The sequence below is a fragment of the Eleutherodactylus coqui genome, chromosome 9, assembly GCF_035609145.1.
Source record: "Eleutherodactylus coqui strain aEleCoq1 chromosome 9, aEleCoq1.hap1, whole genome shotgun sequence".
Taxonomy (NCBI): Eukaryota; Metazoa; Chordata; class Amphibia; order Anura; family Eleutherodactylidae; genus Eleutherodactylus; species Eleutherodactylus coqui.
In genome coordinates, this window is record NC_089845.1 from 41,908,709 (window position 1) to 42,197,066 (window position 288,358).

Below are 288,358 nucleotides of genomic sequence, written 5' to 3' on the forward strand. Positions count from 1 at the left end.
ATTAGCAGCAAGTTACACTCAAAATGAGAAAGCAGTGTGACAACACTTGGGGCACTCACATGCATTCAGAAAACACTCAAAATCTCAGCATTTACTGTGATTGTGTTTTTTTTTATGCATGTCAGTGTTTGACAGCGCTTTCTAACCCACCCCATCATTACAATAAGGGATAAGGTGCGTTAAAACAAAAACACACAGAACAGACCGTACTTGAGAATTGCGGCGTTAGGAACTGCGTGTTTGAGAGCTGGTCTGCAAGGCCCCATTGAAATCAATTGGAGCATTGTTCCGTGATTAGCCTCGGGCTAATCACAGTAAAAAGCGGCCGGTGTGAGGCTTTAGAAATGCAGCTAAGGGATCATTCATATGGTGTATTTATGCAGTGTATTACGTGGGCAAAGAAAGATTTCAATAGACTCCTTCACATAATGCACAAAAAAAAAAAAAAAAAAAAAGGAGTGGCATGACTCATCACGGTGTGTATTACGCACCACAAGAGCCCATTGATTATCGGGCGTAATTATGCACAAAATTTAAAATAAAATCCATGAGTATTTACTATATACAGCGTCTCTCTGCAGGGGGAGGAGGCTGGAAGAGCCAGGAGCAGTGCTGAGCTCCCGCCCCCTCTCCACCCCTCTGCACTATTTGCAATGAGGAGAAATGGGACAGGGGCAGAGTCAATTCCTGGCACTTAGCCCCACCCCCATCCCACCTCCTCTCATTGCAGATAGTGCAGAGGGGCAGAGAGGGGGTGGGAGCTCAGCACTGCTCCTGGCTCTTCCAGCCTCCTCCCCCTGCAGAGAGACACTATCGGCCGGCGTGAATACCCGGCCGTCTAAATTCACCCTAAAACAGCGCATTCATGGACTGAAATACGCATACATCCGTGTAAATTCAGCTTAATAGAATAAGCAGATCTGCTCAGATTAGAGGAAAAAAAAAATACTGGACTGTTACAAGTCCGTCAGCTCTAAGGGCGCACTCAAGCGCATTTTGGATGCATAATATGCAATGCTAAAACCCTATTGGATCAAGCTAGTTTCTCATGTTGGATAACAAAAAAAAAAAAACAAAAAAAAACACACGTCCTGTTTTGGTGCATATTAAGCATACAATATCTGCACTATAGTATATGGCTGCGCAAAAAAAAACCCAAAGCGAATATGCATGCCATGTGCTGCACGTTGCATGCATAAAAATATGCAACCCTATGGAAAAGATAAGTGACCACTCCAAGTAATCTTGTGCTCACAAAGCAGAAGTTTTTAATTAGTCTCATTTGTACTATATCACTTGAATATCCAAATCCACCCCGTACTTATTACATGAAGGGCATCTCGTACTTCTAAGACGGCAAACCATGGTCCCAGAGATACTCACCAAATACAAAGTTGTCTGGTCTAAAAATCTGCCCGAATGGTCCTGATCTCACTGAGTCCATTGTGCCAGGTTCCAAATCCACCAAAATGGCACGGGGTACATACTTGTTACCTGCGGGGAGAATACAAGTCCTCAATGTAAAGTCCTACATCTACCCAAATTACCAATATGAATATTCATCGGTCTTGGATTACCGGAGGCTTCATTGTAGTAGACATTGATTCTCTCCAGCTGCAGGTCACTGTCTCCATGGTAACTGCCGGTTGGATCAATGCCATGTTCATCACTAATGACTTCCCAAAACTGGGATAAACAGAAGATATTTAAGTATTCACTTTCATATTAACAATAGATTGTTCTAGAACAAACGGTGAAGTAATAAAAATGTGGATGTGAAAGGCAGCAACATCCACCCCAACCAGCAATTTATCAAAAAAGAACCCAATGCAGTCAAGAAAAAGATAAAAATGCACATGGAAAAGGCAAAAAAAGGCAAAGAACTTTGTCATACATCGTTAAAATGTAACCTTTAATGAATGCAATAAATAGTCCTACAGTCACCCTGGTGTTTCATGTAACCTAATCAGAGTATCCGCCCTGAAAATGGCTACCCTGATCACGAACCTTTCCCTGATGTGCCTTAAGCTGAAAGGGGAGGGAGCCATTATTCAGAAAATCAAGGAGTTGTTACACTGAACAGCTAGGATACATTTAGGCATAAAGCACTAAATCTGGAGTGAAAGCACAAGATTATAAATGCATCGCCAGCCCAATTAACCAGAAGAATAACCCACTAATACTGCTAGGAGCTGAGGAATAAGTAATGCTATACATGTCAGATATGGACCCTGCATAGATCACACTAGATCCACAAGAAGCAGACAGACCTAAAGCAAGGATGGATCAGCCCACATGAGACAGTAAGCGACTCCATCTGTATGTGGCAACAGCTTCATCAGGGAGGAATCCAGTCAGTTGTAGATATTGGGGATGACCAGAACAGATGGATACAATGTAACACCTCTCAGAGGGAGGAGGATACATCTTACTACTGCAGAGCAACATAATGCTACCAGCGTGTAACTAAACATGTTACATAGTAACACCGATACATGCAGGGGTGGGGGACAGGATTAGAACCGCCAGCGTCACATCTAACGATGCAGGTTATGGCGCAGATATCTGTGTAAATCCAAGGCCACCGCATACATAAGGCGCTGGGAAACACCATCCTCATCATGGGGACCTGCATCTAGTATTACCCGGGGCGATAAGCGCTCTCCCGATGGCAGTGTAAGCAGAGATAAGATTATATTCGCCTGGCAGGACCGTTCTGTACCGGCGATGGAGAACAAGCGCCAATCAAACCACGATTTCATGCTTAAATGAGATGAATGATTAGAAAATTTAAAAAAAAAAATTTTTTTTAAATGGCTTTTTTTTTTTAACCCTTAATGATCTTCAGATTCTAAAATCTATTATATTTTTTTAATTACCAATAATCATCTGTATGAAGTCACCTCCCCCATTACACCTACCATTCTACCCCAATGCTCCCTCTCGCCATCAGACACCAGCTGCGCTCACCACACCCAGTGCAATAGTCTGCAGACACCATAGGGGGGCATTGGAATACAAACCACCATTTTTAGCCAAGCAGGTGGTTTATTACTGAACACAATTCTATATATTATTAGGGAGAGTGTTGCCACCCAACCCTGTACCCTCACTGGTAGTGGGGGCATCAGTGCCCACGGGTCCTGGCAGGCATGGGCGCCAAGAGCAGCAGTTTAGGTTAAAATCAAGATAAAAAGGTTCATTTCTTGGAACTCCAGGAATAGGCGTTACCAGGGCAACGGGCGCCCGCCACAAAGAGCTGCTGTCAGCGGACCCCACCCTGCGGCTGCCGGGGACAAAGACCACCTGACTGCAAGCAGAGCCCCCCGCAGGTGAGAGGTCGGTCGGGGAGGGCGGCAGGTTGGTCAGACTCACCTTGGCGCCGATCTGGTTGCCGCACTGGCCGGCCTGGAGGTGCACGATCTCTCGCATGGTGTCTGCTGTGTGGATGATGCTGCTGGCTGGGGGCGGCCATACATATATATGGAGGGCAGGGATGAGGCGGGGCCCGGGGAGGGATGAGGTAATGGGGCTGGGCTCACAAGCAGGCAGTATGGGGGGCTGCATTGTCTCCCCACCAGGGAAGAAGAGTGGTGTCTGGAATCCCCTCAGCCCATCCCCCATAATAGTGAGCTGCCAGTCTCTCTGGGGTGGTCTGCTGGGCGTGTGCCCATGGTGCCAGCGATGCCATTCACACCAGCCATATTAATTGCATAAAGCTGGCACGGGTAGGAAAGCCTTTCTCTAGTGGGGGTCATTCACACGAACCATGCTTGCGAGGAGAAAAAGAAATTGCAGCACGTTCAGTTCTGGGCGTTGCGTCGCCTATTGTTTCCAATGGGACCTTAGAAGCCATCGCATGCCGTGTGATGCGATGCCATATTTCCCATCGAAGTCCACGAGAAACACTGATGCGATGCTTTCATGCGCCTGAGGAGCGCAATTTCACCAAAGCGATTTTTCATCAAAATTGCTGTGAAAATCGTACATTGGCAAGCGTGATATGGCGCCCGCCTGTGTGAATGTAATGCTATGGAATATGAGCGCGTGCCCTCTGGTGATGCCGAACAAGGGATATGTAAAGGAGGTCGCCAGACTGGCATCAAGAAAAGTGGCGCGTAAAAAATCATCGGCTGCGCTCTAGCAGATTTGCATGGCGGAAACCGCATTCAGCATTCGCACCGTGGACCAGCAGCAAACTACATTTGTAAACTGCTACGTAAAAACGCTTCTTCCTGCACGCGAGCGGAAATCAATTGTGATTTCCGTAAACGCAGGAAAACTCGCAGCATCTTCTATTTTAGTGCGGATTCCGCACAGAGGGATTCCATTCAAGTCAATGGAAGCCGTGCCAACCTATGGCCCATCCGCAATTGACATTGCGGATAGGTCGCGAGTACCCGCGCCATCGCCTGGCGACTGTGCAGAAAAACAAATATTAAAAAAAAAAACACGTATTGCGCATGAACAACGGCGAGCCATGCGGACAAATATTCAGTGAATGGAGGCGGAGCGGGCGGGGGATCGTTCCATCCCACCTCCATTCGCAGCGAGCAGGCCGTCTTCATAAGTGACACTGCCTGTTTACTGCGTGCAATAATCGTACAGATTCTCGCTGGATCGCAGGAATACGAACAAGTAGCGACCCGTGTAGAAGGCCCTTTAGTGATGGTGATCCTGTGGCAGCTTCCCAAACCAGCGCTGTCACCCTGAAAGTCGGCAAGGACCGTAGAACCGGACACCTCGCTGCACGGTCAGCACTGACTTGCCCTGCAGCGCAAAAAAAAAAACGGTAAAAAGCGCAGGTCCGCGCAGGAAGGTCATGCTGTCCTGTGCATTTCTGCGTTTACGCCTTGTGAGGCCGGCCCTAGAGTTCCTTCAGACAAGTATAAGTGCGTAAATGTTCGCAACAGCGATATTTTTTCTGTGCAGTGAAGGTCGCGGCACATATCTGCGCTTTCCCGTGTATTTTATACGCTGCCGGGGACTGTTCACATCGGTGTGGGACGCACCCGGGGCGCACCTGCACAGTGATTTTTAAATTAGTTACTGGTGTGTTCATTCCGCCGTAAAATTGCGCAGTTCATTGCACGGGTGTCGAATGCACATTTGCGCACCCCAGTAGACTCCTAAGTTGCTCTTGATGCGCAAATTTGCACTAAAATACAGCATGTTACGTTTTTTCCTGCACGTGCAAAATGTGTGCGCAAAAGCGAAAGGGAGGATGAGCCCTTTGTGGCCAACGGGTTCTGTTCTCTACACATTGCGTGCACAGATTTTGCGCGCGTAAATACGCTTGTATAAGTAAGCCCTTAAACGTGCGATTCGGGATGCGAGCACGATGCGTTTTTGCTTTTAAATGCATTGCATTACATCTAAATACTCGTGACTGTCACGTGTGGGAAAAATAGTGTCGGGGAAAAAAATCGTACTCGCATGCAAATCACACGGCAGTGGGACGCGATAGGCAATGATGGGCGATTTCTTGTATGGAGGCGCCCCAAAAATAGTACAGGCAGTCATTTTTTTTAATGATCCATTTAAATCAGAAATCAAAATGCTGGTGTGAGCGCGCCCAACCCTGGCAGCGGACATAATGAGGTATAGTCCTGCAAATCAGCGATGCGATAATCCCTCCACAGCGCCACCTATCGGATGGCGGCTCCCCCATAAGTCAATAGTAAACCTTTTAGGCCGGATTCACATCAGCGTATTTGTGCGTTAAAAATTACAGACTCGATACTCAGGATAGGTCATCAATAGTTGATCGTCTAGGGTCTGTTGCTCGGGACCCTGGCCAATCAGCTGAGCGGGCACATGCTGTCAGCACCGCAGATAGACAGAGGTCAGAGCAGAAGCCGGTATTAGTGTATCTTGACGCCACCAGGAACTTATATTATTTGCTTACAATGCTGCCATGTTACACCGGTAACATGCCAGCACTTACAGCTCATAATGTAAGCCTAACTGGAGAGTAAACTTCATCCTAAACCTGCAGGGACACCTAAAATAAATCTACAGCAGCTAGGATTTTTGTAACTTGAGCCTATCGGGAGCTGGGGGTGTGATAGGGGCGTCCTCCTGTCAAACCCCTAGCTTCCGGTGGCGTCAAGATACACTAATACCGCAGAAACCTTGGTGCTGACCTCCATGTAGTGGCCGGCGCTTGTAACTGCAGGTACAGCTTGCGTTGATTTCAATGAGAACTGCACTTACAAGCACCAGCCACTACACAGAGGTCGGCGCAGAGGCTTCCGCTCCGACCTCTGTCTATTTGTGGCACTGACAGGATGCACCCTCTCAGCTGATCAGTCCTGTTCCCAAGCAGCAGACCCCAGCTGATCAACTATTGATGATAGGTCATCAATAGTATTTCCCTGGAAGGCCCCTTTAATGTTTCTCTTTGTGGGGAGCACCATAGAACCCCAAAACAGCTGTTTGTATACAAGTACTCTGGTTTGGCTGATATATTCCTGGTCTTGTTTAAAAAGTCATATATTGATTCAGAGGGTCACTGCCATCCAGTAGGTGGTGCTAAGGATGAGTTATTCCACCACACTGATTTGCATATTTCCCAGAGAGCATTGCATGGCCTGTAAGACTCCCTACACCCTTGTAGCGCTCTCCATAAGTAGAAAGATTGCTCACCCTGAAATAAAGTCCCAAAGTCTTTGCCCCTCCCTCAGGTTGGTAACAAGCACCCTGTAAGCAAAATCAGTCATTTGTAAAAATATTTGCAAAGGAGTAAATATGTTGGGCAGCGTCATTTACTAACCCCGCTGCATAATACTGGACACACATGTATCATGTAACCGTATTGCTTTGTATGGACAGTCACTCATGGGGAATGACTCCCCAGTGCTGGACACGGCCCTTTGTCAGACCATCCCTCGGTTTCCGCTCACACGCACACTGATCTTTCCTTTCTAGCACTGCAGTGAAGGAGGGGCCGTCTCACACAAAGCCCCCGATAATGAGATGCCGGGAATTAGTTCTCACACTGCAGGAATGGCAGAGATGCTGAATGGAGTCACTCTCCAGGAACAGAGAGCAGTCCTGGAAAGGAGAGTCGCCCGGTTTTCTGGGTCACACTCAGTAGATTACAAGCTGGATGTGTTTTTTGCTTTCTGTGATCGTTAAGTAGCCCATCTATTCCTGCCGCATGCCCTCCAGCATCACCACCATGCCCAGTACTTGTGGCAGAATCACACCCCCATCCCGGATAGAAGCATATGGTTCTTCTGAATCATGATGACCTAATCAGACAGACTCCCGGAATATCCCCCCGACATCTATTACATCTGTCATATCCCCGGCTGGCGCTACCTGACCAGGAATTCTGATGAACCCGGCAGGACAATATAAGAGAAGAATACAAATAGTCATCGGCACCATGCAGCCCGCCGATGGCTGAGGACAATGACGTGGGCAGCAATTCTTTGCTTGACAGACAAGGATTCATTTCTTTGAAAAGCTTGTAGTAAACGCAGCGCTATAAACAATCAGCTACACCAGAGGGCACAGATTCGCTATATAGACTGGAGCAACCAGTGTCAGGCAGCTGCTGCCAAGGCAGATAAGATCATGGGGTGCATCAGAAGAAGTCTAGGGGCACATGGTGAGAACATTGTTCTTCCTCTTTACAAGTCACTGGTCAGACCGCACATGGAATATTGTGGTCTAAGCACAATATTCCATGAAGGACATATCAGAGCTGGAGCAGGTACGATGGCGGGCAACTACAGTAATAAATGGAATGGGCGGACTACAATACCCAGAGAGGTAATCAAAATTGGGGTCATTTTGTTTAGAAAAAAGACATCTGAGGGGCAAGCTAATAACTCTGTATAAATATATCAGGGGACAATACAGAGATCTCTTCCATCATCTATTATACCCAGGACTGTAACAAGGGGGCGCTCTAATAACTATGTATAAATATATCAGGGGACAATACAGAGATCTCTCCCATCATCTATTATACCCAGGACTGTAACAAGGGGGCGCTCTAATAACTATGTATAAACATATCAGGGGACATTACAGAGATCCCTCCCATCATCTACCATGTTTTCCCCAAAAATAAGACCCTGTCTTACATTAAATTTTGCCCAAAAAGAGGTGCTAGGTTTTATTTTCAGGGGGAGTCTTATTATACTTACCTAGCAGGCTTGGTCCATGTCCCTCCCGCTCCTCTGCGGAGCTCCGAGGCGTTGAGCCGTGGCATTGACTGGCCAATTCATAAATCCTGCCTCCACAACGCAATGGCTGTGATTGGTTCATCAAGTGCTGCATTTATTGTCTGAGTAGCGCTCAAGAACCAATCACAGCCCTTGCATTGGTTCATCGAGCACTGCATTGATTGGCTGAGTAGCGCTCGAGAACCAATCGGAGCCATTGCTTCCTGTAGGTGGGATTTATGAATCCCGTAACCAGGAAGTGATCTTCTGTGGGCGAACGAGGACTGCAGGACTAACGGCGGAGCTCCGGCGAGTCGGGAGGACCCGGGCTGAGCCTGCTGGGTAAGTATTCCTTTTTTTTCATGTAATGCAGCAAGAGCTTATTTTTGGGGAAGGGCTTACATTTCAAGCCTCTTAAAAATCAGGGTAGGGCTTGTTTTCGGGAAAACCGGGTATTTATACCCAGGACTGTGGTCTCTATTCCCTGCGTAATATGCTGCATATTTACGTTTGTGCCGAAGAAACCATAGACCTCATTAACCCTTTCCAAACCACTGTCTGACGTCTAAAGACATTCTGATTGAAGGCTGTACAGCTCCGATGTCAGAAGACGTCCGGCAGGGTATTCTTACTGTAGATTACTGGCCGCTCTGTTGTCGGGGGCCTCTCCAGCATGTCACATGCCGCAGTACTGGCTCTAGCCAGCAGATGGCGCCATTGTATAATAGCAGAAAGAGAAAGCCCCCTAGAAAACCCTGAATCCAAAATTGGATTGCAAAGGGTTAAATACAAGAGCCTAGATTGTAGGCATTTTATTTCTGAGACAGTCAGGTCGGCTTCACACAGGCGAGAAAATCGTGCCAGAGTGGTGCGTTGCCAGATGCACAAATATGAACCCCATACAAATCGCAGCATGTCCTATCTTGTGCGTGCTCTCGAGTCGCACCGCTCATTGTCTCCGATGGGGCTCGCATGAACCACGTGCGAGGTTCATGCGAGTGCCATGCCAGGTCTCCCAATGAAAACAATGGAAAACACTTGCCAATCCTCCTTCGCAGCGGAAAGCCACATCGTAGGATTGCAACTGTGCTGAAGTCATGGGCGGCGTTTTTGGCACAAAAACGCCTGGCATCTGCTGGCATATCGCACTCGGCCATGTGAAACTAGCCTTAAGCTACATTCTCACAAGCGCAAATATTCTTTTCAGTGGCGTCATATACATGAGCGATGCGGCGAGGTAAAAGAATCGCTGCATGTCCTATTTTGTCGCGTGCCGCAGAACGTATCACCCATTGTTTTCATTGCGACAGTCAAACACCTGGCATGAAATCAAAGGAAAACAACTGCCGACCCTCCTGACGCGCATGAAACGCGCTAGAGGATTGCAGTTTCCAGAAGTTTTGCGCTGTGTTTTTGCATGAGGGTAAAATACACATTGACAAGCGCGATATTGAGCGAGTTTGTCGGACGAATATAATAATCACCCATGTGTATGTAGCCTAAGGCTACTCTCACACGTGCGCTATTTAATGTGATTACCGCAGCCTTTTGATCGCCGCGGTAATCGCAGTACAATGCTTTCATTGATTTCAATGGGGCCTCACAGATATGCGCTCGAACGCAGTATTTTCTAATGCCGCGATTTATCAACGCTGTCTGCTCTATTTTGGCGTGTTTTCGCTTTTTTTCAATGGACCCCATCACCCATTACATTGATGGGGAGCGTTAAAAAGAGCCGTCAATTTTAGAAACCTGCGTTCGAAACTGTTGATAAAAAACTGGTATTTCTGCATGACAAATACTTTTTTCCAGTAAACAGAAAGATAACATTCTGTACCCAAATATACCGTCTGCAATAAATCCTGAGCCTCATGGCGTCAGATTACCTATTCCTGATCCAATGGGGGGGGGGTTGCTAGTAGCTTCTGGCTGGGCAGCATCCCTGGGGCCACTATAGGTACACTGTTATTACTAGGGCCACTATGGGGTCACTTACTGTTGTGGCTACTATGGGGGTCATTATTACTACTGGGGCCACTATGGGGGTCATTTTAACTACTGGGGACACTATGGAGGTCATTATTACTACTGGGGCCACTATGGGGGTCATTATTACTACTGGGGCCACTATGGGGGTCATTATTACTACTGGGGACACTATGGAGGTCATTATTACTACTGGGGCCACTATGGGGGTCATTATTACTACTGGGGACACTATGGGGGTCATTATTACTACTGGGGCCACTATGGGGGTCATTATTACTACTGGGGCCACTATGGAGGTCATTATTACTACTGTGGCCACTATGGAGGTCATTATTACTACTGGGGCCACTATAGGAGTCCTTATTGGGTCTCATTCCCATGGACGTCATGCAAATGCATGACCAAACATCACTCACACCCACGTGTTTCACCTGCTCTGCCCTGTTTTTAAGTGCACAACTACACTGCATATTTGGGCATGCAAAAAAGAACGTAGCCCGGCTCATTGAGATGATCTGCAAATGAGCAGGTTTCCTGTGTTCTCACTGCGTATCTGTCCCCGCCCATTCACTTCAGTGGCGTACTGCAGTGTATAATACGCCCCAACAAGGTCATGCTGCGTATTTTTTCACACAATTATACATTGTGCAAAAAATACTCTGATGTGAACGAGCCTATTGAAATCAGGGGGTTCTATTCACTGCGGATTTTGTACACAAGACACCTCAGTCATTGAAGACCGTTACAAAGGGAAGTACTATCCGAATATGGTGGGTGACTCTTGCTGGTTCTTGCAGAGGAAAAGTAATGTTTCTTACAGGAGGAAGTCAGGATCCAAGCGTCACTGTCCACCAAAAACAGTTGAATAGTAATATTACATCGCGTCCAAACTGTTATCATATTAACCCTTTCCAATCCACTGTCTGACCTCTGAAGACATTATGATTTAAGGCTGTACAGCTCCGATGTTGGAAGACGTCCGTCGGGGTTCTCTTTCTGTATATTGCCAGCCTCTCTGCTGTCGGAGCCTATCCAAAGTGTCACCTCATGCAGTACTGGCTTTAGCCAGCAGATAGCGCTGTTGTATAACGGCAAAAAAGAGTAAGCCCCCTAGGAAAACCAGGATACACATTGGATTGGAAAGGGTTAAATAAAGGAAATGGTTCATAGCTTGAAAAGTGAGACGTGCGGCAGGTATTTAGTGTTACCGGCGGAATCAGCAGGTTCTAATTTACAGAAACATCAATTACTTTCTGTTATGAAAAGTGTAACCCCCACGTGTAAAAGCACCCTCCTGACTAGCGGAGTGCGGTGGAGTTCTCTGGTTGTACAGACGCAGAAAGAGTGATGAGTCTGGTACATTAGTAGCTGTCATGATCCGTGTTTTTACAGGAGCCATGACTGCCATGATGGATCCAATATGGTGTCCCTTGATTAGTTATAGTATGATCCCTTTGATAGCCCCCCACCCCATTGTCTTATAAGGGATCAGTCAGATTTCTGCTGGGTATCTTTTTACCCCGCTGGATACAATACTACGTGTTACATTACACTGAGTGTCAAAGCAATAAGCCTGCTGGAAGGAAGCTAATGCAAGTCTGAGCAGAGCCTAAAGGGTACTTTACATGCGCCAAATTCTAGCTGCCAACAGGGAATCCAGGCAGTAATCGTCCCGTGTATATGCGTCTGCCCGCAGAGAAATGGGTGAGAAATTGTGTCCTGTCAGCGACTGTCAGGCCGTGTAAACAGGAACCGCTTAATGTTTGAGTGACTCCTGTTTACTTTGAATGGAGATGGACTGCTGAAACGCCCCCCGACCGCTGCACCTCCATTCACTTGAACGACTATCGCTCTTGCGTAAGCACAGGAGTGATAGTCGGTAGTCCGTGGGACTGCTGTCGGCATTTATGCGCCCAACAGTCATCTCAAGTAAAAATGACCTTAAAGTTTACCTTTTGCAGTAAACTGGAATGCTAGGATAAACAATCTGATTGACTAACAATCACTAGACATAAACCGAATGGCCAATTTGTTAGACACCCGGCTACCAGCGCGTTGGACCTCCTTTGGGCCTCAGAACTGCAGCAGTTTGTTGTGGCACAGATTCCACTAGGTATTGGCTAGGAAGCTTCTTGTAGTTGCCACAAATTAGATGGAGGTGCTGACAAGCTCTGACAGGAAGGGTTCAACGATTCATGCCGCTTGCACCAAATTCTGACCCTTACATCAGCACAGTGCAACTGGATTACTCTGGCCAGGCAGTGTTTTTGCACACTTTTGCCCACTCCAGTCTCGCCTTTCTGTTTCTGTTAGTGGCACTAAAACTGATTGTCTGCTATAATAGTGCTTTTCTCCCTTTTTCTGGATGTTTTCCCTCAGTCACACCACTCTTGGTGTATTCCCGACACCTTTAGGGCTCATTCACATGGTTGTGAAAATCACGCAGGAGTTAGCCGCGCAAAAAAATTAAGGCTAACTCGTGAGAATATCATGTGAATTGACGATTTTCCGCTATCAAGTCTCAAGCCTAATTAGAGGTGAAATTGCCCATTCACACAATTGGAAGCTGCGTGTTGCTTTTAAAAAGTGCTGCTGATTTGGGAGGAGAGAGAGATGAAGAAAAGCCCTGGGGGAACCCCTTTCTCCACAGGGCTTCCTTTCATCTCAGCAGGGCTGGAGGTAAATCCCCACTGTGGTGAGAGATAGGCTCCCATGCAGGGAAGAAGAAGGAATCCCCAGCAGCACAATGGCGGAGTTTCCCTGCAGGTGAGAATAAGGGATTCCCCGAGTGCCGGGGATTTCCTTATTCTCCCCTGCAGGGGAACCCTGGCATGGTACTGCTGGGGAATCCCGTATTCTCCCCTGCAGGGGAACCCCAGTCTTGCTGCTGTTGGGAGATTCCTTCTTCTCCCCTGCAGGGGAACTCTGGTCTCGTTGCTACTGGGGGATTAATTCTTCTTCCCTGCAGGGGAACCCAGTCTCGCTCTCTCTTTCCACAGCTAGAATATCCCTCCAGCCCTGGAAAGAAGGGGGTTATCCCGGGACTCCCTTCATTTTGCTCTCTTCCCCCTTGTGGGGAAATCCCTCCAGCCTTGTGAAGAAGAAGAAGGGACTCCCTTCATCTCGGTCTCTCTCCCCGCTGTGGGGAAATTCCTCCAGCCCCGTGGAGATAAAAGGAACTCCCGGGGAGTCCTCTCATCCCTGCAGGGACTAACAGGAGCATACAGCGAGCCATTTAAAATGTGCTTTTGGGTTTAGCAGCGTGGCAGCACTCCCTCCCCCCTCCCTTTTTGTCCAGTCTAAGGCCTCCCTCACACATGAACAAGGCAAAGTGCCGCAATTTGATTTTGTTTTCGTCCGCAGCTCCTTGTGGCCGACAGCGTGTTTCAGCGCACCCCATCATTGTGATGGGTGATAAGGTGCGCTAAACGGACAAAGATAGAGCAGACAGCACTCAAAAATTGCCGCGGTTGAGCGTGTGTCTGCGAGGCACCATTGATTTCAGTGGGAGCATTATACTGCGATTACCGCGGCGTTCAAAACTCTGTGGTAATCACGGTAAAAAATGCCAGTGTGAGGGAGGCCTAAGGAAATTTCTGCGCATTGGACACCAAAGATAGGTCAGGTCTATCTTTTCACGCAGCAGGGAATTTCAGTTGCGAGTTGCAGTATTTCAGTCGCTGCTAAAACTCTTTAGTGTCAATGTTTCCATAGAAAACCATTGGTTCTAATAGTTGCATTTTTTGGCGCATGTGCAGCGTCCGAGGAGCAGGCCCTCATCCGAGAAGACAGCAGGGTAGAGAAACACCTTGTCACGGGGCTCTACAGTCTCCTCCCTGAGGGTAGCTCAGGACCCGACCTCGGTACCGACGAGGAAGATCACAAATTAGTGACCGTGGTTACCTGTAGCCCTGTTTGTCACTCGTGACGCCAACATTCCATCTTCTGCGGTGAATCTTTCAGATGGAATAAAGTAGTCCATGCACACAGAGTGTCTTTTTTGAACGAGAAATGGGAACGTTCGGTTCTGTCCGTTTACTCAAACGATGATAACAAGTAACAATAAAGCAGTTCTTTACAGTGGTGAAGCAGTGAGGATTCACGGGGTATTTGTACATCCACTGTCACAGTTATCTGTGGGCACCCTCTCTCCCAGTAACTCGCTCTCTACTGACTGTCACTCACTTGTTCCTCACTCTCTGGCAGTTCCTCTCTCTTTTCGTATACATGTGGTTCTTGCGCAGTTTTTCCCTTGTCCGGGGTCATGCACTCCTTGCGGCTAGTGACTATGGGGAGTATCTCAGGAAAAGATAGGCGCTATCGGGAACAGCAGACCACCTTTTGGCCTCCTCCATCTCTCCTCTCACTAGCTCTCCTTTTTCTCCAACTGAGACTGGAACTACTGGAACTCTCTTTCTCTTTTCCTAGACATAGACATGTGACCCTTCTTTTATACGACACATAGGACAAAACGATACATTTTCCAGACATGACCAGACATCAACCCTTTCATGCTTGTAGACATCCAATACACATAAACCTGATGCACTCCACAGACAAGACAGTGCACAACACAAAGATAAAACATGTATTTTGAGGTGCTGGAGGGGACCCCCTAACTCTTGGACACTACACATGTATTTCAGCTGCGTGAATTCCCCCGTGTGAAAGAGCCCTAAGGCCCCCTGTCCACGGACGTTATTTTGCAAGCGGTAAATGGTCGGCGAATCACGCCGTCTGAAGCTTTCCATAGCGTTGCTATTGAAAGCGCCGGCCCCGTGTCCACGACTGGAGAATCACTGTGATTCTCTGCTGGTGGCCGGCAATTTGCAGCATGCTGCGAATTGCCGCGGTTCTTCACAGTCAGCCTATCTGTCAGCTAGGCTGACCGGCGGAGATTCGTGCAGTGTGAACGCATGCACTGAAAGAACGATCAGTGCTACATTGCTGATCGGATCTTTCATGCAGACCCCAAATCACCATTGGTCTCCATCGCATTGTGTAAACAGGCTGTTGTTCATCTATGAACAATGTTTACTGTGAATGGAGGCGTGCGGGCTGGAAGGATACCCGGGCTGCTGCACCTCCATTGACTGCGCGATGATCGATCCTGTATAAAAGCTCAGAAGCAATCATTGCTGGGACACTGAAGTGTCCGACATTGTCCCGTATAGGTAAAGTCCCTGAATCGTGACCACCTCCTAGGGTGACGTCACATTTTTGTCATTGCCTTCCCCAGTCATCTTTACCCCCCACCAAGCTGGGTACTCATTTTACCGACCTCGGAAGGATGAAAGGCTGAGTCAACCTTTAGCCGGCTACCTGAACCAAGCGGGGATTGATCCTGCAACCTTGAGGTCGTGAGCGAGAGCTTAGGACTGCATTCTGCTGCCTTAGCACTTTGCGCTCAAAAGGGGCTTAATCCGGTAAACGTACTTGCTTGCTTTTATGTTGCACTTCAAGGTCACATGCCTAATTTCAATACAGGGAAGCTCCAATAATGAAAGGGCAAGTGTTTCTAATAAAGTGGTTACATTGTATATAATCAGCTTTCTAAGGCCTCCTTCCCACGAACGGATTTACGCCGCGTAATTCGCGGCGAAAATCCGCTGCGTTGCCCGCTGCTATTAGGTTCTATTGAACCTAATAGCACAATGCTCACGATGCGGAATTCCACCGCGGAATTCCGCACCGTGAAATCTCCCGTCCTCACCCGCGGCATGCTCTATTTGCCACGGGTGTACGTGCTGATGGCTTCCATTGCAGTCAATGGAAGACGTCCGTTCACGCTATCTCCCGCTGTAACACAGCGGAAGATAGCGTGAAAACGCTTTCCCGCCTACCGCCGCCGCGTCAGTAATGCACATATTGCAGGACCATGTGTATTCTCATACAACAAATAGAGGAGGCAACAACCCAAATAAATATTGTATTATCCGCTTTATGGCAGCGCAGTAGTGGAGGATGGCAGATGCTCTAATTATATACACATTATTTGTCTCACATGGACAGATTCTAATTGCGGAATCCGCAATCGCCATCTGCACAGACTTTCCGCGGCAAAACAAAGGCATTGAAAGGCATGTTGTTACGTGTGCTGCTGAGACATGTTGTACTATTGTGATTCCAGCAGCACAGCACTCTCAGGGTTAATGATTGAGCTGGCTGGGTGTGGTACTGTCAGCTAGCCAATCCCCTGGATCTGTGCTCATATATAAACCCAGCTCCCGGTCAGTCTGTATGGCCACTAAGGTGAGTAGTCATGAGTGCTTGTCTGGCGAGGTTTGCAGTGTGATCAGGTTCATGTCCGTTTGTACGTTTAAATTCTGTCAGTTTTGTGTTAGTTTGCTGTGTGTCCTGCAATCTGTGTCCTGTCCTGTTGCAGCGTGCGGTGTGAATGTTGTCCGGTTCTGCTGGACTCCTGGTTAGTGTAGGGACTAGCAGTATAACCAGGAGCCGTGAAGTGGCCTGCTAGCTTCCACATATTGTACAACATGTCAACTAATACCTGGTATTTATATTCAGCTTCCTATCTGTTACTAGTGGTTGTATGTTGTATGCAGTGTATTCTGGGTCTGTCATGTGGCATGTGGATGCATCCTGTTCTGGTGCGTGGCTCCTAGGATCAGCTAGGGCCCAGATCAGAAGACCGCTGGGCTGCCCTTATTGGGGCAATGTCCCCGCTTAGGTAGGGCTAGGTCTACCCCCTTATAGCCAGGGCTAGTTGCATGAAACCCGTGTGCGTCCCCTTTGGTCACGATTGTGTGGGTCCCGTGCTTTGCCTGCCCACACGATCGTAACACATGTAGTTTCAATTTTTTTCTTCACACTCGCAGATACGAATTGTGTTTTCCGTGAGCGGAAGAAAAGTTTCAGCATGCTCTATTTTGCCACGACTCTGTGCGGGTGGCCTCCATTCAAGTCAATGGAGGCATCCGACCCGCAGACCATATGTAATTAACATTGCATATGGACTGCAGGGTACAAAGGAAATACAAAGAGAAAAAAAACACTGTACTGTGCATGACCGCCTACGAACCACCGCGGTCATTCGCAATGCAGTTCAATCAGGTACGCAGGGTCACCGTCTAGGCTCTCAGACGGAATCTTCTACGGGCCTCCTGCATGCGGAATCTGGCCCATTCGGGTGACCCCGGCCATATTGAGTATTATATTAAAGTTCACTTCAGTAAGTACCCTGGAGAGTCTGTTGAGATGGAGCTGTCCAGCATATGGTCTCAAGTATATAGGTGAAATTGTGGCTGCTACTGAACCATCATGTAATGGAGTGTTTGTGGATGAACGCTTTTGATAAGGGGGCAACCCGTACAGGGGAACCTCATCATCCATGCATCATCTACCTAATGCTTGGTGGAACACCAGGAACAACGAACATAACGTTATAACAAAGAGTGAGGTGATTATCCCCCTCTACTCTTCCTTAGTCAGACCTTGTCTGGAATACTGTGTCCAGTTCTGGGCACCCCACTTTAAAAAAGACATAGACAAACTGGAGCAAGTTCAGGGAAGAGTTACCAAGATGGTGAGCTGTCTGCAAATCAGGTCCTATGAGGAACGGTTAAAGGATCTGGGAATGTTTAGCTTGCAAAAAAGAAGGCTGAGAGGAGACTTAATAGCTGTCTACAGATATCTGAAGGGCTGTCACAGTGCAGAGGGATCAGCCCTATTCTCATTTGTACAAGGAAAGACTAGAAGCAATGGAATGAAACTGAAAGGGAGGAGACACAGATTAGATATTAGACAGTGAGGGGGATCAATGAGTGGAACAGGTTACCACGAGAGGTGGCGAGTTCTCCTTCAATGGAAGTCTTCAAACAAAGGCTGGACAAATATCTGTCTGGGATGATTTAGTGAATCCTGCACTGAACAGGGGGTTGGACCCGATGACCCTGGAGGTCCCTTCCAACTCTACCATTCTATGTGAGTAAAGATGAAAGCATAGAAAGAAGGCTAGACTTTAAGGGAGTCGGGGTTGCTCAGTGATTCGTTTCATCCATTCACCCCAGTAGGTTTTGCAATGTTGAGGAGTCTTGGAAGGAGGCCCACATAGCCTAGGGCCCCAAATCTAGATTGGGCGAATCCTCCAAACGCATTAAGAAATTAATTCTTGAATAAACTCCAACACTGTTGGAGGGTGGGGGCTCAACCAGTAGTGGGGGCTCACAGTTCATACTGCTTTCAGAAAATGACATAACAATCCTTATTATATTTGGGCAAAGGACCCCGGGTTAATAGGCAGTAGGGCAAGTTGAGGGAACACAGCTATTTTGTTGACTAACTTGTTCATATGCCTGGAAGACCGTGTCCCAGGAGCTCTGAAGGGCCGAGCACTCCCAACATGTACGGGGCATGTTTCCAGAGCCACACCTCCAGGAGTCCGATACTGCAGGGTAAATATGATAGATGAGGTCAGGACATCTGTACCACCTGGTGAACAGCCTGTAAGCTATTGGTAGCCTTGTGTGAACACAACAGCTATGTCCCAATCAGAGTCCAGGACCGCGTCAGACAAGTCCCTTTCCCGTAATCTGGTACACTGAGGATAACCAGGGTTACCTACTCCAGCAAAATGTACATTTTGGAGAGAATGTGAGTTAGGGGTTTTTTTTTTGTAGAAATATTTCTTCAATTGGAGTCGGGGGCAGTTGTAGCTAGTAAATACCCAAGGTGATCTGCAAAAAGGAGGTATTCCAACCAGGAGACTTTAGCTTCTGGGTAAGCAGCTTGAAGCATAGTGAATGAGGCTCGAGAGGAGTTGGTGGTTATGTCACAGAAACGTTCCAGGCAGTTTTACTGAGGAAAAGCTATCAGAATAGGAAAGAACCGAAGTTTAAAAATGCGTGCTGAAAAATATTGCGCCGATTCACATTTTGACATATACAGATACACAGTGGCAGAAATTGGCTACGGCTTTGACTGTGACGTTTGCTTACGTTTTAGAAAAACAGCAAGTCAAGAGAGTGGTCTAAAAAGCTCTAAAAAGAGGTCCTTGCCAAACAAGGGAATGGATACAGAAAGAAACATAGTATGTAAGGCTGAATGAAGACAATGTCCATCTAGTCCAGCCTGTCTGTCTATCCTCCTGTGTTGATCCAGAGGAAGGCAAAAAACCCCAAGGCCAGAAGTCAATTTAGCCCTATTGGGGAAAAAATTCCTTCCCGACTCCCTAATGGCAATCAGACTGTTCCCTGGATCAACCCCTAATAGTTCCTACCTGCCTGTATACCCGGATTGACAATTAACCTAAGACTTGTATCCTATAATGTCCTTCCTCTCCAGAAAGACATCAAGTTCCCTTTTAAACTCCTCTATGGATTTTGCCATCATCACTTCCTCAGGCAGAGAGTTCCACAGTCTAACTGCTCTTACAGTAAAGAATCCCCTTCTATGTTGGTGATGAAACCTACTTTCCTCTAATCGTAACGGATGTCCCCTTGTTACCGTCGCGGTCCTGGGTGTAAACAGATGATGGGAGAGATCCTTGTATCGTCCCCTCATGTATTTATACATGGTTATTTGATCACCTCTTAGCCGTCTTTTTTCCAGGGTGAATAATCCCAATTTGGATAGCCTCTCTGGGTATTCCAGTCCCATCATTCCATGTATTAGTTTAGTTGTCCTTCTTTGAACCCCCTCAAGTACTGTGACATCTTTCCTGAGCACCGGTGACCAGAACTGTACGCAGTATTCCATGTGAGGCCTGACAAGTGCCTTATATAATGGAAGGATAATGTTCTCGTCCTTCGCCCCTATACCTCTTTTAATGCACCCCAAGACTTTATTTGCCTTTGCAGCAGCTGACTGGCACTGAATGTACCTCTAGACAGCTGGGACCATGGAAGAATGGAGGATTTGGTCGCTGCAGGCACTCAGGTTTCATTTGCACAGTAAGGCCTCTTTCACACAAGCATTTTATTGCCGCTATTTTGCCGCAGTGAAACGCCGGCTGCAAATCGCGACCATCTGAAGCATTGGATTCAAATAGATCTGTTCAGATGGGCAATTTTCCGAGCGTCAAATTGGCCGGCCGCAAAAGACGGCGCATATGGTAAAGATAGGACTTGTTCTATCTTTTTGCCGGAATACATAGCCAGTTCCCATAGACTTTTATGGGAGCGTATGAGAGCCGTCAGAGAAGGGGAGGGAGGTGGGAGAGTTTAGCAGCGGCTCACATTGCTAAAGTCCCTCCCCTCCTCGGCAGCTCCCATAGGCTGGGGAGAGAGGGGAGGGAACTTGCTGCTAAAGTCCCTCCCCCTCCCTTTGCCAGCAGCTCTTATAGGCTTCTATGGGAGCTTCTATTGCTGCGATCAGACAGCAAAGGGAAGGGGAGTGAAGGGGAGAGACTTTAGCAGTGCTACAGTCTCTCCCCCTGGCCGACGGAATTCCAGGCTGCAGCGTATATACGCCGCAGGCTGACCGAATGGGCGAGAAGATGGGAGATTTAGCTGTGACGCAGGCAGCCGAAAATCACAATGCCCATGTGAAAGAGCCTTAAGGGTTTTTTCACATGGGTGATAAAATTGCGCGATACGAGAGTGAGTAAAATGCAGAATTATGAAACAAAATATCTTCAATGGTTTCCTTCACAACTGCGGTGTTTTCACTCCTGCTATGTAGCGAGAAAAAAGAAACACAGCATGCTCTATCTTTCTGCGATGTGCGTTTTTTATTTATTTCCCATGACCCCTCATGGAGCCTTCTTTTTATTGCATCGCACGAATGTGCGATTCTAGTGCGATGCGTTTTTAACATTAGAAAGTCCTATTGACTTTCATGGTACAAAATCGGCAGTGATGCGAGATTATTCTTAAGAAAAAGGCATTGCTGACGCTCAAAAATCATAGAAACAAAGACGCAATTTTGCCGTGATTTTCTCGTAACAAAAGCGCGATCGCCCGTGTGAAACTAGCCTAAGGGGCATACTAAACTTTGAAGGTCTTCATCCCTGAACTCTAAGATGTCAAGAAGTCCACTCCAATATGCTCAAAACCAAATAAATAAGCCACAGAAGTTTTGAGATTCAGTTCTGTGGAGAGATGAAACAAAACTGGAACTTTTTGAGCCTCTGGGTCAGCGATATGTGTGGAGGAGGAAGAACAAAGCAGATGCTGAAAAGAACACCCTGCCAACAATGAAGCATGGCGGTGGGTCAGTGATACTCTGGGGGTTGCTTTGTTTCTTCTGACATTGGAAACCTTAGAGGGCAAGATCGATTCAATCAACTATCAGGACATCCTAGGAGAAAACATCATGCCTTTGGTGAGGAAGCTGAAGCTTGGGCGTCATTGGACCTTCCAATAGGGCAATGATCCCAAGCAGACCTCAAAGTCCACCAAGGCTTGGTTTCAGAAAAAGTCCTGGAAGATTCTGGAGTGGCCAACAGTCACCTGACTTGGACCCCATAGAAAATCTTGGGTGGGATTTGAAGATGACGGTTGCAGCAGGCAAACCCAAGAATATCAGTGAACGGGAGGCCATTGTCCACGAGGAGTGGGCTAAGACTCCTCAGGAACGCTGTCAGAATCTGCTGTCTGGCTGCGCAGCAGGTCATAACAGTAAGGGTGCCCACCCACTAGCGTTTTTTTACTGCGAAATTTGCAGCGTTTTTTTTTTTTCTGCAGGGGTCTTTGGGCTATGGGACATGCAAAGCTAAAATCTCGATCGCGCAAAATCGCGATATCGCGATTTTTACATTACAAGTCCCATAGACCCCCTGCAGAAAAAAAAACCTGCGAATTTCGCAGTGAAAAAAAACGCCAGTGGGTGGGTGCCCTAAAAGGTGCTCTACTAAGTACTAAAGAGCACCAATGGCCGTTGTCCGTGTTTTGTTTTTTTATTTGCAATGTCAGTTGAATAAGTTTGCTTGCAGCTGCATACAATATGTGCAAAATGTGAGCTGCCCAGGGCTTAGGGCGATCATTCATTATCACAGGATCTTGCCCACGATGCAATGGCATACATAGAAGAGATGAGGCGCCATAGCTCGTAATTATTAGGCACTAGAGATGAGCGAACACCAAAATGTTCGGGTGTTCGTTATTCGTAACGAACTTCCCGTGATGCTCGAGGGTTCGTTTCGAACAACGAACCCCATTGAAGTCAATGGGCGACCAGAACATTTTTGTATTTCGCCGATGCTCGCTAAGGTTTTCATGTGTGAAAATCTGGGCAATTCAGGAAAGTGATGGGAATGACACAGTGACGGATAGGGCAGGCGAGGGGCTACATGTTGGGCTGCATCCTAAGTTCACAGGTCCCACTATTAAGCCACAATAGCGGCAAGAGTGGGCCCCCCCCCCCTCCCAACAACTTTTACTTCTGAAAAGCGCTCATTAGCATGGCATACCTTTGCTAAGCACCACACTACCTCCAACAAAGCACAATCACTGCCTGCATGACACTCCACTGCCACTTCTCCTGAGTTACATGCTGCCCAACCGCACCCCCTCCCCCCCCACAGCGCACACCAAAGTGTCCCTGCGCAGCCTTCAGCTGCCCTCATGCCACACCACGCTCATGTCTATTTAGAATTGCGTCTGCCATGACGAGGGACCGCAGGCATACACTGCAGAGGTTGGCACGGCTAGGCAGCGACCCTCTTTAAAAGTGGCGGAGCGATAGCCCACAATGCTGTACAGAAGCAATGAGAAATAGAATCCTGTGCCACCGCCATCAGGAGCTGCACACGTGGGCATAGCAATGGGGAACCTATGTGCCACACACTATTCATTCTGTCAAGGTGTCTGCATGCCCCAGTCAGACCGGGCTTTTTAATTCATAGACACAGGCAGGTACAACTCCCTATTGTGAAGTCCCTGTCGACCCACAGCATGGGTGGCTCCCTGGAACCCACCGGCGGTACACAAAAATATCCCATTGCATTGCCCAACACAGCTGAGGTAGTAATGTCGTGCGTAATACAGGTGGGCTTCGGCCCACACTGCATGCCCCAGTCAGACTGGGATTCTTTACAAGTGGACACATGTAGGTTTAACTCCCTGTGGACCCACTGCCTGGGTGGGTGCCAGGAAGCCACCGGCGGTACATAGAAATATCCCATTGCATTGCCCAACACAGCTGAGGTAGTAATGTCGTGCGTAATACAGGTGGGCTTCGGCCCACACTGCATGCCCCAGTCAGACGGGTTCTTTAGAAGTGTACAGATGTATTAAAAACTCAGTGTGCACCTACAGCATGGGTGGCTCCCTGGAACCCACCGGCGGTACACAAAAATATCCCATTGCATTGCCCAACACAGCTGAGGTAGTAATGTCGTGCGTAATACAGGTGGGCTTCGGCCCACACTGCATGCCCCAGTCAGACTGGGGTTCTTTACAAGTGGACACATGTAGGTTTAACTCCCTGTGGACCCACTGCCTGGGTGGGTGCCAGGAAGCCACCGGCGGTACATAGAAATATCCCATTGCATTGCCCAACACAGCTGAGGTAACGTCAGCTGTAATGCAGGTGGGCTAAAAATTAATTTGATTACACTGTAGGCGAGGGCCCACAAAAATTGCTGTATCAACAGTACTAATGTACATCCCAAAAATTGGCCATGGCCAGCCAAGAGGGCAGGTGAAACCCATTAATCGCTTTGGTTAATGTGGCTTAAGTGGTAACTAGGCCTGGAGGCAGCCCAGTGTAACGAAAAATTGGTTCAAGTTAAAGTTCCAATGCTTTTAAGCGCATTGAAACTTATAAAAATTGTTCTGAAAAATTATTTGAGTGAGCCTTGTGGCCCTAAGAAAAATTGCCCGTTCAGCGTGATTACGTGAGGTTTCAGGAGGTGGAGCAGGAGGAGGAGGAGGAGGAATATTAGACACAGATTGATGAAGCAGAAATGTCCCCGTTTTGGATGGTGAGAGAGAACGTAGCTTCCATCCGCGGGTGCAGCCTACGTATTGCTTACGTATCGCTGCTGTCCGCTGGTGGAGAACAGAAGTCTGGGGAAATCCAGGCTTTGTTCATCTTGATGAGTGTTAGCCTGTCGGCACTGTCGGTTGACAAGCGGCTACGCTTATCTGTGATGATTCCCCCAGCCGCACTAAACACCCTCTCCGACAACACGCTAGCCGCAGGACAAGCAAGCACCTCAAGGGCATACAGGGCTAGTTCAGGCCACGTGTCCAGCTTCGACACCCAGTAGTTGTAGGGGGCAGAGGCGTCACCAAGGATGGTCGTGCGATCCGCTACGTACTCCCTCACCATCCTTTTGCAGTGCTCCCGCCGACTCAGCCGTGACTGGGGAGCGGTGACACAGTCTTGGTGGGGAGCCATAAAGCTGGCCAGGCCCTTAAAGACTGTTGCACTGCCTGGGATGTACATGCTGCTCGATCTACGCACATCCCCTGCAACATGGCCCTCGGAACTGCGCCTTCTGCCACCAGCGCTGTCGGCTGGGAATTTTACCATCAGCTTGTCCGCAAGGGTCCTGTGGTATAGCAACACTCTCGAACCCCTTTCCTCTTCGGGAATCAGAGTGGGCAGGTTCTCCTTATACCGTGGATCGAGCAGTGTGTACACCCAGTAATCCGTAGTGGCCAGAATGCGTGCAACGCGAGGGTCACGAGAAAGGCATCCTAACATGAAGTCAGCCATGTGTGCCAGGGTACCTGTACGCAACACATGGCTGTCTTCACTAGGAAGATCACTATCAGGATCCTCCTCCTCCTCCTCCTCCTCCTCCTCAGGCCATACACGCTGAAAGGATGACAGGCAATCAGCCGGTGTACCGTCAGCAGCGGGCCAAGCTGTCTCTTCCCCCTCCTCCTCATCCTCCTCATGCTCCTCCTCCTCCTCCTGTACGCGCTGAGAAATAGACAGGAGGGTGCCCTGACTATCCAGCGGCATACTGTCTTCCCCCGCCCCCGTTTCCGAGCGCAAAGCAGCTGCCTTTATGGTTTGCAGGGAATTTCTCAAGATGCATAGCAGAGGATTGGTGACGCTAATGATTGTAGCATCGCCGCTCACCACCTGGGTAGACTCCTCAAAATTACCAAGGACATGGCAGATGTCTGCCAACCAGGCCCACTCTTCTGAAAGGAATTGAGGAGGCTGACTCCCACTGCGCCGCCCATGTTGGAGTTGGTATTCGACTATAGCTCTACGCTGTTCATAGAGCCTGGCCAACATGTGGAGCGTAGAGTTCCACCGTGTGGGCACGTCGCACAGCAGTCGGTGCACTGGCAGCTTAAAGTGATGTTGCAGGGTGCGCAGGGTGGCAGCGTCCGTGTGGGACTTGCGGAAATGTGCGCAGAGCCGGCGCGCCTTTACGAGCAGGTCTGACAAGCGTGGGTAGCTTTTCAGAAACCGCTGAACCACCAAATTAAAGACGTGGGCCAGGCATGGCACGTGCGTGAGGCTGCCGAGCTGCAGAGCCGCCACCAGGTTACGGCCGTTGTCACACACGACCATGCCCGGTTGGAGGCTCAGCGGCGCAAGCCAGCGGTCGGTCTGCTGTGTCAGACCCTGCAGCAGTTCGTGGGCCGTGTGCCTCTTATCGCCTAAGCTGAGTAGTTTCAGCACGGCCTGCTGACGCTTGCCCACCGCTGTGCTGCCACACCGCGCGACACCGACTGCTGGCGACATGCTGCTGCTAACACATCTTGATTGTGAGACAGAGGAGGAGGAGGAGGAGGAGGGTGCTTTAGTGGAGGAAGCATACACCTCCGCAGATACCAGCACCGAGCTGGGGCCCGCAATTCTGGGGGTGGGTAGGACGTGAGCGGTCCCAGGCTCTGACTCTGTCCCAGCCTCCACTAAATTCACCCAATGTGCCGTCAGGGAGATGTAGTGGCCCTGCCCGCCTGTGCTTGTCCACGTGTCCGTAGTTAAGTGGACCGTGGCAGTAACCGCGTTGGTGAGGGCGCGCACAATGTTGCGGGAGACGTGGTCGTGCAGGGCTGGGACGGCACATCGGGAAAAGTAGTGGCGACTGGGAATTGAGTAGCGCGGGGCCGCCGCCTCCATGATACTTTTGAAGGACTCCGTTTCCACAACCCTATACGGCAGCATCTCAAGGCTGATGAATTTTGCGATGCGGACGGTTAACGTTTGAGCGTGCGGGTGCGTGGCGGCGTACTTGCGCTTGCGCTCGAACACTTGCGCAAGCGACGGCTGAACGGTGCGCTGAACTACACTGCTGGATGGGGCCGAGGACAGCGGAGATGAGGGTGTGGGTGCAGGCCATGAGGCGGTAGTGCCTGTGTCCTGAGAGGGGGGTTGCATCTCAGTGGCAGGTTGGGGCACAGGGGGAGAGGCAGGGGTGCAAACCGGAGGCGGTGAACGGCCTTTGTCCCACCTTGCGGGGTGCTTGGCCATCATATGTCTGCGCATGGTGGTGGTGGTGAGGCTGTTGGTGTTGGCTCCCCGGCTGAGCTTTGCGCGACAAAGGTTGCACACCACTGTTCGTCGGTCGTCAGGCGTCTCTGTGAAAAACTGCCAGACCTTAGAGCACCTCGGCCTCCGCAGGGTGGCATGGCGCGAGGGGGCGCTTTGGGAAACACTTGGTGGATTATTCGGTCTGGCCCTGCCTCTACCCCTGGCCACTGCACTGCCTCTTGCAACCTGCCCTGCTGATGCCCTTGACTCCCCCTCTGAAGACCTGTCCTCCTGAGTAAGCGTTGCACACCAGGTGGCGTCAGTCACCTCATCGTCCTGCTGCTCTTCCTCCGAATCCTCTGTGCGCTGCTCCCTGGGACTTACTGCCCTTACTACTACCTCACTGCAAGACAACTGTGTCTGATCGTCATCGTCCTCCTCACCCACAGAAAGTTGTTGAGACAGTTGGCGGAAGTCCCCAGCCTCTTCCCCCGGACCCCGGGAACTTTCGAATGGTTGGGCATCAGTGACGATAAACTCCTCTGGTGGGAGAGGAACCGCTGCTGCCCAATCTAAGCAGGGGCCCGAGAACAGTTCCTGGGAGTGTTCCCGCTCCTGAGCAGGTGTCATTGTAGTGGAGTGAGGAGGCTGGGAGGAAGGAGGAGCAGCAGACAGAGGATTCGGATTGGCAGCAGTGGACGGCGCAGAACTGCGGGTAGACGATAGGTTGCTCGAAGCACTTTCTGCCATCCAGGACAGGACCTGCTCACACTGCTCATTTTCTAATAACCGTCTCCCGCGTGGACCCATTAATTGGGCGATGAATGTGGGGACGCCAGAAACGTGCCTCTCTCCTAATCGCGCAGCAGTCGGCTGCGACACACCTGGATCAGGAGCTTGGCCTGTGCCCACACCCTGACTTGGCCCTCCGCGTCCTCGGCCGCGTCCACGTCCTCTAGGCCTACCCCTACCCCTCAGCATGCTGTATTACCAGTGATTTGATTTCACAGGCAGGAAATAAATTGGCGCAAGACTAATTGGCGCCAAATATAATTTTTGCCCTTTTTGGAAAACGAAAGGCCCCACTGCCTCTAGTGAATGAATTATCTAAGTTTAATAACTGTGCTGTGTCCCTGCTTATGTGTCACAGAACGTGAGGGTAGCAGAGTTATTAACTGTGGCAGAGCAGGTATTTTTTTTCCCAATTAAGGAAAGCAAATGGCGAACCCAGCAGTAAAGCGTAGCTGGGTGCGTATGATTTAGCAATGTTTTTCACGCAGCTCACACGTCTCCACAGGCGTAAGGACGGACAGAGGCTGGACAAATAGATTTGTTTTCAGTTTTTTCCCACCAACAGGCAGCACTGCGTATATTCAATGAACCTGAGAAGTTTAATAACTGCGCTGTGTCCCTGCTTATGTGTCACAGAACGTGAGGGTAGCAGAGTTATTATAACTCTTGGAGAGCAGGTATTTTTTTTCCCAATTAAGGAAAGCAAATGGCGAACCCAGCAGTAAAGCGTAGCTGGCTGCGTATGATTTAGCAATGTTTTTCACGCAGCTCACACGTCTCCACAGGCGTAAGGACGGACACAGGCTGGACAAATAGATTTGTTTTCAGTTTTTTCCCACCAACAGGCAGCACTGCGTATATTCAATGAACCTGAGAAGTTTAATAACTGTGCTGTGTCCCTGCTTATGTGTCACAGAACGTGAGGGTAGCAGAGTTATTATAACTCTTGGAGAGCAGGTATTTTTTTTCCCAATTAAGGAAAGCAAATGGCGAACCCAGCAGTAAAGCGTAGCTGGGTGCGTATGATTTAGCAATGTTTTTCACGCAGCTCACACGTGTCCACAGGCGTAAGGACGGACACAGGCTGGACAAATAGATTTGTTTTCAGTTTTTTCCCACCAACAGGCAGCACTGCGTATATTCAATGAACCTGAGAAGTTTAATAACTGTGCTGTGTCCCTGCTTATGTGTCACAGAACGTGAGGGTAGCAGAGTTATTATAACTCTTGGAGAGCAGGTATTTTTTTTCCCAATTAAGGAAAGCAAATGGCGAACCCAGCAGTAAAGCGTAGCTGGGTGCGTATGATTTAGCAATGTTTTTCACGCAGCTCACACGTCTCCACAGGCGTAAGGACGGACACAGGCTGGACAAATAGATTTGTTTTCAGTTTTTTCCCACCAACAGGCAGCACTGCGTATATTCAATGAACCTGAGAAGTTTAATAACTGTGCTGTGTCCCTGCTTATGTGTCACAGAACGTGAGGGTAGCAGAGTTATTATAACTCTTGGAGAGCAGGTATTTTTTTTCCCAATTAAGGAAAGCAAATGGCGAACCCAGCAGTAAAGCGTAGCTGGCTGCGTATGATTTAGCAATGTTTTTCACGCAGCTCACACGTCTCCACAGGCGTAAGGACGGACACAGGCTGGACAAATAGATTTGTTTTCAGTTTTTTCCCACCAACAGGCAGCACTGCGTATATTCAATGAACCTGAGAAGTTTAATAACTGTGCTGTGTCCCTGCTTATGTGTCACAGAACGTGAGGGTAGCAGAGTTATTATAACTCTTGGAGAGCAGGTATTTTTTTTCCCAATTAAGGAAAGCAAATGGCGAAGCCAGCAGTAAAGCGTAGCTGGCTGCGTATGATTTAGCAATGTTTTTCACGCAGCTCACACGTGTCCACCGCCCGTAAGGACGGACAGAGGCTGGACAAATAGATTTGTTTTCAGTTTTTTCCCACCAACAGGCAGCACTGCGTATATTCAATGAACCTGAGAAGTTTAATAACTGTGCTGTGTCCCTGCTTATGTGTCACAGAACGTGAGGGTAGCAGAGTTATTAACTGTGGCAGAGCAGGTATTTTTTTTCCCAATTAAGGAAAGCAAATGGCGAACCCAGCAGTAAAGCGTAGCTGGCTGCGTATGATTTAGCAATGTTTTTCACGCAGCTCACACGTGTCCACCGCCCGTAAGGACGGACAGAGGCTGGACAAATAGATTTGTTTTCAGTTTTTTCCCACCAACAGGCAGCACTGCGTATATTCAATGAACCTGAGAAGTTTAATAACTGTGCTGTGTCCCTGCTTATGTGTCACAGAACGTGAGGGTAGCAGAGTTATTATAACTCTTGGAGAGCAGGTATTTTTTTTCCCAATTAAGGAAAGCAAATGGCGAACCCAGCAGTAAAGCGTAGCTGGCTGCGTATGATTTAGCAATGTTTTTCACGCAGCTCACACGTGTCCACAGGCGTAAGGACGGACACAGGCTGGACAAATAGATTTGTTTTCAGTTTTTTCCCACCAACAGGCAGCACTGCGTATAGTCTATGAATAATAACTGTGTTGTGGCCCTGCCTATACAATTCTTTCCCTGCAGTATCAATGGAGGGTGGAATGCTCTGCAGAGGCGATTTTGAGAAGCCCAAAAAAAATGCAGCACAGCTAACAGCAGCCTGGACAGTACTGCACACGGATAAATATGGCCCTAGAAAGGACCGTTGAGGTTCTTGAAGGCTACACTCACTCCTAACACTCTCCCTGCCTATGCAGCACTTCTGTCCCTAATGCCGGGTGCAACGGTCTGCAGAGGCGATTTTGAGAAAAAAAAAAATCCCACTGCTAACAGCAGCCAACACACAGCTATCAGTGGCCCTAATAAGGACCTTTGGGGGGTCTTGAAGCCTACACTAACTACCAATTCTTTCCCTACAGCAGCTCCGGTATAAACAGCACTGTCCCTCATCTAACTCACACCGCATCTGAGGCGAGCCGCGGGAGGGGCCGACTTTTATATTAGGCGAACACCTGATCTCGCCAGCCACTCACAGCAGGGGGGTGGTATAGGGCTTAAACGTTGCAGGGGGAAGTTGTAATGCCTTCCCTGTCTTTCAATTGGCCAGAAAAGCGCGCTAACGTCTCAGGGAAGGAAGTGAAAGTAACCAGAACACCGCATGGTGTTCGTCACGAATAACGAACATCCCGAACACCCTAATATTCGCACGAATATCAAGCTCGGACGAACGCGTTCGCTCATCTCTATTAGGCACTGATAGACATACAGAGTGCTCTATGGTAAGCTACCGGAGACCGAGGGGCCTTGTTCTTGCACATGGTCCCTCCCCGTCTGATGAGCCCTTGGGGGATTTTTGTTTTTCATATGTTGATGGGTTACAACATGTTTTTGAATGCACCGACAGCTTGTAGAGATACAGATCAAGATTAGATCTAAGGTCAGCGGGAAAGTTAATAATCAGCATGAAATGTATGTTAGTGAGAATTTGAAAGGAATTTCACATTGCTGTCACTGTCAAGCTACCTACCCACAGGCAAACGCGATATCGGGCCGTGAACGTGTGATGTACCCGCAGATGTGAGGCGTATTTCAGGCAAAAATACCTTGCATCGCACTAGTGAAGTTGCAATCCTCTCGCACAATAAAGGATTGGAAGTGTTTCCCATTGATTTCAATGTGAACCTCGCAAACACATCGCACGGCGTACAAGAGCCATGCGAGGCATTAAAGCTCCCATTAAAATCAATGCGGTGAACACAAAAACTTAGGACATGCCATGATCTTTTTCCTGCACTGCGATGCATTGCTGAAAGGAGATCGCTCATGTATATGACTGCTTTCAAAAGAATGGGGTTCATATTCATGTGAGGTTTGTGCGTCTTGCAGCGCACAAATCTCGCACGGTTTTCTCAGCCGTGTGAAAGCGGCCTCAGAAATCAGTATGTTTTATCTGCCACAGATAACAGTCTCCTATGCTATGTGGACCATCAAGGCACAGAAACCGCGTCAGAGACCAAAGTAGTCTGTACTTGACACATGAAAGTATACAGTTATGTCTAAACATTGACGATAAGGAAAAACATTTAGAATTCGGCCAAAACATTTTTAGGATGGGGTCCTGCAGCGTTCCGTAGGGTGACCCTGGACACGTGGCATACGCTGAGGAGCTGAAAGGCAAGGTGCTGGCTCCTGGAGGGACGCACGTAGCCAAGGCCTGGGCAGCTCTGGGCCTCTTCATGACACCCCCAGCATAGGGATGCCCAATAAACAGGATAACAGTTCTAGAGGGATTTGTCACAGGTGACGCCACCGTTCCAGTACTACCCGGCATGACCATCGGCAGGGAGAAATAAATGAGCCATGGACAGTTTAAGTACCACAGGTCCCCAGGAATGGCCAGAGCCTGGAAATAACTTTACTGGAAACTTCAGCAATACAAGGCATACTTGAAAAAGAAACAGTGCAAGCAAATTCAATAAACTTGACAGTAGTACCTCCACACAGTGACCCAGACTTCAGATCAACCCGTGCGTGACCAATTAAAGACACTTACCTCCACTCAGCAGGATTCAGACTTCCGGATGCTATAGTGTGAACAAAGACGTAAGAGTACCTCCACCAGGTGGTCCCAAACTTGAGGACGCGCAGATGTGCAAAACAGATAATTAAGTACGTCTGCATTGGGCCTTGATAGACACTTGCTCACAACTACACTTGCTCTCACTCCTCTCAGGTGTGACTCACTCCTCTTCTCCTACAAATTCATCCACGACAGGAAACCTCTCTTCCTTTTCCTTGCTTCACTACATAGGGGCTGAAGGTGGGTATTAGTGTATCTTGATGCCACCGGAAGCTAGGGGTTTGAGAGGAGGAACGTCTCTCTCACACCCCCAGCTCCCGATAGGGTGAAGATACGAAGGTCCTAGCTGTTCAGTGTGCATTGATTGCATTGATTACTGGTTGCCCTAGTGCCTTAGGCTGACGCTCAGTTCGCTTCTTAGCCGTACATTAAAAGCAGTAAATGCTGCCATGTTACCGCTGTAACATGGCAGCATTCACATCCACAAATGTACGTCTAAGAAGCCAACTAAGCGTCAGCCTAAGGCACTAGGGCAACCAGTAATCAATGCACACTGGCTTGCGATCAGTCTGAGCGGAGCCGCTGTCCCTGGCTCCCGCCACCTCACAGCTGCATACCGGCAGCAGTTGCAGACTCTGTTGTAGCTGACATCTGCTTCCCCGCAGACCCCGATGTTGCCGCTCACCTGCCATGTGCTCCGCTGTTGTAGGCACAGTCTGCCGCCGGCTGCCTTAATGCTCCCTGATCACTGCTCCGAATGTTGCTGGGCCACACTTCTCTCCACTCACCTTGAGTCCCGGAGTTAGTGAGAGTTCAGGCAGGAAGGCATGTACTGGGCCACTACAGTCCCTCCACACATTACACATTCTACTATGGATGCTAATGATTAATGCGAAGGCAGCAGTCATGCCTCATACCTTGGGCAGGAAGATCATCTGTACATGAGTCCCGTGTCTAGTTCATAGCCGACACATGAGATCCTGGTTGACATGACGCACTGAGGTTGGAAGAACAGCATACTGTACCGCTGTCATACGGACCATTCATATGGCTATATGGTGTGCAGAGTCTCAGTTGTAGAGCGCATAGTATATAATATTATTATTCACGTTTAGATCGCATATATTTATTTGTACATGTCTTTATATTATGAGCAGAGTGTTTTGGATGATGCAGAAATAAAGGGCAGATGAAGGGAAAGTTATATTGAAGAACAAACTTTTTTTTAGTGTTCATTATATATATATATATATATATCAACACTCCATTGGAGGTCGCTGTACTTCAAACACTCTGTTCATAAACATACGGTAACACGGGGTAACGGTCACTCAGCAACTATTTACATCTGCGTCACATGGTACTATGGTAGCAGGGGCTAGACAGTCCTGGTCCAGAGGGGGTCTTCCCCGATACAGTGGTGATGTTCTCCGTTGAGTAGCTGCTCTAAAGTCACTTTCTCTACACTTGGTTTATGTGTGCATTTCAAACGGTGTATGTTGTAGGAAGGCTCCCTGCTACGCCTGCCTTGGAGCTGGCCACACTTGCAACAACATTCCCTTTGGGACAGCTGGGGGGGCACAAGCAAGCTACAACCCGCTGCCCAAGCACTTTCACCATCACAACTTTGTACTTGCTCACCACCCAGCTGTCTTTCTTGCTGATCCCCTCTTGGGTCTTAAGAGAGGGTGATACGCTGGCCAGAGCCATAACTTGAAGCTACTGGGCCCCAATGCCAAACCTATAACAGGGCCCCAACTATAATGCTTTATTCATAGTACTGGGCTCTCTATATGGAGAAGTTAGGCCTTATGGGCCCCCTAAGGCTCCTGGGCCCGGGTGCAACCGCATCCCCTTCATCCCCTATAGTTACGCCAGTGAAGCTGGCCATCTCCCACATGGTCACCACCCACATCATGGAAGGCATGGTGCTTCCACGGCCAATCAAAGTGGCAACACTGCTCTTCTCTTCACAGTGGGCAAGTTCTCTTGTGGTGGGGAGACTTCTTCACTAACTTACATCTTGTGGAGGGGAGACTTCTTCACTAGCTTACATCTTGTGGTGGGTAGACTTCTTCACTAACTTACATCTTGTGGTGGGTAGACTTCTTCACTAAGTTACATCTTGTGGAGGGGAGACTTCTTCACTAACTTACATCTTGTGGAGGGGAGACTTCTTCACTAACTTACATCTTGTGGAGGGGAGACTTCTTCACTAACTTACATCTTGTGGAGGGGAGACTTCTTCACTAACTTACATCTTGTGGTGGGTAGACTTCTTCACTAACTTACATCTTGTGGAGGGGAGACTTCTTCACTAACTTTCATCTTGTGGAGGGGAGACTTCTTCACTAACTTACATCTTGTGGAGGGGAGACTTCTTCACTAACTTACATCTTGTGGAGGGGAGACTTCTTCACTAACTTACATCTTAAGTATCTTCTTGTGCGGACCACTAAAACAAATCTGTAATACCACGATACCCGAACAGCCGTGTCTAGGACCCAAAATCCAAAACGTAGATAAAGTCTGTAGGATGTGTCACAAAGCTGGTATTTAAAACATCTTAGACATGTCAATGGGCAGCAGCTGTGGAAGGCCTTCTCCTTCTTCACCAGGCACTGATGTAGCGGCTGCAGATTTAGCTTCTTTCTTTAATTAACAGTAAGTTGATTACTTTACATCTGTTTCCAACAAATCTGTTCTGCTTTTTTTTAAAGTGTTAATTATAAGATTTATATGGACTTCCGAATGGATGGAACAACAGGAGGGCTATTCCTGTAGCATCTTCTAGCCAAAGACTTGCGGTGTAAAGTAAAATCATCCGTAAGGATCAGTTCATTGATGGGACGTAAGAATAAGACAATGTTCATTTTTTGATCTTGTTAAAAAAACACATTGTGATAAAAACTTATCAGGCTGAGGGCTTATTTACACGAGTGTATATCGGCCGCTGTTTTCACGCACCGCCGATATATATGCTCCCATCTGATCGCAATGCATCAGATCAGACGAGCGTATCCCCATGGTGTAGAAGCGCCCGGCCGGCAAATATAGCACCGGGTGCTTTTATGCCGGGCAGCAAAGAGAATCCTGGAACTATCTTTCTGCCCGGAATACATCAACCGCTGTATAGACTCCTGTGGGACCCACTGACAGCGGCCAGAGAAGGGAGGTGGGAGGGAATTTAGCAGTGTGACTGCTAAACTCCCTCCCTCTTCTCTCCTTCCCTCCGGTTGTTAGCAATGGGAGAGGGAGGAGCTTAGCCCCGCCCCTCCCATTGCTGGCTGTGGACAAGGGGCAGGACTTAGCTACACTTAAATCGAGGGATTTTTCAGGGTGCAACATATTTTTTCGCTAAAAATGACACTCGCAGTCTTGTGAATGGACAAGAAAACGCTGGCCGTGATCGCGGAAAAAATCCCATTCACGCTGTTTAATCGCACAATTTTCTCGCGATGCGACAGTGCTGCATGTATGTGAAGCCCATGCTTTCCAATGGGTTCCTTCATATTAGTGATGTTTTCACGGATACTATGTTGCGAGAAAAAAAATCGCGGCATGCTGAATACTTTAGCGATTTGCAATTTTTTTTTTTGTAGCCTATGTTTCCCTATGGAGCCTTGTCTATCAAATCTCATGCGAAAAAACTGGTATGGAGACGCAACCCTCTAAGCTACTAGAAGATGTAGATCAAGGTCCAATGTGTCCAATGTGCCAACACTTCTTTCTCCCCTGTCCTCCTGCACATACAGGACCTCTGAGACAACCTTTGGAATCGTGTCACCCCCAGGCATCCTGTTGTCCTATCCAGCCGAACTGACGAAGCCGTTCATCCCCGAAACGCGTATTCTATTGCTGGTTTTTAATTTGTGAAAAAATAAAAAAGAAGTGCTTTCACCATCACATATTGGACCTTGATCTTCTAGTAGCTTAGAGGGTTGCGCCTCCATACCAGTTTTTTTCACATCCTTTTCGCTACACTCACGCCCACACCGGTGGAGCGTCATCTGGTTGGCAGCACCTCCACCATTCGAAATACTCCATCATTGGAAACACTTTGTACTCCATAAATATTCCACCACCCTCACTGGGTCTTGCTCAACCCTCCTTTTTCATTTCTTTTACTCATATCAAATCTCATGAACTAGCAATTTTCATGCGATGCAATACATTTCCCTACCCATAAAATAAGCCCTAGCTGCCTTTCCAGAAAAAAGGCATTCTTACGTAGCAGGCTCGGTCAGGTTCCTCCCGCTGCTGTGCGGAGCTCCACTGTGCGTCCTGCAGTTCTCGTTCGCCTTAAGATCACTTACTGGTTGCGCGATTCATAAATTGGTTCATCCATCGCCTCTTAGCCAATCAATGCAACACTTGATGAACCAATGAGAGGGCTGATTGGTTTATCCAGCTCCGCATTGATTGGCTGAGCAGAGTTTGAAGAACTAATCCCGTTGTGGAGGTGGGATTTATGAATTGACTGAGCTGTGGCATTGATTGGCCAATTGATAAATCCCAGCTGCACAACGTGATTGGTTCTTCAAACTCTGCTCTGCCAATCAATGCAGAGCTGAATGAACCTATCACAGCTCTCGCATTGGTTCATCGAGCGCTGCATTGATTGGCTGAGTAGCGCTGGATGAACCAATCAGAGCCATCGCTTCCTGGAGGCGAGATTTATGAATCCAGTAACCAGGAAATAATCTTCTGTGGGCGAATGAGGACTACAGAATGCCCGGCGGAGCTCCGGAGAGCAGCGGGAGGACCTGGGCCGAGCCTGCTAGGTAAGCATTCCTTTTTTTTTTTTTTAGCTAGGGCTTATTTCAGGGGTAAGGCTTAACTTTCTTTAATAATAAATTAAACAATTTCATCGCAGGCAGCAGTAAAGCAATGCACGATTTTTCACAAGAAAAACAAATCACAGACAGATTTTCTGTGGGTTGGTACGATTACGACGATACAAAAAATATAATTTTTTTACGTTTTTCCACTTTTGCGCACTCCTTTTTTAAAATTAGTATTTTCACATAGCTGCATTCAAAATCCCATAACACTTTTATTTTTCTATGGTCTGAGCTTTGGGAGGGCTTTTGATTTTTGTGTGACGAGCTGTAGTTTTTATTTACACCATTTTGGGGTGCACACGGCTCTTTTGGTCACTTTTGTTGCGATTTTAGGAGGCGAAACAAACAAAAAAAGGTTTGTTATTTATTTTTACGCTATTTTTAATTTTACATTTCTTGTATCCCTATAGGGGACATGAACGATAACAGCTATGATAATGCATTGTAGGACTTCTGTACTGCCATGCCTTATCACTTACAATAGCGATCATAGCCAATGGCAATCCGCGACGCCAGTATTACATCACGGGGGTCCAATGATGTCACAGAGGGAGCGCGTTAAGTACTCTGCAGCCAGGACGTAAATTATGTACTGTGGTGTTAAAGGCTTAAAATAGATGTTACAACAACAAGGTGTGAACAAACCTTATGACTTAAGGGGGTTGTCAGTCTTATAGAACGGTAGCGTTGGAGGGGACTTCCAGGGTCATTGGGTCTAACCCCCTGCTCAGTGCAGAATCACTAAACTCACCACCTCCCGTGGCAACCTGTTCCACTCATTGATCCCCCTCACTGTCTAATATCTTATCCGTGTCTCCTCCCTTTCAGTTTCATCCCATTGCTTCTAGTCTTTCCTTGTGCAAATGAGAATAGGGCTGATCCCTCTGCAGTGTGACAACCCTTCAGATATTTGTAGACAGCTATTAAAGGGGTTGTCCCGCGGCAGCAAGTGGGTCTATACACTTCTGTATGGCCATATTAATGCACTTTGTAATGTACATTGTGCATTAATTATGAGCCATACAGAAGTTATAAGAAGTTTTTCACTTACCTGCTCCGTTGCTAGCGTCCTCGTTCCCATGGAGCCGACTAATTTTCGCCGTCTAATGGCCAAATTAGCCGCGCTTGCGCAGTCCGGGTCTTCTTCTGTTCTCAATGGGGCTCCGTGTAGCTCCGCCCCGTCACATGCCGATTCCAGCCAATCAGGAGGCTGGAATCGGCAATGGACCGCACAGAAGCCCTGCGGTCCACGGAGGGAGAAGATGCCGGCGGCCATCTTCAGCCGGTAAGTAAAAAGTCACTGGAGCGCGGGGATTCAGGTAAGCGCTGTGCGGATTTTTCTTTAGGTCCCTGCATCGGGGTTGTCTCGCGCCGAACGGGGGGGGGGGGGGGGGGGGGACAACCCCTTTAAGTCTCCTCTCAGCCTTCTATTTTGCAAGCTAAACATTCCCAGATCCTTTAACCGCTCCTCATAAGACATGATCTGCAGACCGCTCACCATCTTGGTAACTCTTCTCTGAACTTGCTCCAGCTTGGCTGTCTTTTTAAATGTTTTGCAAACATGTTCCCCATGTGTTAAAATAAAACTCACCTTTCTCGGCTCTCTGTTTTGTCCAGTTCTGGGTCTCCCCTCTTATGTAATGTTTTCAAGCTGCAGCAGCCTGTGTACAGGACATCACAGGCTGCTGCAGCCAATGACGGGGCTGATACCTGGTTTTGTAAAGACATCATAAAAAACATAGATATGTGTTTTAATATAAACATACATATATGCTGTATAACGTTGTAACTCATTAATTCTGGGTTTCAGTGAGCAGTTTCCTATGGCTGGACCTTCCAGTGTTACAACCTGATGACACAGCAGCAAGGAGAGTATTTCACAATTCACATTGCTAATGGAAGGATAATGACATCTGCTGCAGACTTGAGGAAGAGGTTTACAGTAAGGATGGGTTGGTTCATCTGTAATTGCTTCTTACAGATCCAGTATTCTATATAATTATTGGCATGATGCTGATTTGTCATACTCAGGCTATCTGGACCCCGCTGATGTTACTGTATGTGTGGGTCAGCAGGGACAACTGGTGCAGCTCTCATGCCACTTCGTGGAGTCACATTTACAATGAGGACAAGCCAGCAGGACACTCACTTTCCTTTGAACCATCTGCTGCTCACTTCACAATGCTGGTATATGTAACTCACATATCATATGTACAACTCACACTAGTGGAAGGAGGTGGTGACAAGTGAGCACGCTTCCCTTGGGAGGAGAATCAGGCGGGTGGCATATGGACGCAGACGGGCACAAATGCATTTCAGTCTCCAACTGCTTCAGCTGAGGAAGTGCCAAGTCATTGAGCAGCACATGCTACTATAGATTTATGGTAATGAGAGATTAGACAGACCAATAAGGGCTATAATGCAAGCCAGACTAGAATCAATGATTCTGAATAAGCAATGGAGTGTGTAAAGGGAAGGTATGACCTATTGTTTTTTTTACTAATTAAAATCAGAAAGTGAAAGATTTTCCATTTTTCTAATCTGTTTTCATTTCCCGATTATAGATGTTTGTTCTGTACAGTGCTATGGGGGCGGCCATCTTGCCTGAGATGCTTTACAGCAGAATGCATGAGCCCTTCACACAATGGACAGGAGGGAGGGGAAGTAGATAAGTAGTGACCCATCACCTCTTGTGAATCGTGCATCCTGTATTATCTATATATAGTGTTACCTCTCAGGGTAAAGGTGCATTTACGCTCAAAGATGGCTTTTGAGTGATCATTTTGCATAAACTACTTCTTGGTACTAATGCCTATTAGTACCAATTAGTAGCATGTGAGCCGTATTTGGGGAACAGACCACCCGCTGTTCTCTGAAAAAAAAATTCCCTTTGTTCTGCCACCAGGCTGACAGCTGAGACAATATTATCAGCACTGCTGGGCAGAACACAGCCTGCGGTCCTTCTTATCAGCTGTTCTGCCAAATTTTGGCTTTCATGCCGAACTAAAATTCATAGTTCGGCAGAAAAGTGAAAGATGGGCACGTTTACACGCAACGATTATCGCTCAAAAGACTGCTGCAAAGCTTTCTCTACAGAGCAGAACGCATCAGCCGATTGTGAGGTTCAGTGGTCAGCGTGAAAAATGAAGGATATTAGGATTTTTTTTTTTAAAACATAGATCGTGCCAGCAAAAATTAAAAAAAATATAGTTTGGCATAAAAACTTGGTTTATATAATAACTATTTTTGGATGACATTTTTTTTTTTTAAATTGAAAAACTTAAAACGGTGAGCAAAGGAAACAGTACTAGGGCTCAAAATAGCATAAAACAAAGAAAACTAAACACAGAAATATTTTAGAGCCTTTCAGTGGTTTTATCATTTATTTTGGGCTACTTATGTTACTATTACCCATCGTCTGTGAGGCTGATTGAATCAGCAGTGTTGTGGTCAGCCCCACAGACATTGAATAGAGGCGAAACGCATCACACTCAGAGTGAAAAGTCTGTATTTCCATGTGTGTTTTCGGTCCAAGTTTCTCAGACCAATATCGCTCTCCGCCGTGTAAATACAGCCAAACACTGACAAAATACATTGCGCAAATGTGAAGTGCACCATAATTTGTAACTTTTTGTTAAAACTAGTCATACAGTCTTTAAAGGGAAGCTGTCATGTGCTTTATGTTCTTCTCACTGAGGGCAGCAGAAAGGAATGACAGACACGCCGATTCCAGCCGTGCCACTTGTGGGGTGAGCTGCAATGGTTTTTAAGGACTTACGGTATGTTTCTGTAGGCTTCTGCAGCTTCCTGCAAGAGAGGATCCAGTTGATTCATGAAGTGCCACTAGCCCCGCCCATCCACCCTGACAGTCTTCTTGCTATTGAAAAAACTGCCAATCAGGGTGGATGGGCGGAGCTACTTGATGCTCACATATAAACTGGACTGCAGAAACAAGCTGTAGGTTCTCCAAAAGTACTGCACAGTATCCTATAAGTGACTGAAATCAGCCGGTCTGTCACTACTTTATGCTGCCATCAGTGAGGAAAACATTAAATTAATGACGAGTTCCCTTTAAGATGAACGATGCATTGAGTTCTGTAAGAGGGGCTGCATACAGGGGATTATGACATGACTGAACAGTGTTTCCCAGCATGCCTAGCTTCAGGAACTGGGGAACTAGCCATACCTACTTCTATGTTATTCTCTGAGTTTCTATGTTCAAATGCATCATTTGTATAAAAGGGATGAAATCATTCATCATTCTCAGCGTCCACAACAAAATACAATTCCCAAAACGCGATCACAGTCTGGATTTTTGATGGCGTACTGTATAGTGTTTTTTTTTTAATGCTCAAAAAACACAGCGGACAGATGTAAAAGTCTACAGTAAAGTAGTGGAAAGTCTACACGCAGCATTCTGGTTTTCTTTGCCTTTTCTTACATAACGTGGCATACCCCACACATGGCATTACCCATTAACGTACCCTTTAGAAAATGCCAGAAAACAAATGAATGTAAAAAAATTTAAATCAAAAACGTATTAGAGCCACTTAAAAGCATGGAGAGAAATTAACTAAGGACTAGTGGCTCTTACGCCAATCTTAACCTTTTCCAATCCACTGTCTGACGTCTAAAAACATTCTGATTGAAGGCTGTACAGCTCCGATGTCGGAAGACGTCCGGCAGGGTATTCTTACTGTAGATTACTCGCCGCTCTGTTGTCAGAGGCCTCTCCAGCATGTCACATACCGCAGTACTGGCTCAAGCCAGCAGATGGCGCCATTGTAAATTGGTAAAAAGAGAAAACCCCCTAGGAAACCCTGAATCCAAAATTGGATTGCAGAGAGTTAAACCTAAGTACCGTACATTGGGATACGAGATGGTAAATTAATGAAGAGGTGCATGCCTCTTCATTTATGCATCTTTGACTGTCCATGCACCAGAAGTTCAAATCTATGTCCGCTACCAGTATAGATTTGAGCTATAATTTATGCCAAATTTTGGTTTATAGTATATATGCCAGATTATGGAGAGAGATCACCATCAAAGTCCACCAGAACGAAAAGTTGCTTTCTCAGAGTGGGGGTTCCAAGTAAGGGACCCTGCTCTATGGCGTTCATATGCCATCATAGGGTCTATGAACAGGAGTTTCCCCTGTGGCACAACCCCTATAAAGCCCCGATACAGTGAGAAAAGTCAGACAAAGCAGTCAATCTTAGCAAGAGCAGTCAAGTATCGTATGTGTATGGTGGCCTACTGACTGTTACCCAACAGATGATGTTAGGGGAAACGCAGAATAAGCCATGTCGAGTTTCATAACCTGATCTATTTTTCTCATTGGAGATAAGCCGCTGCCAGAAGTGTCTGGCAGCGGCCCACTTCCCTCTCCCTATTCACAACACATCCATGCTTGGTTTAAAAAGGTTGTCCCACTTCTGGCTGTTTTGCTGCAGGAAGTACATTTCGCAATGGCCTTGGTTGGTACTGCAGGTTCAGTTCTATTGAAATAAATGGGGCTCAGCCTGCAGTACCAAGCCAGGCCACTGCAAAATGGTCGGAGCTGTCCGCTTCTTTAGCAAAACAGCCAGAAGGGTGACAACCCCTTTAACCAAACTTGCATGTATATGGAAGTTGGAGATGGAATAACAATCACATCCATTGAAGGTATATAGGCAAAGCACAGATTCAGGGATAGAATGAATCAAACTATACATCGAGAGGAGTGGTTGGATGTCAGAAAAAGCTGAGGAGGAGGAAAGCTTCATTCAGACATATAGGTAGGTGTTCGTAAGCAATGTAAAAGGGGAAAACAAGTGGACAAATGCTCGACGGTTGACTGATCATCTTGTTTATGCAAGACTAAAAACGTTTGCAGGTCCGTTGCACATCTTCTCTTTGGCCCAATGCACACAGACTGATATTTGCTGTGGGATCCAGAGCTCCGAATCCCACAGCAAATACTGTCCATAGACATGCTATGTGAAATAGCTTTTCCCTGCCCACAAGAGGAAATCAACTGCGATTTTCCGATGGGTGTGGGTGGGGGGTTAGAAACACAGCATGTTCTATGTTGGTGTATGCCATGTACAGATGGCTTCCATTGATGTCAATGGAAGCCATCTGTCCTGCTGCCCGTCCACAGCGAGCAGTGCACACGGGCCACGGGATCTGCGTCATCACCTAGCGACGGCGCATCACACACTGTACTGCGCACACCCGCCTGCACAAGAACAGACAGGTACGTGGGGGTTACCACCGGGGCACAGGGTTGAATTTGTCCGTGTGCATTCAGCCTTTGTAGACATGGGAACTCGTGTCCATTGTTGGTTGGTGCTTGTTACCACTGACAGATAATCTGTACTTGTCTCCCACAGCTATTCCATACACCCAAAACCTTAATACACGAGGTAAAGGAAGAGCACAGCTTGTGCACCACAGACCGCTCGGGCATCACCGCTTGTCCTGAAGATCAGGTTGGTTTTTGCATTCTTCTCTTATCCTGTACATGGATCTACGCAGAAAGAACAAAGAAGAAAAAAACCTTCTCACCTCTAGAATCATCCCTAATTATTGTTATACACAAAGTAGCACAAACATTTGTCATTTTTGTTTTATTAAATACATTTTCAGATAGATCTTCCGTTTATATAAAAATATAGTTGTGGTCTCTTTAAGGATGACTCTTTACAGGCTTCTCCACAAGTGAGAAAAATAACCTCCATGGAAACAATTGTCAGGAGGATGAATCACCGATCCACGAGGTTTACGTTTCCTGGCCTGTTCATACCAAAAAATGGAGGGACAGTCATTTACAAAACTTTTTCTTTGTCTTCCGCTAACATCTTTACAGCCCATTCACACAGCTCGGCTGGAATCCTGAATGGAAAAAAGACAAAGTTTATGAAATAAGAATCATTGGCACACATTTACTAACAATGGAGTACTTTGCACAATTGAAGCTGGAGAGGGTGGTTGGTGAGAATTACACCTTTTGAAAGGGATTGTCTGGTTACCGGACAGAATTCCCCCTATAGGTCCAACTGTGCTAAAATAACTAGAAGAAGTGGGTTTCATAGGTGCTTGGCCCAATAAATAAAGACACAAAAAGCCTGGTTACTGAACAATCATAGTAGCAGTTTGTAAGGCTAAAAAAAGATATATATCAATCCAGATTAGCTTATTAGCCTGCAATGTTTATCTGTTCTTCTCAATTAAGATTAATTAGTGTGAACCATGCCAGATGGAAACAAAATAGAATGGGTCCAAAGATGGAAAGTTCTAAATCACAAAACGTATCAGGGGAGATCTAAAAAAATTACATTGTATAGTCTACAGTAAAGAAATGAAAGTGGGAACATGACCAAAATTTTAATATTCAGTGGTGCTTGAAAGTTTGTGAACCCTTCAGAATTTTCCAAGTTTCTGCTTAGATTTGCTCTAAAAGTATATCCGATTTTCACACAAGTCCTAAAAGTAGATAAAGAGAACAAAAAAAAAAAAAAAAGTCAAAAATATGAGACTTGTGGTTCTTGCCCAATAAATAAATTAGCAATTGAAAAACAGCAACAAAAACGGCATGTGTGAACGCAGCCTAAGGCTGGGGTCACACAGGACCAAAATCCCGCAAAATTACCGCACGGAAATACTGCGAGATTTCAGCGGAAGAAATGCAGCTTCAACACCCGCGACCTTTCGCCACCTGCATCCCGCTGCGGCCATCCCTCCCCAGAGAGAGGAGAGCGTCCGCCATGGAAACTGGGAAAGAATTGACATGCTTTGAATTCTGTGCGGCATGTGAGTTTCAGCACGGCTTGGCCGCAACAGATCGTCCGCAGCATGTGGATGAGATTTTTACAAATGTCGTCCACTTTGCTGGCTAATCCCGGGATAAAAACCCAGGGGTGGAATTATGCCCCGTGTGACCTCAGCCTAAAGGTTCACATACTTTTGCTACTCAGAGACATGTATTGGATCACTTTCCTCAACAAATAAATGACCAAGCCTAATATTGTTGACTCGTTTGTTTGGTTTGGTTCTCTTCATCTAATAGCACTTTCTGTAAATATGACAGAATTTATATGTAGTTTTAGGTCAAATATAAACAGAAATATGGAAAATTCTGAAGGGTTCACAAACTTTCAAGCTCCTGAACCTTTTTTTATAAGAAACTAAACACAAGAACAAAGAGGCACAATCTGATATAAATTGGCGGAGGAGGGGGTGGGGGTGCGGTGGAGGGGGTGGGGGGTAGAACAGTTTATAACTCCCATCCGTTGAGATTAGTGTTTACGTGGTTTTCCGCATTTTTTATTTTTGTTGTAAAAAATAGGCTGACCTTATTAAAAAAAAATTACAAACCAGCCTATAGTCACCCATCCCAGATCCCTGCAGCTACTATGCGGCAGCTGCATACACACTGCAGCGATTGTGTTTATAGGCTACAGTCAGCCTGCTGGCGGGATGTCACAGGCTGCTACAGCCAATCACAGAGCTCGTCGCTCGACCACGGAGCGCATTTCAAAATAATCCTAATCCTTTAAAAAGGATCCTTCAATCCCGTTAAAAGTACGGGAATATTTTTTGGGATAGAAGACATAACTGGAGTGTGGTGTGAACAGAGCCTAAAAGCTGCTGATTGGTTGATCTGGGTCACGATTAAAGGCCCATTTAGACGCAATAATTATCACTCAAAATTTGTTAAAAGTTTTGAAAGTGAGCGATAATCGTTACTTGTAAATGCGCGCCCGTCCTGCACTTTTCGTTAGTAATTCGTTTATCGTCGTCTTTCCGTCCACTTACAATCCATCATTTGGTAATTCACTTATTGTTGGGTTTGAATGAAAATCGTTCAGTCGTTTAATGATTTTTACCTCATTTTTTTTTACCTTCACTGATGCACATGCCATTCAAACAAACGTGTCGTTCATTGATAGTCTATCATCCATTGTCCAACGATAATCGTTACGTTTAAAACAGTCTTTAAAAGCAAAACCATCGCTCACTTTTGATCATTTTGCAACGGGAGGGGGAATGGAACTTAGCTCCGCCCCTGTCCCTCCCATTGTAAACAGTGGCGAAGGGCGGAGAGGGGGCGGGAGCTCAGTGCACAGCCCAGCCCGGCCCGCCTCCTCCCCCTGCAGAGAGGGACAGCGTATATCAGCCGGGCTTGAAAACCCCAACCGATATACAGGTGTGTGAATAAGCCCTTAGCATGTATAGATAGTATTCTTAATTGGGAATCCAAACCAAGTCACAACATCCGACTGTCATTCCTTTAATCTGGCAAGACATTCTGATAATCTGACCAAACTCCGAAGACTGAAGACAACAGATGAGGAGACTTATCAAGCAGAGACAATTTAAGGCCCTGTCCACATGTGTGTCGCACGGAGCCTCTAGTGCGCACATGGCAAAGAATAGTGCAGCATGCTGTGATTGTTCATCAGATAAAATGCCAGGAAGAACTAAAGAAACCAGGTGGACTCCATTATCGTTAATGGTGTCGATCGTGCCAGCACTTTAGTTATTGGCAGGCATCCTGCACCCCCGAGCAGCCCCTACTCAGGCGTCTGTCCGCTCTCTGACAGCAGCCTGAAGGGCGTGCTCACGCACTCTGCTGCACTCTTAGAGGGCCAGCGCGCACCAAACTAATTCCTCCCTTGCCAATCAGCTTGTACCCATGGCTATTTGAGGCATCCTGCTCCTATAGAGGGTGCCCGAGTATTGTGGTCTTTTAGTCCTACTTACAGTGTTCCTGAGCAAGCCTAACCTGTAACAGTGGAACACCTACAGGACGTATCGAGGGGCAACCTGGGAATAAACACTTCTGAAGTGCCAGGAAAAGGTGTATAAAGCTACAGATACAAAACCTAAAGCAGAAGCACATCACAGACTTTAGTAACATTCCACTAGAAATAATTTGACAGCAGCTTTGTGTAACCAGAATACCCCTTTAGGTTTGTCCTGACTGTGGCTATTCCTGACTACATCCCTGTCTCCGCTCCCGACCCTCCATCACTATACTGAGTATACTTCCATCTGCCCCGACCCCTGGCCTGCTGTATTGTGCCGAACCGGTTGTGTGACCCAAACTGGATGTACTCTTTTCCCCGATCTGGATTAATTGACTAAGCTTCTGCCGGGTATAGCGCCTCGGTCTAGATTACCGTCAGCTGCCACATTACTGGCGACACTTCTAGAGTATCGGCCTGGGGACCCAGCAGTGAAGCCCGCTTCGCGATTGGTTGGGTTAAAAAGTGAAGACTGGGGTACCTCAGGTGTCACCTCTGGATTTGCCCATAAGCAAAACCAGTGTTTGGCACATGGATCTACAGCTGCTGATCCTGACAGAAACTACGTTTTAAGGTTGTCAACTTTTCTTATACATGTGTCTCAAGCTTATGTTGTAGATTTGACCCTTTATTCACATATCACTCACTGTATAGCGTTCACACAGGCACAGAAGTCTTCTGAAGGAGGCTTGTACTTATACTGAAAGGGTGTACCATCATGGTGGGCCTGTGGAAAAAGGAATACAATCATTACCTTGTTTTTTGGTAATATTACGGTCTAATGTTTTTTTTTGTTAAGATCTGTAAAATAAAATCTACAGCTAATGAGTCCTTTATTAATGATCTAGTTATAGAAGCAAAAGTTCAATTTTTGTGTCTCAGTATAACCAGAATGGACCACAGTTTACTTAAATGTGTTTTCCCATCTCTGTTTGCAAACAGCTCTGTACATTGTGCAGTGGCCAGGGTTGGTACTGCAGGCTGAATCCTATTGAAGTGAATGGGACTCATCTTGCAGTACCAGCCCATGCCACTATACATTAAAGGAGCTGTCTGCTTCCTGCGGCAAACAGTTAGAAATAGGATAACCTTTTAAAATGGTTTTCTGGGCAAATACTATTGATGATCTATCCTTAGGTCATCAATAGTTAATCGCCAGGGGTCCTGAGTGTCCCCAGCGATCACCTGATCACCCAGCCCCCTGTCAGTGCAGCAGGGACAAACATTGTCAGAGACTGAAACATCAAACTGCTTCACTCCAGTTGAAATTAAAGGGAGTTGAAGCCTCTTATTACACTTCCGGCTCCAACACCAGGGTCTGATGCGGATATGATACAGGAGTCAGCGCTTCAGCCCTTGACCCCGATACACTGATAGTGGGCTGGGCGATCTCAAGCGGCGGATCCCCGACGATCAACTATTTATGTCCTGAGGACAGGTCAGTAGGGATTGTCTGAATAACTCCTTTAATTGTTTTGACACTGATCAACAGAAAAAGACTTAAAGTGCCAAAAGAAAGGAAATCAAAAGTCCGCTGTCCCTGGCACTGCCCCAGAAGAAACTGGGCTAATAGGTAACGGTAGGAAAATGCTGTGAATAAGAATGGGAACTTTCACTTAGGGTCTTTTTACACGGAGCAATTAATCGTTGGACAAGTGACTTGTTTGCGTTCAAATGACGCCCATTTACACGAGCAGATCCTCGTTGTAGCGAGATATACAGTTGTAGTAAAGGCTCAGCGGTCAGACGTAGGAATGTAAATAATGTCAGAATATACACCTTCGCTGGCAGCAGGGTGCCATCATGAAGATGGGAGACACAAAGGAGGACATTCATAAAGAAGGGTTTACGCCGGTTTTTGGCATAAAAAAGTAGCAAATTTTAGCATAAGCAAGTCTTTCCTTTCCAAAAAGTGGGTGGGGCTTGTCAGGAGGGGGCATGGCCGCCCCAGACCCACAGATCTCTGTATAATTTACTGGCGTAAATTATCCCAGAAATGTACGGCGGGTTTCTGTGAAGGCCCACAGAGGAGCTGTGGACGCGCATCTTTATGTAGTAAACAGCGTAAAACTGTTTCAAGCCGCATCAGAAACTTTAGCAAGCAAGTAACATTGGTATTCTGCTAATTGGCAGCCAAGTAAATGAAAGCTTAATCATTAACAAGATAAGTATGCGGCAATGTAGATCATTCATGATAAGAGTTACCGACTACAGGATCCAGACAGGAATGCTTGGAGATGGGACAGACCTGATTACACTAGATGTTAAGACATTCAAGTAAAGAAAACCCAAATGTGCCGCCCGGTCCTGGATGCCGGTAGATTGCAGAATGTGTTTATATTTTAGTATCCGTGGTTCACCAATACATATAAACAATGCAGAATAGTGTAAGATCCTGGGATACGGCAGCTCAAGGACCGATTTTTAAGGATTTAGGAATCCCTATCAAGAACTCCCATTATTATATATTAATTAAAAAGGATAATGCTACATTCATATACTGTAATTATATCCAACATATGTGCTCCAAGAAAGGCCGGCTGCACACGGGCATATTTGCACTGCAGAATCCAGAGCGGGCGTCCGCCTCCGGATTCCACAGCAAATGCTGCCCATAACATAGTATTGTAAAACGCTTTTTCCTGCGTATGAGCAGAAATCAATTGTGATTTTCCGCTCGCAGAGGAAAAAATCACAGCGTGTTCTATTCTTAAGAAGATTCCATGCGGACGGCCTCCATTGAATTCCGCAATTGATATTGCGGATTCCGTGTCATCTCCTACCGATGGCGTGGGAAAATCTGTACTACGCATCTCCAATGGCTCGCCATGTGGACCATCCGCAGTACAGAAAAGTAAAAGAAAAGACAGGTACGCGCAGATGCCGCTGTGGCCTCCCGCATGCGGATTCTGTCCCGGTCGTGGGCAGCCGGCCAAAGAAAGCACAATTAGCAGCCCCAAGCAGGTACATAAAAAGATGCAACTCCAAGATGAAAGATTTGCATTATTGATGATCGCTTCATTTAATGCATCACACATCTCAAAAGGGTTATCTGGGATTTTATGTTCTCTGCCACCAGACAAGCTCCTGTGCTATTACACTACTTTGCCTTACAGCACAGAGAGATAATCTCCACGTGACTTTATAAATAAATAGCACTAACAATCCTAAGTGACATCCAGTATAGTCTGGAGCTGCAATCACAGTTCTGCTGGTTACTATTGGACAGTCAACAAACTTGTAAACAGATGCATGCATTAGTTTCTCATAATGCAAATCACCAGAACACATTCTGCACAGACAATTTCAAAATACATTAGTGAGGGATATATATATATATATATATATATATATATATAATATATATCCCTCACTGACTGACTCACCACTAATTCCCTAACTTACAGATGTCGTACAAGCGGAAAATTAGGCTTAACAATCTACATTTCCCTAGGTTTTATGGTTTTTGAGAAAAGAATGATGACATGTATCGCAGATATTCACAGTTTTTCACACTTAGGAAAAGTAAAGGGGATGGAACTTCAATATTCAATTCTATTAGGATGTAAAGAATGGTCGTGGCAAATTTGACGCTTGTATGACACTGGGAAGTTACATAACATAGGGGTGCACTTAAGGTGCATTTACACACACAGATGATCGCTCACAATTCGTCAGAAACTGACAGTTCTGAGCGATCATTTTGCATTGGCTACTAATGGGTTAAATCAGCCCTTTAGTACTCCATTGCATGTATTTAGAGAACAGAAGCTGGTCTGTTCTCTAAATATATCACTATTGTTCTCCAGCCGGACAGCGGCTGTTAACAGCTGTTAAAGAATGTTATCAGCTGTTACCACCACTGCCCGCGGGGAACCTAGAGTGCGGTCCGTCTTATCTTATCGTCTTGAGGAACGAGGATTTCATGCGGACCTGAAGTCAGCAATGGACATAAAGTCCAGGGCAAGTGCACGAAGGGCGCACATTTCCACACAACGATTATCGCTCAAAAGATTGCTTTTGAGCGATAATCATTATGTGTAAAAGGGCCATTACTTAGCATTGAATAATCAAGTTGTGACCCCTTTACCTTTCCTGTGTAGGACCTAAAGAATGGTCGTGCCAAATTCCATGTTTGTACGACACTGGGAAGTTAGATAATTAGATTAGGTATAGAGATGAGCGAGCGTACTCGGAAAAGCACTACTCGCTCGAGTAATTTGCTTTATCCGAGTATCGCTGTGCTCGTCCCTGAAGATTCGGGTGCCGCTGTGGCTGACAGGTGAGTCGCAGCGGGGAGCAGGCGGGAGAGAGGGAGAGAAAGATCTTACCTCCGTTCCTCCCCGCTCTCCCCTGCAGCTCCCCGCTCCGTGCCGGCACCCGAATCTTCAGGGACGAGCACAGCAATACTCGGATAAAGCAAATTACTCGAGCGAGTAGTGCTTTTCCGAGTACGCTCGCTCATCTCTAATTAGGTACATTACATAGGGGTGCACTTACCTTAGCGCTTAGCATTGAATAATCAAGTTGTGACGCCTATTACTTTTCCTATTTAGGACCTAAAGAATGCTCGTGCCAAATTTCACGTTTGTACGACACCGGGAAGTTAGAGAATTAGTGGCGAGTCAGTAAGGGCTTACGCCTCACTGACTCACAACTCATTCTTTAACTTCCTAGTGTCCTACAAACGTGAAATTTTTTTAATCCTCCTGTGCCTCCCATGATCTGTCTGCTCCCCAGGCTGGTTTTAATACTGTCCTGCCACGCTCCAGCCACCGTTCCTGGATCCCCTGGACCCAAGGCTCTGTCAGGGACTCTGTGCACAGGGTGTACAGTAGAGACAGAATAGACTGACTGGGGGCACAAGGTGATTGAAAGTACCTAAAATGCCATGGAGACATTTATTAATACCCTGTTATATGGGAGCAGCTGTACATGCACTGCAGAGAATAGAGCAGGCACAGCTGAAGAGGAGTTTGGTAAGAAAAATGTACAAAATAGGCCAATAAAACCTATGACAAAAATACTGAGAATCGCCTATTCTGTACAATACAAAAAAAAAAAAAAAGTTACTCTTTAAAGGGAATCTGTCACCATGTTTTTACAGTCCTCACTGATAGCACAATAAGGTAGTCCCTGTCACACCTATTACAGTGATATGAGCTGTATGCATCTGTGCAGTAGTTTTGGAGAAACTTGCAGCCATGCACAGAACTAGTCCTGCATAATAATGAGCTGCGGCCTAGCCACACCAACTCCACCCTCCTGTCAATGATTGCCAGCTCTCACTATGCACAATAATAGGCAGACAGCAGTCAATCAGCAACTGGAGGGCGGGGTGGGTGTAGGTAGCCTGCAGCTCATGAATTGCCAGTAAGCAGTCCTCTCTGCATTGTGCTACTACTGAAAAAGTTTCTCCAAAACTACTGCACAGATCCCCATAGCAGAAATATCACTGTAATCAATGTGAATAACACTACCTGATGCTGCCCTCAGAAAAGGGTGCAAAAATATGGTGATAGCGTCTCTTTAAGGAGTGGGTCCATCATCTGGAAAATCACTTCATTTGAAATGTCAGGCTTCTGATTATTAATTATTCAATATCTCCATATCACATCATAGATTCTTTAGAACGGTGGCCAGATATGGAACAGTAAACATGTCGTGGCTTGCCACAGCAAAGAATAGGTAAGGACGCATGCATACTTCAGAGCCAGATTCCTCAGTGGAATGTGGCCCTGGCAGCAGCGGCGTCCATGCGTACCTGCTTTTCTTGATCTTCATCTGTACTGCGGATGGTCTGCACAACTTGCCAAGCGCAGTACAGTTTTTTTTTTTTAACTCCTGCTTTTCCCATGGAATTAATGGCCCTTCCGCAATGTAAATTGTCAACGGGCTGCAGGTCAAATGACTTTCATCGACTTCAATGGATGCCGTCCGTGCAGACACCGCAGGAAAATGGTGGATGCTGCGATTTTTCATCCACGAGCGGAAACCGCAATTGTTTTCCGCTGGTGTGCATGAAGAATCACTTTTGAATAGCAAGCTATGGATAGTATTTGCTGCGGAACCCGGAGGCAAATGCCTGCTCCGGATTCTGTGTGCATTAAGCCTTACGCATGGCTTAGGTACCACATAGCTAGAATTCCAATAAACAGCAGCGTTCCTCACCAGTTCAGCTTTTCCTGCTTCAATGATGGGCGCCATGTCTTTCTCTTTAGCCTTGAACGACGACTGTCCATGAGCTGCATTAGAGGGCGCTTCCTGGATGCAGACTTTGCTCACTGCAGGGCCAACTGCGGGTAACTGTCCATTGACAGAGTCTTTAGTTGGGAGGATTTTTGGATTGACCACGAACTGTAAGCAGGGTTTGCGGGTCTGTATGTTCGTTTTTTTTGTTTTATTCTGTGTGACGTGTGTTTTGACATGCTGTTCAGTCTTCTGGTTATTTGTTTCCTTAGCTGAAAAAGGGACTGCTGCCTCTCTATCCCCAGTCTGCTTACTTTCTACAGACTCAAAACCTATATTAGACACTTTGTCAATCTCTTCACCGGAAGACGCGTTAGTAGTAGCCACACAATCTGGCTTTTCTATATACTCAGGTTGCTGATGCTCCGGGTCCGAGAGTGCGCCCTCCAGATCCTCTGAAGTTTGCTTCCTCTTTGAGGCTTTCCTTGTTCTCAAGGGCCAGTGAGTGTTGGCCTCTTCACTTAGGGAGATAAGGTCTGTTTTATCTGGAGAGGTGCTTTGGCTTTCTGATATATGAGACTTAATGGGACTTATCTGTACTTTACTTCCCACTGACAAACTTTTCTGTGGCGAATCTTGAGTAAGTGGTATTAGATTGAGAGAGCCGATACCGGTATTTGAACTTCCTCCTTGTCTGCCGTTGGTGCTGGTATTACTACTGGCACTGATAGTCTGCAGTATACTTGTACCAGGCTGCGGTGGGTTGGAAGAAGGTTCTGAAAACATCAAAGGGGAACTTTCAGGCTTGTCAGCAGGGGAGTCGTCCATAGATACATCTGCATCAGACAGGAATATATCCGGAGTGCTGCTGTCTGGATCCGATCCAACCTCGGTCCCAGTGCTCTTCTGAGCAGCAGAAAGTGAACACTTCGGCTGGGAATCTATACAAGAATAAAAGTTTATGCAACAGTATAAAAAGTGCACGTGAACAGTATATATAGACAAGAATAAAATTCAGTGATTTGGCAGCATATAAGTTTCAGATAAAAGATAATTGTTCAGATGGCCATATTATATCTATCTATATAATATCTATATCTATATAGATATATATACACACAGCACCACTTTTGTCAATGAACTCTTATGTTATTTAAACCCTTCTCTGTTCTCTTAATTATGGGGCTACAATGACCTCTCTACAATGTCTGACCAACAGGTATCCGGCCCCATCAATTAGCAGGATAGGGTGTCCTAACCCCTTATTTGTTGATATTGACTCAGTTACTCTTTATTGGAAGACCATCAGCCCATGATGTGGCGAACATTCTGCAAATAATCCGACGATGCCTCAGAGACGCAGTAGGAAACCTTAAGAGGTACCATCAGCGCTTTTGGGTCCATATCCCCCAGCTCCAAGAGTGATGTTCTACCCAGCTTGACTGACCGAAGCGCGGATATGCTGGTTTTAAATTGATTTAATAAAATAGAAGTTGTATAATTTATCGCACTGTCTAATATTTATCGGAGAGCCGTGCCTAAATACCAGTTATTTTCCTTCACTCACTCCACTTGACCACCATTGCTGGATCCATCTGGTTGGCAGAGCCTCCTAAGTGCAATTCGGTTCACACACAATCAGCTCCTTCTGAGGTTTCTGAGCCCTGGACATTGTCTGGATCCCAGACCCTTAACTTCACTGGGTTTGCTCTATCCCTTCATCCAGTCCTGTTACCATAAAATATTGTCCCTTCTTCTGGCATGAGTTTAGATGCTTGTGCCGGTTCATTTATTTCTGTACCCATAAGGGTGCATTCACACACAGCGCATATGGTGCGGATTTTCTGCAGTTGAAAAGTCTGCCACATTTCGTGCATTTTTGAGTCAGATTTCGTCCCTTCACTTGAAAGTGTGAAGTCTGCGCAGATTCATGTCAAAATCTGCACCGATCGGTGTGAACATTGACATGGATTTTGGTGAGGATTGTAGACAGCAGAAGGATCCACAAGATGGTGCAGATTCTGATACGGATCTACAGCAGATTTCACATTTTCAGATTAAATCCGTTATTTGTGACATCACGCTAAGGGCTTTTTCCCACCCGCTCTCCTACTCACCAGAACTTGTAGCAACGCTGACGCAAAGGGACTGTAGCTTGTTCCAGGGATTCTCATATTGATTGCTTGGCCCTTCATCTATAGGCTCATCAGACAACGAAGACAACGCTGTACTGTATGGCTGAGCTGTAAAAATGAGGTATTCAATGGGAAGAAAGATAAATAAGCTAATTGACAAATACTCAAAGAGAACACAAATTACAGAATTAGAAATCAAGTTACGAGTTTTGATCGGTGTGGGCTCAAGTGTTAAGAGACTCTAGTACACACGTCAAACACAAGTCCCGCTAACTCATTTTATGTTGCCCGCCGGCTGTGCATCAAAACAGGAATTCTACTCACCCCGCCTGCAGTGCCGGTCTGGCGGCGGCAGCTGCCACTGCTGAGTCTGACTGCTGAACTCTCACCTTGGAGGCGAGAGGTCAGCGGGCTCAGACTCAGCAGTGACGGCTTCCGCCACCGGAACTGCAGGCTGGGTAAACGTGAAGCCTGCAGGGATGCTGCCTGGCCAGAGGTTAATAGGGGGGCTGCCATTGGTATCTGGCTGGGCAACATCCCTGGGACTACTACTGAGTCACTGTTTCTACTGAGGCCACTATGGGGATGGGGGTGGGCACTGTTTCTACTGGGGCTACTATGATGGGGGGGTATCTACTGGGGTCACTATGGGGGTGGGCACTGTTTCTACTGGAGCTACTATGATGGGGGGGTATCTACTGGGGCCACTATGGAGGTGCATGGGGGTGGGGTATCACTGCTTCTACAGGGACACTATTGGAATCCATTGGAAACCATTGGCTTCACATACATGTGGTATGTAGCGATGTTACATCACTGATAGGCTCATGTGAACGAGCCCTTACTATATAATTACAATTGGGCCTTTGAAAACAACCATAATGCTGATGTGGCCCTCAGAAAAAATAAGTTTGACACCCCTGCTCTAGTATTTTATACCTACAGACCAAATCTGATACAATACCACATTCCCAAAATAAAAAGTATATTATGTACTGCACATACAGGTACATGCGGAGGTTCTCGTTGCTTAGATACAAAACAATACACAAACAAGGTTTATAAATATGCCAATCTCAGAGGTAGGAGAGGATCCCCGGGGACTGGCGTTCTGTAAAGTGTTTTCAAAAGTACAAGACAAACATATCTCTATTATACAAGTCTGTAAATAAAAGATTGGTAAAAAGCCAAAGAGCAGAGATTTTACACCAAATTCACTCCAGAACTTCACCCAGCATGCTGAAAGCCAAAAACACCTCATTATAGTCAATGGGGTCCATCTGGCGCCGCTCAGATCCAGCGGTTGCGGTATTTTGTTGTTCGGCTTAGAGGACCAAGAACCTGCAGTTTTTGATGCAAACACCCCTGACAGCTTGTGCTGAGCAATGAGTACAGATGTATACCGATACCCACTGAACTCCGTATAAACCCGTCTTCACTATGTGCCATTTTGAAATAGTCGAGGGCCACTGGAACTTTTATTGCTGGCCCTCAGGAAGGGATTCAGAGTTCCACATAAGGCTAGGATTACACAGCAACTTTGGCCATGACAGAGGTTGGGTGGGCAAAGACAGCAATGACATTGCAACATAATGGAAGTCAACGCGGTCGCATTGTTGCTCATAAGTTAGAACTTTTTTTGTACAGGACGTGATGGATAAAAAAAGCACATTTCATGAAAAAAAGTCTTTATTCCAAGATTCATTACTTTTTGTAATTTTTCAATTGATGCAGCTGCAGGTGGGCTTTTTTCTTCTTCTCGTGAGGAGTCTTTTTTTTAAAGGAACTATTTTGGAGTATATATAAAAGTGATTTTTGTACTTTTTTCATTGAACATGCAATTACTGTGCGCCTTAAATAATGTGCTGACTTTCTTACACACGTTGTTTGGATTGTGGCACTTCCATATTTCCATAGTGACCTGTGACCATCATCACTGGAGAACAGGTAGAGCCATTCTGCAGCAACAGTGTTTACATTTCCTACTGTTTCCAATGCTACATTTTGTCAATTCTACCTACAGACACAATCCGATGGTTGGAAGAAGCTCTGGGACCAAACTGAAAAATCACAATTAGTCATATGTGGATTGCCCTCGATAAAGTTTCATCTCTATGAGCAGCTTTTACTGTGTTTCCCGGGTTCTTCTTGAAAATTATTACGAGGGTGGTTTCACACCTGCGTTAGGCTAACTGCACACGGGTGTATATCACGGCCCGATATTGCGCTCGCCAACATGAATTTCCCCTCAGATGCAAGATGTTTTTATATTAAAACCACTTTGCATCACTTCGGGGAAGCAGTGATCGTGGAGCTTCTCCCATTGCTTTCAATGGGGAAACCCTGCATCACATGTACCTGGCACATGGTGCATTGCCGCCATCAGGAGATACGATGCGAGAACATGGCCAAGGATAGAACGTGTTGCGGTTTGCAATGTCTGAAAAAATTTGCTTACGAGTATGATCCCATTCAAAACCTCGCATGAGAATTTTGCCCTTCTGGAGCCGGCCTTAAGACTCAATTCAGGGTTCCCGTCTCTCTGCTCAGTTTTTGGAGGATGTAAAACTGAAATGAACGGATCAGTTTTTTCTCCATTGAATTTAATGGGTTTCCAAAAAAAAGGCTTTTAGTTTGCATCCTTGTTCCAGTAAAAAAAAAACAAAACAAAAAAAAAACAGAACTGAAAATCCATTAAAATGGGAAAAGGGGGGGGGGGGGGGGGGGGAGGGGGAGATCATTGCATTTCAGTTTTACATCCTCCAAAAAATGAGCAGACACGGGAACACTGAACTGAGCCCTAACGCAGGCGTGAAACCATTATGGGACAAACCTGTAATAATCGGTCGCTATAGATAATACGGCATGCCAAGTACGAACACGATCATGCTCAAATGTAAAGTTTAAAGAACGCTCCGGTCACTTTAATCGACTCATCAGCAAGGACCTCAAGCAGCAGTCCCAACAGTTTAGATATTAATGCCTATTCTGAGTACAACCCCTTTAATTCGGCACATTTCAATTTACTTCTTGTTTCCCAGAGAAGGCCCTCTATGACATACTGTACATGATTTTGCAGGAAGGAATTAAATGGCTTTTCCCATTAGAACAACTCCTGAAGATTAGCCCTAACAGATCATAAAAAGGTCCAGGGCCAGGAAACAGTCGGAGGATTCAATATGACCTGCACTTGTATTTGACCCCCTAGCCCCTCTAATGTGAACTAGGCTCCAAACAATATGCAGAACTCATGTAAGCTTTATAAGCATTGTAGTGGCAAGCAGCCAGAGCTATGAATGTAATGTACAGAGTTTATGGAGGCCGTTACCATGTAATTGTGTACATTGGCAACACAGTAATTAGCCTCCCGAGTACGTGGCACAAGGGATGTACACTGAATGAGAACATTAAAGTCCTTGGACATTTGACACTTACAAGAGTTATCTCCTTCAGAAGAATCTGCAAGTTCACTACTGCACTGACCTTCATACCTAAACTCTGGAAGAAAGCCACACTTGTTACTTGACTATCAAGACCTAAACACACACATTATCATTAGGCCTATACCATACATCTGCTCAGCTAACAAAGTTTCAGACTTTTAAAGCACACCCTCTACATGGCAAGCGGTGATACTATATTCCTCATGTACGCACACGGACGCTTATTTTGAAAACTTTTCTAGGTTAGATACACTTAGGGTTGTCTGCCCATTTTCTCACTGATGGCTTATCCTCTGGAGTAGTTGGTGGATGGTGGTCTGTTGCTTAAGACCCCCACATCTATTAGCCTATCGTCCGCTCGCTGTCCAGTAGAGCTGGCTGGACGTGGTCATAACCTGACCGGCTTCACACCCATTGAAATCAATGGGAATGCCACACCACTATGGCACTTCCCGCTTCTCTGCTGGTCAGGGATGTCACAACCAGTTCTGACCAGGAGAGGAGCAGGAAGTGCTGTAGCAGTGCGGCTCTCGCATTGATTCAAATGGAAGTGAAACCAGTGATGATACTTCTTCCTCTGTCAGCTTCTGACAACGTCCGGACCGCTGCAATGGATAGTGGACAAGCAGATCTGTTGATGGACGGGGGGTCCCGAGCGGCTGAACTCTCATACATCAACTACTAATGACCCATCCAGAGGATAGGTCATCAGTGAAAAAATGGGGAGACAATCTAACAATTAAAATGTCTTGGAAAAACATTAAAAAACTTAAGAGGGTGGAGAGGAAGAGAAAAAATAATCAATTCTTCTATTGTTTTTGCCCATAGCATCCAATTACAGAACAGCTTTCATTTTCAAGAACAGAATACAAAAAGTAAAGCGGTCCTGAGCTTGGTTACTAATGGCCAGAAACACAGTTATTTATTTATGACAATGGACATAAATTTGCTCCAATAACTACAGGGCACAGAGAAGAGTCAGAGTGTTGGTCATGTGACCTGGAGAAGCAAAGTGCAGAATACACACATCCTAGAGGGTATGAGCTAAAGAACTGGGTTCTTCACAGCAGGAGTCACTGATACTTTGATGGTCTTCCCAAAGGAAAAAAAAACGACGGAGTGATTCTTTAATATAAGTGCTGCTGTTAGCAGTGAGAATTATAAAAACAGAGCAGGGCAGAAAATAGTAAAACAGACTATAACTTTCCCACGGGCTGCTGGGAAAGTTATGAGAAAGATAGCAACTTCACTATTACCAACATACAAGAGGAGTGTCAGGTGCCTCGGAAGTTGAAGCATGCTTTAAAAGCTGTAACCATGCTGCGAGCATTACTTACCGAGCATCTGCTCCAAAACGGCTTCCTCGTGAGGAGGAATAAGAAGCGAATCTACAGGGATAATATATCTTTCTGCATTCTCCTGAAAATACAAGAAAAAAAAAATCATTTTTCAAACTTTTATGGCTAAAACAGTATGTGTGGAGAATTGTCCAGAGGAGAAACCCTTCTAACCAGTGGAGATCAGACCGTATACGGCATAAAGTAGGTATGAATGCAGATTCTAGGTTTCCAGCAGATTAAGTTGTATCCCATTCTGCTAATTAATACAGTGAAGGGTCCAATGTGCACTCCGCTGTTTACTACTTCACTGACCTGAATAGCAGCTACAATCAGCTGCCTATGGATTGAAGGAAGGGGAGCAGAAAACTATTCAACGCATTGGACTAGAGCTACACCTAGTCTTTGTGTAGTGAAGGTGCTATTAGAGTGTTTTTGTAATATGTTCCAAACGCATCAAAAAGTAGCTATCATCATTAAAGGGGTTGTCCCGCGGCAGCAAGTGGGGTGAAGCACTTCTGTATGGCCATATTAATGCACTTTGTAATGCACGCCGGAGTGGCCCCTTCAGCGCAAGCGCGTCTAATCCAGGGAGAAGGCAGCTTTGGTCGGCGCCATGGAGACGGGGACGCCAGCACCGGAGGGGGTAAGTGTATAACTTCTGTATGGCCAATATTTAATGCACAATGTATATTACAAAGTGCATTAATATGGCCATACAGAAGTGTATAACCCCACTTGCCTTGCGGGACAACCCCTTTAACTTAAAACACAGGTGCGTTTTCAAAAACGTGTGCAAACTTACTTGTGGCTTTGATAAGTTTTTAGACTCATTGCAAAAAATGCTGGGTGTAATGGCAGACTTAGACTTGTAGTGTGAACGCAAGCAGGGGATAGGCGCTGCTCAAAAATGGCTGAGACACACAATGTCAGACTAAATTTAACATATCAATTGATCCTTATTTGCTAACACATGCAGGCAATGGTTTCAATCCCGGAATGGTCGTCTTCCTCAGACATGCCTGACTAACCCTATCCTCTCGACTTCATTTCATGAGGGGCCCATACACTGGCCATGACTATACGGCAGTAGCAGATGGAAGGGAAAATCAAATAGTGTATTATGAAGTTGTGCCTCTGGTTAAGTCCTGCACCACATGCATTAATAACTGGAAGCACCCTGTATTGGTGAAGATGTACATTCAGCAGGTGAAGGAAATGATCACATTTATGTTCTATTGCTTGAAGTATGGCTAAACTTTGGAGAACTACATAGAAACTGTTTACATATTAAGCGTACCTGGTTTCTTTCTCTCTCCAGGCTCCAGAAGGTTCTGCCCTGCGGTTGAATATCTTGGGCAGCGGAGGGCTCGAGCTCAAGACACTCTTCCACAACGGCTTTCAAAGCGCTGAATTTTTCTTCATTTGCAATCATCAATAACTGGGTAAGAGACGCATCTAGGAAAATGAACGGCAAATCAGTTCAAACTGAATGAAGGAGCGCAATTCAACGTACAGTAGTCTAAAGCAATATTATTTATGCTATATGTATAATGGCCTGTAAGCACGGCACCGCAAAGAATAGCTGCATCCTGTATTATCTGCATGTGAAGTAATCCAAATCACCATATTTATCAGACTAGAAAACACACTTTTTTTTTTTTAAAGCAAGAAGTAAACTTGCTAAGAAGTCCCTGCAACTTATATACCGTATATACTCAAGTATTAGCCGAGTTAATAAGTTTCATTACAAAACACTGGTAAAATGTATCGACTCAAGTATATACTAGGTAAAAAAAAAAAAAAAAAGACGCAATACTTACCTCCCAGCCTGCGTCTGTGTCCCCGGGGCGATGGTCTCCCTGGCGGTGTGGCAAGCTGCTTGAGAATTCTCCCCACTGTCATCTTCCTGCTCAGCTTTGAATTCCCCCGCCGTCAGCGCTGTGATTGGATCAAGCGCCAGCCAATCACAGCCGGCGCTCGATAAACCAATCACAGCCATTCAGTGATGTCATTCACTGAATAGCTGTAAATGATCGAGCACTGGCTGTGATTGGCTGGCCCTCAATCCAATCACAGTGCTTAGTTACACAGCGCTGACGGCAGGGGAATTCAAAGCTGAGCAGGGAGATGACAGCGGGGAGAAGGCTTAAGCAGCTTGCCGCACCGCTGGGGAGACCATCGCGCCGGGGACACAGACGCCGGCTGGGAGGCGAGTATTGTGGTTTTTTTACCTCACCCGAGTATAAGTCGATGGGGGCTTTTTCAGCACAAAAAAATGTAATGAAAAACTTGGCTTATACTTGAGTATATACGGTGGTTCTGCACCGAAATTACTCTATATAAACTAAGTCCCCTTTACACCTCACCAATCAGTGCTGCCTCTCTCTAGGTCATTATACACCTCCACAGCTAGTGTCTTACTGCCCAAAGTCACCGGCTTACTCTAATGGCAATCTGCTCATTAAAACACCTTTTTGGTGGATGGCATCTCACTAGCAACCTGTAATAAAGCATCCTCTGGAACTTTCTCCCCCTCCAGATGCCTTCCGCTGCTTTCTCCATGCCTTACCTGGTCCTCCTCCCTGGACTCAGTATCTGCAGCTCAGAAAAATCCTGCCCCAACGTGTTACTGCCCAGGCGCAAGTAGATGACCAGAGGAGCTACTATTTCAGAAGGCTACACTGTAGATAAACCTCCTGCCTTGATATACCCAGAAGTGACTCCATAACATACAGATCATTTTATAGGCAGGACAAGCCCCCGACTCCCCCCTGTGCTGCTGTGCAACTCACCATACTACTCTAACTCCCCCCCGATGTGTGCTGTTCCCAAGAAGCCCATCATTAACCCACTGCCTGACATAAATCTCCAATTCCCACAGAACACTTTAGCGACATTAACCCCTCCACTTCCTTAGATCGCCAAGTTTAATTAGTATGACATTTTTTTCCTATATTCTGTTTAAATCTTGAGTGCGTCCCATAGTCAGGTGTGCTTAATATCCAAAATACAGGAATTTGATAATTCAGCAATCTGTCTTTTATAATGTTTACTGTAATTAAGAATGCACTGTTAAATCCATGTAACCAATATAATTAGGTTTTTAATAAAAGCATGAACTACAATAAGCAGAGTAACGTTAACAATGGATACATGAAATATTAGTTTATCAGCTAGAGAGATCTACAAATACAAATATATCATATACCATATTCACATTACATGAGGCCAATAACAGCTGTTTTACTAAAGCATTTGCCTGTCGTATAAAAAAAACTGAGTTTTCATCTAATGCCAAATTGTTAAAATTATATTTAGCCGTGTGTTAATCATCTCTCATGGGCTGAGCTCCCATTTCGGCATTTTTTAGGTATTCTTTTTGCTACAAAACGAGTTTAATATTTTACTTTAAAGCGTACTTGCCGTTTCAGATTACGTAATTGTGTGTGGGCATGAGGGAGAGAACTACTTCTGGCCATTATGAGACATATAAGGAATGTAACACCAGTTTTCCCCTCTGCTATCTCCAACTCTCAGTTTTCCCCATAAACTGCACACAGAACGTAGAGGAGATCCTGCTCCCCGAGATCTCTGTAGCACAACCTCATTATACCGCAGTACTAAGCAGTGTAGTTGTGAATCCGACCAATATTATACATTAGAATTTACAATCTGAGGTAAAGATGTAAGAAAAGCTTAATACAAGTTTATAGTTTGACATAAAAACAGACTTTTAGCAATCTTATACCACAATCAAAGAATTAGCTTTTAGAAATACTAATATCAAGGAAACGCGTGAGTAATTAAAAAATGAAGTAAAAAGCTGGACTAAAGTTAGGGTTACGTTGTGACTTGGGCACTACATATCCCAATAAAAGTGGTCATATTAGGACTAGCAAGCTGCCACAACCTGCTGGAAGCCCTGCAAGTCTGGACATCTGGTGGCTGGAACGCAGAATTAGGATAGTGACAAATTTGGCGATGCAACACGTGTCCAGCCAATGTCGCTGTGTAGCCCTTGACTAAAACAATGAGAGTGCCCAAAGGACACTATTAAAAATGGCCATCTTAAAAAGCAACAAAAGTATATGTCAAAGGAAGAAGAAATCACTATTGTTTTTTAGAAAAGTAAATGAGAAATGGTATGATGCCTCTGTCAATGTGCAACATGACTATGAATATACAGACAGCTGTTTCAGGGTTCTTGTCCCTCAGCAGTGTTGATGATAGATCTCGTTGGCTGGGTGAGAAGCCTTGTGGCGGGTGAGAGGTGGGGTGTGTGTGTCCGGTAATAGATTTGGCCATTTCTTCATCCTTCCGCAAAAAAGGAGGAAAAAATTGCCAAATCAATGAAAAGGAGATTCCCGATTTCTAATCAGTGGTGGAAATGGGGGGACAAAGTGTGTGTGAAAATAAAAAAAACGCACATTCAGCTCTATGCGTAGATTTTTTTTCTTTTGAAGGATTATTTTTATATCAAAAAAATACAGCAGTTATTTTTAACTGTTTTTTTTTTTTTAAATATGTTTCTTAAATATTCTAAACAATTTTTATAAAACTTGAAACATGCAATCGTGTTACCACTTGTACAATACACTTCAATATGTCTGTCATGTTAACCCATAGACACTCAGTGAGAACGTTGCAGAGGGAGGACCAATAGGGTGACAGAGGGGTCCACCTTTGCCGAATAACTTAAGATGCCATGACCAACAATGACTGTGGCAACTAAGTGGTTAAATAGCTCAGATTGTAACCATTGCCGGCATGTTCAAGTTGTTTAACAGAGCTGAAACTATGCCATACACCAGCTGACAGCTAAGGGTGTCTATGTACGATACGCCCGCTGTCATGAAGGGGTTAAAGGATAAACAGTTGTTGTTAATGGAGTGTATTCTGAACAGAGACTAATTAGAAGTAGTGTAACACCAGCTTTTGTCCCAGGCCCTATTATTTTATTAGGTTTGTAGGTGACACAGGAGAAGGGTTAACAGGTAAGGTTTGTCTATTGATTACACGATGTGTGCAGTGGGTGCGCCTGGTGGGGTCCGTAACATGGAGAATGATTCAGCTTTACTGGATAAATAATAAATGATCCTCAAACTATATAAATAGATTAGAAAATATAACTTATATTAGTACTAAATAGGTGAAAACATTAAAGCTAAAATGGCAAGGAGACAATCATGATGACTGCCAAACTGAGATCGGGCACACACTCCACCAGATCGGATTATCCATGCAAAAGGCCTGCAGTAGATTCCGGCTGTGAGCCCGGCCGCTAACCCTGTGTATGGCCGCTTAGGCTCACAGGCAGTCATGCGCAGCACAGTTTTTGTTTATCTTGTTTGTATTTCCCAGGCCTTCACTTAATTGCGCATGTGCTGCGGGTCAAATGGCCTCCATCAACATCAATGGAGACCGGCCGTTCGGATTCTGCGGCAAAATAGAGCCCGATGTGATTTATCTTCTGCTCTCAGAATACACAATTTGTATCCGCGAGGGTAAAGGAAAAATTGAAACTACATGCCTTTCAATGCCTGCGTTTTGCAGTAGAAAGTCCGCGCGAAGGTCTACCGCAGAGCCTGCAATTAAAGTCCGCCCATGTGAGACCTCACCTATGGGTCATAAATGATAAATAATCACCAAACAAAAAGTAATTTGCCACCAGCAAACAATGGCCCCTCTATGCAACATGCAGAAGTACTTCAGTTACAACTCACCCCAAACAGGGATCATACCTAATAATACATGGTAAATACTAACAGTGCATACAGACCCCCAATGCACGTTTCGACTTACTGCTTTCTCGAGGGGCTGGTGGGAACTACCTTTTGTTTGGCGATTTATAATTTGTAACCCTTAGGCCGGGTGCACACGGTGCTGATTTCCAGCAGAACGCCCGCCTCCAAACCGGCACCATTTGCTGTGGGTTTTATAGCGGGTTTCATCGTGAATACCTGTGCGGATACACCCCCTCATTGAGAGACGACGATGCAATTGCTATGCCACAGATCTGAATTTCGCGCCACATGTCAATTTCCGCACATGTTTTGTGCGGATTATTTCCACAGCTTGTAGACGAGATTTTGAAAATCCCATCCACTTTGCTGCTACTGTAAATGCTGCAGAATTTCCGTGCAGAGGGCCCAGCAGAAATCCCATGGCAATTTTGCTCCGTGTGAGCCCACCTTAGTTTTGTACTAATAAGAGTTATATTTTATAATATATTTATATCTTTTGAGGTTCTTTTTTTTTTTTATTTTACTGACTCAATGGTCAAAACAATAGAAACTGTCTAATAAAAAAGCATGCCTGGGATACGTATATCAACCGAAAATAATTAGTCATACCAGGTGGTCTTATTCTCCCATCAATACTCCCGATTTCTAAGGCTGGGGTCACACGGGACCGAAATCCAGCAGAAATCTGGCGTAATGACTGCACGGAAATACCGCAAGATTTCCGCAGGTGATATGCAGCTTCAAAACCCGCAGCCTTTCGCCTACATTTCGCTGTGGCCATCTCTCCCCATAGAGAAGCCGCCACGGAAATGCTGAAAGAATAGACATGCCGCGTCTTTGAATTCCACGCGACCCGTCAATTTCAGGGTGGCTCGGCCGCAGCAGGTGGAAGGGGTTATTGCAAATCTCGTCCACTTTGCTGGTTAATCCTGGGATAAAAAGCCGCTGGTGGAATTTCAGTGCAGAAAGTCTGCACGGGAATTCCGCGGCTACTGCGCCCCGTGTGACCCCAGCCTAATATGTAACCATTTCACAAGATTATGCACATATCGAGAACTGTGTGTGGAAACGCTGCAGGATGGTACTGACCAGATAAGTTCATGTCAGATGACGTCTCATTTATTTCAAGTTCCTTTATGTAGTTCCTGAAACAAAATGTATAAGTACATCAAACAACTAGACTTACCATAATAATACAGTTAACCCTTAAGGTTGTAGCCTAGTATAGACCTAAAGATGCTATAATTGGGGGGGGGATTTTCATCTCCACTTTCCGAAAGCCATAACCTTTTTATTTTTCCACTGACATGGCCGCATGAAAGCTTGTATGTTTTGTGGCGAACGGACATATTTATTGGAACCATATAGGGGTACTTGTCATGTGCTGTATAACCTTTATTCATTTTATTGGTTTGGTACTATGACAATACCAACATTTTTAGTTTCCCCCCCATGTTTGCACACTAAAGAAGCTTTTTGCTTAGAAATATGTATTTTTTATAGTTTGCATTACTGCATGGATGGAGCTGTGTAAGGGTTTGCGTAACTGTAGGTTTTATAGGTACCATCTTTATTGAGTTTTTTGGGAGGGAAAAATGAAGAAAAAAACAACAAAACATTTTAGCTCTTTTTTTTTTTTTTTTTTTTTTTGGATGTTAGCCATGCAGGATAAAACGTGTGTTCAATTAATTGTACTGGTCGTTATGGATGTGACAATACCAAGAGTGTCTCTTTTTAAAGCCTAACCCTTTCCAATCCACTGTCGGACGTCTGAAGACATTATGATTTAAGGCTGTACAGCTCCGATGTTGGAAGACATCCGTCGGGGTTCTCTTACTGTATATTGCCAGCCTCTCTGCTGTCGGAGCCTATCCAACGTGTCACCTCATGCAGTACTGGCTTTAGCCAGCAGATAGCGCCATTGTATAACAGCAGAAAAAGAGTAAGCCCCCTAGGAAAACCAGGATACAAATTGGATTGGAAAGGGTTAAACAACAAACAAAAAAGGTTGACTGCGATTATATCCAGATTGAGGAAGTAAAATGAAAAATGTAACTTACTGCCACAATTCTTTGATCTTCTTCCTCACTCCTGCCTCCATGTTACTGAAAGAACGCATCATATAATTATTACTTTTCAGAATAAATTGAGACCTCATTTGCATACCTTGACACACAGGTGAGGCTCACTAGAAGACTAATCCATGGCAATAATGTTATAGCAAATACATTTGTAGCATACTGCTATGGTAGATCTTCTGTGGGTAACCAGTGAAGCGGGGTCTGACTGATGTTACCCCCATTGGGTCTTAGACTTAGGCGGCAGTAGGAAAGCCCTGTACCACTCAATCTAGTGTAAGCCGCAGTCTTGGATGCAACTACTTGGAAATAGCAAAGAGGAGCCGAAAGCAAATGCAGCTGCCCAGCACTATGCTAGTAACCAATGGTGGTCACTGCAGTCGGACCCTTGCTGATGGGATACTGGTGGGATATCCTAGCAATAGGCTACCAATGTCTTTGATGAGGAAAGCCGCCGAATTAGGCATAGTAAGACTAATTTCTTACCAGTTAAGAAGGTCAACTTCTTCTGTCTGCATGGGCAGCAAGCTCATATGCTCAACATTTAGGTAAAATTCACACCTGCTCTAAAAAGGAAAAAACAGATGGCAAAACACGAATTATAAAAATGCATAGTAAGGTGCTGCGTACAAAGTAGCAGAATGATTCATGTAGGTGATGCATATATTCAAACACATACATATCTTTAACTCTGAAAACGCACCCCAATCATTTCAATGGGCAAAGCATCACATTTTAAAAAACGCAGAAACGCATGAAAATAGAACAGACAGCGCTTGAAAACTGCAGCGCTTCTTCGCGCATATCTGAGAAGCCCCATTGAAATCAATGATAGGGTTTGAAAGCGTTTGGCGCCGCGCTGAAAACGCAGAGTTAAACACTTGTAAAAACACGTGTTGTTTCTGAGATCTGCTTGACATCTGGGTTGCATGGAGTTTGCCAACCGCTGACCTGGTATCAGGCCAGGAAGACCGTTCTTCAGTCCACAGTTCTGCTTTTTTTGTATTTGCCTCAACAGCATTTTTGATCACCCCACAAGTTCTCTATGGGACTGAGGTCAGGCGATTGGACCGGCTACTCCATTACTTCAAACCTGTTCTTATAGAACCAAGATATTGTTCGCTCATTGTTGCTTTGACACACCCATTTCAAGGGCATTTCTTCTTCGGTGTAGGGCAGCATGATCTCCTCAGGTATTTTGATATTTTCAAACTGATCCATGATCCCTCGTATGTGATAAATAGGCCAACACCGCGGTGTGAGAGACATCCCCATGTCATGATTTTTGCACCACGTTTCCTGTCTTCACGGTGTGCTGTGGCCTCAGTCAAGTGCTGGGGGGAGGTCTGTCATACCGTCTGCGGCCACTAGACCTAAAAAAAAAGCAACTTTGCTTTCAACAGTCCATAAAATGATGGATCATTTCTCCTTCAGCCAGTCAATGTTTTCCTTTTGCAAATTTTAACCTATTCAGGGCGTCTTTTTTTTTTCCACAAAAGGTCTTTGCGGTGAGTTCTTGCTGGTAACTCGGCTTCACTTAGTCCTCTTCTGATGGTAGCAGTACTCGCTGGTAAGCTCAGATCTCCTTTCGTCTTTCTGGAGGTGATCATTGGCTGAGTCTTTGCCATCATGGCTATTCTTCCATCCATTCGAACAGTAGTTCCCTATTTCTTTCGCGTCCTTCAGGGTCGGTTTGTCACTTCAAGGCATTTGAGATTATTTTAGCTAAGCTTCTCTATAGGTTTTCCCCTCCCCAATCCACTTTTTAATCTAAGTACGTGCTTCATCAGAACATGTCTGGTACGACTCATTTTCACCAGTATTTTAGAAGGAAATGCACTATGACCTCCATGTGCAACATTTGCTGCCCTTCTGCCTAAAGTAAATGCCAAAATTAACCAGTTATCCCATAGAATTAATGACTTCACCATTTTAACTCCTCACTGCTATTTTTTGAAAACTCCCCTTTCAATTAATGATTCAATTACAGAATGAGCGGCACGGGCTTATTGTTGGGTCTGTTTTTTTTCTACTAATCTTCTACACTTACAAGTAAATTACTTATGTACAAATATCAGTTTTCTAAAAACAGTGAAGTGCAGTCTTATTCGCTGGCTTTGTGGAATACAGAAGTATGCATCATTTGTTAAGGCCCATTTAGACACAATGATAATTGCTCAAAAGATGTCGCTCAAGCAACTTTTGAGCGATCATCGTCGTGTCATTTACAGCACAAGATGATCACTCAAGATGAGCGATCACCTTGTGCTGCCAGTGGAGGATGCAGAAGACAAGCGGGGTGTTTCCGCTTGCCTTCTGCATCCAGCTCTTTCCCCGCTCCAAGTGCTGGCTGTTATACAGCCGAGCGCTGGGAGCGGAGGATGCAGAAGACAAGCGGGGTGTCCCCGCTTACCTTCTGCATACAGCTGTTCTCCGGTCCGAGCGCCCGGCTGTTATACAGCTCAGAGCGGAGGATGTAGAAGACAAGCAGGGTGTCCCCGCTTGTCTTCTGTATCCAGATGTTTTCTGCACGGAGAGCCCGGCTGTTATACAGCCGAGCGCTCCGTGCCAGGTATGGAGAACACAGCTGGACCGCTCTATTCTTCATACTCAGTCTGTTATCAGGGAGCGGGATACAGCTGAAACAATAGTATCAGCTGTATCCCGCTGTGAATCCCTGATAAGGCTCATAGTTGTCTTTCAGCACACAGAAAGACAACGATGAGGACGGCTTAACAGAAACTGCACGATGTCAGTGCAGTTACACGCAATGATTATCGCTGAAAAGATGGCTTTTGAGCGAATTTTCAGCGATAATTGTTGTGTCTAAATGGGCCTTTAAGAAGTAAAATCTCATTAGTCTGTCAGGGCAACAAAAACAATCTATGCAAATGGGTGATGGTACAATGCCTCTAAGTACTGTCTATGTGAAAGCAGCTTCCCTATAAGTCAATATGTGACCTTTTAACAGGCCTTGTTACATGACTGGGAATGTAAGCCAAAACGAATTTCCTATAGCAGCAATGATGGGCTTAGAAGTCACCTCACGCCTACTAGGCAGTTACCATTAGGAAAAAGTGTACCCTCCCCGACCCACATCATAGACTTGTCACCAAGCCTGCCAGAAACCTACTGTACACGGACAGTGGGCAAAACCTCCAAACAGCCTGCCTGTACAGGTTCATTTTTTCCATCCGCAGGAAACTTGGGTTTTGGCCTATTTTCCCAGTCACGTTACAAGACACTGACTGATATGAGCGTTCAACCAACAGCTTTGGAAAACGTACCTTAACAACTCACTTACCAGATCCTTAACTGCAGTGAAACACACATAGAATTTTTTTAAAATGACGATCTTGTTCTTGATATCCGCTAACTTGAAGTATGTACTTTCACTAAAAAGAGAAACATAATGATTGAGAGGTTAGTCATTTAGGACCTACAGCAAAAAATAGAACATGCTGCACGTGTAATATACGCAGTTCGTGTGAGCGGCAACATGGTCCCCTATGCGATATTGGTACAGTGTATTACGCGCGCAAAACCTGCATTCATAATATGCAACTACTATACGCTCGTGTGAGGCAGCCCTCATCAAGACCATTAGTTGCTTCATTTTTTAAATTCATTTTTAACTTTAGAGAATGTGTCCCCCCCACCCGCCCGCCTCCTCAGAGATTGATGGGTTGCTGTGTGAGCAGGGGAAGCCGATCTATGAACTTTGACTTGATCATAAGACAGCTTAGAAGATCGAGCCATCAGACAGCCAGTCTTTGCTACTGAACAACATTCTGCAGCCTGCTGTATATTGTACTATGGCACATAAGGGTTGCAGAAAGCAAATGTTTGAAAATTTTCAACCCAAATGAAAAAATATTTTTAGCTAAAACGGTGTGCATTTCATTGAAAAAAAAAATGTTCCAGAAGTGTCTCTAACTAGAGATGAGCGAGCGTACTCGGTTCGGGCGTTTTTGGACCCGAGCACCGCTTTTTCCGAGTAACTGACTACTCGGACGAAAAGATTCGGGGGGGGGGGGGGGGGGGCGGAGCTCTCTCACTCTCCCCCCCCTCTGCAACCCCCCCCGAATCTTTTCGTTTGAGTAGTCATTTACTCGGAAAAAGCGGTGCTCGGGTCCAAAACCACCCGAACCGAGTACGTTCGCTCATCTCTAACCTTTCAGAGTGTTCTGATATACTTAGTGTTTTTTATGAAACTTGGAGAATGGCTTTTACAGCCCCTTTCACGAGTTGCACCCGGGTGTCAGCTGGACAAGGGTAGGACAGGTTTTCAGCCCCTGAATGTAATAAAAGAACAGAAGGGATTTTAACTGTTTTATTGACTGTTAAACTTGATTTCTTTTTTTAAAGTCCCACTAGAGCAGTGTCCCCAACTCCAGCCCTCAGGGACCACCAACAGGTCATGTTTTCAGGATTTCCTCAGTGTTGCACAGGTGATGTAATTATTGTCGGTGCCTCAGACATCGCCACAGGTGTTCTTACCGTAGGATATCCTGAAAACATGACCTGTTGGGGGTCCCTGAGGACTGGAGTTGGGGACCCCTGCACTATAGGACGTGAACATGTGATTGCATGTACAATATACTGCACTACTTCTGTATTGTAGTATATTGTACCTGTTATTATTATTAGGCATCAATACATGTCTGGCCTAGGAACCCGAACTCTCACGAGGTTTTGGACTCCTTCTGTACCCCTCTTCCCTCAGGTCCTATGAAGTACATGTATGTGTCACAGGCTTAATCTAAACAATGAAAAACATGTCCATAAAAGTCTTATGTCCAATATCTCATTCTTTATCCCACATGGTGAATAGCATAAACATGCCAGAATTGCTATTTTTTGGTCACTGAACAAAAGGTGATGAAAAATTCCATGCGTACCCCAAAATAGTACCAATAAAAACCACAGATTGTCCAGAAAAAAAATAAACCCTCCCACGGCTGGTTCACGGCTGCATATATTCCTCAGCGGGTGGATTGGATCCACTTTACTGCTGCTGTAAATGCTGCGGACCTTTTGCAGGAGGCTCACCCTGTGAGGCCGTACTGTAGAAGAGGTAAACAACAATAGTGTGAACATCCAAACCTTTCTAGCATCTCCTGCGCCTCCTTGGTGATGACTGCTTTGATGTAGTACTTCCGATCAGAAACATTGATGACAGCTTCTGTATATGGGAGGTCTTCTGTATTGACTGGCATCCTCAAAAACTAACAGAGAATACATTAAGATACAACTAAAGGAATACAGGAATGTGGGCAATGAATAGGATAATAATGTTCTACATGCATTAGTATATAGAAGTCTATGTACTTCAACCAAGTCATCCAGAAGTTTACAGAATGGACACATGTTAAAGACACTTCACAGTTGCTGAAATTCTTGTCTGGGGCTGCACCTAAACTTTTACTAATTTAGGTAATTAAGGGAGATGAAATAAATCCTCCACAGCGCCACCTATTGGAAGGCAGCATTCCTTCAGGCCAAAGTCAGACTTTTTATACAAGCCTTGTAACAAAGACTGAGAATTAAAAGCAAAGCCAGACTCCATGTACAGGTGGCTGTTTCGGGGTATTTGCCCTTCATCAATGCACAGTAGGAGTCTGGCTTTGCTAGTGAGAAGCCTGGGATAGGGGTTAGAAACGCTATCTTTTCTCCTTAGGGAGAGCACCTAGACGGTGAGTGAGGAGACTCAAATGGCCATGTACGCTCCTCTGGGTAATATGCAAATAAGGGAATTCCCAGTTATTGTTACAAGGCTTGTATAAAAAGTCTGATTTTGGCCGGAAGGAATGCTGCCTTTCAATAGGTGGCACTGTAGAGGTTTTATTCCATCTCCCTTATTTGCATATTACCCAGAGGAGCGTGCATGGCCATTTGTAAAAAGTCATCTCCTTGTCATTTCAGCAGTCATCTCCTTGTCATCACAGGCAGGATCACATTGAAAGGTAACACCTATATATAAATAATACAGGATCCACCATTCGCATAAGGTGATATTACACAACTCACCTCCTCCCCCTCCCTGCATAACTACCTTTGCAGACTTTACAGAGCGTGCGCAGAACACGATCTCATATAAGCAATGGAGTTCTGCCCATTGTGTAAATGGCCCAAGAGGCTGCGGTAAAGCATATCTCTGAGTGATGTGAAGTGGAGCTCAAGCAGGATGGCCTATTCATGTACAGGCAATAAATTACAATCAGAAAGCAGATTAGAAATCTGGAATATGTTTTTATTATCTAGTTTTAATTAGTAAAAGAATATTAGGTGGTAGATTCCCTTTTAAAAAAAAAAAGGTCTTTACAAAACAGGTGATCACAAGTCAGAAAGAGAAGGGGTCTTTTAAAGAGGACCATTGTGCAGAGACTAGAATGTAACTGCAAAGCCAGCAGAAAAATAAATCGGGTGTTCTGGGGACGTTTCATTGTATTCGTTCCAAATAGATTTTAGAATAAACCACTTGTTAACGCCCGACATAGTATTACTGGTGTAGACTAGGGCTCGGCCATTTGGCCCCGAGGCCCCGTGTTGTGCAGGACAAGATGTACTTATGGAACTACTTTGGGAAACAAATCGTGGCATGTCCTATCTTTGGGCATTCCCTCACATCGTCCATTGTTTTCAATGGGGTTGGCTCAGTATCGCCTCCCATCCGCGGGGGCATCGCATGTTGGCGAGCGCGGAGTTTCACAGCCGGATATCAGACTCGCCCATGTGAAATTAGCCTTAACAAACTGTATTTGCATCGCTGCAGTCTGAGAGCCGTAAGATTTTTATATTTCCGTCAAGGCGCCGTGTGAGGCTTTTTGTAGGATGAGTCGTAGTTTTCATCAGTAGCATCTTAGGATACATAAACAACTTTCTGAGAGCTTTTTATTGGGTTTTATAAGGCAGATTAGTGAAAAATTCTACGAGGTGACGCTCCATTATTTTGCTCCTGAAAGGGTCAACAAATCTGCGCGGGATGGAGCTGGACACAAACACTTCCTTCCTCAAGAGACATATAGCATATCTGAAGGAAATACTAGGATTTCCATCGGGGCCTAATAGGAGAGAAGTAAAGGTGGAGGAGAGCTGCACGCGTTTCGGCTACAATAGCCTTTGTCAACAGGCTATTACACATGTGTAATTTAGTTTTTAATTTTTTACAAAGTAAGGGGAGAAAGGTGGGGGTTTTGGCGTTTTTATTTTTATAGAATTTTTTTTATTTTTTGTGCCTTTAAGGGACTTGCATAATATTTTTTTTTCTTCTTCTGAGGCATAGCAAGGTATTAGACAGGCGATGATACTCAGACAGAGTCTGAGCGTCATAGCCTAATTTAGCTGGCAGGCCCGCAGGCTATATTTAAAGGGGTTGTCTCGCGAAAGCAAGTGGGGTTATACACTTCTGTATGGCCATATTAATGCACTTTGTAATATACATCGTGCATTAAATATGAGCCATACAGAAGTTATTCACTTACCTTCCCTGCGCTGGCGTCCCCGTCTCCATGGCTCCGTCTAACTTCAGCGTCTAATCGCCCGATTAGACGCGCTTGCGCAGAAGGGTCTTCTGCCTTCGCGAGACAACCCCTTTAAGCTTCCAGGTGCCACAGAGAACCATCAGGACCCTCTGATCACATTGCAGGGGTCCGATGGTGACAGAGGGAGCCCCCTCCCTCTGTCAGCCCTTTACATGCTGCAGTCGCACAGACCGTGGCATGTAAAGGGTTAAACAGCACAGCTTGCAGGCAGACCAGGACGCTATATTTAAGCCTCCGGGTGCCACAGAGACCCATTGGGGCCCCCCTGATCTCATTGCGGGGGGGGGGGGGGGGTCAGATGGTGACAGAGGGAGCTCCCTTGTCAGCCCTTTACATGCTGCAGTCGTACAGACTGTGAAATGTAAAGGGTTTAACAGCGGAGATCGGAAGTTTTCTCCATTTTCAGCTGTAAGAGCTAGTGCCTGGCTATCATCTGACAGCCGATCACCAGCTCTCCCTGCCACAGGGACCATCGGCCAGTTTCTGACAAGCCGGTGGTCTTCGTGGCAATGTGTAAACCGTGCAGGAGTTAACTGATCTGCCGGCAACTTCCCGCTTCTTTTTTTAAAGTCTTGCACTGGTTCTCTGGAACTGTGCAGGCGGTGCGCATGCAGAACACAATGCCACAGCTTATGGCATTGTGTTCTGCACAGTCCCATAGTGAAACATAGCTCGGAAATCTTCAGAGCTATATCACTACGGCCACTGAAGGGGTTAATAAAGTGGTTGTTATGGATTTTCATTGGCAGGCTATGCTTTTAATGTTTGGCGATTTCACTTTGACATAAGCTCCCACCAAGAGCAGCTTAGGCTCACGGCGGTTCCTACACCACGCTGATGAAGCTACTCTAATGTGTAATTAATGTAGAAGGATTTTACTTTTGTACATTCGGGTCCTGGATGCTACGAAGATCTTGGATTTTCTTATATCATTTTGGTCATAAAATAACAAGTAAATAACAACCTACCTCGACCACCTGACCAGGGGCAGGTTTTCCCCTACCCCCCGCACTGTCATATTTAGCAAGGCAGTCAATGATCCAGGGGTAACCGATGACACAATGATATCCGGCCATATTTGTTCTTAAATCAGCTGTTTAGGGAAACAACAGACACAAAAAGTTAAGAATTACAAGATGTAACAGGAAATAACATCCAGTTAGTAGCCAGGGAGGGGCATATCCTGAGGCCGGGCTCAGACGGCTGTAATTTGCTGTGTGCCACCTGCGGGAGACATGCAGCAAGTACACAATGACATTGCGTACTTGCTGTGCGTCGCCATGCACATCGTGGCATGTATGCGCATATAATACGCGCCACGGTAGTGCATGCTGCGATTTCTCTTGAGCGCATTTTTCACACAATTCGTGTGAACGGCAGCATGGCCGCCCATCGGGAGATAGATTCTGCGTGTGGAATACGCTGTACCAGTTATACCAACTAGCTTGTATGAGACGGCCTGAAGGGCGGAAACAAATACTGTGGATCCTTCATCAGTACTAGCCAGGATGACTCACTGGGGGTCATGGCTGTAGAGGTCCCTCCCACTTGTCACAGGACCCGATAGCTTAAGAGTGAACTTCTATTCCAAGAACAGGCACTCTTAGAACTAGTTGTGCCTCCAGTGGCGGGCGAGACCCTCACCAACCACACGTTTTAATAGTATTTCAAGATGGGCTGACGGTCAAACACCCTTCTTTGACTTCAATGGAGGCTGTCCGCAGCAAAATATAGTATGTTGCATTTTTTCCTCCCCTTGCGGAAATTGCAATTCATTTCCACAAGTGTGAAGGAAAAAGCGATTTTCAGATACCGTCAATGCATGCAGTTTGAGGCGGAGCCACAGTGCGGACGCCGACCGCAGATTCCGCAATTCAAATCCGCCCGTGTGAGACTGATATGAGTCTTGTTACACGAACGGAATATTTCTGCAAGAGGCACCTAAAGACGCTGACAATTCAGCACCAGCATTCGCATGAGGGTTATGGAGCAGAAATCACCGGCGGATTAAGCTGCATCTTCAGCAATATCCTGCCCGTGTGACAGGTCCCTAGCGGTGCCTCCTCGTGGCCCTATAAAAAGGCTCTCAGAGGCTACTAGTGCAGTGAGCTCCTGCTGAGAGATCGCTGACCACCAGACGCCTCTACGATGCACTCAAGGACATTGCCGCAGGTTAACAGACTATGAGAGGGGGCGCCATTGGAGTGAGAAGCAGGATGGTTGTTTTGATGAATTGTCTGCCATCTAGGCCATTCTGACCAAGCTGTTGGGAGCAGCGGTACACAAGGGCACACGGTGAACGGGCACCGCGGGGTCCAGATGAACCACCGGTAGAGAGGAACCTGCCCGCTCCTTCCTGTTCTATATAACTGAGAGAATGCTTTATAGATGATCTCTGGGATTTCCTGCAGCCCCCTCCAGTGAACGGTGTAACCGGAATGTGATCGCCCTCTACTGGCTTCATTCATGTAGTACAGGCTGCTGTATAGAACACACTAAGCTTGTAGCCCAAGGAGGACGGACAGCTGAGAGCGCATCGCTGGTAACGCCACACGGCTTATCAGAACACAAGCGTATTTGGGAGGCAATTTTTGCGCACGTAATACACGATGAGTAAAACCCGCTGATTTCAATGGGTCTGTTCGCGTACTTTTTCCCATGACCGCGTAAAAACACGCAGCATGTACAATCGTGTAAACAGACATGTGACCCGTCTTAGTGGCGTCCGCACGCCGCAGAGCCCATTGTAATTGCTTGGCTTGTGTAAACGCGCCAAACATCCGCAGAAGAACTGTTTTCACTACGCAGGATTCTGTGCATACTTTTTGCGCGCACAAAAACACCGCGCCGTGGGTGAATCGTGTGGGTGAATCGTGTGGGTGAAGCGCGTTTCACTCGTGCAAACAAGCGGGGTATTTGTGCGTCTGAAACGCGCTGCCACTTGTGTGAACCAGCCTGGCACCCGGGCATTGTCGTACGCACAACAAATACAATTTTGCGCGTTCCGTTTTGCGTGTGATTTTCGGTTGCGTGAATACGCAGCGTATCTATATGGCCGCAATGCGCTTCCGCTCGTCAGAATGACCCCTTACGCACCACTGAAGCCCGCTTAAATCAACGGCCTGCGCAAATCTGCAGGGCGCCGCTGCATTCGCTTCAGATTGACACTAACTTTAGCGCACTTATTAGCGTCTGCAGTATGCCGATTCACAAACACGCCGGAGCGGGCGCAAGTGATCGACGTACGTAACTGGGCAGCCCATTTATATGGCGCAGTGCGCTTCCGCCCGTGTGAACAACCCCTTGTGCACGAACCCTTGTATGTAGGAAACCTGCGCATTTGTGCACAAACTCTATGCAGTTTCACGGCGCCGAAGCGCGCAGACGTAAGCGGCCGTCAGTGGCGGTGACGCCCCGTGAACCAGCCCTTAGATTGTTTCTAGGGTTCTCCAGCAGTATATGCCGCCAGAAGGTTGCCCGTTGGGGGTCCGGTCCAGTCCAGCCCACCGCCCAGCTCTGCACTCACTCTGGCCTCTCCTAGTCACCTTCCCGCCATCACTGCCTCCCAGCGACACACCGGAAGTTCCCCATAAGCCGCCATGTTTGTTTAGGGTAACGTGTCACGTGTGCCGGAAGTGACGCATCCGTGCAGTCGCCGGAAGTCGGGTCCACGGTGAAGCCATGGAGACCGCGGAGCCGTTCCCTCACCCGGTCAGCATCCACAACTTCAGTGACAAAATCTGCGAGCGGCTCGTCCACTTCCACGTGATGAGCCTGCAGGACTGCTTCCTGCTGTGGGTGGGCTGCTCCGCGCGCCTCTGCAACCTGGCCGTCTCCATGTGCAGCAGATACGTGAGTGCCCGCGCATGCGCCGTGTACATCCTGAGCCTGCAGGTGGGAGGGGGCAGAATAGAAGTTGGTGCGAACACTCAGTGGGGCTGCAGAAGGTGAAGGAATAGCTCACTGCCAGCTGCAACCAGCAGGGAGCGCTGTGGGGTGTTTCTATATGTCTTTCCAACACCAGCCCCCACAAGGGCTCCGTAGATGAAAACCCTAACAATGTCCGTCCGTCCCCCGCGATGTGGAACGTTCTGTTTCTGTCAGCACTCTGTTGTGTAGCCGTAGTTAGCGGACGCCATCACCCCAGCAGCCCGATCCACCGGTATGTCCGCCGTCATGAGGAACCAGCGTTACCGCCATCTGTTTACCAAGTGTCTCCTATGTGAAGCTATCGGCCCAGACGTTTCTCCCGTATGCTAATGAGCCGTGCGATGGAGGCTCCGCCTCTCTTCCAGGCTGTTCTACTAAACACTGCCCACTTTCTCGCTGAGTGATCCCTGCTCTTCCCACTAGAGGCATCCTGCGCCCCACCTCCAATGTGGTTGCATCACGCTGAGAGCGGCGCATGCGTCTGATAAGTCACTGCACATGGGTCTGATGGCACTGCGTGGCGCTGCCCATGCGTGGGTCTGATGGCACTGCGTGGCGCTGCCCATGCGTGGGTCTGATGGCACTGCGTGGCGCTGCCCATGCGTGGGTCTGATGGCACTGCGTGGCGCTGCCCATGCGTGGGTCTGATGGCACTGCGTGGCGCTGCCCATTGGTTTAGACCCTTTTTGCACTGCTCTGTGTACCGCATGCTGAACGATGGGCCCTTTTTTAAAAAAACAAAATAGGGATTTGCACTCTTTTGCTCAGCTTGGCTCCCAAAACACAGTAAAAAGTAATCAAAAAGTAGACTTCATCTCTAAGTGGTGGTAATGAAAACATCAGCCCCCCCCCCCCCCCCCCCTATAGAGGTCCGCTCCTCTGTCAGTGCAGAATACTGTTGTTGTGGACATTAAACATTGACACAGTGGTAAGACCCAAATGAAAGTACACTTTTGTAAAAATAATCACGGCCCCAGAAGAAGTTGTCGTTTTGCTGCACAACTCATCCTGCAGTTCCATCTCAGGCAGATCTGTAAGTGATGAGAGTTGTGGTGATTAGATGAACGGTCTTGTCACCGGAGGCCCTAAAAGTGGTTCCCCCTTGTCCTATAAGAGGCTCTCGGAGGCTCCTTGTGTGTAGTGGCTTCTTCTTCTGCTTGTGTAGAGCTTGTTGACCACTAGACGCCTCTACGACGCAGAGAAGAGATTTCACCCCGTTACCAGAGGGGGGCGCATTATTGGGATGTGAGGAGCTGGAAGGTCGTATCCATGAATTGTCCCCCACCGGCCGTTCTGACCAGACTGTTAGGAGGTGTTGGGACCAGTGGATGGGGGGCACACAAGGTGACCGGGCTCAGGACCCCCGACAGACCACCAGTAGAGAGGAGCGTCTGATCGTCTGACAAGCACGAGCAGCTACAATTGTTTAGTTGTTCGCCATCCAGAGACAGGGGGCGCCACTGTTACACCCCTCTGTCTGTATGAACCATTTCCAGGTACGTGGCTGAAGGACACTTGGTCTCACAACCCCCATTACATGTACGGCCTTTGATGCCCATCTTCTCCATTTGCAGTGGTGTAATTAATGATAAAACTGAACTGTTATGGAGTGGGACCGGTTTGTCTTCAGTGACAAATCCAGGTTTAGTTTTGGCGCTGATGACGGCCATGTTTGTGTCTGGAGACCTCGGGGGGGGGGGAGCGCCTCAATCCTGCCTTTGCTGTGGAGCAGCACACTGCCCCCTGCTGGTGTGGTGGTCTGGGGGGGTCCATCGCATGCGACAGTCTGTCACCCCTAGTAGTGATATGAGGGACAATGACAGCTCAGTGATATGTTCAGGACATCCTGCAGCCACATGGGTTCCTGTCATGGCGGCTTCCAAGAGGCAGCAGAATAATGCTCAGCCGCACACACAAGGGGGTCATAGGAAGCCCACACAACATTGTCACACTTCTGTGGCTGCCCGATCACCAGATTTATCACCAGTAGAACATGTCTAGGACGCCAACTTTGACAGCTTACGAGTTTGTGCAATCTAGAGGCTTAAAGGGGTTGTCCCGCGGCAGCAAGTGGGTCTATACACTTCTGTATGGCCATATTAATGCACTTTGTAATGTACATTGTGCATTAATTATGAGCCATACAGAAGTTATTCACCTACCTGTTCCGTTGCTAGCGTCCCCGTCTCCATGGTGCCGTCTAATTTTCAGCGTCTAATCGCCCGATTAGACGCGCTTGCGCAGTCTGGTCGTCTTCTTTTCTGAATGGGGCCGCTCGTGCCTGAGAGCTGCTCCCCGTAGCTCCGCCCCGTCACGTGCCGATTCCAGCCAATCAGGAGGCTGGAATCGGCAATGGACCGCACAGAAGCCCTGCGGTCCACCGAGGGTGAAGATCCCGGCGGCCATCTTCACCAGGTAAGTAAGAAGTCACCGAAGCGCGGGGATTCAGGTAAGCGCTGTCCGTTTTTTTTTTTTATCCCTGCATCGGGTTTGTCTCGCGCCGAACGGGGGGGCTATTGAAAAAAAAAAAACCCCCGTTTCGGCGCGGGACAACCCCTTTAATTACAACAGCAATATGCTGCAGAATACCATATGAAACCTGTATACCTGCCCGTATCACATCTTGTATCCAAGCTAAAGGCGGTACAACAGGGTCCTAGAGTCTCCATGCCTGCCTATATTAAATCTTGTATCCAAGCTAGAGGTGATCCAACAGGGTACTAGAGCCTCCATGCCCACCTGTATCACATCTTGTACCCAAGCTAGAGGTGGTACAACAGGGTACTAGAGCCTCCATGCCTGCCTGTATCACATCTTGTATCCAAGCTAGAGGCGGTACAGCAGTGTACTAGAGCCTCCCTACAAGGGATCGGTTCTCCACAATAAATCCTCCTTTTGCTCTGATATGTAATCACTTACACCAATGTTACAATCACAGAGAAAGTTTTAGTTGATTCCAACAACTTCTAGGGGAGGGATTGTTTTGACAATTAGTGTTCTTCTACTTTGACCCCATTTTGGAAACTAAACCCTTTAGGGGCATGTTTGGGGGAGTTCAGAGGTTCTGCAAATGCAACATGGTGTCCTCAAATTATTTTAGCGATATGTTTGAGCTCTGCCTTGTGTGCAAACAGCAAAATTGGGTAGCAAATTGTAGGGCGCTTTGTCTCCTACCGACCCTGTGAAAATGAGACAATGGTGTCCAAACTATTTTTGGAAAAGTTGTAATTTTTCATTTTTATGGCCCAATGTTCACAAACATCTGTGGGGTCACAACATTCACTGCACCTCCTGGTAAATCCCTTATAGGGTATATTTCCCCAAATGAAGTCCCTTTTGGGGGTTCCCGCTGCACTGGTACCACCGGCAGTTCTGCAAATGCCACACGGCATTGGAAAATTATTTCAACCCTTAATACGATTGCAAAAATGATGGCGCCCTTCCAGTCTGTTGCGGTGTATGCCATGGGGGGTCTGTAATGTAGCTGCCGGTCTTCTGTCGCTGATGCCGGCCCGTCTGTAATGCTTTGCCTCTATTGTAGGATTCCATGCCTTTGTCGTCGCTGATTCTTGGGGATAAATCAGATACGACTTCCAGCTCCTTCGCTCAGAGATTAGGTAAGTCGCCTTTGTCCGTTTTTACCAGCTTTCATGCAGGTTTTGTGGTGGGCATCGGCTTTGAATATCTGTCGCCGTGTATCTTTGTAACAATGCAACACTTCTTTAACCCCTTCCTGCCACAGGATGTAAATGTACGTCCCGGCTGCGGGGTACTTAATGCAACAGGACATACACTTGCGTCTTGTGGATAGCGTGAGATCAGGAGAGATTTAGCGCTATCCGGCAGCGGGAGCTGACTGTCACCGATAGCCGGCCTCCTGCTGCAACAGCGGGGTCCAACAACCCCCCGCTGTTAACCCCTTCCATGCCGCAATTCATGTATATTTCAACAGTTAAAGGTTCGCTCCCTCTGTGACATCATTGGGCTCTCGCAATGAAATCGCGGAGAGCCGTGGGTTGCCATGGCAACAGGACACCAGATACAGGCTTCCTGTATTGCTATTGCCTATGATCGCTAATACAAGCGATAAGGCATTGTGGGACACAAGTACAAGTCCCCCACAGGGACATAAATGTAAAAACAAAAAAAGATAAAAATATGGGAAAAAGCACAAACAGTTTTTTTTTTTTTTTTACATTGTTGGCATTTAAAAATCCCACACGTTTAGTATCATTGTATCTGTATTGATGCGTACAATAACTTGAACACCCTTTTCATCCTGCACGGCAAAAAGTGTAGGGAAAAAAAACAGGCAAAATGATTTTTTTTTTTTTTTTTTTTTTCATTTTGCCTCCCAAAAAAGTGATCAAAAAAGCCGTATGTACCCCAAAGTGTTACTATAAAAACTACAGTTCGTCTTACAGAAAACTAAGCCCTCACAAATCTCTGTCCAAGGAAAAATTAGAAAGTTCTAGAACTTGAAATGCAGCAATTTAGAAAAAAAAATATTTTTTTCTAAAAAAGGGTTTTTATTGTAAAGAGTCTTGGTATCGTTGTAATCGTACCGACCCGCAGAAAAACGTATCGTCATCTACGCTGCATGATTAAATCTGTAAGAAAAAAAAATGTAATTAACATTGTGTATGGGCTGCGAGTAAGTGACGGTGCTGGAAACACAAGGAAACAGAAAAAAAAATAGTGCTACGTGTGACCCCCTGCTAAACTCCATGGTCATCTGCAGTACAGTTAAGGGGGGTACGCTGGGAATCCGACTCGCTCGTGTGAGCCCGGCTTTAGATTGTGTTTGTCTGTAATTGTGGATCTAGGGGAGTATTATCACTACTTAAGGAGGCCCCTAGAAGGTGAGTGAGGAGACATATAAAGCCATGCAATATCTCTGCTGCGCCACCTACTGGATGGCAGCATTCCTGCAAATCAATGTCCAACCCTTTAAACAGGTTTTTAATAATGTTTGGGAATTGAAAACCAAGCCTTGCATTGTTCTAAAGACCTGTATAAAGAGTCGGACATTGATTTGCAGGAATTCTGCCATCCAGTAGGTGGTGCTGCAGAGCTATTCTTCCATCTTTCTTATTTGCATCTGTAATTGTGATGACAGTTGGACGTTTTATTAGTAATTGAGGCAGAAATCAGTACGTTCAAAAAAGCGTTCACTTCTGCTTTCTTGCTGCTGTACAGAAGTATAGTTACTTACAAACTCCCAGATCTTGGTCTACCAGCCAATGAAAACCTCTGGTCTCTGCCCAAAGAGCTACTTTCATTTGTCTTAGTGCAGATCACTTAGACTGATGCTAACGGGACGCCTGATAAGTTTTTCTACTATACTTACTGAAGATGTACTTTGATAAAAGGCCTCCAAATCTGCTGTAGTTGGTGTGTTAGTTCTGGATTGGGGTTCTGCTTGTGTAGTGTCTGCTGGATGTGTCCCGGAAGAGTACGGCATTAATAGGCGCTCATCTACCCCACAGAGGGCAAGAGTTTCATTTGGTCTCTGTTGGCCTGGCAAACATTGGTCTACATCTTTTTTTCCTCTTCTATATGGAAATGTTTGGTCTGATGTACATTTTTTAATATGTGAGCCAATGGTAAATGTATGTGCATACAATGGTGACATCCATTGGGAAGTCCTGTGACTCGGCCCTGAAAGGGAATGTGTCATCAGAAAATGAGTTTCATTGCTTTTAAGAAGCAATTTGCCATGTTTATATAGAGGTTTTTTTTATTATTTTGCTGTACTACTTTTAAAATTTCATAGGAAAAAACCCTCCTGCCCACCGTAATATTTTATTTTTCGTCGACCTACTTGTGCGAGGGCTCATTTTCTGCAGGATGTCCTCCAGTTTCTAATGGTACCATTTGGGGATACATGTGACTTTTTGATCGCTCTTTATTCCATTTTGTCTTGAAGATGGGGTGACCAAAAAAGTTCAGTTTTGACATTTTGGTTTTTTTTTTCACAGACTACTTTCTCGGTGTGGGATAAATAATGTATTACTTTGATAAATCAGAGTTTTAAGAATGTAGCAATAGCAAATGTGTGGGGTTTTTTTTTGTTTTTCATTTTTAATGTAATTTTTTTAAAAATAAATATGGCAAGTGGTTTTGTACTTTTATTACCTTTTTATTTTTTCATAATTAATAACATTTTTAATTGATTTTTACATATTTTTTTTATTTTTTTAGTCCCCAAAAGAGACAAAAACTTGCAATGGTTTGATCACTCCTGCAGTATGATCATATATTATACCGCGATCTAATCCACGCCATGGGCATGGCTTGATAGGCCATCTGTAATGGCAGGCCCCCAACTACAATGGCAACCGAACGGCACTTTGCGAACATCAATCGGGTCATTTAAATGGTTAATAGCTCCAATCAGCGGCAGGGCTTAATGTTGCAGGCCGCTGTCTACTTAAGAAACTGCCAGCACCCGCAGTGTATGGGTGCAGGATTGACCCCGATCCACCTCCATACAAACCCAGAACTTCCATGACGTAACTGTACGTCATGGAGCATTAAGGGGTTAAATAGGTGAAGTTATGAATGAGTGTGTTAAATGCTAATATAATATATACTAGGGGGTAGAGGCTCAATGGCAGCATGCACAGACCCCATATGGACATCAGTTCTTATGTTACAGAAAGGCTCTAGGTCGGTAATATTCTGCATATTGTGTAACGGGGGGGGGGGAAATTAGTTTATTACCCCAAGCGGTGTCTCCCATTTTCCATATTGGGTAATGAGGGACGGCAGCCCCTTCCTATACAACTCTGTACACAGGAATGTGAGGGCAACAAGAGACAAGGTCTGGCAGGACAGTTGCGCCAAGTTTGGTCTTTGCTTTTAACAAAATACAAAGTTACAAAAACTCGAAAATCGAGTTGAGAAAGTTACGGCTCGGCTTTGGGAAGACCGGTTTTCTGAGGTGGAGCATCAGACTGAATAACTGTCTGGAGGGATTGATTTCTTATTGTTACTGTAGATGAGATGTTAGCAAAGTCCCATGTGAATATAATCCTTTTTCTGACGTGTTACAGCAAAGAAGACTAAGAAGCAAGTGTTCGCCAGCATCAACATCCCCACCGACGACAGCCAGCTGATGCTGCTGATAGAGAAACGGATCAAGGAAGAGATGGAATCGTTTCCCGAAAAGTTTTGAGGAACTTTGTTACTGGCCAAGGACGGTTCAGACTGCTTGGGCTGGTCTTTGGATACTGGAGGAGGACAGTTTCTACACTGTGTGGATATAAAGCACATGGCAGCTTCCGTGTTAGCAGCGACGGCATGACATTAGCCTCTTACAAGATTTGGATGAATTACTGGATTCAGGGGATAAGGCTTGCATACTTGGAAATGAGATTAAATTATGATCTCATTCTTCATGCAGTGAAATAATGCAATTACATCCACACTCTGATTTGCGTTGCTGTGTTATCAATTTCTAAATTAAAGGTTTTTTTCTTATCTAGTTGTAATAAATGGCATCTTTCTGAATGACCTGCATCCAGATGGATTTCTGCACAATATACACCTTAAGGCCCATTTACATGATTATCGCTAAAAAAACCCCAAAAAACGCTAATCGGCGATCGTTTTAGCGATAATCGGTGAGAGGAAATGCGCGCTCATCGCCTGCTTTTCAGCTGATCATTAAAATCAGTCCAACATAAGAATCATTGCTCACTTTTATCAGTAGTACTCCACGGGGAGTGCTGATAACATTGTTTCACCTGGAGAACAAAGGATCTGAGGGCAGATAAGAGCCCTCGGGCTATTAGCTGAGTTCAGGGAAGGCTTCATTTGCATACCTAATTGGTATTTAAGTAGTTGAGTAGCTACTTCAATACCAATTAATTTTTATGCAAAATGATTGATCAAAGCTGTAGCTGAAACTGTCCTTTGAGTGTTCTTTGAGCGATTGTCTGCTCATGTAAATGGGCCTTTACACTTTTGCTTCCACCCATAAAATAATCACTTCTTGCTTTCAGATACTCTATTGAGGCATCGCTCATCACGTCCATTAATTAGCAGTGGATGGAGAAGGTTAAGAGCGGCCAGTCTGTGCAGTTCACCATGTAAGGATCCGTTCAAACGCAGTTCGGTTGCAATAAAAACCGCACCAAAAAGTGCATTGGTGAGACCATGTGTGTTTACTAGGTTTGTGCGTTTTTTGCCACATTTTACTAGAGTATTGCGGTGCGGTTTTTATTGCAACCTAATTCCTTGTGTGAATGGAGCCTAATGCTATATGGTTCCTACAGGGAATTGTGTCCCCGCTGCTGGGTTTTTCTACAGATTATATCTGGTTGCTGGGGGGCCAACACCTTATTCTTTTGGTAGCATTTTAATGAAAAGGAATGGAAAAAAAGCAGAAACCCCTTTAGAAGACTAAGAGGCCAATGGCCGCGAGGTTTGAAGCTACGCTTTTCCAGCGTCATTCGTTTTTTGTTGCAGCTATTCAGCGAGAATTCCACTGAAATTCTGTCCCGTGTGACCCCAGCCTAAGGGCTGATTTAGACGTGCGTATATCGGCCAGGTTTTCACGCCCAGACGATATACGCTGTCCCACTCACCGGCTCTCAGCTTCTCTTCTCCCCTCAGAGCGGTTTGCAATGGGAGTGGACAGGGCGGAGCTAGGCTCCCAATGGGAGTGGTTGGGAAAGAGTGGGGCTTAGCTCTGCCCCCTTTCCCCACCCACTCCAAACGCAGGAGTGCAGGAGAGAGGCAGAGAGTCGGTGAGTGGGAGGGAAGGGGACTCTGCTTAGATGGAAGCGTATATCGGACGACTTGTGGGAATAAACCTTTCAGAATGTATTTTAGGAAAATCGCTCAATTAAACAGATTCCACAAGGTGCATTTAAAGGGGTATTATAATGAAAACAAAACCCCGTTACCCAGGTTCCCTCTTGGAGCCGAGGGATGGAGCGGACAGCCTGGCAGAAGCAAGTGACCAATCTGAGGCCGCAGCGTCACCATCAGCACTCATATACTGGCTGGAATGGAGTTTGGGAACCTGATGCTGCGGCCTCTGATTGGCTGCAAAGGTCACATGCTTTCTCCCAGCTCGTCTATACAGAAATCTGCATCAGCTGTCAGCTGCGTTCCAGGAGCGGAACGTATACCCTCATTTGTTATGTTCTAGGAATAAATCATATTCCAGAAGATTTCACTGATCTGCTCCAGATTGGTTATAATGAGAAGCTTCATGCATGAATATACGTATTTGAACTGGCGGATGCCATCAGTCAGTCCCCAATACTCTTCTGATTTATTCAAAGGAAGTACAATACAAATATAATTGACCATGATGCACCAGTTACACGCCCCCCCCCCCATCATAACTCATGATTGGCCTAGTATGTAACAATGCTGATGATTAACATATGTTTACGTTTCAGGTGTATGTCGCTATGTGAACATATACTTCCTATATACCCAAGTAGCATAGACTTTATTAATATTTCAATCTGAGAGAAGGAATGCAGTTAGAGTTAAGAACTTCCTCCCCTTGATAGCTAGCGCTGGGAAGATGTGGAGGGGTTACATTCAACATTGCACTTGTAAATACCAGGGTATAATATTGAGCTTGTTAACCATTTAACTGCTAGCCATTTCCTATGAAGGTATATATATATTTGCCTAGGCTGATTTAAGAAACACATTTATATTATTACTACAACAGTCCATCCTTTTTGTTTCTTTAGAGCAGTGTTCCCCAACTCCAGTCCTCAGGGACCACCAACAGGTCGTGTTTTCAGGATTTCCTCAGTGTTGCACAGGTGATCTAATTATCGTCAGTGCCTCAGACATTGCCACAGGGGTTCTTACCATAGGATATCCTGAAAACATGACCTGTTGGTGGTCCCTGAGGACTGGAGTTGGGGATCCCTGCTTTAGAGCAGCAAGCAAACGTCTGTCAGGTACTTACAAATGCCCTAGTGGCAAGTGCCGGTATTCCTACACTACTTCCCCAAATCCCCCAACCAATGTTCTCATAATATGCATAAACAAAAAGTATCATAGGAAGGCACTGCAAGAAGAGGGTTGATCGAAAACATTCAGCTTCAGAGACAGTAGTCAAAGGCAAAGCATCATCATACATAACAGGGACAGCTTTGGCAAGAGTCTTTGGGAAAAAAATCCTTGAAGGCACAAAATAATGCAGTCAATAATAACAATGTCAGTAAGAATAGTCACTAAAGTTCTAGCAAAAGATGAAATCCAGTGACTCCATCCGCAGAAAGTATCAGTTCACCAGTCATCAAAGGGGGTCGGAGATGCCAGCATTTGCTGCTAGTTCTTTAAAGAGGCTAAATAGACCCTTCAGAGCCTTAGTTATGGAACCATAGCTGTGAGAGAGATAACAGGGATTGGACAACCTAGGAGAAAGCATATGTTCATCATGGTGGCAAGACTCTCTTGCAATGAGACGCGCGTATCCAATTGGCTTTGTCCTTCCAGCTGAACATCTGTAGCTGTGGTCAGGAACACTTTTTGTGGACCGTACAGGCTGGGTTCTGGAGCTTTGCGGCCGTGTCTTTAGGTAACCACCCAATCTCCTAGTTTCACAGAATGAGTTCCTTCTAAGCTGTCAGGATCTGGAAGGGAAGCAAACACTCAAGAATATACATTAGTTAAGTGTTTTGTGAGAGCAATAACACAGTTTGTCAGGCTACCAGGCTGCATCTGGAGTTATCACGGTAAATACAGTCCTAACCACCTTGGGGCTGACCCAAAAAGTACCTCATATGGGCTGAGGCCCATTCTGTCAGCTGAGCACCTTACGAAGAAGAGTACCAAGGGTAGGCACTCGGTCCATGGTCTATTGAGCTCTGCCATGGTCTTCTGGATCGTGGTTTCTAAGGTACCATTTAAAATCTCTGCTCTACCACTGCTTTGTGGATGGTACGGAGCATAAAAGGCCAGTTCTACCCCCGACACTTTCATTACTTCCTGCATCACTTCTGTGGAGGGAGTACCTCAGTGAGTCTCTGGTACTCTGTATACTACCTCATATATCAGTTTATGGCGGTGGTATTTGTGAGCAGGTATGCCAGACTAGCTACTCTGAGAACGGGTCTAGGCAGACCAGAACAAACGCGTACCGGCCCACCCTTGGCAGTTGGAAGTGGTCTACTTGAAGCCGCTGGAATGAGTAGTCGGGATGATGAGGGGTGTACTGCATGGGAGTCTATACAAACCTACCCCCCCCCCCCCCCCTTTAGTTCCCTGCTTTTGTAACTGAATTAACAGGTCATAGTCCACTGGGAGTGACGTACCATGCCAACCCCCGGGGTTTCTGTGTGGCTGTCTTCACAGCCTGATCAGCCAGGTGATTTACAGTTGCCTCTTTTATGCCATCCTTGGAGTGGCCTTTTGTTGCAGTTTCAGGCCACTCCGGCAGCAAAAGGAATCCCAGTAGTGCTCGTAAACTTTTTTTGTTTTTAATTGCATTTTTCTTAAAACAAAACCTCTTAAGGACGCATGCTTTTTTCCCCCTCCACCCCCACAAACTAATGACTGTTTGATCATTTATTGCATTTTTTTCTTGACTAGAGCGTGAACAAAAAAGTGCGTTTCTGGCATTATTTTTTTTTTTCTTCCCTGACAACATTCACCGTGTGGGGTAAATAATGCGTTATTTTGATAGATTGAACCTTTACAGACACGGCGATACCAAATGTGTATTTTTGTTTCAGGATTCAGATTCTATTATAAATATGGCAGGGGGGGGGGGGGGGGGGGATTTAAACTTATTTTTTTTCTACAATTAGTAAAATTTTATTGACTTTTTTTAAGCCCCCAGAGGGGGACAACAACTTGCGATAGTTTGATCGCTCCTGCAATATGCTGTAATGCCACCACATTACATCATACTGCTAGCAGGCAGGCATTCCATCAAGCTACCCCATGGGGACGGCTTGATAGGCATTCTACCTGGGGCCCCGGCTGCCATGACACCTGTAGGCTCCCCGCAATCTCATCAGTACATTGTTCTGGGAATTTAGATGTTGCTGTCAGAATTGAGAGCGGCATTTAAGCTGATCAGAGTGGTTGCAGCCCGGTGTCAGCTGTAAGAAACCAGTGGGAAAAATAAAATGGTGGGAGGTCGACGTGTGATCTCCCTTCATATATACCCCAACGCTGCAGGATGTAAATGTATGCCCTGCAGTGGGAAGGGGTTAAAGCAAGCCTCCTGCCCCAAGTAATAAATTACTTGAGTCCATTTTCAATATGCTACTGCGGATCTGCCAGTTCCCTGGCTCTTTGATTTTTCATTATGGCCACAGCCCTTCTTGGCCTACTGGATACATTGGAGCACTACTGCTCGCGGAGTTCGGTTTTAAAAATATGCCATTTATGGGGGGAAAAAAAAAATAAGTATAAGCAAATATAAGAAACACTACAATAATCACCTTATTAGAGGATTCCCTCCCCATGGAGGAAATCACAGAGCAGTACTAAGCTATTAAAAGGTGAATGTAGAATTAAACGAGTTTTCCAGGGAGAATAACATTGATGTGTCATCAGGATACGTCATCAATAGCTGATCAGCTGGGGTCCGCCACATGGGACCCCGACCCATCAACAGTGGGTGCATGCTGTCAGCGCCGCAATTACACAGGGGTCAGAGCAGAAGCAGCAGAAGTCTTCGCACCAACCTCCAGTGTAGTGGCTGGCACTTGTAACTGCAGGCACGCTCTTGTTGATTGGAATGAGAGCTGTGCCTGTAGTTACAAGCGGCCACTACACAGAGGTCGGAGCAGAGGCTTCCGCTCCGATCTCTGTGCTACTGCGATGCTAACAGCATGCGCCCGCTCAGCTGATGGGGTCGGGATCCTAAACGACAGACCCCAGCCGATCAACTATTGATTACCTATCCTGAGTATAGGTCAGCAATAGCATTTCCCTGAAAAACCCCTTTAAAATAACAGAGCAGCCATATACTTACCAATGTACTGATACAAGAGGGTAGGTAGAAGCACCACAACCCTCAGCATGCACATAGCCAAACTGCAAATGCAAGGTCCTGATGATCAACCCCTCACACACCTTCCTTATACTGAGGCCGATTTCACATGAGCATGCAAATCACTTGATATTTGTGCACTGCATCATGGTGCAGGAAGAACTCGAGTCACGTCCTAACTTTGAGCGTGCCCTCGCATCACCCATTGTTTTCAATGGGGCTGCCGGCAGCATCGCACCACATGCTAGGTGCACCGAGTGCGATGCGAGGTCTCCCACTGAAAACAAGGATCAAATCAACACACAACCGCCTCGCATCCATCCACGGCGAAATTGCATGTTGGCGATCTAGATATCGTCCCAATATCGCACTTACCTATTAGCCTGACAGCTGTAACTTTATTTTTCCATCACCAGTGCTGTATGAGGGATTGGTTTTTGTAGGAGGAGTTGACTTTTTTTTTTTTTTTAAAGCAGATACTTTTCCTCACTTTTTCATTTCATTTTTTGCAACTGATCTGCCATGTATGAAGAGTTATAACTGCATGCTGGCTGGGACAGTTGCAAAGCCTTGTGAGTATCGTCTATGGGGACCCATTGTTTGTTTTGTTTTTTTTATAAACTTTAATATTTTTTTAAAATATCAAATCAATATGGTATACAGTGCATTGGCGGAAATTGGTTATTACGAAAACAATAAAATGATTCCAAAGAAAACTACCCTGAGTCGGCTTTTCTGGAGGCAGTTGAGTAAAGAGTTTGCAGTGCCAATAATTGAAGATCATTCTGAAAATTAGAACGTTATCAGAAATTATGAAACCAAATTGGCAGTTGAGCGCGTTATTGGTCGATCGATTTCCACGGTTTCACTACCTTCAACAGGTCAGTCACAGATCGAACTGGTCAGAATGTTGTGGTTCTTGCCACGTTTGCGATCAATAAACTATCAGAAAACGGCAAAAAAAGCAAGAAATTCCTGTGCGAATTATAGTAAACCTATGTGCGACGAACACGCCGTAATAGGACAAAATGTATCCTCTGCGAAAAGGTTACTCAATAAGCATGTAATTCTAAATAATGGAGATAAAAGTTATTAACAATGCTAGAAAGCTAAAAATTCATTCATAACAAAGAATACGCATTGGTACCCTGGGTGCAACTGGGGAGCGTTATGGTCAACTCCATTTTTTAAAATGATTACATGCTTTAAAAATTCTGGTACGATATTTCCATTAAGAAGGGAAAAAAAAAAAAAAATCAAATGTCAAATGGTGAGGATCTAAAGGCAGGTGTGCCGCGGGATCAGACAGCTTCCATAGAGTTAAGAAAAAAAAATGTGCATGGCACATGCTGCCAGCGCGCCAAGCACATCCGCCGGGCCGTAGAAAGAAGATCCGTCCGCGGAGGGCAGATCCGCAGCGTCTGGAGAGGAAAGTATAATCAATTTTGAGGCCTCATGTCTGCAGGAAAGGAGGGACCCGCTGCGGGATTCTGCATGGAGAATCTGTGTGGGCCCGAATTTCCCTGTTGACATGAGACCTAAGGGGTTAGGATTTTTGTAAACATTTCTCATTTATTGTCTATACTCTTATTGCTGAAGTCATCGTCCCAGTCAATAAGGGTAAAGCTACCCCCATAACGCGCTGCCCACCATGTGAATTCTCTGGGGATGAGAGGCGCTTTAATGGTAAAGTTTTCTCCCATTGTTTTCAGTGGGGCCGGCGCTGCTGCCACCGACCCCATTAAAAAGCAATGCGCACTGTGCTGCGATAGCAAGCAGAAAAATAGAACATGCTGCGATTTGGTTCCTGCATCGCAATGCCATGCAGAAAAAATAGTTCATGTGTATGACCCCATTCAAAAGAATGGGTTTCATATTTGTGCGTCCCGCAAATGTACAAATCTTGTGTTATTTCCACGTCCGGGTGAAGCAGGCCGAAGGGCATCTTTCGATTAAACTTTGCCTTCCTAAAAAGTTTGGTATTTTATCTTCCTGATAAAAAAACAAACCCCAAAACTCCCTATTGAAAGACAAATAGAATAACGTGGGGAGGACCTGGGAAGCAGTGACCAGAATATAATGTCCATCAAGTCTGATCATAAGTCCCGTCTGCAATGTTTTGTGACGGTGTGCACCAATGACCAGGTTGCAGCCCTACATGCCTGCTTCACTGATGCATTGTGCACTGGCGCCCATCACCACGTACTATCTGAGTGTGTATGCATATAATATACACAATTCGTGTGCACAGCAACATGGCCACCTATGCGATAGTGGATCAGCGCATTACATATGCAAAGCCGACGCTCGGAAAATGCAATTACGATACGCTCGTGTAAGACAGCCCTAATAGTGGCTCAACACCACCTGTCCCATTTCAAAATGGCTTGCAACCCACAAAAGGTTGGGGAATTCGCTTTTGGAAATGGAATAGTTTACAAAAAGCATATGGGCAGGGCAAAGGGCGTACAGGCTTCTGAAAGGTGAGGGAGAATTATATGTACGTTTTAACTCTTCATTCAAGGCTGCGTTTACACGGAATGATCGTTCATAAAATCTTTCAAACAAGCGAAACTGAAAGATACAAAATCGCTCTGTTTAAATGCAGGCAACGACAAATGAATCGGGAGGTTCTCATTCGGCCAGTTTCAGACGGCATAAAAATCAGCGCCCGTCTTTACTTGTCGGGGCGTTTAAAAACTGATCAATATTTTACATGTAAAACACTAAATGGCAGGTAAGCGAGAACTGCACAGTGTAAACCGGCGGGCCGAGAGCGAACGAGCTGGCGATGACGCCACCACCTATTCCGCTCGGGCAAACGATAATCGTCCCGTGTAAAAGGGGCGTAAACTGGAGTGTTAAAAACAGAAGTGTTCTATTACTTACTGATTACCAGCCATGTGAAAGACATGCCACTTAAATGAAGCAATATTGGATTCAGAGCGCTCACCTCTTCTCATTGCGAGGATCCCGATTCTTGTAGGTCCATTAATATGGTTATTCTATAGTGTTCTACTCCTCATTAGATTACATCATTCACAGAAAACAAGCAGCTGCCTTCTTTTTAGGTTTTTATTTCTGTACACATACAGTACAAATAGTTTTTGCACAGATACAACCAGGTGACATGCACACATTTAGTTTAAGACATGTTTCAGTACTCAATTGGAAAGCTTGTGCTATGGAGGTGTACCACCAAACTACTCCTGAAATTCAAAACAGGTATGTGCTAAAATGTAGGTACTGAAAGTAAACCCAGACCAAAAACATGGTTGTCCTCATCTCGTACAGAAAACGTAAAAACAAAAAAAACTATTTTCACAAATGCCTGCGGCAAGAGAAATGCTGATCGTGTAGAAACAAAATTTCATGTAAATCTACCCAAAAATTGTTTTACTTCTATTTTATAGCTCATATTGAACAAAAAGATCCATCAAAAGCAGTAACGCCAAACAATTCTTAACCAATCAGCCGCAGCTTCTTCGTAGCAGGAAATTTCAATTTGACACATTTTTTTTCATTATTAATGGTATGGATGGCCAATTGTAACAGTGTTAAAAAGACTAAATAAAATATTAGCTTGGTATGAGTGACCAGTATAACCTATTGCTCAGACTTAAAACAATGGCGTTGACGCCAGGATTAGCAGTAGTGGTTTGACGAGTCTACAGTACTATGTCAACAATTCATGGATGATTGCTTCAAGATTACTGTACAAAGACACTAAAAGTTATTACTTTTATAAAGGAACAGAAATGTGAGGGATTTGGTGTAAAAACACCTGGAATAAAATAGGCTAGGTTTCCTCCAAAAACACTCACGGTACACTTCAGAACACAGGTTTTTTTTGTGTTTTTTTTTTATAATTTTTTTTTTGTTAAGGTGCATCATATCCCCATTTTTTTTTTTAAAGGGGATGTAGTGCGCTTTAAGTCATCCCAACGGTAAAGTGATCAACACTCAACAGTTCATTTAATGGCACTTCTTCCGATTTGGTGACCCGTGATTTTGGCTCCACAACATTTAGCAACATTTATTAAAATACTAACATTGATTTTTGCATCTGTACAAACCCCAAAACTTCCCTCCCTCCAGATCACAAAAACTAGTTCGGCCACAAATTTTTTTTTTTCCTCTTTCTTCCATATGATGCATCTAAGAACCCCGACAGCAACAGCATAGTTCACATTATGATCAACAGTAGTCAACTAGAAAGCACTAATGTAACAGTTACAATGATTACGCTTCATCAGCAGGTCATGTTGCTAGAAGCCTTCGGTGAAGGCCAATCTCTAAGCAAGGTGTTAGAAGAGCTAACAGGGCCAGATCATTCATGACTTGATCTTCCGAGATGGAAATGGTGCTGCTGTTGGAATGATTTTACGTCGAACCACCTTTGTATAAATGAGCTCTGCACCGAGCTAGAGATTAGGTATACCCTGCGTCTTGTATTGTCCTGTGTCTGCCGATCCACATCAAGCAGGAATGATTTCTCTACATTCACACTCATCCAATATGGAAAAAAGATTCCTTTTTGAAAGTTTTTAGAAAGTTTTACTAGTCAAGGAGGTTTCTTAAGTCCTCCATCAAGCAAAAGTTCTGAAAAGTTAAAAAAAAAAATCATGACAGATAAACACCAATCTGACCAACACGATAACCATCTTAAAATCAGGATTTCTTGCTTTGTGGTTAATCCTATATAAAGCAGAGTTGTTACTTGCTTTCACTAATGGAACTAAATCTTTTCTTACAATGGTATTGCAACAAATTTACAATCTCCTTCTGACCAGCACATATGGTCTGACCTGTAATCAACGATTGCTATACATCACATAGGCATTGAATCGTTCAATGGGGGGGTGGGAAGGACCTTTACCTTCGGCAGCCAACGTTCTGTTCATACAGGAGGGAAGGGTATTCTGCAGAATTTGGCACATATTGACTTCAACTTTAAAAGCCTTTTCCCAAGTGTCTTCAATGTAAGACGTAAAAACCTGAGGGGGTAACCGTACGGTACACTCAGTAATAGCCGCAAGTTATAGAATGATGGCAGCTAGCGGGCTCCTTCAAAGTAGTGGTATTTCATATTTCCCAACCATTCTATATTGCTCAAGTATTCTAGAGGAAGAAAAAAAAACAAAACCAAAAGCCACAGAACTAAAAACGTATTTGAACTTGGAGTCCATTAGCTCAGTCTTCCCTTTTGTGTTCACTTAGGCATATATTGATAAGCGTCCGAATGATGAGCACATACCTCCCATTACTGTTCTGTTGACAGGTTCCTCCTTCGCACCATTGGAAAGTTTCTCATCCAGGAACCAAAAGTATGGGGATTTTCTTCTTCTTGCTTTTTTTACGTTTGTATTAGAAAGGTTTTTCATAAAGGTTTTTCTGGGCAGCCGTAAATATAACGAATGGGGAGATGAGAAGAGAATGGGAAACGCCCTATAAAATAAATAGTAACCCCAGTCATTCATATTGTGTTCTCCTCTGTTGGAAGTGTTTATTTGCTCGTCAAGTGTATACAGATTTATCCCACAAATGACCGACTGGAAAGGATGTAACAGATGTGGCTGGAAATGGATCTTAGGATCAAATCATTCAACTGATGAAGATAAAATCACTTCCGGATATCCTGGAGAGTTAGAGGCTACATTTCCTTTTGGTGTTTTTTCCATAAGGTTGGAGGGGCCTTAAGCAGACTTAGCAGCTGTGTGGGAGGAAGCCCAATACCAAATAAAATCCTACGGTTGGTCTGTAAGACCTGTGCAAAAGGGAGAAACCAATAATAAATACACGAGCTGTTTCTCCATGGCAGTTATCCGGCTATGTCGACTTGATCCCATTGACTGTGGTGTTTTCAGATACACCATCCCCTATGGCCACAGAATCATGGAGACCGGAGTAGTCCTTGAGTTCAGAGTTTGTTAACAAAAGTGGTTGCTCTCCTTTCTTGTGAGGTAGGAGAGGCTGGCGGGTATAATGCTCTCCGTCAGGGATGTTTTCGGGAAGGCTTTGGTTCTTACTTTCAGGCAGTAGAAGAATGCAAATTATACAAATCAAAGTACAGCAGGCAAAGATGACGTGATGGAGGAAATACCCCTTCTGATTGTGAAGCTCCATGATGGGGGCTGTTAACATCCCAAAACCGGCACTGGCCAACACCAATCCTAGGCCTCCACCCCTACAGGACATGGAAAAAAATAATTAGACACAAAAATGCAATATTTCATTTGACACACGCAGATAAGGAAACCAAAACAGACCAAGTCATAAGACAAAAAATGGGAGCTTTCTTCAGTCAAACGGCGTTAAACCGGAGATGAACATACGGGTAGTTACACACCTGTGGTGGGGATTCAGCTTTCCTGCTCTGTTTGGGGAGCAGGAAAGGGGAATCCTTGAGGCCGAACGGTTCAGTCTCTGCATGGAACCGGACAGCGCTGGGGGGAACCCATTGACTATAACAGGTTCGCTCGTATTCCTCCCAGCTGGACGGCTTTTGGTATTTTCAGCTTTTTGAAAAAGGCGCAATGAAGCGCTGAAATGCATGGCATTAGATTTTTTACTCCTTGCTATACCTAGTGACTAAATGTGGATATTATATAGCCAGTGTTAAAACTTTTTTTCCCCTGATCCTTGGAGCAGAGGGGATCTTTTTGGATTTTACTTATTACATGTAGATGCCACTGAGGACCAGTGGGCATACTCACATTCAGCGGCTCTCTGGCTACTCTGGATATGGACGGGATTAAAGCTACAACACCAATACCAAGCGAACCTGGCATCTGGGGCGCTGGCGGGTAGTACTTACTATAGGAACCCTGCCAGACACCAGGCTAAAGCCTCTTTTATTTATGAGTTGAAACAGATGCAATTACACTCTACAAGGCGCCGTTCAATTATCTATACATTATACATTGCAGAAGAATAGTGCTATATGTAGGGGTTATTTTCCGGTCAACATGATGACACTAACTGAACCCAACGGTACTCCGTTGTAAATCTATGGGGGCGGTCAGGCGCCAGTGGTATCCATTATGCGACGAACCTGGCAATGCATTGTAATTTCTGGTAAAAGCAGAAACCACAAGTGATTAAAAACAGGATATATGATGCATGTAAAAACTGAGATCCAATATGCTCGATCCTTGACTCCCTCAGGCCGCCCCCAACTACATCAGATTGTGGCAGCACACAATGCACAAATACTGGAGATAGGCTATCCTCAGGATTTAGAATAGACAGGGGAGGACGAGGATATGATCACAATTGGGCACAAAATTATGATTCTGTACTGTATAGCCAGTTCTATGTACAGTACAGTTTAGTATACGAGTAGCCGCTTGCTCCAATCTGTCTGAAACTACAATCCAGAGGTGAGCGTTTGCATTTGAACTCCCATCTGTGAACACTGCTTTACTGTGGATGAGCACAGCTAATTGTCAGAAGCCCGTGTGATCAAACAAGATGCAAATGGGAAGATGAAACAATACCTGCATAGTGTTGCAGAGATCTTGTTCCAGATTTGCATATTTCCCAGAGGAGAAAGTCTCCTCATTCCCCTTCTAGGTGCTCCCTAAGGAGAAACGATACCCTTCCTGACCATCATATAAAGATGCAGTGAAATCAGGGATCAATTGTTTCCCCTTGCTACCACTAGAGGGCAGGCAAAGACAAGGAAGCACATGTTAGTGGCTTTTATTTCTTGAAGCCTGGAAGTTAAACACTAAGGCCTCATGTCCACTGGGAAATTCGGGCCCGCGCGGATTCTCCTTGCAGAATCCCGCAGCGGGTCCCCGCTTTACCGCGGACATGAGGCCTAAAAATTGAATGTACTTACCTGTCCGCATGCAGCGGACCTTCCCTCCGCTGCGGCCGGATCTTCTTTCTTCGGCCCGGCGGATGTGCTCGGCACGCATGCGCCGTTCACTTTTTTTTTAAACTCCTGCTCTCCCACACCGGAGAGCAGAAATTCAGCTGCGGGAGTGCCGCAGATACAGACGGCTTCCATAGGCTTCTATGGAAGCCTGTGAGAGACCTGCAGAAAAGGGAGCATCCTGCGGGTGTTTTCCCACACGTGCGATCCGCGCGTCAGCGAAAATTGACATCCGCAGGCATTTACTTACCTGCGGGTGTCCAATGCATCCCTATGGGCGCGGATCACACGTGCGGGACACCCTCGCGGATTTGGTAATTCTATTTACCCAGTGGACATGAGGCCTTCGATTTATCAAACTCTAGCAACAGTTTCCTCCAATTAAAGCGACCCTCCGTTTCCAGGCAAACCAAGATGGCCATACTGCTCCTCCACCCAATAGACTACTGATGCATCATCACTGTTCAGTCCGCTTTGGCAGTTAGAGAAGTGGTGCGGTCATCTTGGTTTGTTCTGGACTTGAGGGTCACTTTAATACCACTAGGTTTTCTTTCCTTTTACTGACTTTATTTTGTACGAAGTCTGATGACCAATTAGGTGAATTTTTCAATAGTGTCAGAGTCTGCAACATCCATTTAACAAGCTGTTTACAACACGTTTGGGCTTTACAATTACTGTGGCATTTTCTTTTTTTGCACAATTGCTGTTGCACACGCTATTCATTAACCACTTCAGGACCGCTGAATGTAAATAAACCTCCTGTGGTTTTGAAGTGTGTATGGAGCAGGCACAGGAGCCGAGTCGCTCCACACCCAGTGGCTATCAGCCACTCTAACAGCCGCCGGTAACTGCAGTTAATGTTTAGATACCAAAGCTGGCCATCCTTCTGATCAGCGGGAGAGGGGCACCCCTTTTCACAGCCCATCAGCATCCTTCTCAGTATGATCGGCAGGTGCCGATGGGCTAGCATGGCAGCCCAGAGTCTACTAAAGGCTTCCAGGACTGCAGGCAGGCACTCCCACCAAGCCCTGCTCCTGTTAGAGCTTGAAAAGCAAGATCAAAATAGCTATATACTGCAAGTGGCAGTATATAGCTATTTTGATGTTTACAGTTTTATTTAGTCCCTGAAGTATTGCAGTCTGCAATACTTCAGGGACTAAATAAAACTGTAAATAAATTAAAAAAGGTTATTTCAGGGGAAAAATAAAAAATACAAATAGTTAAAATTTCAGCAACTACCCCTCCCCCTTCGTATGAAAAAAAACCTGAAGCAATTAAAACCCAACCAGATATTTGGTATTGCTATGTATATAAAAAGGTACAAAGTATTAAAATATCACAATGTTTATCCAGCACCGTAAGGCTGGGTTCACACAGGGCAGATTTGCGAAAAAATTGTGTCCGGAAATTTTGCTGCAGCGAATACAACTGCGGCTGCTAATCCCCAGATTAGCCGGCCACGTGGACGAGATTTGGCAAAAAAAAAAATTTGCATCCACATGGGACGGCCAATCCTTCCCGGCAAAACGGGCAGAAGACGGGGGTTGCGACGCTGATTCCCCGGCCGCAGCATGTCAATTTTTTTTCCCCCTTTGCGACTGCGTTCTCCTCTATGTGAGCGCCGGCCACAACGGAAAAGCATGCGGCCAAGCTGCTCCAAAACCCGCGGCTAAGTGCCGAGGGGTTTTGAAGCAGCGCTTTCCTGGCCGAAATCTCAGGTTTTTTTCGCTGTGGCCAAACCGCGAGATTTCCGGCGGGATTCTGCCCTGTGGGAACCCAGTCTAAAGGCTGTAAGAAAGAAATTAAAAAATAAAATAAATAAAAAGATGGAATGCCAGAATTGCAATTTTTGTGTATCCAAGCTCTCCAAAAAATGGAATTAAAAAAAAAAATGATCAAAAAGATGTGTTTACTAAAATGGTAATAAAGACTACAGCTAACTAAAAAACAAGCCTTCACATATACCAATTAAAGATTTCGTTGCTCGATTCAGAGGCTAACTTTTCTTTAAAAAAAAAAAAAAAATTTGAGAAATTTGGTACCAACGCAATTGTACTGGCCCATAACATTTAATTGCCAATGTAGAAGGCAGGAGGGCCCGTTTTGTTTTTTTTATTTGCAAGGAAATCTGTAGGTTTTTTTTCCATACATTTTGGTTTATATATCCCTTTCCAATTTTAACTACATTTTTTCCTTGGAAAAAGCTTGTAAGGCCACACATCCGTGTTTTACTGCAACTACTGTGGTGTTTTGACCGCCATGGTATAACGCTCCCATTAATATCAATGGAGCCTCGCAGACAAGCTCAAACACTGTGCTTTCCAGCGCTGCGATTTCAGAGCGCCGTCTGCTCTCTTTTTATGTGTTTAGCGCACATTAATGATGGGGTGTGCTAAACCCACAGTCAGAGGCAGGAACCCGCCTCCGAAAATGAAAGTTTTCACACTTTGCCATCAGCATGTGCGGGATATATATATGGCATAAATCTGGCATTGCCTTTTTTTGACTGCATTCACCATTGGGTGCAGTATTGTATTATACATTTTTTTAATAGGCAAACAATTATGGCAGCCACGGGGGCTTTGAAAGGACACCAGGACAGCGCCCTATGATCTCATCTTTCTGGATCTTTTAATCCCGATCAAGTGGGACATTTAAATGCCGCTATCAGAATTGATAGCAACATTTAAAGGGTTAACAGCTGCGACCGTGTGGGTGGGTTTCAGTTGTCAGACAGCCGATACCCGCCGTGAATAGAATGGTCTCAGCTTCTGAGCCTACTCCATACAAAGCATGTACTGTGACCATCTATATAGGTCCTAACTGATTGGTGCATAGGCAGATAGGCTGTCGGGAAGGGGTTAAGGATCATGCAGATAGGGCTAAGTTTTTACACACTGGAAACTGAGGTGTCTATCTATAAATGTCACACACTCCCCTCCCCCCTTCTCTTTTCTTCTTCCAATCTGTTCTGTCCCTCCCGCCCCCTATCCTTGTATGTCTATACAGTTTGTCTCCCTTACTGTGTCTGTATTCTCTGCATTTTATACTTTTGATATAAATCGGAGCTTATTGATGGCATTGTGCACTGTCTTAATTAGGGCTAACCAATTTCTTGTAAGTATTTCAACCCTTCTATACAGGGGTTTTCCAAGCAGCGCCCACTGTCAGTGTCGGGATACACCAAGGTCGGAGTGGAAGCTGCTGCACCGACCCCAGTGTAGTGGCCGGCGCTTGTAATTGCAGGCGCAGCTCTCACTGAAATCAATATCACCCCAACCTGTAATTACTAGAACTGGCTACTACACAGGGGTCCAAGCAGCCCCCCGCTCCAACCCAGACGTACTGAGAGCAGGTGCTGCCTGGAAAACTCTTACCACATAAATTGGAATCCTGTCTGTTGCCCTACTACTTGCGTCTTTTATATGCCGTCTTTAAGGGGGCTATCAGTTTTTTTAATATAGTTTTTCCCTAAACCATATAGAATCAATATACTAACCATGGCGCCAGACCGCTGCTTTGGTGCTATGGCATTTTAGAAGTGACGTCACGGAGCCAGAAGACCTGGTGACGTCCCATAAACCTGTCACATGGGCTTCTACTATAGAGGCCCGTAGCTTGTCAGGTCTTAAATTGGCTGCAGTGGTCACCTGATGAAACAACCCAAGTGACTGCTGCACCCCAACACTGACAATTAAATGACTACTCTGACAACCCCTGTAAGCATTTCTGTTTGCTGTGTATGTTTTAAGCTATACTGCCATACACTCTGCCTTAAATCTACAGATTACTGTAAATGGAGGTAGAATGGGCTGGGAATTGTTTTGGCCAGCCCGCCTCCATTCACAGTAAACAAGCAGCCATTCATAGATGTATGATGGCCTGTTTACATTGACAGATGCAGCGGCAGACCAACAATGATTTTATGGTCTGTGTGAACCATCTGATCAGCAATTTATGGCTGTTCGTCCTTTCACGTCATGAGTTTATACACTGCAAACCGCTTGATCTAACAAAGAAAAGCAGGACATACAGATAAATCATTGAGCCCATCAATATTGGCAGGACTGACTCACGTGGAAGGAGTTCCTGCTGTCTGACAGCAGTTGTTGGGGAGGTAAGGAATGTTTGATTTCTACTGCGCAAAACATTTTCTTTCAGTAGGAGATAAGTCCCTGCCACAGGGGTAAGCAGCTTATTCCAGCCAATTCTGGAGTCCTTGTTCAGCCTTCTGCTATTGCAGGTGTATGGCCAGATTAAAATCACAGTAAACCTAGATTAGGTAGATTAAAAGGTTCATTTACACACAGATGATCGCTCAAAATTCGTCAGAAACTGATAGTTTTATGCGATCATTTTGCATTCGCTACTAATGGGCTAATCAGCCCATTAATAGCTAACTAGCTTCATTTGCATGTATTTAGAGAGCAGTGAACGTTCTGTTCTCTAAATACATCACTATTGTTCTCTATTTGGACAGCTGCTGAAAGAATGTTTTCAGTGCTGCCTGCAGAAAACTCAGCATGGGGTCCCCTCTCATAAGGGACGATGGAGTTTAAACTGAGCTGAACTCAGCGATGGACGAAAAGTGCACAATGGGCACACATTTACAAGCAACGATTATTGCTCAAAAAGTGGCTTTTGAGCTAATTTTGAGCAATAATAGTGTGTAAAAAGGCCTTAAAGTTTAGTTTCATCTAGGAAATATTTATCAAGCCTTGTAAAACACCCCTGTGCTTGTGATAGGAATAGTTATTTACTTATTTTCCAACCTCCCCATGAAGAAAGGGTTACAAGAAATAGATGAGATTTCCTTAATCTCAAGTGTTGCAGTTAATTAACTTCAGAAACTAACACGTTCCCTCAGTGGGAATATTTACCAGACAAAAGGAATTATTCAGGGAGTTGCAGAGCTAGACAGGATCTTAAAGTGTGATGCAACAATAGTCAGATTATGTGAAATGTATCCTTAAGAAAACATCCACCTCTTGCTGCAATTACACATAAGTAGTCTACATCATCCTACAAAGGCTATACTCCAACTAGACTTGTAGGGTGTACAGAGAGAATACTGTAATAGCCCACAGGCATGGCAAGAGTCTGGAAAGTTTACAATTCACTTCTGCGTTGGAGGTTCTGTCGCCGATTCGTCTCAAAATACCAAAAGAATTAGTTCTGCATGCAGGGCTTCTTCCATCTTAAAGCCATGCAGCTGAGTGGAAACCAAATGGACTCCATTATAGTCAATGGGATCTGTTTGGTGCTGTTCGGTTCCATCCTGAGACGGAGATGTTCGGCCCCGAATGGAGCAGGATATCAGAACCCTGATGCAGATGTGAAACCACCCTTATTGGGTAAAGCTTTCTATTAGGACAATGTTACTCTTTATACACGTAGAGCCAACAACTGAAAAGACTTCGGCATAGAATGCGTTTACTCACTTTGACTCCGTACCCAATGGAAATTACAAATTTACTTTAGCCTTCCAGCTGCAGATACATAACATTTTCTGGTATGAGGGCCTCATTTGTCATTCAGCTTATGCATACATAAAACTGACCAACGATCGGCCCATGTAAACAGACAGTCATTCATTTGTGGACTGCCTGTTTACTGTGAATGTAGGAGGGTGGGCCGGAACGATCCTCCGACCCCCTCCACCTTCATTCACTATCAATGAGCCCATTCCTGTCTAGGAGCTCAGAAACAATCATTGCTGGGACGACCTGTTGGCCATCTGTTGCCTGACAGCTCGTCCCATTTAAAAGCCCCCTCCGTGTACAGTAAAGGTCTAATGAGTGAACAAAAAGTATTTTAACCTCTTACAAAGTTTCTCAGATTTGCTAGTACTATCGATTTATGGAAAGTTGTTTAAAGTATATTTCCCATTATAAAGTGTAAAGAAAGAAAATTCAAAAGAAAACAAACTTTACCTTACAAGACGCCCATTGTGTGTTCTATCTGCACGTTAAGCAATACACCTCTAGCTTTCATTGGAAGCCGTTAACTTCCTACTATATTCTAGAACTAGGAGTACTCTGGAGGAACCCAACTGAAATTTGGCAACAGCTGAACAATTGATCCTCGGGCCAAATAATACAAAACACATTACTTCAGTGCTATAAGGTAGACATGTAAAGCACTCTGCCACCCACTAGGGCACTTTCAGATATGTATAAAAGGACACAGATCTCAATATACAATAGCATATAAGAATGGAAGAGATAATTCTCTAGCCATGTTCACACATGAAAACAGAAGACAATAAACCAAAAACTTGTCTACTGATTTTTTTTACTATTTTAAATATAAAATAGGTAGCCAATTGTCCTAGAAATGTAATGGTATGCCCACTGAATAGTATAACATAGCTCTTTACAATGCCCCTGGTACTTAGTATATCTCCTATGTATAGACAGCCAGCTGGCTTCCGAAATCCTTTATTGCAGCCAAGGGGATCGGTTATGTCCAGGAAATCACACGTTATTGGTAGCATGCCCTATAGCTTGGCTGGCGACAACTGCTCTTCTCCCGCCTTGCATGATCAACTACAGCAAATCAGTGTTAACTGGAAAAGCAGTAATGAGACGGGTAAACGAGGTTTGCTTCAACGATTTTCCTTGCTCCGCAGTGAATTTGTAGTTTGCATTCTCAGCAGTCGTCTCATGCACTTAGTCTAATGCTAAAGCCCAAGCTATAGAAAGCAATCTGTCTCTGCTGTCCAGCTCTAAATGATGCGGTCAGTTCTGTAGACCTGAAGTAGTAAAGTAAGCCGTTCCCATTCCTGCACCCGGGTGTCAGTAGCTTCCTTCCTAGTGATTTACCACAAGGGTGCACATGTCAGTACAACCTCTCACACAGTTTCGCAATGTGGATTACATTAACCTCCCTTATCCATGTCCTTCCATAATGACTGCAGGGAGATAGAGCTGCATGACTGACGCAGCAGCTGTGAATGTGTGTAGCAGTTCAATCTCATAAGTGACATCGGGTCAATGAACTGCAGCGAGCATACAAACAATACCGTAGTAGGAACTGCTTACTGTACTCTAGCTAGAATAGAACAAAGAGCACCCCCCAAACAAGAAAACCACTAAATAAAAGGTCAGGAGTTGTTCTGTTTGGATAAGTTGATTTAAAAAAAAAAAATGTAGTTCAGACATTTCTTAATTATATGTGTGTCTTGACTAGACACTCCAAGCCCTTCGGGGCTCCAGGACAACCGGGTGACCACCTCTTCATGAGCCCTGATTTTATGGTCATATGATCCTGCTTATGTAGCAGTACACAAGCAGGAATAGAGCTTCTAACTAGGAGTTCATGACTTTGTAAATGGCTTCGCTTATCACAACATATGATTTTACCGCCGATGTTCTAGGCACCCGACGGCCTATAGTGAGTGCAGCAGTGCTGGCCACTTGCGCATCACCTGACAAGCACCGCTGTGCTCACTAGAGACCGCTGGGTGGCCGGTGAAGTAGGTGCTGAGTGTGTGAAGATTTTGGAGGGGAGAGGGAGCGCTGTATCTTCTGAAATCAGCTGCAGACGATTTAGAGTAAAAATCCACACTAATAGTGCAAAATTGCACTGTCTTTTTTGCGTACATGCAGCAGATTTTCCTATGGAATTTTCCGCTGCAGAAAAATCTTCAGCCTTTCTGCTACGTGTAAATATACCCTAAGGTTGGGTCCGTATGGTGCCGATTTGCTGCACCCCACCCACCAGATACTTTTGGCATTTACTGTTGATGGCATGATGGGAATATAATGCAGCATCAGAAAGTGAAACAGTCTGAAAATGTGGTTCTCAGATCTGAAAAAAATTGAGAGCTCTTGGTATATGTAGCAGGAAAAAAAAAAGCAGATTTTTGATACAATCATTTACCTGATCACAGTCGGGGTGATTTCAGCACAGAAAAACACACTTAAACTTCCAACTGCATGAGAGGAGAACATCCCGATGATGGAGAAGATTACGGAGAACTTATTTTTCACAGTTTCGCTCATACCTTAAAATATATTAGACACAACATAATTAACATTCACTGCAATTAAATACTACCTAGCATACATAAAAAAAGCCATATACATAATGTTACAAATTCTGCCAATGTGCAACATAGTACGTTAAGCTGAAAATAGACATGTCCATCCAGTTTAGTCTATCCCCCCCCCCACAATGTTGATCCAGAGGAAGGCAAAAAAAAACCCAATGAGGTAGATGCTGATTTTCCCCATTTAAAGGGGGAAAAAAATTCCTTCCCAAATCCAAATCTGGCAATCGGAATAATCCCCGGATCATTGACCCTTCTGAAGTAATGAGAGATCTAATATGGTTACACTCCCACTGACATCCAGGCCCCTCTTGAACGCTTATTAAATTCACCATAACCACATCCTCAGGTAGAGAGTTCCATAGTTTCACAGCTCTTACAGTAAAGAACCCCCTTCTATGTCGGTGTAGAAACCTTCTTTCCTCTAGACGTAGAGGGCGCCCATTTGTTACAGTTACAGTTCTGGGTATAATAGATGATGGGAGAGATCTCTGTATTGTCCCCTGATATATTTATACATAGTTATTAGGTCCCCCCATCAGACATTTTTTCTAAACTAAATAACCCAAATTTTGATCACCTCTCTGGGTATTGTAGTTCGCCCATTCCATTTATTACTTTAGTTGCCCGTCTTTGTACCCGCTCAAGCTCTGATAGGTTCTTCGAGTACTGGAGCCCAAAACTGTCCACAATATTCCATGTGTGGTCTGACCAGTGACTTGTAAAAAGGAAAAACAATGTTCTCGTGTGTCCCTAGACCTCTTCTGATGCACCCTATGATTCCATTTGCCTTGCCAGCAGCTGCCTGACACTGGTTGTTCCAGTTAAGCTTACAGTTAAGGAAAAAAAAAAACAAGTCCTTTTCTATATCAGTGTTCCCCAGTGGTTTCCCATTCAGTGTGTAATGGTGACATATTTCCTCTGTCCATTTGCAGAACCTCACATTTATCAGTGTTAAATCTCATTTGCCACTTTTTTGCTCAAGTCCCCAACTTATCCAGATTGCAATCTCCTTGCTTCCTCTCGTGTTAATATATTTACATAGTTTTGTGTCATCTGTAAATATTACCATTTTACTGTACAATCCTTCCACCAGGTCATTAATATATTAAAAGGAATAGGGCCCCAAACCAACCCCTATGGTACCCCACTAGTAATGGGTACCTCTTCACTACTGCCCCCTGTGGTACCCCACTAGTAATGGTGACCCAATCAGAGTATGTACCATTAATAACCACCCTTAATTTGGTAGTACAGAATATTTAGAATGACATGTGAATATGAACTCATACCTGTCTCAGGACGCAGTGTGTATTTTCCAATCACTTGTCACAAACAGGATGGAAGAAAAAGACAGAGGAAAAAAAAACAATTAACATTTTATCATAATTCTCAATTTAATAAAAAACAGCCATTTTTGGGGATGTTAATTCTATTCAGTTTAAATGCGGTAAGTTTTGAATGTGATGGTAATACACGCACAACATTAAGGACGTTCTCTGATCATACCTCTATAGCAATGTATAAGCTATCAAGCCTAAATACACAAGCTAGCTTGCTGCTTACAGGTAAAGTCACATGTGGCAAAGTTGTTCTGAGGTTGTCCCACTCATCTGAACAAGGCCTTCAGAAATCCATGCACACGCGTGCAGAATACAACCACCATGCGCACAAGCGTGCAGAATAGAGTTCAATAAAAGCGACAAAGCCGCTGCATGTGGACAAACGGGCGAAAACCCTGCAGATTTTAGGCAGGGGAATTGTGTGCTGAATATACACATATTTTACACTAGCAGTATAGGGATCACATTTTATAATCTCACCTACACAGTGTCAACTGACCTGCGGTGGAGATTTAAATCCGCAATATATCAGTTTATACATTTTGCAATGTGCAGGGTGAAATCTATGGTGAATCTGCACCAAAATCTAAGGCAAATACACATGTAACACATGCAGATTCTACTGTGGACGCAGCTCAAGTGTTCCAGCTACAGCCGAGCTGCAGAGCGTTCTGAAATGTTAATCTACTCTGTTTCAGGTGAATTGTGCCATCAGGTTCTAATCTAATCTAATGAAGCGAATCCAACAAACGTAATACTAGAATCACTTAATGACAACAGAAACGAAGGAATCATTTGTGATAACCGTTTGACTTTGAAGTGCTTTTTAATTAAATAGCACTGAATGTACAGTCATGAGGACCTTAAAAAAAAAAAAAAAATTAACAGCACATGATACATTACAATTGTGCTGATATTAGGCCAAAATGCAGAAGCAGTATGTGAAAAATTAAGTACACCCTTGCTACTTCCATAGGAATTAATTATTAATTATATTAAAAATTTATTATAGAACACAGGGCACAACACGGAGGCCACCGATTTGATGAAGATATAAGAGTCTCTTCAAGGACCTAGGTGCCACAACCTATTAATGCTTTCCTCTATATGGCGATCATAGCAGAGAGGAAGAGCATGTAATAGGAAGTTGGCAACGTACAGTGGCTTATAATCAACAATCGATAAAAAAGAACTCGGACCAAATTCTATACTGGTATCCCTCTCTTGTGCTCTTAATTCACTATCAGAGTAATGACCAACTCAGCTACCATCACTAGATCGACTCAGCAATGAAGCTTAAATAAGTGATGAGCATAGTGTAGTTTTAAGCAGAGGGAAAATAAATTTATAGAGAACTGTATTGTGATATAGGTTAGATGAAGTATATCATGCAATAATGCAGATCTTCATACCATTAATCAATAACCTATATACCTCTCTAGAAACCCTCTTATGCTTGAGATCATGTGAGCAAAAGAGAAGAGATGTAAGGACAAGTTGTGGGCCCAATGTAAATGTTAGTGAGCACACTTCTCCTTCCAGGGTCTGTTTAGTAGTCCTGGATTATTTAATTCGTTCAAATTACTGATATCGGCATTGATGCATTTATAGATAACTCTCTCAGTACTGTATAATCTCTCTCAGTACTGTATAAGTGCATCAATGCCGATAATAGGTTGTGGCACCTAGGTCCTTGAAGAGACTCTTATATCTTCATCAAATCGGTGGCCTCCGTGTTGTGCCCTGTGTTCTATAATAAATTTTTAATATAATTAATAAAGAATTACTATTTTAGATTTGTCTAAACTGTGAAGGGGTTCCATAGGAATTAAAGGGTAAGCGGCAGCCCCGTGTTGCTAATCAAATAACCTTGATGAATTGATCATAAGCAATTGTGACCATCGCTATAAAAGGAGAAGTTTTGGCAGTTTGCTGGTCTGGAGTATTCAGGTGTGTTTTAAAACAATGCCAAGGTGGAAATACATCAACAATGATCCTAGAGGGAAAAAAAGCATAGCTGCCTATCAAGCTGGGAAGGGTTATAGGGCCATTTTCAAACAAATTTCGAGTCCATCATTCTACAGTGAGAAAAGTTATTCACAAGTGGAAAACTTTCCAGACAGCTGAATCTTCCCAGCATACATTCCAAAAAATTCACTCTAAGGTCAAATCATGCAGTGCTCAAAGAAACTGCAAAAACCCCAAGAGCTATATCTCAGACTATTAAAGGCGTCAGTTAGCATGTTAAATTAACAAGTTCATGAGCGTATAACTAGAAAGACTAAACAAATACAAGTTATATGGAAGGTTTGCTAGGAGAAATAATTTTTTCTAAAAAGAACATGGAAATTTGCAAACTTAAGCCCTGCTGCCATCTAAACAAACCACAAGACTTCCAGAATAACGTCCTTTGAATGGATGAGACCAAACAGTAGAGATGTTTGACCATAATGCCCATTGCCACGTTTGGTGAAAACCAAAACTCAGCATATCAGCACAAACCCAGATACCAACTGTGAGGCATGGTGGTGAAGGGGTGATGATTTGGGCTTGTTTTGCAGCCACGGGACCTGGGCACCTTGCAGTCATTGAGTCGACTATGAACTCTTCTGTATACCAAAATATTCTAGAGTCAAATGAGTCCACCTCTCCAAAAGCTTTGCCAAAACTGGGTCATGCAACAGGACAATGATCCAAAGCACACAAATATGTATTACAATGGCTGAAAAACAGGCCCAGTCAAAGTCCAGACCTTGAGCCAACTGAAATGTTGTGGCGGGATCTTAAGAAAGCTGTGCCTAAACAAATGTCTGCAAACCTCAATAACCTGAATCAACTTCTAAGGACCAGGATTTTTTTTAAAATTATGTCAAGCTATGTAAAAGTCATAGATTACAAAGAGATTTAATTAATTTAGTGTCATCACAGAAGTTTGTCCACAGGATATGCTATAAATGTTTGCTAGGTACAGGTTCCATTTCTGGGACTCGCATCTCTGCCCAGAACGAAGGTATCCTGATCTCCAACTCACGTGGTAATGTGGCCACCTGAACCCTCTCCATTCATTTCTATGAGAGTTAAAGAAACTTCTGAGCAAGTGAAAATGTGCCATTAATCTTTATGATGGGAAGAACCTTTTATTATTCCTTAAAGGGAATCTCATCAGACTTTTGGACCATAAGCTGCCACCCTAGCGCTATCAGGCACATTTAGCACACTTCAGACCAATGCTGGTATACAGCAGAAGTAGGCTTGTCATTTCAAAACTTACATCTATATTGTGGCGTTATGTATGCAAATAGATTTGAGTCACAAGGGCAAGCCGTCAATGCCCCGAGTCATGGCACCATCTCATCAGTCACACCCTTTCTGAAACGAATGTTCGTGCAAGTCATGGTAAAACTCGTCACTTGTGCTTGCAGCCCTCAGTCCCCGTCAGCAACAGATACACACCAGCTTCGAGGCGCAGACTTCAGTGCGCAGAGTGACACACACAGTTGGACTTCACCACAACTTGCATTTAGTGCAGCGGCAGGTAGGCAAGCAAGCAAGCAAGCAAGCAGTGGAGGGGGGTGTGAATAATGAGGTGTCGACGTGACTCAGGGTTCCGCTGGCCCACCTCCGTGACTGGAGGTAGGTCAATTTGCGTAAGTGGCGCGACAATAGAAATTAAAGGTCTTGAAATGACAAGCATTCTTCTGTTTTATACATGCATGTGACCGGGTGTGTTAAATGTGCTCAAGAATGCTATGGTGGCCTCTTATGTTCCAAAGCTTATGTAGCACAAAGACGTAACATGGATCTATTGGGCCCCAATGCCAAAATCTGTAACCGTGTCCCCCAGCCACCATAATACTAGTGTCTTCCCAGGTGGTTTATGGCTCCTCAGAGGCACCAGGGTCCTGGTACAACCGCACCCCACTACCAGCTTATGGCTATGCCTTGATCTCAGAAATTGTGACAGTACAAATGACAATGTGACATCGGTATGCTGCGGTATCCTTGAAAAATGGACACAGTCTTAAAACACATCTGAATACTAATCACACACTAATATAACAAGCATCTTCACCTAGCCGTGTAAATAACTACTTACAATTCAGAAGACCGAGTTGTAGAAGTGATGCCAATGCTGTAAGAATCATGAAGAGCAGCAACCCTCCTCTTCTTCCTAAAAATCCAACAACAGGACACATAGCCAGGCATGATGCTAATGTAATCCCTGCCATGGCAAAGTAGTTGGCATAGAAGTTGTGCATGATATTCATATTGACTTCAGGGTCCATCAGACTCTTAGCAAAGCAATGGTGGATTCCATACCCAGTCAACCTGTAAGTAGCACAAAATGATACAGTCTGAAATTTTGTCATCTTGGGGAAGTTTGTAACACATTAAGAACCTGAGGGAAATTTACTAAAACCGGCATTCTCAACGTGCATGGAGGCTCGGGGAATGGGCTGCATGCATTAAGAGACTCGTATCTCTTCATGCCTCACCCATATTTTGAAAAAGTGACCGGGCTGGCGCAGAAAACTGAAAAGTCGCAACATTTTGTGCCGTTTTTGGTTACACAGGTGAACTAGCGTATAGCCATCTTAAATGTCGCCCCATATGTTTTAACAATCATTCTCCGTGTGTTTGCTACACCAGTGAATATAACAGAACCCATCTTGATATAATGGTCATGCTGCTTAACCTAAATCGACACAAATGGTGCAGATTTTGATGCGGAATTTGGCGCGAATTGTGGTGCAGAATTTCCACTGCGGAAAGTCTGCACCAAATCCACTATATGTCAATGTACCCTAAGGTGGCGCTCAAAGGTGGAATTATTACCTTTAATAATGCCCCATGTGCCTTACTGATGTCTAGGGGGCAAAAGCGGGTGCTATTTCCAAGAGTCACACAGAGGGCATTATTGCTTTCAAGAGGGCACTACTGTGGGTATTACTAAGTGGGGGCTAAAAAGTGGTGGTATTAGTGAGGAGCACAAAGGGGAAACTATTTTGTGGGTTACTTAGGGCCCTTTAACATGGGATAACTTGTCGGGAGCAGATACCGGACAGTGATGATCATTTCTGTGCTTTTACAGACAGAGCAGTGGCGGAGCCATTCATGGCAAGAAGGCAGTTGTTCATAAGTGAACAATTGCCCGTTTACACGGGACGATACGTTCAGATGTCTGCGTGAAGAAATTGAATGACAAACAAGAAGCAGCTGAAAATACCGCTTTTTCTTCCATCCAAAAGGCAAGGTCCAAAAGCTATAATGAGGTGCGCTCGGCGCTGCTCGGTTCAGTCTTCCGAGTGGATCAGGAAAGCAGAATCCTCAAAGGATTGAAAACACCCTAAGGGCTAATTCCCACAGGCGGATTTCCACCACGGAATTCCGCACCGTGAAATCACACGTCCTCACCCACGGCATGTTCTATTTGCCACGGGCGTGAAAACGCTTCCCCGCACGCGGCCGGCGCGAGTTCAAGAAGTATATCCCCCCCGTTTCCTGAACGCTATAACTTAGTTCATGGTGCTGTTTGGTGGTGACTGGTTCCGTTTAAGAGTTAATGGAGGAAGAATCAATTTTGAAATGGAAGTTAAATAAATAGTTGCATGAAAAACTCTCTACTGTGACTCAACACTTAATAGATGTGAAAAATCTGCACCTGCAACCGTCCGGACATGTTGATCACATCATACAGTCACACACTGTAAGTAAACTTACGAGTTAACGCAAAGGACAAGTATATTTTTCCACAGGTTCCTGGTTCCCACAACTTTCACGATACAAACTTTCTTGGGTCTTCTTGCAAGCTCTCTCTCTAGTTCTGCAACAAAACATAGCAACATTCAGAAAAATTTATTAAAAAAAACCAAATTATGGTATTTACCTTTTTAATTAGTAACATGCCTGGGCTGAGCTCCTGCCCATGCTAGAACCTCATTCCCCATCATTGCCACTTGTGGGCACATAAGATACAAGTGCTAGGAGAAAGTTTTGGGGGCACCCCTTTAGAATATGCAGTATGAGATGTATCCCTCGCAGAGCAACACTAGCAGTAAAGCTAAATATTTGACAAGATTGAAATCATTTATAAGACCAGACTGTTTGTAACACTCCCTTTGACAAATGAAGACAGAATCGCTCTGACAAGGGGAAGTAAGAGAACCTGTTTAACAAGTGCAGCTGTTGCTCCGAGCCATAGCGTGTAGCCGGGACGAACAATGCTTACCTGGCATTACTCCTTTAATGTCAATTTCTGTGTTTATTCTGTTCCTGTGAATTGTTTGAAGAATCTGCTTTTTAGAAGCATCAAACTGCATTGTGGCCATTAACCACCTCAATGATTCAGGAAAGATGCTGCAGACAAAGAACATAGCGGTCATATTTTTAAAAGCTTTAAAAAAAAAAAAAAAAAAAAAAGGAAAACTAATAGCAAAATACAGTGTCAGAATTTTGAACATAAAGCTGCTTTGCGATAAGAATGACCATTGTGAAGTAAAGGGATCCACACATCTACTAATGCATCAACTGGATTTACTAATTAAACCCACATAATGAAACTTTTTTAAAATCCCCAATCCAAGCATAGCCTATGTTATGCGTCTCAAACATGAGGGGACAGAGTGGTGTTTGTTACACAGCGGCAGAAGAGGGCACCTAGTAAGCATCAAAGTTGCTGGGCACACACAGCATGACTACCTGGCTGTAGGTGCGCACCCCCCATTCATCTCTATGGGAAGTTACACACACACACACACACGGGAAAAAAAAGAAAAGCGTTTGCACTGCAACTTAGCAGAGACGCAGTGCTAAAACATGGTGTCTGGCAAGTAGCAAAAACTGTTCTCCAGACTTGCTGTCCCTTCATCTTTGAGACGCATAACAGTTTATGGTGCTCAAATGTGATGACAGGATGCCTTTAACACATTCCTTCTTCTATGTTCTGTAGATGGTAATGATGGCGCTCATCTTGCCTGCTGATACCGGCTTTTACAGGCAGCCTATACAGTATAGTATACAGTCAATGCCGACCACAACATCGGTACTTTTACATGTAGCGATAATCATTCACCCAAGCGAAACAAGCTAGGTCACAGTTTGCTCGCGCGGTCAGTTTAAACAAAGATGAATCATTTCCTTTTTTTGCAGTATCGTTCAGTTCTCTCTACCAATGACTGAGAACAACTAAACGATCCGTTTTTAAACCGAACTATAAGCAAACGAGCCAGCGATGGATTTTCAGGCTTGTATGAAATGAAGGATAAGCAAACAAATTATCATTCATTATTTAATCCTTGGCTGCGTTTACACCCAATGGTTTGAATGCCCCAGTGAATTTTGTTTGAACGATAATGCTTTTGGGTAAAAACACCTGAAGTCTGTAGTAAGGGGGGGGGGGAGCACTCCATCATCCAAATTGTCCTCTGCAAAGCAATCCTGGAGTGACAGCCCCGGGCAGCCGCAGTATTAAGCCTGTAGAGCCCTAACTCAGGCAGAATTTAATAGTCTTACTTTAAAAGTACAGTAGACTGCAAAGTATAAGTTCAAGACCCCTAGTGGGATAAAAATAAATAAATCTAAATTACATATATGTCAATGTAAACATTTTAATTAAAAAAAACCTTGTCAAAATATTTAAAAAAACTATTGGCATTTGGGGCAAAAAGGGAGGCCTTGCTGTTTGTTTTGAGAATTGGCGTGACCAAAAGCACAAGTCCGCCTTTTATTTTTTTCTTTATTAATTTGACTGGAAAAAAAATTAAAAAAAAAGTGATCAGTCTTCTACACCTCATACTGGTACAAATAAAACTACAGCTTTTTTTATGGCTCCATTTGATGGAGAAAGTTATATTTTATGGCAACAGGAAGCAATTTTAAAAAGTGTGTTTTTTTTTAATTTTTTTAGGTAGTTATTTTTTTAGGTATTTTTTTATTTTTTTAGGTAGTAAAAGCTAAAAAAAAACCACAAACAAAAAAAACCACACTGTAGAAGTTTGATATTGCCATAATCATACTGACCCACAGAACAACATTAACATTTTTTTACGTCACCCTGAGCAGTTGCCTTTTTCCTAATTACATCACAATAAAAAAAAAATTTTTAAGCTTTTCAGTACTTTAAGTACAGAAAAAAATACCAAAAAAACCTTAAAAAAAAAACACCCACCACAAGCGCTTATATAAATACACCAAAGGAAAAAATACAAAGCTATAGCTTTTGAGAGGCAAGGACAATGAAATGAAATGTGGCTTGGAAGTGAAGGAATTAAAGAGGTAGTTCAGGACTAGGAAAAAAGGGGTCTGTTTTTTCTAGGTCAAGCGCCATGTCTGGTTCTGCAGCCTTCACTTGAATAGGGATGAGCTGCAATACTAGACACAGCCCATGGAGAGATTTGGCCCTGATCCTGGAAATAAAACCTGAAACCCCAGGGGTTCCCTAGACGTTTAAGTCGACCACTAAGTTTTCTCAAAATTTGCATATGACTTTTTCAACTTCCTCGAGGATGGATATACTTACTACCAGTAGGAAAGCATCAGAATAAAAGGGCAGATTATAACAGCCTGGAGGATCTGCCAGTCTCTACAGAGAGCTGCCAAACCTGGCAGAAGGAACTGTCCAGCCATTCCAATGAAACTGGCCACCATGGTAATCATAAATCTGTGGCCTGGAGGGCAAAGCTCTATTCCTGAAAGAGAAAGCGACACAGATTTACAATCAGAGCGCAAACACCGCGGCATGTCATAGTATCATTGCTTTGAAAAAAAATCAGGCTATGTTGCATAAATGGTTGCTATATAAAATGAGAATGCTTGGCCTGGACAACAATGCGTGTAAGTAGGTTACCACAGGGGGCAGTATTGAGCCCTATTCTTTTTAAGAGGAGGGAGAGTGCTTAAAAGAAAGAAATGTAAACAGCTAGTCAGATTATAAAATTAAAAAAAAAAGACTGCATACTTACATCTTTGGTCCTCCCGCTGCCCGGTGTGGACAGCCGCTGGAAGTCAGGTGACCACTTAGGCCAATCAGAGACCACAACATCACCTTCTAAACTACTGGCATCAGTGCTTACATCCTAGGTGCCATAATGCCAGGAGTTCCAGATGGTGATACTGCGGTCTCCAGTAGCCATCCACACCAACTGGTCAGCTGGGTCCCAGTGGGCTGAAGATAGGAACACCTTATTTTATTACTTGCCCATCCGGTAAAAAAAAAAAAAAAGGACAGAATACGGGTGCAAATGAATCTGGATAGATTGGAGTCTTGGGTAGAAAAGTGGCCAATGAGGTTTAACACTGATATATGTAAGGTTCTGCACATGGGCCAAGTAAATACATGTCACCATTATACACCAAGTTGGAAACCACTGATATGGAAAAGGACGTGGGGGTTTTAGTTAACTGTAAGCTTAACTGGAGCAACCAGTGTCAGGCAGCTGCTGCCAAGGCAAATAGGACCATGGGGGGCATCAAAAGAGGTTTAGGGGTGCATGATGAGAACATTGTTCTTCCTCTTTACAAGTCACTGGTCAGATCACACAGGGAATATTGTGGACAGCTTTGGGCATAGTCACACAAGAAGAACATATCAGAGCTTGAGCAGGCACGAAGATGGACAACTAAGGTAATAAATTGAATGGGCGGACTACAATACCCAGAGAGGTTATCAAAATTGGGGTCATTTAGTTTAGACAAAAATATGTCTGATGGTCGACCTAATAACTATGTATAAATATATCAGGGGACAATACAGAGATCTCTTCCATCAGCTAATTATACCCAGGACTGTGATTGTAGTAAGGGGGCACCCTCTACGTCTAGAGGAAAGAAGGTTTCTACACAACATAGAAGGGGGTTCTTTACTGTAAGAGCAGTGAGACTATGGAACTCTCTACCTGAGGATGTGGTTATGGTGAATTCAATAAGCATTCAAGAGGAGCCTGGATGTCAGTGGGAGTGTAACAATATTATATGTTATATCTCTGATTACTTCAGAAGGGTCGATGATCTGGGGATAATTCCGATTGCCAGATTTGGAGTTGGGAATGAATTTCCCCCCCCCTTTAAATGAGGAAAATCAGCATCTACTTCATTGGGGTTTTTTGCCTTCCTCTGGATCAACATTGTGGGGGGGAAATGGACTTAACTGGATGGACATATGTCTATTTTCGGCCTAACATACTATGTTGCACATTGGCAGAATTTGTAACATTATGTATATATGTGTTTTGTATGTATGCTAGGGAGTATTTAATTGATGTACATGTACAATATATCATGGTACCATACAGAGATCTGTCCCATCTATTTATACTCAGAGCTGTGACTATAACAAGGGGGGACCTAATAACTATGTATAATATATCAGGAGACAATACAGAGATCTCTCCCATCATCTATTATACCCAGGACTGTGACTGTAACAAGGGGGTGCCCTCTACATCTAGAGGAAAGAAGATTTGTACACCGACGTAGAAGGGGGTTCTTTACTGTAAGAGCAGAGAGACTATGGAACTCTCTGCGTGAGGAGGGGTGATGGTGAACTTAAATGAGTTTAAGAGGGGCCTGGGCGCCTTTATTGAGTATAACAATATTGCAATTTGTAGTTACAATAAATCGCTTCAAAGCAAGAATTGACAAAATAGCGTTGACCTGAAGAAATAGCTGGTCCATTTCACAGCCCGGCATACAGTAGAGATTTTAAACAGATTGCTGAAGGACACATTTTTCGCGGTTGGTTTGTGAAACTTCTGGATGACAAGGCCATGAATTAAAACAAATTGTTCTATGATCTGGGATTATATTGATAAGGTTCTCATCAGTCATTTGACACAACAATGTCAAAGTTTTGCTGACTAACCCACTCCTATCAACGCTGGGGGGAAAAAAAATCCAACCCGTCAGATTCTGATATTTCTGCCTTCAGTGTACGAAATGTTCTGAGGTTTTACAAAAGAAAAAAAAAAAAGGATAAAACGCAACAGGTGGTTGGAATTTTGGAATTTCTTGTTACTGATAAAAAAAAAAAAAATCCAAAAAAAACCAAAACACTTTTCTGTTTGGGTGACCTTGCATGGACATCAGCAGCAAGAATTCTAACAGAAGGTAGGTGGAAGTAATAAATGCCTAGCTACATTGTGCAAGACATTTTAGACGAGATTTATCATTTGAACGAGGAAATAAGGTCACTGCTAGCTCATTTACTCTCGGGCGGCCTGTTCAGACAGGCAGATACATCGTTGGCTCATTCAAAGAGAAATCGTCCAGAATCGTCCAGTCTTTCACATTCGCTGTATTAGTGACTGAATGAGGGATGTATAAACTGAACACTGGCCAACAAAAAAAAATAATTTAGGAAGGTTTCCTTAACTTCATGAGTCAAATCTTATTTTGAATGTGCCAATTTTGAGCCCGAATCAATCATTGGGCAGTGTAACAGAACGAGCCAACGATGATTTTAAACCTGCATAAAATGGACAAACGGAAAGCGAACAATCTTTCGCCGTTTGCTCGCTTGAACGATAAGCATTCCGTCTAAAAGCACCTTAACCCAGGTTTGTGGCACTCTTTTTTCAACCAATTGCGATTTGCCTACAGCCCAGTACAACTGCATATACCTTGTTGCTACAAACCTGATATGTCATTTGACACAAAGAAACTGAACTCCTACGGGAAAATCAACATCAAAGCGCCATAATGCTCACCAATAACATATTTTGAGGTTTTATGGCTTTTTTTTTTTAAAACTAAATTCCAGACACCATCCAATAAATGTTTTACTCAGGTTGATAAATCCACCCACAGATCAATATCGCATTCATTATGCGTCTTATATTGATTTACCTTAAAATGACAAAACCCTTGACTGGGCTCAGACAGGAGGCTTCATTTACAAGGGGCTTTCTATGCACTACGAAGCAAGTTTTTATATAGTCACAGGTTCAGATATAGCGATGCCCAAATCGTAATCCTCGAGCATTGTAGAACTATGCTTCCCAAATGCTCCATCAATAAAGTAAGCCAGATACTCCCTGCAATGTTTTCATATACAAGTTGCACTCTACTCAATTAAAAGCTTTGGGAAGATCTCATTAGCATCCTCCAGAATTGTGTTGCAGTATAAACATACAGTAGGTAGCATTAATGAGCGTTTAATGAAAATCAGATGCTCGCTAATAGGAAGCCACTTAATACTCAAATAGAGTTTACAGTACCGCTAATTATTTGTGATATAAAACATCACAAATAGCTTCTGACATGATACAGGTTACATGGCGTACCCACAGAGCAATGTATATTCCCTACAGGATTGAAAAGAGATTACTGCTCAGATGAGGCAGCAGTTCGGATTCTGGCTGTTGCAACCTGAAGTCTTGTTTTTAGATCCATCATCATGTGGACACATTTGTAGGTTGGGAAGGGTATTGTTTCTCCTTAAAGGGGTTGTCCCGCGCCGAAACGGTTTTTTTTTAGACCCACTTGCTGCCGCGGGACAACCCCTTTAAGGAGAGCAGCTAGGAGGTGAATGAGGAGACTTATAAGGCCAGCCATGCATGGTCCTCTGAGAAATGTGCAAATGGGAAGATGGAGCAATACCTCTGCAGCACCACCTATTGGAAGGCAGCATTCCTGAAAGTCAATGTTAACTGTGTATGATTTCTGACTTTGGCTTAGAATTCCAGGTCATTGTTAAAACTTGTTCAAAATGTGATTGTTGTCAGCAAGACTTGTTTAAAGAATATAACATTGACTTGCAGGAATGCTAACTTCCAATAGGTGGCGCTGCACAGGTATTGCACCATCTTCCCATTTGACACATTTGTAGGCGTGGCTCTGTAGCTGGACAGGTACTACCCATGTACACATGTTCCCACTAACTTAGGCATGATCATACATTTGTCATCATCTAAATAGAATAAATGCGAGTCGTCTCCTTTCATGCTGTACGTTGGTTTATGTGAATTAGAATAGAGAAAAAAAAAAGGTTAAAGTAGTAGAATCTCTACCAAACTCCAGGCAATAGAGCATTTGCAAAGCTATACATATTAGCATACTGTTTGCCTGCAATATCTATAGGAGCATTTCATGTAGTTGCAAATTGCAATAATCTATCTGCAATATCAAAAAAAATAAATAAAATGAATTACATTCAAAATAATAATCTCATTCCAATTCTACTCCAAACCAATCCCCCTGTAGGAAGCCCTTCCAGGAGTCTTGCCTCTGATACACCCTTTGAGAAGCCTTTAAGATGTGCCATGAACCACCATGCACTGTCCCCTACAATGGACTACAACGCTAATCAACAAGCAGATTCTATTAGAACATTTCAATAAAATCACATTTTCTTTTGCATTAAAATGGATTCACGTTTAGATAAAAGGGTGCAGCATCTGCTCCCTTCCGCCTTATTACTCTAATGGTAGACACGGCACCTGAGCACCTCATCGTAGGAGGGAAAAATCATTTACCAGTCATAAATCTTTAAGATGACAATGCAACCACCAATTACAAATGGCTACATCGCTCTTGAACTGCAATTATGTCCATTATGTGAGCAGTAGGAAAACTGAATCAAAAATGACCCCAAAGAACACTGCCCTCTGGACACAGTCACTGCAAAGGGAAAAAAGTTAACACTGCTATTTTGCAAACCATATAGAAGTTGGGGACAGCATGCCAGATTTAAAAATACAGCTCTCCCATAAGGGTACCAGAGGACAGACATGCTTAGGAAGGTTCAGAAACTTAAAGAAAACAGGCAATAAACATTAAAGCTTTGAGGATACTCCGGATGTTGGGGTCCTTTTAGACAATCTGATTCCTGTTTGAACGAGAGAGAGTGACGTCACCGCTAAGTAGTTTGCTCTCGGGCAGCCTGTTTGAACAGGCAGATACATCGTTGGCTTGATCAAATGAGAATCGTTCAGTCCCTGTATAGTTGAATGCACGGACTGAACAATTGCCATTTAGACCGAACGATAAGCGAACGAGTCAACGATGATTTTTATGCCTGCAGATACTGAACAACGAATGAGAAGCGAGCGATTATCATTCACTTTCGCTCTTTACAAGGAAATCATTATTGGAAAACCAGAATTCTATGTGACTCAACGGTAGCGTTCAGTAGCCATCGATTATTCTCATGCACATTAAATAGACACTAAGCTCTCATATAAGAATGTCCTTCACTCATATGTAAAAACTACATTTGTAACGTTTCTATGTATTAAAAGGAAAACACTGAGAACCAACATTGTAACTGTTCATTAAAGAGTTCTGCGGACTGCCTAACTAGTTTTTCCTCCTATAGATGGTGTATACTAAGTAATGTCCCAATATCCTTCCCAACTACAGAGTGCAGGACTGCAGTAGGGACCTGTGGCATGGATTGGTTACGGGCCAATGATATGCAACTAGTCTGCAGAAACACGTGGCATTAAGTGATGATCCACCACAAGTGCCTCCAACCTTCAGGGTTTCTTGTGGGAAGCTGTGCTCCCAGCGGGAATATAAGATCTCACTCTCTATATGTTATTTAGTACTAAGCTAAATATTCTAAATTTGGTGATCTACTGAAGGTCATCTTGACTAAAAAGACAGGACTGGTAAAAATGTACAGTACTGAGTCTATTAGACAAACATGATGAGGTGCATGAATAATAAGTCATTAAATCTTTAGCTGCACATAGATCTCAGCTTTCATAAGACTTTATAGCTTGTAAGACAGTATGGTGGCAATGTGATTATTTTGTGGCTAATATCTATGTGTACGTTTATTTTTACTCTCTGCATCAGAAAGGAATGAGAAGAGTGCTTTGGAGAGTAAAGCACCAAGTATGAGTTTCGCTGATGTGCTAAGTACATGAAGAATTAATTAATTGTGCGATTAAGTGTCAATTAGTGTCAACACGTTGCCTGTTAAAGGATCAGTGAGGATGGCGGAAGTTCATGAATTTGCAGCAGCTTAGAACACTGAAAGCCTTAGCTAAGTGGGGCATTTGTAATAGAAAAATCAAATTGTACCCTTTTTAGGTTAAAAGGGGGAAAACATAAACCTGTGGGTTAGAAGATACATAGAACATGCAAAGAGTGGAATGTTTGTTATTTTAACATAAAAATATGACCAAGCACCTTTGATTAAAAAAAAAAGGTGAAAAAAGACCTTGGTGGGTTGGAGGATGGACGATAGCATGGGATACTGGAAAGAATTGCTTAGCTTTCTCTTGGTGAAGCTCATAGAATTTCACATTTAGTATACAAATACCCCACTTTACTTCTAGAACATCTTCTCCGGTTATGCTAGAAGTAAAAATGGTTAAGGGGTTTTCCAGGCATAACTACAGTACTACTGATGACCTGATAGTCCAAAGTCCAAACACGAACTGTGGAGTACTCAGGCTTGCTCATAGGTGTCATGTGCAATGATTCCCACAATCAACTGAAGCACTTCCTTGACAAAAGCACGTTATAGTGGGAAAAAAGCCTTGTGTATGTCTAACCTCAGGATAGGTCCTTAATAGTTATCGGCCGGGGTCAGTCGCTTGGGAATCTCGCCGATCAGCTGAGCGGGCACATGCTGTCAGCACCCGATATACACAGAGGTCATGGCAGAAGTCGCTGCTGACGCCTGCGTAGTGGCTAGACAGGTGCAGCTCTCACTGAAATCAATGGGAGCTGCGCCTACAATTACAAGCGCCAACACTACATAGGGGTCAAGGCAGCGGTGTATAGCGGGTGCTAACAGCATGCTGATGAGTTGGGTTCTGAGCAGAGGACCCCGGGCCAATCAATTATTGATGACCTATCCTCAGAATAGGTTATCAACAGTATTTGTGCCTGGAAAACCCCTTTAGTAACTCATTGCTTCTATACTAGTTATTTACATTTTCTCACATCATAATAATGGAAGAATGCATTTTGTTACCCACAAAGTTTTGTAGAATATGAAGATTTTAGTAAAGTGATTTACCTCCTTTAACTTTTTGTTGCCGTCCACTGGATCAACATTGGGAGGTGGGGGGGGGGGGGGGGGGGGGTAATAGGCTGAACTGGATGGACATATGTCTTTTTCGGCCTTACATACTAGGTTACTAAGATGGCTGGTTAAAGTGTAGGGGGTTGGGGCCAAATTAGAGAATTTGCTGTTCTTTGAGATTTATTTTGTTTCATTGATGAAAATGTATATGTGTATGAAATACCTCAAACAATGAAAAGGAAAAGGAAAAGCAAGATTAGCCATGTCTATGTAATATTGGTATATGTGATAAAAATGATTTTTTTAAAAAAATGCAAATTCTAAAGGAAACGCGGATGCAGAGTGTCCTTCATTAATGCAGATGGCACAGCTAGCGTTTACATCAGCTAATTAGAAATGTGTGGAGCATTTTGAAGACAATTGTGAAGGTTCATCTGAGGAAATGGAGAATGTCCTGCTAAACAAGTCTTGCTGTGTTCCTATCATCTCGTACCAAGAAAAGCTGATTCCCCCTCCTGTCTGCACCAGGCACCTGCTCCATTCCCAAGATAAATAGAGATCCCGCTTTGTCAAAGCCATTACTGTGGGTCAGTGAAAAATGGGCTCCGATCAACAGCCCTTCTCATACAGTCAGTTTTAAAGAGCTCGCTAGGGTGACAAGGAATCAACATTTAATTAAACGTTTTAAGTATTATAGTTCGTATTGATATTCTGGAGCAGTCACTAAAGCGGCATCTGTTGGGTCTGGTTTATGTATGAACTTAAAAACTATCAATTACTAAAACCACGTTTACAATTGGGAGTTATTTGGGTTGAGCCCCTCTTACATGGGACATTTAGCGTACAAATCTCTCGTCAGATTGAGTGTTTGTATGATCGTTTTTGCAGTGTGAATGCATGCAGTCAGCGACAAATTGTCGATTGGATCATTCAAGCAGAGCATAAAATCATCATTGGTCTGCTGCTGCATCGTTTAGTGTAAGCAGGCAGTTATGCATCTAAAAACGACTGCCTGTTTATTATTAATGGAGGCAGGCCGCAATGATCTTCAGGCCGCTCAGCCACCATTCACTGTGTAAAAGCACAGGAAAGGTCAAATTGCTGGGACGGCTGTCGGGCTGTTAGAGCTGTATATGCAGTATGTTACCACCACCTATGCTGGCTTGCATGGTTAATTAGGCTTTGTTTTTTTTCTCTGATGACCGTATACAATTAAAAAAAAAAAAAAAAAAACACATTAAGGAAAAGTCTCTGGAAAAGGCTATAATGAAACGTGAACATTTTCATCACTTCTGCTGTAAATCACACACACACAAAAAATAGGATCTAAAAAAATATAAAAAATTACACATGCTTCCTACATATATTTCCAAATTGCAGCTGGCCTTCTCTGCACAGTGCTAACCATTTCAGTCACATTTTCTACCCACGGAAGACATTTCTTTGAATTGCACAGCACCAGCTTTCAATCTACTGCAGTTCCTTTTAAAATGGGGGGGGGGGGGGGGGGGAGCACCAAAACTATCATAACACTTCAGAAAGTCCCAAAGTTTATCTAGAACGCGAGTAACAAGCTCCAATTTCAAGTGGTTAGTAATTTTAAAGTAATATTCCCATCTTGGGAATCCCATTCCACAGTGTGCTAAACACCAACATAAAGCTCCCGCCCATTACAGTCCAATTCTGAAAACGCCCCATTTTCCTGAAATCCCTTCTTCCTGTAGAATAGACCATCTTCACTATGGAGTGGAAACCGCCAGCACTGTATGTGATGATCTTATGAAATCTCTGTAGGGCATGCTCACTAGCTCCCAGGCGGCCACCGACTACTAAGTCCTCCTTTTTCGCACAGCTCAGAGGCCCTTCTATGCAAAGCATGGAGCAGCCGCCAGTGGCCGGGCCAGGAGCTAGTGCGCATGTGCTACAGAGACCCCAGCCACCCAGAAGATCGTCCCATGGGAAGTTACAAGTACGTCACCTCCGGCTACCTCTACTCTGTAGCGGAGATGGTCTGTTCCCCGGGCAACAAGCTGAAAACTAGGGAAAAAGAAAAAGATTTCATGAGAACGGGTCATTTTCAAAATAGAACTGTAGTAGGTGACAGCTTTATTTTCCTGTTTAGAACACATTGGAATGAGACACCGTGTGCAATTAGGTCGGGGAGTAGGAAAGGGGAATCCCCTGGTCCAACGGGTCATCTTATGACGGAACCAAACAGCACTGATCAGACCCCATTGTCTATAAAAGGGTCCGATCGGTTTCTGCTCAGCATTTTACCGGAAGAAAAAGCAGTGCGCGCAACACCATTTCTTCTGGTATTTTGTACCAAATATGCGATTGAACCTTAAATGGTGGTTCCAGTGCAGATTTAACATCAGAAGTCACATAATTAGTTACATGTTGGAACTAGAAATGTAAAAGTTTCATTATAAAGGGGGTGAATATATACATACTCAACTTTTCAGTTTTTATATTTTTTAAATGAGGTATTTTCCATTCCACTGTAACAAGTTAGACTTTTGTCAGCTGCATGAAATCCATTTGACAAGGCACTATATAAACAATGCATCATTGTTTTTCCTACACTGATATTAGCAGAAAATGCAGACATTTATGTGGCGCATGTATGACGAAGAGTTAACAAAGGCCGGTCTTGCAGCCTGTCAACTGGCAGCGGAGGAGGACTGCCTTACAGCCTGTGGAACATATGCTCCAGGCCTGTGGACACACAGATATGGATGCCCTTGTCATAGCAGACGACAAATATTAAATTACATCAAGGCTCATTCAGTCTACTTTCAAAACTGCTCTGTTGGCAAATTGAGACATAATGATTTCTCAAGTTAATTCACAGCAAGGGATCCATTAAATGGTGGAATAATTGGTAATTTATAATGGAAATAAAGTTTAAAATGAGCTGTTATACATTCTTATCCCTTTCAATTGTGGAAGATCATCTTTACAATGAAAAAAAATAGTGTCAAAGCTTATAGCCTGCAGGTGACAAATGCCACTGTTGGGCGTCTCTAGCGGATCCATCATCCAAAGGCTATAATGGCATCAGTTTAATGGAAAAATCATACGTTTGTAAATAACTATTCACGTTAAACAGATTCCCTAATGTATGACGGATGCCATACATTTTACAGGACTCCACAGGAGGAAATAACGTAAATTAAACTAAACTGTTCTGTCCCTTTTTTCGTGGTATATTAATCATTGGAGTACTAACTACACAATATGTGAAGACGAAAGCCGGGCTCACACGGGCGGATTTGTAGATTCCACGATAGCCGTGTGACCGGACAACCCCTGTATGCAGACAGATCTAGATATCTGTCTCATACATATAAAACATAGCCTCTAGTCAAATGATTTAAAGGGGTTGTCTTGCACAGAAACGGGTTTGGTTTTTTTTGCATAGGCCCCCCGTTCGGTGCAGGACAAACCCAAGGGATGTGTTAAAATAAAATAAAAAATATTACTTACCCGAATCCCCGCTCTGCGACTTCTTCCTTCTCCAAGATGGCCGCCGGGATCTTCACCTACGATGCACCGCGGGTCTTCTCCCATGGTGCACCGTAGGCTCTGTGCGGTCCATTGCCGATTTCAGCCTCCTGATTGACTGGAATCGGCACACGTGATGGGGCGGAGCTACGCGATGACGCGTAGAAGGGGGCGGAGCCAGAACGCCGCTCGTGCCCGGACCGACCAGAAGGAGAAGACCCTTCTGCGCAAGCGCATCTAAAAAAGCAAGACGACCCCGAAATTAGATGGAGCCATGGAGACGGGGACGCCAGCAACGGAGCAGGTAAGTGAATAACTTCTGTATGGCTCATATTTAATGCACGATGTATATTACAAAGTGCATTAATATGGCCATACAGAAGTGCTGAACCCCACTTGCTGCCGCGAGACAACCCCTTTAATGGTTTTCACAGCGATCACAGCAGACCATGCATATGGCATTTGATTTTTTGGGTGGGATTGTGATTGATTTGTCTAAATAGAAAAAAACCTGTTTTTAAGGCTTTAAATGGACACTAATTTTTCACATAACATACGCTCATCTAACAGCCTACGTGTGTATCTTCAATTTTGTAACATAGTTCCATTCTTTTGTAGTGCCTGCCACTAGGGGTCTCCCTTCCAGCACCTTTGCAATCCACATAGTAACAAGGACATGGGGACACTGGTACCAGTAGTTACTACATGCAGCAGAGGGGCGGGCATTCAGATGCTGCCTTGCAGCTGATTGGAGCAGGGATATGCAAGGCACCATGGGAAGTGCGGGAGAGGAAGTCGTTGGCAGTCCTGTACTGGTATAATGGCCGGCTTAGGGCATGTCCTCCACCTGTAAGTGGATTGCAAACAGCAGGACAACATTAAAATAAGAAATGTACGTTGAAAACTGAATTGATAAGGCTTAAACTGGGTGCAAACAGCAGCAAAGCAGCCACCAGTGAAGAACTGGACTGCTTTTGAAATTTTTGGAAAACTCCGCTACACTTTAATTTCAGTTATAAAGAGCAGACATACGCATGGTTGGAAAATCTAAAATACGTTAGAACCTGTCAAAACATTTTTAGCTTGTTTTAAAAAGTTGAGATGTAGTACTGCGATCAACTAGTATCCAGACTGCAGATGTAGTTACTTTCTCCCACTTCCCAAACAAACTCCCAGTCTAGTCTCACAAAACAATCAGCAACTGACTCAGCCAATAATACATGTAACCCATTCCCCGAGAAGAACCCCAGTGCCAAATGATTGACAGCCATGGCAGGAATTCATCAACATGCTGAAAAAAAACCACTCGAGCTGTGATTATCAGGACATCATACATACACTGATGCTTAAAAAGAAGTATTTATACAATGCACTTCTCCGTTTTCTACTATTTTAGCTCTACTTTATGCATTTCATTTGTAATCTGGAGGGGGTGGGAGTGGGGGGGCGACACAAAAAACGCCTCCCGTTTAGGAATTCACAAATACAAAAAAAAAAACCAAAAAAAAAACCTAACATTTCAAAACAAAAAAGACTGCACCCCAGTCTGCGAGCATGGGAAAGGATGGCCACTCAATGCCCCATTCAAAGTCCTCAGTGAGATCCTGCCAGGGAACAAATCTTGTGAACACCCAGCAAGCAGGCTGTTCATCCTTTCATCAAGCCATAACAATACATCTGAAACATTTCAATTCAATTACACTGTTGTCAACAACGGAGCCCACGGATGAGGCGGTGCGTTCCCCTCTTCTCTTCCAAGCAACATCAACTTGGACGTCTCCACAAGAGTAATATGTAGTCTTGGCACAACCTACACAACTTCCCACACTGCGCTGCCACTAGAGGCTAAAAGATTTCTGTATTCTGGTCCTCTTATATGGGATGGCTGTCAGGCGCTCAAGAGCTCGCCAGCCGTTCTAGCGACAATCAGTCCTGAGCTTTCACACAGGAGCAATGATCACTGGAGGTGGAACGGGCCGGAGATCGTTCCAGCCCGCCTGCCTCCATTCACAGCAAGACAGTTAATTGACGAATGACTGCCTGTTTACATGGGCCGATGCAGTGGCAGACCCATGATTTTTGGGTCTGCATGAAAAAGCCAATCTGTGATTTATCGCTGATCATTCTTTGACATGACCTCCACTACCACCTCAACCAGTTGGACTGCAGAGTGAAGGAAAAGCTGCCAAGTGCTCAGCACCTCTGGGAACTGCTCCAAGACCGTTAGAAAACCATTCCAGGTAACGGCCCCATGAAGTGGACTGAGACAATCTAAGAGTTTGCAAAGCTAGCAAAAGCTAAAGGGGGCTATTATGAAGAATCTAAAATATAAGACACTCTAGTTTAACACCATGACATAATTCCACGTCTTCTTTCATAGATTTAGGCGGAAATTCTACGGCGGGATTTCGCGCAGAATTTCCGCCCCTGCCCGCCTGCATAGGATTGCATCACACAAAGCAAACCTATGCAGACGGCCGCGATTTGTCCGCGTGACAGCACACGCGGGAAACAAATCGCGGCATGCTCTATTTCTGTGCGGGTCTCGCAGCGGCCAACACAGAAATGTCACTCCCGGCGCCCCAGCTCTGCTCATGCGCCGGCTGGCAGCCGCCACATCACAGAGCCGGAGCCGCGGGAGAAGGCGAGACCCTCACTGGTCACTGCAGGGGCGCGGCTCGGATCCCGCTGCAAGATTTCTCGTAGCGGATCTGACCGGGCCGTCTGCAGGCGGCCTTATTGTCTTCAATATGAATGTACTAAGTTTAAAAAATATATGAAAACATGGAATGAAAAAGTCTCTAAAATGTTCATTGGTACTGTTATTTTCGTTGCAGTGTACTATAAATTCATGCTCATTAAAGATGGCTATAATCTACCTTTTTAGATTAATATAACCCAAAGACCATCTGTCAGCCCTCTGACATGCCAGTTTTAGTAAATACTTTAGTCCCCATGAAATAATTCTGCACCATCTTGTATTATAACTATGCATTGTGCAGTTCCTGTTATACCTACTGAAAATGTATGAATAAATTGGCAACTGGGTGTTACCATTCCACTTGTCAAACAGGCGTATCCCTACATAATCCGATATAGTCAGCAGTGACTGGACACAGGCTGTAATGATACACCCCTAACTGGTAGCACCCAGCTGTCACTGTATTCATTGTAATGTAATTTCTAAGAGGAACAACAGAGGAACGGCACAATGCAGCACTGATAAAAGGGGGCACTGAATTATTTCATAAGCAATACAAGTATTTATTAAAGCAGTCATGTCACAAGAGCTGAGGGTCGTTTCACATCTGCATTGGGGATTCCAGTTTCCTGCTCCATTCGAGGCGCGAGAAAGGGGAATTCCCTAAGGTCGAACAGTTCCTTCTGTGGATGGAGCCAAAGAGCGCTGGACGGACCCCACCGACTAAAATGGGGTCTTCTGTCCAACAGCTGGGCGGAAAGCCGGAAGAGAAAGCACTGTATGCAGCGCTTTTTCTTTGGGCATTTTCAACCAGTTCAGCGATAGAACCTCCGGCCGGGGGGGGGGGGGGGGGGGTGTCCAATGCAGATGTAGAACCGGCCTGACTAGTCCTCTGTAAAGGGCGGTAAATAAGAGTTATTGCTAACACTACACATTATCTACAACTATCATAGAATTACTCCTACCTACAAACTGCTGCATTAAAATGGTTGTGTATGAGGACTATAAGATTTATAGCAGTTGACACTAAGCCTAGAGTTTAATTGCTTTTGACGGGAATGTTTGATTCTCAGAATAAGCCACAGCACACCGGAATCTCTATTTTGCTTTCCCTTCATCAATCATAAAAATCGTAGTCTTGTAATTAAATATCTTTGAATTGCAGAAGAGACTTCCTGAAAACCTGGTAGAAGACCTGTGAGATGCCACTGCCTCATCCTGCTAGCCAGGAAATCTCCTCTTCCCAACTGTTCAACGTTTCTATAGATTAATGAATGGTTTGAAAGAACCCAGCAAGGCTAGGCCTCTGAGGATATGGAACCCGTGGCACATCCTTCCTTTACCACTACACTGTTTTGTGTACTTGCTTAAGTAATAAACTATATGGACCCGGCATGCTGCAGAAGTCCGAGGAAGATACGCTTGAACTAGTCAGAAGACTAACACTTATACCAGATCATTTATCCATATAGTATAACAGAGTGTCTGACATTCTAGAGGTTGCACTAACAGCCTGGATCACTGGCAGATATGCAAGTCAAAAGTCTTCAACATGGTGTTGTGCCCACCCCTAGACACATGCTATATCAGACCATACCAAATGATGTCCCCCTTATTGTAAATAAAAAACTGAACAGCCCCTCCCCTAGATGGGGTTATCGGAATCGACTGAAACTGATTGTAACGTTGATATAAGTGATTGTAATATCAGAGCAAAAGTATCACTTATTACGGAGAATGGAGCCATTGTTGGGAAGCATTTGTACCCTGTTGTACCACCTCTAGCTTGGATACAAAATGTGATGCAGGCATGGAGGCTCTAGGACCCTGTTGGGCTGTCTCTAGCTTGGATACAAGATGTGATGCAGGCATGGAGGCTCTAGGACCCTGTTGGACGGTCTCTAGCTTGGATACAAGATGTGATACGGTGGGCATTGAGGCTCTAGGACCCTGTTGTACCACCTCTAGCTTGGATACAAGATGTGATACGGGCAGGCATGGAGGCATACAGGTTCTGTACGGTATCCTGCGGCATATCGATGCACGTGCTGTAACAGCCTCTGGATCATGTAAACTTGTAGACTGTCGAAGTTGGCATCCCAGATGGAATTATACATGTTCTATTGGCGATAAATCTGGCGACTGGGCAGCCACGGAATTGTGACAATGTTGTGGAGGCATTCCTGTGACCCCCTCGTGCTGAACATTATCCTGCTGGAAAATGCCTCGTTAACCCTGTTATGAGAGGAACACATATGGCTGCAGGAGGTCCTGAACATATCGCCGAGCTGTTATGGTCCCTCGTATCTCTACTAGGGGTGACAGACTGTCGTATGCGATGGCTCCCCAGACCATCACACCAGCAGAGGGCAGTGTGCTACTCCACAGCAAAGGCAGGATTAAAGCGCTCACTAGACACGAATATGGCGGTCATCAGCGCCAAAACTAAACCTGGATTAGTCACTAAAGACAATCCAGTTCCACTCCATAGCATCCAGTTCTGTCATTCACGACACCACTGCAATCGGAGGAGACTGTGGGTGGATGCCACAATCAGTGCATATAATATGCGCCGTGAGGCCCAATGTCCTTTAGCCAAGTTCCTCGAAAAGGTTCTGACAGACAGGGACCTGTAACAATGGCGCCACCTGTCTCTACATGGCAAACAAAACAATTAGAGCTCTTTACTGGCGCCCTGAACCCAGTTGCCTTGTGTGCCCTCATGCACCCACTGGTCCCAACACCTCTTAACAGTCTGGTCAGAAAGGCCCGGTTGGCGGCCAATTTTTTGATATGACCATGCAGCTTCTCGCATTCCACTAATGCGCCCCTTTCAGACTCTGGTAACGGGGTGAAATCTCTGCGTTGTAGAGGCGTCTAGTGGTCAACAAGCTCTACACAAGCGGAAGAGGTCACTACACACAAGGAGCTTCCAAGAGCCTTTTTAAAGCCAATTCTAGAGCCACTTTTAGGGCCTAAGGTGACAAGACCATTCATCTAAATCACCACAACTCTAATCATTTGCATATTTGCCCGAGATGGAACTAGATTCAGAGTTTTGCAACAAAACGACAACTTCTTCTAGGGTTCTGACTTTTTTTTGACCAAGTGTGCAATCAGAAGAGCTGCCCTCATGGCTGAAGATACCCCAGTGCAAATCCATTTTCCCCTACTGATAATATAGTGCTCCTCCTTTTCCTGACATTGATTTCTACCTCTACTCAATTCTGGACTCCCGGAGGATGCAGATCTCGTCTGGCTTTAAATCTTTGATGTCTAACAATTGGCATTTCTACAGTCGCCTGTCAGTAAGCGATATGCAAGACTCTGTACTTATTTCTGCAGCAAATCAAATACGGAGCTATTTCATGAAAACAGCCAAATTACAAATGATAGACAAATTATCGCGGAGGCAAACATTAAAACAATGCATCCACTTAGCTGGTATGTGTTTGGGTTGGCTAGGAGATTCTCTCTCATTCCAGCTTTTGATGCAACAGATTCATATATAAAAAGCCAAAAATAGTGTCTGAAACATATCAAAGCGTTTAAAATATGCCATCAAGCCAGTGCGACGAGATACCAAGCCGTGAGTTCAAACAGAGAGCGCAAGAGCTTGTTTAGAGAGGACAACATTCTTCATTACTTCTCAGGAAACAGACGTCTTACAGGGAGAGGGCCTGAAAAGGCCTAATTGTGCCAACAAATAATTCTATCAGTACTTCTGTCATGGGAGTAGCAGGGGATTTGGGATCTGACAAATGGAGCTCTAACCTTCAGGTTCAGGGGTCCCTTTATTGGAGGACCAGCCTAATCTATTAAGCAGCGGCTACAAAGCGTCTCGCAGTCTGGAGTGCCTTGTGCATCTGAGGATGCCAAACAGCCCATTGATTGGGAACTGAACAACGCTTAACCCCTTAAGGGCACAGCCCTAATTTTGTCTTCACTTTTTCCACCTTAATTTTTCTGTTTACATAGCTGAACGAGGGCTTGTTTTCTTTTGCGAGACGAGTTGTATTTATCAATGCTACCATTAATGTACCACAAAGTTTACTGGAATAGTTAAGATTTCTTATTGGAGAGGAAAAAAATATATATTAAAAAAAAAAAAAAATTCCGCCATCTTCGTTGTTTCTACGACATACACTACAGCAAAAGTGACACTAAAAATGTATATAGTTTTACTTTTGCTGCACTACTTTTCAAAAATACAGCATCTTGGGAAAAACTAAATTTTCGGCACCCAACTTCTGACAGCCATAACTTTTTATCTATTTTTTCATCCAATATATTAAGTTATTATATTATAACTTTCATTCAAAATGTTGAAGTTTGAAAATACATGCAAATAAACATTTGCCCCATGAATAAGCTTTCCACCAAAAGCACGTTAAGCAGTTACAACCAAATAAAGGTTACGCATGTAATCCTCTGCTTTTTTGAACTTTAAAACTTGATTTCAGCTAAGCAATGAGCTGTAGCTGATGACCCCACTGCAAGAACCTGCCAAGTGGAGAGGTTTAGTGGAAAGACAGGCACCGAGTGGTAATGAAAAATGAAAAGGGGGGTATAGGAAGAGTGGGAACTATAACAAGGGAAATGGAGGAATAGGCGTCCCCGGCGGTAGGGCGACCTATCTTTTGGTTCAGCACCAAGTTGGATAGTTGTTGACGCTAGATCTGTGAAGGTACAACACCCATTTGGAGCCAGTATTTCAGTTTGGAAGAACTGTGGAAGTAACCTGGCAGTCCAAGTAGAATTTATTGAGTTGGTTTCCATCATTTGTGGTGAGTTCTTGCATATGAATTATGTGGTCCAGATTTTCCAGCCATATAACTTTTGTGGGGGATGAAGGGGATTTCCAGGGCTTTGGGATTATCCGACACATGGCTATGAGGAAGAATCTTTTTTGATTTTCTGGAATCATGTGGCACAGAGTGTTAAGGCAGCAGTATGCAGTGCCAAGCTCTCACTCACAACCTGAAGGTTGCAAGTTCAATCCCTGCTTGGTTAAGGTAGCCGGCTCAAGGTTGATCCAGCCTTCCATCCTTAAGAGGTCGGTAAAATGAGTACCCAACTTACTGGGGGGGTAATAAACAACTTACAGTACCTGAAAGCGCTGTGGAATAAGTTGGCGCTATACAAACAAGTCCCTTCCTTCCCTCCCTCTATATATTGCATTGTATAGATTGTAGTAATAAATTAATATAAATTTATCTCCTGCCATAGTGAGGAGATCAATGTATATTATGCTTTTTAGGGGGACGTCTTATAGTTCCTACCCCATTTCCCCGAAAATAAGAGGGTCTTATATTAATTTTTGCTCCAAAAGATGTAACTTTTTTACATGTATAGCTGCTTGAACACTATTTACATTAACTTTTTAAATTAACTTTAATTAGGGCTTATTTTTGGAGTAGTTCAAGCATCCTCAAAAATCCTGAAAAATTCTGCATCCTTAAAAATCCTGAAAAATCATGATAGGGCTTATTTTTGGGGGTAGATCGTATTTTCTGGAAAACCGGGTATTTGCATCATTTTGGAACCTCTGGGACTTTCTGATCGCAAGACCTTTTCAAGAGATTTGTTTGACAACTTCATTGTAACTGAAATGTTGCAAGACTTGCAATAAAGTGGTTGTTCGCATTGATGCGCTGTCTTCTACATTTATATTTATTCCTTGGAGTTGAGAAGGCAGGAACTGGGTTTCTTTGGAGGTGTTGGTCAGGCTTCAGTGCTGCTGTTTTGTGCTTTGGCCTTGTCACTTTAGTGTAACCATAAAGGTGAACACAATGGCTTCACTGAAGAAAGACAGAAAAATGAGAACCATATGATATTTCAGTAGAGGGCCCTTGGCGGCTCTATTATGACTCCGTACCAAACTAAAATGAAATACAGCCCTGTAAACACAACCCAAACAGTTCTCACTCTCCGATAAGGCGTAGGACAACCAAGGAGTCTAACAGAAGTGCCCACCATGGCACCTGTGGAGCTCCGTCCCTGCAAAGACAACTGCAGATCTAGGCAACCAGAATTACTGTATATTTAATATGCTCTCTTAGTGATAGGATCACATGACAGTCACATAGGGGAATTACCAATTACTCATAATGAGACTTAGGGGAAACTGAAAACGCAATCATGTTGTATTAGGACACATGACTGCTGTTCAGTCTTCTGCTGACGGCATCTACTATAAAACAGTAAAAGGTGATGCCATACAGAGATTACCTTCACGGCTGTAATGACAGGGTGGCAGCTTTGTTGGACTCATAATAAAAGCAGACATATTTAGAATCAGAATCTAAAAAGCTTTTCTGATAAATGTATCACTCGTACTTGTGCGATTACTCTGCGTTAGTGATAAGGCAATACACTGCAATACACTAATGCAGCACATATACGACTATACCAATATTAGATATGTACTATTTAACCATCTACACAAACACACAGTATAAGCCTTACGTACTCTGTATATAAGGGCATTCTGAAAACCAATAAGGGGGCATTTACAGGGGCAATTTTCCAACACTATTTCTGTGCGTTGCAGATGCACAGATCACATTGTTTTTAACGGGTGCATTTACATGTGCGATCTTTCTTACAGCGCTGCGAGAAGCAACAATGTTAGAGGAAAATTGCAACATGTCCTATTTTTGGGTAATTCTGTTGAAGAATAGCTCATTCTTCCCTATGGCAACACAAAAAAAAAATCACGCTCGTGAGTGTAATGCGTTTTTGCTTCCATAGGGAATCACTCCGAGTTTCTCACTCAGATATTGCACTCGCCCGTGTAAATGCACCCTAATAAGGACCTACCAAGATACCTCTTTACTGCCCCAATTCAGGAAAGTCATCTAAATGTAAGAAGGGTCACTGGACATTTTAAACTGATCATCCGATTCTGAAGAAACAAAGATGGCCACACCAGCTTCTCGGCCCACATGATGCACACCGTGCATTAGTATACATCATTAGTCTAAGACACTACTTGCTTTGATTGACCACATGAACGGTGCTGAGAAGTCTTAGACTACCCATACATGCTATGCACAGGTTGTCAGAGAAACAGTCAGACATCTTTCTTTGTCCAGGACTGGGGGGTTGCTCTAAGCCGCTCGGACACGTGCTTTTTACCGCAATTAGCTCTGCCTTTTGAATACCATGCTAAATCGCAGTACAAACACTCCTATTGATTTCAATGGTGGCTCACAGAACTGTGTTTGAAAGCAGCATTTTTAACGCCGCGATTTTCAAGTGCTGCTGTCTGCTCTATTCTCGTGCGTTTATATGTTTTTCAATGCATTCCGTCTTCCATCACAATGAAACAATGCTGTCACAATTGCTGTCCACGCAGATGATCCGCAGTAAAAAGTGGGCATGGGAAGGCATGCATTTTAGATTTTTTGTTCACACTTGCAGATGCGATTTTTCTTCCGCTCTCGGAATACACAATTCGTAACATGCTCAATTTTGCCACGGAATACGCACGGACAGCCTCCATTTATGTCAATGGGAGCTGTCTGACCCGCAGCCCATACGCAATTAATATTGTGTACGGTCTGCGGGTACCAGCAACATCACCAAACGAATGCATGGGAAATACAAAAAAAAGCTATGCATGACTGCCTGCAAACCTCCGCGGTCATCTACAGTACAGTTATAGGAGGTACACAAGGTCTCCGGCGGGCTCCTAGATGGAATCCGTAAATGGTAAATATATGGCAGAAAGCTATGTTCTGTTTATCATGCCGTCTTCATTTCTAATCATCTTGGATAAAAGTCTATGTATAAGAAAGTAGGTAGAAAACAAAAATCTTCCCACATGCGGTGCTGCATGTGTACTATGTGCCGGATGATCATCTGTCTATTTTTACAAGAATGATCGGCCTCCTTCATTGCACTCATACAATGAGGAGATCAGTCTAGCAACATAAAAGTAGTGAAACAACCAGAGGCGAAACCAGCTAGAAAGCCCATCTTAAAAGTAATAGGCATCAACTGAGAAGTCATAGCGAATCTTCAATCTCTACATAAGTGCAGCAGGCGCAATGGTGAAATAAAGGTAACACTGGGGGAACGTTACTAATGAGGACGAGTATAATAAAATGCCATCTGAGAGACGTCTATTTAATCATTCCATAGTGAAAAACAGCAATGTAACAGGAGAACTTCCTCATCAAAAACAAAAAGACACCCCATGAAGATAGATGGCGGCAGGTCAAGTGCTGCTATAAAGCTTGTGGAATGCTCCCGTGATGGCTAATATATCCCTGCTTTATAGTAGCTCTTGGTCATTATCCTTGTGGCTTATGAGGACATTCTCACATACAGGGACGACGGAAACCAGTCATGTGACAGGTCAGGAGTGACATCATGTACTTTTATTCTAAAAGCTTTATATGGTTACTACGTCATTTAGGCAGTTTAACGTCATGACTGATAGCTAACTAGTGATTGGGGTAGGTGTAGGTGACATCTGTCCCAGTGAGTCACAAGTATATGCAACTCAATCCAACAGCAGCTGCTAAAAGTTGTAGACAACTATGCCTTATGCGATTGCCACTGGCAGCACAGCAGTTCTACCGTAAAGTCGGCTGAAATGGTGCAGCACTGCAACACTCCATATTTCTATTTACCTCTTGCTCAATGCGACGTTCTGAATGGGTTATGGTGCGTTTAAACTGAACAATTATCGGTTGAGCTATTTTTGGAACTAATTCTTCGTCAAAACACGAGTTAATGACGAATGAGAATCGTGCGCTTCTCGGTCGTTCAGTTTCAGCCGGCATAAAAATCAGTCGGCTTCTCTTTACATTTAAACTTTGTTCCCAACGATGATTTGCCTTTGTAAATAGGTTGTCCAAGCGCCAACGAACTGGTGATGGCATCACTAGCTTGTTCACTCGGGTTAATGAGAATCGTGAGGTTTTCGCTAGGTGTAGAAGGAGAATTAAGGAGGCAAACACATGGATTTCTGCAAGCCCAATTCAAATGAATCAAGCACAGGCATTTCTGCGAGTAATCTGCTACATGTGAATTTACTTTTAGGCTTCATGTCCACGGGCAAAATTGAATTGTGGAATCTGCGCGGGTCACACGCGCAGATGATCTGCAGTTCAATATGCCCATAGACCTGTATTGGGCATCCGCAGGTAATTAAATATCTGCGAATGTCATTTTATCCCAGAGTAGGATAAAAAAAAAAAAAGAAGAAGAAGCACGGCACATGCGTGCGGCACGCCACCGGCATCTTGAGCGCCACCGTTGTGCAGAAGAAAGAAGATGTGCCCGCGGAGAAGACCCATGCCACGTCTGGACAGGTGACAATGTATTTTTTGGCCTCATGTCTGCAAGCACGGGTGGAATCCGCTGTGTGATTCTGCACTGGGAAACCGCGTGTGCCCGTGGACATGAGGCCTTAGTTCGTTCACAGAGGAAATACTGTGAATTGTTTGATCGGTGCAGACTTGGACTAGGAATCAGCTACGTATCCACAGCTGATTTCAGCCACTACAGCGTTCCCCCTCACTTCGCAAAACTTTGCGCTGTCAGCGCACCCCTTCACCCAGCAGCTAGTGAGCACCGCTGATCAGGTGCTGCCCCTTCAATGGATTTTGGCGCATTATTGATGTGAAAATGCTGTGGATTTTGCCATGGAGGAAAATTGGCAGCATTTTCACCACCTTTAAAGGTGAGAAATGTTGAACACACATTATCTAACGGGCTTCCAGTGTATTACTTAGAGTGAGAGGGAAGAAAAGTGAGGCATAGATACGGCCAATGTCAGATGAGCGTATTGTGAATGCATTATGTGACTTTCTATGGATGCTCGTAGTTTGGGTCAGGAGACCCACAGCCAGCCTGGAACACCCAACTGTATTACAAACAAAGAAATGCATTTGTAATACGCTTGTGTGTAACCAACCTTATTGTCCTCATAATTGAAGTTAGTATGATTTTGCCTTTGTTTTTTTTGATGATTTATTCTAAAAGGACACAACAACAGTGACAATAAGTGATCAGAGTATAATTTTTAAGAGGAGAATCTGTGAGCATACCCCCCCCCCCCCCACCACCACCACCACCATACTACTATAATGTATGGCACAGACTCCAGCACTGTAATTCTCATCTCTGAACATTCAATCCCCACAGCAAGCCTGCGAATGGGTCCATGCTCTGTTCATGAGGCAACTGCAGTAGAAGTTCACTGTACTCTCTCACACGGGGCGGATTCTCGGTGGAAATCTCGCGGTTTGGCAACAGCGAAAAACGGCGAGATTTCCGCCAGGAGAACCGCTGCTACAAAACCGCGGCAAATCCGCCCCGTGTGAACCCAGCCTAAATGTAGGAGTCCTGGGGATGTATTACAATACAGAGCATTTGCAGGCTTACTGCAGTGTGTGAAAGCGAGTTCAGGGATAAGAATTACATTGTTAGATTGTGTGTCTGTTCAGCTAGCCACACATCATAGTACATAAAGGCTGTTTTTCATGGTAACAGAATCTCTTTAAAGAGGACCTGTAGCTTGATAAAAATCGCCCGGGCTAGCTGCACGGCTCTCTAGAAAACAGTCCAACGTCACTCAATGACAGAGCGGTGGGGATCGCCCACTTGACATAGTGAGTGTCGGAAGCTAGACCAAAGAGTGTCTGAGCAAAGAGCATGGACAAGAAATAAAAGGGGAATACAGTTAGTGGGGCCGTGGCTGCAGAGCTATGCAACCAGCGCTGGTGATTTTATTCTGTGGCAGGTTCTCTCTAAACACAGCTGATGAATATTCTAATTGAGGATATGCTTCATTTGGATGAAAAGGATTCTGTCACCTTAAACCCTCTGGACGGAAGTTTTGCGGCATTTACGGTAGCAGTAAAGTGGATGACCTTTTGAAAATCCTGTCCACAAGCTGCGGAAATAATCCACACAAAACCCGTGCGGTGATTGAAACGCAGTGTGGAATTCAATTCTTGGCATGTCCATTTTATCACCGGTTTCCCTGCGGAATTCACCTCTTCTCAATGAGCAGGTGAATTCTGCACAGGAATACACAGTGAAACCCACTTTGAAATGCTTTCCGCTGCTGATCCCGTGTGGATCCAGCCTTAGGCCCAAAGTTCACGGGCGGATTAGATTTGCGGAATCTGCGCCAGAGAGCCACAAATCAAGTCGCCCATAGGAATGCGTGAGCATCTGCAAAACAATTTAAAGCATGCGGATGCAATTATTCCCCCCCCGGCGTTCAAATCGCACGCGCGGGAAGGGGAGAATCGCGGCATGCTTTATTTTCTGCGGATTCCCGCACGGACGGCTTCCATTGAAGTCAATGGAAGCCGTCCGATCCACAGCACACCCGCAGCTGACACTGTGGACATGCTGCAGGAAAGGAGTTAACATTTATTATTTTTTTAAAGTGCACTGCGCATGTCCGTGGCACGCCGCCCTGGCACATCCACAGTGCAGAAGATAGATGATCTGGGTATTAATGGAGAAGACCCGCACCGGCTCTGGACAAGTAAGAATTTTTTTTTTTTAAGGCCTCATGGCTGTGGGCACACATGAAAACCGCTACAGGATTCCACACTTGGTAACTGTGCGTGCCCGTAGACATGACACCTTACAGTTCAGTACAACTTATGGCTTGTTTGAGGGTCATAGGAACCTATGATTTGTATGGCCATACTATGGCTCCAAAGTTCGTGTCAGATGACTAGCGGTCAAAGAAGGACGCTCATTCATATTACAGAAGCATAATAGCATCTGAAATACCCTCGTCCATCACCGGCTTTTGTCATAGGTTTTCACTGTGACGTAGCTATAGAGATAACAATATTTCAGACTATATTGCATCTAGTTCATCTTTTCTTTGCTCACATGTAAGCTAACGACCACCACAGTAGTTTGACTAGTAGGTATGATAGATGAAAACTGCACTGTGATTGGCTGCTATCTGTAACAAAGGCCGACTTTCTTTTAGATCGGCTTTCATAAGAGTAGTGCCGGGCTACTTTTCTGTGACCCAACTTGTAGATGAATACCACCTCCATTGATCCATTTGCTGCTTAGTCAATGCCCGACCTTAGTAGGCATTGATAACTGAAACAAAGCATAACGAATAGAGATGAGCGAGCGTACTCGGAAAAGCACTACTCGCTCGAGTAATTTGCTTTATCCGAGTATCGCTGTGCTCGTCCCTGAAGATTCGGGTGCCGCTGCGGCTGACAGGTGAGTCGCAGCGGGGAGCAGGGGAGAGCGGGCGGGAGAGAGGGAGAGAAAGATCTCCCCTCTGTTCCTCCCCGCTCTTCCGTGCAGCTCCCCGCTCTTCCGTGCAGCTCCCCGTTCCGTGTCGGCACCCGAATCTTCAGGGACGAGCACAGCGATACTCGGATAAAGCAAATTACTCGAGCAAGTAGTGCTTTTCCGAGTACGCTCGCTCATCCCTAATAACGAACAAAGTTACGACAAAAAGACATCCTTAGGTTTTTAATCTTTTGTAAAAAAGGCTATTACAAAAAAACATTTGTTTAAAAGCTTAGAACATATTGTAGAAGAGCAAAACGTACTTAAACGCAAGCAGTAAAACTCTAGAGATAAATGATAGGGAGTACTGGAATGAGGTTCATTGTAGGATTTCCGGCACTATAAGCCGTGTGTTAAATAGTGACTAATCACTATTACCCGGTGGAATGTTTGGCTCCGGCTCATGCACCACATGCTGGGTCACACAGAAACCATTTCCAAGGATGACTTAATTGGTGTTGTGCAGTCTTTCCAAGAGGCCGATGTTCTTTCTATCACCATGTTCATTTTCAAGTGAGTCACACTGTATTTGCATATTCCATTCTAATAGCTTTAAACACTGTGAGCAATGAATTATTTAGCCCTACTTAAATCAACTACATCCCCCTGGAACAATTCTTCAGGCATAGCAGCTAAGCACATTTGTGAGTTGTAAACATTTTTTAACCATTGCTCAAACCAGCTAAAAACAGATTACAAAATTAATAACAATTCCTCTACGTTACCACAACGCAGCACCGGTTTAATGCAAACGGACACAAGGCTGACTAGAGGTTCACGACAGTCTTGTTGGGTTGATTCTCGGTTTCAACCATTTGGAACATAAAAAACCGTCCAATCAAAATGTCATTTTTGCTTATCTGCAAGGGTAAACCTTCTAGTGACTATATAGATGTTGGGAGAGTAAAGGGTGTTCCCTACAGAGTCCTTTTTTGCAAATTTAAAAATGGAACCACAGTCGTAATACAGCCGTGTCCTCTTCTCCACTGGGACCGGTGGGAAACTGGCAATGACCTGCCATCCTACCACCCAAGATGGTTTTGGCAGTGTCTCACTCAACAAAATTGGCCAGTTAACCAATTGTGCGTTACTACTAACACAACTCAAACTCTACCTTCTACCCAGTGAAGGAAAACAACCAAACCTCATACTTCTGTTCATCCAGGAATTATGTCTGAACTACAAAAAAGGGATTCAGATGAAAACATAAGACCAACAGGTCTGTTTCAGCAAAGCTCCTTTGGTTTACAGCATTTTGAGCTAGAAAGAACAAGGTGAACCTTAAGAGTCATCTTATTCTGATACATACGCCTTTTTACAGCGCATCGGAATAAAGCCGGCATGGGTGTTCCGTTGACAGAGAAGTAGGCACTATGCTGTCTGACGGACAGGCTCCAGCTGTAACAGCCCGAACCAAGCGCAAACCTCTGATCCCACCGATTTAACTCTTTATATGCTGCAGTTACAATGACAATGGCATGTAAAAGGCTGACGGGGGTAGGCGGTAGCTCCTTTCACCCATCGGCCCCCCGCGATGCGATAGCTGTGTGTCAATGGGTGGCTATAGCAATCAAAAGCTTGACAATGTCCTCTGAGTCTGCCTATAAGGCCCAGCTAGAGGTAGGGTCTCATAGCCCAATGTAACACACTTGAATACTTTGTGAATAATTGCTCCAAAATACATTCAAGCCCTCTAGCTGGACAAAAAGGAAAAAAAATAAAATCAAAAAAATAGTCAAACCCCCATTTTTTGCCCTGAATTATGTAAAAAGAAAATATATAAAATATCTTCCTCCCTCTATAATAGAATATATCTCTATATAGGTTTATTTACACACACCACAAAATTCTGGGGTCATCACTACCCATGTAAAAAAAGCTGCCCCTTAACCTGTATGATTAATGCAGTGAAAAATTATATATACCGTATATTCCGGCGTATAAGGCGATGGGGCGAATAAGACGACCCCCCAACTGTCACCTTATATGCCGGGAATACAGCGGAGCAAAAAAAAAAAAAAATCATTACTCACTGGTCCCCGGAAGAGCATTGCTTTCTGGACGCGGGGCTTGAAATCCCCGCCTCCAGAAAGCTAATACTGTGATTAGCTAACACGCCGTCAGCCAATCACAGCCATTCAATGACATCATTGAATGGCTGTGATTGGCTAAAACACACGTGCCTTCAGCCAATCACAGCCATTCAATGACATCATTGAATGGCTGTGATTGACTAACACACGTGCGCCTTGAGCCAATCACAGCCATTCAATGATTGGCTGACGGCGTGTGTTAGCCAATCACAGTATTAGCTTTCTGGAGGCGGGTATTTCAAGCCCCGCATTCAGAAAGCAATGCTCTGCCGGGGACCAGGAGGGAGCGACAGCCTGCAGCAGCGCCGCAGAACGCCGGGGGAGGTGAGCAATGCTTTTTTTTTTTTGACACTTTCTTTCTTTTGTATTACCAGCGTATAAGACGACCCCCGACTTCAGAGCAGATTTTTGGGGGTTCAAAAGTAGTCTTATGCACCGGTATACACGGTATCTATATCTATCTCCAAAATAGCAAATTTTATATAGCTCACCTCATGAAAAATGGAATAGCAAGGTGATCAAAAAGTCATATAAGTCACCATTGGCGCCATTAAAAAAAAAAAAAAAAAAAAAAAAAAAATTCACAACTCATCTTGCGTGGTAGCTAAACATGTGCCCAACAGCTCCATTCTGTGTCTGTAGGGCCAACAAAAACAGATGAGCATTGGAGTGGCAGGGCACATGCGTAACCACTACTTCATCAGAAACTCATCCTCACTATGGTTATGCAGAGAGGAATATACAGGGCTTGTGACACCCCCCACCCACATCCCACTTAGTGATCCCAACAATCAGACAATTACTTTATACAACAATTATTTGGATAGGTGATAAATGTTATTTGTGGAACAAGCCTTTCAGCCTTCATATAGTGTTTTTAAGTGTGAAATCCGCAGATTTGTGTTTGTGGACGTTTTAGGAATTTCTTGTTAAAATATTAAAAAATGTCCTCCGCGATGAATACCACCCCTATGTACAGCATCTCTTAAATCTTTAGTTAAAAGGTGTAAAGGTATAATATGGACTCCAATTATAACCTGACCAACTACAGTAATGAGTATCTTTATCATAACAGTGTCTACGATTCCTCATGTATTCAATTATATTGCACTCAGATGAGTTTCCAAAAATGTTGTACATAGACTGATGCAATTATATTTACACCCTTGATATTGATGCATTTCAGCCTTTTATTTTCTACATTAATATCTTAGAAATGAACCATGTTCATCCTCTACCATTATAAGTCTACACAACCAACAGGTGTAAGCTCTTATTTACATAGATCGTAACTATATATGTGTCAGAAATCTGATAGTTCTGCACTTTCAAGTTCAAATGTTGTCTCTTAAAGGCTACAATGCATCAGCAAAGCTAGAAGTGATTGCAGTTCTTGCTGTTAACCATGACACAATGATCTGATTAAGCAGAACAGGGTATATACATCACTGAGGGAAGAAAATACCCTTGAGCGAGAAGAGTGTTCATCCACCAACTGTGAAGGTCACTTAGCAAGCTACGTCTGAGTGGATACAATTGGAAAGCATCAGCACAGTGTGAGACTAGCTGGTTATAATCAGTAAGTGGCACAGGGTTATACGTTTAGCCTTCATATCTTAAGCTTTAGCATGAGAGTTAAACAAAGCAATGCCTCATACGTTACAGAGAGAAGACTGTTGGAAGAAAAAGCTGTATATATGCTTAAAGTCAACTTTTCAGAAACATAAGGTATTCATCATTGCCCTCTGAGCATGCTTGGAGGGCAGAAAACTTGTTTTGCCTGTTTATTATTACGAGGAACATCTCTGGAGCACATGCTCTGGCTGTTTATCATTACTGGAGAACACTCCGCAGGGTGGAGTCAGGTAGGAACTTTTCAAATGTTGATCCACAGATTATTTTGACTGCCATCCTAGTCAGGAGGGCATTTTTCCGCCCCAAAATGGGCTATATTGGTTTCTGCCTCACAGGGATTTGTTTTGCTTTCCTGTGAATCAACAAGGAAGGGGGTGAGGGACAGGCTAGCATATTATGTTACTATGAGAGTACCAAGAACGTGGTAGTAGTGCTCCATCCAAAAGCAGGGATGAAAGCGAATTTGTTAGTTTTAGTGAACATTAATGCTCAGCTTGTATTGATATTAATGGACAAAATTCACAATAACTAGGTTACATCTGCTTCAAACGTCTAGTCACATGCATCACCTGGCTGCTGATGCTCGATTTGTTCATCATTGCATATGCTGGAGCATGAGCACCCTGCAGGTCACATGATTCATTCTAATTTGTCATGAATAATCACTCCACAGAGTTCTGGGCATTTTTTTTGACCCTCCGGTTGTCCTAGTGTAGATTATCTTTTTGGCAGTTTCCCTGTTCCACCTGTTCTGGGTGCAGTTTTCAGGAAGCCAAGATGGCAGCTACCAGCTCTCTATACTACCTAATCACACATTACATTGGTAGTATTAGGACTACCAATGTACTATATCTGTTTGCTGATCACGTGAACAGCAATGTCCAATTACCGGAGACCAATCACAAAGTTATGAACAAGACCAAAACTTTTCTATAGGGCCACAAGTCTTACTGCTGTGCTTTAAATAAAGAGCTAAGCTTATGGGCTACAAATAAGTGACTCCCTGAGGCAGATGTATTATATTTACCAGGAATCTAGCCACAATGCCCATGTGTACAGCCACACCTGCATATGGTGCCTATGTGTACCCATTATAGAGCACGCAGCACAATATTGCTAAGAAATCTAGCTATTGGGCATTGGGTTTTATAGGGCAGCATTATAACACTTGGTGATCGTTAAGACGTATATTACTCCTGGAGGAAATGACTCATTAGTATCCATGAAAACATATATGACTGTCATGCTACAATCACTTGGGATTAACACAACAGACTTGTGTCCCTGGGTGAATCAGAATCTAGCAACCTGTCTCGTTGTGGTGTACTGAGCATTTTTACAGAAGTGTGAACATCTGCATACGATGGCTGATTTACCAAAAACACTGCAGTCCTCAACGTCTGCAAATCACAAGTGTTAAATCTGCTGGAATCTGGAAGCATCCAATATTATACTGCAGGGCGGTTTGGTATTATTGTACCTTGTCACCACCGAAGTTAGGGGTGGTGACAAGGTAGCAGCTTTCAAAGAATGTATTAACGCTCCAGCTTCTGATTGGCTGGGAGGGGCGTTACTAAATTTAGACAGGGCAGGAGGACAGCAACGGGACAGGGAGCAACCGCGCAGCCAGAGGCGCCGTAGGACACCGGCCACTGCCGTTCTGCGACAGCATGAAGACAGTGGCGAGGCTGGGAGCGGCAGCCTCTTAAATACTACAAGTGGCGTCTTGACACAGAAGGAGGACCGCGGCAAGAGTTGGAGCGGTGGCTGAGGTACACGGACAGCGGACCCCCATTAGTGAGTGACCAGGGCAATTGCCGGCAGGTAAGGAGCTGACAGCCGGCACAGCGGCTGCAACGAAATGGCTGCACGGAGCACTGAGGGAGCGCAGGGATTACTGCAGCATGTGTATTGTTTTTTGCCAGCCCTGGGGGGTTAGGGCTAGGGATTAGTTTTCCTATTAGGCTTACATTTATAGCTGTAAAGGCTTCTGCATTTACAGCCAATAATGTAAGCCTAACAGGAAAACTAATCCCGAACCCTGCAGAGCAGGCAAAAATCACTACACACTGCTGCTAGGACCTTCAAGGACCTTACAGAATTCACACAAATTGGGAGCTAGGGGTGTGACGGGGCGTTCCTTCAAACCCATAGCTTCCAGGTGGTGACAAGATACAATAATATCGGGCAGTTTCACATTGTGTAGGAACCTCCAGCCGAGGTTCAGTTGCAAATCCGTTGAAAATGCCGGTCAGCTGGGCAGAAAGCGGGCAGATCCCATTATCGTCACTGGGGTCCGTCTGGCGCTTTCAGGTTCCGGATCAGAGACAAAACAGTGACTCTGCGGGGTTTCTCCTCTCTTGCACCCCGAACGGAGCAGGAAAACAGAACCCCCCAATGCAGAAAGCACCCGGAGGCTAGTTTCACACAGGCAATCGCGATTTTGCCGTAAGGGGAAAAAAAACGCAGCAAAATCGTGTCTTTGTTCACGTGATTTTTGAGTCAGTGATTTTTTTTTGAGAATAATCTTGCATTGCATTGCTGCTGCATGCAATAAAAAAAAAAAAAAAGAACACTATCGCAAAACTCAATAGGACTATCTAATGTTAAAAACGCATTGCACGAAAAATTGCAAGTTTCGTGTGATGCGATAAAAAGCAGGCTTTATAGGGAAATGTGGGCAAGTTAAAAAAAAAAAAAAAGGGAGGAAAAAACGCACACCACAAAGACAGGGCATGACGCAATTTTTTTTCTCGCAACATGGCATCACGAATGAAGAAAAACACTGAAAATCATTGGTTTCATAATTCTGTTTCTTTACACATGATTTTATCACCTGTGTGAAGCCACCCTTACAGTAACAAAGTAATGTCATTAAAATTGGGGAAAACTAACTATAGAATAACTAGGGTTACAAATACCGTAACACACATGTATGAACAATAACCAATGCTCTTGTGGTCACTTCTGTTTAAAGGCTATGGACACCTTTAGGGAGCAATTTTTTCCACTTAAATTCATGCATTTTGGGCTGCCAGTCATTTTTGCAATGCAGTTCAATTAAGAATTTAGTTTTTTTTTTTGAAACTTCCACACATTATTGTATATTGAAATTGCAGCATTTAGAGGATCATATTTATTGCAATATCCAAAAAAGGATACCTTAAAGGGGTTGTCTCGCGAAAGCAAGTGGGGTTATACACTTCTGTATGGCCATATTAATGCACTTTGTAATATACATCGTGCATTAAATATGAGCCATACAAAATCAAAAATCAAATCATGGTATTTGTATAGCGCCAACTTATTCCGCAGCGCTTTCAGGTAATTATTATTTATTACCCCCAACCAAGCTGGGTTCTCATTTTACCGACCTCGGAAGGATGGAAGGCTGAGTCAACCTTCAGCTGGCTACCTGATTCATGCGGGGATCGAACTTGCAACCTTCAGGTCGTAGGCGAGAGCTTACACTCTGCACCACGCTTACACTCTGCACCACGCGTAGCTCCGCCCCCGTCACATGTGCCGATTCCAGCCAATCAGGAGGCTGGGATCGGCACATGTGACGGGGCGGAGCTACGCAATGACGCGTACAAGGGGCGGAGCCAAAACACCGCTGCTTCCGAGCTGAGCCGAAGGGAGAAGACCCATCTGCACAAGCGCGTCTAAAAAAGCAAGACACCGAAATTAGACGGAGCCATGGCGACAGGGACGCTAGCAACGGAGCAGGTAAGTGAATAACTTCTGTATGGCTCATATTTAATGTACGATGTATATTACAAAGTGCATTAATATGGCCATACAGAAGTACTTAACCCCACTTGCTTTCGCGGGACAACCCCTTTAATATATAAAATATATAGAGCTATACAGAGTTTTCAAAAATAGGTTATAAAATGAATACTCCTATTCCCTTCAGAAAATGTCCCCAAAGTTCAAACTACTTTACTAAATAACCCAAAACCATATAGCAACTATCTAGATAATCAAAGTGTTTTTTTTATTTCTGACCCATTCCACAAAAAAGACCCAATTTCTTTCAGTGCATAATCTTCAGCATTGAATTGACAGTTATCTGCAGGGTGCCACTCCAAAGTGCTTAAAGCTAACCAACAAGTCTTATCTACTACACTTTCGCTTCGTATGTACTGCTCAAGTCACGCCATTAAAATAGCTGCATGCAGGGAAATTGCTATCTCAGGCAATTTTCATAGGAGCAAAAAAGCAATTCCTTCCAGCAGAACCTACTAAGAACCCCGTTAGTCTCCTCTGTGCGGCTCTTCAGAATCGCGCTGCGATTGCAAAACATGAATAATTGAAACAAGTTATCTATCAAGCTGCAATTAATATCATTGCTATTCTGTACACAAACAATATGCTTTTTAACCCCTTGAGGACCAGGGTGTTTCAGTCCAAAAAGGAACAGACACTTTTTACGGATTTTACAGTCCTATTTTTTTTATTTTTTTTTATCTTTCAGCTGACATTTTTGCTGTGTTTTCTCCCATGACATATAGGGCCATTTTTAATATATTTTCTTCACTAAATTTTTTCTGCCCGTTTTTAATTTTATAAGGGTACCAAAAAAAAAAAAATTTAATGAGCAAAAATTGTTGCATGTAAACTTGGCCATTTTTCACTCTTCGCCTCAATGATTATTTTAAAGGTGAGCTCAAAATCTATCCTTCAGCCAGATGTAACATGCTGGGATCTGCAAACAGCTCCCTGAGGCCCTTTTACACACAAATGATAAAGTGTTAATGGACATTAGTGGCCGCCAACACAGCCCCAAATACTGTCAATCTTTCAATCATTTGAAAGATTGTCTCTTTTCGTGTAAACGGGACTTAACCAAGCTGATCTGGGTCCACTAAGACCCTGTAGCTCAGCCATGGCAGAAAGTGGCACTTTTGCTTTCTCTATGAAGCGCTAAATGAAGACAGATTCTGCCTTCTCATCTGTGTCCAAAACTGTAATTAACAAAATCAAGGACCCAACCTGCATCTGCTACATTGCAGGAGCTTTAATCCCACGCCGTATTTTTACCAATCAGCCAGGATTAAAGCCCAGGACCAAGCACCATAATTTTACGGCACTTGGTTATCGTCTTAAAAAGGCAGCCCCCTCTATGTGCAAGAACGGAGCATCATGCTGCAAGAGTGGCTCCATCTGACAGAAGCTGGCGATTCTATGCAATACATTGACAGCCATTCATTTGAATGGCCCCAACATAATTCAGCGTGGCTGTCTTAGAACTGTATCTAAACAAAGCTTTCCTATGCTACTAACCACTGAACCATCATTCTGGCAAAGTAATGTGTATGAAGCTGATCCATGATTGTGTCCATTATGACACAATGTATTTTAAGAAATGTAACATGCAAAGCTTAATTGATTTTATTTGCTGGTTACTTTTAAATTCTTCTTCCATAAGCCAAGAATTTTCAAAGAGCCTCAAAGCTAGTCTCCAGAGAAACCTCAGAGAAACCTGTGTGGCCAGAACTCCTAAATAGCTGACATCTTAAATTTAGTTTTTGTCAGCTCAAACAATGAAAACCAAAAACAAGGCAAAACCAGAAATGGCTTTCCAAGTAATGCCCTCTGTTGGCTTCTCTGCAGAGTCACCAGGTAAAAATTCACAAAAAACACTTTTCAAAACTAGTGAAGTTCAGTGTCTGGAAAGCACGTACACCAGTTTGCCACAATTTTTTAAAGTGAGACAGAATTCGGGAGCATTTAGTTTAGTATACACCATCTCCCCCAATGAGTAAATTAGGCCGCCTGCACACGAGCGGGTCGGACCCCGGATGCGGGATTCTCACAGCGGAGTTCGACACGGTGCCTGCCCGGTGATCCCAGCATACCTGTCCGGCATCTTCTCCTTTGCTGTAAATATGCCAGCCAGAGCGTCGGCCGGCACATGCGCAGTTGAGAGGACGCAACACCGTCACTATGACAATGACGCGGCTCCTGTGGCAATTATGCAATGATGAAAGGGTAACCTTTTTTCAAACTTCAGACATTTCATAGTGACAAGTAAGGAGTCTTGATCCGTGGGGGTCTGTCTGCTATGACCCCCTTCAATTACTAAAACAAACAGGCTAAGGCACTCATCCGGGATCTGTGCCATTTGTCCATTTTTATAATTGCTCAAAAAAGTGTGTAGGCTCAGCGCTTTTGCCTTTAATGATCGATGGAGATCCCTGCAGCTGGACCCAAATTGATCGAAAATTCTAACATGCTACTATAACACATCAGAAGTTTGTAATAAGGTTAGAGTCTGGCTTGTATGGATTATCCAAGCAGGAAACATGTTTCCCCAACAGGCTCAGAATAGTGGAACAGGAAAAAAAAAAAACATTGAAAACTTCTGACTGCAAAGCAAGGACGTCCCAACAATATGGCATGTCACTGACTAAAGTGAGATGGTGGTTGGCTGTGGGGGTCCCATGTCCCTGGTGTCACTAACAAATCGCTGGAGGAATGGCTTTTTTTTAATGTCATCCCACCATGCCAATTCAGTTGAAAAAAAAAGCTTTCCTCTCTAGATAACCCCTTCAAAGTGAAAGTCAACCTGTGAGCATTGTCTAAACAAGTCCAAAATTCAGTGATCATTTTCATACTAACTTTCTGCAGGGATCTCTGACTGCTATAAAGATATAAGAGCTAAAATTCTGTCAGCCTGCAGGAACCACTAGAGGAAATCAGGAACTTGCTGTATGTGATTTATTAGTTACAGTCAAAATAATACGCAGCGTTACTATGTAAAGGCAAGCGGTTGATTCAGAGTTCTCACCATTATAAAAAGGTACACAAACAGCTAGGGGAAAAAGTGCACGGCCTAAGATCTACATTTACTATAATAAAGACAGTTCAGTCAGTACAAGAGGGATCTTGGAACACAATAGACTAATAAGAGGGGCTGTCTCACAAAAAAAAGTTAGCTTTAGGCTGGGTTCACACAGGATGGATTTACCACGGAAATTCCATGTGGAAGTTCGCTGCAGCAAATCCGCCTGCGGCCACTAATCCCGGGATTGGCCAGCCACGTGGACGAGATTTGTCAAAAATCTCGTCCACATGGGACGGCCAAACCGTTGCGGCAAAGCTGGCACTTCGGCGCGGAATTCGCGGCTGCAGCAGGTTTTTTTTTTTTCACCGTTGCGGCTGCACTCCTCTATGGGAGAGCCGGACGCAACGGAAAAGCATGCGGCCCAGAAGCTCCAAAACTCACGGCTAAGTGCCACGGCTTTTGGAGCTGCGCTTATCCCACAGAAATCTCGTGCTTTTCGCTGCGGCAAAACCACAAGATTTCTGGCGGGTTTCTGCCATGTAAGAACCCAGCCTTATAGTTGAATACAGCCCATAATAAATAAGTTTTGTATTTACAATTAAAATTTAAAAAAAACAAAAAAAAAACACCTTTCTATTTCCAGGTAATCTAACTTTAATCCTGGACTAGCGCCGCCTACTGTTCTATTGAAAAGCCTTTCTGGATGTAACTTTAAACAATATTTTTTGGTGGAACAAAAGGCACCCATTGTTCTAATAGCCCCGTTTGTGTCCACACGCACTGTGAGATGGGAGCTACTGTATGAGTAGGCCAAAACCATGACTTAGCAGCCACTGCTGAGTCTTTGTCACCGCTACTGGATTGGGGCTGCTGTCGATGCCACTGGACCAGGGCTGCTGGCGGGTTGAGAGTAAAGCCTATAGGGATGTTACCTGGCCAGAGGACGATAGGGGGTTGCTATTAGCCTCTGGCCAGGCAGTATCCCTGGAACTACTAAAGGGATCACTGTTACTACTGGGACCACTATGGGGATACGGTTAATACTGCAGTCATTACGTAGATCAGTATTACTATTGGGGCCACTATTCGGTCTTGTTCACACACGCTCAAGTGCATTTCGGTTGTGCAAATACGAAACTTATGCCCGCGGTTTCCACCCGCTCCGACGTGTTGTTTTTTTTTTTTGCATACACAAACAGGCTCACTGAAAAAAATGTGCAAATATGCAGTGAAAATGCACCTAAAAAGGCAATGCCGCATATATATTTTTTGCAATTGCTGGTCATGTGGACAAACCCCTGGTCATGTGGACAAACCCCTGGTCATGTGGACAAACCCCTGGTCATGTGGACAAACCCCTGGTCATGTGGACAAACCCCTGGTCATGTGGACAAACCCCTGGTCATGTGGACAAACCCCTGGTCATGTGGACAAACCCCTGGTCATGTGGACAAACCCCTGGTCATGTGGACAAACCCCTGGTCATGTGGACAAACCCCTGGTCATGTGGACAAACCCCTGGTCATGTGGACAAACCCCTGGTCATGTGGACAAACCCCTGGTCATGTGGACAAACCCCTGGTCATGTGGACAAACCCCTGGTCATGTGGACAAACCCCTGGTCATGTGGACAAACCCCTGGTCATGTGGACAAACCCCTGGTCATGTGGACAAACCCCTGGTCATGTGGACAAACCCCTGGTCATGTGGACAAACCCCTGGTCATGTGGACAAACCCATGGTCATGTGGACAAACCCATGGTCATGTGGACAAACCCATTGAAAATCAATGGGTTGTATTCCCTGCGGATTACACGTGAAAAAAACTGTGCATAATAAATTGCGCAAATATGCTAATGTGAACGAGCCCTTACTATACAATTACAATCGGCCCCTTGAAGGCAACCATAAATGCTAATGAGTTTGACACCCCCGGCCTACAGTAGATTGTGGGAGTCAATAGACTAAACAGGGATGCGTTTACTCCTCTTCATCCAGGGTGATTTACAAACCTGCAGTAAGTATTCTGAGCTGTAAACAGCTGGGAGATATAAAGCGATCACAAGTGCTTTGTCTCTAGGATGCGAGTGTACTCAAGCCCTTCACAAGAGGTTAAGTTCACACAGTGAAATCACAAGCCTGGCTGTATAATTGCCCATTAATTACTATAAAAACATGCACTGGACAAGCAATTAGATTAAAACTACAATAAATTGGCTTAATAAATAACCCAAAAAGCACTTTCCTTCTATGACCGCAGCCACGTCAGGAGTCTTGAGAATCTCCAGAATGTTCTTTAAGCCTTTAGTACTGCAAAATCTCGGTTTCCATAAACATTTACACTGAAGATGGCTAGAAATGAGGCTAACTAATAAAAACTAATGACCTGTACGTGGTTTGTAGAAGGTTAACTATTAATAAATGTGCCCATATATACAGTTAAAGGGGCTGTACTAAAACAAAGTTACTCCCTATCCATAGAATAGGGGATGACCCCCAACCATTGAGACCCCCATGATCCTGAGGAGGTGGGGGGTCTTTACAGCCCCTGCATAAATGAAGCAGCAGTTTTACATGCGCACCACTGATCCATTCCTTTCAATGACTCTGTGCTGGCAATCTTCGGAGCAGACACTGAAATGAACGGAGTGACGGCGGCAACGTGACAATTGGTTCCTTCATGCAGGACTACCAGCACCCCATTCTCAAGGGTGAATTAGCCATTTTGGTAGGTCTAATGCTAATTGTGCTCTGTAAATCAGCATGAACACATCCTATGTCCGTATTACAAGAAAAAGAAAGCTGTGTCAGCAGAGGTAAAAGGTTCTCTTTAAAGTTTAACTGTCATTTTAGCAACCTTCTGATGTGACAGTGACAAGTCAGAAGTGGCACATCACGCAGACGAGCACTTCTGCCTCTTGGTTTCAGCAATCAGTCTCAGCACCAAGACGCCCACGCATCAAAACTTTTGACATGTTACTACAAGTTACTTCTAGCTGGATTTTCTCTGTATAGAATTAAAAAAAATTAAATAGACAATTGCTATACTTTTTTTCTATCCCTCAACCATGTTGTTCCCTTCTGAACCTGGTCAGATGGCTCAATTAAAAAAGGGATTTTCCAGGTAAAACGCTACTGGTGACATATCCTCAGAACAGGCCAGCAATAGTTGATTTGAGTGGGATGATAAGCAACTTTTGCTCCGACCCCTGTGCGCAGCGGTGCTGACAGCAGGTGCCTGCCTAGCTGATCGATCAGGATCCTGAGCAGCGAACTGCGGGCGATCAACTATTGATGACCTTTCTTGAGGATAGGTTATCACTAGTATTGTACCTGGAAAAATTCTTTAATACACTTAAATGGGTTGTCTACCCTCTGTTCCATTGATGACCTATCCTCTGAATAGGTCATCAGCTAATCATCCAGCCTGATGACAGCTGACAGCACAAGTAGTGTGGGCGCTGGCTTCACTCCCATTGAAATCAATGGGAGGGCAGAGCTGCTACGGCATTTCTTTCTTCTGTCCTGGTCAGAACGTCCCATCAAGTAGTCCTGGATAGAAATGGAGTAGCAGTGCAGCTCTCCCATTGATTCCAATGTGAATGAAGCCAGCGCCAGTACTTCCTTGCTTGTCAGCTGATATCGTCCAGCCCAGTGCACTGCTCCGAATGATCAGTCGATGGATAGGGGTATGAAATAAATGGAGCAGCGATGTGCATATGTGACTGCCGCTCCATTCAATCTGTTGACACTGGAGCTGGGAACAGCGAGACCACAATGATGGTGTTATGGGACTTCTGTTCTCATGATCAGTAAGGGGTTCAGCAGTGAAAACCCCACTATTCAGGCTATCACTTATACTATGAATAGGTGGATATAACTCACTTCTGGAACAACCCCTTTAAGGCCCCAATACACATTAGGCAAAAATGTTCAAACCTGCCAAATTCTGTGGGACCGGGTTTGTATGTGTGGCTTCCTAACACCCCCAAGAGATCACATTGGGAGAAAGACTCAGACAATGAATTATGCTCAGGTAAGCTTTAACAAAACTTCACATTTGTCAATATGCATTTAGGTGGAAAGCATTCCACTAGCATCCAGTAAACTATTGTGGATTTGCAGGTTACGCTACCAGACGACGGCGTGGAATTCATTGCACCAGAGAACGTCTTTCTACTGCAACAGTCCAACAGCAGTGCGTTTCACAGAAGATTTCTCAGCTGAGTGCACAAATCAAGGACAGGTAATCTGAGTCATGCTCCTAGCAATGGTCTACTGGGAAGCCTTGGGTCCCGGGGTTCATGTGGATGAAAGGCTGGGGTCACATTCTATTATATGTTACATTTAGAAAAGCTCCTGACACACTAAACAAAGCCAGAAGCGTCCACTATGCCAGCCAAAGTACAGCAAAAACTTTACATTGTGGGGTATATATTTTTCTTTTGAAAACACTGTACTCTATGGGTGATGGATGCAGTTATATAGCATCCATTAAACGTATAGGTCATCAGCTTTTTACGGCATATACATTAAAAAGATGCCATGAGTAATGGATGCCCAACACTGCCAGTCAAACTAGAATATGATGCATCTGTTAAGCAGATGCTAAAGAAACTAAAAGCTCAAGACATATCCTTTAAAACGGATACCATTATAGCCTATGGATGATGGATTTTACCATTAAGCATCCATCATGGTCTCTGGTTAACCCATTAAAAGACCAATCACTGTAAATTTACAACTCTTGGTCCTGGGCTTAAACCTGGCCCATAGCAAAAAAATATAGCCCTGGATTGAAACCTCTGCAATGTAACATGATCAGGTGGGGTCCTCAGATATCAATGAGACAGCCATGGACCCTGAGGAGTAGGCAGAAGCGTTTTTTAACCACTTCTCCTTTTAAGGCTATATAGTGCTCAATGATCATACTTTGCTTTTTATTACATTACACTAAAATTAAATATATAATTTTAGCTTTTTGCACCTTGAAGCAGGAAAAAAAAAAATAGCGCTGTATATCACAGGGGAGGAATGGTGTGGGAGGGGGAAGAAACAGCAAAAATAATTTCTGGAGCTGAAGAAAAATAAATAAAAATAGAGCAGTAAAACCACAAAATCACTAGACATGTCCGGTCCATAAAGGGGTTGTCCCGCGCCGAAACGGGTTTTTTTTTTTCAATAGCGCCCCCCCCCCCCCCCCCCCCCCTTCGTTCGGCGCGAGACAAACCCGATGCAGGGATAAAAAAAAAAACCCGGGTAGTACTTACCCAAATCCCCGCGCTCCGGTGACTTCTTACTTACCTTGTGAAGATGGCCGCCGGGATCTTCACCCTCGGTGGACCGCAGGTCTTCTGTGCGGTCCATTGCCGATTCCAGCCTCCTGATTGGCTGGAATCGGCACACGTGACGGGGCGGAGCTACGAGGAGCCGCTCTCTGGCACGAGCGGCCCCATTCAGAAGACAGGACTGTGCAAGCGCGCCTAATCGGGCGATTAGACGCTGAAGATTAGATGGCACCATGGAGACGAGGACGCCAGCAACGGAGCAGGTAAGTGAATAACTTCTGTATGGCTCATATTTAATGCACAATGTACATTACAAAGTGCATTAATATGGCCATACAGAAGTGTCTGAGTAGAATGGGTCTGAGTAATTTAGGGAGAGTGACAGGGAACTGCAGAATATTTGACATTTGCTCAGGGTGGTGGAGAAACCTGAAAGAAGCCATATGCCCCTTACCTTACTCAATCCCACACTGCTCCTGTTCTTCCCCTGTTCTCCATTATCTACAACAATGACTTTCTAACACTGAGTCATGTGATCACTGCAATTAGTCAGGTGACTGGTTGTAGTGGTCACACGTCTGTCACGGCTACAGCAGAGAACCACAGGAAGACCACCAGAATGGCGGTAGTGGACAACTGGGTGGGGCGAATGTAACTAATGTCCATGCGGCAGACTGAGAAGCTTCACAAATTGTGTTAGCCAGAATAACAGCTTTTAAAAGTATTTTCCTGCTTTAAAAACAAAATTATAAAAATTATAATAAAATTATAAAAATTATATAAAATTATATAAAATTATATAAAATTATATAAAATTATATAAAATTATATAAAATTATATAAAATTATATAAAATACACACACACAGCTAGCGCTATCCTCCGGATATTACAGGGAGGTATAGAACAATTCTGATAATCCAGCATGAGTGTGACCACTGAAGTGCCGAGTTTACAGCAAGTCCACACTATTGGTACTTTGGATATTATACATATATATAGTATATACATACTATATATTGTGGGTGTTGCATCCTGGATATCATTGGAGTCTTTACAAAACTGGTAAATTATATGGTCTGCAACTTGACTACGACTCGTTCTACTCTATGGCCATAGATAGCTTAGTTACATATTTAAACAGTAACGCTATCCAAGGTTCAGAAACCAGATAACATTGTAGAGCAAAGGCTCTGGGAAGCCAATTTTCCAAGTCAAAAAGGAAATGTGTTTACTGCAAACCTTTAAAAATACACTAAATTGTGTGGCTGCACAATTAAGTATGTCTTCATATGACAGACAACACGATACAGGTCAGACTTTCTTTACTAAATGGTCTGTTAAGGTTAAGGTACAACTCCACACAGTTATATTTAAAAAAAAAAACAAAAAAAACCCCACTAAACTACACTATAATGAAATATCATACATTCCATGTATCATACTGTTCCATGTACATATCCATCCGTGACATTGGAAGCCAGCGAGTACACAACATTTGCACTGTGCGCAGGGATAATACTGCTCCGCTTGTAGAAAGTATATTACCACACTAAACGTCACTGCTCCAGTATTCATGCTGAGATACATGGAATTTACAATATTTTCCACTAATTCTGCTATGGCGCTGGTGCCCCCTGCAATAACAGTTTAAGGTCACTCCCACAACTTTTTTTTGCTGTGTATTACGTGTGCGCAAATTATTCATCACTAATCCTCTATGTATTTAAATGGGGCCTCTTACACTAGCATTTTAGTGTGTACTCCACGCATAAAGTCACCCATTGAAATGAATGGGGTGCGTGAAAAAAAGAACGAAGTAAATACGCAATTACACGTGTTAATACTGAATTTTACTGTGCATGCAGGTTGCTATGCCACCAGGGAGTTGTGACATCAGATTGCTTTCCTGCATTTTTACAGCGCAAACATCCGCAGTAAAAAAAAAAAACAAAAAAAAAAACACAGGCATAGGCGCACAAAAACAAAACTCTAAATGCAATAAAATACAGCATTTTTACATACGGCCGTGAGAGAGGCCTAAGGCCACTCACACTCACCACTTTTTACCGCGATTAGCACGGAATCCCTAGTGCCACAGGACCACCCCACCATTGATTTCAATGGGGCCACACAGGCCAGCGCTCGAACACGGCGTTTCTCACATCACGATTGTCAACCACCATCTGTTCCATTTTTCTGCGTGGTTAAACACTGCACCATGTGTTCAAAAACACTGCAGTAAAATGCAGCTGTTTCGAGCGGTGTTTAACTGAACACATGCGAGAGTGGCTGGCTTAAGGGGTCATGTCCACGGGCGGCTCAGATTCCACATGCGGGAGCCTGCAGCGGAATCCAACTCTGCCCGTGGCCAAGCACCCAGCTTACCCATCCGGGTCTTTTTTCTGTACTGCGGAGGTGTGCGGAAGCGCCAGGCGGCAGATCGACACAATAAGACTGTTTTTTTTTAAATTTTTAAACTCCTGCTTTCCCGCAGAATCCGCGGCCCGTCCGCAATGTCAACTGCAGATGGGTCGCAGATCGGACAGCTTCCATTGACTTCAATGGAAGCGGTCTGTGCAGGAACCGCACTGAAATGGAGCATGCTGTAATTTGATTTTCGCACCCAAAAACGTCTGCAAATCAAATCTGCATGCTTTAATCTAGTTGCAAACGCCCATGTTTCCCTATGGCTGGCAGGTCCCCTGCACAAATTCTGCAATTCAAATCCACCCGTGGACATTGGGCCTAAGATGGACTTTACAGACCTCTTATTTGACACGAACCACTGGTCAATAACATTTTTTTTTGCAAATATTTATAAAGAAAACAAAAAGTAGTGTAAAAAATAATTTTAAAACTAGGTAAATGATCTAGTTTCGTCATACATACTATAAACCGTGCCCAAATAATGGTGCACTGGAAGGAGATTCCACAATGTTAAGAGCTACAGTATATACTACATATGTAACATGTATATGAGGAGAATTACAGGATTCTTAAGCCCCATTTATACACAAAGATGACCGCTCGAAATTCATTCAAAAGATAGGACGATTGACAGTTTGAGCGATCATTTTGCATAAGCTACTAATGGGCACTAATGCCCATTAGTAGCTTATTAACCTTTGTGAAGTCAGCACCCCATCTTTCAAAAAAGTTATTTTCATAAGTTCTGGATGCACCCCAAAGAGTTCTAGAGTTCCCAATTAATTTTAAAAATAGTTCTAGCGAATTAAGCAAAAAAACCAAATGTATCTCTGCGGTGCTAACTTTCAAAAATGATATTACTAAAATCAGCGAGAACTTTGTAAATATTGGTTCTACAGCTTCGAGCATTAAGAGTTTTCTTCAGAACTCTTGAGGTGCTACCCAGAACTCTTATAAAATCGCAGGATTTCTCAAAAAATTATTTACACATAACTGAAATTTTTGGATCCGGCATCTAAAAATCAGCAAGAACATTGTAAATATGGTTTCTAGAGCTTCGGGCATTAAGAGTTTTCTTCAGAACTCTTGAGGTGCTACCCAGAACTCTTATGTGTAATTTTTTGGGGAAATCCCACAATTTTATAAGAGTTCTGGGTAGCACCTCAAGAGTTCTGAAGAAAACTCCTAATGCTCGAAGCTCTAGAACCAATATTTACAAAGTTCTCGCAGATTTTTAGATGCCGGATCTAAAAATTTCAGTTATGTGTAATTTTGGGGGGAAATCCCACAATTTTATAACTGAAATTTTTAGATCCGGCATCTAAAAATCTGCGAGAACTTTGTAAATATGGGTTCTAGAGCTTTGAGCATTAGGAGTTTTCTTCAGAACTCTTGAGGTGCTACCCAGAACTCTTATAAAATCGCGGGATTTCCCCAAAAATTATTAACACATAACTGAAATTTTTGGATCCGGCATCTAAAAATCAGTGAGAACTTTTTACATTTTAGTTCTAGAGCTTCGAGCATTAGGAGTTTTCTTCAAAAAACTCTTGAGGTGCTGCCCAGAACTCTTATAAAATCGCGGTATTTCCCAAAAAATTATTTACGCATAACTACAATGTTCTCACCGATTTTCAGATGACAGATCAAAAAATTTCAGTTATTATGCGTGGGGAGATCCCACAATTTTATAAGAGTTCTGGGTTAAGTACCTTAAGAGTTCTGAAGAAAACTCTTAATGCTTGAAGCTCTAGAACCAATATGTACAATGTTCTCGCTGATTTTCAGATGACGGATCCAAAAATTTCAGTTATTATGCGTAAATAATGTTTTGGGAAATCCCGCGATTTTATACGAGTTCTGGGTAGCACCTCAAGAGTTCTGAAGAAAACTCCTAATGCTCGAAGCTCTAGAACCCGTATTTACAAAGTTCTCGCGGATTTTTAGATGCTGGAGCTAAAAATTTCAAAGATATGTGTAAATACACTTTTTTATTAAATCCTGCGATTTTATAAGAGTTCTGGGTAGCACCTCAAGAGTTCTGAAGAAAACTCCTAATGCTCAAAGCTCTAGAACCCATATTTACAATGTTCTCGCTGATTTTTAGATGCCGACTCTAAAAATTTCAGTTATTATGCGTAAATCCCGCGATTTTATAAGAGTTCTGGGAAGCACCTCAAGAGTTCTGAAGAAAACTCTTAATGCTCAAAGCTCTAGAACCATTAATTTACAAAGTTCTCGCTGATTTAGTAATATCATTTTTGGAAGTTAGCACCGCAGAGATACATTTGTTGATTATTTTGCTTAATTCGCTAGAACTATTTTTTAACATGAACTCTTTGGGGTGCATCCAGAACTTATGAAAAAATTAACTTTTTTGAAAGATGGGGTGCTGACTTCACAGAGGTAGCTTACTAGCTTCATTTGCATGTAAATGAGCCTCCCTGAGCTGTATGCAGATAACAGCAGGTGGTCTGTTATCTGCATACAGCTCCTTTTGTTCTGCCATGGGACTGCAGCTGAATACATCAGCACTCCTGCGGAGAATCACAGTGTGCGGTCCCTGCTATCAGCTCTCCAGCCGAACAATGTATTTTAAGCTTAATTAAAAATTGTTCGGCCGAAAAGTAAAAAATTGTAGCATTTACACGCAACTATTATTGTTCAAAAGACATAGTTTGATTGAATTTTGAGCAATAATCATTGTGTGCAAATGGCACTTAAGTCCTATAACACCAACTCCTTTATAGAATCTGTATTATCTAATGCTATACAGGACTGTTAAGTAACAAAGTAAATGATAACCTAACATAGGCTACAATATTTTTTTGCATTAGAAATGGCACTTTATTCTATCTACTAAGCCTCCTGCTTGCAGTGTTGTACATTTCCAGACCATTTTGCAGTTCTGGACTATTGGATGCTGGCTTGATAAATTCAGGAGGAGTGTGGTTTCCCCATACAGATATTCCTTCACAGGTTTGTGTAGATACAGTCTGTCCAGCAGCAGGTTGCCATAATCGCATATAATACATAAGGTAACAAGTCTAGAAATATTGTATCCGCTATGCCTAAATAACTACAACAGAACACCGCAAATATTCAGAATTTCATTCAGTCTACGGAAGATTCTACTACATATTTAGGCCTCCTGTCCACGGGCGATTCTTCATTGCGTTATCTGCGGCGATAATACACATGCGGGTAATGCATGAAACACTTCCCATTGGATAACTATGGAAAGCACAGCTCGATGTACACAAGAGGAAATCCGCTACGATTTTCCACTCACGTATTTAAAAAAAAAAAAAAACGCAGTATGCCGCGATTTTCCGAGATGAACCTATCATAAGGAAATCACAGTGAGTAGTGTACTCCCGCAGCGGAAATCCACTTGTCCGTGGACGGAAAACCGCAATGCCTGTGGACAGGTGGCCTTAACAGTAGATCAGAAATTAACACAAATCACACTAACACCCTCCTGACTCAGGAAGGGCATATTTACCAAGAGAAATATACCAGAAATGTGGAATAATTTAGCAAAATAGTGCAAGTGATACATGTCATTTATAAATGTGGGTCCAGAAGGGCATCTCCTTAGGGCGGGCCTCACACAAGCACATTTGCGGCCACAAAATCTGCGCCCGCAATGCGCAGCAAATAGAACCCATTGAGTTAAATGGGATCCTTCACGTGTGCGTTTTATTATGGCGCAAAAAAAAAAAAAACCTGCGCATTTTCAAGTGCAGTTGCGCACTGAAGGACCCCTTCTGCCCAAAACAGAACTGCACAGTTTCACGGGGTTAAACGATGCTACCTGGACCTACTAGGTCAGCTGCCCCGCCTAATCAAACATGGCGCTGCTGAGACTGCGCCGATGTGAGCAGTCCTGGCAGCGCACTAAGGTACAGTAAACTGCGCTGTTACGGGCGCAATAGGCCGCGATTGTGAGCCCTGCATAGCGCATATATACGTCTCACGATAGAGAGTGTATATGCGCTTATGCACGTGTGAGGTGCTTGCCTTAACTGCAGCCTATGTGGTGTGTGAGGAGACTAAGGCCATTCATCTGGGAAATATGCTAATTTGGAGATGGAACAATACCTCTGCAAGGCCACCTATTGGAATGCAGCCTTCCTGCAAGTTAATGTCAGATTTTTTAAACAAGCCTTATAATAAGGATTGTGAATTGCGAGTCAAATAGGTGCACCGCAGAGGTATTGTTCCATCTTCCATTTGCATATTTATAAATGTCATATTTTGAATACTTTATCTTGTTTTTCCGGCATAGCAGAAGGCGATGCAACAGCTGCATCCGATTTATACTAGTTTACATTTTCAACATCTATGCAGTGTTTAGTATGCCATGAGCTCTACCATACGTCATTTACAGCACGCATCACTGAAACATATGCCCAAAAAACAACTCATCTTTACTGAGTAAAAGTAGAATTCTTACACTAGTCAAAATGATGCCCCATCTTCTAAGTCCCTCTCCCATAGACTATAAAGCCTATGTGAAGCCCCCACCTCTTCGCTCTCACACACCACCGCCATAAAAGTTATACTAAATTCCCAGGTGGTAAAAGCATAGCAGATTCAAGTAATTTCTGAACTAATTGGCTAGAACAAGAACTTCACCACCGTGAGCTATGAGCCATTTTAATTTCACTATCTATTAGAACTAGAAGAAATAGCTAGAATCAAACTACAATATTCACAAGGGATAATGCGAAAGCTTCCGAAAAATGTCTCCAAGCCATTGAAATATATGTACGTAATCTAAAATGTTATTACAGTGGGATAAGAGATTCCAGGTAGACGCTAGAATGAAATGCACAAACACACGAGGTCTTAGCATAGCAAGATCAAGCCTTAACGAATTGGCAGCAATTATATTAGAACACCAGAAGGTCATAATCATCAGCGGCACAAAAACAGTGTCGGATATACAATATAAATACATATCATGCAAGTGTGTATAATCTGTCCTTAGGATGGCTGCACATGCATCGCTACAAATGTAGAGCTGTGTATGGGCGGTGTGGGATACTCACTCAGTGCATACAAGCAGAGGAATATCCCGGCCAGACAGAATCCTTCAAAAAACCTGAGTGTGCTGAACATTGTCACATTAACTGAAAGTGCCACAGAAAGTCCAAAAACCAGATTGAAGACTACAGAAAACAGCAGCACAAGACGTCGGCCGATCCTACGGAAACGAGAGGGAAAAAGGAATACATTTAGAGAGAACATATTGTGCAAAATCTGCAACTCAAGTTTATTAGCGCAACAAACAGTTCAGTAATATGAAATGCATCTCAGACGATTCCTCAAGCGACAATGGCCTCCGGTACAATATTTGCAACATACTGTTGTCATCCCAGAGCCCAAAGCAACTTAAAACCAGATTCAATCTACAATGCCACAGTCTGAATCAGGCTGACCGCACACGAGCACACAGCAAGTCAACAATGACTGTGCGTACTTGCTGTGTGCCACCAATCCCCATCCACTATCTTGGCGTGTGTGTGTAATACTTGCCAAGATAATGCATGCTGTAATATTTGATTTTCAAGCATGTAGTTTGTACGGCTCGTGTGAGCGACACAATGAAAATGTATGGGAAATTGCTAATGCATGTTATGTGAACAAACAACTGCAGCGGTAATGAGCAATGAGAATACGGTTGTGTGAGCCCGGCCTCGCATGTGTACTTCACTACAGAATCCAGCCAAATCAGGACAGGCTATTCTGTGTGTTCTTTATATAGATGAAAAATGAATTTCTGTTGTCTGGTCTCTATGCACAACCAAGCAACCAAACTGGTCTGCACCACATTTGCCACATAGGTAAATCAGGCGCTTTGGAAGGTTTTAGACCGGGTTTCAGCTCCTTAGGACTACTGAATAGAGCAGGAAAGCGGAACCCCGAGGTCCAATTACCAATTTTCAGAGTGTTATGGTTTTAACATACAATAGTCTCAATATACAATATTAAAGGGGGTTGTCTGCTTTCTAATGCTTTTTACAGGATTTTTTTTTTATAGAAAATCATACAATTTTCTAATACCCATGTATTTAACTTTCTGCTCACATACCAGTGCAGTGGCCCCTATCTACAAAATGAAATTGTATAGCCCATGGACAGGTCTGGTGTTCAACGGACATTGCTCAGTTTATCCAATATGATTATTATTAGTGAGCAGCAGAACCCAGTGTTACTACCTGCAGCGTCATTATGTATCAGAGGAGATAGTGGGGAAAAATATAAGAGCCGCTTCTCCACAGACTGACCAACATTAGGACGCTGCAGGTAGTAGTACTGTGCGAGTTCTGCTGCTCATTAAATCTACTATTCACATATATTAGAAATCTGATCAGTGCGAGTTGAACATCAGGGGTCCACAGGATAACTTTTCGATCGGCGGGGTTCTCACCACTGGGACGCTAGACAATCTCGAGAACAGGGTCCCATATCTCCTGCATTTCCCTGCAGCGAGGTCGAGATTGAATGGTGCACTGGCACTGCGGAGATACCCAAGTGGCAAAAGCTCTGGCATTTCCATCAGCCCCATTGAAATGAATGGAGAGCAGACCCCATGCATGCTCGCTTCTCTTCCGGCAGTGACAATAAGATGAACAGAGCGCTGGCTGGGGATGCCCGGTCGAAGCTCTATTTATTTCAATGAGGCTGATGGAAATACCTGAGGTCCTGCAGTTCACGTATCTCCACAATCCCAGTGAAAGTGAATGAAGTGACAGTGCACTTAAATGAGCAGCGATCCATTTAGCCGCCTCCTCACTTTGGGGAGTGCAGTAACTGCAGTGAGGAAAACAGAAGACATGGGACCCCGATTCAAGATCAGTGAGACCCCCACCCATCAACAAGTTATTTCCCATCATGTGGATAGGGGAGAACTTGTAATCTTGATGCAACCCCTTTAAAATGGAGTGTTCAGGCATCCTCTCCAGCTTAATCTGATATTGTGGGTGGACACATGCAACTGCATACTAGTTAGTACAAGGTAGCTATACCATATGTTGCCCAGCAATACCACGCATAACTGCTATTCTAAATAAGAGGACCTATGCATAATACGTGCTGAACGCAAGACATTGGCTGACTATACCACCCAGCATGCAGTTCCATTTCTCCACACCAATGTCAAATCAGGTTGGATAGTATACTTGATCAACCCCTTTAATATAGTTTGGACACTTGTATCACACTATTGGGGAGATTTAAGAAACGGTCTAAAAAGGTAACTGTCTTTATTGCCCATAGCAACCACAGTGCAATCTTCATGTCTACTAGTGCTCTTGATTGGTTGCTATGGGCAACAGTTTCTCTTTCACAGTTTTCTAAATCCTTTTTTTAGGTTCTATTTTTTTTTAACTATATTTGTGTGTTCTTCACTTATGAATTTTGCACTTCATCAATAAAATTGTATTGAAAAATTCCAAGGACAAATAGAGGAAGGGCACAATGCAGTTCTAAGAAAATGTTCGGAATGGTTACTTCAAGGAGAATACAAAGATAAGTAGCTGCAACAATGCCAAGGTTTTCAGAAGGTTTAAAGCATTTCTAGTTAAATGCCTAATTAGAGGCTTTGTTTGTCATATAGAGTGCTTTAATATAGGAAGACTTTAGCGGCCACTGAATGCAAGTCTTAAAAGGGAACCGGTAACGTCCCCACATAAGTTATGGGGCTGTTAGGGGACGTGACAGGGAGTCGGGGAATGTACTTTATTTTTTTAATACAAGTCTATGGGAGATCGCGCACACAGAACTCTGAAGTTGTGCAGTACGAAAATTTCACTCTTTTCAGAGGGAGACGCCACTGGATCACGGGAGTATAAAAAATACCCGGCGCCCGGTCACGTCCCCTAACTTAGTTTATGGTGCTGTGGGAACGTGACCGCTTCCCTTTAAACCTTCATTATCTTCTTCTCAAGACTCCTCCACAATTACAAGGTTTGACATTATAATTTCAAATAAAATGACCAGTTTGCTAAACAGCCTGCAATCATTTTGTGCAGAGACATTCCTTATGTGTTGTTGCTACTCCTTTAAGCATTTAGTGGAAAGAAAACCGTATTTGCACTTTTTTACTTAAATGATATCTTGTACTCATGTTAAATCCTGTATTTTTCCTAGGTAGAGTCATTTTCTGGTTGCTTAGAAACCCTAAGAATACGGTACATGCGTACTTGGGAATAACTGCAGTCTTGCTTCTCTTCATCGCTGGGCAGCAAGGCGATAGAAAACTATTTGATGCTAAGATTTATGAAGGGCATACTCAAGGTCGGGGACTGTGACCTGAGGGAAGACGTGTTGCACAATTTCCATAGAACACTTTGCTAATCCATGACGAGCTTATGAAAATATTACATTAAAGTACAGAACAATATGTATCACTGTACTATCTCCACTACAGTGTTTAAAAAGACAATGCTATGTGGGCAGTAAAAACAGGAGGTGGACAAAAATATGGAAACACTGTACTAAATGCATGCCTTAAATTACATGGGATTATAAATCATATTTCAATAAGACACGTAGAGTGATTTTAAGTGGAGGTACTATGACACAGGTACTGTCGGGCAAAAGTGAACATTTGCCCGAGAAACAAGGTTCCATTGGTCAGGGATTTGAGCCACTCAGCTGCTGTTACCAACTGCTCCCATGTGATTGTTCCCAGCAAGAGAAACCACGTAATCTTGTAGATATGATACCTTTTAATGGCTAACAAAAATCCATGATGTAATAATAGCGAGCTTCCGAACCAACGCAGGGTTCTTCTTCAGGCTTATGGATTGGATCAACTGCTCTCAAAACCACCCAGAGCAGGGCAAGAGGTGAAGTAAACACAAGTTTGGTGCAAAAGCTCTCATTCAAGCAGGAATCAAATGGACAGCTCAGTGCCAATTATTAAAATTTCAAACATTTCATATGGAGTTTCCATATTTTTGTTCAACCCCTGTACATTGTAGATCTAAGAATAAATGAACAGTACACCTCAAATTCTTTCCCTCACTAAACATTAATGAAACTAGAGTATCACCTACAGATTTAATTGTTAATTTTTGATCAAAACTAGTGTAATTTACATGGCAGACAATGGTCAATGTTTCCAGTGCAATTTACAATGACAATTGGGCTTCCATGACTAGATTTAGTGTTAAGTCCGATGAAGACTATACACGATTTATAAACTAGCATTTGGAGGAGATGACAGAGGAACATGGAAGTTCTGGAATCCCTTTCAGTGTAAGTCAACTATTGACTTGTACTTGACATTGAACTGCACCGAGTAATGGGTGGTCTTAATGGTGTTGGATGGTGAAGGGCAAAATAAACAGTTTCTGGCTCATTGGAAAATGTTAGCTATTATTTTTGCATATTGAATGAAGTCAGTTTTAGATTGATTTCACAAGCAGAGCGCATCAAAATACATTTTAATGGAATTGGTTTGGACACCAAAATCTTCACAATGTTTCACAATTGCAGGCAGGTGATCTAAGGCCCAATGTCTGATTTGCAGAATCCGCGCCAGATCCACAATTCAAGCCGCCCATAGGGAAGATGAATTAAAGCATGCAGGTTAGATTTGCAGACCCTTTGGTATGGAAAACAAAACCACAGCATGCTCCACTTTGGTGTAGTTTGCTTCCATTGAAGTCACTGGAAGCTGTCTGATCCATGGCCCGTCCGCAGTTGAATTGCAGATGGGCCGCGGATTCCGTGGGAAAGCAGGAGTTTATGAAAAAAAAAAGCTAAACTGTACTGCGCTTGTGTGCCGATTGGCATTTCTGCGCACATCTGCAGTACAGGGGAAAAAAGGAAAAAAAAACACCCGGACAGGTACGCAAGATCGCCGGCAGGGTTGCATTCTGCTGCGGGTTCCCGCATGTGGAATCTGACCCTGCCCGTGGACATGAGACCTAAGGGTGGTCATACACTGAACGTCCTGTCAGGCACAGATGTCTTGCAGGTCATCCCAGAGATAATTGTTCCTGTGTTTTTATACAGGAATGAGAATCGCTAAATGGATGAAGTCAGAGCGGGCCGGAGATCGCTCTGGTCCGTCCGCCGCCGCCTACAGTCACAGCAAGTACGCAGTCATTCTTAAGTGAATGTCTGCACGTTTACATGGAACGATACGTCTAAATGACAAATGAGAAGTGAAAGAATGCTCATTCATCGTTCGGATTCTCGCCGATTGCAGAAAATCGTTCCATGTAAAAGCACCTTACGGCTGGGGTCACATGGGTCATATTCTCAGCGAAAATCTCACAGTTTTGTCGCAGCGAAAAACCGCGAGATTGCCGCCAGGAAAGCTCAGCTTCAAAACCTGCGGATTTTGGAGAGGCTTCGCCGAATGCTTTTCTGTTGTGGCCGGCTCTCTGAGGTGAGCGCGGCTGCAGCAGGGGAGGAAAAAAAAAAAAAAAAGAACGGACATGCTGCATCCTGGGAATCCACGTCGCAGCACCGGCTTTGCCGCCCTGTGTTAAAGGGATTTTTGACAAATCCCGTCCACATAGCTGGCCAATAATGGGATTAGCGGCCACAGGCGGATTTGCCGTAGCAAAATTCCGTGGGGAAAATCCGCCCCGTGTGACCCCAGCTTTGGGGATATTCAGATGCCCGTCTATTTGGGCTGTGTGCCATCTATATATTCAAAGAAACACATTGCCACATAATAGCATATTGGCTATTCACATGATAGCCTACAAGACTATTCATAAATGGCACATGCAATGTGCTATCTGAGAATATTGGACAGCACATGGTTGGAGCTCTGTTCTGTCCAACACGAGATGCGTCAGAGTTTCCCAGAGCGCAAGTTACATTTAGCTATATAAGGAGTAAGGCTAAAGGTCCTTTTACACAGGCTAATTTCAGGCCCATGATGAGTGCCAAAACCACCACATACCAAGTCAATTGACGCTTGTTTAAATGACCATCACAGCTATATAAAGCTGTACGGGAGAAGTGTGATGAAAATGTACGACATACATATATAGCGATATATAGATATCTTTTGTTCCACAGGGTTAACTTCATTTTATCCTGTAAGCTCTTTGAACTTGCCAAGAGCTTTTATTGCAGGAAGCAGCTGTGGAGAGAAACGGGGTGAGGATCCATCATCATTGGAGAGGAGCTTGTGTTTGACACCAGACCTAGGTACTGTGAGCTTCAAAGAAAAAAGGACAGACAGATGGATGGATGTTTGTCCAAGGTGAACATTCCCCAGTTTAGTAACAGGGTTATAAGACAATGGGCTTCGGAATATTTACGGTATTTGATCCATTATTACTGTCCAGTCTGATGCAGTTAGCATATGTAGTGGATTTAAAAAGTCTACAGACCCCTGCTAAAATGTCATGCAAGTTGAACATTTTTCTCATATTGTATTTTCATACACATTTTGCATTGATTTGTATGTCCTTTTATCTTGTCCATCTTTTTGTACGCATTGCATTTTTTGTATTAAAGCTTAACACTTTAACAAGTTCAATCCTAGTTGCTCTGAGTCTTTATAAGTCTTCCGTGGTGTTAACTCTGACCTTTGGAGAGCAGTGTGCGACTGTATTTGGGGGACTTCTAGCTCCTGTTCTCCAGGAGTGGTGGCACATAAATTTTGTTCCTAAAATAAGCAGCATTTTTTTTAAAATTTTATTTTCAAACCTTATTCAATTACACTGTATGGCACATTGGTAGGGCTTTTCAGTATGCAAATTCCAGAAAGTCTGCATCAATTACACGTGTAAACTTTGTGCAATAGCATATTACGCGCACATAATAGGCAGTGAATGGAGTCAATGAAAGTACATTGAATTTCATTGATCCATTCACACGTTCGTATATACATTGCTTGTAATACGCACGCAAAAAAAAAAAGCATGATCTTTTTTTACCGCGCGATACAGTCCTATTGTTCTCCAAGTTCTCACATTGCGTATGTGCAGCATTTATATGCAACCTTGCTAAGCGACAGAGCGGGAAGTTTATTTTTTTTTCTTTTTAGAAGTTAGACTGCGAATGACAGCGTGTGTGAGATACGCTGTCATACTCTGAAAAATAGCCGCCATACACGGAGATACGTCGACTCACACCACAGTAAAACGCTGCGCCATACACAGGGTTTTACAACACACTGGTGTGAGTCCGACCTTAGGCTAACAGGGCAAAAGTTACAGAACAAGTCACCAAATGCAATGATTTCATTGCAAACACAACTGCCATTACTTAAAAAGTACCTTTACATGGGAAAATTGCTCATTAATCAAAATCATTGTTTTTTAGCTCACCTAAAAAGCAAACAACTGTTTGGCCATGGAAACAAGAGTTTCTCAATCTTTGAGCGACTGCCTATTTACTGTAAGGCGGGTGGCTGGAACGATCTCGTCCCGCTCCATTCACAGAGCGGCTACTGCTGCATGCAAAAGCACAGGAATGATATAGTCACTGGGACGGCTGTCGGGTGCTTATGGGCCCAACAGTGTCTCATGTAAAGGCACAACATGTATTTGGCGGCTTGAATTCATAAGAGTTTCTGCGGAATGGGGGGGGGGGGGGGGGCTATCAAATACTGATCTCTCAGTAGCTCAGCCCCAGGTTTTAGATCGGTACTTTGTGGCTGGGATTGGAGTTTTACTCTGTAAGACATAGCATAAAACATAGCAAAATATTTGAACTATTTATTTAAAATTATACAATAGACAATGGAATCGTTAATACTAAAAGGCATTCGTTTAAAATTAAAAAGGCAATTTAAACATTTAATTTTTTCAAAAAAACAAAAACAAATCCAGTGTCTTACCAGTCAGCGATACATCCTGTAATCAAGTATCCAAATATCAAGCCCACAACCAGAGAAAACTTGGCTATATGAACTTTCCATGATGCGTCACATACCAGATCCCACTGAAAGACAAAAGCAGAAGCAGCAAGGTGAGCTCAGGCACCCTATGATAAGACATCCTACCTCTTCCAGAGGATTTCTCCAATAACTGATCACAGGGAACACTTTCCACATCTTCTATAGTTCAGGTTTATATTTCATATGCAACACATACTGTACAAAGGATAAAATACTACACAAAGTGTCAGCAGATGTGATTAGAGTGCTTCTTATGCTGTACCACAAGTGAAGGGATAATAAGAGACTGTAAAAGCTCTAAACCCTCCCATAATTAAAGGGCAGGCTAAGTTTGCCCAAATCTGACTTGTGAACAAAAGGCTAATTCAGCCCAGGCAACCCCAATGTACCACCAACAGCTAGTAGCGGGATCCATACATGAGTCATTGCTCCAGAATGCTTTACTGTTGCTTTTGTTTCTTCTAATAAGTGCCAATTAATACAAATACATTCTGTATGTGATCATATAGTAAATCCATGATGGTACAAATGGAGCCAAGTGGAAAATGCACGCATGAAAAGAACTTCTGAATCCTTACTAATTGTAGAAGAATGAATGCTCACAAGATGAACCTGTCCATTAAAACATCACTAATAGAATGAACTAAATAAGCAGTAAAAAAACAAAAAACAAAAAAACCTGAATAAAATGATAAATGGAAAAATATTCCTCTTTACCTCTTCAGCTTGTTTTCTTCCTTGGAAACGACGCTGAGATACAACAAACTGGCCCTTTCCGAATCAGCATAAAAACTATCTGGACATGCATTTAAAATTGATTGCTTCCCTTTATTGTTCCCAATCAAGCTTATAAAAGAACAGAAGAAGATAGCACTCAATCCTTCCAGGACACAGGACCCAATTGATGCAAGGCAACATTGTTACTCTCGAGCGACCCTGCCACAAGTGTAACTACATTCTTAAACGGAAGAACACCAAAAACTTGAAAATTTACAACTGGTTTATTCTTTGTCCCAGGATGGTGACGACTGACCATCAAATTACTAGGTAACAAAAATCAAGGGATTTCTCTATCCCCATCCTACTAGGGGTCCATATTCCCATGTGACAATATAGAATTTATTTTTATTCTCTATGGTCTGCCTTAAATTAAATAAGCCATGGACACAAGTGGCGCTGCGTTTGGAAGAAAGTAGCTAGGCTTTTCTAATCGGATACTACCCCTTTAAATTGCAGCATGTTCCGTGATGTGTCGTATATCAAAGGATAAATACAATATGATTTTTTTTCTTCATTTTAAAGTACACAATTGGGCAGATTTTTTTTACACTGGGCTAGCTTGCTAAAAAATGTTGCCACTTTATGCCGTGTACACCTGCCCATGCCAATTCCCCAAAAAGGGGTAAAGTTTAGGGGGGAATGCAGCCGTTCCAGATAAACATTTATGTATGATTTATGCCAGAAAGTGGTAGAAGCTATATCAGAAAGCTACTCCAGCTTGTACGCACAGGGACTGACCAGGACGCGCCTAATATATGAAGGCCTGTACCTCTACATATACTAGGCGCATCATGAGCTGGATGCTATTATATTAAGACTGACAATTCAAAGCGGATCTTCATAAATCTCCCCAATATATCTGCTGCACTATAGCACCATATTGTGTAGTGTATTTGGAACCGTAACACATGGGATAACGCGGCCGATGCATAAAGAATATATTTTTTGTATTGCATAAACGGGGTTTCCTTTCTTCTTGAAACAAAATATGAAGTCTGATCAGCTGTAAAATTTGATCCCGGCAGCCGTCTCAGTGAGCTACGGGATGATAAAGCAGTGTATTAGTCTTTAGACCAGTTACAATAAACTGATGCCCAACTGATATTTAATAGTATTGCCTTGCCAATGAATATTGATTAACAAAACTGCTCCATCTTCGCCACCTCTTCTTCTTAGTTAAAAAGTCTAAGTGCTATGAGATCCTCCTAAGTGGATTTGTGTCGAATATCCCATCTCCCTTGTGAGCGATTATTAAATTACCAGTCATTTTGTGATCCAGCTGTAAAGTATTTAACATAAGGCCTCGTATTAGAAGTTTCAGTAAAATCCAGTGTAACCCAATTCCTAACTAGATGCCACAATCCTAATTAAAGTTGAGCCATCGCCATAAATTAACATTTGCCTGGATGACAGTGGACTAAACAGGTCTTTAAAGGGCCATTCTTATTTTGAACCTTTATGGTCACAAGTCATACCTGTAACAATGAGTCAGCTTTTATTACAGGATATTTCTCTGGCACATAAATCATCAATCATAAGAACTAAACATTGTATAAAAGAAAATCATTGACAGCCTACGAGCCTCCACCGTCTGGACCTCACATCTGCACCCTGCAGTTCCAGTCTATTTCGGTTGTTCAGCTGCATCCTCCAAGACAACCAACAAAAACAGTAGAACCGAACTGCGTCGAATGGGCCCCATCAGCTATAATGGGGTGATTGTGGTATTCTAAACAGCATTTTCCCAGATGAAACTGCGCAATTGTGCCCAGGATTTTGCGCCTCAGACGTTTATGGAAATGGGCCTTTTAGACATATGCCAATAAAAATGGGCCCACCATCTGTCTCCAGAACAAGAGTCCTCTGACCCCTATGTCTCCTGCTATGACTACTGTGAGTGGAAAAGTGCTTAGCTCTTTCCATTAAAGGGGTTGTCTCGCGAAATCAAGTGGGTCTATACACTTCTGTATGGCCATATTAATGCACTTTGTAATATACATCGTGCATTAAATATGAGCCATACAGAAGTTATTCACTTACCTGCTCCGTTGCTAGCGTCCTCGTCGCCATGGTTCCGTCTAATTTCGGTGTCTTCTTGCTTTTTTAGACGCGCTTGCGCTGTGCGGTCTTCTCCCCTTCGGCTCCGCTCGGCAGCATCGGCGTTTTGGCTCCGCCCCCTTGTACGCGTCAGGAGGCTGGAACCGGCACACGTCATGGGGCGGAGCTACGCAATGACGTGTACAAGGGGGCGGAGCCAAAATGCCAATGCTGCCGAGCGGAGCCGAAGGGGAGAAGACCGCACAGCGCAAGCGCGTCTAAAAAAGCAAGAAGACACCGAAATTAGACGGAACCATGGCGACGAGGACGCTAGCAACGGAGCAGGTAAGTGAATAACTTCTGTATGGCTCATATTTAATGCACGATGTATATTACAAAGTGCATTAATATGGCCATACAGAAGTGTATAACCCCACTTGATTTCGCGAGACAACCCCTTTAACTTCTAAGAAAATATCCTAGCACACTTGACAATACTCCTTTAAAACAAACAAATGGATAAGAGAAGAACAGGCCAATAAAGTATGAAGTCCAGAGTAGATTAGAAACCCGGAGGACGTCAAATTCACAACCTGAAGTACACCTTTATATCTTTGAGCTCATTTAATGTAATATATAGCTGTACGAGCGTGCCCATGAGCTGACTGCGACACCTGAAGTGTTAGACGGCCAGGATAATTATAGTGAAATGCTCTGTATATTATAGAAACATTACTGTTACTTGTACATTGTTTGAATGTGAATAATTCATGGTGAAGCATATACATTATATATGGCATAAGCGCTTGTATAAAAAAGTAACTAGAATACAAGGAACCTACCCTTACTGCTGTTGTATCGAGTGAACACAGATGTGACGAAATGTGAAAGTGATAAAAATACACCCAAATTAAACAGTGATTTGAAAAGTAGCATAAAATAGATACTACCATTCTTATACTACAGCAAATCTAAGTACAGCCATCCGCAGGGGAACCCAATACCAGAGTAGTGGATTTTTCAAGATAGTACATATTATCCAACCAAAATATCGGACTGCAAAAAGTTTAAAAATCCCCACTCCACTAGTACAGGAAGAAGTTCGTGTCACAGACCTTCACATGTACAGCAAGTTTACCATCTGGCTATTCATTTGACCTTGGGGAGGTTTGTGGTTGAATATGGCTGCTGGTTTATTCCATTTACTGCAGCTCATCCAGCTTCACTTTAATAAACATTTACCCACTTTAGACTTTTTTTTTTGCAAAACATCAAATTTAATAAAGTCCCTCAAGAGCAACTTAACTCCTTATTGCTTGGCATGATCCAATATTTAATAGGCTTTTCCCGCCACTTAAAACTTGCTTTAAAGCCACTTTGTACTTCTTGGTTGCCCCTGACCAGGACCTAAGACTATTGCAGCCAATCATTGGCCTTAGGTTACTGCTGGGGCCTGTGATTGGCTGCAGCAGTCACATGTCCTGCTCTGAAGCAAGTGGCTGTGAAGCAATTTTAAGTGGGGGGGGGGGGGGGTGGCAGATTAATAATATGCATAGGATAGGTAAAAACACCATGTAAAAACAATTGAATGGAAAAGTCCTAGAAATGTCACAGTTAGAGGGGTATTCCAGGACTTTTACTAGTGATGACTTATGCCCAGAATAGGTCATCAATAGTTGATCAGTTGGGATCTGATGCTCGTGATCCCCGCTGTCAATGCAGCCAAACTGGACATCTACATTAGTGATCATGGCTGGAAGTGTAATAAACAGCTTCACTCCCATTGAAATCAATGAGAGCAAAGCCCTTTATTACATTTCAACCTCTAACTGTAGCGAGGAGTCAGAAGTGTAATTATTAGTAGCTGCCCATTTATGTCACTTTGGTAGGTGGTGCCAACTGTCTCTCACAAAGTAGAAACTCCAGCAAACCACTCATAAAACGCATGAATATTAATAAATCTCTCCCTGTGGTCTTTAGCTATTGTTATAGGAGCTTTATGGAGGCAGCTTATAACATTACACACTACCTGGGATAAAGGATGGCCCGCTATCCCAATTGGGCCTTAGGTGTGAGCATTTAATGTTTAGCTAGAGGTAAACTTTAGAAGGGCCACTCTGGCAAAAAAAAACAATAAACAATTTTTCCATCCCTGCATCCCCCACCTGATTGCCTGTCACACTCTAGACGTCTCTACTGTATATTGCAGTCACTTCCATGCAGTGCAGCCTCCTGCCCAATACATATCAGACAAACTTGATATTGAAATCTGTCCGTCTCCTCTTTCACTATTCTGTGCCATCAATCCCATGATGTATCAGCACAATCTTATATGAGCAGCCTGTTAGGGCGACGGTGTGGTCATCACTACTCTGTATATTCACCCATATAAGCTACAGACCATAAATACACAGTCAGAAGGCTGAACTATCACCTATTATAATTTGTTTTACAGGAGCCTCTAATCATCAATAACTGTAATAGAAGCTTTTGTCCCCCCTCTAAAGAGCTGGTGTGGCAAGGTCCATCACACAGGAATTCTGCCAACTGAAAAATGGACTTATTTAAGGGGAACATAAACCCAAGTGATCAGAATGAGACCACATAACCTGAAGGACAGTAAATGAATAACCAAACAAGGTAATACTAGCTTACTTCTATATACTGAGGGGCTAATTATATAATGAATTAAATAAAAAAAAATCTTCACTGTAGTGGCTCTTTGACAGGTCATATACTGTAATTAGCAATCATACACTCCCAAGCCGCTGCTATGGAACACTGCTGATAGGGCCAAACTGGTTAGGGACACACTCTTGACAAGGAGGAGATTGTAACGTACAAATAAATTGCCAACTGAACATCTGCAATGAATGGCACAACATTGAAAAAGATGCTCTGGAATGGTTATTCTATCATATGGAATACAAGGTATCTGCTAAAAGAGACAGGTTAGGATGCTGATTGACCCTTTAAAAGGGCCTATCCAGGCAAAAAAAAAAAAGCTTCTGAAAATCTGCTTAGGTCCTTTTAGATGAACCGAACAAGCGAGTGATGTCATCGTTGGCTCGTTCTCTGCCTGTATTCATGCTGCACGAGAGACGTGGGGTATTATTGTATCTTGACGCCACTGGAAGCTAGGGGTTTGACAGGGCTTCCATGGAGGACACTTCCCTGTCACACCCCTAGCTCCTGATTGGCTCTAGAGCTGAAGGTCCTAGAAGCTTGTACTGTAGATTTCGGCCTGAAGTGCCGTGGCATGTGAGTGAGGCGCACTCCAGCGCTCAGGTCCACACCAGTTAGCACAGCTACTCACCTGTCCCCCAGCCTCGGCACTGTGCCCTACCTGCTGTCTGCAGCCGCTGGCTATCACTGACAAGCCCCTGCCGCTTTTGCATCCCTGGTGGGCTATTGCAGTGTGTGGGAGACGCAGGTCAGCGACTGTCCCGCGGCGTAGTGCCCTTCCCGCAGTGGTCCCTCACTCTGCCGCCAGCGGCAGTCACTATCTGTCCCCCCTGCGCTGTAGCCTCCCTGCTGCCGCTGGCCATTTAAAACTTACATACTTCGTCATTGATAGCATAGCAGGTCCTGGTCCCTACTATTGTCTCTGTTAGCAGCCAGAGGAGATGTATATACACAAATACAACACTGAGGTGATCCTGCACATGCGCAGATGCTTAGACTGGATGCTGGCGTGACAGCATTGAGCGCTGAAGCAGCTAAGGGCCTGGGTCTGCCCCATATGTCGTCTTGAAACCATCCCACACCCCTGCAACTGGGTTCTATTGGGATTTGTGATTTAAGGCCGTGGACCATTGTGTTTTTAAATGTTGTGTTTCTATTGGCTAAGATTGTATTTGGAGTGTATATATGTCTGTGTATCTGGGCTTTGGTGACTTGACAAAGGCTGCAGCGACAGCCAAAACGTTGGCATCAAACCCGTGTGGCTTAAATAAAGATGAAATTCCATGCATTGACATATTTGGGTAACCCGCTTTGCGGCTCCAACACATAATTTCTTCCTAGTCATTGTTGAGGTGCACTAAACGAAGAAAAATAGAACAGACTCTGCTCAAAATTTGTGGTGCTGGACAGTGCCGTGATTGAATGGTTGTCTGAAAGGCTCCTTCGAGAACAATAGGAGCGTTACACCGTGATTAGTGCAGCACTAAAAATGCCCCGTTAATTGCAGAAAAAAAAGCTTGTGTGTGAGGGAGGCCTAAGGCAGCTTTTACACGACCGTATGTAAAAAAAATTTTTTATTTATTTATTTTTTTAAACAGCATTTTTTTTGCAAGTTTGCTTGCATTTTTACTGCATATTTTCGTACAGTAAAAAGGCAGGCAAGTAAGCCAATTATGTCACAACTCCCCTCTCGGTGGCATAGCAACCTGCGTTTTAAAAAAAAAAAAAAACCCCACTAGTGACAAAGGTTTAGTGCTGCGTATTTCAAGTGCATAAAAAAAAAAACAGCCAAAAAAAAACCTTGTGTGAGAGTGTGACCTTAGTCATACTCATCACCGTATCTGGTGCCCAAGTCTCTTACCACTTCCTACTGCAGTGACGATGCCACCGACTACAGGAGCTACCGCCCTGGTACAGGCAGTGATCAGCTGCAGCAGTTTCGCCATTAATAGAACTTGAGGGCTGCTACAGCTGGAAGTAGAGAGCGGCGGGTGGGAGTGCGGCGGCGGAACAGGTGCAGCAAGGAATTATGGGGAAGAGAGTATGACCTTTGTTTGCCAGCTGGTGGAGATTTCCAAAAAGGCATTTTGCCTGGATAACCCTTTTAACTGCATACTGTGAATGGAACATTAAAATGTCAGATCCTGCTAGGTAAAATATCTGCTGCAGTTCTTCATCAGGATCCCTGCAAACGTAAGATATACCCTACAGCTGCCTCTACAAAACGGTCCAGGCATGATCACCATTTCAGGAGCATCCACCCAATACCAGCTAGCTGCTACATAATTACAAGGACATTATTTTTCTCACAGTGGTGTGCTCTGTTTCTCATTAAATGCCCGACTGAACACTTTCTAAAACATCAAAAAAAGCCTTCCGTAAACCTGCCTCGTCTTTATGAAAGGCTGCACGCTTTCACAGAGTAACCACTTCACAAGGTATTAACAGATGATTTCTGTAAAAAGATGAAAAAAGCCCTGAAATGGGAAATAAAGCCCTAACAGCAAGCCCCATCTAAAAGCCATCGTTACATGAAGTCTGTTGGCAGAATTTTTTGAAAAAAAGAATCCCACATTGTCTACCACATAGAACAGCCCCAAAACCTTGACGCGAAGAGTTAAATTGTCCCATGGTAACGGAAGCGCTCTGTTCCTAGGCTTGTTAGGCAAGACGGATTAACAAAAAGAAAAAAAAAATTACCCAACATACAGTGTGTATGCTCAAGGACAGATCCTCCTAACGTCATATAGCATGACATGCATATTAATGTATCCCGAGCCTACGTGTGAGCAACGCTGCAAAGCGGCCAATACAAACACAAAGGGCAGCTGGTGATATTCCACCGACACGCCAGTTTTAAAGGATATTCCTTTGTTTAGGAGCAGGTAGACGAAGCAGAAGCCTGAAGTTTGCGACATCAATTATATACCGCGCTACGGGTGAAATTAGTAATCCGCAAACATACACAGCATATCTGCAGTGTTATGAAAATAAAGGTTTGCCTTATGATATAATGAGAGATTTATCAATAGAGCAGACTCATGCATGGATCTACAAGTCTGAGGCCGCTTTCACACCTGCGCTGGCAACTCAGTCACAGATCCGGCACAAAATACCAGAAGAAATAGTGCTGCATGCGGTGATTTTTTGTCCGGATGGTCGAGAGAAAGCTAAATGGATCCCATTGTAGTCAATCGGGTCCATTTGGTGCTGTTCGGTTCAGTCATAAGGTGAATCTGTTCGGCTTGGGGGGATTACCTTTTCCTGCGACAACACAGCAAGAAAACAGAGCCCCCAACGCAGATGTGAAAGCAGCCAGAGACTATTGCAAATTGCAACAAGTTAAGCAAAATAGCAGAGTCAATGTATCCAACTCAAGGTGCCTTGATAAAATTTGGGCTAGTCAAGTTAGACATTTCTCTTCTTCCCTTTACTTGGTGGCTGCATACTTATATTCTAATATTTTGTGGCTATGGTGACCTGCTGGCAGGGAACATGCCACCCCATGAGTGGATGTTTTCGCTGAAATCAGAGAGGCATTTCTGAAAAAATTATTAGCACAATCAGTTTCAACATCGTAGAAAAACCTTTTTTTGCTTATTAAAAATTGGCTAGCTAGCCTGTCTGCTAACTACATGCAGCAAACTGAGAAGTACAGTGACCGCTGCAGGCGACCAATAAGTAATCCCAATTACCTGGCAAGCAGGTAACCTGGGAACAGAACAGGAGTATGGTGTGGATATATGCATATTATATAAAATATACATAATATGCACTTATCTACTTCACTTATGCTCCTGTTCTGTTCCCTCCGTTCTTGCTTACCAGTTAATTGGGATTTCTTATTGGTTACTTGTAGCACTCGCTGTACTAGTTAGTTTCCTGCATGTAGTTAGCAGCCAGGCTAGCTAGCATACAGCATGGAGTAGACAAGTGCATGTTATATAAATATATATAATATGCGCTTATCTACTCCATGCTCCTGCTGTGTACTTGCACACACGCTAAGCCTCACCCTCACTTATCACGATAGCATCTACAGGATGGGCCATGGAGAAGTAGCCCGGCACCACACTCTTATGAAAGCTGTCTATGCGATATGTCTGTTGTCCATGGGAACCAATCACAGCACAGCTTTCATTTCTTATACTACTGCAATGAAGTTAAAGCTGCGCTGTGATCGGTTGCTATGGGCAACACCGATTTTCTTTTTAAACAGCTTTCATAAGTGTGGTGCTGAGCTAATTTTCCATGGACCACCCTGTTCGACAAACTTCACTGGAAAGTTGTTTACTACAAACTATTTTAAAATAAATGGGCTAAGAGTGAAAGAAATGCTGGCTGGAGGTTTTTGAAAAATTCTGCTAGTGTCTACAAAACTAGGCCAGTGGAGCAAACATGTCCCGGTCCATCCTGGTCAGTCCACCATGCGTATGGGCTCCTAATTAACGTCTCTATCCGCCAACCTTTAGAGGAGTGATATGCTGCGTGGAAACGGAGGCCTTTTTTTTTGGCAGTTACAGATGACATAAGATGGCCCAGCCTATCACATGATCAGCCACACCTAGATCATGTGACTACAGGCGTCCCTTCCAGCCGTCCCACTCCTACTAAATACACATGGGCCTGGCATGCCCTCCACAAAGATGACCGCTGCAGATCATTCAGCTGACCAATCAGCTTAGATGGATAACAGCATTTGCAGCAAAAAGGATGAAAACCATAGAGGCAGCTAAAAATACCCAGAGAACAGCGTTATTATTCTCCTGTGGCTGGTAGGGATGTCCCAAGAGATATAATTTGTGATAGCCAATAAAAGTGGCTCTGTTCCCCTGCAATGTCATTCCTCTAGTGACTGGCGGACATAGGCGCCAAACTGCAATTTGGACTGAACAGGAGGCCAGAGACACATCTTGACAGTAGGGTACAACAGGACAACAATAGGTTTCTGTTGGAATCGCTATCCCATTTTTTGCTAGGAAGGGATCAATCATAAGGTCAGCATAGAGTTAGTCTAACCCCGCTTTCATTTTATGTACAGAGTCATGGGATATCTTTAATTGTTATAATAAAAATTTTAAAGCTCGTATTTTATTTATAAAACTAATTAACTTCTAGCTTCAATCTGTCTTTGTCGCTCTGTAATTAACAGTCTAATGAGGGGGAAGGGTGTAGTTTCTTCCCATATTAGGTGCCAGGTTAGATAGATTCAGCTTTCTATGGCTGTCACAAACAAGAAAATAGAATTAAAAAAAGACAATAAATTAATGAGAATGCATTTTACTACTGTCAATGAGGATTCAATCCTGATATCTGAGCATGAATTAGACAGAAATTATGGTTCATTACAATGTACCTACTGTAAGTGGATGAAAGACAGAACAAACAAGAAATACCGGTTACATGCCAGGTTTAGTTCATGTAGAATACAAGGGTCTGATTCCGCAATTGTAGCAATAAAAGGAAAAAAAAAACAATCACTGTGTAATACGTTGTCTTCGCTCTACGCGTTGCCATAGCATACAGATGTAGTCATACGTGTATGAGCCACAGTGCGGTGGCTTTATGAGGTGGATTACATGAAAGTCATATACAACAAATCCTGAGCTGTAAACCACAAGTTCAGAAGTCCGTCTTACATCAGCCACGCAGACAGCAGAAAGTCGGAAAGTTCCCTACTGAAATAGGAGTGTGGGGGCCTTCACAATGGTGATAAAATTGCACGATTTCCGTGCGATGCGAGTGAAAATGCAGGATTATGAAACCAATGGTTTTTAATGGATTCTTTGACACTTGATGTTTTCACTCATGCAATGTTGCAAGTCAAAAAAAAAAAAAAAAAAAATTTGCAGCATACCCCATCTTTCAGCGCTTTTTTTTTTTTTTCTTTCTTTAAACCTCCCATGTTTCCCTATGGAGTCTCCTTTTAATCGTATTGCAAAGCAGGAACTTGCGATTTTCATGTGATGCATTTTTAACATTAGAAAGTCCTATTGACTTTCACGCTAAAAAAAAACAAAAAAAAACCGGCAAAATCACGTGTGGTAGCAATGTTTTTACAAAATATAGCAGCTTAGATATTCAAAAATCGTTGGGGGGGGGGGGGGGGGGGGGGGGGTGGTGCCGCAATTTTCACACATCGATATTGCGATCAACCAGTGTGAAAGACGCCTTAGGCTCTCTTTGGGAGACTCAGCTAAAAACAGCCAGGAATAGAACATGCAATGCTCTTAAAACGCAGCGTTGGAAACACTGTTTTCAGCCTTGTGTGAGCAGCCCCATTAAATGAAAGGGAGCCTAGTACAGGGATTTCAGCACTGCCGAAAACAGCGCAAAACGCTTTACAAAAAAGGCCCGTGTGAGAGGGAGGCCTAAGGCCTCATGTCCACGGGCAAAAGAAGAATTTAAAAAAACCCATAGGGATGCATTGACCACCCGTGGGTAGATAAATACCCGCGGATGGTCAATAAAAGGGATTTAAAAAAAAAAATGGAGCATGAAAAAATCTGGACCATGCTCCATTTTCGTGCGGGTCTCCCGCGGGGACGGCTCCCGCGGGCTTCTATTGAAGCCCGCGAGGACGGCTCCCGCGGGCTTCTATTGAAGCCTATGGAAGCCGTCCGGATCCGCGGGAGACCTAAAATAGGAATTTAAAAGGATTAACTCACCCGCAGCAGGCCGGGAGGGTCTTCTCTTCCTCACGGCCGGATCTTTCTCGCTTCGGCTCGGCGGATGTGCCCGGCGCATGCGCACGGCACGCTGGCGACGTGCCGCCGGCGTGACGAGTTCATCCGCCGGCCGAAAAAAAAAAGAAGATCCGGCCGTGAGGAAGAGAAGGCCTTCCTGGTCTGCTGCGGGTGAGTTAATTCTTTTAAATTCCTATTTTAAGCACTCATGTCCGCGGGATACATGTAGAATCTGTAGCGGGCCTGATTTTCCCCATGGACATGAGGCCTTAGAGTGTTGTGGGCATGCTCAGTGACATGTGAAGAGGTCACAGTGCATTATAAGCGCTTCAAGGGGAGTGTGAAAATTGTTATAATAATTATATATATACATTTTGTAAAGTCTGTATAATTGTTTTTGCTGCTGCAGCACATCTGATCTTCATATATCTTTTGGAGGTAAAATTTTATATGTGATCAATAAGAGTTTACTGTTAAGGGGATCCACTCAGGGCTGTTGCTTTTGTAAGATATATTGGTTTTGGTATTGATTACAGTGGAGCCCTGCTGGATCTCCGGATCCTTTCCTTTTTGATTTTCCATATTAAGATTAATTTAGGCATTCACCTCATTCTCAAAAATCCCTATTCTTACATCAAATAAGACTTTACAATTGTGAACCTTTATCATCAAGAAGTGCTGCAGGGTCGGCATCGCATACAGCTGGCAGCGATTCATTCTGACCTTTGGGTCCTCAACCATAAGCGATCACATTAATTGTACTGTTCTTCATAAGTCTCACCTTGGAGTCCAACAGCAGATCTGATCTTGCAGGACACCGGCACATATTAGGAAAATCAGTAAATAAAAAGGGGGTTTGCATTAACCTGATCAATTAAAAGCAGCTAATGCATATAGGAAAAGTGCATGTGCTTATGAAGTGACATTCCAACCACTTGCCAATTCAAAACCACAGCAAATTGTGATAAAAACACACACAGCTTTTACAAAAGTGGTTTTCATCATCTGACCGTTCCCTAAGGGTATGTTCACACTGCAGAAAAACTCCCTGTAGGTTCCACCTCTAAAATCCGCATCTTTTTGGCACAGATGTTTGCGCGGTTCTGCACGTGGAATAGGACATGCCTCAGATGTTCCAATGACGGGGCAGAGATAGGGCCCGTAGCTTATGGTTTAAGTGGTTAATGATTGTTCATGGTTATTAGCCATGTTTTAGGCAAACTATTGACCATTGACAATGATCAGGCAATAAGCAAGTCATTAGTAATAAGTAACTGGCTGCATCTCTGCTGCGCAGTTCCTGTGCAGCGAACGCTGTGTAGAACCCTGTCCTTTTATAGGAATTTCTCTCCCTTTATGATCCACACCAGATTTTGTTTCCAAAAAACTAATAATCAGGACAAAATTTGCATTGTGTGACAGCACCACTAAGGGTAGGGTCCCACGCAGCGTTGGCAGCATGACTGACCCGGGCCACAATGCAGCCAAAAGCTCCAGCAAGTGCTGCTCACTAATGATTACGTGGTAACTGGCAGTTCATGGATAATGGAGGGTGCATTCACACCGGCGAATACAATATTAGTTAGTTAAACAAAAAACAAACAATGTTTACCGTTAAATAGTTACAAATATAATCTATTTATACTTCAGGCTGGATTACATGTCACTAAGGTAATAGGCACCCTTTCTAATGTTAAAAACACATCACAAGTTGGTGCTTTTGAGATTTTTGTGCAATGTGTTTTTAACATTAGAAAGCCCCATTGACATCTCCGTTAAAAAAGTAAATAAATAAAAAAAAACACAAGTTGCAAGTGGGGGTATACACTTCTGTATGGCCATATTAATGCACTTTGTAATGTACATCATGCATTAATTATGAGCCATACAGAAGTTATTCACTTACCTGCTCCGTTGCTAGCGTCCCCGTCTCCATGGATCCGTCTAATTTCAGCGTCTAATCTCCCGATTAGACGCGCTTGCGCAGTCCGGTCTTCTCCCTTCAGAATGGGGCCGCTCATGCCGGTGAGCTGCTCCTCGTAGCTCCGCCCCATCACGTGTGCCGATTCCAGCCAATCAGGAGGCTGGAATCGGCAATGGAACACACAGAGCCCACGGTGCACCATGGGAGAAGACCTGCGGTCCACCGTGGGTGAAGATCCCGGCGGCCATCTTCGCAAGGTAAGTAAGAAGTTGCCGCAGCGCGGGGATTCAGGTAAGTACTATCCGTTTTTTTTTTTTTACCCCTGCATCGGGTTTGTCTCGTGCCGAACGCGGGGCCTATTGAAAAAAAAACAAACCCCGTTTTGGCGCGGGACAACCCCTTTAATGTATCATATAAGATCCTGCTGGTTCCCAGGCTCTGGATTATTTCATTTTCTCATCCGATATCAATGCAATTCCCAAAAGTAAGGAGTAATTAGCCACGTTTTAGAGCTACAACCCAGATTTCTGGTATTGGACATAGTACATTGCTCACTCCTCTCTATTATGTGTTATTCCAGAACTCAGGACATCTGATATAAAAGTGGAAGACAAGTGCAGATCTCCACTGGCATTTATTGACAGCGAAGACGATGATTGCACTGGTTAGTTTCCAAAATGGTTTTCTGGATCTTTAGAAAGGACTTCAATAAAAGCTCAATTAGACTGTTTTAAAAACTGTATCAGACACTAACAGCTCAAAATATTATGTTCTCATGACGATTCTTATGTTAAAGGGGTTGTCTCGCGGCAGCAAGTGGGGTTATACACTTCTGTATGGCCATATTAATGCACTTTGTAATATACATCGTGCATTAAATATGAGCCATACAGAAGTTATTCACTTACCTGCTCCGTTGCTAGCGTCCTCGTCTCCATGGCTCCATCTAATTTCGCTGTCTTCTGGTGTTTTTAGACGCGCTTGCGCTGTGCGGTCTTCTGCCTGGTGAATGGAGCCGCGCGCGCCGGAGAACTGGTCTGCGTGTCGTTATCGAAGCTCCGCCTCCGTCACGTGGTGCCGATCAGCCAATGAGGTGGCTGTATCAGCAGTGGAACGCGGAAGACAGAAGAAGAAACTCCACGGTGCACCATGGGAAGACCCGCGGTGCACCGTGGGAGAAGACCAGCGGCGAAATCTTTAAAAGAAATGAAGAAGCTGCAGAACGCTGATGCAGGTAAGTGCAATGTGCTTTTTAAAAACTAACACATGGTTTCTTTTTCACAGGGCATAATGCAGGGGTCTATTAAAAAAAAAAAAAAAAAAAAGCTTTCGCCGCGAGACAACCCCTTTAAATCCAGGCATAATGAAGGATTTCTCTTGCCTGGAACATAACATGGAGTTAGTCACCAAGACATCTAATATTAGGTCCTCATCAGGGTGTCCAAATGGAGAAGAGCTAAAACTTTTCTAAAAGTGCTGATCAGACAAAATTCACTGCAGTGTAAAATAGAATCCCTGGTTAGGAAAGAACTCCACGGTACTGTTGTATCTTGTCTCCACTGGAAGCTAGGGGTTTGACAGCCCATAGCAGTGGGAAACGCCCCTGGCAGGCCCCTAGCTGCGAATTGGCTCATGGACAAGCGCTGTTGCTCGGGTTTTCCCCCCTTGCCCAAGTAGCATATGAGGTTCCAGGTGGTGTTCATGCGCTCCCGGTGTCCAGCGCAGCAGGAGCAGAGGAGCACAGGGGCGGAGAGACTGAATGAACAGTAGCCGCAACGCCACAAAGGGGCAGCGGAGAAGTGACAGAAGCTACGGAAACTTACAGGAGGCTATACAGATTGGCCTCTCCGCTCCCGACCACGCGGTGAGTTTTTCTATTGCTCTGCCATCCTCTCCCATCCAAGCTCCTGTCACATCTAGTAGTTCTTACTTCTCCGCTCCCAGCTCCGCCACATACACTGGCCCCGGCGTGCTCCTTAATCTGCCCTCTAGCCTTTTGTCACACACACGCCACTGTTCTGCCTCGGCTCCGCCACACACTTTCCCCCACGTGCTCTTTCATCTCCTCCTGTGGTCAAGTCAGCGCTGAGGCACCATCGGCCGGCTGCAGAAGGACCAGCTGCAGGGGACAGCAGGGAAGCTCTGCCCCAGGAAAGCTCTAGCCCCTTGTCAGCCAATCAGAAGCATTAACATGGTGTTAATGTCATTCGGCAGGCCTCCTACTACTTTTCTAGTGAAGACAAGATACAACAGTACCGAACCACACATAGGCCTGACAATACTGCTGATTGTTATATGCATTACACCTGTGCGAGATTTCAGTCCCCAGGCACTGATGGGTACAAGTGCATCTACCCGTTCCTCTATTACAGCTTCCCATTATAACACCTCATACACTGGTCCACCATACTGGCAGATCACCTGTTATTGATGAACAGTCTTTTAGGTAGCTGCCCTTCCAATAGACATCAGCTGTGCACACTAGAATACATTTGTCTGCATGCATCGTAAGATCTCGTTAATATAAACCTTCCTGTGCTGATTGTATCAGAATGGGAGATTTTCACTACTTTATATTTTTATACAGATAATGCAGCATTTCAAGATGTAAATAAACCAACCTCAGAGGGAAGGTAAGTTATAAGGAGTTTCATGTTCCTGTAATTAGCTGTGTGGAAGGTGTACTTTCCTGCCTCCACTTGTCGGTACTTATAGCTGCCGCTTCGTGCCCGCGCGACAAGGTACCTTATACAGGATTTAATCTTTGGGTTAGACATCTTGATGTCCATCTTATTTTAAACTTGTCATATAGTCATAATTTGTGATATTTATGAATTTATCCTTAGCATCTCTCACCTACCATGTGCCAGGTATAATTCTGGTGTCTGGGATGTGGCAGAATGGCTTTGTGCCCTCTCAGGCACTCGGGCCCGGTTGGGCCTACTACGTCAGCATCCCTGTAGCTAGGCCCCTTAACGAGATTGCTAAATTTTATCTTCATGAACTTGATTTGGGAATGAAAAAGGTATTTAAAATTAACTTTAATCACAATGTGAAGAGAAATTAATAAGCGAGTGTGTAGCTTTAGTTTTGAGTAGTTGGAAATAACAGATAGGAAGCAAGACACAATGGACACATTTGGGCCTCACTGGGATGATGTGACGGCATTTACCTCTAGTGATGGAAATGCAGATTTAATGGTTGTTTTTTCACCCGCTTCTTTAGCTTCCTGATTCCACAATAATCTGGAACACAAATATGACATCGTCTGGAGCCTGCCATAATGAATTTGATTGGGATTTTTCTTCCACTACAGAGATTTCTGAAATCATCTGCGAATCCGCTGGTAAGTTAGTCGCTCTACATGTTATGGAGCCGCTTTGGTTTACATTAATGACACTTGTGATATATTGTGTCCTTATTACTGGGTATATTTTTAAGCGCTGTGGGATTTGTGTGCACTATATAAATCAGTATAATATTAGGAACTACAAAATGTTTCAGAAAAATACATTAATGCAACTTCTATTTGGTTATAGAATAAGGAGTATAAAACCAAGTTCTTCCTCTACTAATTGGTCTTCTTGGCCAATACCTGCCTACTAATCATCATTTCTTTGTAGATATGGATCCTTCACTAGTCTTGCTGATACCACAACCTGTTGCCGGCTATGTGATGGTCCACTGGTCAGCCAGCGTGAGGACAGTCCATCCACAAGCCAGCAAGTTCCATCTGGCTGCTCTGCAAACCACAAGCTCCCTACCAAATGTAAGTATGTATGGTATTCAGAGAGTTGTAAAACTAACATCACACACAAAAGGAGGTTTGCAGGAGAGGTTCCCAATGACACGTGGTTACCTGGATAATCAAAGGCTGCGTCTCCTGGCCCTAGTTTTCTCGGTTTTAAAATGTCATAGTTTATCCTAAAATTATCCCATACAATGTACTCATGTAGTAAATATGTAAAAAAGAAATGTTATATGTGATTTATAATTCATTCTAATTATCACTCTTCACAGAATACCATCAAGGACGCGCCTAGCCTTCTGGAAGATCCTGTATCCAATCAAATGACAGCAAGCAGAGATCTTTAAGACTGAGAGAAGTTGATATAAAAGGTATGTTGGACAAATGAAAAAAAAAAAAACTCCAATCATTTAATAATGAGATTATGCAATGGTCTGGTATATAAACAGCCTTACCCACATGTTAAGATCACAAAGACTAATTAATATAATCCTCATAATCAGTTTCAGTCTAGGACCATAGCAGATGTATATTATGTATTAAATACAGCACATGCAAACAGTGACGAAGTAGGGCAAACAGGACACTGTTCTGAGGGTTGAGCTGGGTCCCAGTGGTCACACCCCCACCAAAAAGTGGGTGCAGAATAAAACAAAAAAATAAATAAAACACCCCCTGTCCAGAATACCCTTTAAATGGCCCTTCTCCAGGTCCTAGCCAACTGGATACATATCACTGGGGGTAGTGCCAAGTAACATAGCTTCTTTCGCGCAAAGGCCTCCTGCACACGGGCAAAAATTCTGCGGTGGAATTTCCCGCAGAATTTCCGCCCGTGTCCGCTGCCATAGGATTGTATTATAAAATGCAATCCTATACACACAGCCGTAACTTGTCCGCGTGAAAACAAAATTACAGCAGGTCCTATTTCTGTGCGGGTCTCCCTGAGGCCCGCACAGAAACGTCACTAGTGATACGCCACAAAGTTAAAGACATTACATCTTTACCTATGAGTTGCTAATAATTGGTAAATACTAGCTATAAAGATAAATACTTAAGATATTTGCACTGGAGGGCTGCTTGGAAAACTTCATTTTACAGTTCACTTATCTTTGTTTCCCAGCCAGGTAACCCCCAGAGGACCAAGTACTGATTTCCCATATAATAAGGGCTCTATTACGCTGCTGGATGCCTTTACAATATCTGGATTTAAGACAATAGCAACATAATCCGCGTTTAGTAGTTTTGACCCCCCCGATCACTGACATCTCAAGTCAGGTCCAAATTCTCCTGGTACATAAGATGCATTTTACATAGTTTGCCTTCTTTAGATTAATGCCATTATTTAGCTAATCAGCATTTTTGCTCTTTATATCAGAAACAAATCCACCTAAACAATCATTCAGCCATGACATCTACAGGCGGTGCGCTCAGGCCCATCAGCGTCTATTATCATAGAATGGTTCCCGGGCTCTGGATTATATCATCTTCTCCCATCTACTGATATCAATGGTTTTACCCACTTAAGGCCTCCTTCCCACGAACGGATTTCCGCCGTGTAATTCGTGTCGAAAATCCGCTGCGTTGCCCGCAGCTATTAGGTTCTATTGAACCTAATAGCTCAGGGCACACGGTGCAGAACTCCACCGCGGAATTCCGCACCGTGAAATCTCCTGTTTTCACCCGCGGCATGCTCTATTTGCCGCGGGTGTACGCGCTGACGGCTTCCATTGCAGTCAATGGAAGCCGTCCTTTCATGCTATCTCCCGCTGTAACACAGCGGAAGATAGCGTGAAAACGCTTTCCCGCCTACCGCCGCCGCGTCATATGTGGCCGGCGCGTCACATCACACGGCCGGCCGCGTCATGTGACGCGGCGGCGGTGGGCGGGGAAGCGTCATGCGGGCGCAAAGAAGCCGGATCCGCTGGTAAGCATAGGGGCTCTGGGGGGCGCCGTGACGGGCTTCGCCACGGAATATTCCGCGGCGGAGCCCGTCACGCTCGTGGGCAGCTGGCCTAATACTTGGAGGTTTCAACAAGGTCACTTAGATTTCTGATGATCATTCTACAAGCGAGGAAACATCAATTTGCAAAAGGAAGGAGTAATTAGCCGCGTTGTATAGCTACAACCTAGGTTACTGGTATTGGACATAGTACATTGCTCACTCCTCTGTGTGTTATTCACAGGACTTCTGATGCAGAAGCGGTTGATGTTTATTCCGTGCCGATCTTCAGTGACGATTAGTGACAGCAATGACGATTGCATGATAATACCAACAAAATCTCTCCCCATCTTCCTAATCCGGAAGGGGGGGGGGGGGGGGGGGGGGAGAAGTTTCCCAAATTTTCCCAACCTTACTCCACATTTCCCAATAAACAGAAAAACCTTAAAGGGGTTGTCCCGTGAAAGCAAGTGGGGTTATACACTTCTGTATGGCCATATTAATGCACTTTGTAATATACATCGTGCATTAAATATGAGCCATACAGAAGTTATACACTTACCCCCTCCGATGCTGGCGTCCTCGTCTCCATGGCACCGACTAACGCTGTCTTCTCCTTCCATTAGACGCGCTTGCGCTGTCCGGTCTTCTGCTCTGTTCAATGGAGCCACAGCGCGTGCTCGCGCCGGAGAGCTGGTCTGCGCATGAGCAGAGGAAGTGCATGTCACTATTACACATGAAATAGGAAACCACTGGGTAACACTGACATGGAAAATGACTTGGAAGGGGTGGAGGGGGGGGGGGGGGTTACTTAGCAGCAGCTGCCTGACAGTGGTTGCTCCAGTTAAGCTTATAGTTGAGGCAAATCGAACCATGCGGTGCATCAAAAGAGGTGTAGGGGCACATGATGAAAACATTTTTCTTCTTTACAAGTCACTGGTCAGACCACACATGAAATATTGTGGACAGTTTTGGCACCGTACTCCGACAGGACATATCAGATCTTGAGTGGGTACAAAGGGGGGCAACTAAATAAAAACTAAATGTGTGGACTACAATACCCAGAGGTAATCAAAATTGGGGTAATTTCATTTAGAAAGACAGCAGCTGAGGGGGCATCCTAATAACTATGTATAAATATATGAGAGGGCAACAGAGATCTCTCCTATCAGCTAGCTAGTTATACCCAGGACTGTGACTAACAATGGGGCATCCTCTACATCTAGAGGAAAGAAGGTTTCTACACTGACAGAGGGGGTTCTTTACTGTAAGAGCAGTGAAACTATGGAATACTCTGCATGAGGAGGGGTGATGGTGAACTCCCTGAGCATAAGGGGTTCCCAGACATCTTTCCTGAGTACAACAGTATTACATGCTATAGTCACAGATTACCTCAGAAGGGTCAGTGATCCAGGCATTATTCCAATTGCTAGATTGAAGTCGGGAAGGAATTTTTATCTTAATATGAGGAAAACTGGCTTCCACCTCATGGAGCTTTTTGCCTTCCTCTGGATCCACAAATGCAGGATAATAGGCTGAACTGGGTGGACATATTTTGTCAGCCTTACATACTATTTACCATGTTATTATAAGTGAGAGCAGCGGGGTCCCCGGCTGCAGAAGAGATCACTACTGCAGCAGCAGACCACATCATAGGTCCAGTAACAGGAGAATGGCCGCTAATGATCGGGAGGCCCAGCAAGTAGAGCACCAGTGCATGGGAGATAAGGAGCGCCAAGTCCAGTGAAAAAAGTAGGGGGATGTCAGGTGAGAGGTGCCGGCTTGTAAGTGATGGCACAGCAGACTGGGGAGGTGGGAGACGCAGCCTCAGACGGGAGGGTATGGTGATCATGGTGACAATAGAAGGTTCCTGTTGGAATCGCCATCCCATTTTTTGCTAGGAAGAGATCAATCCTAAAAAGGTCAGAATAGTGATAGCCTGACCCCTCTTTCATTTTATGTACAATACGGAGTCATGGGACATCCTTAATTGTTATAATAAAGGTTAAGTTTTAAAGCTCGTCCTTCTTAGAAAACTCATTAAGTTCTAACTTCCATGTTTTTGTCACTCTGTAATTAACAGTCTAATGGGGAGGGGGGTTCTTTTTCCTCTCACCTAAGGTGCCAGGTTAGATAGATTCAGCTTTCTATGGTTGTCACAAACGAGAAAAATAAAAATACAATAAACTAACTAATGAGAAAAATGCATTTTACTACTGTCAGCGAGGATTGAATCCCGATTTCTGAGAATGAATTAGACAGAAATTATGGTTTATTACAATGTTCCTACTGCAAGTGAATGAAAGGCAGAATAAACAAGAAATACTGGGTACATGCCAGGTTTAGTTCATTCAGAATACAAGCGTCTGTTTTTGCATTTTTAGCAAAAAAATAAAATAATGGTTAATACGTTGCCTGCACAAGATATGCTGGCAGAGCATACAGATGTAGTCAAGTGTATGAGCAAGAGTGCGCCTTTATGAAATTGATTACATGAAAGTCACATACAACAAATCCTGAACTGTAAACCACAAGTTCAGAATTACGTCCTACAATCCGTCAGGCAGACAGAAGAAACCGTTGGAAAATTCTCTGGTGAGGCCTTAGAGTGCTGTGGGCATGCTCAGTGACTGCAGAGTGTGGAGGGAGGTGGAGCTTATTAATAAGCACTATGGGGAGTGTGAAAATTGCAATATTGAATTTTTTTTTTTTTAACACATACATGTTTAATATAAAAGCTTAATTTAAAACCAGTCACTTTCTGATAACACTGCCCAATGATGATTTTGTTTTGGGCTCAAAATTAGCGTATTCTTATGTATTTCCATCTGCTGAATTTAAAAAAAACAAAAAACCACCATCAAAATGGCTGATTAGCTTTTGCTTTGGAGATACAGTGACATGCCATGTCCATAGATTTGTAAGTTATAAACAAATGTTGCCATGGCCCCCTGCACACGGGCGAGAATTCCCCGGCGGAATTTCCTGCAGAATTTCCGCCCGTGTAAGCTGCCATAGGATTGTGTTAGAAAACGTGGCATGCTCTGTGAGCCCCGCACAGAAATGTCACTCCCCGGCCGCTGACTACGCTCTGCGCATGCACCGGCTGGGCGGCAGCCGGCACATCACAGAGCCGGAGCCGCTGGAGCAGGCGAGTGCCGCGCTAGTCCCTGCAGGGGCTCGGGATCCGACCCGGCTGTCTGCAGGCGGCCTATGACCGAGTTTCATATTGATTGCTTCTTTTTTCAGAATTTCTGGTTTTGGAGTGCTTTTGAAGTGTAAGATTTGCTATATCAAAATGACACGAAAATGTGTAAATTTAGTGAATAATTTTTATTACATTTGTCTGTATTACTTCACAATGGCAACAGTCTTCCTTCTATTCCTGTTGGTCATGTGGTTTACATGAAGGAGACTTATGCAAGCATGACAGCCCTCCTCCACTCAAATATGCTGAACACAAGTAAAAAAATCTGTGGCGATCTAAAAGTAGTCTCTGTGGGACAGTAGGGATAGGAAATCACATTACATTCAAGCGGACTGGCCTGCAAGAAATCTTGACTCTACCGAGAAAAAAAAGTCGTTGCCGAGCCTCTCGTGGACCCCAAAGAGGTTCTTCTTCCACCCCTTCATATAAAGCTGGGTTTAATGAAAAATGTTGTCAAAAAGGCATGAATCAGGAAGGACAGGCATTTCCTAGATTGAGTGATGCGAAGGTTAAGAAAGGTATTTTTGTTGGGCCACAAATTCAACAACTTATAAAGGATCCTGCATTCGACCAAGTTTTGGAGGGAAAAATAAAGGAAGCTTGGCAAGCCTTAAAATTATTCATGGATTCTTAGGCAACAAAAGAGATAACTACACTCAGTTGGTGATTTCTGGAAAAATATCAACTCGGATGCAACATGCCCCTTAAAATCCATTTTCTCTACTCCCACCTAGACTTTTTCCCTGCTAGCTGTGGAGCTGTCAGTGATGAACATGGAGAAGGTTTCATTACAGAAATATCCTGGTGGAATCTAAGATATCAGGGCCATTGGAATGAAGCAATGCTTGTGGATTACTGCTGGTCTGTGTGTAGGGATGCTCCAGAAATCACTTACAAGAGGCAAGCCAAAAGAAACCGATCTCATGAAGTCATCACATAATTCCCTTCACACCGAACCACCCGCCAGGAATTCTTCCATCAATTTAGAACTCTTAAAATGTAATGGTCATTAAAAAAAAAAAAAATTCAAATGCACTTTCAATGTTGTTAGTTTATGTAATTAAATGTATCATTTTCTCTTAATCAGTTAAAATAACACACTTCCACCTATTGTATATCACAGAAACTAGAGCTAATAAAATGGTTTTTTTCATATTCGTTTCTCACCCCCAAATTAGTAAGATTTGACTCATGAAGTTAAGGAAACAGTCAGAAAATTTATATTGTTTGGCCAGTGTGATAGGTTCCCTTTATTAACATCTGTCATCTTAACTCATGTGAAACCAAGAAATACCACTGTGGAATTTAGGATACCGCTGCTAAAATGTGTTAACCAAAGCCACAATTTACTATCAAAACATTCATATGCGGTGTCATTTATTTTTTGCTGTATAAAAACAGTCAACTTAATTTGAATCTATAGAAGCCACAGACCTTACAGAAGTCGTCCTGTGGTTTACCTCTCAAATAACCATATTGCGAAGCATTCAGTGAACTTTCCAGCAACAAAGCAGAGTTGATGAATCACAGCTATTGCATGCGACCTTCACTAACACACTTAATTGAAGGCCTTGCTCGGCTATTTTAGGTACAGCTATCTCCTAACCCAGCATTTATTTTAAATGCTGTACTTATCAGTAGCCATAAAAACCTATGCATTATATCCTGGTGGTTGTTAGTAATGGCAATGTGTGTTGGAGGTGGTTTCATTTGTTATAATGCACTGTCACGTCTGTGCAGAGCCCAAGCACCACGCTCAGCACGGACGCGGGGCGATTACCACAATAGTAGGGATCGTGCAACGCCAGAGTACACCACTCCGCACGGCGACAGGGAACGTAAATTCAGTAGAAAAACTATAAACTCCGCTAAGCGTGACAGTAACACCAAGTCCAGGGGAGGATGGAGCCTGGCCCTAATCTAGCTGGAAGAGTGAAGGGGCCCTACCTAAAGCGGGGACATCGCCTCAATAAAGGCAGCCCAGCGGTCTTCTTTCTGGGCCCTGATTGTCCCTATAGGAACCCCAGGAGAGATGCACTGACACAGAACCAAACAGAAATGAAAGGCAACAAAACCAACTGAAAAGAAAACAGCAGCTACTGAGTGGGCGGAGCTCAAACTATTCCGACACTTGGCGAGTGCCTACCAGGTCTGTCAGTATAAACTGGGATATCATACCCAGAGGCTGCATGTTGGTATATGTCAGTGAGCATGCTAGCCTTATATCATGGCTGCATGTCTGTATGAATGTGTGGTCTGAGTGATCCTGATGAAACAGTAACATCATAACTGTGTTAACGCATCGATACATAGGTGCAAATGGTTGTAATAGACGTTCTCTTGCAAGGACAAACACCAGCACAACACTACCCATTGGCCAAGTTTTCAGTATAGATGAGACTTTATTCCCAGTCTCACAAAAAACTAGCACATACCCGAGCTAGAAGCCACACAATTTTAACATCAGTCAAGTGACATCCCAAATTCAATGGGAATGAGGAATACTCTTAGACTTACATGAATTAAAGAGAGCTAATCCATCATTATTAGATAGGCGTTTAGCAAAATAGAAGAGGCATACATGTGTGATTTTAATGGAGCCTGGATCCTGGTTGTGTTCCCCACAAGCCATTATGTGGCGAAATTAACTAGACTCCAGCAGTATTACAGTGTCCAAATATGAGACAGTCCCATCAGGGAATTTATTATTCACAAATATCTAAATTAGAATAATTTAACATCTTGTGAGTACAAGTAAATACTTACCTTGGGATAACAGCTATTCGCCATCTATACCCCGTGGTTTTAACCGGATAGGCACATTAGTATCAGCATTATCTCTATCTGGCCCTATATATACACACACAGTATTGATAGAGTTGTGGGGGGGAACTAAGAACCAACCAATATGTGTTATCTCCAGGTTGGATCCATCTATTGCCCCCATAGACACAGCCTATATACGATAGAAACATTGGTATTGTATCTTTGGGTCTTAGGACAGATAAGATCTGGTTTGATACCAGAATAACTTATGTTTGTTTCTTTAGAATGGGTTTCATGAAGAAGCTTAACGTATTAATAAAGGTTATATTTTATCATTAATTACTAGGTTCTCATCAGTGAAGAATAATTAAAGCCGAGAACTGATCTGTTTCTGTGACTAAAACTGCAACATTAAATTCTGCAGTGGAAAAAGGTTCAGCTGCAAAATTAGGGACGTCTTGCGGAATCGTTGTGGATTTCTAAAAGACAAGTGATGTAATTCCCCAGAACGCATTCTGAAGCTAGAAATGCACCAAAATCGGTGTGCAGGTCCCTTACTAGCTGGTTTGTGCAGCTACTGGATCTACCAGTTTCACCATACCAAATCAACACTGATACAATGTTAGATATTTACCCAGGCGTCGTCGCTCACGCGAACCTAAAACAAACCAGCATATTGATGTGATTAAACTAAATTGGATCATTTTAGGCATGCCTGCAAATCCACTTAGCCCACTGACACTGTCAGCCAAAGTGTAATATTATCTGCCAAATCCACAGAGTGCCCCCATGTCTGCAGTCAGCCACCCAAACAGGGAGGCTAGAGATGTGTAATAGGATCAGTATACACCATGTCTGCAGGCTAAAGCTTTTATATGTAGACGTGAATGTACAGAACACCACACAGCTACATTGTAATAATTAGGTCAGCAGTAAAGGGGTTGCCATTGGTGGCAGCAGGGAGGAAGACCATTAGGCTTTGTACTCAGCATAGTTAGTGGCCGCCTGGCCAGTCTGGGTTTACACTGACTGCAACAATGACAAAGTTTTCTTTATCCACAAGACTGCAGCAGCCAATGACAGGCCCTAAAACACAGCGTCACTAGTTACTTCCCATATACAAGCCTGGGCCTGTCGAATATTAGCCTTTGTGACCTGTATACAAGATGTCATTGGGGCGAGGGCTGTGGAGTTGGTAAGCCAAACCTCAGACTTCTCAATTTTCCCCAGACTCTGGCTCCTTCATACGACTAAATAATATGGCCTGGTAATGTTTTTTGATAAATAGGTGATTAGATAAATAGAACATATTTATAGGACATTCAAAATTTTCCTAGATTTCCTATGAAAGGAAATATACCACATTAAATAAAAGAAAAAGCCAGAGTTGGTACATTTCTACCGACTGACCACCACCGTGGGGCAGAGCGTGCTGCAAAAAAATAAATAAAGTTGGAAACCTTCAACTTTTATTGGCGTTCTTGCTTTCAAGCTCTCTGCATCCTAAACATTTTGGTTGTACTGAAGAAAAATAACCCAGGGGGAAAAAATGTCCCATCTACAGCGGTAGAGGTTATATACAGAACAGTAACCTTCTTGCTACAGGAGAAGTCCGGCACCAGCGCCCCACACCTGTCTGTAACCAGGCGGGGAGGTAAACAGCTGGCGCTGCTATGAGGACAAGGGGCAGAGCAACCAGGAACAGGAAAATATGTATTTAAATAAGAAAGTGCTGGAGAGGATCCAGGACAAGCTGAAGGGACAACATAATTAAGTGACATTGTAACTATTCTCTGAAGCGGTTTTACCTTACATTTACAAGCTACAACAAAGGCCATCAACCACAGACTTCTCTCCAGCAAATAAAATCTTTCCATATGGAGGGGGATCACACAGCTTTCTTTTGCCCAGGGTAAAAATGCATAAAAATTGCTAGTAACAAAAAGTATAGTTTATGGAACAAAACTTATTTAACTGTAACAAATAGTCCCTCGTCATACTGCTCCGTTATGAACATATGTGCATAGTAAGTCCAACAGTCGTGATGGTGTAGACATTCATCTTGTGTATAAAAGATAAATCAGTCCTGACGCTCCGCTGAAAATCTCCCTCATATAGATCCCTCTTAGAGACTGGGACGTCGGTGGTAAGCAGGACACTGGAGTTGGCCTGGGAGCGGGACCTGGGCCTCTCGGGGGAGTTATGGAAAAAGGCCTACGGCATGACACATAAGATGAATATATCTAGCAGGATGCAGGAACTTAACTATAAAATCTTGACACGATGGTAAAGGACGCCCGAACGGTTGGCCAGAGTGTATCCCCAGTATCCGGATCTGTGCTGGAGGTGCCTTATAGAGAGGGATTTTAGTACACTTGTGGTGGTTCTGCGCACCAATTCAGCCACTTTGGCAGGAGGTAGGAGCGCTGTACACAGCGGTCTGCAAACAGGTGATCAACCTTACCCCAGAAATTGCCTTGTTATCTATGATCCCGGGTTCGATATCCCACATAAAAAGGCTCCTATTTGCAATTTTTCTTGCTAGCCACGAGACAAATCATTCCTAGGAAATGGAAGTCTACGACTTCCCCCACGAGATTGATGTGGTTAGAGTCCCTAGAGTCTAAAATACATGGAGCTGTGTGCCAAGGACGAGATGCGTTTCACCAAATTATACTCAGTATGGGCGGTGTGGCTTCAGTCCCGTTCCTCCCCAGAACTGAACACCTGGTTGGATAATGGTGCCCTTAGTCCCTGATTGGCTTGAGATACCCCTTGCTAAATGTAGTAGACAGTGATAGGACTGAGTGTACAAGCTGGAACCATGGTCAATGTGGACAGATTATCCCTATCCCCTTCCCTTACTCCACCCTATGTTTTCTCTTTCCTTCTCTTTCTTTCCTGTCTGTCTATTGTTTTTGCCATTCTTACTTTTCTCTTTATTTTCCCCAGGTGGTTGGTTCTTTCGGAGGAAGTTGTACTGGGGAACTATATTATAACTGCTGCCTAAAATGGGGGAGGGGTGGGGGGCTGAATAGCAAAACAGAATGGGTATGGTGTTGATACTTTATTGTAATCATATTTTCATTCTGTATGCTTCAATATTAATTGGAAGTGAATAAAATATATTTTTTGAACCATAAAAGATAAATCATTACCGCTGATGTAAGAAAATCTCAGTGCACTCTTATTTTTGTATATAAGCGCTGCGGAATAAGTTGGCGCTATACAAATAAACATTATCATCATCTCAAGTGTATTAGACTAGTTCTCCCACCTTCTAATGTACTAACTTAGATGGCCGAAGAACCAAAGCAGTCCATATGTGGTGTCCATAACACTACAATGTGGCCACGTTATCGCCATCAGAATCTTGATAAAATTTAAGCTAACCTCTATATAAAAGATAAGCTCGGACTGTATTCACACGGTTCAACAAAACCACGTGCTTTTTTGCTGTTTGCGCAGGTATTTTGCTACATTGCAACCAAAAATAAATAAATAAATAAATAAATAAAAACACACACATTGTTTTCCCAATGCATTACCACATCCAAGCCACCCTGTGTTAAAGGAAAGATGTTATAAAAAAAAAAACAACCAATTATATAAACCATATTCGTGCTAAACATTTAAAGGGGTTGTCTCGCGGCAAACATCAAAATTTTACCTTACCCCATTCAGCCTGTCACCCCCCCCCCCGGCATAAAATAGCATTTTAAAGCGGTTTTTAAACCGCTTGCTACTCACCGATGTGATGAAAGATGAACTTATAAAATTCTTCTCCCAAGAATGCCGCCGGTCCTTTCCCAGGGATGCACTGCGGTTTTCTCCCATGGTGCACCATGGGCTCTGTGCGTTCCATTGCCGATTCCAGCCTCCTGATTGGCTTGAATCGGCACACGGGGCAGGGCGGAGCTACGCGATGACACGTAGAAGGGGGCGGAGCCAGAACGCCGCTCGTGCCCGGACCGACCAGAAGCAGAAAACCGCACAGCGCAAGCGCATCTAAAAACGCCAGAAGACATCAGAATTAGACGGAGCCATGGAGACGGGGACGCCAGCAACGGAGCAGGTAAGTGAATAACTTCTGTATGGCTCATAATTAATGCACGATGTACATTACAAAGTGCATTAATATGGCCATACAGAAGTGTATAACCCCACTTGCTGCCGCGAGACAACCCCTTTAAGAATTTGGCAAGTTTTTTTTTTTTTACATTTTTTGTTCACAAAACTAAGACTTCTGTATTTTTCACACGGACCATAAAGCCTAATACTAGTCTGATACTTTCTCACATCTGTAGAGAACGCTTTGTATCAGTCATCTCACTAACAAAGGCGGGTTGAGAGGTAACACCTTTATGTAGAGCTCAATTAAAATTAATAGGCCTAATGTATATCACATGTTCATAAGGAGAAGGTGATCCTAGCCCAACTGGTCGTTTCACCACATGGCTAATAACTAAAGTATGTATACAAATTTGTATTTTCTCTACACATATGCAATTACGTTTTTGCACATGTATCTCTAAGACCGGCTTCACACAAGTGAGAAAATCGTGCAAGATTTGTGCATTGTGAGACGCAGAACTATGAATCCCATTCTTTTGAATAGGGTCATACACAAGCAGTTTTCCTGCATGGCACTGTGATGCAGGAAACAAAACGCGACGTGTTCCATCTTTGTGCATGCTCTCCCATCGCAGCAACCATTGTTTTCAATGGGGCCGGCGGCAGCATCTTACCATGTGCTAGGTGCACACAGTACGAGGTCTCCCATTGCAAACAATGGGAGAAACTCTGCGGTCCCTTCTTACCCGAAGTGATGTGAGGCTGTTTTGACATGGAAACACCTCAAATCCACAGGGAATTCACATGCATGGCGAGCGAGATATGGGGCATGATTCACAGCCCCACATTGCGCTCGCCCTCGCCAAGTTAGCCCTATGGTATGGCACATCACACACTGTACAGACCAAAAAGTCTTACAATTTATGCAGTGTATGACAATACACTAGCAAAGAATTACTACATATACATTGCAGGCAAACAAAAAACTATATTGGCATATTAGAATATTTCTTTCCACTGCAGATCAAACAATATTCCGCAGATCCTTTGCAAAAGAATTTCAATCCAAGTTTAATGTAACATGCAGCAATATATGCTTTATAGGCCCAATGAAGTGTCCATGATATTGCCACTTCTGCATCTCTTGACCAGCGGCACCGCGCTCATTAGGGGCCACTGGGTACCGGGGCGAAGAACTACACTTACAGCGCAAAGACTTCAGAGGAGTGTTGTATCTTCTGAGATCAGCTGCTGCTCACTGCATACCACTGGCACAGATTTTGACTCCGCTTTGAATATGGAAATGCTGTGAAATTTGCCAAGTAAATTCCGCAACACTTCCACTACGTGAAAATGTACCCTTACTCGGGATTCAACCAGAAAATACTTATTACCTATCCATAAAATAGGTGATAGAAGTGTGATTGTTGGGGGGGGGGGGTTCTCACCACTGTGTCCCCCTTACTTCACCTGCAGCGAGGGGGGAATTGAATAAAGCAGTGATCACACATGGAGAGATAAGGGGATTGTACCAGAAAGCACTTAACTGGCATTGAATTCTAAAAAGGATAAAAGCTGGAAGTGCCATAAAAAAGAAAACTGAAGAGCGGACATCAAAAATAGAAGGTGTTGTCAATAGTGTTACACAGAATAGTCATCAATGCTCCATAACATGCAGCACCAGCCTGCCGTACACCTCTTCCAGTGTATGTAGAACTAGGCTGGTATCAGACTACCGTTAAATTTTTACTCACCCATCCAAGCATAGAGATTTGCGGCTTGTTAGTAGGATATTCGATAGGAGTCCAAACACTAGAAACATCACCGATCTCTATGGATGAAACCCAAGTTAAGCACAGCAGCTCCGTTTGATACTCCCTGCCCAATAACACTTCATACCTGGTGCTGTGCAGGTACTGCAAATACTAAGCAGGCAAAAGCCCTTTGTTCTAGGGATCGTGGAAATACCAGAGCTCCGACTCCAACTGATCTGTAAGTTACAGCAAACTCTAGTTAAAGGGAACCTGTTAGCCACTATAAGCACCATAAACTAAGTTATTATTTATTAAATATGTAATTAAATTGTGCTTATAGTTTAGGTGGCAGGGAGTCTGGGAACCATTTGTCATACTCACACACTTCCACATGCCTGCATTGACTGCCTGCATGCGCAGATTTTACCGGGGGGACACCGCAGGAATGGGGAAAAAGGGATGGCACGCAACTCTTCAGGGCTAAGGCCCATGGACAGGTTTCTACCACGTTCCCCGCGGCGAGATAACGCAGCTATTAGGTGCTATGGAACCAAATGGCTTTTCTGCCTGTCAGTGCTCACATACGCAATTCTGCTGCGGATTTCCGCTGTGGAGAAAAATAGATAGATTAAAAAACCGACATTTTCTATTTCACAGGGTTTTTCCCACAGCAGAGGTCTCCATTAATATACTATTTCCGCGATCACTGGTGGACTTTTATTTACTTCTGCAGTACTCCCACAGCGTAAATCCGCAGGCGTATTCAGCTCCGTCTGTGGGCATGATCCCTCAGAATCCCTGTCACCAAAACTGGGGGGGGGAGGGAGGCAGCGCCTGAAATGGCCAATTACCGTACTCTAATTAGTACCAGATCTTTTTCCAGTGCATATCATGTGCCTCCTAGCGTATTGCATGCACATTTGACTTCTATGGGAACCTTTGGTGTGCTTCTATGGGAACCTGCTGGGGTTTTTATTTCTGTGTGACCGAACTGCGCAGGATAAAAGAAAGCGCATGTGAACAACCCCACTGAAATCAATGGGTTCTATTCTGTGCGTATTACACACGCAAATACATCCGTATGAGTCTGGCCTAATTCTGGCATGTGAACTTCACTCTAAAGCTGATAAGGTTTTAATGTAGAAGCATTCCAGAAGATTATCACTGGCTAGACACAAATGCACAAAACATTCTTTGTTGCCCAGATAAGGTTAACAATGTATAGATTATATAGACACAAACCGGAATTCACAGTTTAGCACAGCTAAACTGCAAAAAATAAAAAAAAATTGATGGGCCACCAAGTTCAATACCAATTGTTTAATCGTTCTACCAATTGTCTTGTTATGGTAAACATGCATTAAAAACCCCACACGTGTTTTTACCTAAATAAAGAGCAAAAAACAATTTAACAAAATTTCTGGCAAATAGCACAGGATACATTTCCTGTAAAAATGCCATCATCAGAACAGCAGGGCTACATAGAGCAACGATAACTGATTAAGGGAACCTTGACATGTAATATTTGGCCAGCGGAGTTATCACAACCACCAGATGTGCGGTGACAGGCAATAGGATATTTTTTATTCCGTTCACACTATGGGATAAAAAGCCTGGTAATTTAGCCATTCTAGGGGGTTTCTTTGCAGCTACAATGTATTCACACTGTACGATACGTCTAGAACTGTTTTATAGAACTATTTTGTTTTATGCCCCAGGCATGACACCAAATACCTTATTTATATGTATTCTGCTGAACCCCTACTAGCATGTGTGGGGTGACTTATGGGAAAAAGAACTACCAAATTTATGAACACAATGTTCAGCAAAGCTATTATGACAATACTATATAATCTGTCAAAAAAAGTAAGCAGCCCCATGTAAAGAGAGCAACAATCCCAGTTCAAAGAATAGAAAGAGATCTGTAACCTGAAATCACGTAGGATGCAGGAAAAATACTTTCAGCCAAAAGGCTTCAAAATCATGCTGAACAACCCTGAGAGAACAAAAAAGGTGTACAAAGCTCCTTTTTGGAAAACACATGGGAGGCATAGAAGGCGAACCGCACGCCCTTCGGTATTAGATCTAGTCTAAAAGTAACAGAAAAAGCTTGAAGAGAAAAATTTTGGTGAGAGAAAAGCAGACGAATACCATCCAAGTGATTCATGCATGAGAACGGATAGAACTTGTATTCTTCTGAATTAGCCAAGGCTGAACCAGTTGCAGCAGCGCAGGGCTGTAATAGATCAAGTAGTTCGCTGAAGGCCAAAGATATAGACTTCTACACCATCAAATTTCTACATTACACGACAAGACCTTAGGAAAACATTTACGCTATTAAAGGGGTTGTCTCGAGGAAGCAGTGAATTTTTTTTTTTTGCCCAGTCCCCCTAATTAAGCATACATTACTAAGCCCCCCTGTAAATGACTTTTCTAGCTGGTTTGTACTTACAGTTCCAGCGTTTCAGCAACTTATAAAAGTTTCCCCAAGATGGCCGCCGGCTTTTTTCCCGTCGCTTGCTGTAGCCCGACGTGCGCGCTCCCGAGACGCTGCCAGCTGTGTCTCCATGACAACACGACGCCCCGCAGCCGCCGACCGGACCCCTGGAGTGAACACGGCCGACCAGTCACCCACCGCCAGGCAGCAGGTAACCGGCGCAGCCCCCGGCGCCCCAGCGCTACGGCCCCGGAGCCCCAGCGCTACGGCCCCGGAGCCCCAGCGCTACGGCCCCGGAGCCCCAGCGCTACGGCCCCGGAGCCCCAGCGCTACGGCCCCGGAGCCCCAGCGCTACGGCCCCGGAGCCCCAGCGCTACGGCCCCGGAGCCCCAGCGCTACGGCCCCGGAGCCCCAGCGCTACGGCCCCGGAGCCCCAGCGCTACGGCCCCGGAGCCCCAGCGCTACGGCCCCGGAGCCCCAGCGCTACGGCCCCGGAGCCCCAGCGCTACGGCCCCGGAGCCCCAGCGCTGGGCTCCGGGGCCTTCACCTGTTAGTGAAGATCACCCCCCGACCCATCACTTACCTGGGCGGCTTCTCGGGACAGCTGGGCTGCTGGGCTGGGCTTCTCCGCTGGGCAGCTCCAGTTTCTACACCTTCCTCTAACAGAGGATGGTACAGAATGGCCGCTCCAGCGCGCTCCCGAGCAGTGACAGCTCGTCTGCGCATGCGCAGAAGAGCTGTAGCGGGGAGCACACTGAAGCGGCTCGTGCTGAAAGGAGAAGACCGGACTGCGCAAGCTGCCAGCGAATTTAGACGGAACCATGGAGACGAAGACGCTAGCAACGGAACAGGTAAGTGGAATAACTTCTGTATGGCTCATATTTAATGCACGATGTATATTACAAAGTGCATTAATATGGCCATACAGAAGTGTATACCCCCACTTGCTTTCGCGAGACCTCCCCTTTAAAGTATTTATACATCTCAGCATCCCAACCGTTGTGGTCCATCATAGTTTAACCAAAACAAGTGCAGACAAGAGCAGTTGGCTATAGAAACAAAGTATCACCTTTCTATTTTTATTTTTATTTTTTTTTTACAGAGAGACTGAAAATGAAGGCAAATTGATCATATTATTCACCTTATATTCATGTTTGCACTGGTTTTCATTTATCATGCCTATTGTGGAGAATAGAACTGGTTTGAACTCATGAGCGGACATGGAAAGAGATGTTTACATACGTAACAAAGGTTTCTATACTGATAGAACTCATGTAAAAAGTTTACCAAACTTGTAAGCATGTCCTGCTATTTAGTTATAGAATGCGTGCGAGACTTCATCTTCCTTCAATCGGAAATTCATCAGGCTGGAGAATCTATGCCAGAGATAAAACATAGGATAGCACTGGGGCGAAGCACAATACTAAATATGGACAAAATGTGGAAAAGTAGGGATATCGGCATTGTAACTGAACGCAGGATAGTGCAAACCACTGTTTTCCCCATAGCCATGTATGGATGAAAAAGCTTGACTTCGAAAAAAGCTGATAGGAGGATTGATGCGTTGGAGCTGTGGTGCTGGTGAAAGCTGCTGTGTAAGGCCTGGACGGCGAAAGTAACAAAACAGAGAAGTCCTGAACCGTATAAGACCCGATATATCACTGGAGGGCAAGAGGACCGGGCTCAGGCTCACGTATTTTGGCCATGTAATGAGAGCAGAGTCGCGAGAAAAATCTATAATGTTTGGACAGATCATAGTAACATAGTTCGTAAGGCCGAATGAAGACAATGTCCATCTAGTCCAGCCTGTCTATCCTGTGTTGTTGATCCAGAGGAAGGCAAAATTAACCCAAGAGCAGAAGCCATTTAGCCCTTTTGGGGAAACAATTCCTTCTCAACTCCCTAGTGGCAGACTGTTCCCTGGATCAACCGCTAATAGTTCCTACCTGCCTGTATACCCGGATTAACAAATAATCTTAGATTTATATCCTATAATGTCCTTCCTCTCCAGAAAGACATCTAGTCCCCTTTTAAACTCCTCTATGGATTTTGCCATCATCACTTCCTCAGGCAGAGAGTTCCACAGTCTAACTGCTCTTACAGTAAAGAACTCATTTCTATGTTGGTGATGAAACCTGCTTTCCTCTAAACGTAGCGGATGCCCCCTTGTTATCGTCGCAGTCCTGGGTATAAACAGATCCTGGGGGGAGATCCTTGTATTGTCCCCTCATGTATTTATACATGGTTATTTGGTCGCCCCTTAGCCTTTTTTTCTAGAGTAAATAATCCCAATTTGGATAGCCTCTCTGGGTATTCCAGTCCCCTCATTCCATGTATTCGTTTAGTTGTCCTTCTTTGAACCCCCTCCAGCACTGCTACATCTTTCCTGAGCACCGGTGTCCAGAACTGTACGCAGTATTCCATGTGGGGCCTGACGAGTGCCTTATATAGTGGGAGGATAATGTTCTCGTCCTTCGCCCCCTATACCTCTTATTGCACCCCAAGACTTTATTTGCCTTTGCAACAGCTGACTGGCATTGGTTACTCCGTGGCAAAAAAAAAAAAAAAAGACCCGGACACCAAAAGATATGATGGCTGATACTGGCATGAATATCAAACTGAAAGAAGCAGTGCAAAACTGAAAAATATGGCAGAAGCTCGCCATGAGTCGTGAGTGACTAAAATGGCTAACGACAATAGTTATAGTATGTAAACATTCACTTTCTGATTATTGGAAAGTCAGCAGGATGGTCAATTCCTGCATCAAATTACTGTAAAGTAGGTGCTCTACATAAGAGGTTTCTCAGAACGCAAAGCGCAGTAGAACAACGAGCCAGCGAAGATTAAGCGGGAAGGTTTCAGCCCTACTGGTGTGTGGATGCATCTATGGGTAATAATGCATATTGTGCTGCTAGAGAGCACAGCGTCCATCATTCTAGAGGAGTGAACCAAAGACTTGACATCACATAGGACCAAGCTTTTAACCCCTAAACGCCACAGGATGCAAGTTTACGTCCTGGCAAGGTGGTCGTTAACACAACAGGACTTAAACTTACAGAAGGTTCAGAAGCGAGTCTGCGCCATCCCGCAGCAGGAGCCAGCTGTGACTGATAGCCGGCCTCCCACTGCAACAGTGGAGATCCATAAGAACACCAATCCCCGCTCTTAACCCCTTACATGCCACAATCAATGCACATCGCAACATGTAAAGGGATCAGAGGGAGCGCGTTCCCTCCGTGACATCATTGGCCATCCGTGATGTAACCGGACGCCATACACTGGTATCCAGGCCTACCATGGCCTATGATTGCTATTGTGAGCAGTAATAGATCTATATAATAATGCATTGCAGTATTTCTAGATCAGAGCTTTTTTGATTGTGTAAAGTATAAAAAGGAAAAATACATATTTGGTATCATATCTGTAAAGATCTGTACAATAAACGGTACACACTGTTTATCCTGCATGGCAAACACTGGGAAAAATAAAACCTTAAAAAGGCAGAATTTATGTTTCTCCCTGTTCCCTAAAAAGAAATAAAAAAATAAAAATAGATAAGTGAAAATTATGCAAGACATACCGTATATACCGGCGTATAAGACGACTTTTGAACCCCGAAAAATCTGCTCTGCAGTCGGGGGTCGTCTTATGCGCCGGTAATACAAAAAAAAAAAAAAGTGTAAAAAAAAAAAATTTATTACTCACCTCCCACGGCGTTCTGTCGCGCTCCGGCAGGATGTCGCTCGCTCCGGCAGGCTGTCGCTCGCTCCTCGTCGCCGCCGCAGCATAGCTTTCTGAATGCGGGGCTTGAAATCCCCGCTTCCAGAAAGCTAATACACACGCCGGCAGCCATGACATCATTGAATGGCTGTGATTGGCTGAAGGCGCACGTGTTAGCAATCACACCCATTCAATGATGTCATTGAATAGTGTGATTGGCTGAAGCCACGTGTGCTTTAGCCAATCACAGCCATTCAAAGATGTCATGGCTGCCGGCGTGTGTATTAGCTTTCTGGAAGCGGGGATTTCAAGCCCCGCATTCAGAAAGCTATGCTGCGGCGGGGACGAGGAGCGAGCGACAGCCTGCCGGAGCGAGCGACATCCTGCCGGAGCGCGACAGAACGCCGGGGGAGGTGAGTAATAAATTTATTTTTTTTTCTCCACTGTATACCGGCGTATAAGGTGACAGTTGGGGGGTCGTCTTATACGCCCCGTCGCCTTATACGCCGGTATATACGGTATGTACACAAAAGTTGTAACAATAAAAACTACAGTTTGTCACGCTGAAAACAAGCCCTCCTATGGCCTTGTGGTCAGACAAATAAAACAGTTATGGTGTTTTGAAAAATGAAGATGAAAATCTAAAAAAAAAAAAAAAATCATTGCGCCCTTGGGGCCAAAATATGCTATGTCCTTAAAGGGCTAATGGATGAGGAATTCTTACACTAGCATACTAGCAGTGATTACTTGGTCCCATGTCATGTGTTTATTTTGTGTGAGTCATTGCAAATACTGAACTCCGGATTGCCTATAGAGTTCCCAGTGACGTCCAGTCAGAGCGTCCTTTCCGTTTACAGCGGTTGCACCTACTGCACAAACACCAATATCGGCCAGCGCCTCGCTGCCATCCGTCATGTTACCAGGTATTCAGACATATGGGAGCACTACTGCTGCCCATTTCCCCAACTAACCACTGTGTAATATGCATAAGGCCAACTCTCGGCACGTTCCTAAAATATGGCAGATTACACAGGTGCTAGAAGCAGATTGTCTCCATAAGGGTGTATTTACACAGGCAAGTGCAATATTGCACCCAGAAACTTAGACAGATATCACACTTGCAAAACCGTGATTTTTATAATAAATTATATATACATATATATATATATTTTTTTTTTTCAATGGGCAAGTCATATTTTGCAACAAATACGCATAGCTGCACTTGTGATGTTATTCCAATAGTGGGGGATGCAATCTCCTGACAGCCATAACTTTTTTATTTTTCCATTGACCTAGTTGTAGGAGGACTTTATTTTGCAGGATGACCTGTAGTTTCTACCTACCACTTTGGACTTTTTGAATACTTTTTTATGAAGATTTATACCCGTTGTGAATATGGCACCTTGGGAACACAGAAAGTGCTCTTCCCTGTTTTAGCAATTTGTGGGATGCATCAAGCATTTAGTCTCGCTGCAGTAGCTTTATAATAGCAGAACACCATGTGATTAACTATATGGAGGGTCGCCGAAATCATTTTTTTTCCTCATTTAAGGCCGCCTGCACACGAGCGTTCCGGATTCCACTAGCAGATTTTCACGCGCGTATGGTACCTAAATGTGCTTGCGGATAGGTGCGGATGCGTGAAAAATCACGCGCGGATATAAGCGGATGTGTTGCGGAAAAAAACGCGCTGAAAAATCCGGAAGACACCCTTATTGTAAACCCAACCCCTAGAGAACTGCCCATTCCCTGGAAAACAGCTTAAAAACCAACACCCAGACTCCGTTTTGTCCCTCTTGCTTGTGCGAGCACCGTTAAATTATTCTGGCAACATGCTTTCACCCGGTGAGCAGATGTCTTTGTGGGCATGGTTGATCCATGTAACTTTTTTCGGACGTACTATAAAAAATACTATATAAGTGTGGTAACGTAGTAATCGTACTGACCCATAGAATAAAAATATCGGGTCGTTTTTGTTGCACTTTGCGCGCTGCAGAAACAGGACGCACCGAAAGATGGTGGAAAGTCTTTTTTTTCTCTCCGATTACAATTTTTAAAGGTTTTTCAGTAAATTATATGGTACAATAAATAGTGCCATTGCAAAATACAACTCGTCCCGCAAAAAAATAACAAGCCCTTATACAGCGACGTCGATGGATAAATAAAGGAACTACGATTTTTTAGGGAGTAGGGGGAAAAAAGGGAAAAAAGCAAAAAAGCTCCGTCACTAAGGGGTTAAAAGTGGGGATGGAAAAAAAGCACAATAAAAACAAAAGTAAAACTGCTTGGCCACTAAGGGGTTAAAATGAAAAAAAAAGTACATTTGACGCAATAGCGAATAATACTCACGCAAGTTCTTCTGTTCTGCTTCTACTGCGTTCGTCCACGCATCCCCATAAACCTGCGCGGACAGTAGACGCCAGGATTGTTCCTTTCTGTTCTTGTCGAGGTATTCTGGGGAGTTACTGTCCCATAGGCTGGGGAAGTCCTGCATGATTGCCACAAGTTTCCCCATGTCGATCATTATGGCTTGTGGCAGGCTGGTGTCTGCTGGCTGCTCTCTGGTAGATGAGGGGACTGAAAGGACAGATCTGCAGTTGAAATGTGCCTGTGAAGCTCTGTGCTGTGTGTTGGGACGCCTCCTACCATGCCTACTTCCTGTAGTCATAGCAACCAGTGACTCCATCCGCAGCTGCACTGCGGATGTACTGCGTGAAAAAACGCACCCATTCACTTGTATTGGAGGCTTCACGCGCATGATCCGACCAAAATTAGAACAGGTCGCAGATTTTTTCACGCGCGTGAAAAAACGCGATACACATCCGTCCGTCTGGGGACAACTGCGGATCCTCATAGGAGTATATTGGCTGCGGTCTGGGGCGGATTATGTGCCTAAAATCACGCGCTTGAAATTCTGCTCGTGTGCAGGCATCCTAAAGAAGAGGAATAATGTGTAACATTGCTCCATTGCTATAAAGTGAATTCAAAATTCTGTTCCTAACTTTCCTCTCCTCCTGAGAGTATCAAAGCGACGAGTCAACTGCAACAAGAGAGCAAATCTACATATATGAGCCAGAAATCTGTTCATTACTGATGCTAACTGAAGTCATCCTGTGACTTGTCATCTCTTCCCAGAAAGCTTCGGGAAATATTCTGCTACGTATGAAAAGATAAATATACCGAGCAACCTACAACACGAGGGAAAGAAGGGCTCTCTAGTATAGTCATAAAGTAAAATACAGCAGGTTGGTATATTCTGCAATTTACAAACAAAAAGCACAAAATAAGCAAACCGAAAAATAAAAATAGTATTTTCTGCCCCAGTGATACATCAATTTCAGTGGTTCTCTCTTTTTACATACGGTTGGTGGCTGTGGAGCTGCAGTGCCGAATCACTGAAGTAGAATACTAGGTTTTGCCTTTTTCCCGTTTTATATTTCCATCGCTTTTATTCCTTTTCAAAAGACTTTTTTTCTCTTCTCCTACAGTGACTGCTCTTTAGCTCTTTAGCTCTGCTCCATTAAGTCATAGCCGTCTACAATCGGCAGCTGAATCTCAGCACACATTTACACTTCCACGTATGATTCTGGTCATTTTTCATTGTGTAACTCCATCCTTTGGCATGCCGGACACAAACAATGCCAAACCCCCACTGACTATAATGGGATCTATCTGCGTTCCGGCGTTACAACCTGTAGTTCCCTGTACAAAACAGCATACCATGTTGCGCTATTTTGGTTGAGATTTTATGCCAGATCTGCACCAGCGCCTGTGAATGACACCACTGATGCAGTTGTGAACCAACGGAGCTTCTACGTGGGGGAAACCTGTTGGGTGCAAGATGCCCAACAGGTCATCCCAGTGATAGTTTGTAAATGGAAGTGGGGCGGGATGGGGATCATTCCAGCCAACCTGCTTCCATCCACAGTAAGCAGGCAGTCATTCATAAGTGAGCGACTGCCAGTTTACATGGAGCGCTCCATCGTCCAGTTTTCTGCATGCAGAACGTTAATGTGAAGGAGAAGTGAAGGACTTCTCATTCGTCAGTCGGTGCATTTATACTGAACGCTAATCGTACAGATTCTCACTGGATTGCGAGAATCCAAGTAACTATGGTCCATGTAAAAGCCTTTAGCTGGATTTCCTAAAATGAGCCAGAGATTGTCTGATATTCAATGTCTTTCTCCTCTCCTGCTTCATGCACACAGCAGCTCTCCTGGTCCACATAAACAAGATCTCAGCAGGAAGACAATACGTGATATTTCCTTTACAGCAAAAGGATAGAGTGATTAAACCCTCGCTAAATCATTTGTGCAAGAAGACAACTATCAGTTGCCGCATGTATGCTGAGACATAGGATCCTTTTTTGTCACTCAACTTTTAATGCCACTTCAGTCTTCCATCAGCATAACTTTGTAAACTGAAGATGTTGTGGAACGCCTTGATACTTACAACTGTTCAAGGAGGTCCAGATGGGACGGATTTGCCATGGAATTTCCATGCGGACCCTCCGAACAAAATTCTGCGGCAGCAAAGTGGATGCGATTTTAAAAAGCTCATCCACAAGCCATGGAAATTGACATACGATGTGGAATTCAATTTCGCAGAACGTTAATTTTATCGCAATTTCCGCTGCGGAATTCATCTCTTCTCAAAGAGGGGTTGAATTCTGCACCGAAAGAAGAGATAAAACCCACACCAAATGGTACAGATTTGGAGGCAGGCTTTCCGCTGCAGAATGCTCGCTGCGGACACTCCACTGCCAATCCACCCAGCCATTTATAACAGACAATACCGTAGACTAGAAAAGACCCCAACGTAATATACAGAACAGGCTGGAGTAGATATTTCCACACCTTTTAAGATACTGAAGTCTGGATGTAATCTTGCTAACTAGTCACTAATTTGCATAATCTGAATAAGAAGTTTTACTATGCAAAGAAAATTCCCAAGAGAAGACTGCTTCTTTCTAATGTTTTCTAAAAAAATGTCTTAAATCAAGCCATTTCAAGAGTAATTGTTTTTCAGTAAAACCCAGGGGAGACATCTATTTAATTCATTTAAAGGTCAAGCTGAAAGGGACGGGACAACACAGCAGGTGTAATAAATACAAGGATGCTCATTCAACACCTTGTTTTTCTTTCTTTCATAGAAGGACCCATGGTACAAGTTTTATATCAGAGATTTCTCAATTTATGCTGTGGATTTACCAATGAAAGGCGTGAAATCCACACCAAAATCCACATGCAGATTTTGCCATAGATTCATCGTGGATTTTCCGTCACCGACAATACATCTCATGTGGACGTAACCCCAAGAGTAAGTTCATACATAGAGCTGATGCGGAGATCTATGCAACTCTCCTATTCATGTGAGTGAGGCTTACAGAAATCCACAAGCCCAGCGGGACTCAGCCACTCGGGGAGAGGGGTCCTGGCTCATAGACTTGTGGTGCAGACTACTAGCAAGTCAGGTTTCTAATAGTTTGAAGGTTGGGGTTCACATCTGCTTCCCCCAAGGCTGCATCAACTCAGATGACTTTCATGCGCGACTTCTGTCCAATTGTGACATGAACAGAACTTGCATGTGAAAAGAACTCATTCAGTTCAATAGGTTAGAGAGGTTTTCCAGGGAGAATACCATTGATTACTAATCCTCAGGATAGGTCATCAATATAGTTGATTGACTGGGGTGCATTGCACGGGACCCCGATCGATCAGCTGATTGCGGACGCACAATTACACAGAGGTCAGAATGGAAGCAGCGGAAGTCTTCCGCGCCAACTGCTTTCTTTGCGGCGCTGTGAGCGGATGCACAATCAGCTGATGGGTCGGAGTCCCGAGTGATGAACCCCAGCCGATCAACTATTTATGACCTATCCCGAGGATTAGTCATCAATAGTATTCTCCCTGGAAAACCCCTTTAATACACAAGTGATTTTTCTCTCAGACCGATAGGACACGCTGCAACTTTTTTTAATCCCAGACTATTTTGAGGATTCTTGTTTAGGAATCACCCATTATTTTCTATGGGAGCGTGAAAGAAAAAAACAAACAAACAAAAAAAAAACAACAACTCGCATGACATGGAAGTACAATCTTATTTTAAGGGCTTATTCACATGACATTCGCATATTAAAAATCTGCACATGCAATATGCAGTCAATAAGATCCATTGATTTCCATGGGTTCCTTCACAAGCATGTATTTTGCATGCACAATTCCGTTGCACAGGGGGAAAAAAAATATGTGTTCTATTTTCTTGTGCAGGGTAATAGAACGTATGAAACTAATTAGGCTAATTACCCATTACAATGTTCTGGGCTGTGCCTGCAGGTTTATCTGCATGAAAATGCAAGCAGAAAAAACACATTTGTGCGCGCAAATATGCATATATGTTCATATAAACCTAGATTATAGCATTTTACTATTGGAACCACATGCAGTTTCTCACACGTGAGAAAAACTAATGCAAATTGCATCCACATGCAAAAAAAAAAAAAGGGATTTTTTTTTTCATGGACCTGCCCACAACTCACCCATGTAAATACAGCCCCTTGAGCCGTATGGCAATGGGAGAGTAAGCTAACACCTAGCAGCTCAGCACTGACAGTGCATCATGCAGCCCTCTAATCTAATCAGCACTATTGTAGACGTGACACCGCCCATGACAACTTATGTCCTACACATCTACATACCTGGAATAGTTCACTTTCCATGACGGCAGCAATTATACAGGTCATTAAACTGTCACTTGTGGAGCAATTAGCCCAATTCTCCCAGCAGCTTCTACTCAGAACTGCACTCACTTCTTGGCAATACCCAGAGTATTTCCCCCACAAATCACAGCCTCACCAGGGAAATCCTCTAGTTATCAGACTTTTCTCCAAGGTTTGGTGGCAAATATAGTGGCTATAAACAGAGGCCATCACCCACCTTTCGATTCTAAAGTCGCGAATGGGAAGTTGGTAAAGTTTGTACCGCTAAATAGATTAACAAGGTGTCATTCAGAACTATAAAAACGCTTAGAAGCGGAAGCAGTAGTCAGCGACAAATTGGTTGTCACTCCGCTGTCTCTAAAGTAGATCTAGCGAAGAATAGGCCCCGTAGACTCTTGACAACACGGCTCATATTTATTAAGGTTGGCTATTCATTTGGCGATCAAAAAGCGCAGTGATAAGAAGCAAGTCTGTCAGAAGAGCACACGGTGTAACTTAACGATGCACTCCGTGGGGTGAGAAGGCAGAAGTTACTCCAAAGTTTGTGCCATTTTCTGGCTTGTGTATTAATAAAATTGTAAAATAAAATAAAATAAAAAAAAAAAAAAACACTGCCCATCAGAAGTTTCAGCACAGAGGTAATACGCACCATTCATTTGCAATTTTATTTTTTTTTTTACATCCAGTTGACAGATTATTAAATGTGGACTTATGGGACATTCACACAGCATTTACTACACTCTGTGATTACGTCAGGGGGGGGGTCCAGAGACAGACGCTACGTTGGTGCTCGCTTTACAAGGGATCTGTTAGTTGTCATATTTGGAGGCTAGCCCCAGCTATGCTATACTCCGAAGAGAAACGAACAGAACGTCACAATGCCACTTTCAGCAGCGGCGACCCCGCCATAATCACACAGCGTAGTCCATATCCCTGTTACATGGATCAAATTATCATTTTTTGTTTCTTTGGGTTTGTTTTTCTTTTTAAACAAAAATGGTTGTATCTTTCAAATTTAATCATTCCGTGTAAACACGGTCAACAAGTGAATTATCATTCATCTGCTTTTTCTTCATCTTATGCAGGCATGAAAGCAATCATTGGCTCATTCGCTAATCTTCAGTTTAAACCGCGATCGTTCAGTCGTTCTCACTTATCCAGCGAATGTGACGACTAAATGATTTCTCGTGTGAACGAGCCAACGATGTATCTGCTGTACAAACAGGCGAACTCGGACATCGTTCCCTCGCTCAAACGTGAAATCGTGTGGTGTAAACGGACGCTTAGTGACATTTCATTGGCATTTTATGTTATAATTAACAATATGTTAGTAATTAATCACCATTCTGGTAACTGGCAGGGTCTCAGCATTTGGACCCCCAATGATCCAGCATCACTCCCCTATGCAGAGGAGAGGTTATAAGTATAAGCTCTGTAAGTGTGACTGGTGGTGGGAGGGGGTGGGGGCACTGACACCCCCACAGAACTCCTAATGTTCTCTCTTCTTGGCGAGGTGGGCATGAATTAGGAGATTGGCATCCATGACTCTACAATGACTAAGACCGGATTCACACGGGCATACCCCCACACGCAATATGCAGAAAATAGAACCCATTGATTTTGAAGGGTTAAAAAAAAAAAAAAAGCTGCACGCTCTATCCTGTGCATTTGTGCAGGGAAATACAACATCTGGAACTAATCAGGCCAATTAGACATGCCAATGGATGGACCAGTCTTGGTGCTGCTTTTTTCTTTTGCACGCAAAATTGCATAACACTTGCAAAAACCATTCTGTAAAGACCTACGCAGATGCGTTTGTGCCCGTGAGAAGCCACCCCAAGTACTTTTACATGTAGCGATAGTTGTTCCCATGAGCCAATGATGTCACCGTTCGCTCGGGCAGACAATAGAGCACAAAAGATAAATTGTTTAAAAAAAAATAAAAAATGCCCGGATGTTCAGTCCGCTGTGTGAAAATGACTGAACGATCCGTGTTTATACCCGAGGATTAGCGAATGAGTCAGTGGCGATTTTCAGATAAGCATACGTATTAGCGTTCATCGTTGGCCGCGTTTACACTGAACGATTCGCTCAAATACAAATAATCCAGCGCTTTTAGTTATTAACTGTGATCGGGCCGTGTAACAGCACCTTAACCTGTTCACCGCCAGCTGACATCGTAGCACTTGGGCGATAGTCACATCTAATCTACCTAGGGCACACCTGTATAAGCAGAACACCCTTTAACCTGCGCATTTACTGGGCAGCCGTTACCCAAACAGCGGAGATCCCGGGGCGCAAGTGTGGGGTCATACCTGCGGTGGGGATTCCGTCTTCCAAAAAGGGGATTTCCCTTGGCTGAACGGGGCGGAAGTGTGGGGGTCACACCTGCGGCGGGGATTCTGTCTTCCAAAAAGGGGACTCCCCGTGGCTGAATGGGGCGCAAGTGTGGGGTCATACCTGCGATGGGGATTCTGTCTTCCAAAAAGGGGACTCCCCTTGGCTAAACAGGGCGCAAGTGTGGGGTCATACCTGCGGTGGGGATTCCGTCTTCCAAAAAGGGGATTTCCCTTGGCTGAACGGGGCGGAAGTGTGGGGGTCACACCTGCGGCGGGGATTCTGTCTTCCAAAAAGGGGACTCCCCGTGGCTGAATGGGGCGCAAGTGTGGGGTCATACCTGCGATGGGGATTCTGTCTTCCAAAAAGGGGACTCCCCTTGGCTAAACAGGGCGCAAGTGTGGGGGTCACACCTGCGATGGGGATTCTGTCTTCCAAAAAGGGGACTCCCCTTGGCTAAACGGGGCGCAAGTGTGGGGGTCACACCTGCGGCGGGGATTCAGTCTTCCAAAAGGGGGACTCCCCTTGGCTAAACGGGGCGCAAGTGTGGGGGTCACACCTGCGGCGGGGATTCAGTCTTCCAAAAGGGGGACTCCCCTTGGCTGAACGGGGCGCAAGTGTGGGGGTCACACCTGCGGCGGGGATTCTGTCTTCCAAAAAGGGGACTCCCCTTGGCTGAACGGGGCGCAAGTGTGGGGGTCACACCTGCGGCGGGGATTCTGTCTTCCAAAAAGGGGACTCCCCGTGGCTGAATGGGGCGCAAGTGTGGGGTCAAACCTGCGATGGGGATTCAGTCTTCCAAAAAGGGGACTCCCCTTGGCTGAACGGGGCGCAAGTGTGGGGTCATACCTGCGATGGGGATTCAGTCTTCCAAAAAGGGATTCCCATTGGCTGAACGGATCCGTCTTATGCGCCAATTTTTTAGCTATAAAGAGCGCTGCCCACTACGCTACTTCTTCGGGTATCTAATGGCGAACTTGCGATGGAACAGGGCAGATGTGACCCCCTATTACTGACCTCCCTGCCAGCTGTGATGGACAATGGAAGTAACAGGCCGGCTAGTGAAGACAAGCAGGACACAATGGTCGGCAGCAGCCCCCGACCATACATCGTGGACACTTACCTTGCTCACTACGTTCTGGACGAGGCCGGCATGGATCTGGTAGGTCCACTCGCGGCACAGGCAGGAGTCGTTGCTGGGGTGAGCCATGCGGGGGGACGGGGTGGTGGGCAGCTGGGGTGGCAGCGCCAGCATGACCTCGGGGGCCGGGGAGCTCTCATTGCCCAGCGGGCTCCTCGTCACATGGTGGCTGCCGTTCGTCTTGCACAACTTGTCGGGCTGGTCCAGCATGAAGAAGTCGGAGAACTGGCTGAAGGCGAGGAGCAGCGCGGGGATCCAGGTGAGCAGCACCAGCCGCTGCTGGTAGGAGCCCATCCCGCCGAGGAAGGGGAGCACGGAGCCGTCATAGTCCAGCAGCAGGTGGCTGTAGCGGGAGCCCTGCTGTGCCGGGGAGGCGGGGGCCGCGGGCAGCTCCTCTGAGGGGGGCGCCGAGGCCGGCAGCACCGAGCCATTCTCCTCGGCCTCCGGCTGCCTCATCCAACCGGATTCAGGATCTCGGTCTGTGGTCATCGCCTCCTTCCCGGGGCAGCCGGCGCTGTCAGTGGCAGCATGCAACCATCAAGCCGCGGTCAGCGAGTGCCGGCTGGGGAGGAAGCCCGTCAGCATGTGGGTTACCAGCCGTCTCGTGGGCTGAGGAGGACAACAACCCTCCGCCTGCTGGCAGCCTGTGTGCCCAATGCCGCAGCCCCCTCCGCCGGGCGCCGCTGTCAGGGACCGCCACAGACAACGGCCGCCTCAACACCACGTGACCCCCAAAGAAAATGTGGCGTCTGTCTCCTCAGCGGCGGCGGGAGAGCCGGTCACGTTCGCAGCTCACAGGATCATCCAACCGGTTCAGTCAGCGGAGCCTCCGCATTACATGACAGCTCTTCCCTCTCTCCTGCCTAACTACCGCCTCCGGAAGTATGGAGGGCCGAGCCACAGCTCGGGGGAACCTCCCCGGGGAGGCGGCAGGTAGCCGAGGCTGCTGAGGAGGAGAGCGCGAGCCGGCTGTCGCCTGAGGGGATTTTAGGCGGGAAAGCCGTGAGGTGATTGTAGACCTGAGGTGATGTTTAGGCGCTCATTGTAGCCGGGAGGTGATTGTAATAAATGTGAGGTGATTTTACACAGATTGTGCCCCAAAAACGTCCTTCGGCGTCAGTACGGCCAGCGATGACCCATAATTATTCATTCGCTTATCGTTCATTTCGTGTACGCGTGATAATTATCTTTGCGGTCTCAGTACCGTGCGTTCAGAATTTACCGCTACAGGGAAAGTGAACGGTTTATTGTGAGCGTACGACGTTGCGTGTAAAAGCACCTGCTGGTTCTATGGAAGACGTGGAAAAACCTACATGTAATCAGCAGCGGACGTAGGTCTTTCTCTCCACTGAATCTCACATCACAAAAAAAACCTAGAAGAGCACCGCCCTCCACCCGCGCAGCGCCAAAATAATAGTTCTGGGTATGGCCGCCTTCATGTCTATGGCAGGGGTTCCGTTTTTCCTACTCCGGAGAGAAGGAAAGGAGATCCCCGTTCGTCTTTTGACGGACGCGAATAGACTACGTTGACTATAATGGGGTCTGTTCGTTTTTCGCTCAGCTGTTCGGTATTTTGCTGGAGGAAAAAGCGCCGTATGAAGCGCGGTATGAAGCGCCGTTTCTTCCGGTATTTTGTGCCCATGGAGTTCCAGCACAGATATGAAGGCAGCCTTGGGCCGCTCTCTGTACAACGCCTCCAGCGGCTTCTCAGACGAGCGAGGCGCTTCAAATGCTGTCTCATCTATTTTAGTGCGTTTCAGCGGGTGTTTTTTTTTTTTTTTACGCACTCCATCAGCCATTGGAAAGAGGAAGGTTTTTAGGACATGCCAGTAAGTTTCTGTCGCAGCGCTGGGCGTCTCGTTTACCGGTTTGTGGTCCCTGCTGCCCGTATGCAACCAAGGTCAACAAATTTTCTCTGACACCCGTAAATTTGCTTGTAACAAAGCCGCTGTTTTTGGGATCGGCGCCGGAATTCGCCGTGTACTTGACAATGGATTCACGCTTAGCGAACGCAAGCACAAAAAATTATTTCTCCTGCGGTGTCACCATTTTCTTATAAACCGAAGTAACAGCGCTGCGGTGTAGCAGAATAGGGAATTTACTCACATGTCATAAAAAGCTTTGAACCTTCCAGTGATGAGTGGATTGTGTTCCTCTCTTGTAGTCTGTTTGTAATGGAATCCCCAAACCTGCCCTTCCTTTTTGAATAACCCTGTGTGTGTGTGTGTGTGTGTGTATGTGTGTGTGTGTGTATATATATTATATACACATACGCACACGCACACACATACATACATACATACATACATATACACATACACATATACATACATACACATACATACATACATATACACACACACATACATACATACATATACACACATACATACATACATACATATACACACACACATACATACATATACACACATACATACATACATACATATACATACACACATACATACATACATACATATACACACACACATACATACATACATACATATACACACACACATACATACATATACACACACACATACATACATACATATACACACATACACACACACCACACTAGTAGTAACACTGAAATTGTAAGCTACCCAGACCAATAATTCTAATATTCCAGTATTATCATAAAGTGCCCACAGCATTAGTGCCATACAGTTCCCATGATCAGTAGTGCAAACAGTTAAACATGCACCCCACAAGTAGTGCAAAGGAAGATGGTGGTGGAGAAATAGTAAAGGCACCCGGTGGCATCACACTAAAATCCACTAGAACCTTGAAACCAACATAGGGGACACCAAGAAGCAAGACGATCAAAGGATCTGCTAATTCACCGCCTAGTGTGCCGCCACCTCCAACTGGGGTCCAAAATATCCGTCCAGCATCAGACACATATCTACATGGAGAGGGGCGCTCAGTCCGTCACGGGGTAGGTAAATAGTAGAGGATAAATGATAAAAAGCACTAGGTGTGATAACTTATACAAGTGGGTACAGAGGAAAAGCTCCCCTAACCCCGTTACAAGAAAGCCTGCCTTCACATCTGCCCCATTGATTGAGCACCAATCTCTCTATGTATATGTCTCATAATCAATAGTGTCATATGGTGCTCTGACAAATAGTGCCTTAGGGCGAGCACCCACTGGCGTTTTTTTACCTGCGTTTTGCGTTTTTCCTGCACAGGCATAGAGATAACATGTGTTCCTGTCCACTGGCGTTTTTTTTGCGTTGCGTTTGCGTTTTTAACATAGGAACTGTCAGTTGCATATGTGTCCTTATTTTTCTCCTAATGCACCCATGAAAGTCAATGGAAATTAATGAAAAAGCCGCAAAAAACGCGCGGAAAAATCGCGGGAAACGCGGCGAAAACACGGCGTTTTTTTCCCGCGGAAAACGCAAACGCCAGTGGGTGCTCGCCCTTAAAGTGTTCTAGAAGTGCCAATGGTACCATATAATGCCCAGACGAAAACTGCTGTACGCTGTGCCAGTAGTACCATTTAGTGCAGCCCAGTAGTGCCTTATAGTGTTCCACTAGTGTCATAAAGTGCCCATATCAATGCCAACATGAGTGTCAATATCTACAGTGCCATTCAGCCATGCCCTATTTTTAACTCGTCCATGCTCCTGGCCTGTTTTCCAGCTGACCTCACCTGGCATGTGACTTGCATGGTCTGTGTGATGAGCAATGTTCTGGCTCTGCTAAAAGATGTAGGGCACATGGTAGACCTAAAAGCAGGCATGAGTAGAAATGTACAGTCATTTATATGAAAGTTGTACACAGGAAGCCAATGGGTGAGTAATGAGATTATATATATATATATATATATACAGAGTTTGGCTTTTCCTATTTTACTTACTTTTAGACTAATAATAATTTTATTACATCAAAGTTTATTGTTCCTTTTAATGTTTCTGACCTAAATTTCATAGTTCTAGCCTGACTATTTTTTTTTCTCAGATCTGAAGTGATCCTGGTCTTTAAACATCAAAGCAAACTTTTAAGAAGGAATCTCCTTTCCTCAAGTCAATGACACTCCTCGCAAGACAGGCATCAGAAATTGGCAGATCTTCAATTTCGAAGTTCTGAAACAACCAGCCTACTCACCTTCTCTGATAATTTCTGGTTTCATAATGAAAGCTTGCCTTGACGTGTGGAGACCATATTCACATCAGATCTGCAAAAATATTAAATGGTCAGGCTACAGCTATGGAATGTAGGTCAGACTCAAAGAAAGCAAACTTTGATGTGATAAAAGTAACATAGTATGAAAGTCTGAAAAAAGACACGTGAAGTATTCTTAGCTCAAAGGTGTGGGAAATAGGAAACGCTCTTATCATAGACTCGTAGAGCTGGAAGAGTCCTCCAGGGTCATCGGGTCCAATGACCGTCTTAATGCAGGACCACTGTCCAGCCTCTGAAGACTTCCATTGAAGGAGAACTCGCCACCTCCTGTGGCAACCTGTTCCACTCATTCATCATCCTCACTGTCTAATATCTAATTTGTGTCTCCTCCCTTTCAGTTTCATCCCATTGCTTCTAGTCTTTCCTTGTGCAGATGAGAATAGGCTGCCTCCTCTGCACTGTGACAGCCCTTCAGATATTTGTAGACCCCTATTAAGTCTCCTCTCAGCATTCTTATTTGCAAGCTAAGCATTCCCAGATCCTTAAACCGTTCCCCATAGGACATGGTTTGCAGACAGCTCACTATCCTGATATCCTGAACTTGCTCCAGTTCAACCATTTAAAGGGGTTTTCCAAGCAGTGCCGGCAGTCAGTGCCAACATACAATAGAGTCGGAGCGGAAGCCACTGCTGCAACCCTTGTGTAGTGGCCAGCACTTGTAATTGCAGGCACAGTTCTTATTGACATCAATGGAACCCCAGCCTGCAATTACAAGCATAGCTCCCACAGATTTCAATGAGAGCTGCACCTGCAATTACGAGCACTGGCCACTACACAGAGGTCGGAGCAGCAGCTTTTGCTTCAATCCCTGTGTATCTTGGCATTGACAGCCAGCACTGCCTGGAAAACCCCTTAACTTCAGAAGGCACATAATTGCATACAGGAGTACCTTATTCAACTAAATTGTCACATAATGTCAGTTTCTGGCATAAATGATACAAAAATCTGTCAGTCTGGGGTGGCTTTGCCCCCTGCCATCAAGCCCCACCCACTTAAAAAAAAACTGGCGTGGGCTGTGTAAAAAGTGTGATAAATGAGCCACTATTTGTGGTGAAAATGTGGCAGTATCATGCTATGGGGTTACTCTTCATCTGAAAACTGGTCAGGATTGAAGGAAGGGTGGCAGTAAATACAGGACAATTCCCTGTATCAGTCTGCCGGGGATTTAGGATTGGGGCGGAGATTCACCTTCTAACAGGACAATGACCCTTAGCCCTTAGCTATTCATTCATGAATAGCTATATCTTAGCTATTCATATCTTAGCTATTATATCTTAGCTATTCATGAATGAATAGCTAAGGGCTATGTGTGATTGGCTGAGCGCTCAGCCAATAGCTAAGCAGTAGCTGCTATTGGCTGAGCCCTCATCCAATCTGCACAGCCCTTTCAGGAGGCGTAAATCCCCGCCTGCTGAAAGAGCTTAATAGCAGTGCAGGGGAGCCAGCAGGAGGACGCGTCTGAGCGCCGGAGAGGTGAGTAATATTTTTTTTTTAAACACTTTTTGCTGATTATTTGGGAAGGGCTTATATTTCAAGCCCTTTCCCGATAATCATTCTGCGGGGCTTGACAAAGCAGTGCTTTCAATGGGATCGGCAGCAGTGCCGATCCCATTGAAAGCAATGGGATAGAATGCCGCGGACTTCTGCTACAGCCGTGGCAGAGGATTCCTTCATCCCCGCGGTCCCCGCGGGGATGAAGGAAACTCCTGCCACAGCTGTCACAGCTGTGGCAGAAGTCCGCGGCATTCTCCCTATGTTTTCAATGGGGCTACCACTGCTGCCGCTGGCCCCATTGAAACCACTAACGATATGCCGGATCTATACCGGCGTCTTTCTTGCGCTGCGAAGCGAGAGTTTTCTCGTGCTCTCGCAGCGCTAGAAAGAAAAAAATCGCCAGTGAGCGTCCACCCTAAGACAATACACTTTCTTTAACCAGTGGTTACCATATGAGCAGTACTGGCTGGTCAAAGCAGTATGCAGTGTCTTAGACTACCCAAGCATACTAAAGCACAATGTCCATCAGGTAGTCAGAGAAGCGGTTCGGCTATCTTTGATTTTCCAGACCCATAGGGTTGCTTTAACCCTTTCCAATCCACTGTCTGACGCCTGAAGATATTCTTATTGAAGGCTGTACAGCTCTGATGTCGGAAGACGTCCGTCAGGGTATTCTTACTGTATATTACTGGCCGCTCTATTATCGGGGGCCTCTCCAGCATGTCCCATACCACACTACTGGCTCTACCCAGCAGATGGCGCCATTGTATAATGGCAGAAAGAGAAAGCCGCCCAAGGAAACCCTGAATCCAAAATTGGATTGCAAAGGGTTAAAGTTCTCTGTTTTTTGTCTTTAATTGTTTGGGTCACAGTAAAAAATACTTTGCACCTTTCAAAGTGGTCCGTGTGTTTTTAAAAAAAAAAAAAAACAAAACATTTTAATTCCAGAATACAACAAAACAGGGATAACACCAAAGGGGGGATTTCTTTCGTAAGGCACTGTATGGCTGTAGATATCTAGGTTTCCTAGTCTGCTGGGGTTGGCATTCATTTTTTTTGAGAAACAGACATAACTATGAGATGACTGACTATCCTTTTAACATACGTTTCTGTTGTCTCTTACGTTTTCTATTATGTTCTAAATGGTTTTAATATTTGGGATACTTATTTAAACACAAACAAATTTATTGCACAGTCAGAATTCATGACCAGACGTAAGATGAAGTAAAACTAGCAGGTCAGGCATTTCTACTTGGGCAAAGTTCACTGGACTTTTTCAGGTCGGTCATTTCAGTTTGTGGTCTTTTGTGTAGACTTGTTCACAACTTCTCTCAGCATCAGTAAGCCATGTTCCCAGCTGGAGTCATGAGATTACTGTACGCTGACTCTGCATATCCGAATGTGTGCAGCAAGTTTGTATTGAGGCTCCCATCAAACAGCTTATACACAAAACTTTCCTGTGGAGAAGGAGAACATTTAGTTCTGGGCACAATCAAACCAACATCACCATGAGCCGGCCATGTACCAGGGAGCTAGGGGCCACAGGAAAACGAAAGCCTTCCATTGTAATCCGGCTAGTTTGGCTAATACATTCACTTTATTCACACATGCAGTGATGCAGAGGTACCCTAGGGGGTTCAAATATCTCTGTGGCAGCCCTATTACTGCGCTGTACAAAATGGGATCATCATATGGGCGGGTGCGTGGCCCTAAGAAAAAGTGCTTTCTCTTCCTATACATACGTTGCAGATTATATGTAGAAAGAGCAGCACAAACCCCCACTTTTATATATCATGACGTGTTGTTCAGACATATGCAGTAGTGCTTGCAAGTTTCTGAACTCTTCAAAATTTTCCAGATTTCTTATATTTGACCTTACAGGGCCACTCCAACAATATTTTTCATTCATTCACTATGTAGCTATCCCCCAGTATATATACAGCTAGTGTTCTCTTGGCTAATTTACTCTTTCTGAAACTCCTGGCTTCTTTTTCCTCTAATGGTTCTGACAAGCTCAGATCTGCTTGGGGTTATGCATTTATTTTCTAGTTAAATTCTCAGTTTGTGTGATGCTGTTTAATGAACCTACTGCAGAAACTGCCTAATGGTGATATCACTGCTCCTGTCACACAGTTATAATAGAGGAGATCATAGCTCACCCTCCCAACTTTATACTTATGGTCTGTTGCTTAGTTAGGTGAATATAGAAGGTAATGATAATTAAACTGTCCCCCCCCCCCCCCCCCCCAACAGGCAAAACTTGTATAGCCTCAGCTAATGCTGGCTGATGCATCATGGGATAGATGTAAAACTGAAAAAAAAAATCTCAGCCTCGAGATGGCATCAGACAGGGAGCTACACTGCAGGGAAGTAGCTGTAATACACAGAGGAGACCTCCAGAGTGTGACAGACAATCAGGTGAGGGGGCAAAGGTGGAAAATGTGTTTTCGCCAAAGTGGCCCTTTAAACTACATCAGATTTTAACACAAGACCTAAAATAGATAAAGAGAACCAAATGAGTCAAACATATTAGGCTTGGTCATGTATTTATTGAGGAAAATGATTCAGTATCACATGTCTGTGAGTGGCAAAGGTATGTGAACCTGTACTTTCAGTATCTGGTATGACCCCCTTATAAATGTGTCTGGTAATTGTTGATTAGTCACAGCATGCAGTCATACTTACTGATATACTGATACAAAATACAAGGGCAAGTATAAGCACCACCTTCCCCAGCATGCAGACAGACAAATTGCTATACGACTTCTTCCCCTCACAGCGTGCCTGCTCACAGCCGGACCCGATGCACTGTCGGTTTGTGACATACAATACTGCACAACCGATGCACAATCTGGTCCTAGAGGAGGCGAAGCCGTCTGCAGAACAGAATGGCTTCTCCTGACACAGCGCACCGCCAGGGATCGTACAGGAGTGTGAGGATTTATAGAAACCCTCGGAGGTAGGACAAACACCTTTGAGGGGCACAGGCAAACTGCGATTACATTAAATAAAATGCGGTTATTAATAAAATTGAACGGTATATTGGCAGCAGCGTGCCTACAGCAGTAGCAGACACAGCTGGATGGAGCTCACTCTTCTGCTATGCGCTGAGGGGAAGATGGATTTCTCAGCCTCCTCTTTATCTAGCTGCACAGCTGAAAAGGGGTTTTGTAAGTAAAATGTACAGAATAGGCTGATAAAACCTATTGCAAAAATGCTTAAAATCGCCTATTCTGTACATTTAAAAAAAAGTCAGTACTGTTTAATCACTGCTCCTTTACAAACTTTCCCAGCACTGCAATGTTCCCGGCCATGCACTGTGCAGGACAATGTAACAGCAGCCCATTCACTTGTGCTATTCACCTCTATCCCTTTAGGGTCCTCATGATCGCCAGGGGTCTCAGAGGCTGACCATTATGTTGTGGCATATTATTAGGTGGGGGAGTATTTCTTTAACGTTGTGCATCTTGTGTGTGTGAATTGTGAGTAATTTGTTCTAGTCTTGGATGTTTGGCAATCTCTATTTCCCACAAGTTGTTATTCACTCGTAGGTAATATATATCTGTCAGCAATGATGTAACCGCACCTGTAAAGGCGAGGCATGTCAAAAGTTTACTCGATACGGTAGGGAGATTATTCAGAGGGGAAACCCATGAGCTAATTCTTATACTGTATTTCACTGTAGAAACCACATTCCAGATTTAAACAGGATCTATCGCCATAGTGATTCTGTATCTGAGCAGTGAAAAAGGGAAAGCCACATCCGATCACACAGCTAGAACATTTATTTGGACACAAATCCAATTGTTCAGTGCTCATTACAAGTGAGCCGTTGTCAGGGGGTCAGTTTTATTGCGTGGCCCTTAACCTTCACATGGTACCCCCTATGAGGATGGCACAGTAATAGAGGTGGACACAGCACAGTTCAATGGAACAGAACTTTACACCAGCTGGTGCACAAAGCATAATAGATATAAACAGTGGCACTTAGCTTGTTGGTTGCAGCCCTAGTGGGCACACAGCTTGGTAGTTAAAGTCTCTGTTAAAGGGAACCTGTCACCTTGGAACAGCATCATAAAATGTTATGTTGCTGTTCGGGGAGGTGACGGGGAGCGGGGGATGGCTTTCTTATACTCACTGACTGGCCCTTGGTGAAGTCCACTCGTGGTCTGAAAATATGAATTTGCAGACCACTGTGCACGCGCTTTGTCATAGAAGTCTAAGGCCAGGCTCACACAGGCGGATTCTAATTGCGGAATCCGTGATCAGCATCTGCACAGCGGATCCGCGGCAAAACGCGGGCATTGATAAATATGTATATTTCCTTTTTGCTCACACTCTTGGATACAAATTGCGTATTCCATGAGCGGAGAAAAAATAGCATGCTCTATTTTCCGTTGAAGTCAATGGAGGCCGTCCGACCTGCAGCCCATATGCCTTTAATATCAACTAAGGGACGGCACGGGAAATACAAAGATTAAAAAAAGACTGTACTGCGCATGACCAACGGTGAGCCATCACAGTCATCCACAGTACAGCAAAATAAGGTATGCAGGGTCACCGGGCTCACAGCTGGAATCTGCTGTGGACCTCTCGCATGCGGAATCGGGTCCACCCGTGTGAGCCCAGCCTAAGGCCTCATGTCCACAAGGAAAATGGAATTAGCAAAATCGCGCAGTTGTCCCGCACGCGTGATCCGCGCCCATAGGGATGCATTGGACATCCACAGGTAAGTAAACGCCCGCGGATGTCCTTTTTCCCTGCCGTGCGGATCGCATGTGCAGGAAATCACCCGCAGCATGCTGCATTTCCTGCGAGTTTCTCGCACGGACAGCTCCCGCAGGTTTCCATTGGAGCCTATGGAAGTCATCCGTATGCACGGCACACGTGCAGCTGAATTTCTGCTCTGCCTCAGGGCCACGAGAAAGCAGGGATTAAAAAAAAGAAGAGTGCACGGCGCATGCGCGCGGCACGCTGCCAGCATTCCGAGCACATCCGCCAGGCAGAAGGAAAGAAGATCCGGACGGGAACCCACAGCGTCTGGACAGGTGAGTATTATTAATTTATAGGCCTCATGTCTGCGGGAAAGGAGGGACCCGCTGCGGGATTCTGCATGGAGAATCCGCGCGGGCCCAAATTCTCTAGTGGACATGAGGCCTACGTCTCATGTAGATATTTTATCTGTCACCAAGACCTTCTTGCTGCTTGATCAGCCTCTTACTCCTATGTCACCCATTGTGCAGTGTAAAATATGTTGGTACATCAGCATCTATAAGGGATAGAATTAGTGGGTAATAAGAGATCCCACTATGGTTTCCCTAAGCAGAGTTTAGTAGGGGGCATATAAATATGCCTGACATCTAGCTGGAAAGGGCATAGGGTACTGCATGTCATCATACGTCATCAGCCAGTCATGGTAAACAGAATTACTCCCAGCCATGCAGTTTGGCTGCGGGCAGCTGACGGACAGGCACTTCTCACAAGGCTCCTTCTAAATGTCATTTTAAATACCAGACATAGCATACAGCCCCCCTAAAATGAAATGAGCCCACTGAATGAAAGAACTTCAGTCTCCACAACCATAAGTCCCTTTCATTTCCATGAGTTAAACAATATAGAAGGAAAACCCCTTGACGAGTCAATTAATTTTATAAATGCTATTCTTATTGCTTTAGTTAAGTCAGTGGTAAATGTGGATGTTAAAACCCCTAATAGAGAGTATATGGAGAGACTGCTATTCAATACGAGGATCTAAGCTGTGTGGGCTGTTTGTGGTTTATAATGGAAAGATACTGAAATATCACATTTCACGTTTCCCTTGTAATTCACCTCTCCCTTTGTCCTTTTTTTCTGCGTTTAAGTAATAATAGCGCTATTTCTATCAAATGCTCGATTAGTAGCCGTTCAGGAGCATCAGGCTGGAATTAATATGGCTTTACTGTATTATACATTTTGAGGGCCTTTTAACACTAGCATTTTGCTGTCCATTAAACTGTTCCGACGTGGGGACAGCAAAACGAAAAGAAGACTTTTCCGTTTTCCAGTCCATAGAAGTGTATTGAAATTGAAGACCTTTTGTTTTAATCCATTTCTGTATTTTTCGTCTCCACTCCGTTTTTTTTCACAAAAGTGCTGACTGCTGCGCTTTTGATTTCAGTTAAAAAAATGGATTGCGATGGATGTGGTTTTTTTTTTACATTGCTGTCAATGGAAGCCAACTGAATGCTATCCTTTTGCTTCTGTTTTTCATTTCCGTCTTCTTTGCATTTAGCTGCCTCCACGATGGAACAGCTAGATGGAGACAAAAAACTCTAGTGTGAATTTAGGCTAAATGGTAACTACTGTTTTTTGTTTTTTTTTACCTGGCTGAACACATTAAAGGGTTTTTTCCAAGACTATATACAATTAATATACTCACCACTGTGCCGGACCTCCGCTTTGGTGGTCTGGTGCCGCGGCATCTGACAAGAGACTCACTGATGTCCATGTCACATGGGCCCTAAGGCAGCTTTATGGGACATCACTGATGCACGCTCTGTCCAGCCTCCTATTGGCTGCAGTGGTCACATGGGTGAACATACCACGTCACCCATGCAGGCCAAATAAAAAGAAGACCGGAGGTCCCAGAGCAACGGCGGGGGAGCAGCGTGCCAAGTGTGGATTATTATTATTTTTTTTTTTTAATATACATACCCATCCCCCCACTGCCACCAATGATCTTTACTCCGGCAAACCCCTTTAATTGTGTATACTGAAGAGTTAAATACGAGCATGGGTTAAGCAGTGAACTGACACCCTCTGTGTCTAATGTGAAGAGTGTGTTTCTTTGTTGTTGCACTGTTCTCCTGACATTACCGGGCCTCTGTGAGTCTTTTGCCCCCAGGGCTTCTCCCAATGACTGTTGCTGACACTCCCTTGTGATACATTGGAAAATATTTAGTGCAGGAAAGTAATCACAGCATGTAATCACCTTCCACTTAAATTTCACTTAATGTGATAACAATGCCGTCAGAACTTACTGTGGAAGGTCCTGTCCATATTTGTTTTCACTCTAATGTCTAATAGTTGGACGGGGAGTGTATACAATGGTAATATAGATCTGTCTGTCTATATTATTCAGCCATTCTTTACATTGCCAATCAGGAGGCTGGAATCGGCAATGGACCGCACAGAAGAGCTGCGGTCCACGGAGGGAGCAGACCCCGGCGGCCATCTTCAACCGGTAAGTATAGAAGTCACCGGAGCGCGGGGATTCAGGTAAGCGCTGTGCTGTTTTTTTTTTAAGTCCCTGCATCGGGGTTGTCTCCCGCCGAACGGGGGGGGGGGGGGGGGTTGGAAAAAAAAACCCGTTTCGGCGCGGGACAACCCCTTTAAGGATTTGTCTCATCACAGATAACACCTTTCACTGCTGATCTTTCCAAGTTGCCGCCATCTATACATATTCTCTATAGCAGCCACCGCCAGGGAAATGTTCCATTACATGTCAGCCATTCAAATAAATGTCCGACCATGCAATAGCTGGACGGGCCAAGTTAATAATAACACATATACGGGCCTACTTATAATGAATACATATAGAACAGATTTTATGTGTTGATCTTTCATTAGGGTTGTCTGTAATCTTTGTACTTTCTAGTAACATCTAGATACAGATTGTACGTTATCTCCTAACTGCCCATAGTCACATGCAGATGTTAGTTGAGATAGTAACTTCATTTGTTCCAGACGTTTTCAGAATATTGTACAATGGTCATTGGTTTCTTAACAGGCGTTAACTATCATTCTACAAGATTGCAACTGAAGATACATCAAATGTAGGAGGGTGCAGGGATAGCATTACAACTGGACCTCTACTACATAGTTCTCCATAGTATAGCATGTACTCAGTTGATAAGTAGCAATAATAACTTAAATATATATATTTTTAAATCTTATTCCCCAGCGCTTTCGAGTAATTTATTACCCTCCAGCAAGCTGGGTACTAATTTTACTAACCTCGGAAGGATGGAAGGCTGTGTCAACCTTGAGCCGGCTACCTGAACCATGCAGGGATTGAACATGCAACCTTCAGGTCGTGAGCGAGAGCTTAGAACTGCATTTCTGCTGCCTCAACACTCTGTGCTACACAGGACTTAAGCCGAATACATAGAGATGTTTTCATGCTATACAGTATTAGCTCACTATACAAAAGAATACTTGACGTTTATCATACTCAAGAATACTTGACTATATGTATAGATGCTACTGACAGTGATGTCATCACTTATAGTTTGGTGGTGGGTCTAGGTAAAGCTTTTGAAAAACAACCCAAGAGTTTTACCTTGTGCCTATTCTCAGTATATTTCCAGATTAAGGCCGGCTGCACACAGCCGTGACGGGCTCCGCCGCAGAATATTCCGCGGCGAAGCCCGTCACGGCGCCCCCAGAGACCCCATACTTACCAGCGGATCCGCCGTCCTGGGTCCCACGTGACGCGCCGCAGCATCATGTGACACGCCGGCCACGTCACAAGACACGCCTACAGCATCACATGACGCGTCCGGCCGTGTCATATGACGCGGTAGGTGGAGAGGCGATTTCACGCTATCTTCCGCTGTGCTACAGCGGAAGATAGCGTGAACGGACGGCTTCCATTGACTGCAATGGAAGCCAGCCACGCGTACACCCGCGGCAAATAGAGCATGCCGCGGGTGAGAACGGGAGATTTCACGGTGCGGAATTCTGCGGTGGAATTCCGCACTGTGAGCCCTGAGCTATTAGGTTCAATAGAACCTAATAGCTGCAGGCAACGCGGCGGGTTTTCACTGCGTATTACGTGGCGGAAATCCGGCCGTCTGCAGGTGGCCTTAGGCCCCTTCCAGACAGCAGTATTTGGTCAGTATTTCGCATCTGTTCATGTAAGCCAAACCAGGATTTGGTCCAAAATACAAAGAGATACAAATCTTTCCCGTATACATTTTAGCTGTAGTTTCCATTCCTGGTTTTGGTTTACAAATACTATTGAAGTACCATGACCAGAACTCTGCTACCTGATTGTGCGTCTCCCAACTCTTTCCCAATGGCAGATGTTGGAGGAAAGAAGGATTGAGCATGCTGGATTTCACTGTGCCCAATCCCTTGTTCCCATGGTAGATACGTCATTGCCCGAGGTGGCTGGCAGCGGCTTATTCTCCTCTCTTCATTGAAATAAATATGCATATACAAGCATAATGTGTATGGGCAAATTTACATTGTCGCTTCCCTCCAGAGTAAGTAAATTGTACATTCTTGGGAATTCACGGCTTATACAATGGTTAGTCTTCTTAAATGACAGTGTGACCTTTCCTACAGATGTATATAGTTTGTTGTTTACACTTTATGTTTAACTGCAATGTTTTTGGGCACCTGCCCAGTGTAAATGTGCAAACATTCACAGCAAACAACCCAACCATTCCTCTGCTGTACTTGTAACAAGCTGTTCATTGTTAGGCTTCTAAACACTATTACTATTGCCCAGTGTAAATAGACCTTCGTTTTATTTCATTTTGACCGCCGTCATCTATTCCATAATCCAACAATTGCAAGAATCCTTTTATCAGATTATTTGGTCTGCAGACAGCTTGTTTCACTATTTTTGCCTGAACTCAGGAAAACCGGGAAGCTCACTTGTTCACAGTCCAGCATGTTTTATGAACTGCACTCAACTGTTCAGTATAGCTGAAATACCAGTGAAAAAGAGCATATGGAGCCATGTATAAGGGTGCTTTCACACCCGCGCTGGGGATTCCGCTTTCCTGCTCTGTTCAGGCAGCAGGATAGGGGAATCCCCTATCCTGCTGCCTGAACAGCTGCCTGAACCTGCTACCCAAACAGCATCGGGTGGACCCAATTGACTATAAAGGGGTCCGCCCGCTTTCCGCTCAGATGCCCCTCTTTTGAACGGTAGAAGAAGCACTGCATGCAGCGCTTTTTCTTCCAGTATTTCCAGGCGCATCTGTGATGGAACCTCCAACTATAGTTTCTGACGTAAATGTGAACCCAGGCGTATTTTCCACTTTTGACATTTTATCCTTTTATACAAACATAGAAGGTATTATTTTTAGACAGTTTGTCAATTTGAAGAGTAAAGTCTTTTACATGTCTTGAACTGACAAGGCAATCTCCCTTCAGAGTTCCTTCACTCCCTCAGTCTTGGGTACTCAAAATGGTTCATAATGTTTCAGTGGTCTTCTACCTTCTTCACACTTGTGGCATTTTTCTTCATCTTAGGCCGGCTTCACACAGGTGAGAAAATCGCGCAAGATTTGTGCTTTGCGAGACGCACAAATATCAATCCCATTCTTTTGGTGCATACACATGAGCAATGTTCTCCTGCATGGCACCGCAGGAAACAAATCGCAGCATGTTCTATCATGCTGCGTGCTCATGCATTGCAGCGCCAATTGTTTTCAACATGCTAGGTGCACACCATGATATGCGAGGTCTCCCATTGAAAACAATGGAAAAAACTCAGCGATCCTCCCTGAAGTGATACGAGGCTGTTTTGACATGCAAACGCCTGGCAGACGTGGCGAATACACATGGAGGGGAGCGCGATGTGGGGGCGGGATTTATGGCCCCATATCTCGCTTGCCAGTGTGAAGGTAGCCTTAAGGACATGGCCTTAGTATGTTTTTTTTGGTCACTGTTCTTTTCAAAATGTAGCGTGCTCTAGATGTGTTTTTCTTTCATGTGGTCTCCCATGGGCTGCTCTATAGGAGTAGAAAATGCATCATGGATATTTTTCACACCATAAAAAAGTGTATTTAAAGGAAACCTTCAGGTATGTCCATATGAGATGTATTTTCTGCATCAAAAAAATCCACCACAGAGTTTGCTGCGGTTAAAACCATGACAAACCCACAGCATGTCCTACATGCGGATTTGCCATAGACTATCACCCCTATATTTAAAGGGGTAAAATCCCTGGTGAAAATCCACAGCCTAAATCATCTATTTGACCTTCTGATTTTACGCTCCACAGGTCAAATAGATCATTTTATGCTGTGGATTCTTTCTGTAGCATGTGGATGAGATTTCATTAAATCTCAACCATATCTATATTGCTTGTGCTGTAATATGCTGCATATTTTCCGCATGCAAATCCACTGTGCAAAATACATAGCGTATTTCACATATTTGATACCTATGACCATATTAGGGTGCTTCCATACACATTTCTCTGGAAAAACGCCACTGCAGGTTTTTTTCAGCCAAAGTAGGTACAGAATGAGTGGGAAACATAAAAACAGGACTTTTTTTGGCTTTGGTTCAAAAATCTATGGAGAGAAAAAGGGAGGGTAATGTACCCTGTTCACAATGTTTGATATCCTGTGTGGACGTTATATGTTTCGTTCATATCTTGCCATTACTAATACACCCCCTGTGAGGGGAATTTTTTGGCTATATAGCATGTAACAAGATGAATACCTTAAAGGGGTTGTCTCACGCCGAAACGGGTTTTTTTTAAATTCAATAGGCCCCCCCGTTCGGCGCAAGACAAACCCAAGGGATGGGTTAAAAAATAAAAAAAAGTTTATTACTTACCCGAATCCCCGCTCTGCGGCGACTTCTTTCTTCCTTTACCAAGATGGCCGCCGGGATCTTCACCCACGATGCACCGCGGGTCTTCTCCCATGGTGCACCGTGGGCTCTGTGCGGTCCATTGCCGATTCCAGCCTCCTGATTGGCTGGAATCGGCACACGTGATGGGGCGGAGCTACGAGGACCAGCTCTCCGGCACGAGCGGCCCCATTCAGAAGGGAGAAGACCGGACTGCGCAAGCGCATCTAAAAACGCCAGAAGACAGCGAATTTAGACGGATCCATGGCGACGGGGACACTAGCAACGGAACAGGTAAGTGAATAACTTCTGTATGGCTCATAATTAATGCACGATGTATATTACAAACTGCATTAATATGGTCATACAGAAGTGTATAACCCCACTTGATTTTACGAGACAACCCCTTTAATAAAATTATTTTGGAGACAAAAACTACAATGTCTTTTGTTTTTGCCAAAGTTCTGTTTGTACTAGTTTTTACACTAAAACTAAGGGCATGCCACAGTTTGTAAAAGAGCCCAAGCATGCCTTAGAGACCATATGGCTATGTGTCAGTATATTGGGAACAGCATGTTTAAAATGCCATTCACTACAACAGAACATCTGGTCTAAAGGGGTAGAAAAGCACAGCAGTCAAAATGGCAAAAGCCACCAAATGTAAGCAGCCCCCAATTGCCTTCTGCAAGCATTAGCTGCTGGTTCGCATTTAAATGGAATTTCTTGAAGCCACTTTGAAGCTACAGTATAATCAGTCACACATAGTACTAAACCAACACAAAAGACATTTGGCTTCATGGCCTAAGTGTTGTGTAGGTGTCTCATAAAGTATAACCTCTAATGCCGAGAGGCAATACACTGCTTGTATCAAGCTGATGTAAAAGAGGGTAGAAATAAAGTACTACACCCAACACCATGTAGTGAAAACGTCTTCAAGGTGCAAATGAACGGCCACAGAGATCAGAGGTATATCTGTGAATGGATTGTAAAGCTAGAGATCCTTTAAGATCTGTTAACCTTTTCTATCACTATTAGAATTTGCTTTTACAGTGATGGCGCTGCCTGTTTAACCCTTTCCAATCCACTGTCTGACGCCTGAAGACATTCTTATTGAAGGCTGTACAGCTCCGGTGTCAGAAGACGTCCGGCAGGGTATTCTTACTGTATATCACTGTCCGCTCTGTTGTCGGGGGGTCTCTCCAGCAAGTCCCATACCGCAGTACTGGCTCTAACCAGCAGATGGCGCCATTGTATAATGGCAGAAAGAGAAAGCCCCCTAGGAAACCCTGAATCCAAAATTGGATTGCAAAGAGTTAAAAGCATAAAAGGTGTCCTCCCTCTGGCTGACCTGCCACCTAACACAGTGAAAAGGATACATGTGCAGAAATTGTACATTGTACTGTTCGAGTGGCCTCAGGAAAGTAGATCATATTTTTAGTCTATCATTTAACTTTATCATCTGCTGCTAACCACAATCGATACAGAGCATTATTAACAATGGTTCATGGTAAAAACAATGTGATGATAAAATGTTATACAGTTGATATATGGATGGACATTGTATTCATTCGGCCTTACATACTATGTTATTATGTATGTTACTATGTAATATATACACACACATTTTGATACTTATCTATAATACAGTAGGCAGATAAAACAGTTCTCTTTTCAGCAGTAGACCAATATCCATTCCCGCTCCGTCTGTTAACAAGTGGCTTTCCGTTCTAAATGCTACATTGTTGTAGAAAATAAAAGTAGAGAATTGTGTTACTGTACACTGACACCAATGAATCCACAATACAATGGAGAAGAGATGCAGCAGAGTGAATAGGGGCCACCACAGTCAGCCAAAGCCTCTGTTTTTTTCAATTACCCATTCATTGCAATCAAATGACCACAAGATTCCGTTTAACTGCAACAATTAGTAGTTTTCCTATTCATTATCTCCGTATATTTGAGGATTTTTCTATAATTTGGTCTTTTTTATAGAATTAATCTTGAGATTTTATGTATTATTGCTTACTTTGGTGAAGAATTTGAATGATTGTTTGGTGAATTCTAGATGATTTTAAACATAAGGGGGGCAGTGAGAACACAGCGGGGCATATTTGCCTGGTGCACTGCTGAGGGGTATGTGCACATGGAATTTTAGTGCGTCTTGTACTATATCCATCACACATATCTTTGGGATATACGTGGCAGCCATCGCGCTATACCAGGTTGTGTCCGGCACGTGCTGAGAAGTGGTGGAAATCTTTAGCAAACAAACATCAGCATTAGTGATGAGCGAGCATACTCGCTAAGGGCAATTGCTTGAGCGAGCATTGCCCTTAGCGAGTACCTGCCCGCTCGAGAGACAAGGTTCGGGTGCCAGCAGCCGGCAGGGAGCTGCGGGGGAGAGCGGGGAGGAACGGAGGGGAGATCTCTCTCTCCCTCTCTCCCACCCGCACCCCCCCTGCTGACTGCCGCAACTCACCGCTCCCCCGCGCCGCCACCCGAACCTTGTCTCTCGAGTGGGCAGGTACTCGCTAAGGGCAATGCTCGCTCGAGCAATTTCCCTTAGCGAGTATGCTCGCTCATCTCTAATCAGCGTCAAAATTGGCATCAAAAAGTGCAAAATCATGTAGCCATAGGTTTTAGTTCCCTCCGCGGTAACAAAGTGTCCTGCCTGGGCACACTGCTGAAAACTTTTTGCTGGGTTGTACATTATCTCCCATCTCTTTATAGAGAGAATATTGTGTTGTGTTATTGGAAAGCCCTTTAACAAGCCAGTTTAACGTTTTAACTCACTATGCTTTCAATATGTTTAATCTAATTCACATCTGATAATATATCAATACTTTTTTCTAAATGTACATTGTAAAAATATCTCAGGAAATGAAGTGAGGCTTTTTTCTTTGCATTGCAGTTATTATAGAGGGATTACCGTAAATGAGAATGCATAATGCTGGCAGTTAATATCTAAGACCTGCTTAGCATTTATTGCCCATTCATTAGATAAAGCGACTGATACTTGTCCCATTGGGGGTTCACTTGAAGAAATTCACTTTCATCACAATGCTGGTGAAGCCTCTAACATTTCACAGATTACCAGCTGACTATTGATAAGATAGAACATATAATGCCATGAAAATATAGAATTATTGGCACAAAGCTGCATGGGATGCACATCAATTAAAATGTATCAGCTGAGCAAAACATGACAAAGAGTTTTAAGAGAAGTGAAACAATAGATGTATGAAGTCAGCTAAGTTATAGGCCTTTTTTCATGGGCATAGTAATCATTTAGGGTAATGAAAGCAGACTTGATGGCAGAGCAGTTTTTTATTTGGTAACATTTTACTTAGGGTAACAAAATTAGGAAGTTCATTTGGCAAGAACTCAATCAGACTGTCACTCATGCATGTACATATAACTAAACAGTCCAATATTGATCATATTGTTGGACAATAACCAATTATTCCCCAAAATAAAATGTTTCCATAATATGAGCACAGTGGGGTGGTCTATATGTTGGAGTGCCCTTGCAGCCTCCAATATGTGGAACGCACCCTTAGAAAGTTAGGGAAATTTCACACCAGAGGAATATTTCTGCAACATGCACCTAAGGTTGCAAATACCTGACTTGCCTGCATCTGGAATGATACAATTAAGGTTTTATGCACACGGCTGTGATGGGGTCCGCAAGCGGAATTCCGCAGCGGAGTCCGCCGTGGCGCCCCCCCCAAAGACCCCATATTCACTTCTGGATTCGCCGCGTGAAGTCCCGCATGACGCTTCAGTGCGCATGAGCAGTACAGCGCATGACGCGCCGGCAGTGTCATATGACATGCCGGCGGTGGGCGGGGCGCGTATTTCATGCTGTGTTACATCTTCCGCTGTGTTACATCTGTGCTCCAGAGGAAGTATAGCGTGACGGGCAGCTTTCATTGACTACAATGGAAGCTATCCACACGTATACCCGCAAAATAGGACATGCCGCGGGTAATTTCACGCCACGGAATTCCGCGGTGGAATTTCGCAGCGTGTACATTCAGCTTTTAGGTTCTACAGAACATAATAGCTGTGGTGAAATGCCGCGGATTTCCGCCACGTTTTACGCGGCGAAAATCCGGCCTTGTGCATTAAGCCTAATTACTAGAGATAACCAAGCATACTCGCTAAGGACAATTACTCGATCGAGCATTGTCCTTAGCGAGTACCTGCCCGCTCCGAAGAAAAGGTTCGGATGCCGGCGCGGGTGAGAGGCGAGTTGCGGCAGTGAGCGGGGGGGGGAGAGAGGGAGAGAGAGATCTCCCCTCCGTTCCTCCCCGCTCTCCCCCACCGCTCCCCGCCCGCCGCCGGCAGCCGAACCTTTTCTTCGGAGCGGGCAGGTACTCGCTAAGGACAATGCTCAATCGAGTAATTACCCTTAGCGAGTATGCTCGCTCATCTCTACTAATTACCATGATTTTGGCACCTGATGCCCCAGTGTGGACTTGCCAATTTTTCAGTTTTTGACTGTTCATGAGCCATTGACATTGTGGTATGGAAGCAGAATGAGGAATTTGAGGGTTGGAAACAATGGCAGTTGATAGCGTATGTATGTACACTACCGTTCAAAAGTTTGGGGTCACCCAAACAATTTTGTGTTTTCCATGAAAAGTCACACTTATTCACCACCATGCGTTGTGAAATGAATAGAAAATAGAGCCAAGACATTGACAAGGTTAGAAATAATGATTTGTATTTGAAATAACATTGTTTTTACATCAAACTTTGCTTTCGTCAAAGAATCCTCCTTTTGCAGCAATTACAGCATTGCACACCTTTGACATTCTAGATGTTAATTTGTTGAGGTTAGCTTGAGAAATTGCACCCCACGCTTCTAGAAGCATCTCCCACAAGTTGGATTGGTTGGATGGGCACTTCTGGCGTACCATACGGTCAAGCTGCTCCCACAACAGCTCAATGGGGTTCAGATCTGGTGACTGCGCTGGCCACTCCATTACCGATAGAATACCAGCTGCCCGCTTCTGCTGTAAATAGTTCTTGCACAATTTTGAGGTGTGTTTAGGGTCATTGTCCTGTTGTAGGATGAAATTGGTTCCAATCAAGCGCTGTCCACTGGGTATGGCATGGCGTTGCAAAATGGAGTGATAGCCTTCCTTATTCAGAATCCCTTTTACCCTGTACAAATCTCCCACCTTACCAGCACCAAAGCAACCCCAGACCATCACATTACATCCACCATGCTTAACAGATGGCGTCAGGCATTCTTCCAGCATCTTTTCATTTGTTCTGCGTCTCACAAACGTTCTTCTTTGTGATCCAAACACCTCAAACTTGGATTCATTCGTCCACAACACTTTTTTCCAGTCTTCCTCTGTCCAATGTCTGTGTTCTTTTGCCCATCTTAATCTTTTTCTTTTATTGGCCAGTCTCAGATATGGCTTTTTCTTTGCCACTCTGCCCTGAAGCCCAAAATCCCGCAGCTGCCTCTTCACTGTAGATGTTGACACTGGTGTTTTGCGGGTACTATTTAATGAAGATGCCAGTTGGGTACCTGTGAGGCGTCTGTTTCTCAAACTAGAGACTCTAATGTGCTTATCTTCTTGCTTAGTTGTGCAACGCGGCCTCCCACTTCTTTTTCTACTCTGGTTAGAGCCTGTTTGTGCTGTCCTCTGAAGGGAGTAGTACACACCGTTGTAGGAAATCTTCAATTTCTTAGCAATTTCTCGCATGGAATAGCCTTCATTTCTAAGAACAAGAATAGACTGTCGAGTTTCAGATGAAAGTTCTCTTTTTCTGGCCATTTTGAGCGTTTAATTGACCCCACAAATGTGATGCTCCAGAAACTCAATCTGCTCACAGGAATGTCAGTTTTGTAGCTTCTGTAACGAGCTAGACTGTTTTCAGATGTGTGAACATGATTGCACAAGGGTTTTCTAATCATCAATTAGCCTTCTGAGCCAATGAGCAAACACATTGTACCATTAGAACACTGGAGTGATAGTTGCTGGAAATGGGCCTCTATTCACCTTTGTAGATTTTGCACAAAAAAACAGGCATTTGCAGCTAGAATAGTCATTTACCACATTAGCAATGTATAGAGTGCATTTGTTTAAAGTTAGGACTAGTTTAAAGTTATCTTCATTGAAAAGTACAGTGCTTTTCCTTCAAAAATAAGGACATTTCAATGTGACCCCAAACTTTTGAACGGTAGTGTATATATACATAATATGTAGTTATTTGTAGCTTTTTTAATGTCTTTTCCTATAGCCACCTATGACTAGACAAACATGAAAAAATGCATAGAAATTATGGCATTTTTTAAAAGCCTAAAAAAGTCACAAAAAAGCTGCGTTTGAGATACATCTAATACAGTGTATTCAGGTTACCCTGAAAATGACATACCAGAAGGCACCAAGGGATCTGTCAGAACAAAAAGTCATGGTGTGGAAGTGAATAGTAGTTTCCTGGTATTATACTCCTCTTAATGAACTAAACCTCTTTCTTTTGGGTACGGTCAGACATTAAGGTATCCGCAATGAAGCTGCGACCCTGCCCACCTGTGGTGGTCAATAGCCACAGGCTCTTGTTGATTATGCCAGCAAGATGGTGCGGCCATTGGCAGCCATAGGTGAGAGGCGCTTTGGCCACATTGCAGTTCACATTGCCACATATCCTTTTAGTAAGAGCATCATAATGTGACATAATTAGTTTACTAAATAAATAAATATTTACCCTATGACAAATGTATCAAGCGCAGTGAAGGAATGAATATTAACCGCTGAGCGATATTGTAGGAATGACCCCAAATAACTCCATGGACTTCCAGGCTTATGATGTGTACATGCTGGTTTCTCAGCCACTATGCGAATCTAGATAAAAGATAAGGCTCCTGTAGTTACATTCATTACGTTAATAGAATTAGCATGCAGAGTATTCTGTTGAGGTGTTTTCTTTCATCTGTCACTGAAATTACATGAAACCTCCTAGGAGTTTGGTTGGCAGGTGTCTAACGTACTTCTAGGTTTTCTAGCCAACAGCAAAGAAATACAGGCAGCTAATGAAGGTACCCTTGCTGTAAACGTGCCTAATGCAGGAGTGAGTCATCAGTACAAATATATGTACGGGGACTGGGATCATTACTAATTCCACCCTGGGTTTAACTTTGCAGTTGCATATCAGTACTAGATATGAGCCACCATTGCATAATCACAAGGATACAGAGCTGAGTGAAGAGACAATAAAAATCCTATACAGGATGTAGTCCCATATTAAAATAACAAGAGTGGACTTGAATAGGAAGGCATAGATGGGCTGCAGCATGTATTGTCATGGACCCCAACACATGGATCTCAGTTTTTTGTTGTGGCCCCTGTAGGAGATAGAGCGTGAAACTCAACTGCAAAGTTCAAAAGTGGCACGGGAGAAGCAGAAATCTCATTTCCGTGTTTCTCTAAGCCCTGCGGGACCACTGCTATAACTGAAATAAATAAATATATATATATATATATATATATATTTTTTTTTTTTTACTCAAACCAGGGAGGATTTTTAGGGAAGGGCTTATATTTCAAGCCCTTCCCTGAAAAATCACTGCCAGGGTGCTGGCATCCTATTGCTTTCAATGGGGCCGTCTGCAGCAGCTGCTGCCCCATTGAAATCAATGCTGCATGGACTTGCATTCACGCGTGTTTGTGCACGTACATGGGTGCGCGGTTTTGTGCGCTCCTTTGTACACACACGTTCGTGTGAATGTACCCTTATACAGGGGCCACAACACAAAATTGAAATCCCTGTTTTGAGACACCCAGGATACCGTGCACCATACCATCATGTAGTGCATTCGTGCCTTCCTATTCAAGTTCGCTATTGTCATTTCCATCCAGGACACCAATACTGAGATATAGCACTGGTTCGGTGGTTTGACTGCACCACAATATCACCTTATAAAGTCATGCATTATAACTAGAGATGAGCGAACGTGCTCGGCCCCGCCCCTTTTTCGCCCGAATACCGCGATTTTCGAGTACTTCCGTACTCGGGCGAAAAAATTCGGGGGTCGCCGTGGCGGCGTGGGGGGTTGCAGCGGGGAGTGGGGGGGAGAGGGAGAGAGAGAGGGCTCCCCCCTGTTCCCCGCTGCTACCCCCCACGCCGCCACGCCTATCCCCGCCCCCCGGCGCACCCGAGTACTTTTCACCCGAGTAGTGAAGTACTCGAAAATCGCGGTATTCGGGCGAAAAAGGGGCGGGGCCGAGCACGTTCGCTCATCTCTAATTATAACATAAAAGGCTGTAGGGCAAAAAGACTAATACCAACAAAAAAACGAAATTTGCCTAAACAGTCAAAAAGGCATTATTAACATGCCTAACCGTAATTGATATATACTTATTATATACACATATTGGCAACAAATGTTAAAATGCTCTATAGGACTTATTAAAAATCCCAGGGCCATCTGATCAGCCAAATATGAGCCCCATGGGACACCCAATATGGTGGAAGTGTAGCAAAAAGTTCATTTGCTTTGGTACATGGATTATACACAGAACCTAGTGAGGCAAAATATAACACTGTGTGAAGCCCTAAGCTGCAGACATAGAGCATCATATGAACACTGCTTGTTGTCACAATAACGATGTCGTGACTATTAAAAGGTAACATAGACCCCCTTCCACCCACCGCCATGTTTCACCCCAGACGTGGCGTCATCAGGGAAAAGGCCAGGTTCATAAAACCTCTTCCAGGAGAGGTGGGAGAAGAAGATCAACATATAGAAAAGTGCTGAATGCATCACACAAAGCCACAGGGATTTTAAGGCTCTCTATTAAACCTTTCTTAATCCAGGGTGTATATTTATGCCCTCGGTGAGAAGGGGTTCCTACGAATGGGCGTACACGTACATCCTCTGGGTCGCACGGCTCAGAACCTGAGCCTGCACAATCCACAGTGAAAGCTGTCTGTGACTGACAGCCAGCCTCCTGCTACAACAGCAGGGATCAATGAAAACACCAATCCCACTCTTCACCCATTACATGCCGTGATCAGTGTTGATTGCAGCATGTAAACTCTCCACACAGGAAAGGTGCTCCCTCTATGACATCATCAGCACTTTGTCAGGTAATTAAAGAGGGCCGATGAATTACCATTGCAACTGGCTGCCAGCCAATAGTGTCCGAGTCTGCAATGGCCTGTGATCGCTACAACAAGTGATAATGCATTACAGCACAGAAATACTGCAGTGTATTATCAGAGCAATCATAGCATCACAGATTCAAGTGTCTCTACAGGGACATAAAAAATGTAAAGAAAAAATAAATAAAATAGTTTTTTTTTTTTTTTTTTTACTTTTGGGGGCACTTTCCCCTCTTGTTTAAAAAAAGAAACAAAAAAATAAGTTTGGTATTGTGTAATCCGTAACGACCTCTACAATAAATTGAACACACCTTTTAGTCCATATGACAAATGCTATAAAAAAAAAAGGAGCCAAAATGCTTTTTTGTTAATTTCTTCTCTCCCAAAAAACACAATAAAAGTGATCAAGAAAGCCATCTGTACTGCAAAGTGTTGCCAATAAAAACTATAGTTTATCATGCAAAAAACAAGTCTCCCAGAGCTCCTCTGATGGCTCAGGGCCCCCATTTATGGCACTTGATGACTGCTGGCCATGGTCTGCACAAAGCGTTCTACAGCATCACTGGCCCACCCATGTTACACTAGCAACCATTGTTAATAAAGTCTGGAAAGATTCGGAACATGAGCTCCAAAACTTATCTATCTCCTATCTATCTAATATCTATCTACCCCACAGCTATATCTATCTATCTATCTATCTATCTATCTATCTATCTATCTATCTATCTATCTATCTATCTATCTATCTATCTATCTATCTATCTATCTATCTATCTCCTATCTATCTATCTATCTCCTATCTATCTATCTATCTATCTATCTATCTATCTATCTATCTATCTATCTATCTATCTATCTATCTATCTATCTCATATCTATCTATCTATCTATCTATCTCATATCTATCTATCTATCTATCTATCTATCTATCTCCTATCTAATATTTATCTATCCCACATCTCTATCTATCTATCTCACATCTGCATCTATCTATCTATCTATCTATCTCTCCTATCTATCTATCTATCTATCTATCTATCTATCTATCTATCTATATATATCTCTCTCTCTCATATCTATCTATCTCACATCTACATCTATCTCCTATCTATCTAATATCTATCTACCCCACATCTATATCTATCTATCTATCTCCTATCCAATATCTGTCTATTCCACATCTATATCTATCTATCTATCTATCTATCTATCTATCTATCTATCTCACATCTACATCTATCTATCTAACATCTATCTATCTATCTATCTTGCATCTACATCTATCTATCTATCTATCTCATATCTATCTATCTCACATCTACCTATCTATCTCCTATCTATCTAATATCTATCTATCCCACATCTACATCCATCTATCTATCTATCTATCTATCTATCTATCTATCTATCTATCTATCTATCTCCTATCTATCTATCTACCTATCTATCTATCTCACATCTACATCTATCTATCTATCTCTCTATCTATCTATCTATCTATCTATCTTGCATCTACAGCTATCTATCTATCTATCTATCTATCTATCTATCTATCTATCTCCTATCTATCTATCTACCTATCTATCTATCTCACATCTACATCTATCTATCTATCTATCTCTCTATCTATCTATCTATCTATCTTGCATCTACATCTATCTATCTATCTATCTCATATCTATCTATCTCACATCTACATCTATCTATCTATCTCCTATCTATCTATCCCACATCTACATCCATCTATCTATCTATCTATCTATCTCCTATCTATCTATCTATCTACCTATCTATCTCAGGGTGCATTCACACGAACGTATATCGGCTCGGGTTTTACGCCGAGCCGATATACGTTGTCCTCGTGTGCAGGGGGGGGGGGGAGAATGGAAGAGCCAGGGCCAGGAACTGTGCTCCGGCCCCCTCTCTGCCTCCTCTCCGCCCCTCTGCACTATTTGCAATGGGGAGAGGCGGGACGGGGGCGGGGCTAATTCCCGGCCTTTAGCCCCGCCCCTGTCCCTCCTCCTCTCATTGCAAATAGTGCAGAGGGGCGGAGAGGAGGCAGAGAGGGGGGCGGGAGCTCAGTTCCTGCACTTGGCTCTTCCATCCTCCCCCCCCCCCCTGCACCCGAGGACAACGTATATCGGCTCGGCGTAAAACCCGAGCCGATATACGTTCGTGTGAATGCACCCTTACATCTACATCTATCTATCTATCTATCTCATATCTATCTATCTATCTATCTCATATCTATCTATCTATCTATCTATCTCATATCTATCTATCTCATATCTATCTATCTCATATCTATCTATCTATCTCATATCTATCTATCTATCTCATATCTATCTATCTATCTATCTATCTATCTATCTATCTATCTCATATCTATCTATCTATCTATCTATCTCACATCTACATCTATCTATCTATCTATCTATCTATCTATCTATCTATCTCACATCTACATCTATCTATCTATCTATCTATCTATCTATCTATCTATCTATCTATCTATCTATCTATCTATCTATCTATCTCACATCTACATCTATCTATCTATCTATCTATCTATCTATCTATCTATCTATCTATCTATCTATCTATCTATCTCACATCTACATCTATCTATCTATCTATCTATCTATCTATCTATCTATCTATCTATCTATCTATCTAATCTTTCTATCACCATTTCTACAAGACAATGTTTATAACACAGAGGGCTTCGCTAGATGCAGCGGTTTAGCTCTAGTATCTCGGATGCTGTCGCTGTATAATAGACATAAGCTCTACATGGTAATAGTGATTGCATTGCATTTAGGGTTACTTTACACAAGATGTCTGCCGAGAGTATAAGTACATGACTGCTGTCCCAATGACTATCGCTCTTATGCTTTCACCTGCAGCACTATTTCTTCCAGTATTTCGTGCCGCATCTGCGACAGAACCTGCGAACGGAGGTAACAGGGCAGATGTGAACCCGGCCTGATGCTGTTTTACAATTTGCTATTTTAGTTTCAAAATTCTTTATTCAGGAAGCAAACAAGATAAGTACAGCTTTACAGATTGTCTCAATTTGGTTTTCCCTCGCAGGGGATACTATGGGATATTCTGCAGACATCTTAAGCAAATAAAAATATCTCTAATAAGTACTTATTCTCAACTCGATATCTATGTCTTTTCTCTTGAATTTTAATTATATTAACTAACTTGTATAGTATAAGTATTCATAAATTTTATCAAATAAACAAATAAACAATAACTAAGTTCAACTTTGGTCGTCGTCACTCATTTGTACTCAAAATAATGTGGTCTCTTTTTTTTTTTTTTTATTAAAGGGGTTGTCCCGCGAAAGCAAGTGGGGGTATACACTTCTGTATGGCCATATTAATGCACTTTGTAATATACATCGTGCATTAATTATGAGCCATACAGAAGTTATACACTTACCTGTTCCGTTGCTAGCGTCCTCGTCTCTAATTTTCAGCGTCTAATCGCCGGATTAGACGCGCTTGCGCAGTCCGGTCTTCTTCTTTTCTCAATGGGGCCGCTCGTGCCGGAGAGCGGCTCCGTGTAGCTCCGCCCATCAGGAGGCTAGAATCGGCAATGGACCGCACAGAAGCCCTGCGGTCCACCGAGGGAGAAGATCCCGGCGGCCATCTTCAACCGGTAAGTAAGAAGTCACCGGAGCGCGGGGATTCAGGTAAGCACTGTGCGGATTTTTTTTTAGGTCCCTGCATCGGGTTTGTCTCGCGCCGAACGGGGGGGGCTGTTGAAAAAAAAAAAACCCGTTTCGGTGCGGGACAACCCCTTTAATATTTATTTATTCATTTATTCAGGTCGACTGGAGGACGTGTCGGAATCCTGGTATATCTATCAGGCTTATCCAGGGTTCCCAGACCTCCCCGTATTTTTCTAGGGTGTCCGTCCCTATTGCATGTAATCTTTCGTATAGTGCAATTCGAGAGACACAATTTGCTATTTTACAGTCATGTCTGAAAACTACGAAACCCCGGTTCATGACACAGAATAAGAATTCAGCAACATTCTGTAACAAAGGATATGAGCTGTATCCATGGCGTCCTTTATCTTCCACATCTTGAGGTATCCATACTTCTTGTGCGAGATGTCGTAATGAGACTAATTATAAATCCTCCCAAGTAAGAGCATATTCTGGAATAATTAATGATAAAATGAATAATAGAAGCATAATAGCAACATATGTTCTAAAATGTAAAGCGTTTTTGTCAATTTGGCTTTCCTCATAAAAGAAACAATAAAACACTTCCAAAAAGACACGTACAATGTCCTATTATTATGAGTATAATAATAAAGACTTGGCAACAATAACGCAGCATGGTGGCCAGCTTATCAAGAAACGGCTAATGTGTAACATGACACAAATCAAAAGGAGATTCCAGCAGCGCATTATTTTCAGTAACAAGAATGTGATAATTACATCTTTTAAGGCATGTTGTTTTTACTATTATTGTCTGGTGTTTCTCGGTGATTTATATGCAGTTTAAAGTTTTTAGCTGATAGCAGATCTGGAGGAAGTAGAGCTTTTCACATAAAATATTTTATGAGGACTGATTTATTTGTTAGCTATTGCTAAAGTAATGTAATAATCTCATTACAATGTAAAATATCTGAAAACACAAAATGGACAACTATGGGACAGTTGCAGGAATTTCTGAAAAACACTACATGTGAGCATGTTCTTGTGAACATATTCTTAACCCTTTCCAATCCACTGTCTGACGTCTGAAGATATTCTGATTGAAGGCTGTACAGCTCCTATGTCAGAAGACGTCCAGCAGGGTATTCTTACTGTAGATTACTGGCCGTTCTGTTGCTGGGGGCCTCTCCAGCATGTCCCATACTGCAGTACTGGCTCTATCCAGCAGATGGCGCCATTGTATAATGGCAGAAAGAAAAAGCTCCCTAGGAAACCCTGAATCCAAAATTGGATTGCAAAGGGTTAATCAACTTTGCATGTCTGGACTTTGACCTTCAGGAAATTCCACATTTTTTTCTACAGAATTTAAATGGATTTTATCACCATTATAAAACTTCCCCAGCAGCTGGACCTATTATCAAATAAAAAAATAGATCCTACTTACCTCTTCTAAGAGCCCCAAAGCGGAGCAGAGCGGTTTACACTGCACTAGCTTCTGGGTAGACTGCTGGACTGAGGCACATGATCGCTGTGGCTGATCACAGGCCGTAATGTAATGTCCCCAAGCTCCTGGCATCATGGTGCCCAGGATATTAGTGTGACCACTGATTGGCCACAGTGGTCACAAGCTTCCACCTGATCGTCTACCTGGAAGCCGGTGCCCGGTCATTACGAACAGCTCAGCTCCGCTTTGGAGGTCCAAGAAGAGTATGATCTATTTTTTTACTTTAGAACTAGCCCAGCTACTGGAGAAGTTTTTATAGTCATGGAAAAACCCCTTTAACTCTTTGCTCTGCCTAGGTAATTGTACTACTTTTACTTATGCCTTTGGTCATTATTAACCCTTTTCAATCCACTGTCTGACGTCTGAAGACATTACGATTTAGCGCTGTACAGCTCCGATGTTGGAAGACGTCCGTCGGGGTTCTCTTACTGTATATTGCCAGCCTTTCTGCTGTCGGAGCCTATCCAACGTGTCATCTCATGCAGTACTGGCTTTAGCCAGCATATAGCGCCGTTGTATAATGGCAGAGAAAGAGTAAGCCCCCTAGGTAAACCAGGATACAAATTTGGATTGGAAAGGGTTAATATGCTGGAAATTAAAAAAAAAACATGTTAAGAATCTTTATATAGTGCAAAAATATTCCGCAGCACTTTAAGAATTAGAGGGAACATGTACAGACAGAATCAGACATTACATACAGTATGAAACTAATAAACAAATTGAACAATAGGAGTGAGAGTCCTGCTCGCAAGAGCTTACAATCTATGAGGAAACAGAGGTGACACGAAGACACGAAATGTAAAAGTGCTTATTCTGTGCAATGCTCCAGCCATCTTCCATATACAGTGTATATATCTATATATAGTGCTATACAAAAAAGCTGCATGGACAAGTCAGTATCTGTTTGTGCACCAGATGAATGGAGTTTGGAGGATACCGCTGAATGAAGGGGTCAGGTATTAGAAAAAGCTTTTTGACAGTGTGGGCGATCAAAGAGTAAAGTATGTTGCCATGGGAGGAAGTCTTCAAACAGAGGCTGGACAGACATCTGGATTATTTAGTAAATACTGCACTGAACAGGGGATTGGACCCGATGACTCTGGAGGTGCCTTCCAACTATTCTATGATTAGTTCTCTTAAAACTTCGAGAACCTGAAGCAATACTGAATAACAAAAGAACGGGAAAAAAACAACAACTTTGTCACAGAGGTTAAAGGGGTTTTCTCGTGAAATCAAGTGGGGTTCAGCACTTCTGTATGGCCATATTAATGCACTTTGTAATATACATCGTGCATTAAGTATGAGCCATACAAAAGTTATTCACTTACCTGCTCCGTTGCTGGCGTCCCCGTCGCCATGGATCCGTCTAATTTCGCTTTCTTCGGGCGTTTTTAGACGCGCTTGCGCAGTCCGGTCTTCTCCCTGGTGAATGGGGCCGCTCGTGCCGGAGAGCTGGTCCTCGTAGCTCCGCCCCATGACGTGTGCCGATTCCAGCTAATCAGAGGCAGGAATCAGCAATGGACCGCACAGAGCCCACGGTGCATCATGGGAGAAGACCCGCGGTGCATCGTGGGTGAAGATCCCGGCGGCCATCTTGGTAAAGGAAGAAAGAAGTCGCCGCAGTGTGGGGATTCGGGTAAGTAATAAACTTTTTTTTTTTAACCCATCCCTTGGGTTTGTCTCGCGCCGAACGGGGGGCCTATTGAACAAAAAAAAACCCGTTTCGGCGTGAGACAACCCCTTTAAAGAATGATCCGATTACCGATAAGAGTAAATATTATCTTTTCCCCCGCACCTCCATGACAGCACTACCAGGAGGACAAATTTAGGAATGAAAGAAATTAGGGTGGGACTACTGACAACACTTTGTAGCTAAAAGATAAGGCCTGGTTTAAAGGCACATTTACATGCAACGATTGTCACTCAAAATTTGTTCAAACGATGGCAAATGAGCAAAAATCATTGAGTGTAGGTGCAGCCATCATTCACTTTTTGTCTGAACGATGGTTTTAATGTGAGCAAAAAATCCATCATTCAGCAAGAGAGAGATAACACAGACCACATTCTGTGTTCTCAGCGGGAGTCGGGAGATTACATTGTATTCTGCCATTAACCTGTGAGAGCCCACATGCTGGGCTCTGCAAACAGCTCCCAGAAGCCTTTTTACATGCAAATGAAGGTGATAAAGTGCTAATGGACATTAGTGTCCATTAACACTTTATGCAAAATGATCGCTAAAACTGTCAATCTTTCAAACTTTTGAAAGATTGTTGTTGCGTGTAAACGGTCCTTAAGACAACATTTAACTCATAATGTTTCAAATAGGTATTTTGGCTAGACCATGTAGCAGCCTTATAATTTTGATGTAATGAGGCTTCTGTACCCATGATGTCGCTACAGCCTTAGTTGATTGAGTCTTTACAAAAGATGGAAGGGAGTTATTCATTAAAATATAACATTCTTTTATGACTATTTTAATTTATTTTGCAATGGTGGATTTGCTGGCGTTAGAACCCTTATTAGGACCCTGAAATTCAAGCAAACGCAGGACATGCTTCTTAAAGGGGCTAGTTCTTTCTAGATACTCATTGTAAATAGCAGCCATTCAGTATTGAATGGCCACTATGTTAAGTCAATGGAGAGGGGTGGGGGAGTGAGAGGAGAGAAATCTCCTGCAGCCGCCCTGCTGTGAGCCAGCGATACTAGCTCCCGTGCAGCAGCAAGAGAACGAGTATGTGCGGGTACGAGCGTTGGGCATCGTTTGCCCGACACTCGTCCCATCTAAATGGGCCTTTATACTCCACTCCCTGAGAAGGATAAAAAAGGTTTTCCAAAAACAATTATAGATTTTTTATGTTACTTGCTTTTTACTACATAGAAGCGTAGATATCAAGGCATCCGATAAACCATTTGCCTTTATAATAGGCCCCTCAGCCTCCACACCATCAGCTGCAGACTCCTACATCCTGGATGAAAAATCAGACCCTAATTTAATAGGCCCGCTTAAAGGGAAAGCTTTCTATAGTTTAATTTTGACAGCCTTAACAGAAAGGGGGACCAAGTCTGTTTTGGCCAGAATGGGGCAATGAGAATAACCTCTGACTGATTGATCACTATCTTCAGTATTTTGGGGATTAGGGAGAATGGAAGGCAGACAAATGTCCACGTCTGGGAAAATGCATCCAAGACTGTTGGATTGTCCTGCAGACAAAGTGGGAAAAAAACATCTCCACCCCTCTGTTCTGCAAAGAGACCTATCTACAGGACTCTCCATCTCCCTGTTACTTGACTAAACACTTGCAGACTCAGACGCTATGCTCCTTTTCTTATAATTTTTCTGCTCAGATAATCGTCCAATTTGTTTTCCTCTTTTTTGAGGTGCAGCGCTGAAATGGACAAGATATGGCTTCCTGCCCATAAACAAGGGGTATGAAAAAATCATTATCTCTCTCTACTACCCTGTTTCCTCAAAAATAAGATGGGGTCTTATCTTAATTTTTTGCTCTAAAAGATTTTACTTTTTACATGTATAGCTGCTTGGACACTATTTAAAATAACTTTTTTTTAAACTATAACTATAGCTTATTTTTTAAGCATTCTCAAAAATAAAAAAAAAAATCATGCTAGGGCTTATTTTCAGGGTAGATCTTATTTTCAGGAAAACAGAGTATCAAGAATAATTTTTTTTTTTAAATATGCCACTGCTGTCATATTGTTCAATAAGACATTTACGTTTCTGTTTAACATCTCTAGTTGTAATGCCTTGAACACTCCCCGGACCATGACTAATTCTTTGTAATTTGAAGTCTATAGCATGAGCCTCCAACCTGTCTTGCTGGAATCTGTGATAATGACCACTGGATTTGAACCTGAACATGGAACCCCCAACGGAGGTTTCCCTTTATTTTAACCACCACTTTAGAGATATTTTTATTGAAGCTGGAAAAAACTTTTTGTCCAGAGATTCCTGCTTCTTGTCCCACTTTGAGGGAAGGTAGTTCTAGAATTCACAGAAAAACACCTACAGAAGAAACAAGGTACTAGGTAGCCTGGTGATATTTATGTGGGGTGTCTATCCAGCTGGTATTAGTGTATCTTGACGCCACCAGAAGTGCTGGTGGAGCCAAGATAGAAGGTGTTTGACAAGGGGTTGCCGCCCCCTGTTGCTGATTGGCTTTTCGGCTGTCTTCCCTCACAGGTCCTGTAGGCACCCGCCGGCCACGGCAGATGAAGGATGAGAGGCGGCGCTTGGCAGTTATGAGTGCTGCTGCCCAGCGAATGATGTCGTGCAGGAAGGTGACATCTGCCAGTCTGCATTTCACAGCGCGGCTGTGGCATGGAGTGATGAACGTCGCCTGGGACCGGCGCTTGGGCAAACTTAACAGCGCTCCTGTGGACCCTAGTGCTCAGCCGGGCCCACAGGTCGGCGCTGGGGAGTTCAGGTCGCTGCTGTTGGCCGCAGCGGTCAGCCTTGGCAGTCGGCACTTGACTGCGGTGTTATGGCACGGAGCGCAGAGTGCCGCCAGTCGCCGCTTCACATCCATGCATCGCTGAATGCCGGGGGTGGTGTCCCAGAATACTGACCTTTAACAGCGTCGGCAGGAGGTCTGAGCAGCTTGGCCAAGAGTATGACGTCTGACGGGGAGGAAGGGTTTGGTAGGGAGAGTCACAGCGCCCCGTTACAAGGCAGCGGAGGTGACAGCGGGGCCAGCAGCAAGAGCTGTGAAGCATAGAAGGGTGCACCAGGGAGAGTAACAGCGGGGCTGCTGGGACGCCAGCTATAGTCAGCACGGTGGCATAAACAGGACCTGTGAGGCTGAGAAAGGGGACAATGACGCCCAGCCAAGCACGAACAGGGGGCGTCAGCCCCCTGTCAAACACCTTCTTTCTTGGCTCCACCTGTTTGCAGGTGGCGTCAAGATACACTAATACCTATCCAGTTTACAATCCCCTTTTATTAGGTCCTACCATCCATCAGAGCTTTGTTATCCCCTTTTCACATCTTTGGGGTTTGTTCACCTTTGTACTATGGTTTCTTTTTTACCATAGAATCTAGGTGTATATGTGTTTGTCCCTTTACAGTCCATGGTTTTAATCATTTATCAATAAAACAGTTGTTTTAGGTTATTCTTCTAGAGGGGTTTTCTGTGAATTATAAGTTAGCGCTTTCCTAAGCCTCTCTGCCTCTGGTAATTCTAGTGGAGCCTGGAATGGGCCTGTGCCCACTTAGCTGCAGGGATGCAAGCTGTAAAAAGTCCCAGAAGGATCATGATCTGCCTTGTAGATATCAAGCAGGTTCTCATTAGCACAATGGTCCATTTCTGTACTGCCCGAACTTTGTTTCCCGAAAGAAAAGACATCTGCTGACAAGAGTCAGCTGGATACTCAGAAAGATTTTTCCTTTGCTGGGAACCTGATCTGATTTTTTTTAGGTTTAAAATCTACCCCAGTGAAGATAGAAGTTCTTGGACCTGCTGCACCTGAACGCAGACTTCTTCCCCTCAGTTTCCAACTAGCAGAAGGTCATCTATATATACTTCTTAAGAAGACCCTTTTTTGTTGCGTTATGTCCTTGCAAAATGAAGCAAAAAAGATGGCTAATCAAAAGATAGGTCCAACTAAACCAGCCTATACTGACCTGTAGAGATGAAGGTGTATCTTATCGGGCTAGTAGCAGGACTTGGACCAGCGAGATTTGCTTTTGAGGCCTCTCTAACACCCATCTCTGCAGCCAAGGCAAAAACAAACCACTAAGACCTTTCATCAGGACTTCCACGCCACTGAGACAATTGAGGTTACTCAGTCTGATCGCCACCATCTTGCCATAGCTCTCGCTACATATTACTTATTCAAATTCGCATGATCGAACTATTTTTTTTTTAGGTTAATTGTTCCATGTAAAAGGGCCCTAATTAGGTTAGTGTCTCTTCCATCTAGCAGTGGTTGCCAAGGTTAATCTATTGGACCTGATTTCCTCCCTCTTAGGCTTCTTTCACACGAGCGCATATCGGCTGGCCGTTTTCACAGCCGGCTGATATACGCTACATTGTTAGTAAAAAATCAAACGTTAGTGCGCCCGTTCATATGGCCTGGTAAGGCCGGCGCAAATGCGCCGACCTCACCAGCCCATCTCCCATTTCCCTTACCTCCTCATTGCAGGCTCACCTATCTTCCTCCCCTCTCGTTCTGTGCAATGGGAGGGGCGGGACAGGGGCGGAGCCAAGCACTGGTCCGCCCAGCCTCCCCCCCATTGATGGCTCTGGAGAAGGGGTGGGGAGAGGGCGGGCACTTATTTCCGCCCCCATCCCGCCCTTGTCCATAGCATCAATGAGAGGGGGCGGGGCGGACAGGTGCTTAGCTCTGCCCTGTCTCGACCCCTCCCATTGCACAGAATGAGAGGGGAGGAAGACAGACCAGCCTGCGCGGGTTGGGAGGAGAACAGAGGGAGGGAGTTTAGCAGCCACGTTACTAAACTCCCTCCCACCTACGGCCGCTGCCATGGGTTCCCATAGGAGCCTGTGCAGTGGCTTGACGTATTCCGGCCAAAGTATAGTTCCAGAACTATGGTTTGGGTCCGACGTAAAAACGCCCGGCGCTATATTGGCTTGGCCAGGCATTTTTACATCTCACAAATACGCCCATGTAATCTGATGCATTGGAATCCAATGCATCAGATCACAGCGCATATCTGCCAGCCGTAAAAACGCCGGCCGATATGCGCTCATGTGAAAGAAGCCTTATGGTACAAGCAGCATTGGTGTGACTATACATGGCATTTGTTTTTATTTCAGACACTTTTTGATTTGAATAGTTGGCAATAGCGGTGTATTATATATAATTAAAACAAAAGAAAGTGCTTCGTAGTGCAGTAGGGCAAGACAATGATGGGGGAAAATTATGGCAAACACTGGAATAACGGTACCTGGATGAGTGTGATAAGGCACAATGCCAATAAAGCCTGTTAGATAGCTGCAGCCTCCCCTCCATGGAACAGCCATGCCTGCATTAAATAATGAAGAAGTAGAAGAAATAACAAGTTACGCTATAAACAGAACCCGATAATCATTCAGTGTACACAAAGCCAACGAACGAATAATTAATGATAAATCGTTTGCTTGTAATTGTTCATTTTATGCAGGCATAAAAATCATCGTTGGCTCATTCGCTAATCGTTCGGTTTAAATTCCGATCGTTCAGGCGTTCTCATATACAGTGAATGTGAATGGTTTCTGGTTTGAATGAGCCAACGATGTATCTGCTGTACAAGTGAATGAACGAAGCCTGACATCGCTCGCTTGTTCAAACGATTTCACTGATCCAGAAATAGTCACAACATATTGGACCCTTTCCCTGACGAAGTTACATTTTAAAATGTAACTTTTAATGATAATGCATTAAAAACACATACATGGGGCGTTTACAACAAAACAAACACCTCTTCATAGAGTTCCGCTGTAATTGCGTTCTAAATAGGTCGGTTGAACACTATGAACATTAAATGGAAAGGACTTTAAGAAAAAAATCCCACCACAAAACCCCTTCCAATCTGAACAGGGGTATTGCAGTATTTTTTAGTTTCTCAGTAGAGTTAGGCTGCCTGTCCACAGGCGTTGCGGTATCGCACAGCGGATCTCCGCCGCCCGGGAGCAGGAGCCAGCAGACGGATCTCTGTGGTGAGCCTATCTGACAGATACGCTCAGCACCGAGAATCGCAACAATTTTCTGGCCGCGAGTGGAGAATCGGTATGATTCTCTGTTCATGTACAGGGGGCTGCACTTTCCATAGCAACGCTAAGGAAAGCGTGCAGTGTGTTTTGTTGTAAACTCCCCCTATGTATGTGTTTTTTAAAATAGTCTAGTCAGTGAAAGTAGTTCAAACAATGAATCGTTTGGTGTTTACTTCCAATCATGGAAAAATAAGATTTAATGTACCACCTGTTGAAGCAAACAAATCACGGTAAATTGTACTAGTAAGAAGCTCATTCAAGATATGTTAAAATAACAGGGAAATAGATAAAATTGCAGAAATTGGAATGTATCAGATTGATATATGCACGTTCACTAAGCCTGAAGTAGATGGGGATAAGAGAAGATATTATAGAAAAATGGGAAATGGGAGAAAAAATGAAAAAAAGAAAGACGTGTCTGCCATTGCTGGATTAGAGCTGCTGGAAATAACAATACAGATAAAGGTGACTAAATAATATATGGTGAATATGTAGATGAAACAGATAAATATATTAAAACAATGTAATAAATAAGAGATAAACAAAAAGATGTATCCTTATTCAAATGAACACGTATTATGCGTGCAGAATGCACGCACACAATGCACAACATTTGCGCGTTTTATATGCTGTGACCACACACTCGTGTGAGCCCAGTCTAATAGGAGAAAACTACATCATATCATAACCCGAGGGAACAAAGCAAACAGAACGTTGAAACAAATAGAGAAATGAAAGGTGCCAACTAAGGCTGGATTCACACGACCGTATATCGGCTGGGTTTTCATGCTGGCGATATACGTCGTCTCTCTCTGCAGGGGGAAGGCTGGAAGAGCCAGGAGCAGTGCTCTGAGCTCCCGCCCCCTCTCTGCCTCCTCTCCACCCCTCTGCACTATTTGCAATGAAAGGAGGTGGGGCGGGGGTGGGGCTAAGTTCCTAGAATTAGCCCCGCCTCTCCCCATTGCAAATAGTGCACAGGGGCGGAGAGGAGGCAGAGAGGGGGCGGGAGCTCAGTTCCTGTTCCTGGCTCTTCCATCCCCCCCCCCCTATGCACACGAGGACAACGTATATCGGCTCGGGTGAAAACCGAGCCGATATACGTTCATGGGAATGCAGCCTAATAGTGATGGGAAAAAAAGAGTGGACCCATTCCAATTTATGCTAATTTATCTATTCTCCTTGTTATTTTACCATGCTGTATCTTAAACGAGCTTCTTGTTTCACATCTGTGTTGGGGATTCTGTTTAACTGCTCCGCACGGGGAGCAGGAAAGGGGATTCCTTGCAGCTGAATGGCTTTGTCTCTGGATGGAACCGAACAGCACCGGACGGGCCCCATTGCATATAGTTAATGGGGTCCGCCTGCTTCCTGCCCAGCTGAATGGCTTTGTCTCTGGATGGAACTGAACAGCACCGGACGGGCGCCATTGCATATAGTTAATAGGGTCCGCCTGCTTCCTGCCCAGCTGGCTGGCTTTTGGACGGAAGAAAGAGAGCTGCATGCAAAATAAAAAGAACACATTTGTCAGTAACTAAACTTTCTGTGGCTTTTCTGTAATGGCCAGAAGCGCTGTGACATTCAGACTTCCAATCTCATCTCTCTAATTAAAACATCCTTTGCCAATTAGCTCTTGGAGAAGTCATTAATGCAAAAGTTCACTTACCTTTTTTTTCCTGCACTGTGGATATTTATTCAATGTGCTCAATATAAGACATGAACGATGCAACTGTTTGTGTGCTATTTGATTAGTTACTGTAGATTCCGTGTGCCTCTAATCGTGACTTCTGGTTCTTTTGCATGGCTTATTATTGGGCCAATCAAACACTTGTTTGTCCGACAATCGAGCCATGTAAATCGACCAAGAATCAGCCAAAGCATGAGGACACACTCATTTGTCAGCTGATTGGCTCATTTATTTAAGCGTAAAGATGCCCGCTGACAGGTGGCACATCTCCCTGTTTGAGCCAATTGGGCTGAATGATCATATTAATGGTCATCCGTTCCATAAGCCACTTCTTTCCCCTTGTAAAAAAAAAAAATGAAATTAGCACTGATCGACATTCATGTTGATTGGTGCTCATTACACCGGGCCAAGGATTCAGCCTGTTTAAAAGAACCATTGGATAATAACGATACCACATATTATTAGTAATTAGAGATGAGCGAGTGACTCGCTAAGGCAAATTACTCGAGCGAGTATTGCCATTTTCGAGTACATGCCCGCTCGTTTCAAAAGATTCAGCGGCCGGCGGGGGTGAGTTGCTGGAGTGAGCATGGGGGAGCAGGGAGGAGAGAGATCTCCCCCCCCCCCCCCGTTCCTCCCCGCTTTCTACCGCTGCCCCCCGAATCTTTTAAGACGAGCAGGCATGTACTCGAAAATGGCAATACTCGCTCGAGTAATTTGCCGTAGCGAGTCACTCGCTCATCTCTATTAGTAATCCATGCATAAATTCAGGTACTTTCAAAAGGTTTACTTACAATTCCTTGTAACTGTATCTTTGAATGAGATTATTGGTAGGTAGTAGGAGTAAAATTTTGTAGTCTGTTAGTGTGAAAGGAGCATAGATTTTATACATGGCTGGCCTGAGAAGTGACGCTCACCTAGCATGCCTGCTTCCACTGCCTTTCCTTTGTTTTTGACTGTGTAAGGGCTCTTTCACACCAGCGTATATCCGCCGCTGCTTTCACTGCCGGGCGATATACTCTATGATCTGATGCATTGGACTCCAATGCATCAGATCACACGGCCGTATTCCTGCTGCGTACAAGCGCCCGAGCCGGGCTAATATAGCGCCGGGTGCTTTTACACCGGGCCGGAAAGATAGTCCTAGAACTATCTTTCTGGCCAGAATACAACGGCCACTGCATGGGCTCCTACGGGAGCCAATGACAGCGGCTATAGAAGGGAGGTGGGAGGGGGTTTAGCAGTGTGAATGCTGAACTTCCACCCCCTTCTCTGCTCCCCTCCGGCTGTTTGCAATGGGAGGGGGAAGAACGTGGCCCATCCCATTGCTGGCTGCGGACAGGGGACAGGAGCTTAGCTCCACCCCTGTCCTGCCACCTTTCATTGCAAACAGCAAGGAGAGAGGCGGTGAGCCGGTGACGGGCTGTTTGTTATAGGCTGCTCCTACTGTAGGACTTTTTTGCAAAAAGCATACTTCTTAATAAAACCCGGTTTTGTTGCCTTAAGTCCTTGCAAAGTAAAACAAAATATAGGCCTCTCTAACATCCATCTCTGCAGCGGAGGCAGGAACAAACTACTAAGACCTTTCAGCAGGACTTCCTGAGAAGATTGAGGTTAGCTCAGTCCTATCGACACTATCTTGCCATAGCCCCCACTACATATTACTAATTCAAATTTGCGCGATCCAACGATTTTTTTAATGTTAATTGTTCCATGTAAAAGGGCCTTAATTAGGTCTCTTCCATCTAGCATGTCTCCCCATGCCCAACGGCATTGCGGCCTCGGTGTATATGCGCCAGGGCTGTGCTGTCTAAACAGGCGCACAGACTGATTGGTTTGCCCGTTCACATGTTTTTATGGAGCCGGCTGGTGCATATAAAATGCCTATGGCCGTGTGCACGAGCCTTAAGATAGACTGAGCAGGAATATAAAGAAACCAGGGGCTTCCTAGGCCCAGATACATCTGTAGCATGGCCACAGCTATCACATGCCATTTATTGTCTTGCTGTTTTCTTAGGCTACCTGTCCACGGAGCTGCCGCCCGGGAGCAGGAGCCAGCAGACGGATCTCCGCGGTGAGCCTATCTGAGAGAATCGCGGCAATTCGCAGCATGCTGTGATTTGCTGGCTGCGAGCGGAGAATTGCTATGATTCTCCGCTCGTGGACAGGAGGGCTGCGCTTTCCATAGCAACGCTATGAAAAGCGTGCACTGCGTTCCCCACGGCCGGATTATCGCCCGTGGACAGGAGTCCTTATGGGTCAGAGCAACTTTTAGGCCACACAAAGAGGGGCAAAACTGTAACGCAACTGTCTGATATTGAACCCCACCGCTCCCCCCCAGTCAGTACAGTGTGTGATCCCTCACTCATTATGGCCAAGCCAATCACGCTGAAATTCCTGTTATTTTTCTAAAATTATGTTATGTAAACTTATAATATGAACTCTCAATTAAGAAAACACTAATCCAATGATTTATTAATGTATCATTTTGCAGCAAGAGATGCCCAAGATTAGTGGCCAGCTATAATGAAATTCTACTTTGAAATGGAGCCAAACATATAATCTTTTTTTTTTACTGCGTTTCAAGGAAACCATCTTTTAATTTCTTCAAACACTCTTATATTTAATAATGCAGTCCAGGATAACAACCAGACTTTTCTATAGTGTAAAGCAAAAGTCTCCAAGCTGTGGCTCTCCAGGTACTGCAAAATGCAGCTCCTAGCATGCCCAAACACCCACAGGCCATGTGCAAAATTTGTAAAACACCTATGGGGGAATTTGCCAAACAAATAGTGGTGTGAAAAAAGTGCAATTTTTGGTGTAAGCCTTGCTTGTGCAAAAAATTGTGGCTTCTTGAATTTAAATCACTTTTTTAACGAGAGGGCAGGGCTTGTTGAGAGGGGCGTGGCCACCCTGCGCCAACAGATTTAAAGCAGTTGTGTGTGATCATAAGAAAAAAATGTGTTAAAGGTCGGGCAGATGATAAAATAGAAAACAGCAGCCAGAAGTCAGGTGACCGCTACAACGAATCAGAGGCCACAGTATTACCATCCGAACTCCTGGCATCCGCACTCACATCCTGAGCGCCATGATGCCGAAAGTTCACCGTGGCTTCTGATTGGCTGCAACAGTAAGCTGACCTTTGGTACCCGTCCACAGAAGCACCAGGCAGCAGGAGAGGCTCAGCTGGGTCCTGGGGGCCAAGGACAGGTGAGTATACAGTCTTTTCTTATTTTATCACCTGCCCGGCCATTCAATTTTTTTCTTATACACATACAACCAGTTTAACGGCTCATGGCCATGACCTTCTTTTCACCGTATATTACGCATGCATTTCACAGACACGTTTTACGCAGTGACTGAAGGCAATAGACTTTCATTGATCCATGTACATCCGTGGGTAGACACTACATATCAATACACACGAGATCGCAGCATGCTCTATTTCTCTGCGTACCATGCATTTGTATAGGCTGCGTATGAAATGCTGTCCATACGCAATGCATTGCATATGGGCAGGCTTTTCATACATATGCCAGCTCTGAAAAGCCAGTTGAGTATGGTGTTACTTGGGGTTGGCTGCACCCGCCATATATAAGAAATCTCTCCCCTTCATTCGAAGACTTCAATCCACTATTCTCAAAAAAAAGAGAACCCAGTCTTCAATTCTTTTTTTTTTTACCTCTTTCGCCGGGGTTGTCCACCATTCTTTTTGTATTCTGTTCACATCAACATTCAGAAGGGACTGTGATTTATGAGGCATTCTTTTTTCTGGTCTTCTGTAGTCAAGTTTCATACTCAGATCACAACTGTATACTAGAGTTTACAAAACAGGATTGTCTGTTTTTAAAGACGCTCCATAACGAGGCGAAAAAGTGACAAACCGTCTGTGCTTGTTTATATCGCAGTCGGCACACGATTGTTGTGCTCAGATGTTTTTGTTGGAGTGTAGCCGAAGGAAAGATATTGAAAACTCTTGACAGTCTCCTGAGGCCCTCCATTAAAATTTATCATTTTCCTCTTACAGGAAAGCCACTGGATATTTTTTAGGGTTCTAATTTTTTGAAACATTCACAATACTGTCTTACAACTTTGTACCATGAAAAGAGCTAAGGGGCAGCAATTTTGTTTTTGTGTGCCCCCAGCCAGAACCCATCTATAGTTGCCCATACCACGTTGTTTAGATAAACTGAAGCAAACTAAATTGATTTGGCATTCACTATATCATGCTTTTTTGTTGATTTAGGAGGATGCAATCACATGACATGACAGGTGCTTTAACGGTGATAATGTGAAATTGAGGATCTGTCGAAGGCCAATATTGGAAGACCTAATTAGATTTCAAAGGACCATGGGAAAAAAGTGATGCCACAGAATCTTGCAAACAAATATGGATTTAATTCTAGGGTGAATTATCACCTGCTTTTGCACCTTTTTGGAGTAAACTTCACACTTTATATTATTTATTTTTTCCGTTGTGCATGATTTATCATATCGTTGTGTCCAATTTTGAGTGTTTTGTGCCGCAACCATTTTATGATCTCAGGTAGAGATGAGTGAGCGTACTCGCTAAGGCAAATTACTCGAGTGGGTAGTGCCTTATGAGAGTACCTGCCCGCTCGTCTCAAAAGATTCGGGTGCCGGCGGCGAGCGGCGTGGGAGAGCGGGCAGGAACGGGGGGAGATCTCTCTCTCACTCTCTCCCCCCGCTCCTCCCTGCTCACTGCCGCAACTCACCGATCTCGCCCGCCAGCACCCAAATCTTTAGAGACGAGGGGAGTAAGTTGCTGCCAGTCTTCTCTGCCATGGCAAAAAAGGAATAGATATGTTGAAATCCAACATATCTCACACTTCATTTGTTAAATTTGCCAGGAGGTCCCATGGAAATTGATGGGCTTCACCAATTTCTATCCAATGTGTGGTCAGCTAAAACACTAAATGCACATTTTACTCAAGGATATCCCCATTTCACTAAATCCTGGGGAAGAGAACTGTCTGTCCCAATTACTGTCTCTGATTGGGAACTGCCGCTGGCTTGCGCCACACAAGAAAAAAGTTTGAGGTTACTCACAGGGTGGTACACGTGTCCAAACCTCATCCATCGTATCTATCAAGCAATACCAGACTCCTGATGGCACTGTGGCTGTGAGAGGGGTACCATGCTTCATGTATTGTGGGAGTATTTGGCCTTTGGCCCTTCTGGGATGTGGATTTCCAAATATGAACCAGTACCACACAGCTTGGCTGTTGCATCTCCTAAATTAGCTTTACTTTCCATCATTCCTGGCCCATTTGCCGAGGCTAAAAAGGGCCTGCTACATCATTTCTTGACAGTAGCAAAAACTGTTATTACTCACCATAAGCAAAGCCTCTACCTGCCATCCATAGTAGAGTTTATTCAAGAACTGAATTATGTAATGTATATGGAAGAACTGGTGGTTAAGGATGCCCCTGACCCATGTAAAACATGGAGTCATGGACATTATGGATCTCCTATCAGAATACCCCAGATTCCCTAAACTTGATGGTGTGAATGGAAAAAGAAGGTTGATTGAGCTCCTCTCCCAGTCCCCCTCCCCTTTTTTCTCATCCCCTTTCTTTCCCCCTCTTCTTCTACCTTGTCTTTCCCTTACCTCTTTACCTCCTCGTTTGCTTTATTTTCTATCTTCTCATTATGATTCTGGTTTGATAGTGATATTATATATTGCCTAACAGTGCCTTGGTAATAACAAGTCATTCTTTGAGTACCCTCTTTATATAAGGACTTAACCCCTATATCCCCTGGTTACACAAATGGTCTCAGATGTAACCTCAACTATGACCTGGACTTCATGCATACACTTTCATTTCTCCATTGAGATCCTACTGGAATTTAATGGACTTTTCCTGAGTAGTCTGCAAGCTTTACTCAGCATACTTGTTGATGTTCTTCTGATGACATTGCTTTATTTGGTTATAATTGTCTTTCTTAATCTTCGTAATTGTTTTTGTATTATAATCTTAAAATGTAATAAACAGATTAAACATAAATTTACATTTTCTTTCTGGCATTAACTGCTTATCAAATACAACACAATTTTATTGCAAGCTGTTTTAAAGGGAACCTGGCAGGACATTCAGGGTGCCCTCTCTGAGAATGGTTTCATGCAGCTGAGATTCTCACGCAAGATTTGTACATTGAGAGATGCATGAATATGAACCCCACTCTTTTACATGGGGTCAACCATATGAGCTATCCTTATTATCCTGCATCGCAGCATGTCCTATCATTGGGTGTGTGCTCGCATCGCCCATTATTTTCAAAGGGGCCGGCAGCAACAGTGCACCTGAAGATGCGATGCAAGTTTTCCCATTGAAAACAATGGGAATTGCTACTTCCCCGAAATGATGCAATGTGGTTTTAATACATGTGATTGTTCTCAGAAAGAGAAACGACGTAATCTTGTAGATATGATACCTTTTAATGGCTAACAAAAATACATGATGTAATAATAGCAAGCTTTCGTACCAACGCAGGGTTCTTCTTCAGGCTTATGGATTGGATCTGAAGAGGCATGCATATTTATACACACTTATAACATACATACTTATGACAAGGCACAGATATGGATGTGATTGGTTCGCACTTAAAAGGGATTCTGCAACAGCAAACAAACTTTTTTTGTCTAGGCACTGATAGCGGAGTGAAAGTTTTATGGTCCCTAAATTACTGTTGGAGGGGGGGGGGAGGTCAGCAGGCTTGAATTGCTACAAGAGATACACAAACATTTTTAGCTAAACACTGATAAGGGAGTGAAGGTAATGGTCCCTGAATTACTGTTGATGGGGGTCTTATCTGTATAATAAATGTCTCACACTTCCCATTCACGCATAAATCCTGGGGAATAATTTAACCCAGTATTCAGCGTGTCAAAGGTTGTTATCAATTTATATTCCCAAATTCTTCTGTAGTTTTGTGACTTGAAACCACCCTTCAATATCAAAACTCTCATATCTCCTATGTTATGTCCATGGTTAGAGAAGTGCTCGGCCACAGGTAATTCCCTTTTTCTGTGTTCAATCATGTGGCGATGAGATCTCATCCTGGCTTTCAGTTTCTGTCCTGTTTCTCCAACATAAAGACCCCCAACAGTACATTTACTGCACATGATCAGGTACACAACATTGGACGAGGAACATGTAAATGTCCCGGGATCTTATAGTCCTGCTGTGTGTTGGGGATCCGTATCCTGTCCGCAGTCAGTACATGTGAGCAGGTCTTACAGCTCCTTACATTACAGGGATAAGTTCCATTTTGTGTGTGAGAGGGCAATGCACTCCTGATTATAAAGTTCCTCAAGTTGGGAGGTTGCCTGTAACACAGAAGCGGAGGGTCCGGGAATATGGTTTTCAGATGGTCATCCTTGTGCAGGGTATGGTGGAGTTTTCTTGCGGTTTTCCTTAGTACCTCTAGTTGCGGATTGTAGGTCACTACTAGAGGCACACGATTGTTTCTTTCCTTCTCCTTGTATTGGAGTGGTTTTAATACAAAAACGCCTCACATCCGCGGTGAAATCGCATATAGGTGATTGCAATATTGGACAGAGATTCATACCCCGATATCGCACTCGCCTGTGTATAATTAGCCTTACAAAAGTGTCAGGCACTCTAATTCCAGTCCTCTTTTCCTCTGCACTCAGTATGTGTGTCCTAGCTAAACGTACAGATTATTGGTTGCAGCATACTGCTAGTGCTGTCAATGGTAAGTCTGACGTATTGATGAGATGTAGACCCTCTGCCCTTTATGTGCTGATTGACAGCTTTCTGTCTATGACCAGTAATAGGGAGAAAGCAGTCAATCAGCGGTAAGAGGGCGGGGCAGTGTGCAGCAATAAACTACCTGTGAGTTTAGCTAGAACACATATACTAATTGCAGAAAAAAAACAGGGCTGCAGAATGAGTGCCTGACAGGGTCACTTTAAAATAAACTTTCAGCTTTTATTACATTCTATAGGGTGATCAAGTAGAGAGGTTGCCATTGAAGTTACAGTACATAAACCTGGAGACATGAGGGAGTGCAGTATTTTGTCTTTACACAGTGATCCTTTTATCTGAACATGGTGACATATAACAAGGTAAAAAAAAAACCACAGGCTACAATTAGAAGTTGAAGTCTGTTATCTGATGAGCATATTCATTAAAACATCTTGTTTTTGGAATTCAGGCTATCTGGAGGCTAGGCATCCTCTGTAAATCGAAACTGTAATGTTGCTGTAAGAAAGCAATCACCGTGGGCACAATGCTTCTTCTTAAAGTGGATGAAACAATACCAGTTCCAAAAATGTCCTAACTTTAAAACATTGCAGGGTTTTCAACATTTTAACCTATATGAACAGGATGCGTTGAGCTGACTAGAAAGAAGATATCCAAGGCTCATTCAGCATGGGGAATTAAGATGCAGTAATGAATGTAACATAAAAGTGTGTTTTAAAGAAGTCATCCAGATAGTTTTTTACTTTACTTTTACCCCCCCCCCCCCCCTTCCTATTTTATTATGCATACTTGGTCCTCACACAAACCTCCTGATCTGTCCTTATTTCCTTCTGCATTTTGTGCTTTTTCATATATTCCAGTACATTTCTCCATCATTCCATTCTTTCTCATTTGCAAGCAATCACATACTTTTCTCATTCTTCTCTTTCCCCTTTCTTCATTTAACTCTTCCACTACCTGTAGTTCCATATCATTTTCTTATGACATTAACTTTTATCCCCACATATCCAATTATCCTCCTGCTGTGTTCCATTATGCATTACATTCCTGTCATCACATATCGCTTCAGCCAGTTCATTCTCCCCTCATCAGTCCTGCCTCCCTGTATCAGGACTAGACAGCCAATACAACCCTATCTAACCTTCACCCAAGTGTGTTGCACTTCTGCTTGGTTGACTGCATATAAGCACCAAGTGATATTTCGGTTGCCGAGGTGACATTGCCCGCCTGCCGTGTTTCTTATGCCGGTAGTGGCTGTTTGACTCTCAATATAAGACTGCCCTATTCTATATTACATCAACAAACACAGCAGAGCACTACCTTTCAAACCAACCTCACATACGATTTGGTAAGAAACCTTGTTTTTTCTCCTATTCCCCCATTTTCTTATATGATATACTACCGGTCAAAAGTTTTAGAACACTTTAATTTTTCCAGTTATTTTTAACATTAACACAGTTGATGTCCAGCAAATAATGTGAAATGGCTCAAAGGTTCAAAAGTAAGTTAAAGGAGATGTCTCGAGGAAGCAGTTAATTTTTTTTTTTGCCCAGTCCCCCCCATTAAACACACATTACTAAGCCCCCCTGTAAATGACATTTCTAGCTGGTTCCTACTTACCGTTCCAGCGTTTCAGCAAGTTATAAAAGTTTCCTCAAGATGGCCGCCGGCTCTTTCCCAGTCGCTCGCTGCAGCCCGACGTGCGCGCTCCCGAGACGCCGCCAGCTGTGTCTCCATGGCAACCGGACGCATCGCAGCCGCCGACCAGACAGCAGGTAACCGGCGCTAGCCCCCGGCTCCCCAGCGCTAGTTCCCCCGGCGCAGCGACAGCCCCCCCGGCCTAGCGACAGCCCCCCCGGCCTAGCGCTAGCTCCCCTGGCCTAGCGACAGCCCCCCCGGCCTAGCGACAGCCCCCCCCATCGCAGCGACAGCCCCCCCGGCCTAGCGCTAGCTCCCCTGGCCTAGCGACAGCCCCCCCGGCCTAGCGCTAGCTCCCCCGGCGCAGCGGCAGCCCGGCGCAGCGGCAGCCCCCCCCCCGACCCATCACTTACCTGGGAGGCTTCTCGGGGCGGCTGGGCTGGGCTGGGCTGGTCTTCTCCGCTGGGCAGCTCCAGTTTCTGCACCTTCCTCTAACAGAGGATGGTGCAGAATGGCTGCTTCAGCGCGCTCCCGAGCAGTGACAGCTCGTCTGCGCATGCGCAGAAGAGCTGTAGCGGGGAGCACACTGAAGCGGCTCGTGCTGAATGGAGAAGACCGGACTGCGCAAGCGCGTCTAAAAAAGCAAGCTGCCAGCGAATTTAGACGGAACCATGGAGACGAGGACGCTAGCAACGGAGCAGGTAAGTGGAATAACTTCTGTATGGCTCATATTTAATGCACAATGTACATTACAAAGTGCATTAATATGGCCATACGGAAGTGTATAACCCCACTTGGTTTCGCGAGACCACCCCTTTAAAAACTTAAAAATATTATGACATTTTAACCTGAAATGCAACAACAGTCTAAATTTATGATTTTAACCAAATAGTAGCACAGCACAGAAAGCAAATTATGGTTTAAAATCAGATGCAAACTACTGGTATTCCTATAGGTGTCTCAACTTTTGTAGATTACTTTCAAACCCTCTGATTCTATATAATCAGTGTTGGAACGGACTGCATTATAACACCCTTTAAGGCAGGATTTGGATAGTTTTTGCTCTTCAGGACAAAGCACATTGCTATCATAATGGCAAGAAAAAGGCAATTAACCATAGAAGACAGACAATTATAACTCTAAGAAGTTTAGGTCTGTCCTACAGAGAAATTGCCAAGAAAGCCAAGGTGGCAGTCAGTACAGTTTCCCATATCATCAAAAAGCACTTGGAAACTGCTGGGAACTCTGACAGGATGATGTCTGCCAGAACAAAGACCACTATAAAATCAGATGACAAGTTTTTGAGAGTCAGCAGTTTGCGTGATCAGCGCCTCACAGCATAGGATCTTGAAACACAGCATAATGCAGTAAAAAATAAAGAAACTTCCATTTTAACTGTGAAGAGCGGATGAAGGTATTATGGACTGATGAATCAAAATTTGACATCTTTGGTACATCACGCAGGGTTTTTGTACGCCATCAAGTAGCTGGAAGGATTGTTCAGAAGTGTGTGACACCCAGTGTCAAACATGGAGAAGGAAGCATAATGGTCTGGGGCTCTTTAGCTTGTTCCAAAGTTGGCAACTTGCACAGGATGACTGGCACACTGGACAAAAAGGCTACCACAGCATTTTGATACACCATGCAATACCTTCTTGTGTACGCCTAGTTGGTCAGGGATTCATATTACACCAAGACAAAACATACCACTTGGTTATGTCAGAACTACTTAAGAAGACAAGAAGAAGCCGGTAGGCTTCAAAGAATGGAATGGCCCTACAGTCTCCAGTCCTAAACCCCACTGAGCTTGTTTGGGATGAACTCGACAGAAGGATGAAAGCAAATCAACCTACAAGTGCAGCACATTTGTGGGAACTTCTGTAACAATGTTAGGTAGACCTTTCTGAACAATATTTGAAGGCAATTGTAGAAAGGGTGCCTGTTATATCAGCTAGAGGTGGCTACTGTGGAGAGTCAAAAATCTAGATTTAAATTTGTGGAACAGAAATAGTCTATTATTTTTGTTCATCTTGTTTATTTGTTCTATGCTTTCATTTCAAAGTACATTTGAGACATTGAACTGTGTACATATAAATAAAAACTGGAAAAATTGACGTGTTCTAAAACTTTTGACTGGTAGTGTGTATACCTACAAGGTAGATGATTTGCTTTTATATTAGTAAAGTCTTCTCTCTTAAGATTCATGAATATCCAGCGCTTTGAATTTTGGGTGATGTGGAGTCAATAAGGAATGAACTTCCGAATGGATATAAAGATTGTACTTTGCAATTGTTATTTCCAGCTTGGCTTATAATTTGCGTTATTGGCATTCAGGCTGTGTGCCATGATATTGGTATGGAAGAGACAGGTGAGTAAAGTGTTGCTTGGTGAAAAATACTTTGGACTTCATTCAGGAATGGAAAGGTTCTGTCTCCAATGACAATTCAGGATCTCGCAATTAAACTGGTGTAAAACAAAAGTCACACTTTATGACACGTGCCTTTGTGCTGAAAAGATTCGAAACCTTTTCAGCTCCGCATGGCTTGGTGGGAGGGGGCATGGCTACATTCACTATAATTTATGCGAGATATTGAAGTAGATTACACCAGAAATTGACTCTAGTTAATAGTTGGCATGGATCTATTTCTTGGGTATTTATTAGAGATAAGCGAATATACTCGTTTTGAGTAATTACTCGATCGAGCACCGTGATTTTCGAGTACTTCCGTACTCGGGTGAAAAGATTCGGGGGTGCCGGGGGGTGGGGGGAGGCGTGGCGGAGCGGGGGGTAGTAGCGGGGAACAAGGGGGAGCCCTCTCTCTCTCCCTCTCCCCCCCACTCCCCGCTGCAACCCCCCACTCACCCATGGCACCCCCCCGAATCTTTTCGCACGAGTACGGAAGTACTCGAAAATCTCGGCGCTCGGGCGAAAAAGGGGCGTGGCCAAGTAGGTTTGCTCATCTCTAGTATTTATATTGAAAAAATGTTGACACCACTTATTTACCGTTCTCAGTCTTTCCTGCTGGACACAACTAATTTCTAGTCCAAACTAGATCAACTAGATATTTTGCCAGGTGATTGTTTGCTGTTAATGCTTGATGTCAATAGTCTTTACATTTCCACTGACCATACCGAAGGCATTGCAGAATCATGTCTTTTGTCTTCCAAATACGCTTTGAGCTCAACAAGAATTCTGTTTGGTGCTATGGAGACTAATTCTTGAGCAAAATGTGTTCTTGTCTGCTGATGATTTCTATATGCAATGCAAGGATACCACAATGGGGGTCTACGGTAGCCCCTTCGTATGCAAATGCAAAACAGCCACCAAGGAGACTATATTTACTCTTATACTTTGTTCCAGCAACATGTTATTGTTTGATATCCTTTTATTGATGTTTTTTTTTGCATACGGAGGGGACATATGGTAAATCCTCTGCCGCTGAGTTTTATTTCTTCCATTATGGCGTATACCCTGAGTTGGGCTTTGCTATTCACTCCAGTAGAACTGACATTACGTTCCTTAATACCATGGCTGATTTGCGACAGGATGGTCATTGATTTGTTTAAGAAACAAACTGAACATAATGGCTTACTTCACTATTATAGTAACCATACTAGATCAAATAAAAAGTTCCCTGACACATTCCCAGTTTAACCCTTTGCAATCCAATTTTGGATTCAGGGTTTCCTAGGGGGCGTTCTCTTTCTGCCATTATACAATGGTGCCATCTGTTGCCTGAAACCAGTACAGCGGTATAAGACATGCTGGAGAGGCCCCCCGAAAACAGAACGGCCAGTAATCTACAGTGAGAATACCCTGCCGGACGTCTTCCGACATCGGAGCGGTGTACAGCTTTTAATCATAATGTCTTCAGACATCAGACAGTGGATTGGAAAGGGTTTGAAAAGAATTGAAAGGATAGTGACTGATTCAGAACATAAGTCTCTCAGACAAGGCAGCCTGCACACGATTGGGTCGGATTCCGGACGTGGAATCCCGCACCAGAATCCGACCCTGTGCCCGGCCAGTGACCCCGAATAGCTGTCTTTTCTTTATTTCTTCTGTACTGCGGATGGTCCGGCCGTCGAGCCGTCGGACATGCACAGTACAGATTTTCCCACGCCGTCGCCAGACAATGACGCAGTTCCTGAGACCTTTTCATAATGTCAATTGCGGAAGGGCTGTGGGTTGGACAGCTTCAATTAAAGTCATTCGGAGCCCGCATGAAAATGGAACATGCTGTGATTTTTTTCCTCCGCGAGCGGAAATCACAATTCCATTCCGCTCATGTGCAGGAAGAATCACTTTTCCATAGCATGCTATGGATGGTGTGTGCTGTGGAACCTGGTGGATTCCGCAATTTAAATCCGCCTGTGTGCAGGGGGCCTTGAGACAAATAAGTTTCAACAAACCTGAGCAATGAGTGAGCACAAAAGACTGGAACAGTCGCTTACATGTCTAGAATCTAAACTGCAGCATTTCACCGACTGAATGAATTATACTTTTGTCTAAGAGAACAGGCTACATAGAAATATAATTCTCTATTCGGACAAACATATCCTCTTATTGAAGAGTGTCGGTCACCACCTTTAAAATGCTAGAAAAGACCATAGAACAGCCCGGACAAGTAGAACAGACAGATTTGGCGAGTTTAAGCCATTTTCCTCACCAACATTCTTTTACCAACACGATGCACGGACACATTCTCCTGTCTGGGATGTGGCCAATTGTTCAAGGCAGACTCAATAGTGCCTCCTCAAAAGAGAGAGATTCCCCATAAAGAGTTTCTTCAAATATAATTCTATATACATTGCATATTTGCTCAAATATCCTGGCAACCTCGCACATGTTGGTGAGACTATCCGGCATGTTTAAGACTGCAAGGCCAAGTTCAGTATTTGTTGTGGCAATACGCTCTTACCTGTACCCGATCATTTTATTCCACAAGGTCAAAATATTTCCTACAGGCGGTTTCAAGTGATGAAACAGGTACTCCTTCCTCAGAGGGGTGGGGACCTTATAGTATTGTGGAAACAACATGACTACTCTTGGCTTCACGCTTTAGAGACATTTCCTCAGAAGGATTACATTGGAGATTTGCCTTTACATCAGTTTATAATATTACTGTAATCATTTAGAGGGGAAATAGTCCTGCTGATTTTTTTTGCTTTTAATATTATATATTTTTTTTCCTTCTTGGTGGTCATTATAGTGATTTGTTGTATTTCTCCTTTTAGTATTTTTCTCCAATTTGCTCTTGTTGGGCACACAGGATTCTGCATGATCACAATTCTTTTTCCTGATGGTGGTGAGATTCATGATTGTGATATTATGTTTTTCAAATTTTCTCTATAATAGGTCACATCATCCTTTTTTCATACTGTGTGAATATATATATATATATATATATATATATATATATATATATATGACTTGAAAAAGGCTGTAGAAACCAGCCGAAACGTTGTCTCTTCTTATGTGCAACTGATAAAGGATATGGCACTTTTTATGGATTTGTGAGTATTCTACCTTCTTGACGCCCTGGATGCGGTTTGAATCTTGGAAAATATTTTTATATATATATATATATATATGTTTAATACTCATCTTTTAGCTCATTAATGTCATGTCATGAATGTCATGAAATAGGCTTCTCATCATATGAGCCTAGGGCCATTCATACAGGGATGACGCAAACACTGTTTTCAAGAAACTGGTAGCGTCCAGGACAAACTAACAACTGGTTATTTCTATGGGTGCCGCCACTTTTGTGTCTTGAGGATCTTTACGACAGTTGTTTGACTCACACCATGTTCCAATGCGAGTCTACTGGTGCTCTTTTGTGGAGTCTTTGTGAAAACAGCTAGCAGAGCTGTTGACACCTGGGGATCAGAATCTCTTCTCGGACGAGCAGTTCTTGGTTTGTCCTGGACACTACCAGTTTCTCTGAACTTCTGAATCAGTTTCTTGGCAGTTCGTGTACTAACTGGCTGTCCTCCTGGATGTTCTTGATTCAAATGATTTCAATTCCATCCTGGATTGTTAACGGGATCTTCAGGTATCTGAAAAGACATGCAATTAATGTTTTGCTTACCATATAATTCAAGAAAACAACTTTATTAATATTCAACATCTCATCATTCATAACTCGAAAAGCGTTGCAAGTATTGAATAAAACGACGGCACCGATCAATTTCTGATGAAATTCTAACCTTAAATCATAAATCCCATGACTGTCTTTCCATTGAAGTTTCTTGGGCTGAATCCAAGATGGCTGCCATTAAGATAGCTGACAGGCACCACCATAGTGTCAAAAAGTTTTTTCTCACCCATCTAAAGGCCCATTTACACTGAAAGATAATCGCTCAAAAATCGTTTGAGTGACAGTTTTGAGCGATCATCTTTGCATAACTCTAAGTAGCTAATTAGCTACTTAAGAGTTAATGCAGACGGGATACCACCGCGATAGCTCAGAGAACAAAGCAGCTGTTTTGTATATGCACGCAGCTGCATTGTTCTCAGAGCTTTTAGCTGGTGTCTCGCTGAGAATTGCCCATGGGATACCAACTGAAAGAATACTATCAGCCTCATCCACTGAGAATATCAATGTGCAGCACTGATAACAGTCATTGGTAAATTCTAGTTTGCTTGAAATCACCGATGAACGAGTAGAGCACAATGGCCACGCGTTTAGATGCAACAGTTATCGCTCAAAAGATGGCTTTTGAGCGAATTTTGAGCGATAATCATTGTGACTAAATGGGCCTTAGGTGTTCTACAAAGTTTCTTACTTGTATCTATGTAGTTATTCCAGGTCACCACGACTTTTGAATCACCCTGTATGTATTGTTCTTGCAGTACTTACCTTTGTCGCCAAGTTGCTTCTGTTGCAATGTGTTTTCCAATTGTACATTTAAAGACAGCTTTGTTAGCACTGATATCTAGTATCAATAAGCCTGTCAATCAGTTACATTTGGATTACATGTGCATAATTCCCAGCACAAAACACAACAGAATGCATGAATACGGCAGAGAGAAACCTGCGGCCAAACACTTAATCCACAGCTGATGAAATCAATACATCAGCCAAGCTCTTTCTCTGCTGCACATCAAAATTACCATAGAAAATTAAATGAAAAATGGACTTACTCTGGCTTACTCCCACATCATAATTGTATCTGGATCGTACCATGTGTCATGACCCTTCTTCTAAATCTTGCTAGCTGATTTAACACTTTAGTGACTGCCGATATGCCTTTTAACAGCCTGCTGCTGCGGGGTATATATAAAGGGAGATCGCGCAGCAATCTCCCTCCATACATCACGGCCTCTGACTGTTTATTACAGCCAGCACCCAGCAGCAACAGCTCCGATAAGCTCATGGCTCATCGGAGATGTTAACCCTTTAAATGCCGCTGTCAACTCGGACAGCAGCATTTAACTCCCACGAATGATGTTTGGGGGTCCTGTACGGCCCCCGCAATGCGATCGCAGGGAGCCGTGTGGGTGCCATGGCACCCAGGGGCTTTCTGAAAGGCCCTAGGGCTGTCATGGCAGAATGTTTATCAAGCCATGCTCGTGGGGTGACTTGATAGACTGCCTGCCCGATTGCAGTATGATGTAATTCTACGGCATTACATCATACTGCAGGAGCGACCAAAGCATCACAAGTTGTTGTCCCCTCTTGGGACTAAAAAAAGAATAAAAAGAAGATCAATAAAGTTTTACTAATTATTAAAAAAAAGTGATAAAGGTTTTAGAAAAAAACTTTTACCATTTTTTTCTTTTTTAGAAATTCTTTATTTATAAATATTTTCTCTTTTTCTTAAGCATCATGGTTGACATTGTTAGGTCATATAAAGAAAATAACCATCAAAACAAAATTGTTGATAACCATTTTGTGTTACTTAAGTGCAACATAAAACACTTGGCCAACCGGACCAGATTCAATCTCGTCCAATGAACTAATCAAGCAGATTACATATGAGGGACATAAGCCCCTTAACAGGTCCTGCAGTTTCATCTCTTTAAAAGGGTTGTCCCGCGCCGAAACGGGGTTTTTTTTTTCAACCCCCCCCCCCCCCCGTTCGGCGCGAGACAACCCCGATGCAGGGGTTAAAAAAGAAAACCGGACAGCGCTTACCTGAATCCCCGCGCTCCGGTGACTTCTTACTTACCTGCTGAAGATGGCTGCTGGGATCTTCTCTCTCGGTGGACCGCAGGGCTTCTGTGCGGTCCATTGCCGATTCCAGCCTCCTGATTGGCTGGAATCGGCACGTGACGGGGCGGAGCTACAAGGAGCCGCTCTCCGGCACGAGCGGCCCCATTCAGAAAAGAAGAAGACCCGGACTGCGCAAGCGCGTCTAATCTGGCGATTAGACGCTGAAAATTAGACGGCTCCATGGAAACGAGGACGCTAGCAACGGAACAGGTAAGTGAATAACTTCTGATAACTTCTGTATGGCTCATAATTAATGCACAATGTACATTACAAAGTGCATTAATATGGCCATACAGAAGTGTATAGACCCACTTGCTTTCGCGGGACAACCCCTTTAAGTATTGGAAGGTTGACCCTAGTAAGATAGAATCCATGTTCTGCTTCTTTATTTCCAACTTGCGATTTACTTACACCTATCCAGAAACCTGAACTTTCCCCTACTGTGAGACCACTGTTCTTATTCTAAAAGCAACTAGATGGGAGGGATGGGGGACAGAGACCTAGGAAAATTAGGGGTGAGGATGAGAAAGGAGAGAAGAGGAAGAGAGAAGAAAAAAAAAGGGCCTGCCCCCCTCCCTCCATGGGCAGACAAAGAGTTTCTAATTTAATTCTCATGGTGGATCATCACCACAGCATACGGAGGAGTATCTTTCAGGGAACCATAAAAAACATTTTCTGTAGAGATCAAAATAGGTGCATTCTGGAATATATATTGAAATTTGGGCAATAGCTTCATTTTGATTACGTTTATGCAACCTACTAGCATCAGTGGGAGTGAAACCCATCGGGTTGCCATTATTTCTGTCCACTCCAATAGTTGGGCAAGTTTGCCTGCATAGAAATGGTCAGCAGACTTTTGCACCACTATCCCGAGGTAAGTAACCCTGTCTGTCCACCTCAGAGGGGCAGGGAGGTCCAAAGAGGCCGCAAAGGCATCGACTGCCAGCAGCTAAGTTTTATCCCAATTGACCTTCATCCCAGAGTATATTCTAAATGTATCAAAAAATAGAGAGTACTGCAACCAAGGAGGATTCTGGGTCCTGCAAGAATAAGAGAGTACTCTCTGTGTATAGCGCCATTCAGTCTTCATATCTTCTCAGTCGCAACCCCGCGACCTCAGCTGACGCTCTAATTTTGATCTGTGGTTCTAGTTAGGGACGTGCTTGTTAATGCATTGTGGATATTGATTATGATATGATGAAAGTCAGTTGATTATCCAAGTCATTTGCTATTAATTTAATATACCAATATTTATAATAATATTGGTCTTTTTCGTTATAGATATACCGCTGAAAAAGGTCACATGTGACCGAAATGTCCATTTTTTAAAGACTGATACTGTACTAACAGCCTTTCTAACAATTTAGTTATGCCTTTATTGACCTGAGCCTCAACAGTAATAGCATTTATGAAAATAAAAAGCATATTTGAGAGCGCTGTGGAATCTTTAGTGACTGATTTATTTTTTTGGCGCCTAGATGGCTTGAAATGCGCCAAATGTTTTAAGACTTGTTCACCTCATAATACATTTGGTGTATCTTATATAAGATGGGTTCATATGAGGCCGGCATGTGAAACACTATTCTTAATAAATAATTCCCCCATTTCTTAAATTTTCCAGTGCATTTTAGGACAAGTGAGGAATCTAATTGTTTAGTTTTTCCAACGGCTCCATCTTTATCTGCATTAGTCTTTGTTTATGAGGCACAGTAAGGTTATATCTCCGTAGGTACAATAAAATAGTACAAGATAAAATCTACTGCAATTAGCTCTATTTCCACGCGTGAATCATTGCAATTATAACCACCTTCATTTCTAGCATCCAGGGGAGAGTGCAACTGCCCAGGGCGCAGTGAAGGGTGGTGTGGAACCAGGAGCAGACAGGAAAATCGTGTAAGGAAAAAAACCCCACATACTCAATTCTTTGCTGATCCAGGTGCGGCCTCTGTGGTCTGCGGCGATCATTTTCACATAGAGTGATCAAGTGATATGCACACATGACCTCTGGCCAGTCTTACGTCTCAGCAGCTGTAGCGATCACATGATCGCTTAATTAGCGTTCGACAAGTGCGACATGAACTGCAGGGGCCGGCAGTGGGAGGAGAGGCAGAGGTGAGTATATATGTTTTTTTAAAAATTTTAATATTATAGAAGACATTGCTAAAGGGCCTCCAGGAGGACCATTATGATTACTAAAAAGGGGCCAAGAGGGCCATTATGATTACTAATAGGGGCCAAGAGGGCTATTATAATCACTAAAAGGGGCTAGGAGCGGCTTTATTATTGCTAAAAGCCAGAAGGTCCATTATTACTAAAAGGGAACCAGAAGGGACATTATTATTAGTAAACAAAGGCCAGGGGGGCATTATTATTACTAAAAAAAGGCCAGGGGGTCATTATTATTACTAAAAAAAGGCCAGGGGGTCATTATTATTACTAAAAAAAAGGCCAGGAGGGGCTTTATGGTTACTAAAAAGGGGTCAGGAATGACATTATGATTAATTAAAAAGGGTCAGGAGGGGCATTATGATTATTAAAAAGAGCCATTAGAAGCATTATGATTACTAAAAGGGGCCAGGAGGGAGCAATTATTATTACTAAACAGAGGCTATGAGGGGCATTATTAAAACTAAACATGGGCCATGAGGAACATTCCTACTGCTAAAAAAGGGGGGTTGAAGGGCATTATTACTACTAAAAGGCAGCCAGGAGGGGGGGGATAATTATTACTGTTTGGGCAGTTACTGGGTGGGACCTACAAGGAGCATAAAAAGGGAATATTTTTGCTATGTGGGGCACTATGTATGGGAAGACTGTGTAGAGATGTGAAAAACAAAGGCAGATGGCTGGGAAATTGAAGAGTCAAATATGTATGTGTTTCAGATTTCGCAGAGACAAATCATGACCTCAAGAAGTCAGCATGGTGGTCTGGGCTGGATAGAGAAAAGAAGGGAAAATGAACAACACCAGACAGAGGGGACATCACCTGTGATCACTGTAAGTAACTGTACTGTAAGCAGTTATACAGTCTGTATCGTTATTTAGTCTCTATATTAAGGTAATATAGGTCTACAATTATGTACTGCCTTTTCAACAACACTATGATGGTATTATGTAATCACAATCTGGGGTAATAATCATGATCTGGGGTAATAAAGAGACCCTCATACAGTCTATTACTGGTAATATCAATCTTTATAGCAGTCATTCAATAACAATACGGTGGTATTATTCAGTCACTATGATCATGGTGCAGCATTATAATTTGGCCCTTATATAGTGTTTTTGGTAATGATGAGTGGGTTCAGTTCAATGCCAGTAAAGGTAATTATATGAGTTATGAGGATTGCAGTAATACTGTGTGGCTTTATTTCACCTTTACAAAATAAAACAAAAATGATTATTTTTAACTGTGTGCGATTGATTGCTTTTACTGCGCTTTCTTGATGTTTGCCCTATTGGCCAAATTCCTTAGAAATTGCCCTGATTATAACTCTTGATCACACAAATCTAAATCAATAGATACAGTTGGAGATGAACATCAATTGAGTAAACAACACTTGCCACTATTTACTCCTAGACACGTTCTTGCTTCCTTGTAACTCCCGAGACATAGCTAATCCATACTTTAGGCTTCCTTGACAAATAGCATATACCTGGAGTTTATTTTTGTTAAAAAAAAAATACAAGAAAAAAACGGAATAATCACACTCTTTTTAAATAATGCCTGCGCTTTTTATAGGTGTGGTTTTTGTGTCACTTTTTTGGGCACGCATAGTTTATTGTTTTACTTTTTTTACCTATAGAGAAGGCTACAGAAAAAAGCCTGAAAACACCAGAACCAGACCATGCTGACATTTTGAAAAAATGTCATGGACACAAAAAAATTTAAAAAGGTTCACAAAAAATATTTTCTATTGCTTTTCATATTTCATTACTGATCTACAGCTTACGTCTTTTGTGGCAAAAAAGTGGGTAAAAACACCAGTGTCAAAAACTCCAAAAACAACTTTTTTTGAAGCCTAAAACTATGTATGATGCCTGCCTTACCAACATACTGTATAATCATTTTAAGTGGTGCCATGCCAAAGGGCAACCTCTTTCAGGCATGTAATGTGGTATGATGTTGCATTGCTGGACTTTTATATGCTAATAATCATGTAAATATGTCAAGTGAGCATAGCCTTAGGCCTCGTTCACACGAGCGCTATTTTGCAGGCACGTATGTGCGTGCAAAACAGTGCTGCATGGATGTGCAAAAAAAGCGTGTGAACAAGGCTTGTGCCCATTGCTTTCAATGAATGGCTGGGCGCTGCCTGTGATTGGCTGAGCGCTGTGACCAATCACAGGCAGCGCTCAGCTGTCCTTGAAAGCAATAGGAGAACATCACGGTCCTCTGTTACAGCTGTGGCAGGGGATTCTTTACTCCCCGCGGGGAATGCCATCATCACTGAACACTGTGACAGGGCTGTCACAGTGTTCAGTGATGAGGGAATTCCCTGCGGGGAATATTTACACACAGCATGGACCTATGATGCATGCATGCCCCATCTTTTGTAGGTGCGCAAATTTGCACGCCAGTAAAACACGGACATGTGAACACATCATGGGAAAACTATGGTTCTAATAGATGCGTGGTTTGGTGCGCACATAACAACGAGGCCTTATACTGAAATATCATGATTTTTTCATACTGGCGGAATACTTCAGCATTCAGGTAAAAATGCAAAAAATTACCAATAGTTGATCCATGGGGATTTGCCACTCGGTATCCCCATGGATCAGCCGATCCTCCAGCCCACTGACAGTGCAGTGGGCCGGACGTCCATATCGGTGGTCAAGGATGAAAATGTAATAGATGGCTTCACTTTAATTTATATCATTTGGAGCAATGTCTCATATTACACTTCTGACTTTGCCCTTAATGAGGAGACATAAGTGTAATAGGAGGCATTGCTCCTATTGATTTCAATGGGAGTGAAACCATCTATTACACTTCTTGGCCTGCACACAACTAATGATACAATAGGCCGGAGCATCAGCTAATCGGTGGAGATCCCAAGTGGCAGATCCCTGTCAATCAACTACTGATGACCTATCTTGACGATAGTTGATCAGTAGGAAAAGCCCAGAAAACACATTCAATAAAATTAATGTTTACATTTTAACATAATTTTATTTTTAGATCCAAAACACTGCGCTAATTAGTATCAAATACAAAATGTCTTTATGATAAAATTCTGTCTACCTGCAACCAGCACTAACGAGAGCTTAGGAGTTTACTACATAGGGATTTATTATTTAGTTTAACCCCTTCACGACCAATGACGTATCGGTACGTCATGGAGCGGCGGGGTATGTATGAAGAGAGGTTGCGTGGCAACCTCTCTTCCTACAGTGTGGGCGTCAGCTGTTTATAACAGCTGACACCCGTGGGCAATAGCTGCAAGCGGCCGCGCAGCCAATAGCGACTATTAACCATTTAAATGCCGCTGTCAATTCCGACAGCGGCATTTAAATCCCCCGAACATCAGGGCCCCCTCGCAGTGAGATCGGGGAAGCCGTGCAGGTGTCATGGCAACCAGGGGCCTAATGAAAGGCCCCAGGGCTGCCTTAACAGACTGCCTATCAAGCCATCCCCGTGGGGTGGCTTGATAGACTGCCTGTCAAAAAGCAGTATAATGTAATGCTATAGCATTACGTCATACTGCAGGAGCGATCAAAGCATCGCATGTTAAAATCCCCCAGGGGGACTTCAAAGTAATGTAAAAAAAAAATCAATAAAGTTTTTTTAATTGAAAAAAAAAAGTTGTAAACGTTTAAATTACCCCCCTTTTGCCATATCTATTATTAAAAAATCTAAATAATAAATTAAAAATATGTATTTGGTATCGCAGCGTCCGTAAAAGTCCAAACTATCAAAGTAGCGCATTATTTTTCCTGCACGGTGAACATCGTCTGAAAAAAAAAAAAATAGAACGCCAGAAATGAACTTTTTTATTTACCGTCTCCCAGAAAAAACGCAATAAAAAGCGATCAAAAAGTCGTATGTATTACAAATTAGTACTATCAGAAACTACAGAACATCCTGCAAAAAATGAGGCCCTCGCTAAACTATGTCGACGGAAAAATAAAAAAGTTATCGCGCGCACAAAATGACGGCAGAAAATAATTGAAAAAAAATGCAAGTTTGGTATCGTAGTAATCGTACCAATGCATAGAATAAAGTTATCATGTCGTTTTTGTTGACGTTTGTGCGCCGTAGAAACAAGACGCACTAAAAGATGGCGAAATGTCTTTTTTTTCTTCATTTTACTCCACTTAGCATTTTTAAATAGTTTTTCAGTACATTATATGGTACTTTAAATAGCACAATTGAAAAATACAACTCGTCCTGCAAAAAACAAGCCTTCATACAGCGACGTCAATGGATAAATAAAGGAGTAACGATTTTTTTTAAAGGGCGCAGGAAAAAACGAACATGGAAAAAGAAAAAGGGCCGCGTCATTAAGGGGTTAATGGATGTATATAAAATCATCTGCATGATAAGGCTACATGGTGACTATATGGGTTGTGCTGTGTAGCCCTTAGACCTTACACTCTCATTGAAGTCAATAAGGTTATGGTACTACTGGCAAGTTGTCATGACCATGGCCCACAAATCACAAAAAAATCACACCTTGGTACTACACGGCAGTCTTTGGTGGCATGTGCGCTGTTGCAGCCAAAGTTGCCGTGTATGGGAAGGGTTGTACGAAAAAACTTGGTCGTCCTGGTACCATTATTCACAGACTATGCGCCCATGGAACCTAACAGCCAGAGCTTTGACCCTTCCAGGGCTGTCTAGTTTACCTTCAAGCATTTCTTCTACTCCCCCAACAGATGTATGAGGAGCATGGTTCCAGCCAGGGTAATAGAGTAAGTTCATTTAATTTTTCCTTTTCAGGTTCACCCACATAATAAATCACATTACAGCCTCATCC

The 288,358-nt window shown here is 44.0% G+C and overlaps 4 protein-coding genes across 7 annotated transcripts in view; 1 reads left to right on the forward strand and 3 right to left on the reverse strand.

Moving 5' to 3' along the window:
- Positions 1 to 3,465, reverse strand: part of LOC136579027 (tubulin beta-2B chain) — an 8,785-nt gene extending 5,320 nt beyond the window's left edge. The window contains exons 1-3 of the mRNA XM_066579276.1: positions 3,376 to 3,465; positions 1,578 to 1,686; positions 1,384 to 1,494 (exon numbers count right to left, since the gene is read on the reverse strand). Of these exons, the coding sequence (XP_066435373.1) occupies positions 1,384 to 1,494; positions 1,578 to 1,686; positions 3,376 to 3,432 (277 nt within the window). The 5' untranslated portion in view covers positions 3,433 to 3,465. The remainder of the gene's footprint in view (positions 1 to 1,383; positions 1,495 to 1,577; positions 1,687 to 3,375) is intronic.
- Positions 3,466 to 43,335: 39,870 nt separating this feature from the next.
- ACD (ACD shelterin complex subunit and telomerase recruitment factor) lies at positions 43,336 to 78,842 on the reverse strand. 4 transcript variants are annotated; one of them, XM_066579278.1, is made up of 14 exons: positions 78,712 to 78,842; positions 75,972 to 76,096; positions 72,566 to 72,687; positions 70,764 to 70,854; positions 67,946 to 68,025; positions 67,442 to 67,486; positions 66,471 to 66,526; positions 60,935 to 61,092; positions 59,635 to 59,716; positions 58,290 to 58,352; positions 54,837 to 54,962; positions 52,702 to 53,660; positions 47,178 to 47,257; positions 43,336 to 43,615 (listed from the first exon to the last, which is right to left on the reverse strand). In XM_066579278.1, the coding sequence occupies exons 2-14, from the start codon at positions 76,077 to 76,079 to the stop codon at positions 43,549 to 43,551; spliced, it is 2,037 nt and encodes a 678-aa protein (XP_066435375.1). In that variant the 5' UTR covers positions 76,080 to 76,096; positions 78,712 to 78,842; the 3' UTR covers positions 43,336 to 43,548. The 4 variants fall into 4 exon arrangements, with proteins under 4 accessions (XP_066435375.1, XP_066435374.1, XP_066435376.1 ...); XM_066579277.1 differs by lacking the exon at positions 78,712 to 78,842 and adding an exon at positions 78,530 to 78,662; XM_066579279.1 differs by lacking the exon at positions 78,712 to 78,842 and adding an exon at positions 78,549 to 78,660.
- On the forward strand, positions 78,685 to 86,418 carry PSMG4 (proteasome assembly chaperone 4). Its single transcript, XM_066579281.1, has 3 exons — positions 78,685 to 78,855; positions 82,475 to 82,550; positions 85,992 to 86,418. Exons 1-3 carry the CDS (start codon positions 78,685 to 78,687, stop codon positions 86,111 to 86,113), a joined length of 369 nt encoding a protein of 122 aa, XP_066435378.1. The 3' UTR covers positions 86,114 to 86,418.
- An 8,567-nt stretch (positions 86,419 to 94,985) lies between these two features.
- Positions 94,986 to 223,636, reverse strand: SLC22A23 (solute carrier family 22 member 23). Its single transcript, XM_066579282.1, has 10 exons — positions 222,753 to 223,636; positions 174,757 to 174,860; positions 166,985 to 167,139; positions 117,721 to 117,889; positions 115,432 to 115,559; positions 114,924 to 115,026; positions 113,299 to 113,531; positions 109,152 to 109,184; positions 107,691 to 107,814; positions 94,986 to 98,111 (listed from the first exon to the last, which is right to left on the reverse strand). Exons 1-10 carry the CDS (start codon positions 223,257 to 223,259, stop codon positions 97,754 to 97,756), a joined length of 1,914 nt encoding a protein of 637 aa, XP_066435379.1. The 5' UTR covers positions 223,260 to 223,636; the 3' UTR covers positions 94,986 to 97,753.
- Between the last annotated feature and the right edge of the window lie 64,722 nt (positions 223,637 to 288,358).

What these genes read in the sequence shown, in the direction of transcription:
- ACD (XM_066579278.1), bottom strand. Translation starts at nt 76,079, where the DNA reads ATGGCCGGATATCATTGTGTCATCGGTTACCCCTGGATCATTGACTGC. An exon ending in CCCCTGGTCAGGTGGTCGAG is followed by an intron (nt 72,688 to 75,971) that starts GTAGGTTGTTAT and finishes ATTCTCTGTTAG; the next exon opens with TTTTTGAGGATGCCAGTCAA. An exon ending in TGGAGAGAGAAAGAAACCAG is followed by an intron (nt 59,717 to 60,934) that starts GTACGCTTAATA and finishes TTGTATTTTCAG; the next exon opens with GAGAATGCAGAAAGATATAT.
- PSMG4 (XM_066579281.1), top strand. Translation starts at nt 78,685, where the DNA reads ATGGAGACCGCGGAGCCGTTCCCTCACCCGGTCAGCATCCACAACTTC. An exon ending in TCTCCATGTGCAGCAGATAC is followed by an intron (nt 78,856 to 82,474) that starts GTGAGTGCCCGC and finishes CCTCTATTGTAG; the next exon opens with GATTCCATGCCTTTGTCGTC. An exon ending in CTCCTTCGCTCAGAGATTAG is followed by an intron (nt 82,551 to 85,991) that starts GTAAGTCGCCTT and finishes GACGTGTTACAG; the next exon opens with CAAAGAAGACTAAGAAGCAA.
- SLC22A23 (XM_066579282.1), bottom strand. Translation starts at nt 223,259, where the DNA reads ATGACCACAGACCGAGATCCTGAATCCGGTTGGATGAGGCAGCCGGAG. An exon ending in ACAACTCGGTCTTCTGAATT is followed by an intron (nt 109,185 to 113,298) that starts GTAAGTAGTTAT and finishes GTTTGTGACAAG; the next exon opens with TGATTGGAAAATACACACTG. An exon ending in ATCACCCCGACTGTGATCAG is followed by an intron (nt 98,112 to 107,690) that starts GTAAATGATTGT and finishes CATGTCCTGTAG; the next exon opens with GGGTGGAGGCCTAGGATTGG.